Source organism: Pan troglodytes, chromosome 12 (assembly GCF_028858775.2).
Source record: "Pan troglodytes isolate AG18354 chromosome 12, NHGRI_mPanTro3-v2.0_pri, whole genome shotgun sequence".
NCBI classification, from domain to species: Eukaryota; Metazoa; Chordata; class Mammalia; order Primates; family Hominidae; genus Pan; species Pan troglodytes.
In genome coordinates this window covers 51,307,578-51,515,181 of record NC_072410.2, presented here as the reverse complement: position 1 = coordinate 51,515,181, position 207,604 = coordinate 51,307,578, and the positions used below count along the sequence as shown (strand labels likewise).

Here is a 207,604-nt window from a genome sequence, read left to right as displayed (position 1 = left end):
ACGCTACGCTAGCCTGGGATAGGCATTGGGCCAAGGATGCGCCCGGCCCACTCGTGGGGGAGGAGACCAAGGCGCCGCACTCTGGGTTTGTTTACACAGGCTCTTGCTCCCGCTTCGTCTATTGGCTGAGCTGGAAGCCACTGCCACCGAGTTTTGCCTGTCAGCCTAGCAAGGAGGAGGGTGGGGGTGGGCCTCAGTAGGATTTCCCTCAGCTGTCAATTACCAAAGGAGGAGCTTTGATTCAGGCTGCTTTGGACCTGGTGCTATTCTCTGTAGGAAAAATTAAGGAATTGGGCTCCTTGGGAGGCTGGAAGGAAGCAAAGGGACGCTGGAAGGAAGCAGACGGATGCTTCCACGTTTCTAGAAACAAACCTAACTTCTTGAGTGCTTTAAAAAAATAAAACTTGGCCGGGCGCGGTGGCCCACGCCTGTAATCCCACCACTTTGGGAGGCCGAGACGGGCGGATCACAAGGTCAGGAGTTCTAGACCAGCCTCGCCAGTATGGTGAAACCCCGTCTCTACTAAAAATGCAAAAATTAGCTGGGCGTGGTGGCGGGCGCCTGTAGTCCCAGCTACTCGGGAGGCTGAGGCAGGAGAATCACTTGAACCCGGGAGGCAGAGGTTGCAGTGAGCCAAGATCGCACCACTGCACTCCAATCTGGGCAATAGAGTGAGGTTGCGACTCAAAAAAAAATACATAAATAAATACAAATTAAAATAAAACTTTATTTCCTCCCTTGGATTTAGAATGTCCAATCTGCTTGCAAAGGACTTCGAATTGTATTCCACAGGAAGTAGGGATTTCTTTGTGGAGCTCTTACTTTATACATTTTTCTCTCCCCCCCACCTCTCAAGCTGACTGTATACATGACACAAAGTTAGGGAATTGCAGAATGAATGGAAAAAATATAAAAATGAAGAAGATAAACTCAAATAACAATTATAAATATTAGCTGTATACTTTGATATGGTTTGGCTCTGTGTCCCCACCCAAATCTCATGTTGAATTATAATTCCCAATGTTGGGGGAGGGACTTGGTGGGAGGCGATTGGATCATGGGGGCAGATTTCCCCCTTGCTGTTCTCGTGATAGTGAGTGAGTTCTCACAAGGTCTGATGGTAAAAAAAGTGTGTGTCCTTCCCCCTTAGCTCTCTCTCCCTCTTGCTACCATGTGAAAACGTGCTTGCTTCCCCTTTGCCCTGATTGTAAGTTTCCTGAGGCCTCCCCAGCCATGCCTCCTGTACAGCCTGAGGAATGGTGAGTCAATTAAACCTCTTTTCTTTATAAATTACTCAGTCTCAGGTAGTTCTTTATAGCAATGTGAGAATGGACTAATACATACTTCATATTAAATGATATAAGTAAATAAATAAATTCATTCAACAAGTATTATTTAGCATCTACTATGAATGTTCTAGGCTCTGATCATGGAACTGGGTATATGATATGAATAAGACAGTGAAGATGCACCCATGGTGTTAATACTGTAGTGAAGGAGACTGACAACAGAAAAGTAACCAATAAATAATAAAATGGTATGTTGTGAATAAATGCTACAAAGGAAAATAAAGCAGAGTCATGGGATGGTTGGGGAAATGGCTATTTTAAGTAGGATGGTTAGTTTAAGAGCTGTTTGAGGAAACAGCACTGAACAGAGATGTGAATAATGTGAAGAAGTGAAGAGTGGGAAGGGGCTAATAAGCAGAGCCACTACAGTGCACAACTCCAGGATCACTATTCACATTGCTCCATGTATTTTGAAGTTGTGTATTAGGTGTACATCCATTTAGGGCTGCCAACTCTGGTTTAAAGCTTTATTTGATTACATAATTTAAATGAAGCCTGCAAGAAACATGTGTCTTTTAGAAAAAAAAATCTCTCTCTAGGATAGCATCCCCATACCCTCCACTGCTTCTTTCCCTGAATTGGCCTTCAGGTGTATGATGAGAGAAAGTTTACACAATCTCATAGGTTTGAAAAACAGGCTCTTCTGGTCCACGTGGTGTCCTTGAGCAGTCAGAAATACTCCTTGAGGATGAACCTTTATTACCAGGATAGCAATGGGATGTAAGGAAGGGTTGATGAACTTCTCTCATCTCACTTCCTACCACTGGTGCCATCTATTATAAATTCATGGCTGGCTATTACCAGTGATAAAGAGAAAAGTCTTAAAAGCAGGCAGAAAAAAAATATGGCCATTTTAAGTAGAATGGTTAGTTTAAGAGCTGTTTGAGGAAAGACCATTGAACAGAGATGTGAAGAAGTGAAGAGCAGGAAGGGGCTGGGAAACATACAGAGGGGAAAAAATAGATAAGAATTACAGCAAATTTCTTATCAGAAACTATGGAAGCCAAAAGACAATGAAGGAATGAGGTAGCAATGTGGGTATCTGGTGGTGGTGGGCAGGGACAGATATGAGACAAAAACCAGTCGTAAAGTTGTAGGAGATGATGTCAATGAGAGGGAGGGAGCCAAGAGAAGCCCATCACCCTTCCCCACATCCTATTGCTATTAGGGCAATAAATCTTCAACCTTGAAGATTACATCATTTCATTTTTTAAAATTTAATTGTGGTAAAATATATATAAAATTTACCATCAACTATTTTAAGTGTACAGTTCAGTTACAGTAAGTACATTCACATTTTTGTGCAATCATCACCACAATCCACCTGCAGAACATTTTCGTCATTCCTAACAAAAATTCTGTACCCATTAAACACTAACTCCCCATTCTCCCCTTACCCCAGCCCCTGGAAATCACCATTCTGTTTTCTGTATCTGTGAATTTGACTGCTGTAGGTATCATGTGTAAGTGAAATTATGTAATATTTGTCCTTCTGTGTTTGGCTTTATGTCTCCCACGTTTAAGTATCAGAATTTCTTTTCTTTTTAAGGCTGAGTAGTATCATTATAGGTATATGTCCTATTTTGTTTATCAATTCATCCATTGATGGACATTTGGGTTGTTTCTATCTTTTGCCTATTGTGAATAGTGTTGGTATGCAAATATCTGTTCAAGGGCCTGCTTTCAATTATTTTGGGTATATATCCTGAAGTAGAATTGCTAGGCCATATAGTAACTCTATGTTTAATTTTTTGAGGAACCACCGTACTGTTTTCCACAGTGGCTGCACCATTTTGCATTCCCGCCAACAATGTACGAAGTTTCCAATTTCTACACATCCTTGCCAACAGTAGTTTCTTTTCTGTGTTTTTTTTTGTTTTTTTTTTTAAATAATAGCCATCCTAATGGTGTGAAATGGTACCTTATCAAGGTTTTGGTTTGCATTTTATTTTATTTTTCCCATAACTCAGAATGCAATTTTATTTCATTTATTTTTCAAGACAGGGTCTTGTTCTTTCACCCAAGCTGGAGTTCAGTGGCGTGATCATGGCTCACTACAGCCTCAACTCTTGGGCTCAAGCAATCCTTCCACCTTGGCCTGCCAAGTAGCTGGGACTACAGGCACGTGCCACCATGCCCAGCTAATTTTTAAATTTGTTGTAGATATGGGGTCTCACTTTGTTGCCTAGGGTGGTCTTGTGCCTGGACTCAAATGATCCTCCCAACTCAGCCTCCCAAACTGCTGGGATTACAGGCATGAGCTACCACTCCGTTTGATTTGCCTTTACCTAATGATTAGTTATGTTGAGCATCTTTTTTTGTGCTTATTGGCGACTTGTACTTCTGTTTTGGAGAAATGTCTATTCAAGTCCCTTGCCCATTTTTGAATCAGATTGTTTTCTTTTTGAGTTGTAGGGGTTTAAAGAAATATATTCTGGACATTAATCCCTTATCAGATATATGATTTGCAAATATCCTGTGAGTTGCCCTTTCTCTATATTGATAGTGTCCTTTAATACTTGGGGACTATATTTCTGAATGTGCAAGTATACCATCTGGCGCTAGACAGCTTATTTTTCAAAGCTATAAGATCTCATAAGCCCTCTCTTACCATACTCCTGAAAACCACATTAGGGAAAGAAGCACTGCTGGGTATGGAGAGATTATTACAGAGACAGATCACTTTTTCCCAAAAGAGCTAAGCATTTCTTATAAGGTTCATTTTATTTAACCAGACAAAGCTTTAAAGTGGAGTGGATATCTAGTTGGTTTTTGGTCTCCCCTCACAACCTAGAGAGGTTCCTGTAAGAAAGCGAGATAAGCTGGGAGATAAAGAAATCAGTGGATACACCAACAGCCAACCAAAAGATTCTTCTAGATATCTTCAGGTACCCCAAGAAGAAAGTGAAAAAGAGAGGAGTCTTTGACTCCTGTCTCAAGAAAGTTGTATTATCCATTCATGCTAGAATCAGGAGGACTTCTGCAACCGAGGATCACTAACCCTGGGCAATTTCCACTTGAACACTTCAAGACTTCTTTCTGGGCACCATCATCCACTCATCTATGACTTAATCAGTCCAAGCACCCAGGCTTATACTACTAGGTAAATAATCTTTCTATGGGGACATTGACTAACCCATGATAAAATACCTAGAGATACTGGCATTTAGAAGTACCCAAGAAATTTCTGGATCCCACCTTATTCCCTGTGGAGAGACCAACTAGTCAACAAGCCCCATTACACACTGTTATCTTTATAGTACCTCATTCTTTTTTTCTTTCTATTTTGAGACAGGGTCTCGCTCTATTGCCTAGGTGGAAGTAGAGTGACACCATCATAGCTCACTGCAGTCTCAAACTCCTGGTCTCAAGTGATCCTCCTTCCGCAGTCTCCCAAGTAATGGGGAATACAGGTGTACATCACCATGTCCTGATAATTTATTATTTTTTTTTTGTAGAGATAGGGTTTTGTAATATTGCCCAGGCTGGTCCTAAACTCCTGGCCTCAAGCAATCCTGCCACATTGGCCTTCCAAAGCCCTGGGATTACAAGTGTGAGCCACTGCGCCCGGCCTAGTGCCTCATTCTTTAATATAAACAGACAGTTAATGATTACCAGAAAATTGAGGAAAGCCTCTAACATAAATGACAAAGATCAAAATAAATATACAGAAAAAAATTAACTCAGTGGTAACAGAAATAATGCAAGAAGCAAGGAAAATGGAAAAAAAACCCTTAATATTCTTTAAAAATAAGATACTGTATCACCAAAAAAGAATAAAATGCTGCTTTTAAAAAGGAACATTCAGAGAACAAAAAAGCATTCTTGGAAATTAAAAATAAAAACTCTTCAAAATTTAGAGCTTCATTTTGCTCTCACATATCAGCGGCCTGGAAGTAAGAAACTCTGGGGCTTCCATATTCCACACAGCAGGCAGGAGCAAGAAGTAAAGAAGGATATGTCTCTGCCCTCAAGAGACTTCAAGGAAGTCTTTCACTCACCGTTTCCATCCAGCTAAATAGAACGTAGTCATCTGGATAAACTTAGCTTGCCAGAGTATCGGGGGAACCAGCCCCCAGTATTTCAATGTAGGTTCTTTTCTATTTTCCGTAAGTGTCAGCTGGTCTGAGAAATAAAGAGAAAGAGTACAAAGAGAGAAATTTTACAGCTGGGCTTCCTGGGGCATCATCACATATTGGTAGGACCGTGATGGCAACCCCAAGCCTCAAAACCAGCAAGTTTTTATTAGAGATTTCAGAAGGGGAGGGATGTACGAATAGGGAGTGTGTCACAGAGATCACATGCTTCAAAGGGCAATAAAAGATCACAAGGCAAAAGGGCAGAGCAGGATCACCAGGCAAAGGTGAAATTAGAATTACTGATGAGGGTCCATGTCCCACTGGGCATGCATTGTCTTGATAAACATCTTAACAGGAAACAGGGTTCGAGAGCAGACAACCGGTCTGACTAGAATTCACTAGGCTGGAATTTCCAATCCAATCCTAGTAAGCCTGAGGGCACTGCAGTAGACCGGGGTGTATTTCATCCCTTATCTCAACCACATAAGACAGACACTCCCAGAGTGGTCATCTATAGGCCTACCCCTGGGAATGCATTCCTTCCCCAGGGTTATCAATTATTAATATTCCTTGCTGGGAAAGAATTCAGCTATATTTCTCCTACTCACACATCTGTCTACAGGCTCCCTGCAAGAAGAAAAATATGGCTCCATTCTGCCCGACCCCTCAGGCAGTCAGACCTTATGGTTATCTTTCCTTGTTCCCTGAAAATCGCTGTTATTCTGTTCTTTTCAGGGTGCCCTGATTTCATATTGTTCAAACACGCATGTTTTATAAACAATTTGCACAGTTAACGCAATCATCACAGGGTCCTAAGGCGACATACATCCTCAGCTTACAAAGGTGATGGGATTAAGAAATTAAAGTAAAGACAGGCATAGGAAATTATAAGAGTATTGATTGGGCAAGTGATAAAGGCCCATGAAATCTTCACAATTTATGTTCAGAGATTGCAGTAAAGACAGGCATAAGAAATTATAAAAGTATTAATTTTGGGAACTAATAAATGTCCATGAAATCTTCACAATTTATGTTCTTCACGGCTTCAGCAGGTCCCTCCGTTTGGGGTCCCTGACTTCCCGCAACACTGGAGAGACTGGGAAATGAGTTATATGACCAGGTGACTAGTTAAACACGAGTTTTACTATGAAGTAAAAAGAAGAGAATGGATCTAAAGATCACAGAAAAACTGGAAGATAAAGACATGAAATTTTATGTCTCGTAAAGCAAAATAAAAAAGAAAGTTAGATGGAAAATAGGAGAGAAAGTATGATAAATGTTCTAGAAGGAGAGAGTAGTCCCCAAGAGAGGAGGATATAAATTAAATATCAAAACCATGCCTCATAACTGAAATAATCTGAGTCCTTTAATTGAAGGAATTCATCAAGTGTCCAACACTTTGAATAAAAAGGGCCCACATCAGTAATAAGTAACACTTGTTAAATTTTAGCTGTGTGCCAGGTATCACTTTAAGCACTTAACATGTATTAACCCCATTTAATTTTCAAAACAACAGTGTGAGTACTGCTATTGTTCCCATTTTACAAATGGATAAACTGAGGCAGATCATTCAGCTAGTAAGTGGTGGTGTTCTGTGTTCCTGCAGAGGAGGAATGCATTCAGATGTCCAACCTGATGACACCACACAAGTACCAAGAAGGCACCAAAAGATGTATTGTACATATCATGAGATTTTCCATGCTTCAGGCTTCCAAGCAGGTCAGCAAATGAGAGAGGCAGGAGGGGTGACTGGTTTTGGGTTTAATTGTGGCTAGCGGGTAGGGCTGGGGTAAGGGTGTTCATTAACAGGTTAGGGCTTACAAGATTTGAACTTCCCAAAGGAGGGTGCACTTTTTTTTTACTGACTTGCCTACATGTAGGGCAAGAGGGTAAGAGGGAGGATGGTGATTAAAAGCTGTCAGCTGGCCGGATTTGGTGTCTCACACCTGTAATCTCAACACTTTGGGAGGCTGAGGTGTGTGAATCACATGAGGTCAGGAGTTCAAGATCAGCCTGGCCAACATGGTGAAACCCCATCTCTACTAAAAATACAAAAATTAGCTGGGTGTGGTGGTGCAGGCCTGTAATCCCAGTTACTCTGGAGGCCGAGGCAGGAGAATTGCTTGAACTCTGGAGGCAGAGGTTGCAGTGAGCCGAGATCGCGCCACTGCACTCCAGCCTGGGTGACAGAGCCAGACTCCATCTCAAATAAATAAAAATAAGTAAATAAATAAAAGCTTTCAGCAGTCAAATATTAAAAATGGAGTCTGACTCTTTATTAAAAGCTGCAATTCAAGTCAAAGCACTTGCAAAGCTGTAGGGATAAGGACAAGATCCTAAAAGTTTTCAGAAAGAAATAGGTCACACACAAACAAGTCAGGAATCAGAAGAAAATCAGACTTTCCACAACTAAAACAGGAAGATAGAAACCAGTGGTGCGATACCTTCAAAATTCAGGATAATGATTTCTAAGCTAGAAATCTATACCCAGCCATACTATCAATTCAGTGTGAGGGTGGAATAAAGATATTTTCAGAAAAGCAAAGTCTCAAGAAATCTAATTCTCAGATACCCTTTATCAGGGGCTACTGGAGGATATGCACTACTGTATTGTATATTTTGTATATTTTCAACTTTCTGTATATAATGATGTTTGACATCTTTAAAAATCTGGCTGGGGGCTGGGCTCAGTAGCTCATGCCTGTCACCCTAGCACTTTGGGAGGCTGAGGCAAATGGATCACTTGAGCCCGGGAGACTGAGACTAGCAACATAGCAAAACCTCATCTCTACAAAAAATACAAAATAGCCGGTGTGGTGGGCAAGCCTGTAGTCCTGGCTACTGGGGGTGGGGGTGGGGGTGGGGTGGGGCTGAGGTTGGAGGATCTCTTGAGCCTGGGGAGGTGGAGGCTGCAGTGAGCTGTGATGGCGCCGCTGCACTCTAGCCTGGAGGACAGAGTAAGGCCCTGTCTCAAAAAAAAAAAAAAAAAAAAAAAATATGGGGAGAAACTGCCCCTCCTGGGGCCGGTCAATTCTTAGAGATGGCAAAGGGCTCAGCAGGAGCCGTACTTTCTCTGTCTGGCCCACAGACCCCAAGAAGCAATATTCATCTGCTTTAATCATGCCAGAGCCAGGTATCAGGCAACTAGAGACAATCCCTTTAGCTTAGAGCCTACCCAAATCATTCGAGTTTGCCATTCCTAAACCCAGCCTTGCCTTTCCCCAGGAAATCCCAATTAAGGTTCTAGCTTAGGCTTTTTCCCTGTTCCTGTCTTGGGCTACCAAGCCAAAACCTGGTGCCTCCCGCTGCGACCCTGTGTGGCGTGCAGTGATCCCCTCTCTAAGCCTTGTGAGTATAATAAGCTTGTTTTCATGAGCCTCTCCTGTGCCTCCTCTTGTGGCTGCACCTGACTGGCCATGTCACAAAAACACAAAACCATCATCAAAATTAGAAAGCAAGAAAGAGGAAGACACATAACTAAGGAAAGCAGGAGAGCTAAGAAAAGAGAAGAATGGCGGGTATTTCTCAGCATGACAGTGAATGGGGCAAGACCTGTCCCGCAGGCATAGAGTGCGGGCTGCCTGCAGTAAGATGAGTGCTCCCGCAGTGATGTCTTCCAGAAAAACAGGAACTGATACGTCACCATTTAAAAAAAATTCATGGCCATACTGACAGGTGATTTCACAGCTGGGAATGAGTTAATGATAAATGCACGGAAGACTAAGATGGCATTGTCAGTTCAGGAAAAGATAAAAGAAAAGGCACATAATCATACTACTACTCTTTGTAGCTTAGCTACAAACAATAATAAAAAATACACATGCAGCATTTGGTGTGTGCTAGGCACTGTTCTAAGTGTCTTTCATTTATTAACTCATTTAAACCTCCCAGCAGCTCATTTTACAGATCAGAAATATTTGGCAAAGATGTTAAGTAAAGGTACTTGTCAAATATTACACAGTATATCAGTCTCCTGCTGCTAAAACAAATTACCACAAACTTAATAGCTTAAAACAATACAAATTCATTGTCTTATAGTTCTGGAGGCCGAAAAGAGGTTTCTGTGAGCCAAAATCAGGGTGTTGGCAGGCCTGTATTCCTTCTGGAGCTCTAGGGGGAACCCCTTTCCTAGTCATTTCCATCTTCTAGGGACCACACGCATTCCCTGGCCGGTGGCCTCTTCCTCCATCTTCAAAGCTGGCAGCGTAGCATCTTCTCGCCCTCTGACTCTGCTTCTGTCCTTACAACTCTCTCTGATTCTGATTCCTCTGCCTTCCTCTGACAGGGACTCTTGTGATTAGATTCAGCCCACCTAGCAATCCAGGATAATCTCTCAATCTCAGAATCCTTAATTTAGTCACATCTTCAAAGTCCCTTTTACTATGTAAGTTAACATATTCATAGGTTCTGGGGATCACGGTGTGGGCACTTTTGAGGGGACAGTATTCAGCCTGTCAAACACAGCTAGGGGTAGAGGCAAGATTCAAACCTAAGTAACTTATTTCCAGAGTTCTTACTCTTAATCACTATGCTCTGGGGCCTTTATGACAATACTCACATAATCATCATCATCTGAATACCAAATATGGCTATAACGAATTTTGGGATATAACCACATTGGGAGGATAGGGAGTAGGCTAGGGAGCTCTCTAATGCCACTCACTACATAGCATTTAGTATTTGCTAGGCAAAGAACAGTGCTTAGCACATACCAAATGCTATGTAGTGAGTGGCATTAGAGAGTTAATTCTTCATATTTCACAGCAGAAAGGCAAATGGATAGACTAGACTAGTCTAAAACTAAAAAAAAAAATTAAAAAAAATCCAAGAATAAGTATATAAGCGTTTTTCTTAACATATGAGAAATATATATCTCAAAAGAAGCAGATAAAAGCAGAAAAGCATGCCAGGCGCAGTGGCTCATGCCTATAATCCCAGCACTTTGGGAGGCCGAGGCAGGAGGATCACCTGAGGTTGGGAGTTTGAGACCAGCCTGACCAACATGGAGAAACCCCATGTATTTTGTAAAAATACAAAAAATTAGCCAGGCATGGTGCCACATGCTTGTAATCCCAGCTACTTGGGAGGCTGAGGAAGGAGAATCACTTGAACCCAGGAGGCAGAGGTTGCAGTGAGCTGAGATAGCACCATTGTACTCCAGCCTGGGCAACAAGAGCGAAACTCCATCTAAAAAAAAAAAGCAGAAAAGCATTGCCTCAAGGGTGGCAGGGGGAACTGGTGATTTTTGTTATCAGCCGTGAAAAACCAATTGATTTTACAAACTGTGTGTAGGTATTTCTTTGATTAAACACATTTCATTAGAAAACCCCAAGGTGTGAATATGGGACTCTGTTTAAGGAGCTTCTGTTTGCAGTGTCCTCCCTGCCAGTCTTCACTGTCATGTTTCCCAGTTCCCTGACCTTCTTTCAGGATCCTCTTTCTTGTCTTTGGCTCTTTGCATGATAGCTGGGTTTGGCTGACTTACCTCAGCCTTAGCACCCTCCCTTGGACACAGCTTTGGTATTTGTCCTCCAACTGGAAGTCCTGGGACTCTGGGTGTCTAAACCTCTGCTGTCAGAAGCAGGGCTAAACAAGGACTTACCTGGCTTTGGTGAGTTCCAGGCATGGCTTGTGGACAAAGCTCCTCTTTCCCATGTTTATGTGGTCCAAGCCAGAAGGCAAATATCAGAATCAAAGGCAAAATTATAGTTCCTACACTGGGGAGTTAATCTTAGGGGCAACACAGAGAACAGGAGCAAGGTCGTAGAGGCAACGTGAGATGAGTGAACAGCAGTAAAGGAATGGAAGTGCCTTCTGAGAACAAGGAGTGGCAGAGGGGACTGAGGCACTGGGTTGGTCCTTGAGAGGGGGTGACAGCAAATGGGCCATCCGAAGGTTTGGGTCCTGGACCTGTCATTCCAAATCCTCCAATAGTTTTTCTAGACTCATGATAGATGGCACTTTTCTGTCCCTTTTGAAGTTAGGCATGGATATGTGATTTTCTTTGGCCAGTAAAATGTAGGAAAAGCATATGTGCTTTGGACAGATTTTTTTGGTTTTTTTTTTTTTTTTGAGACTGAGTTTCGCTCTGTTGCCCAGGCTGGTGTGCAGTGGTGCAATCTCTGCTCACTGCAACCTGTGCCTCCCAGGTTCAAGCGATTCTCCTGCCTCAGCCTCCAGAGTAGCTAGGATTACAGGCGCCTGCCACCACATCTGGCTAATTTTTTTATTTTTAGTAGAGACGGGGTTTTGCCATGTTGGCCAGGGTGGTCTCCAACTCCTGACCTCAAGTGATCCACCCACCTTGGCCTCCCAAAGTGCTGGAATTACAGGCGTGAGTCACCATGCCCAGCCTGGACAGGTATTTTAAAAGCCAGTAGATCATATTCTACATCTTCTTCATATCACAGTGATCAAGTAGCAGACATTGAGATGGAGCCTCCATCAGCCTGGGTCTCTTGAGTAACTGCAGTGAGAGAGGCCCCTGCTGAATCACAATGAACATAGAGAAAGAGTGACAAACTTTTGCTGTATTAAGTCTCTGAGACTTTAGGATTGTTTGTCATCACAGCCTGACCTAACCCATGATGCCTGATATAGGTCCTGAAGTACCAGTCACTGTTCTGAAGGCAGTGACTTTGCCTTAAGAACTCAATGAGCAAGGCAAGGGTTTTGGCTTAAGAACTCAGTGGGTCAAGTCCAGAAAACCAAGTTCACTCAGAGAATCCAAATGACAGGAGCAGTGCCTCAAATGATGGCAAAGTCAAGAGCCAAGAGCTGAGAAGAGCTGGACTAGCATGAGAACAGGTTAGAAGCAAAACCCAGAGAATGCTTGTTAATTCCTAGGGAAGGAAGTGAATTAAAGTGAGTAATACCTGTCTTTATTATTTTCTCAGCTCTGATCCACAGGGCGGTCTGGTAGGTTTGAAGACTCAAGGTCAAGTGGACATGAGGGTGGTGGAAGCATCAGTACTATGCAGTTTGTGGAGCTTCAGGTTGGTAGTACAGGGAGATGTAGGAATACAGTGCAGGTGCTCTGATTAAAGAGAAGGAGCAAAGTGTTGAAAACAAACCCTGCGATGATGAGGAGCTCTGTAGAGGCACACAGATGCTGATGATAGGTTCCCTTTGAGCCACTGAATAAGGTGCTCCATTTGGTCATCACTGTGTGTAGTGGGCAGTATTCAGCTGGACAAGGTTGTAGACTTCTAAGCTGGGAGATGAACTGAAAGTGAGGTCAGAGGTCAAATGACTGAGTCCTCTGTAAAGGAAGATCTGATTAATAGACTGTCTCCAGTGGTGCAGATTGAGGCTAATATGAAAAATGTCCCTGTTAGAAAGTTGGGTCAGGAACATTCAAGGCAGCACTGAGTGTTGGACAGGACACATTAATTCCTTACATGTCTCAGGTGTTCCTTCAGTGTGTAGATGTCATGTAGCAGTAAGGTGTAGGATACCATTTTTGATTGTGGCCTTTGGAGACCATATTCAGGGCTAGGTATAACTAGTCAGGAAGCATGGTGGCAGAGCATCAACCTGAACACATGCCCCCTGAGCTTTAGGGAAACAGTGTCTACCTGGCAGTTTTGACTGCCTAGAGTATATGATATTGGGAACTCAGAATAGTAAAAAGAGGCAGCCTGCCTTATATCAACAGAACTGCCCTGTATGTGGCAGCTGCTATAGGCTATGATGAGATGTATGAGATGTATGTCCTACCCTCAGATGCTGGGACCTCAGGAAACAGTGGCTAAAAGCTAAAATTTCCATTCCCTGGGATAATATTTTGTCTCCACTGGGCTCAGCTTCCATGCAAAATGGGAACAGGTTTGCAGTTAACAGATCTGATGTCCTTCTGAGATGCACGTATGCCTATAACTTTGCTGTAAGCTAAGAGTCTAGAGACTATAAAATGCCATACTGGCTCAGACAAGGTCAAAGCAGGGACAAACAAACCCTACAGCCTCTGGATTATAGAGCTGCTTCCTGGGACCTAACAAATCAGTTTACCTCCTGAATGAGTCAATTAGTGGTGCTGTGAGGGTAGGAAAGGAGTGAATGAGCCGCTAGTAACATCCAATGCCCCCAAATATGGCTATGAGCTACACTGAGGCCTTGGTAGTCCTGGTAGGAGCTCTTTACAAAGGTCACTGGGGGCTGGCTGAGGAATTGGTGTTATGGTTTGTGAGAAGAGTTTCAGCTTCAGAAAAGGGAGTGCAGCTGCTTGGCTAGATCTCAGGCTGGGCACAAATTCAAGTGGACATTTGTACTAGAGAAGGGAGTGATGACAGGGAAGCCCCTCAGCCTCCCTGTAGGTGGTATGCATCCGAAACCTCTGGCATTGATGTGACAGAGGAACTGATGCTCCAGGTCCCAAGCAATGCTGGTGGGTGGCAGGCATGAGTCCTTCAGGAGATGCTCTGGTTATTGGCTTTTGGCTTGGAGAGGTCAAGACCCTCAGACAGTGTGGGCAGCATGTGACTAATAGGAGCTGGCTCTGGACACGCAGCCTCCACGAACAGCTGGATTCATGTGGTCTTCTGGGTCACTGTCCTCTCTCCCTGCCTGCCCCCTACCCCAACATTTCAACTTCAGCAATATTGCTTCCTTTCTTCTTCCCAAATGTTTTTTTTTTTCTTTTACAGAAAGTGGTCCAGTCAACCACAAGGCTTTGTTTTGCTGAGTTGAGTATGCAAATACACAAGGACCTGTAGTCCTTCCCCACACAGTGCTTAACTTTTTCTCTAAAGAAACACTGAACAAATACTCTTTAAGCACTGATTTAATGGAACATCAAATCATTGGCTTCCTTGGGTACTTGCATGTACTGATCTGCCCTCTCTATCTGCCCTAAGAAGAGGATTCTAAGCATAATTGGAATGCAGAAAAACTCTTCTTGTATTTGAGGTCTAGAGCACAGCACCAAACAGATAGTTCAATGAAGCAGCAATGTGAAGTTGCCAGGCAGAGACATGGGAGCCAGGAATGGGGCCGTGCAAGAGTAGTCAGCCACAGTGAGGCAGGGCAAGACTGGTGTGGCTGAATCATGACAAATCTTCCATGGTACTTGAAATCCCCTCCACTCCACCCATCATGGACTATCCCCCAAGACAGGGCCCCAAGATAGGATGTCCCATCCCCCAAGATAGGGGCCCCAGCAGACCTCAAAGGCATAATCTGGCTGATGTCAGCATTGGTTAAGTCAATTAGGATAGAACAGCTGACAGAAAGACATCCAGAGGGAGAGTCCAACAACTGTTCAAAAGAGAGCCAAGGCTAAGATTGGAGAGGGAAAGTAGTGTCACGTCTGAGAGGTGACAAAAGCAAATAAAGCTAGAAGGTTAGGAGCCAGACGAAAGGAAGGTAAGGAATAAAGGCAAACAACAACAACAACACAAAAGGGAAAAAGGACCTAGCTAGAACTTGTAGAAAGGGTCAAGATAGCCAGGCCGGGCATGGTGGCTCACGCCTGTAATCCCAGCACTTTGGGAGGCTGAAGCGGGCAGATCATGAGTTTGAGACCAGCCTGGCCAATATGGTGAAACCCCATCTCTACTATAAACACAAAAATTAGCCAGGCGTGGTGGCACACGCCTGTAGTCCCAGCTACTCTGGAGGCTGAGGCAGAAGAATCGCTTGAACCTGGGAGGCGGAGGTTGCAGTGAGTCGAAGTTACACTACTGCACTCCAGCCTGAGCAATAGAGCAAGACTCTGTCTCAAAAAAAAAAAAGAGGGGGGCAACCTCAAGATGCTTGAGTAGGCTGGCCAAACTTAAATGCACAGATTAGGAGGGAACATTATATAACTAAGAATACACATGATACTGTGATAGTTATTTAGTGGTAATGACGATATCAATGACCATTTATTTAAATAATAAGCTTTAAAATACTTTTGATACATTTGGAATAGTTGAGAAAATACAAATATGTACTGGAGATGTTAGATAGCATTAGAGAATTATTGGTAGTTTTGTTGGTTGTAATGGTGCTATTGCAGTTAATAGGGAGAATATTCTTAATGTTTTCGAGCTCTAAGAAAATATTTAAAGATTAACTCATGACAACTGAAATTCACTTTGAAATGGTTTAGTAATACATACTCATATATATACATATATGTGAAGTAAATATGACAAAAATTTAACTAGTTTTGGATGCAGGTAATAATTCCATGTACTATTCTTTTGTTTTTCCGTTTAAATATTTTTCTTAAAAGCAGTTATAAATAAAAGCTAAAAATTAGTTTTTATCAATAGATCTACCAGAAGCTAAAATACAGCTAGGTATAAAATGATTATGCTAATGAAAAATCAAGACTATGTGGGTGAAAATATGTTATCAATTATCAATGTCGACCAGAAACATTGGGCAAAGGTCTTTATCATAAGGAAACTTTGCAGAGCAAATTTGAGATTAGAGATGGTGATAAAATAGTTTGCAAAGTTCTCTAGCAGTTTCTTAGGTCTCTCCTGATTTCAGTAATCTAAATATTCATTTGCAAATACATCTATTTTAAGGGGATTGGGCGTAATAATTTCTTTTTGCAAGTACTTGTATCTGTTATATGATCTTTATCACTTTTGTCTAGCATTTTTAGTTATGTCTTTGTGACTGTCTGATTTATTCCCCAGCAAAGTTACCTTTTCTTCAAGGTTCATTTTTCAGAATTCTTGGTTTCTCTATTCCACATGTACATGCCCGACAAATACTTATTTATTAAATAAATACTTACTTATTTAAGATTTCATGTCCTAAATACACTTCCAGAACACACAAACCTCACTACCATTATGCAATTTATCTTCTACAAATCATTATTTTTCTATGGTAGCTTGCATGCTGAAAGCAAAGTGCATCCACATTCCCAATGATCACAAGTGTCCCACTATACTCTGGGAACCAAAATTCCAAGAATACTTCCAGGTTCCAAATTTACCCCTCCTGTAATGGAAAATCTCTCCTGCTGAGGTGGTAGTTTCTGATTGCCCAATATTGTGTTCCCTTTCCAGGGCTGCAGGAGCCCAGACCCTCTTTTGAAAACCTCTCTCCCTACTAGAAACACAGGCTGTTCATTTAGCAATTATAGCTGTCAGCACAGCAAGCTGGCAGGAGAGAGAACAGCATCTGTTTCTGGGCAGGGAGCCCTTGGCAGAGCCAGGAGTTGAGGGCCTGGGGAAACAGGTAGGACAGTGGCTCTAATTTGTCACTTCCCCAGCACTTGTGTATTTGCATCTTGTATCCTGAAAAGTGATATATGTATTAATTTCACCTATATGCTGGGAAGGAAAATCAGAAAATATGGGAAGTAGATAAGAACAGGAATGGTCTGTGGGTCTCCAAGGTCTTGTACATAGTGATACTGCCTCATCCATTCATCTCTTCATTCAACACCCACCTACTGACTATCTTTTCTATATCTGCTGCTGAGCTTGGTGCTGTGGACCCACTGGTGAATGTGACATGGTTCTTGTCCTTGAAGGGCACACAGAGAGTGGAAAAAACTAAAGTATAAATGAGAACTACAAAGGGTTTCAGACTGTATGGGGCATGGGGAACCCATGCAAACAGGAATGGAATAAACTGTGGGTCTCCAGTTTCCACCTGCCCTTTTGTTCTTAGGAGCGATATTTCCTAACCATTTGCCATGTGAATTCCTTCCAAGCTGCTGCTTTAAGGTTTTCCATTATCTAACCAGAAGCCTGAAATTCCTCAAATTTTTATGGCACATGCTATTTGTCCATAGCTATTTAGGTGTTATCACCTGAATACATAGTATAAATCTTGCATCCTGAGATAAGTTCCTAATGATTGTGGTAAGTGTCCTGTACTTTTACATAATAGCTAATTATATAATAGCTAGCAAATATACTTTTTGAATACTTTTGACATTAACTTGCTGTGTGGCCATTTGGCAAGGTCCCTCATCTGTCTTCTAGCTCTCAGATATTCCATCTGAAAAATGAAGAGAATTGTCCTGCCCCCCTTATCCTCTCCTTGAGTTGATGACCAAGGGCTCTGAAGAATGAATATATTTTACCTAGAAAAGGGTGTCTATTTTTCTAGACAAAATGACAGTTTATATTAATAAACAAATCTAATGAGCCAGGAAAATATTAAAAGGCTGGCAAACCAGAAAAATATTAAAAGGGTGGCAAAAGTGTCCAGAAATATCATTATCCAGAGATAACCTGTTTCCTTCCATCTAACTCTCTCTTTAAACACCCCCCACCACACACAGCCACAGATGGGACTGTCATATACATAATGTTCTCTAGTCTCCTTTTTTCATTTGAAAAAAATATTGAGCATTTTTTTCATGCTAATAAATCACAGCTATCATTTTTCTTTTTTTATTATTATACTTTAAGTTCTGGGGTACATGAGCACAATGTGCAGGTTTGTTACATAGGTATACATGTGCCATGTTGTTTTGCTGCACCCACTAACTCATCATTTACATTAGGTATTTCTCCTAATGCTATCCCTCCCCCAGCCCCCCACCTCCTGACAGGCCCTGGTGTGTGATGCTCCCTGCCCTGGGTCCATGTGTTCTTCTTGTTCATCTCCCACCTATGAGTGAGAGCATGCAGTGTTTGGTTTTCTGTCCTTGTGATAGTTTGCTTAGAATGATGGTTTCCAGCTTCACCCATGTCCCTGCAAAGGACATGAACTCATCTTTTTTATGGCTGCATAGTATTCCATGGTGTATATGTGCCACATTTCCTTTTCTTTTTTTTTTTTTTTTTTTTGAGATAGAGTCTCACTCTGTCACCCAGGCTAGAGTGCAGTGGCGCCATCTCGACTCACTGCAAGCTCCACCTCCTGGGTTCATGCCATTTTCCTGCCTCAGCCTCCAGAGTAGCTGGGACTACAGGTGCCCACCACCATGCCCGGCTAATTTTTTGTATTTTTAGTAGAGACGGGGTTTCACTGTGTTAGCCAGGATGGTCTCGATCTCCTGACCTCGTGATCCGCCTGCCTCAGCCTCCCAAAGTGCTGGGATTACAGGCGTGAGCCACTGCGCCCAGCCATGTGCCACATTTTCTTAATCCAATCTATCATTGATGGACATTTGGGTTGGTTCCAAGTCTTTGCTATCATGAATAGTGCCACAATAAACATAAGTGTGCATGTGTCTTTATAGTAGCATAATTTATAATCCTTTGGGTGTATACCGAGTAATGGGATCACTGGGTCAAATGGTATTTCTATTTCTAGATCCTTGAGGAATCGCCACACTGACTTCCACAATGGTTGAACTCATTTACACTCCCACCAACAGTGTACAAGCGTTCCTATTTCTCCACATCCTCTCCAGCATCTGTTGTTTCTTGACTTTTTAATGATCACCATTCTAAATGGCGTGAGATGGTATCACATTGTGGTTTTGATTTGCATTTCTCTGATGACCAATGATGATGAGTGTTTTTTCATGTTTGTTGGCTGCATAAATGTCTTTTGAGAAGTGTCTGTTCATATCCTTTGCCCAATTTTTGATGGGGTTGTTTTTTTAATTGTAAATTTGTTTAAGTTCTTTGTAGATTCCAGATGTTAGTCCTTTGTCAGAAGGGTAGATTGCAAAGACTTTCTCCCATTCTGTAGGTTGCCTGTTCACTCTGATGATAGTTGCTCTTGCTGTGCAGAAGCTCTTTAGTTTAATTAGATCCCATTTGTCTATTTTGGCTTTTGTTGCCATTGCTTTTGATGTTTTAGTCATGAAGTCTTTGCCCATGCTTATGTCCTGAATGGTATTGCCTAGGTTTTCTTCTAGGGTTTTTATGGTGTTAGGTCTTACCTTTAAGTCTTTAATCCATCTTGAGTTAATTTTTGTATATGGTGTAAGGAAGGGATCCAGTTTCAGCTTTCTACATATGGCTAGCCAGTTTTCCCAGCACCGTTTATTAAATAGGGAATCCTTTCCCCATTGCTTGTTTTTGTCAGGTTTGTCAAAGATCAGATGGTTGTAGATGTGTGGTGTTATTTCTGAGGCCTCTGTTCTGTTCCATTGGTCTATATATCTGTTTTGGTACCAGTACCTTGCTGTTTTGGTTACTGTAGCCTTGTAGTATAGTTTAAAATCAGGTAGTGTGATGCCTCCAGCCTTGTTCTTTTTGCTTAGGATTGTCTTGGCTATGTGGGCTCTTTTCTGGTTCCATATGAACTTTAAAGTACTTTTTTCCAATTCTGTGAAGAAAGTCAGTGGTAGCCTGATAGGGATAGCATTGAATGTATAAATTACCTTGGGCAGTATGGCCATTTTCATGATATTGATTCTTCATACCCATGAGCATGGAATGTTCTTCCATTTCTTTGTGTCCTCTTTTATTTCGTTGAGCAGTGGTTTGTAGTTCTCTTTGAAGAGGTCCTTCACATCCCTTGTAAGTTGGATTCCTAGATATTTTATTCTCTTTGTAGCAATTGTGAATGAGAGTTCACTCATGATTTGGCTGTCTGTTTGTCTATTATTGGTGTATAGGAATGCTTGTGATTTTTGCACATTAATTTTGTATGCTGAGACTTTGCCGAAGTTGCTTATCAGCTTAAGGAGATATTGGGCTGAGATAATGGGGTTTTCTAAATATACAATCATGTCATTTGCAAACAGAGACAATTTGACTTCCTCTTTTCCTAATTGAATACTCTTTATTTCTTTCTCTTGCCTGATTTCCCTAGCCAGAACTTCCAACACTATGTTGAACAGGAGTGGTGAGAGAGGGTATCCTTGTCTTGTGCCAGTTTTCAAAGGGAATGCTTCCAGTTTTTGCCCATTCAGTATGATATTGGCTGTAGGTTTGTCATAAACAGCTCTTATTATTTTGAGATACATTCCATCAATACCTAGTTTATTGAGTGTTTTTAGTATGAAGGGGTGTTGAATTTTGTCGAAGGCCTTTTCTGCATCTATTGAGATAATCAAGTGGTTTTGTCATTGGTTCTGTTTATGTGATGGATTACGTTTATTGATTTGTGTACATTGAACCAGCCTCACATCCTAGGGATGAAGCCGACTTGATCATGGTGGATAAACTTTTTGATGTGCTACTGGATTTGGTTTGCTAATATTTTCTTGAGGATTTTCGCATCGATGTTCATCAGGGATATTGGCCTAAAATTCTCTTTTTTTGTTGTGTCTCTGCCAGGCTTTGGTATCAGGATGATGCTAGCCTCATAAAATGAGTTAGGGAGGATTCCTTCTTTTTCTATTGATGAAATAGTTTCAGAAGGAATGGTACCAACTCCTCTTCGTACCTCTGGTAGAATTCAGCTGTGAATCCGTCTGGTCCTGGACTTTTTTTTTTGCTTGGTAGGCTATTAATTACTGCCTTAATTTCAGAACCTGTTGTTGGTCTATTCAGAGATTCAACTTCTTCCTGGTTTATTCTTGGGAGGGTGTATGTGTCAAGGAATTTATCCATCTCATTTAGATTTTCTAGTTTATTTGTGTAGAGGTGTTTATAGTATTCTCTGATGGTAGTTTGCATTTCTGTGGGATTGATGGTGATATCCCCTTTATCATTTTTTATTGCATCTATTTGATTCTTCTTTTATTCTTTATTAGTCTTGCTAGCAGTCTATCAATTTTGTTGATCTTTTCAAAAATCCAGCTCCTGGATTCATTAAATTTTTGAAGGGTTTTTTGTGTCTCTATCTCCTTCAGTTCTGATCTGATCTTAGTTATTTCTTGCCTTCTGCTAGCTTTTGAATTTGTTTTCTCTTGCTTCTCTAGTTATTTTAATTGTGATGTTAGGGTGTTGATTTTAGATCTTTCCTGCTTTCTCTTGTGGGCATTTAGTGCTATAAATCTCCCTCTACACATTGCTTTAAATGTGTCCCAGAGATTCTGGTATGTTGTGTCTTTGTTCTCATTGGTTTCAAAGAACATCTTTATTTCTGCCTTCATTTCGTTATTTACCCAATAGTCATTCAGGAGCAGGTTGTTCAGTTTCCATGTAGTCTTTCTTAATCCTGAGTTCTAATTTGATTGCACTGTGGTCTGAAAGACAGTTTGTTGTGATTTCTGTTCTTTTACATTTGCTGAGGAGTGCTTTACTTCCAATTATGTGGTCAATTTTAGAATAAGTGCTATGTGGTGCTGAGAAGAATCTATATTCTGTTGATTTGGGGTGTAGAGTTCTGTAGATGTCTATTAGGTTCTCTTGGTCCAGAGCTGAGTTCAAGTCCTGGATATCCTTGTTAACCTTCTGTGTCATTGATCTGTCTAATATTGACAGTGGGGTGTTAAAGTCTCCCATTATTATTGTGTGGGAATCTAAGTCTCTTTGTAGGTCTCGAAGGGCTTGCTTATGAATCTGGGTGCTCCTGTATTGGGTGCATATATATTTAGGATGGTTAGCTCTTCTTGGTGAATTTTACCATTATGTAGTGGCCTTCTTTGTCTCTTTTGATCTTTGTTGGTTTAAAGTCTGTTTTATCAGAGACTAGGATCACAACCACTGCTTTTTTTTGCTTTCCATTTGCTTCGTAGATCTTCTTCCATCCCTTTATTTTGAGACTATGTGTGTCTTTGCACATGAGACGGGTCTCCTGAATACAGCACACCAATGAGTCTTGACTCTTTTTCCAGTTTGCCAGTCTGTGTCTTCTAACTGGGGCATTTAGCCCATTTACATTTAAGGTTAATATTGTTATGTGTGAATTTGATCCTGTCATTATGATGTTAGCTGGTTATTTTGCTTGTTAATCGATGTAGTTTCTTCCTAGCATTGATGGTCTTTACAATTTGGCATGTTTTTGCAGTGGCTGGTACTGGCTTTTCCTTTCCATGTTTAGTGCTTTCTTCAGGAGCTCTTGTAAGGCAGGCCTGGTGGTGACAAAATCTCTCAGCATTTGCGTGTCTGTAAAGGATTTTATTTCTCCTTCACTTATGAAGCTTAGTTTGGCTGGATATGAGATTCTGGGTTGAAAATTATTTTCTTTAAGAATGTTGAATATTGGCCCCCACTCTCTTCTGGCTTGTAGGGTTTCTGCCAAGAGATCCTCTGGTAGTCTGATGGGCTTCTCTTTGTGGGTAACCCAACCTTTCTCTCTGGCTGCCCTTAACATTTTTTCCCTTCATTTCAACCTTGGTGAATCTGACAATTATGTGTCTTGGGGTTGCTCTTCTCGAGGAGTATCTTTGTGGTGTTCTCTGTATTTCCTGAATTTGAATGTTGGCCTGCCTTGCTAGGTTGGGGAAGTTCTCCTGGATAATATCCTGAAGAGTGTTTTCTAACTTAGTTCCATTCTCCCCGTCACTTTCTGGTACCCCAATCAAACATATATTTGGTCTTTTCACATAGTTCCATATTTCCTGGAGGCTTTGTTCATTTCTTTTCACTCTTTTTTTCTCTAATCTTGTCTTATTGCTTTATTTCATTAATTTGATCTTCAATCACTGATATCCTTTCTTCCACTTGATCAAATCGGCTGTTGAAGCTTTGTGCATGCATCATGAAGTTCTCGTGCTGTGGTTTTCAGCTCCATCAGGTCATCTGGGGCCTTCTCTACACTATTTATTCTAGTTAGCCATTCGTCTAAACTTTTTTCAAGGTTTTTAGCTCCCTTGCAATGGGTTCGAACATGCTCCTTTAGCTCAGAGATGTTTGTTATTACTGACCTTCTGAAGCCTACTTCCGACAACTCGTCAAACTCATTCTCCATCCAGTTTTGTTCTCTTGTTGGCAAGGAGGTGCCATCCTTTGGAGGAGAAGAGGTGCTCTGTTTTTTGGAATTTTCACCTTTTCTGCTCTGGTTTCTCCCCATCGTTGTGATTTTTATCTACCTTTGGTCTTTGATGTTGGTGACCTACAGATGGGGTTTTTGTCCTTTTTGTTGATGTTGATGCTATTCCTTTCTGTTTGCTAGTTGTCCTTCTAACAGTCAGACCCCTCAGCTGCAGATCTGTTGGAGTTTGCTGGAGGTCCACTCCAGACCCTGTTTGCCTGGGTATCACCAGCGGAGGCTGCAGAACAGCAAATATTGCTGCCTGATCCTTCCTCTGGAAGCGTCATCCCAGAGGGGCACCCGCCTGTTTGAGGTGTTTGTCAGCCCCTACTGGGAAGTGTTTCCCCGTCTGGCTACATGGGGGTCAGGGACCCACTTGAGGAGGCAGTCTGTCCATTTTCGGAGCTCGAACACCATGCTGAGAGAAACACTGTTCTCTTCAGAGCTGTCAGACAGGGACATTTAAGTCTGCAGAAGTTGTCTGCTGCCTTTTGTTACATTATGCCCTGCCCCCAGAGGTGGAATCTATAGAGGCAGTAGGCCTTGCTGAGGTGTGGTGGGCTCCGCCCAGTTTGTGCTTCCTGGCCTCTTTGTTTTACAATGTGAGCTACTCAAGCTTCAGCAATGGGGGACGCCCCTGCTCCCCGCCAGGCTGCAGCCTTGCAGGTTGATCTCAGACTGCTGCGCTAGCAGTGAGCAAGCTCCGTGGGTGTGGAACCCGCTGAACCAGGCATGGGAGGGTATCTCCTGGTTTGACGGTTGTTAAGACTGTCGGAAAAGTGCAGTATTTGGTCAGGAGTGTACCATTTCTCCAGGTACAGTCTGTCACAGCTTCCCTTGGCTTGGAAAGGGAAATCCCCTGACCCCTTGCACTTCCCAGGTGAGGTGATGCCCCCTCAGCTTCAGCTCGCCCTCTGTGGGTTGCACCCACTGTCCAACCAGTCCCAATGAGATGAACCAGGTACCACTGTTGGAAATGCACAAATCACCTGTCCTCTGTGTCATTCTCGCTGGGAGGTGCAGACCAGAGCTCTTCCTTTTCAGCCATCTTGGAAACTATCCCCTATCATTTTTCTTTTCTTTCATTTTAGGTTCAGGGGTACCTGTACATGTTTGTTACATGTAAATTGCATGTCACAGGGGTTTGGTTTACAAATTATTTCAGCACCCAGGTAATAAGCATAACACTGGATAGGTAGTTTTTTGATCCTTACCTTTCTCCCTCTCTCCATCATCAGGTAGGCCTCAGTGTCTGTTATTCCCTTGTGTCCATATGTACTCAGTGTTTAGCTCCCACTTATAAACAAGAACATGTGGTATTTAGTTTTATGTTCCTGTATTCATGTATTTAGGCTAATGGCCTTTAGCTCCATCCATATTGCTACAAAGGACATGATCTTGTTCTTTTGATGGCTGTGTAGTATTCCATGATATATATGTACCACATTTTCTTTATCCAGTCTACCACTGATGGGCATTTAGGTTGATTCTAAAATCTTTGCTATCGTGAAAAGTGCTGCAATGAACGTACACATGCATGTGTCTTTATGGTAGAGTGATTTATACTCCTTCGGGCATATACTCAATAATAGGATTGCTGGGTTGAATAGTTATGCTTTGAGTTCTTTGAGAAATCGCCAAACTGCTTTCCACAATGGCAGAACTAATTTATATTCCCACCAGCAGTGTATAAGCATTTTTTTTCTCTGCAACCTTGCCAGCATCTGTTATTTTTTCACTTTTTAATAATAGCTCTTCTCACTGGTGTAAGACGGTATCTCATTGTGGTTTTGGTTTGTATTTCTCTAATGATTAGTGACGTTGAACATTTTTTCATGCTTGTTGGCTGTGTATATGTCTTCTTTTGAAAAGTTAGACTATAATTTTTAATATATGTATAGGATTCTATTGTTGTATGTTTGTTGTAAGTATTTAACTGGTTCCCTATTAATTTTTGTGTTATTCCTGACATAAAATATGAGGATTAATACCCTTGCAAATATATCTTTAGAAATTTGTATTGTTCATTCCATAGGATAATTTATAGAAGTAAAATTGCTGAGTTACCTCCTCCCCAAAATGTAACTATTATATAGAATATTAAGCTGATTATTCTCTTGTTTTTCTTTATAATTTACCCATCTATATTTATTAATAAATGCCTGCATAGAAGTTTTAAAAATTCTTATGTAGGGCAAACTTACCTGTTCTTCTTTAGGATTTAAGACTTTCATTTTATGCTTCAAAATGCCCTTCACCTCTATCTATATTCACTGTATTTTCTTTTAATGTCAGTTTCAACTTTTTACATTTAAATGCAAAAATAATCTGGAATTTATCTATTTGATTTAGGAATTGAGGTGGGGGTTCAACTAATCTCCCCCAACAATGCCCAGATGGCTAACCAGTTATCCCAATAGTTAAGTTTGAGATGTCTGTTAGAAATCCAAATGGAACTAGGTAGCTATTACGAGTCTGGATTCTAGGAAAGAGTTCCAGCTGGAGATATGATGATGGGAGTTGAAAGTAAATAGATAGTATTTAAACCAAGGAGCCTGGATGACATCATCAAAAGAGAGAGTATAGGTAAGGAGAGGAGAGGGCCCCCACTGGCCTTCTTGCTGTTCCTCAAACATGTGGAAACCATTCTTGCTTCAGGTGCTTTGCCAACAATGCTCTTTCTCTAGACATTTTCAAGTCTCGCTCACTTCATTGAAGCCTCTCAAATGTGACTTCTTCAGAACAAAGGATCACCCTGACCACACTATTCAAATAGCATCCCTTCCCCTATGCTTACCAATGACTCTATTCGTTACTCTTTTATTTTTCTTCATAGCACTTCTCATTTCCTAAAATCACACATTCATTTGTCTGCTTATTTATTATATACCTTCTTCATGAGGTCAGGGCTTTGCATTTTAGAGAAATATATTATTTTAACCATCTATCCTAGTTTGGGATGTTCCAGGAGAGACCCCAGACAAGAATTTGAGTGTGATTGTTTATATGGGATATTATCCCAGGAAATGCCAGTAACAGTATGAAGAAGTGAGACAGGAATGAGAAAGCAGTCAATAAAGGACACATTATCAAGCAAGTTACCACTGTGGGTAACTGGAGCTTAATCCTGCATGGGAACTCTGGGCCTCAAAGAATATACTCTGAGGGGTATGATTGCTGAGCTATTAATATACCAACTCCTGTTAGTCACTGAATGAGGGTTGTTTCTGGGCGTGTTAATTCTTATGTACTTCTGGCCTGATGAGCCCACTTGCCCATGGGCACACCATATTTGCTGAAGAGAGTTAACAGGCAAAGAGATGCAGATACTGGTAATTAAAAGTGGGATGGTGTGCACTATAATGGTAAGGCCTGTGGGTATATGGGTGGGGACAAAACAACACCTGCTATCTCATTCTATTCCCTGCACCTTGAAGTGTGCCTGGCATATAGTGGATACTCAATAAATACATGAACATTAAATAAAACTTGTTCACATGTTAAGGGAACATAATAGGTGATCTGCTTGCCTACCTCAACCTCTCAAAGTGCTGGGATTACAGGCATAAGCCACCGCGCCTGGCCTCAGAAATGTATTTTAACCCTTATAACACCACCTGTTTTTTATTTTCCCTGCTTGAAAGCTTATAGGATTATTTTTTATTTATGCTTGCCTAAGTCTGCCTTCAGTAAGCAGTCCTTGAGCTAACTCTTAAAGGAGGTATAGGAGTGTGTAAGTGGAGGAAGTGGCATGTGCTGAAAGGAGCAGCCAGGAGTTTGTGTGACTGGAGCACAGAGGTCAGGGAGAGATGGCAGGTGGGGAGACTGGGCTTGCAGGCAGTTGCGGTATGATTTGTGTGGCAGATTGTATTTTCTACAGATGCCCACAACAACATGTCCACACTTGCTCATCTATAATGTGACCTGATATTCTTTTTTTTTTTTTTTTTTTTTTAGGCAGAGTCTCGCTCTGTCATCCAGGCTGGAGTACAGTGGCGTGATCTCGGCTCACTGCAACGTCCACCTCCCAGGTTCAAGTGATTCTCCTGCCTCAGCCTCCCGAGTAGCTGGGATTACAGGCATGCATCACCATGCCCAGCTAATTTTTGTAGTTTTAATAGAGACAGGGTTTCGCCATGTTGACCAGACTGGTCTTGAACTCCTGACTCCAAGTGATCCGCCTCCCTCGACCTCCCAAAGTACTGGGATTATAGGCATGTGCCACCGCACCTAGCCCTGATATTCTTTTAATTGAGAGGTAAAGTCCATGTACCCTCCCCTTGCATCTGGACAAATTTGTTTATAAACAACAAAATGTGGCAGAAGTGACACTGAAAATTCAGAGTCTGTTAAATGATGACATAGCTTCCACTTTGTTCTCTGGAGCACTTGCAGCTGGAACTCTGAAATGCTCTACCTCAAAGCCATCAAGCTGCAAAGAAACCAAACCAAAAGGAGAGGCTACAAATAGGTGCTGTCGTCAGCAGTCCTGATCTTCTCCACCTGGCCCAGGGACCAGATTTGTGAGCGAATGATCCTTCAGATGATCCTAATCACCATCTGCTGAGATAATTTCAGGTAAGGCCCTAGACATCAAGAAACAGAGACAAACTCTGTCCTCATATCCTTTCCAAATCTCTGACCCCCACGATCCATGAATCTAATAAGATGGTTGCTGTTTTATATCACTAAGCTTAGAGCAGTTTATTACCCAGGCATAATAACTGAACACTAACCATGAGTTGGGCTTCCTCAGGAAATGGGGAATCATTGGTTTCTGGATATGGAGTAACCTAATTAGACATGGGATTCAACAGTAGTATAGTACAAAGCCTCAGGGTTCTACAACTCCAGGGGCACCAATAATGTAGGAGACAAGGTAATGATGGTCCCTATATTTGTGCAGACTGGTGACCCTGGTTGCTGTGGATGAACTGTCAAGAGCCAGAACTAGAAGTGAACTACTAATGAGACTAGTATAATAGTCTGGATAGGAGAAGAGGAGGGCCTAAGCTAGGGTAGTAGCCATGAAAATGAAGAAAAGGTAGCTATCAGAAATGTTTCAGAGGTAGATCCAGTAGAACCATGAGACAGGTAGAAGTCTGGAATGACTCCCAAGTGTCTGGCTCATGGAGGATGGTGGTATAATTTCCCAGGTCAGAGATCACAGGAGGAGAGACCAGTTTGAAGAGAGAGACGATAGATTAAGATTTGGATGTGGGCCAGGCACGATGGCTCATGCCTGAAATCCCAGCACTTTGGGAGGCTGAGGCGGGCAGATCACCTGAGGTTGGGAGTTCAAGACCAGCCTGACCAACATGGAGAAACCCTGTCTCTACTAAAAATACAAAATTAGCTGGGCATGGTGGCACATGCCTGTGATCCCAGCTACTCGGGAGGCTGAGACAGGTGAATTGCTTGAACCCAGGAGGTGGAGGTTGCGGTGAGCCAAGATCACACCATTGCACTCCAGCCTGGGCAGCAAGAGTGAAACTCCATCTCAAAAAAAAAAAAAAAAAAAAAAAAGGATTTGAATGTCTTGATTCTGAGGTGCCTGAGGATATGTCCAGGCATCATTTGGACATATGACAGATGCCTGGGCTATAAATAATATCTTTGGACCTTAACAGTATATATTTAGTAATTAAGTCTATGGAAGTGAATGCCATGGCAGTTGGAGAAGATACAGAATGAGAAGGGCCTAGAACCAAATAATGGGGAATTAAGATGTTTAAGGGACTGGCCAAAGAAGAAGACCACCATAAAGGATTTTCTGAAATTATCGAATAGGTAGTAAAAGAAACAGAAGCATCTGGTGTCAGAATACCTAAGACAGGAGAGAATATTAATAAAAAAAGAAAGTGGTCAGTAATAACCCATATCTCAAAGAGCAAGGATGGCAAGGACTGATAAGTGGCCATTGAATCTGATAATTATAAGGTCACTGGTGCTTTTGCAAGAGCAGTTTCTGTGGAGTGGTGGGAATAATGAACAACAGGCAATGGACAAGGACTTAGTGCAGAGTGAAGAGAAATATGAGTTCCCTAAACAGGCAGGGAAAAAGAAAGGGGCATTGAAATTGAAAATGGCAAGGAGAGGAGGGAAAAGGGGTGGGCGATCAGGATGACTCAAGCCTTTGTCAATTATACTGCAGGGCTTTGTCTGTGAGAGAGGCAGGGTGGTGCAGTGGGTAAGAGGACAGGCTTTGGAGCCAGGCTGCCTGTATTTGTGTGGAGTTTCACCATTACGTATTAGCTGTGTAAACTTGGGCAAGTTACTTAATGTCTTTGTCCTCAGTTTCCTCATCTGTAAAGGATAATTGTAACCACTTCTCAGGTTTTTGTGAGTGCTTAGAAGCAACCAATAAATGTTAGCTCTCAATGTTATTATTATTATTAATTATCATTATCATTATCATTACTACACAAGTAAACTCTGGCTTCTTCTCTGAATAATATCTACTGCTCTTGTTCTAGGGCAGTGATTTTCAAAGTGTGATCCAGGTCCCTGAAGCTCTCTCAGGGGGTCTGGGAGATCAAAACTATTTTCATAATACAAAGACACAATTTGCCATTTTCACTTACATCCTGTCACAAGTGTATGCTGCAGTTTTCCAGAGGCTACGTGATATTGCAACAGATACTGATATAGAAACAAATATGAAAATCCAGATGTCTTTTATTAAGCCAGACACAAGAGTAATTTTAAAAAATGTCAAAGAAGGTCACTCTTCTCATTTATTTTGGTTGTGGTTTAGAAACTGTATTTTCCATTAAAATGTTTTATTTATGTTAACATGTAATGGGTTTATTTTTGTTAGATGAATGCAAACTAAATATTTTAAAAATGTATCCATTTACATTTCCAATATGGTAAATATTCAAAAGATATCCACAAAACAAAAGCTCTTGGAAGCTATCAATAATTTCTAAGAAAATTATTAGAAAGGGAAACTAAGACCTAAAAGTTTTGAGAATCACTGCTCTAGGGACTGAATCAGAATCAGAACAAGAAGTGTTCACTAGTTTGTACTTCTTTCTCTGGTCACACAAGACCACTTGCTTTTCCCTAAGGAAATAATTTATGTTCACAGCTCTGAATCTTTGGTGTGCTATTCCCTCAGTTCACCTTTCTTTGTCAAAACTCTGCATATCCTATAAGACACTTATCTTCTCAGTTTCATTGGCTTACAGTGATGTAGGTCCTCAGCTTACCTTTCCAGAAGCTGCCCCAAATCCAGCATGCTTATGCTCCTTCCCATGGTCTCCTGTTCACCTATCACAAACATAGCGGTAGCTAGCCTCCAAATTGAGCAGAAGTGGGAGAAGAGCCCTCTTCCAAATTCTTTGTCAAACTTTGTCACCTGGGCTCCCAAGCAACATTTGTTTTTCACTGAGTCTCATAAAACTGCTACTTTGGTTTTTGCTCACAAGCCCCTTTCTATCAGTCAGTTTGGTCCTGAGTGAGAAATGCAATATTACCCTGCTCCCTATACCTTCATCTTTCTTGTAGTATTCAGGGGGTCAAGCACTAAAAATATTTTCTTCACAATAGTAGCACTTCTGAACCTTATTTTAAGCTCAGCTGGGATTTCTGTTGTCATTACCATCATCATCATCATTATTCTAATTCTTATATACATTCTGATCCCCACAATAATTCTGTAAGGAATATGTAATCCCATTATGTTAGTTATCTATTGCTGTGTAACAAATTACCCCCAAAACGTAGTGGCTTTAAACATTTATTACCTCAGAGTTTCTGTGGGTTGGGAATCTGGGCTGACTTAGCTGGTTCTGCTTCAGGGACTCACAGGCTATAATCAAGGTGCCGACCGGGGCTGTGGTCATCTCAAGCCTGAGAAAGATTTGCTTCCCAGCCCATTTACATGGTTGTTGGTAGGATTCAGTTGCCCAGTGGCTGTTGGCTAGACACCTCTCTTAGTCCTTCCCACGAGGCTCTCTAAATGACAGCTTGATTCATCAAAGTATATAAGCTAAAAAGGCAATAGAGAAAAATCTAGTAAGAAGGTAGCCAGTCTTTTGTATCCCTATCATGGAAGTGGCATTCCATCACTTTTGCAGAATTCTGTTTTTTAGAAGCAAGTCATGAGGTTCAGCTCACATTCAAGGTAAGAGGATTACACAAGGGCATGAATACCAGCATCATTTAGCGCCATCTTGAAAGATAACTGCCACATTCATTTTCCTTGATGGTGAAACTGAAACTCAATGAAGTTGAGTAATATGATGGAGATCATTCAGTTAATAAATGGCAGAGTTGGATTTGAACTTAAGTCTTTCTTACCCCAAAGCATACCTTTAGCATTTCATACATTTTTACATTGTGTTTGTCACTGTGGCAAACAATTTCCCCCATTTAACTGCAGCCTTATTAAGGGTAGGAGGAGCTCGTGCTCCCTATGTTGACAAAAATGTTGGTAAATAGACTGATGAATGAATACGTGAATCAATTAAAATATTAATAGTCCATATATTAGAATTGTACACACAGAAATTACTAAACCAGGGTTCTAACTAAAAAGCCAGGACAGTAAAATAGAGCATGGGTCAAACTAAGAGAAGGGAGAAAATGGGCAACCCAGATAACCTATTGATCCCATGCATTTCTTCACATTTCTTTTTCCTTCTGTGTGAAATATGGCCTTTCTATTTTGGTTGGCAGAGATGAATCCTGTATATTGCCGGAATCCAAACAGTAGAATGACCAAGAATACTCAAAAGGCGTTCTGAATAAAGCTATATCCATGCCCCATCCAAAATGTACTAATTGATTTATTTTAGAGACAGGATATCATTTTGTCGCCCAGGCTGGAGTGCGGTGGCACAATCCTAGCTCACTGCAGCCTCAAACTTTTGGGCTTATGCTATACTCCCATAGCTAGGACCACAGGTGCAACACCACCATGTCCATCTAATTTTTTATTTTTATTTTTGTAGAGCTGGTATCTCGAACTCCTGGCCTCAAGTGATCCTTCCTTGAGGATCCTCCCTTGAGGCTCCCAAAGCACTGACATCCAAAGCACTAGGCTTACAGGAGTGAGCCACTACACCGGACCAACAAAATGTATTTAAGCTACATATTTATGTGTGTTTAACACAGAAATTCCTAACCTATGTCACCGCGATGCTAGAAAGGAAAGAAAACGGCAGCAGCCAAAATATTTATGCTAGAAGAGATGGAAGGAGCAGAAAGTTTCATGCAAATTTGGTTGTTTGGATTATTCCTTTACCTCATAATAATTGGGTTATTTGTTTATTAATAAAATATTGCCTGTAAAGGTAACATTTTCAATAACTCAGATTTTATTGGTGGGTATTTTTGACATACATTTTGTCCAAGTAGTTCTGTAGTTCCTGCTTTTTATGGGACCTCTAAGATGCTTTCAGATATGATGTTATGCTATGGAAATGGACTGACTTCTATCATCAGTTTACCAGTCAGTGACAGCTTGCTGAGAAATAGTTGCTGGACCTCTAATTTTCTTTCTTCTGTTGTTCCCTCAGATGTTATTTTCTGGTCAGGACCATGACTCTGAAGAACTGATCAGAAGCAGTAACAGTGTAGCCCCGTATATGAAGGGGAGGAAACTAGCAGTAAAGAATTCCTGGCTGGTGCGGTGGCTCATACCTGTAATCCCAGCACTTTGGGAGGCCAAGGCAGGTGGATCACCTGAGATCAGGAGTTCGAGACCAGCCTGACCAACAAGGAGAAACCTCGTCTCTACTAAAAATACAAAATTAGCCGGGAGTGGTGGTGCATGCTTGTAATCCCAGCTACTCGGGAGGCTGAGGTAGAAGAATCGCTTGAACCTGGAAGGCGGAGTTTGCAGTGAGCCGAGATCGCACCATTGCACTCCAGCCTGAGCAACAAGAGTGAAACTCTGTCTCAAAAACAAACAAACAAACAAACAAACAAAAACAAAACAGAATCCCTGTGATTGTGAGTCTCACTTAGGGCTGGACCGAAAGTATTAGACCATTTACACAGAAATCTATTTTTTTTTTTTTAGACGGAGTCTTGCTCTGTCGCCCAGACTGGAGTGCAGTGGCGCCATCTCGGCCCACAGAAATCATTTTTAAAAATCCTTTGTGAGGCCGGGCCTGGTGGCTCACGCCTGTAATCCCAGCACTTTGAAAGGTTGAGGCTGGTGGATCACCTGAGGTCAGGAGTTCGAGACTAGCCTGGCCAACATGGCCAAACCCCGTCTCTACTAAAAATACAAAAATTAGCCGGGTGTGGTGGTGGGCACCTGTAATCCCAGCTACTCTGGAGGCTGAGGCAGGAGAATGGCTTGAACCCCGGAGGCAGAGGTTGCAGTGAGCTGAGATCGTGCCATTGCACTCCAGCCTGGGAGAAAAGAGCAAGACTGTGTCTCAAAAAAAAAAAAAAAAAAAAAAAAAAAAAATCCTTTCTGAAAAGTGGGAATGGGATGAACACACTTCTGAAAATGTGAAATTTTAACCTATCTATTAAGTAGATCAGTACAATGTAAGAAGCCATCCTAGAGAACAGTCACGTAATAGTGGTCCTACCTTTTGTTGTTTTCCTAAAACATCCCTAGGTATAAGCATCACAGCTAGGTGAGCGATCTCTCCATAGCCTGGCTACCTAGAGACATAAATTTAGTGGCTGAGCCCTAGGCTGTCACTATCAGATTCTTCCACTCTACTTTCTAGTTCTGTTAATTCAGTAAGAAGACTTGCAGAAAATTACCAGTGAAGGCTTTAGTCTCTAGAAAATCCTAAACTTATGAAAACATTTAGACACTTCTGCAAGATCCTATAAGTTTGCTGATATTACAGAGTTGAGGAGTCACCACTTGGAAGTTTAGTCTTTAGAGGGGGAGGGTTGAAGGTGACTATCTCTATAGGCTTAAGCATTACAAAAGTGGTAGCTTCATGACAATGGAGCTGTGCATTTAAAATTTTTTTCAATTGTCGAACAGGAATTTTATTTTCTCTGAAGATTTTGCCAATGTGCCCAGGATGTTACTGTTTATAAGATTAGGTAGGTCATTTGCTGTTGTCAAGTAACATTTGCAATTATTGAGCAAGACTCCTTTAGCCATAAATCTATGCTAACCTGTCCAGGACATTCATTCCACAACTCTTTGCTGACACTACACAAGTTATCATATAGCTGCATGGGAGTGTGAGGTACAGTTCTATTTTCATCTCACCCTTTGGCTTGCTCTATAACCTTGGGAAAATCACTTCTAGGCCCTGTGCCACAGACCTGCCATCTGTAAATTAGGACTGTTTAGTAATCCTCCTCTGGCCAGGTCAATGGAAGTCATGAATTCTGGAGTTGGGCAATTAAGAACTTCTAAACACTCCATGAGGGTGCTATTGACACATTCATTCTTTTGAACTTTATCACATACCAGCCTTCTTGAATATTTGACCATATTTTTGCTCTAGTAACACTTCAACATAAAATGCATTAGAATGATTTTCCTAGCTGGGCATGGTGGCTCATGCCTATAATCCCAGCACTTTGGAAAGCCAAGGCAGGCACATCGCTTGAGCCCAGGAGTTCGAGTCCAGCCTGGGCAACATGGCAAAACCCTATCTCTATAAAAAAATACAAAAATGAGCTGGGCGTGGTGGCATGCACCTATAGTCCCAGCTACTCAGGAGGCCGAGGTGGGAGGATCAAGTGAGACTGGGAGGTCAAAGCTACAGTGAGCTGTGCACACGCCATTGCACTCTAGCCTGGGCAACAGAGTAAGATCCTGTCTCAAAAAAAAAAAATAATAAAAGGATGATTTCTCTAAATTTGGATGGTCTCACCTAAATTCCTTCCAACCTTACTGCTAAGAAAGAGTATAAATTATTACATTTTACATATTCATTTCCATTTCTCCTACCCATCATACAGGTACACTTGAATCATGTCCACTGGATTTCACTGAGACAGGAGCTTAATCAGGATCCATTCATTCTGTTTTAGTTAGTAGTTGGGAATCAATGTTGTTAGAACAAATGGACATTTTTTAACAAAAATTCATACATTTAAGCCTCTCATAAACTTAAAACACCTACATTTACATCATGTTATCTTCTTATCCTTATGTAAGGAAAATGTCAGCCTCCCTCCCCTTTGCAATCAAAATAAGGTCATCCCGGACATCCAATTTGGGTGTCCATAGCCCTTCAAAGATTAGCATCACTAGTAATTTCTTTTTTTTTTTTTTTTTTTGAGACGGGGTTTCTGTCACCCAGGCTGTAGTGCAGTGGTATGATCTCAGCTCACTGCAGCTTCAACCTTGCTGGCTCAATCAATCCTCCCACTTCAGCCTCCCTAGTAGCTAGGACTATAGACACGTGCCTGGCCAACTTTTTTTGCAGAGGGCATTTCAACATGTTGCCCAGGCTGGTTTCAAACTCCTGGACTCAAGTGATCCACCTGCCTCAGCCTCTCAAAGTGCTGGGATTACAGGCATGAGCTGCTGAGCCTGGCCAATTACCAGTAATTTCTGAGGGGCTTATTTTCTTCTGTCCTTTCTACTCCTGAGCCCCTACTTTTATGAGCACTGTCTTTTCACTGTTCCAACCACCTCAACATCAGCCTTTCCCTCAGTTTCTACAAAACCCCATTCACATAAAGTTTTAGTGAGATTTTAAGATTTGGAAAAATAACTTTAAATTTGTATATTAGACACTCTTGTTCTATAAAAGGTCAATTTTTTTACCCTTTCCCCAGAGATTCCCATTATTCCTTAATTCTATGTACCACCCAGACTTCTCCCCTTGACTTGTCTCTCCCCTCTCCTCCTTGCTTGGCTCATCTCTTCTCACCACTTTATTTTTCTCTCTCTCAGGGGGAAAAATTAATTTCTCTTGGGGTTCAGGCAGGGCAGCTTTTCTTGTGTTGCCAGGGCTTCCGCTCGTACCCATATTTTCAGAGTGTCATTTTATACCCGAAACAGCTTATCAGGGTATTTTCCCAAATAAAGACAGTTTTTTTTTTCTCCCTAAGAATAATTCTGGTACCATGTCTTACTAATTTATCTTCATTATATTCAACAATGTAGACTTATTTATGTACAGTCATCACATTTGCAAACTAGTTAGTATTCTACTTTTCTCATTATCTTATACATAATTTCCCATGTATTATTATAATATAGCCCATGTTTGCTACTTTAATACGTATCTTCCCAGTTATTGGGTATTTGAATAGTTTTGACTATAATCCCAAATGTAGATTATGAGCTGAAAATAAACGATTTCATAGATCGTGTGCTTTGCTACAGCACTCTTGAAAACAGTTGTTCTAATAAATAATTTTCTCAATTTAACTCCATCAATATTCTTTTTTAATTTTCAGTTAGCACTGCAGCAAGGCTAATAATTTCCCCAAAATTAACTTTTCTGAGTTTCTTCATGTGTGAACTATTTACACATGTTTTGTTTTGTTTGTTTGTTTTGTTTGTGAGACAGAGTTTTGCTCGTCGCCCAGGCTGGAGTGCAATGGTGTAATCTCGACACACTGCAATCTTTGCCTCCGAGGTTCAAGAGATTCTCCTGCCTCAGTCTCCCAAGTAGCTGGGATTACAGGCATGTGCCACCATGCCCAGCTAATTTTTTGTATCTAGTAGAGACGGGGTTTCACCATGTTGGCCAGGCTGGTCTTGAACTCCTGACCTCAGGTGATCCACCTGCCTCTGCCTCCCAAAGTGCTGGGATTACAGGCATGAGCCACCGTGCCCAGCCTACACATATACTTTGACCCTTGTTCAGTAAAATCTGGGTATTGATTTTAACACCTTTATCAAGATATAATTCAAATACAGTTCCTCCATTGAAAGTGTACAATTCCATGAATTTTAGTATATTCAGAGAGTTGTACAAATATCACCACAATTTTACAACATTTCATTATCCCAAAGATTGCCGGGTCATATGGTAACTCTATGTTTAACTGTTTCAGTAACTACCAGACTGTTTTTCAAAGTGGTGGTACCATTTTACAGTCCCACCAGTGGTATATAAGGGTCCCAATTTCTCCACATTCTTGCTGTATTAGTTTGCTAGGGCTGCCAAAACAAAATACCACAGACTGGGTGGCTTAAACATCAGAAATGTATTTGCTCACAATTCTGGAAACTAGAAATCCAAGATCAAGGTATGAGAAGGTTTGGTTTCTCCCAGGAGTTCTTTCCTTGGCTTGCAGATGGCTGCCTTCTCATTGAGTCCTCGCATAGCCTTTTCTCTGTGCAAATATCCCTAGTGTCTCTTCCTCCTCTCATGAAGATACCAGTCATTTTGGATTAGGGTCTCACTTTTATGACCTGATTTCACCTTAAGTACTTGTCTAAAGGGCCAATATTCAAATGTAGTCACATTGGGGGTTACAGCTTCAAAACAGGAATCTTAGGGGGATACAATTCAGTCTATACGCTTGCCAACACTAGTTACTATCTATCTTTTTTATTATAGCCATTCTAGTGGCTGTGAAGTAGTATCTCATTATGGTCTTGATTTGCATTTACTTGACGGCTAGTAATGTTGTGCACCTTTCATGTGCTTATTGGCATTTATAGAACTGGCTATTCAAATCCTTTGCCCTGATTTCTTTCTTTCTTTCTTTCCTTCCTTCCTTCCTTCCTTCCTTCCTTCCTCTCCCTCCCTTTCTTTTCCTTCCTTCCTTCTTTCCTTCCCTCCTTTCTTCCTTCCCTCCTCCCCTCCTTCCCTTCCTCCCTCCCTCTCTTCCTCTCTCTTTCTCTCTTTCTCTTTAAGAGAGAATTTTGCTCTACCACCCAGGCTGGAGTGTGGTGGTGCGAACTCTGGCTCACTGCAAATTCTGCCTCCAGGTTCAAGCAATTCTCCTGCCTCAGCCTCTTGTGTAGCTGGGATTACAGGCATGTACCACTACACCTGGCTAATTTTTGTGCATTTAGTAGAGACGGGGTTTCATCATGTTTCACTGTCATTTTTTTTAAATTTTATTATTATTATACTTTAAGTTTTAGAGTACATGTGCACAACGTGCAGGCTTGTTACATATGTATACATGTGCCATGTTGGTGTGCTGCACCCATTAACTCGTCATTTACATTAGGTATATCTCCTAATGCTATCCCTCCCCCCTCCCCCCACCCCACAACAGTCCCCGGTGTGTGATGTTCCCCTTCCTGTGTCCATGTGTTTTCATTGTTCTATTCCCACCTATGAGTGAGAACATGCGGTGTTTGGTTTTTTGTCCTTGTGATAGTTTGCTTAGAATGATGGTTTCCAGCTTCATCCATGTCCCTACAAAGGACATGAACTGATCATTGTTTATGGCTGCATAGTATTCTGTGGTGTATATGTGCCACATTTTCTTAATCCAGTCTATCATTGTTGGACATTTGGGTTGGTTCCAAGTCTTTGCTATTGTGAATAGTGCCGCAATAAACATACATGTGCATGTGTCTTTATAGCAGCATAATTTATAATCCTTTGGGTATATACCCAGTAATGGGATGGCTGGGTCAAATGGTATTTCTAGTTCTAGATCCCTGAGGAATCGCCACACTGACTTCCACAATGGTTGAACTAGTTTACAGTCCCACCAACAGTGTAAAAGTGTTCCTATTTCTCCACATCCTCTCCAGCACCTGTTGTTTCCTGACTTTTTAATGATCGCCATTCTAACTAGTGTGAGGTGGTATCTCATTGTGGTTTTGATTTGCATTTCTCTGATGGCCAGTGATGATGAGCATTTTTTCATGCTTTTTGGCTGCATAAATGTCTTCTTTTGAGAAGTGTCTGTTCATATCCTTCGCCCACTTTTTGATGGGGTTGTTTTTTTCTTGTAAATTTGTTTGAGTTCATTGTAGATTCTGGATATTAGCCCTTTGTCAGATGAGTAGGTTGCAAAAATTTTCTCCCATTCTGTAGGTTGCCTGTTCACTCTGATGGTAGTTTCTTTTGCTGTGCAGAAGCTCTTTAATTAGATCCCATTTGTCAATTTTGGCTTTTGTTGCCATTGCTTTTGGTATTTTAGACATGAAGTCCTTGCCCATGCCTATGTCCTGAATGGTATTGCCTAGGTTTTCTTCTAGGGTTTTTATGGTTTTAGGTCTAACATGTAAGTCTTTAATCCATCTTGAATTAATTTTTGTATAAGGTGTAAGGAAGGGATCCAGTTTCAGCTTTCTACATATGGCTAGCCAGTTTTCCCAGCACCATTTATTAAATAGGGAATCCTTTCCCCATCACTTGTTTTTGTCAGGTTTGTCAAAGATCAGATAGTTGTAGATAAGTGGCATTATTTCTGAGGGCTCTGTTCTGTTCCATTGGTCTGTATCTCTGTTTTGGTACCAGTACCATGCTGCTTTGGTTACTGTAGCCTTGTAGTATAGTTTGAAGTCAGGTAGCGTGATGCCTCCAGCTTTGTTCTTTTGGCTTAGGATTGACTTGGCAATGCAGGCTCTTTTTTGGTTCCATATGAACTTTAAAGTACTTTTTTCCAATTCTGTGAAGAAAGTCATTGGTAGCTTGATGAGGATGGCATTGAATCTATCAATTACCTTGGGCAGTCTGGCCATTTTCATGATATTGATTCTTCCTACCCATGAGCATGGAGTGTTCTTCCATTTGTTTGTATCCTTTTTTATTTCATTGAGCAGTGGTTTGTAGTTCTCCTTGAAGAGGTCCTTTGCATCCCTTGTAAGTTGGATTCCTAGGTATTTTATTCTCTTTGAAGCAATTGTGAATGGGATTTCACTCATGAATTGGCTCTCTGTTTGTCTGTTATTGGTGTATAAGAATGCTTGTGATTTTTGCACATTGATTTTGTATCCTGACTTTGCTGAAGTTGCTTATCAGCTTAAGGAGATTTTGGGCTGAGACGATGGGGTTTTCAAGATATACAATCATGTCATCTGCAAACAGGGACAATTTGACTTCCTCTTTTCCTAATTGAATGCCCTTTATTTCCTTCTCCTGCCTGATTGCCCTGGCCAGAACTTCCAACACTACGTCGAATAGGAGTGGTGAGAGAGGGCATCCCTGTCTTGTGCCAGTTTTCAAAGGGAATGCTTCCAGTTTTTGTCAATTCAGTATGATATTGGCTGTGGGTTTGTCATAGATAGCTCTCATTATTTTGAGATACGTCCCATCAATACCTAGTTTATTGAGAGTTTTTAGCATGAAGGTTGTTGAATTTTGTCAAAGGCCTTTTCTGCATTTATTGAGATAATCATGTGGTTTTTGTCTCACTGTCTTGAACTCCTGGCTTCAAGTGATCCACCCACCTTAGCCTCCCAAACTGCTGCCACCGTGCCCGGCCCTAATTTATTTCTTTGTCATAACAGATATTATTTCTATAATAGATTATTTGCATTATATAGTATATTGGTGTGTGCGTATATATATACACATATATACACATATACATACAGTATATTATATACTATAACCATATAGATATCAAGCAGACTAGATGCTACCATAGGAGAATTTTTTTAAATCTTGGGGATATGATAGCCTTTCTAGGAAAGAGTAAAAGCAACAACAAAAAACCCTAGAAAGTTAGAAAAAGTAATGTGACTATATGAAAATCAAAAATAATTCAGCCAGGCATGGTGGCTCATGCCTGTAATTCCAGCACTTTGGTAGGCCAAGGTGGGCCAATTGCTTGAGTCCAGGAGTTTGAGACCAACCTGGGCAACACTGCAAAACCTTGTCTCTACAAAAGATTAGCCTGGCATGGTGGCACATGCCTGTAGTCCCAGCTACCTGGAAGGCTGAGGAGGGATGATCACCTGAGCCCCTGAGGTTGAGGCTGCAGTGAGCTGTGGCTGCCACTACACTCCAGCCTGGGTGACAGAGTGAGACCCTGTTGCAATAATAATAATAATAATAATAATAATAATAATAATTCACTGCAAAAATACAGTAAACAAGCCAAAAGACAAAGGGGGTAAAAGATAAGTAATTTATTCACATTGGACTACTTTCATTATTTTATATATATATATATATATGCATGTATACATATCTATGCACTACAATTTTTAAAAAGACCAACAACTGAATAGAAAATTAAAAATTAAATTTGATAATGTACTGTATAGAGACGTGTTAAAACAGTGGTCCTGACAAATTGTTATGGGAGCCACAACTGACATGAACTATATATGGATATTAATTTGGTAACATATATGGAATGTTTTAAGTCCGTACCTTACAATATAGTCAATACATACATATATACATTTATAATTTTTCTTAACCCATGGAATGTCTTTGAAAGGATATGCAAGAAACTGGTCAACAGTGGTAGTCTAAGACGAAAGAAAGCTGGGGGCAGGAGGCAGTGGAGGATGAAAACTTTCTTTTCACTGCATATATTTTTGACACAATTGAAAATTTTAACCATGTCATGCATATTATCTAGTCTTCAGTACAAAAAAAAAAAGGAAAAGAAAATGACATGTGGATATAAGACTGAAAGATTTGAAAGCTGTTGCAAGATGGCCGATTAGAAGGAGCTGCAGTCCACAGCCCTCACTGAAGGGAATGTAAAGGCGCGAGTGAATTCAGCACCTTCAACTTAAATATCCAGGTTCTTGCATTGGGACTAACTAGGCAAATTGGGACTAACTACCCACGGAGAATGAAGAAAAGCAGGGGGCAGGGGAGGACACCCCATCTGGGAGCTACAGGGAGCCAAGGGAACCCCCATCCCCAGCCAAGGGAAGTAGTGAGTGATTGTGCGACCCTGCCTGGGAAACCACGCTTCTCTCACAGATCTTTGCAACCCCATGGATCAGGAGTTCCCCTCCTGAGCCCATGCCACCTGGGCCTTGGGTCCAAAGCAGAGAGCTGTGTGGAATCTTGGCAGAGCAGCAGCTGAGGCACACACAGAGACTAGGGAGTTCTACATACTCCAGCCCTGGGATCCCTGGCAAGGTGGGAAATCCCTCCCTACATCTCCTTGGGAAGGGGGCTGAATGCAGGAAGCCGATCAGCATCATTCTGTGGGTCCCACTTCCATCGTACCCCACAAGTTAAGACCCACTGGCTTGGAATTCCAGCCAGCCAATGGCAACAGGCTGGAATCTGCCTGAGATGGGTCTGGGTTCCAGAGGGGGAGGGGCGGCCGCCATCTGTGCAGTTCAGTAGCAGACTCAGCTGTTCCAGCCTAATGGCTTTGAAGAATACAAATAGTCCGAACGAGGAAGGGTCCTCCACAACGCAGCACAGCGGCCTTGCTAGATTGTGGTCTGACTGCTTCTTTAATCAGGACTCTGATCCATTCCTCCTCATTGGGCGGGATCTCCCTCCAGGGGCTTCAGACACTCCAGCCAGGGTTCTAAAATAGAACTCTCATCTCTCTTTGGGATGGAGCTCCCATGGGGAGGGGCAGCTGCCATCTCTGTGGTTTGGTTGACTCAGCCGTTCCAGCCTGCTGGCCAAAAGACTACAAATGATCTGGATGAGGAAGGGTCCCCCCAATGCAGTACACTTACTCTACCAAAAAGCAGCCAGACAGCTTCTTTTTTTTTTTTTTTTTAAATGGAGTCTAGCTCTGTCACCAGGCTGGAGTGCAGTGGCGCAATTTCAGCTCACTGCAACCTCCACCTTCTGGGTTCAAGCGATTCTCCTGCCTCAGCCTCCTGAGTAGCTGGGATTACAGGCATGCACCACCATGCTGGGCTAATTTTTGTATTTTTAGTAGAGACAGGGTTTCACCATATTGGCCAGGATGGTCTCGATCTCCTGACCTCGTGATCCGCCCACCTCGGCCTCCCAAAGTGCTGGGATTACAGGCGTGAGCCACCGTGCCCAGCCCAGACTGCTTCTTTAAGCGGGTCCCTGATCCCGTTCCTCTTGACTGGGTGAGACCTCTCAACAGGGGTCTCCAGCCACCTCTTACAGGTATGTTGGGGCAGGCAACAGGTCAGTACTCCCCTGGGATGGAGCTTCCAGAGGAAGGAGCTGGTTGCCATCTTTGCTGTTTTGTACCCTTCACTGGTGATACTTCCAGGTATGGGAAAAACTGAGGCAACTAGGGTCTCGAGCAGACCCCCAGTAAACCACAGCAGCCCTTTGGTAGAGTGGCCTGGTTATTAAAAGTAAAACAAACAAACAAACAAACAGAAAACAACAACAACATCAACAAAAAAGACTCCACAAAAATCCCATTCAAAGGCCAGCAACCTCAAAGATCGAAGGCAGATAAGCCCACAAAGATGAGAAAGAATCAATGCAAAAACACTGAAAACTCAAAAAGCCAGAATGCCTCTCCTCCAAATGACCACAACACCCTCCAGCAAGGGCACAGAACTGGGCTGAGGCTGAGATAACTGAATTGACAAAAGTAGGCTTCAGAAGGAGGGTAATAACGAACTTTGCTGAGCTAAAGGAGCATGTTGTAACCAATGCAAAGAAACTAAGATCGTGATAAAACAATACAGAAGCTGATAGCCAGAATAGCCAGTTTAGAGAGGATCATAACTGATCTTATGAAGCTGAAAAACACAACATAAGAACTTCACAATGCAACCACAAGTATCAATAGCAGAATAGCATGAAAAGGAATGAACAAAACCTCTGAGAAATATAGGATTATGTAAAGAGACCAAACGTATAAATGATTGGGGTACCTGAAAGAGATGGGGAGAATGGAACCAAGTTAGAAAACCAACTTCAGGATATCAACCAGGAGAACTTCTCCAACCTGGCAAGACAGGCCAACATTCAAATTCAGTAAATGCAGAGAGCCCCAGTAAAATACTCCATGAGACCATCAACCCCAAGATACATAATCATCAGATTCTCCAAGGTTGAAATGAAAGAAAAAATGTTAAGAGCAGCCAGGAGAAAGGCCAGATCATGGCTGGGCACGGTGGCTCAAGCCTGTAATCCCAGCACTTTGGGAGGCCAAGGCGGGTGGATCACGAGGTCAGGAGATCGAGACCATCCTGGCTAACATGGTGAAACCCTGTCTCTACTAAAAATACAAAAAATTAGCTGGGTGTGGTGGCGGGCACCTGTAGTCCCAGCTACTTGGGAGGCTGAGGCAGGAGAATGGTGTGAACCCAGGAGATGGAGCTTGCAGTGAGCTGAGATCGCACCACTGTATTCTAGCCTGGGCAACAGAGCCAGACTCCATCTCAAAAAAAAAAAGACAGCCAGATCACTTACAAAGGTGACCAGACTAACAGACTAACAGCTGACCTCTCAGCAGAAACCCTACAAGCCAGAAGAGATTGGGGGCCAATATTCAATATTCTTAAAGAAAAGAATTTCCAACCCAGAATTTCATATCCAACCAAAGTAAGCCTCATAAGTGAAGGAGAAATAAGATCCTTTTTAGACAAGCAAATGCTGAGGGAATTTGTCACCACCAGGCCTACCTTCCAAGAGCTCCTAAAGGAAGCCCTAAATATGGAAAGCAAAAACCATTACGAGCCACTACAAAAACACACTGAAATACACAGACCAGTGACACTATAAAGCAACCAGATAAACAAGGCTGCAAAATAACCAGCTAGCATCATGATGACAGGATCAAATTCACACGTAACAATACTAATCTTAAATGTAAATGGGCTAAATGGCCCCAATTAAAAGACACAGAATGGCAAGCTGTATAAAGAGCAAGATCCATTGGTATGCTTTCTTCAAGAGATCCATCTCATGTGCAAAGACATACATAGGCTCAAAATAAAGGGATGGAGGAAAATTTACCAAGCAAATAGAAAACAGAAAAAGGCAAGGGTCGCAATCCTAGTTTCTGACTAAACAGACTTTAAACCAGTAAATGTCAAAAAAGACAAAGAAGAGCATTACATAATGGTAAAGGGTTCAATGCAACTAGAAGAGCTGACTATCCTAAATATATATGCACCCAATACAGGAGCACTCAGATTCATAAAGCAAGTTCTTAGAGACGTACAAAGAGACTTAAACTCCATGCGATAGTAATGGGAGACTTTAACACCCCACTGACAATATTAGACAGATCATTGAGAGAGAAAATTAACAAAGGTATTCAGGACCTGAACTCAGCTCTGGATCTAAAGGACCTGATAGATATCTACAAAACTCTCCACCCAAAAACAATAGAATATACATTCTTCTCAGTGCCACATGGCAGTTACTCTAAAATTGATCACACAATTGGAAGTAAAACACTTCTCAGCAAATGCAAGAGAACTGAAGTCATAACAGTCTCTCACACCATAACGCAATCAAATTAGCACTCAAAATTGAGAAATTCACTTCAAACCACACAACTACATGGAAATTGAACACCTGCTCCTGAATGACTCTTGGGTAAATAATAAAATTAGGCAGAAATCAGTAAATTTTTTGAAACTAATGAGAACAAAGAGATGATGTACCAGAATCTCTGGGATGCAGCTAAAAGAGTGTTAAGAGGGAAATGTTTAGTGCTAAATGCCCACATCAAAAAGCTAGAAAGATCTCAAGTTAACAACCTAACATCTCAACTAAAAGAACTAGAGAACCAAGAGCAAAGAAACCCCAAAGCTAGCAGAAGACAAGAAATAACCAAGATCAGAGCTGAACTGAAGGAGATAGAGACATAAAAAACCTTCTAAAAAAAATCAATAAATCCAGGAGCTGGTTTTTTGAAAAAATTAATAACACCACTAGCTAGATTAATAAAGAAGAAAAGAGAGAAGAATCAAATAAACACAATCAGAAAAGATAAGGCGGATATCACTGACCCCACAGAAATACAAACAACCATCAGAGAATACTATAAACACCTCTATACACATAAACTAGGAGGTCTAGATGAAATGGATAAATTCCTGGACACATACACCCTCCCATGACTGAACCAGGAAGAAATTGAATCCCTGAATAGACCAATAACAAGTTGTGAAATTAAGGCAGTAATAAATAGCCTACGAACCCAAAAAAGCCCAGGACCAGATGGATTCACAGCTGAATTCTCCCAGAGGAACAAAGAAGAGCTGGTACCATTTCTACTGAAACAATTCCAAAAAATTGAAAAGGAGGGACTCCTCCCTAACTCATTCTATGAGGCCAGCATCATCCTGATACCCAAACCTGGCAGAGACACAACAAAAAAGGAAACATTGATGAACACTGATGCAAAAATCCTCAATAAAATACTGGCAAACTGGGCTGGGCATGGTGGCTCATGCCTGTAATCCCAGCACTTTGGGATGCCAAGGCAGGCAGGTCACTTGAGGTCAGGAGTTCCAGACCAGCCTGGCCAACATGGCAAAACCCCATCTCCACTAAAAATGCAAAAAATTAGTCAGACATGGTGGTGCACGTCTGTCATCCCAGCTACTCAAGAGGATGAGGCAGGAGAATCGCTTGAACCTGGGAGGTGGAGGCTGCAGTGAGCTGAGATTGCATCACTGCACTCCAGCCTCGGTGACAGAGCAAGACTCTTTCTCAAAAAAAAAAAACACAAAAACAAAACAAAACAAAACAAAAAAAACTGGCAAACTGAATTCAGCAGCACTTCAAATAGCTTATCCACAATGATCAAGTAGGCTTCATCCCTGGGATGCAAGGTTGGTCCAACATACAAAAAACAATAAATGTGATTCAACACATAAACAGAACTAAAGACGAAAACTACACACAGAAAGACCTTTGATAAAATTCAACATTCCTTCATGTTAAAAACTCTCAATAAACTAGGTATTGAAGAAACACCTCAAAATAATAAGAGCCATATATGACAAACCCACGGCCAATACCCTACCGAATGGGCAAAAGCTGGAAGCATTCCCTTGAAAAGCAGCACAAGACAAGCTGCCCTCTCTCACCACTCCTATTCAACATAGTTTTGGAAGTTCTGGCCAGGTCAGTTAGGCAAGAGAAAGAAATAAGGAGTATTCAAATAGGAAGAGAGGAAATCAAATTATCTTTGTTTGCAGATGATATGATCCTATATCTAGAAAACCCCATTGTCTCAGCCCCAAAGTTTCTTAAGCTGATAAGCAACTTCAGCAAAGTCTCAGGATACAAAATCAATGTGCAAAAATTGATAGCATTCCTATACACCAATAACAGGCAAGCTGAGAGCCAAATCATAAATGAACTCCCATTCACAATTGCTACAAAAAGAATAAAATACCTAGGAATACAGCTAACAAGGGAAGTGAAGGACCTCTTCAAGGAGAACTGCAAACCAATGCTCAAAGAAATCAGAGAGGACACAAACAAATGGAGAAACATTCCATGCTCATGGATAGGAAGAATCAATATTGTGAAAAAGGCCATACTGCCCAAAGTAATTTATAGATTCAATGCTACTCCCATTAAACTACCATTGACATTCTTCACAGAATTAGAAAAACTATTTAACATGCATACGGAACCAAAAGAGCCCAAATAGCCAAGACAATCCTAAGCACAAAAAAAAAAAAAAAAAAAAAAAAAACAAAGCTGGAGGCATCACATTAGCTGACTTCAAACTGTACTACAAGGCTACAGTAACCAAAAAGGCATGGTACTGGTACAAGAACAGACACATAGACCAATGGGCCAGAATAAAGAACTCAGAAATAAGATCACACAACACTGTTGGTGGGAATGTAAATTAGTTCAGCCATTGTGGAAGACAGTGTGGCAATTCCTCAAGGATCTAGAACCAGAAATACCATTTGACCCACAATCCCATTACTGGGTATATACCCAAAGGAATATAAGTCATTCTACTATAAAGACACATGCACACGTATGTTTACTGCAGCATTATTTACAATAGCAAAGACATGGAACCAATCCAAATGCCTATCGATGATAGACCGGATAAAGAAAATGTGGTAACATATACACCATGGAATACTATGCAACCATAAAAAAGAATGAGATCATATCCTTTGCAGGGACATGGATGAAGCTGGAAGTCATCATCCTCAGCAAACTAACACAGGAACAGAAAACCAAGCACCGTATGTTCTCGCTCATAAGTGGGAGTTGAATATTGAGAACACATGGGCACAGGGAGGGGAACAACACACACTGGGATCTGTTGGGGGGGGTGGGGGGCAAGGGGAGGGAGAGCATTAGGACAAATACCTAATGCATGCAGGGCTTAAAACCTAGACGATGGGTTGGTAGGTGCAGCAAACCACCATGGCACATGTATATCGATATAACAAACCTGCACGTTCTGCACATGTACTCCTGAACTTAAAAGTTGAAGAAAAAAAGAAAATGAATGTGCATTGTTCTCCATTGCGAATAACGGCCACCAGAATTCCAGGGTAACAAATCTCTTAGTTGTCCTCTGGCCGAAATCTCCTCGTGCCCTACACCCTGCCCCATATCACAACAAGCCTTTTTTTTTTTTTTTTAAGACACCGGGCTGGAGTGAAGTGGCGCGATCATGGCTCATTGCAGCCTCCCGCCTCAGCCTCCTGCCTCAGCCTCCCAAGTTTTTCTCACTTTTTCCCTTGTTCCTTTTTCCGTGTTCCTTAAATCAGAAAATAGTCTCCTGTCACCTGTCTGGACTCCTCCCCGTGTGCCTGCTTTGCCAGGTTTAGGTGAGGTGGACACAGAAATAGCGAAGTTGTCCTCTGGGGTGTGTCCTAATCCAAAACAGGTTCATCCTGGGACCACAGGCAGGCGCCACCTCTACACGTTTTTTGACGTTGGAATGTGCCTTATGTGGGCTCCCCTAATTACCTGTTTTCATATCTGCTCATCCACCGGAATGAGTGGGAGATCCTCTAAGTGGAAGCTTTTTCCTATTTCCATGTGTCCCCAAGCACTGTGGCTGGCCCTAAATAGGTGTTCTGTAAACAGCAGGCGAAGAAATTATTAGTCTTAAAAAGGACAGGAAGACTCCCGCAAAAGCAGCAGCGCGTGCCGAACACCTTAGGCCTCACAGACCTTCTATTTGAGGAATGTGCTCCCCCAATCCCAGACCGCTCCTGGTGGGGCGGGCGCGAGCGCAGGACCGCGGAGCCTGCTGCGTTGCTCGGCTGCAGGGGAGGAGCCGGGCCCCGCCCCCGGCTTCCCGCGCTCCGCGTCCATTGGCTGGCCTCGGGGGTGGGCGGGCCCCGCCGCACGGAGTCCTGCGCCTTGAGGCTCAAGCGGCGGCGTGCAAGGCGTGTGAGGTGCGTAGAGAGCCGCGCGCGCCGTCGGCGATGCCCCGGGACGGCGTTCCTGCCGGGAATACCACCCCGGCGGCAGCCCAGGCTGCCGCGCAGAGCCCGGATTCCGCGACTGCCGGGGCACCGCAGGTTTTGGACCCGCTGAAGCGGTGAGCTCTGCCTTTGCCCTATATCCCGCGCTCTCGCCCGTGCTCTGGGGCAGTTGGCAAGTGGGTGGGCAGGAAGGGGCGGGCCGGCAGGGCGCCGCACGTTGGCGTCCCCGCGTCGCGGGAATGGGGTTCCGATTCCCCCCGTGAATGTCATTCCCCAGGCTACCGGTCTTTAGCGCTAAGTTGCATGGGCTGGTGTGCCAGTCGGTCAGCGAATAGCGGCAGAACGCCTGGCCGGGCCGGCGCTTTCCCGGACACTCGTTTCGGCCTCGCAGTGGCAGCGCCTCCTGCGAGCCTAGACCGGCTCAGTGGACGCGCCGCGCTGTGCACGCGGGTCTGGGGAGACGGCGGTTCTTGAATGATCCCTCACACTGCAGGGTATCTGGGAGCGGTGGATTGAGGGGGCGCAACGTGGCTTCTGTGTCGGTGAAATCGCTTGGACCAGCTCCAGTTCTTTTTAAAGATTACTCTTGCAAAAAAAAAAATACATTGTAGAATTGCATAATATGCTCTATCTCATCCAAAAATAGTTTTTGATGTCACAGTAGTCATATGAACGCAACATTGACCCCTTTACCCCCCTAAATAATAAGTCTTGAGCTTCTTATTGTATGGTAATAGATTTCTTTCATGAGAGAAATTTCTCAGGGAGTTAATCCACTCTCTCTCCCCTACTGCAAGATCCCGTTGCAGTGGTCCTGAAAAAGAAAAAGAAATTTCTCATACAACAGAAGAATAAAGTAGCCACGCTCTGTGTTTTGAATCAGTTTTCAAGGATTTTTTTTCCACTTTGCTGAGGCGTTCTTTCACCCACAACTACACCCCCAGGTTCCAGATTTTGGAATGGTGTAAATAACGCCCCCCCGGCCCCCATCCACTTAGCGGAAGGAAAGTCAGCCACTAGGCTGCGGGCTCCGGGCTGTCCCCAGCGTGGGAGAGGCTGTCCTGCTGGCCCGGCTGTTTATTGCAGCGATTTGGATGTTCCAAGAGTCACAAGGGACACTGCTCACGTCCCCATCTGGGGGGTCACTTCATAGCAGCATCAGCTCTTTCTTTTCATCCTTGCTTGAGTCTGCCTCCGGTCCTCTGGATGGAGCAGGCTACAACGGACGCTCGGAGTAATGAAGTGAATTGCTCTTTCTTGATACAAATGAATACTAGTGCTGTACTGCCTTCTCCCAATCTTTGTGGCGTTTGTGTGAGCTGCTGAGAGCGGGGAGTGGAGAGAATGATAGACATTTTGCAGAAGCGGAACGCTCTAGTGTTATGTCATCCTTCTTGGCTCTGGTTTCTAGGTCCAAGTTCTGGTGACATTGTTTCAGCTTGCTTTGCCCTTTCCCAGGCCCCTGGGTTAGTTTGAAGGGAAAGGAGTGCCTGTTTCTTACCCCATAAGGACTAGGAAAAGGGATTGCTGGCTTGAGAAAGAGGTGCTGTAAGTTATCCTCTGCGGCCAGAATTCTGAGGATTGGAAGATTATGGATTTTTTAAAAAATGAAGGCATATGGAGGGATTGTAGACTACTGTAATTATTCTTAATAGGATGTTGGGAAATACAAATGCTGACCTATTTTATTCAGTAATTAGGGGAAGCTTAAGTACTTTAAATGCACCCTTTTAAAATTGCCAGTGTTACTGTGAATTGTCTTGTAAAACCAAAAAGCACCCCCAATTTAGCCTTTCTGTAGATCTTTTACATATGCTTAAAGGATTTGGGTCGGGATTCTTAGTGTCTTTGTATTTAATTTTGTGTCTTCGAGGAAGGGGAGCTACGAAATGTAGTACTTCCATACCTTTTGCCTCTGGGGACGTTTTTTGGTGGCAAGGAAAACTTATTTAGTGCTGATTTACGGGAATAGAATGGTTTAAGGAATTTGTTGGGGATTGCTCGTTTAAAAAAATGCCTTGGGTTCATTATGATTTGGTAAATTGTACGGTATTGCTGTATTTCATCCAAAATAATTTTCCATTTCAGGGTAAACATTTGAATGTACATTGACACTTCTGTTTCCTAAATAATAAGTTTTGACCTTTCTTATTTTGTTTTCGGTCATCAATTTTGAAGGATTATTTTTTCCCAAATTTGCTTAGGTTTGCTTTCATCCACAACCACATGCCCAGGTTCTAAATTTGGAATGGTGCTAATAGTGTCAAATGTGCAATTCTGGGTATATGTGGGTGGATGGGATGGCTTATAGGTTGTATTAAAATTTTATTTTTTTCTCCGTTGAAATGTCAGCCCCACCAGAAACTATTAATATTATGACATTATCTCCTTCAAGAAATGGATGTGATGATAAAATGCTTTAGTAATTTTGAATATTATAATATTATGACCACTAACATTAAATGCTGTGATTTTTAAAAATGGCTTTCAGTTAGAAGGTTTTGATAACTTGAGTCTTTCTGTCATCTCTCAGTAATGTGCCATTACTAAAAGATTCCCCCCGCCCCCCCGCTCTCCAAGGCCTCAACATTTTCCTTACTGCATTCATGTAAGAGCTGCGGTTTTGGTATGAAGGTTAAATCCCCTCACTTCTGACTTACATGTGCAAAAATTTACAGTTTGAGATCTATACCAAGGTTCCCTTGGGTAACAGGATTCACAGCTTGAATCAGTAAAGTATCTTGTTTCCCCTGCTTCTGGGCAGGTGGGATCTTTGGAGTATCATTTTCTTTATTTTCGTTATTTCCCAAGTTTTTGAAAATATTTTAATTTTGAACCAAGATAAAGAAATGACTTAAATTTTTTTAATAAAAATTATTTGGGTAGACGATAATTTCACAGGATTAAAAATTAAAAAGTTTAAAAAGGTATACAATGTAAAATCTCTATCTTTTGCCTGTTTCTCAGCTTCTCAATTCTCATTCTGACAAGTTGCATGCTGGGTAATCATTATTATTAGTTTATTACTTTACCTCCCAGGATATTTTATATGTATAAAAGTGAAAACAAATTTACATTTCCCCTTCTTATATGTATTTGCAGTTTTCTTCCATTGCTTTTTCCACTTGAAAATGTATCTGAGAGATCTTTTCTTACCAATACAGAGAACATCCTCAATGAAAGGTGTTTTTTTTGTTTGTTTGTTTGTTTTTCCCCTGAAAAGTAATTAGCAAAGAAAGAGAATGAAAGAAAAGAGGATGGCCGTGCGGTGGTGGCTAATGCCTGTAATCTCAACACTTTGGGAGGTCTAGGTGGGCGGGTCACCTGAGGTAAGGCGTTCAAGACCAACCTGGCCAACATGGTGAAACCCCATCTCTACTAAAAATACAAAAATTAGCCGGGCGTGGTAGTGCATGCCTGTAGTCCCAGCTACTCAGCTACTCGGGAGGCTGAGGCAGGAGAATCGTTTGAACCTGAGAGGTGGAGGTTGCAGTGAGCTGAGATCGCGCCAGTGCACTCCAGCCTGGGTGACAGAGTGAGTCTCTGTCTCAAAAAAAAGAGAAAACAGAAAAGATGGACCTTGAAGAGACAAAGAATTTTCTTTGTGGTTGGGGTATTGGGTACAACACTCTTGCTGTGTGAAAAAGGAATCACTTAGAGTGCTTAAGCATGAGATAAGGGGTTGTAAAACCTTCTAGGCTAAATAATTAAATTATTTTAAAATTTTTACTTTAAAATCAAAGTAATACATGTACATGATTGAACAAATAAAGCAGTTCTTGAAGATTTACCACAAAAATACCAGACACTTGTTAATTTCTTTTTACTGTTTCTCTCCTTGAAGGCAAACACTTTCAAGTCCTTTAACTTTTTCTTCTAGTATTTACCTTTGTCTTTCTGAAAAAGTATACTTTATAACCACTTCTTGACTTAAATAGTTTAGGTATTACTTTTTTATAAATTAAGAATTGATAAAGTGAGGATTTAACTCTTTATTCTCTCTTTCTTCTATATCCTTCTTCCATCCTCCCAATTTAGATTCTGTCATAATTTTTTGTTAAATTAGTAGTTAGGTTTTATATTATTATGACCAGGTAAACATGACTAGCCTTTGAGCCAAATGATAAACTAATTTACCTAATTTTCTTTCATCCCGTGGTTAATTTTTTCCAAATGCTGCAGTGCCATCAAATGGGCCAACAAATGTAAGGATTTACCAATGCCATTTTTTCCTTAAACTTCCTTCCTATAGCTTCCATTCTTCATACTCTAATCTGGTCTGGTTCTAAGTTTGTAACAAACCTAAAGATTAATATCTTTAAAGAGATAACAAAAGAGATTGCACCTACAAAATAAGAACAGGTCACTATGAAAAGAAACCATAAGAGAACAAGAAAGAGCTCTATGAAATTAAAAATATGATAGTCAAAATGAACTCTGAATAGAAGACCTAGAAGATAGAGTTGTCTAGGTTTGCATAGCTATAGTCCTGGGACTTTCCTTCACCTTTCTCCTGATTTGGACCTTCTGTTATCTAGATCATGAATCTGGTTTTCTTCATTTTGCTGAAACAATTAGTCCAGTTACTTTCTAAGAAAAGATAAATTTTCTGAGTCCTTGCATGTCTTAAAAATGTCTTTATTCTACCCTTGCATTTGAATTACAGTTTGGCTGATTTTAAAGTCTAAGTTTTTCCTCAGCATTTTAAAGGTTTAATTCTAGTGTGTCTGCTGTTAGTGTTGCTGTTAAGAAATCTGATATAATTAAGTTTCCTGTTTCTTTTTATATGGGTTGTTTTCCCTTTCTGAAAGCTTTTTAGTATAGTCTCTCTGGTTTTCTGAAAGTTTATGATTTTGTGTCATAATCACTGGTGTGATTCTTTTTTCATTTCTTGTGCTCTGCACTTGGTGGGCCGTTTTAACCTGAGGACCTCCCCCGCCTTTTTCCCCTAGTTTGATGAAATTTACTTTAATAATTTATTCCTTTCCATTTATTCTGTTCTCTTTTTCTTTAATTGGATTTTAGACCACCTGGATTGATCCTTTAATTTTCTTATCATCTCTTCTATTTTTCATTTCTTTTTGTTTTTTTTTCACTTTCTCTGGATGATTTTTTTCAGCTATCTTCCTAACCCTTCTATTCAGTATTTCATTATGATCATTATATTTTTAATTTTGTAGAGCTGTTTCTTGTTCTCTAATTGCTTCTTTTCAAAGCATCCTGCTTTTATGAGTGTCATATATTTTCATATCTTTTTAAAGATATTAATTCCAAGTTTTGTTTTTGGAGTTTTCTTTTGTTTCCTTCATTGTTTCTGCCTTTTGAAGTCTTTCTTCCTCTTTATTTGGCTTTTCAGTTTATTCAGGGAGAAGCTTCCAGCCCTGTGCAGCATAGGCTGTAATCCTGGGAGTAGGGACAGGGAAGGGGAATGTGTTGAGAGTCCCCAAGGCCACCCTCAGTTTCAGCGATTTACTAGGAGGACATACAAGACTCAGCATATAGTCATACTCACAGCTATGGCTCATTGCAGTGAAAGGTTACAAAACAAAATTGGCAAAGGGAAAAGGTGCATGGAGTGAAGTCTGGGAGAAACTAGGCACAAGCTCCCTGGTCCTCTCTCAGTGGAGTTCCACAGGATGTGCTGAATGGTTGTGACCACACACGTGAAATGTTGTCTACCAGGGAAGCTCCTTAGACTCAGTGCGCAAGGTTATAACTGGGTGCACGTTACATAGGCACCCTCTGCCTAGCGTTTACCATAATTCCACACTCCTAGAAGGAAATCAGGTGCTCAGCATAAACCACTATTCTTACATTTTTACACTGTTTAGGTACAGTGAGCCACTCACTGTTAGGGAATGGTGGGAACCTTCCTGAAATCAAAGTTACCAGACAACAGCCATGGGCTAAGCTTGCAAGTAAGACTTTCAAAGCATAGTAGTCTCAGGCATGTTCTGTGAACTCTTCTGCACAGGAGCATAGGGCCCCACAGTTAATACATAGGCTTTCACTTATCCTTCTTCTGCCTCATGCCTTGTTCATGCCCTCTACTGGTAACCTGGAGGTCAAAGACTCTCTCCTGCTATGGAACTGAGATGGTCACTTGGCTGCCACAGGATGGGAGTGAGGCACTGGGAAAGGGTGTATCCAAACATTTTGTGTGGGTAAACATGACTAGATGAGCTGTTTTCAAACTGTGGACTGGGGCTCCTGAGACCCATTTCATAATAATACTAATGTGATATTTGGCTTTTTCTCAGGGTATACAGTGGAGTTTTCCAGAGGTGTAGGATATTGCAATAGACCAAAGGCAGACATGTAAAACAGTGCCACTCTTATCACTGTTTTTTTAAAAAACTAGTTATTTTTCATAAAAATGAGTTTTTTTATCTTTAAATGGACTAGTAATTTTAAATTTCTGTTTTTCTTAAGATGATAAATATTGATAGTTATACCTATATAAACAAAAGCTCTTTGAAGTCTCAGTACTTTTTAAATATGTAGGTCTTTGGACCAACAAAGAGCTTGAGGAGCCTACATCTCCCATTTTTCTGAGTCTCGTAGTTTTCCCTTTCATAGTTATCTACCTATTCCTTGTTGTATGTATGTCGTAAAAGGTTTTATTTAACTTAGGTATTTTATTTTATTTAACTCATTAATTAAATGAAGGAACCAGTAAGATGTTACAACCAGTTCAAACGGAGAATCTAAGGAACAGATACATTTATAGATGAGGAATATTGAAATGACTCACAAATGAAGGCAGCAGTGGCTTCTTACATAGTGGAGAAGGGATGTCGGTTGAACCTCCGCCAGACAGAATTTACATGCCTAGAGACAAGTGTTATTTTGCTTTGCTATCAGTTTTTTTCAGTAGAAACTAGAAAGGTAAAATCGTTCAACAGCAGTGAAAGGCTAGAATCAGATAAGTTGGAAGAGTGTGATATAAATAAAGCTTAAAAGTTTTCCATTGAAGCACACATTTTCCCCTGCAATACTCATCTAGAAAAGTGTAGATTTTAATTTGCTTTCCCATGTAAATTTATCTATGCAAAAATTCTGGTTGACAGGGAAATTATATGTATCATTGAAATGAACAAATTTGTATTCTGGGTATGTTTCATTTGCTAGGTTGCTTGCTTGTTTTAAGCAAATTGTTTAGGTTCACATGGCAAATCAGTGATGACTGAAATAGATGATTTTTTTATATTTTATTTTTAAAAATGTTTGTGGGTACATGGTAGCTGTGTATATTTATGGGGTACATGAGATGTTTTGATACAGGCATACAAGAAGTGAAATGAGTACATCATGGAGAATAGCAGTGTCCATTCCCTCAAGCATTTATCCTTTGAGTTACAAACCAATTACATTCAAGTTATTTAAAAATATACAATTAAGTTATTATTGACTATAGTCACCCTATTGTGCTATCAAATCGTAGGTCTTATTCATTATTTTTTATTTTTGCTTTGTACCCATTAAACATTCCCACCTCCCCCCAAAATAGATAAGAATTTAGAAAGCTTCTTACTTTGTTCCCAGACTGGGTTCCCTTCCAATAAACATTGACAGCGACTGGCAATATTTTTGCAATTGACACTGCCCCAAGCTTGGATAGCATCAAAGTCAGTAAGCCTCAGCCCTATGTTCTCATTGGAGATGTGGCCATGTACATAGTGAAGGATTATACAGCATGATAGGTACAGTACCAGAGGTGGAAATGGTGTGACATGGAATCAGAAAAGAAGAAGCAATGAATTCTGGCTGGGAAGTTAAACATTTCATCAGGGGCTTGGAGGACAACCAGAATTTAACCAGAATGGTTTTCCATTTATACAGATACGGGAACTTCTCATTATTCTTTCAAATAAAAAGCCAGTCTCTTAGATTATGCCTAGATTTAGCCTCCTGGTATTCACACCGTTGTGTAGTCTTCTCCCATGTTGTATGGGGGTTGGTCTGTACACCGATATATACAATGGTACAAATGGCAGTGTGTGCATTCCAAGGATTGGTCATAAGAGACACTGCTGTTTCCATCATGGTCACTTGGCTTACTTGCTCTGTCGTGTCATGGGAACACTTAAGCAAACCTCCAAAAAGGCTTTTATGGGGGAGAAGCTGAATTTAATCTGGGCAAATGGACACCCAGCTCGAGAATCTATTTCTGGCTTCCCTGCAGCTGGTTTATTTGTGTGACTTAAGTTCTTGGGAGCAGAAGTAATGTGTGCACCTTCTGGTACTTGCCTTTAAAACAGTTTCTTAATCGTTTTTTCATTATCACTCCCATATGGAGCCTTTTTCGACTTTTATTCTGTAATTGCTCCCTTGAAATTTTAATGCCACAGATATACTATATACCTACATATGCCCTGTATGTATGTATCTGTGCTTTATCCATAAAAAGACTAAAATGTTTTTACCTCTGTACCCCCCAGGAACCACCTTTTTTCCCATTGGGGATGATGCTGACCTTGTTGAGAATGCATGCTTTAGATAGACTAGGAATGCTCTCCCTTCACGTGGGCTGGAAGGCACACATGGTGTAGTGTGCCGGCTTCAACTATGTAGACAGGGGGAATCAAACAACAAGACAGAAAGAACTGGGAGGCATAGACAGCATCACAGAACAAAGCTGCTAGCCTGTGTCTAGAAAGTTAATTGAGAAAGAAGGGAACGTTGATCTTATTTAAGCCATCTTATTTTGGAACCTTCACTGTAGCAGCTTGGCCTTTATCCTAACAAATGTGCATCCCATTTTCTTTTTTTTAAACAGGAAATTTAATCAAAATAAATTTAATGAGATAAAAATCTATACACTAAATAAAATACTGATGACAGAAATTGAAGTAGACACAAATAAATGGAAACATATTCCATTAGGATAACTAATATTGGCAAAGTACCATATTATCCAAAGTTATCTATAGATACAATGTGATCTGTATCAATATTTCAGTGGCGTTTTTCACAGTAATAGAAAACAATGGTAGAATTTGAGTGTAACCTTAAGCAACTTCAGTAACCTAAGCAATCTTGAGAAAGAACAAAGCTGTTGGCACTATACTTCCCGACTTCAAACTTCATTTAAAGGTTATAGTAATTAAGAAAGCATGGTAAGTGTATAAAAACAGACACAAAAACCAATGGAACAGAACAGGGAGCCCAGAAATAAACGTATATGCATTGCATTTCTTCAAAACTGCTTCGCTTTAAAAAAGTTTCTCTTCTGTTAGTTTCATGTCACCAAATTCTGTTTACTCAGCAGTATAGAAATGTTATTTACCCTTTTGGCATCTGCAAATGCCTTATCATTACCAGTACTGTGAATTGTATAAATATTAACATCGTTGGATCCAAAATTTGGGTATCTCTAAGTGATATTTTATAATCACTTAACCAAAGTGTTACTATGCTTTATCTCACCGCATATATTGCTAGTTTGCAGTAGAGTAGTAGTCTTATTGGTTTCTTTAGCCATTGAAGCAGTAGAGTGTCTTTTTTTTTTTTTTTTTTTTTTTTTTTTTTAAGAGACAGCGTATCACTCTGTTTCCCAGACTGGAATGCCTTGGTGCAATCATGGCTCACTGCAGCCTCTAACTCCTGGGCTCAAAGCAATCCTCCTACCTCAGCCTCCCAAGTGGCTGGGACTATAGGTTCAGCTAATTTTACTTTATTTTATTATTTATTATTTTTATTTATCTTTGAGATGGAGTCTTGCTCTTTTACCCAGGCTGGAATGCAATGGCGCAATCTCGGCTCACTGCAACCTCTGCCTCCTGTGTTCAAGTGATTCTTCTGCCTCAGCCTCCCAAGTAGCTGGGACTACAGATGCTCACCATCACGCCCAGCTAATTTTTGTATTTTTAGTAGAGACGGGGTTTCACTGTGTTGGCCAGGCTGGTCTCGAACTCCTGACCTCAAGTGATCTGCCTGACTCAGCCTCCCAAAGTGCTGAGATTACAGGCATGAGCCACCGGGCCCAGCCCTTGTTTTATTTTATTTTTTTGGTAGAGACGGGGTCTTGCTTTGTTGCGCAGGCTAGTCTCAAACTCCTGGGCTCAAGTGATCCTCCCACCTCGGCCTCCCAGAGTGCTGGGATTACAGGTGATTTCTTTATTTTAAATGATATAGTTGCTTAAGCATTTTTGTTCTGTAAGTTTTTTACTTTTCATAGGGAAGGATGGCATTGCTAATTTCTTCTCAGATAGACAGAATATGTGCCATGTATTTAAGAGTTATGACACAAACCAGCTACAGAAACAGAATTTCTCATCCCAGAATTTTCTTGTTTTTTTATTATTATTATTATCATCATTTTTTTCCTTTACAAATTGTAGTTTAGAAAAGTTTAACTCCTGGTTATTTCTGTTTTATTAGAACAAGGACAGTTTGGATGACAAAAAGTTAGAGGGTAGAGGCTATTAAGAAAACAAAAACAAAACCAGAAAAACGCGGACTTTTTAGAAGTAACTGGGTGTTCTGGGCAGTTAACCAAGGTTGGTAGAGGCTGTTAAGACCCAGCTAGGCCACGGACCGTGGCTCACACCTGTAATCCCAGCCCTCTGGGAAGCTAAGGCAGCCTACTGCGGATTGCTTGCACTCAGGAGTTCGAGACCAGCCTGGGTAACATGGCGAAACTCCCATCTCTACAAAAACTGCAAAACCTAACTGGGTGTGGTGGCCCACACCTGTAATCTTAGCTACCTGGGAGGCTGAGGTGGAAGGATCTCTTGAACCTGGGAGATCGAGGCAGCAGTAAGCCATGATTGCACCACTGTACTCCAGCCTGGATGACAGAGCAAGATCCAGTCCCCTCACCCCCACAAAAAGACCCAGCCAAAGATGGGAGGTCTTTCTTGTGAAAAGATTTTGCTGTTTGCTTCACTAGTTTTCCTAAGAATATAGATGGATGTTAATAGGACTTAAATCTCATGATGGGTTTTGAGGGGACTGGGAGGGAAGATGTTCCAGACTGATGGGCCATGGATCATTTGTTTGGCCCTCATGGTGTTTCATACGTGTTTGAATCAGCTGCCAACACTTTAAAATAAAGCAGGCACAGACACACACACACACATACATACCACCTCCATTTCCAGTGTTTAAAGGCTTAGAAGCTCTAGGAATGCTGAGACAACATTAGCACATGGCTGCAGTAGGCTGGAGCTAGGGAGCACCTGTCCCTTCTAGACAGGCATGTGCTTCCCACCATTTCCTCATGCCACTTGAGTGTGTAGACCAAGTGCTAGTAGACATTTATCCTTTGTACTTGTGCTACTGTTTTTCCACTGTAGCTTTCAGAAAAAAAGATTTTTGGGTCCTTTTTTTCTCCCAAAAGTAGGAAAATAAAAAGGTCTTTTCATTCTTAAGAGGTAAGGGGGCATTTTATGTGTGTATGTGCAAGTAAAGAATATTCCTGTGTTTTAATATGTAAACGAAGATGCCATTTTAAAACCAACAAATTAAGATGCCGCCTAAAAATCAGCTATAAGCCAGGCACAGTGGCTCACTCCTGTAATCCCAGCACTTTGGGAGTCCAGGGCATGTGGATTGCTTAAGTCCAGGAGTTTGAGATAAGCCTGGGCAACATACAGAGACCCTGCCTCTACAAAAAAATACAAAAAAATTACCTGGGCATGGTGGTGTGTGCCTGTAATCCCAGCTACTGGGGAAGTTGAGGTGGGAGGATGGCTTGAGCCCAGGAGGTCAAGGCTACAGTGGGCTGTGATGGCACCACTGCACTCTAATCTAGGTGACAGAGGGAGACCCTCTCTCAAAAAAAAAAAAAAAAAAAAATCAGCGATACATAATAAATGGCATAACTAGTATATAGAAAAGATAAAATGGTTTGTTTTGTAATGGGAATTGAATAAGGGATATCATTATGATATATAGCTTTTGGTTAAAAAAAAAATGTCCTGGGTGTCAATACCTTATATAGATGATAAGTTCCTAGAACAGTGCCTTTTTTTAAAGAGAAGAAATTATGTTTCTCAAACAGAAAGAAACATATATAAATAATGTAAATATCATTGGAACACTGTTTCATAGCGTATTGAATATATGGCTGAGAATTTAAAAGGCAAGTTACATTACAAATTTAAATTATTTATGGAGGCTGGGTGCAGTGGTTCATGCATGTAATCTGAGCATTTTGTGGGGCCGTTGTAGGAGGATTCTGAGCCAAAGAGTTTGAGATCAGCCTGGGCAACAAAGTGAAACCCCATCTCTATAAAAAATAAAAATAATCATTTATGATATTTTCAATTTAAGCTAAGGAAAACATATAGATAATACCACACAGCAATATTTGTGGTGTCTGAAAATTTTAATCAGTTGAAAAACTTTTATATTTATTGCTCATGGAAGGGTCCATATCAAAGGACTCATTTATATAAAAAAAGTCAATTTAACGAAAATGGGTAAAAATTTATCGGCTTGATTATGTATAGAAAATGCTCCTGAAATAGTAAGTAGTAGGGGTTAACATTGGAGATCTTAGTGACAAAGTACTGAAAGGAAATAGACATGAATGAATGAATTAATGTTTTTGTTTCAAGACGAAGTCTTGCTCTGTCGCCTAGGCTGGAGTGCAGTGATCTCGGCTCACGCAACCTCCGCCTCCCGGGTTCATGTGAGTCTCATGACTCAGCCTCCCAAGTAGCTGGGATTACAGGTGCCCGCCACCATACCCGGCTAACTTTTATATTTTTAGTAGAGACGAGGTTTCACCATGTTGGTCAGGCTGGTCTTGAATTCCTGATCTCAGGTAATCCTCCCACCTTGGCCTCCCAAAGTGCTGGGATTACAGGTGTGAGCCACCATGCCTGGCCGGAAATAGACGTGAATTTATTCTGTTTAATATACATTGTAGTAGGAATAATTTTAAGCTGAAAGATTAAAAATGCAACCAATATAGTTATTAGTAATTATCACAATGAAGTGGATACTGATACTTGAAATTCAGGTGGTTCAGGACTTTGCAGGTTTAATGATATGTACAACATGCTAGTCTTCTATGTGTAGGTTAGACCTGAAAATACTTTTTGAACTGTTAAATCAACCTGTACGTATCATACAAGGGAAAAGCGTTGCCTCAGTTTACCTGTGAAGAATGGCTCCAAGATTTGGCATTTTTGGTTGATGTTACTGCCCATTTAAATTCTGCAAATATTTATTTATAGGGGCATTCATAAAGAATGCCCCATTTGTATGATTCAGTTCTCTCATTTCTAGTAGATACATGTTTTTTGGCAAAATGGCTTTTTATGGTAAGGAATAATCTGCGTCACTTTCATGTGCTGAAGTTGGTTTCCAGAAATGAAAATTAGCATCTTACTTCATTCTCAAAATGAATGGAATTTAAGACTGAATTCCAAGGCAACCTCTTTGACTTTATACTTTATAAAAATGAACTAGCATTTCTCAGTTAATAACAATGTGAATGGATAGCTGCAAGTGTATGGAAAACTAAATATTGTAACACTGGAGCAGCAGAATTCTACAAACACCTTTGGAGTAATTACCCTAAATTCAATAATCACTTTGCAAAAAATTTCATCTTTGTTTGAAAAAGTGCCTGTGTTTAAGAGTTGTTTTTTCTTCTCTTAGTTCAAGGATTCAGGGCTGAATTCTGTATTACATATTACATGCAATTCTAGATATCGGAGCTCACATTGACACCTTGGTATAGGGGAAAAGGTGTCAAGTTTTGGGTTTTAGGTCAGTGGTGTTATGACCTACAAGAAAAATTTGGTAATTAATTGTTTCTGGGGTTTTTGTTTTGTTTTTGAGATAGGATCTCCCTCTGTTGCCCAGGCTGGAATATAGTGGGGTGATGCTGGCTCACTGCAACCTCTGCCTCCCTGCTTAAGCCACCCTCCTACCTCAGCCTCCCGAGTATCTGGGACTACAGGCGTGCACCACCATGCCCAGCTAATTTTTTGTGTTTTTTGTAGAAATGGGGTTTTGCCATGTTGTCCAGGCTGGTCTTGAACTTTTGGGCTCAAGCGATCTGCCCACCTTGACCTTCCAAAGTGCTGGGATTACAGGTGTGAGTCACTGTGCCCAGCCTGTGCCTGTTATTTTTTTGGTGTTGTTTGTTTTGTTTTTGTTCTTTGAGATGGGGTTTTGCCATGTTGCCCAGGCTGGTCTCGAACTCCTGAGCTCAGGTGATTTGCCCCCCTCAGCCTCCCAAAGTAGTGGGACTACAGGTGTGAACCACCATGTCCGGCCTGTGTTCCTGTTGTTTTAATTTGTATTTTTTTCAATTTCAAATTTATAATCTCTGATATAATAACTGCTTGTGTTGTATTACATTACTAAAAATAATGCTTAATTCTATTTCTGGCATTTGAGTTTTTTAAATCTTGATCGCTTCAATTATTTATGTCACTGGCTTGGCTCCTGTAGATATTTGAATTTGTGATTCTTGTCATAGGCAGAAGGTACAACCTGACTATATCCTTAGGCAAGATGCCTATGAAAATATGGTTATCATCTTGTTCTAATTAATTTTACATTGGTACTTCTTTTCCTTACTTAGGCACTAAACATATTTTTGCGGTGGTTTATTTTATGATGGCAGTTTTAGGATATGAGCATGGAAAATTTATGCTTGCTTATTTCAACACTGTAAATACATACTAGACAGCCCAGTATCAGGTAATAAGATTTTTTTTCTCTTCAACCTTCACCCACCCCCTGCAGAATCTTCAATGAGAATTTCCTGTAAAGCTTCAGGGCAAACCATTTTAAAAAAATAATACCTATAAGCTTCGATAGGATCCAAGACTCCACCCAGACTCTGTTTTAGACATGTAATTCTGTTTAGACATGAAAAGTTTAGGTGAAGCATCACAGTTTGTGTTGTATTTTGTAATAACTCCTGCGTTTCTGTTGTTGTGTCACTGAAATTCTTTGGTTTTGAAGCAGATGTCTGCAGCCTATGAGAAGCTGCCTTGTGCTCCTTCTCCCTGGCAGTGCTACCCTCGCCCTGGCTCGGATGCAGCTATGGCTCTGCCTTCTCAATTGCTTGCTGTGTGTTGCTGTTTCATAGAACTGTAGACCTTAAAGACTCTCTAGTAAGGCTTTTGGCCACAGGAAAAGTTTTTTTTCCTAAAGTTTCCATACCAGCCCAAGGAAAGAGAAAAAGAGGACAATGGAAAATATTTTTCTGAATCTTAAATAATTTGTGGATACTGAATTATCACTGTTAATATATTCACGTTTCTCCTTGCTCCCATTTGATCCTCTTTGGGGTCGGATTGGTATAGGGGGAGTTGTTTCTGAGGACTCTTTGCAGTGGTTCGCTGAGTGTGGACCCTGGGCCAGCAGTTCCCAGCATGACCTGGGAACTTACTGGAAGCGCAGAATCTTGGTTCCCATCCCAGACCTACATAAATCCCAGAAAGAGAAACTCTTGAGGAGTAGAGTGGGTGGCACCCTGTGTTTTAACAGCACTTCAGATGATTCTCATACATGTTGAAATTTGAGAACCACTGTTGTATATAACTTGAATTATACCTATATTGGATTTTTACATGGAAACTTAGGAAAGTTCCCAAACTCCTTCAGCATCTTCCTACTTTCCTCCTATTACTTCAGGGTCTGAGATAAAGTATATACTCTGTGGTGAGCTGTGGACCTTTACCCAACCTGGCTGGGACTTTGTGATAGTTGTACTCAGTTGACTGTCCTCAGTGACAACTAATTGTTGAGGTAATGGGTGAGACAGAGATGCCTTTGGCACTTCTAGGAAATTCAGTTGGCTCTGGTCTCCTAGGAACTACTGATCTGAGGGGAACCTATGCTTTGAGACGTGGCCAAAGCAGTTATTTTCATCTTTATTTACTTGATGTAAATAATCCACTGGAGAAAAAAAGTAGAGTATGTGCCATTCTGATTTAATTTTTTTTTTTACTGTAGTAAAATATACATAACATAACATTTTCTATTTTAACCATTTTGAAGTATACAGTTCATTGGCATTAAGTACATTTACATTGTTGCGCAACTATCACCACTATCCATCTCCAGAACTTTTTCATTATTTCAAACTGAAACTCTGTATCCATTAAGTGATAACTATCCATTCTACACACCCTCCAGCCTCTAGTAACTACAATTCTTTCTTTATGAATTTGGCTCTTCTGGGTACCTCATACAAGTGGAATCATACAATATTTGTTCTTTTGTGTCTGGCTTATTTCACTTAGCATAGTGTCTTCATGGTTCATCCATTTTTTAGCATATATCAGAATTTAATTTTTTAAGGCTGAATATTATTTCAGCGTGTATGTATATATGCCATGTGTCCATTCATTCATCAGTGGACCTTTCGGTTGTTTCCACCTTTTGGCTGCTGTAAGCAATGCTGCATTAGTGCACAAATATCTGTTCAAGTCCCTGCTTTCAGTTTTTTGGGATATATACCCAAAAGTGGAATTACTAGATCTTATGGTAATTCTGTTTACTTTTTTAGGAACTGCCATACTGTTTTCTACAGTGGCTGCACCATTTTACATACCACCAGCAATGCATAAGCGTTCTAGTTTGTCTACATCCTTACCAACACTGTTATTTTCTGTTGCTGGAATTTTTTTTTTTTTTTTAATAATAGCCATCCTAGTGAGTGTGAAATGATATCTGATTGTGGTTTGGATTTGTATTGTCCTAATGATTAATGATATTGAGCATCATGTCATGTGCTTATTGGTCATCTGTATTCTTCCTTGGAGAAATTTCTATTCAAGTTCTTTGCCCATTTTAAAAATTGGGGTTTTTTTTCTTTTTTCTTTTTTTTTTTAGACGGAATCTCGCTCTGTCGCCAGGCAGGAGTGCAATGGCGCTATCTTGGCTCACTGCAATCACCACCTCCCGGGTTCAAGCGATTCTCCTGCCGCAGCCTCCGAGTAGCTGGGACTACAGGCATGTGCCACCACACCCAGCTAATTTTTGTATTTTTAGTAGAGATGGGGTTTCACCATGTTGGCCAGGATGGTCTCGATTTCCTGACCTCGTGATCTGCCCGCCTCGGCCTCCCAAAGTGCTGGGATTACAGGCGTGAGCCACCGTTTTTGAGTTTTTTACATATTCTGGATATTAATCTCTTATAATGTATACTGCTTGCAGGTATTTTCTCCCACTCTGTGGGTTGCATTTTCACTCACCGATACTGTCTTTTGAATACTATCTTTTGATGCACAAAAATTTTTCAATTTTGACAAAGTCTCACTTATGTATTTTTTCTTTTGTTGCCTGTGCTTTTGGGGTCATATCCAAGAAATCAGTGCCAAACCCAATATCATGAAGCTTTTGCCCTATATTTTCTTCCAAGAGTTTTATAGCTTTCGCTTTTGTGTTTAGGTCTTTGACCCATTTTGAATTAGTTTTTGTATATGATATAAGGTAAGGGTCCAATTTCATTCTTTTGCATGTGGATATACACTTTTCCCAATACTGTTTGTTGAAAAGACTGTCCTTTCCCTGGTGAATGATTTTTGCACCTTTGTTGAAAATCATTTGATCATATATGTGAAGGTTTATCTCTGAGCTCTCTGTTCTATTCCACTGATCTGCATGTCTATCTTTATGCCAGTATCACACTGTTTTTGATTACTGTAGCTTTGTAGTTGTTTTTTTTTTTTTTTTTTTTTTTTTGAGACAGAGTCTCTCTGTGTCACCCAGGGTGGAGTGCAGTGGCGTGATCTTGGCTCACTGCAAGCTCCGCCTCCTGGGTTCAGGCCATTCTCCTGCCTCAGCCTCTCGAGTAGCTGGGACTACAGGTGCCTGCCACCACGCCCGGCTAATTTTTTGTATTTTTAGTAGAGACGGGGTATCACCGTGTTAGCCAGGATGGTCTCTATCTCCTGACCTCGTGATCTGCCCGCCTCAGCCTCCCAAAGTGCTGGGATTACAGGCGTGAGCCACCGCACCGGACCAGTAAGTTTTGAAATGAGGATGTGTGAATCTTACAACTTTGTTCTTCTTTTTCCAAGATTATTTTAGCTATTCAGGGTCCTTTGGGATTCCATATGAATTTTAGGATGGATTTTTCTATTTATGTAAAAACATTATTGGGATTTTTGAAAGGGATTGCATTGAATCTGTAGATTGCTTTGGGTAGTATTGCCATTGTAATAATATTAACTCTTCCAATTCATGAACATGGGATATGTTTCCTTTTATATGTGTCTTCCTTTATTTCTTTCAGCAATTTGTAATTTTCATTATACAAGTCTTTTACTTCCTTAAGTTTATTCGCACTAAGTATTTTATTCTTTTTGATGCTATTACAAATGGAATTGTTTTGAATTTCCTTCTCAGATTGTTCATTGCTGTTGTATAGAAACCAACTGATTTTTGTGTTTTTTACCCTGCAACTTTACTGGATTTGTTTTTTAGTTCTCATGGGGTTGTTTGTGTGTGTGTGTGTGCGTGTGTGTATAATCTTTAGGGTTTTCTACATATAAGATCATGTCATCTGTGAATAGAGATAATTTTACTTCTTTCTTTCCAATTTGGATGTCTTTTATTTCTTTTTTTTTGCCTGATTACTCTGGCCAGAACTTCTAACACTACGTTAAATAGAAGTGGCAAAAGTGAGGCCGGGCTTGGTGGCTCACATGTGTAATCCCAGCACTTTGGGAGGACGAGGCAGGCAGATTACATAAGCTCAGGAGTTCTAGACCAGCCTGGCCAACATGGCAAAACCCTGTCTCTACTAAAAATACAAAAATTAGCCAGGCATGATGGTGCACACCAGTAATCCCAGCTACTCTGGAGACTGAGGCATAAGAATCACTTGAACCTGGGAGGCAGAGGTTGCAGTGAGCCAAGATCGTGCTACTGGACTCCAGTGTAAGCAATAGAGTGAGACTCCAACTCAAAAAAAAAAAAAAAAAAAGTGTCTGAAGTGAGTATCGTTGTTTTATTCCTGATCTTAGTGGAAAAGCTTTCTGTTTTTTATAATTGAATATGATGTTAGCTGTGGGTTTTTTGTATCTGGCTTTTATTGTTTTGAGGGAGTTTCCTTCTATTCCTAGTTTGTTGAGTATTTTTATCATGAAAGGATGATGAATTTTAAATACTTTTATTGCATCAATTGAGATAATGTGGTTTTTTCCTTCCAATTCATTGTATGAAGCTAGGAATTACTTTTTTTTTTTTCTTTTTTGAGATGGAGTCTCACCCTGTTGCCCAGGCTGGAGTGCAATGACATGATCTCAGTTCCCTGCAACCTCTGCCTTCTGGGTTCAAGTGATTCTCCTGCCTCAGCCTCCCAAGTAGTTGGGACTACAGGCGTGCACCACCATGCCTGGCTAATTTTTATATTTTTAGTAGAGACGGGGGGTTTCACCATGTTGGCCAGGTTGGTCTCCAATTCCTGACCTCAGGTGATCCACCTGCCTCGGCCTCCCAAAGTGCTGGGATTACAGGCATGAGCCACTGCACCTGGCCTTTTATTCTAAAACTAGATAAAGAATACAAAAAAAAGTACAGACCAATATTCCTCATGAATGTAGATGCAAAAAATTACTAAATTATTGCCAGATTTAAGGCCAGTATACAAAAATCAATTATTTTCCTATATTGTAGGAATAAGCAAAATAAATTTTGAAAAGGGATACTATTTTCAAAAGCATCATAAACATTCAATAATGTAACATAATATAGTGATAATATTAATGCAGAAAACCATACAATGTTATTGGGAGAAGGTAAAGAAGTTCTGAGTAATTAGAAGGATATACCATATTTTGTTGATTAGAAGTCTCAATATTGTAAAGATTTCACTTCTTACCAAATTGATTCACCGAGTCAATGCAGTCCCAACTCAAAATCCAGTAAGTTTTTTTTCTTTTTTTTTGAGAACTTGACAAGTTGATTCTAAAATGTATCTGGAAATGCAAAATACCTAGAATAGCCCAGACAATCTTGAACAGTGGGAAGGCTAGCCATATTGGATATCAAGACTTAATATGGCCGGTCATGGTGGCCCACACCTGTAATCCCAGCATTTTAGTAGGCCAAGGTGGGAGGATTGCTTCCAGCCTTTTTTTTTTTTTTTTTTTTTACTAAAAAAAGAGAGAGACAACATGACACTGTAATTATTAAGAAAGTGTAATATTAATGGAAGAATAGAAAAATTGATCAAAAGACTAGAATACAGAGTGCTGAAGCAGAGTCACATATATCTGGACACTTCATGTATGACCAAATTAACCCTAAAGAGAAGAAGGGAAATAATTAAATTTTTTTCAGTATGTGGCGTGGAGACAATCAGATATTATTATTTTTAAAAGGAAGGAAAAAACATACAAAATAAAAATCAAACCAAAGCTTGACCCAACGTCACACTATTAAAAAAATAATAATAAAAAAAAGGCCGGGCACCGTGGCTCATGCCTGTAATCCCAGAACTTTGGGAGGCTGAGGTGGGCGGATCACCTGAAGTTGGGAGTTCGAGACCAGCCTGACCAACATGGAGAAACTCAGTCTCTACAAAAAATACAAAATTAGCCGGGCATGGTGGTGCATACCTATAATCCGAGCTACTCAGGAGGCTGAGGCAGGATAACAGCTTGAACCCGGGAGGCGGAGGTTGCAGTGAGCCGAGATCGCGCCATTGCACTCCAGCCTGGGCAACGGGAGCAAAACTCCGTCTCAAAACAAAAAACAAAACAAAAAAGTTCCAGGTGGGTTGTGGTTTTAAATGTGAGCAGCAAAACAATGAAGTTCCTAGAAGATAATATATGAGAATATCTTCATAACCTTGGTATAAGAAGACTTTTAATAGGATGCAAATAATACTAACTATAAAGAGAAAGAAAAGCTAAATTGGACTACATCAAAATTCTTTCCTCACTGCCTCCCTCCCATCCTTTCTTCCTTCCATTAAGATTTTACCCCTGGCCAGGCATGGTGGCTCAGACCTGTAATCCCAGAACTTTGGGAGGCCAAGGCAGGAGGATTGCTTGAGCCCAGGAGTTCAAGACTAGCCTGGATAACGTAGCGAGACTTAGCCTCTATTTTATATTTTTTTTAAAAAAAATTTCACCCTGCTGGGGAATTATTAGAGATCAACAGTAAAAATAAGTCATTGCTTATCAAGAATACTGTGGTAATGTCCTGTCACTGGGGTCCTCACATAAACTGTTGAAAACCTTTAAGCCATTTCCTACCATATAGCCACATAATCTTTTCAAAATACATATCATCACTTTACGCTTTGACTTAAAATTCTTTCACTTAAAATTCTTTCACTAAGACTGGTTAAGTAAATTCTAGGATATCTCCCTAAAATGAAATATGCTACAGTCATTAAAAAGAATGAGGTAGATTTCTTTACGTGAATGTAGAGCAATCTCAAAGAATTATTAAGTCAAAAAACAAGATACAGAACAATGTGTATTAAAGTGTAGGGAATAGATACAGTAGAATCTCATCATATATTCATTTCAGTTACTCAAAATTAACTAACTCATGTAGGTAAAAGAAAGGAAATTATATATTATTAAACAGGGCAGGGGACTGCATTGGCCTTTTTTCCACTTTGTCTAAGTATGTAGTCTATCCTATTAGTCTGTGAAATAGTGTGTAATTTTAAGGGTTTTACTGACCATTTATAAGGAAGAGTTATACAAAATGCAGGAGGCCAGGCACTGGAACGGTAGTGGTTTTCCTAACTATCGTGCAGCACAGCTTGTCTTAAGACAGTGTCTTACACACTGAATGATTTTTGGTATGTCTGGCCCTTAGCCATTAAATGTCAGTAGCTTCTGAGGTATGGGGTCAACCAAAGAACTGCTCTGCAGATCTTCAAACATCAGTGGATGGGATGGGATTTAGGAGCATACCGCCTTAGTGTTCTTAGGCTAAGAACACTAGAGGGGAAAAAAATAGAAGAAATAATATAGGGTCACAGAGAAAACTGAGTGAAGACTGAGAGGAATTCACAGCATGGGATTTGGGATTGGTTGCACAAAACTGTATATGCTATGCCTGAATAAGTAATGTAAGGGCTTTTCGTGGATTATTTTGACCATAAGCAAGACAGGAAAATGGGCAACATGGTTGCATGTAAGTTCTATCTGGAATTTTAAGTTGGGCTCTCAGTTGCCAACTCCAGGGAGCTGCCAGGAAGTAGATGTGCTTGAAGGACTCCTCAGTTCCCACCTTTACCCTGAAGTGTTCTGGAACCTGTACTTACTATCCCTGTGCCAGCCTGTCCCTCCTCCCTCCCTAAGGAGGGGAAGGGAAACACCCTTAAGAGGGAAAAATCAGCTCTGAGGTGAGGAAATAGGATAGTTACTAATTTGAGAATACTCATTTGGCCAGGCGAGGTAGCTCATGCCTGTAATCCCAGCACTTTGTGGGAGGATCACTTGAGCCCAGGAGTTTGAGACCAGCCTGGGCAATGTAGTGAGACGCCTGTCTCTAAATAAGAAAAAAATTAGCCAGGCATGGTGGTGCCTGCCTGTGATCCCAGCTACTTGGGAGGCTGAGGTGGAAGGATCACTTGAGCCCAGGAGGTCCAGGCCACAGTGAGCCATGATTGTGCCATTGCATCCCAGCCTGGGCAACAGAGCGAGACCCTGTCTGGAAAAAAAAAAACTGATTTGACTTAATGTACTACTGCACTAGACTAAGGAAACTCAAAATAAGTTCAGTACAAGGAAGTGTCTTGACTTAAGTTATAACTGAAAAGTCACACAGACTTCCGCTTAGCAGGGGCTTGGTAGGATAGCTGCTGTCCTTAGAAAGGTTTTGGGCATGGCCAGCCTTGGTCTGGTATTTCGGTAATAGACTGGATTGTGCCTCATTTTGGTCACCACACTTAAAAAATAATGTAGATAAATACAGGAGTCCATCGAAGGTGATTAAAATTATTGAAAGCAGGCAAAATAGCCCTAAGATTGGCATTGGTGTTTTTACTGCACCCCAGCCCAGATTCTTCTGAAGTTTTCAGTAGCACTACTACAAAAGACCACAAGGTGGTGACAAAATTCTAAGGTATCGTTTTTTTTTTAAGCTAGATTTGGAAGCAATCACACATTCCCTGATGAAAATGAGGAAAAGAAAGCTTAAGAATGTCTATATTTCAAGTTTTATGGAATGATCAGAATACTTTCTCTAGCAGGTTTTTTGCAATACTTGCCCATTGCTTAAACGAAAAGATTTCATTCATGTTAAAGAACAATACTGGTAAATGAGTTAGATGTTTGTCTCTTAGGCTTTAGCAGACATCAGCATTGTTTCCGTAGCTTTCTGCTCTCTTTTTCTCTCTTTTCTGTCCTCTGTACCTCTGTCCCCTTTCAAAAGACTCCATCATATGAGGAAGTCAATCTAATATAGTGGTTGAGGGCGTGGATTCCGGAGGCCTGCTGCTGAAGTTCAGATACAGATTACCAGTTATTAACTGTGCGACATACAGCAAATCACTTAGCTCTGTGCCTTGGTTCCTTTTTCTCTAAAATGGAGATGACAATAGTGCCTAGTTCATTGATTATTCTCAGGATTAAATGAATCTATAAGTGTAAGAGCACTTAGAGCAATGCCTGGCACATAAAAATGTTAAAATTATATGGAATTAAAATTTAAATGATTTTCTATTGGTTTATGGAGTTAACTTTTTAAAATTTATTAAGTAGATGAGTGAGCTGCATGAGGATTTTCTCTCTCTCACACACACAACTTCCAAATAAAATTTAGTTGCTTTTGGTTTAGGAGGCACTTAATAGCTTTCCTTTTCCTCTGTCTGTCATGTTTCCCTATTTCTTACCCTTACATTAGTCACTGAAGAGAAAAGGATAGGGATTTTGTTTATTTATATGAAAAATATTTATGTTAAAGTGAGACAAGAAAAAAAAGTGGGTTTTTTTTTTTGAAACAGGGTCTCGCTCTGTTGCCCAGGCTGGAGTGCAGGCATGATCTCGGCTCACTGCAACCCCCCCTCTCCTGGGTTCAAGTGATTCTCGTGCCTCAGCCTCACAAGTAGCTGGGACAAGAGGCGCATGCCACCATGCCCAGCTAATTTTTGTGTGTCTTTTTAGTACAGATGGGGTTTCACCATGTTGCCCAGGCTGGTTTTGAATTCCTGAGTTCAAATGATCTGCCCCCCTCGCCTCCCAGAGTGCTGGGATTACAGGTGTGAGCCACCACACCTGGCCAAAAACATAGATTTTTTTGTCCTATATTTTCTATCGGCACAGAAGAAAGACCTTTTCAATAATCAAGAAGATTTTTAAAAGGATATTATGCCTTACATATTTAACTATTTTAGGATCACATTAAAATGATCTGCTAATGAAATTAAAATCTGTACATTTACTTTATTCACTCTTTTTTGTTTTTTTGAGACATTCTCACTCTGTTGTCCAGGCTGGAGTGCAGTACCGCAATCATGGCTTACTGCAATATCTGCATCCCGGGCTCAAGCAGTCCTCCTGCTTCAGCCTCCCAGGTAGCTGGACTACAGGTGCATGCCACCACACCTCGCTAATTTTCATGTGTTTTGTAGAAATGGGGTTTCACCATGTTGCCCTGGCTGGTCCCGAACTCCTAGGCTCAGGTGATCTACCTGCCTAGGCCTCCCATAGTGCTGGGATTACAGGCATGAGCCACTGCACTAGGCTTGTACATTCTCTCTTTAGAAAATAAAACTTTTTAAATAAAATACTTCAAATAACCAAAAGAAAATCTGAGATATTTGTAAGATAAAATCATAAAAATAAAATTAACGCTATTTCTTCAACCACTCAATTGAAGAAATAGAACATTAATATAATTTTTGAAGCCCTCTATACCCTTACTCATCCTGTGCCTTTCTTTGAACTTCCCCCAATCTGACTTTTTTATTTCTTATTTTCTCTCTCTCTTTTTTTTTGAGACATGGTCTTGTTCTGTCACCCGGACTGGGGTACAATGGTGTGATCATGGCTCACTGCAGCTTCCCTGGCCTCCTGGGCTCAAGTGATCCTCCTGCCTCAGCCTCCTGAGTAGCTGGGACTAGAGGCGTGTGCCACCATCTCTGGCTAGTTTTTGTGTTTTTTTGTAGAGAAGCAGTTTCACCATGTTGTCCACGCTGGTTTCCAACTCCTGGGCTCAAGTGATCCAACTGCCTCGGCCTCCCAAAGTGCTGGAATTATAGGCGTGATGATTTCTTATTCTCTTACATGAAAAAATATCTTACCACTAATGGGCAAAATCATAAACACGGTATTGCTTAGATTTGCATGTTTGAAGACTTTACGTAAAATGATTCCTGTTCTTCTTCTGTAACTTGCTTTTTGTTTTTAGTCAGGAGTATATTCCAGATGTTCATCCATGTAGATACTTACCTAGAGCACATGTATTTTTACTACTCTGTTGTATTCTGTTATGTATATATCATTTATTTTTGTCACTCATCTGTCAATTAAAAATGGTATTAAAATCCAGAATTTAATAATTTGGCTATTAAAAAACCAGTGCTGCTGTGAGCATTTTGTACTGGCTTCCTGGTACACCTGTTCAAGAGTTTTTCTAGGCTACATGCCTGCGAGGGTAATGCTTGAAAATGACAAATGGTTTTCCAGGGTGATCATGATCCATGTACCTTCCTACTAGCCGTATATAAGAATTAATGTTTCTCCATATCCTTACCAATATTTGGTCTTTTGGTTTTTGCTTGGTGTGTGCAAAATGGTCTCTGCTTCAATCACTCTGGCCTGTTTAGTGCTCCTCACAACCTTTGCACTTACTTGTTCCTCTGCCTGGAATGTTCTCTCCCTGATATCTCCGTAGTTTGCTCCTTTACCTCTCTCAGGCCTTCACTTAATTGTGAAGTTCTCTGTGAGGCTTTCCCTGTCCATCCCCTTTAAAATTTGGCATGCTTCTCTCCCACTCCCTTATCTCTTCACTGCTTTATTTCTTTCCGGACCACTTACTGCCACTGCTTTTCCACACTGGAACTTAAGTTCCTTAAGGATAGGGAGTTTTTCATATCTTGTTCACTGTTGTGTTTCTAGAATTTAGAGCAGCACCTTCCCCATAGAAGACTTTAATAAATATTGTTGACTGAATTGAATGAATGTCATTGAGGTTTTACATTTTCTTGATTATTAATGAGGTAGAGCATTAATGAGGTGGCCACTTTTTATTAGCCATTTGTGTTTCCTCTTCTGTGAAATGGCTGCTCAAATATATTGCTTATTTTTCTATTGGGTTGTTTAATACTTTCTTATTGATTGATAGCAGTTCCTTGTAAGTTCAGATTTGTTAATTACTCATGTCATACATATTCTTATACTTTGTGCCTTAACTTTAAGCTTTTTTAAAAAAAAAAAAAACTTGGCCAGGCGCGGTGGCTCACGCCTGTAATCCCAGCACTTTGGGAGGCCGAGGTGGGTGGATCACGAGGTCAGGAAATCAAGACCATCCTGGCCAACACGGTGAAACACTGTCTCCCCTAAAAATACAAAAAATTAGCCGGGCGTGGTGGCGGGCGCCTGTAGTCCCAGCTACTTGGGAGGCTGAGGCAGGAGAATGGTGTGAACCCAGGAGGCGGAGCTTGCAGTGAGCCTAGATTGCACCACTGCACTCCAGCCTGGGGGACAGAGCGAGACTCTATCTCAAAAAAAACAAACAAAAAAAAACAAACTTACCTCTTGATAAACAGTTTTAATTCTTTAAACACTTTTTAAAAATTTTTTTAATTTTAATTTTTTTTTAGAGACAGTGTCTCACTCTGTCACCCAGGCTAGAATGCAGTGGTGCAATCATGGCTCACAGCAGCCTTGAACTCCTGGGCTCAAGTGATCCTTCTACCTCAGCCTCCTAAGTGGCTGGGACCACAGGTGCACACCACCATGGCTGGCTAATTTTTTTTTACTTTTTACAGAGACAGGGTCTCCAGTGTTGCCCAGGCTGGTATCAAACTCCTGGGCCCAAGCAATCCCCCCACCTCTGCCTCCCAAAGTGCTGGGATTACAGGTGTGAGCCACTGCACCCTACCTGATACGTACTTTTGGATATATGATTACACATATGTGTGTTTTTTCTATTTAAAAATGGGAACATACTACACGTACCTTAAACTCTTTCAGTTATCTAAAAAATTAATTGTCAAATAATATTGTATTATATGGATCTAAAACAATTGTGTAGTTTACCCTCATTTGTTTCTGCAAGCTCATCCTCTTTTTCATGGTCATTAGATATTGCCTATTCTCAACACTTGGCCATCTTCTCTCCTCACTTGGTATTACCTCCGTAGGTAATCTCACCGATGGCTCACAGCTTAAGTTATTAGATACATGCCAGTGACTTCCCAGAGTTACGTCTCTAGCTCATAAACCTCAGAGCCCCAGCCTAGGTATCTAACTGTCTGCTTAGCATTCCTGCTTGCTTATGTCAAAGGTACCTCAAACTCTACAGGTCTAAACAAGGCAGAACTAATGAATTTCCCCTCAAACCTAGCAGTCTGCCAGTGTTCCCTTGGCATGATCATCTGTCTCACTGAATAAGGCATAAACAGGAATCACCATTAATACATTATTTGCTCCTAAATCCTGATCATCTCTCCTGTGATGTCTTCTTTGATTTAGCTGGGCAGAAATTTAGGCTTTTGTAACCAAGAAAAGCTACGGATTGTCTGATTCACATCTGTTTAGAGTTTACTGTTTGTGGGCAAGAAATGTACCTCATTGCAAGGCTCTATGGTCTTTCCTGTTTGCTTTCAGCTGGACCAATTGAACTGAACCTTGTTTTTTTTGCAAGAATTAGATGTAGAAGTAGTGAATTTATGAGTTAGGAAATTTTTTGGCTGCAAGTTACAGAAAACCCTAATCCAAACAAATCAATTTATTGCCTTCTATAAAAGGAAGTCCAGAGGTAGAATGGGTTCAAGCTGATAAATATCAACAGTGGCTCAGTTTTATCATTATGGACCCAGGTCCATTCCTCTCTTCATTCTGCTGTTCTTAGCAAAGTCAGTGTTTCAAGTTACAGGAGTTTAACCAGCACCTTTGTAACCACAGAATAAGGATGATCACTTCCCACAGTTTCCAGATAGGGATAGAGGCATCCTCCTGGCATTCCGTATGTATACATTTTTTCAGTTAAATATTCTAATTGGCTCTCTTTAAAAGTTTTATTTTTAATTGATGCATAATAATTGTACATTATGGTTGGGTGCAGTGGCTCACACCTGTAATCCCAGCACTTTGGGAGGCCAAGGTGGGTGGATCACTTGAGGCCAGGAGTTCTAGACCAGCTTGGCCAACATGGCGAAACCCTGTCTCTAGTAAAAATACAAAAATTAGCCGGGCGTGATGTGATGCACGCCTGAAATCCCAGCTGCTCAGGAGGCTGAGACATGAGAATCACTTGACCCTTGGAGGTGGAGGTTGCAGTGAGCCGAGATTGGGCCACTGCATTCCAGCCTGGGCAACACAGTGAGACTTTGTCTCAAAAAAAATTTGTACATATTTATGGGATACAATATGATATTTTCATAGTGATCTGATTAGAGTAATTTGTAGAGTAATTTGCAAATCCACACCTTAAAACATTTATCATTTCTTTGTGATGAGGCCATTCAAAATCTTCTTTTCTAGCTATTTTGAAATATACATTATGTTAACTATGGTTACCCTACAGTGTAATAGAACACCAGAACTTATTCTTCCTACCTAACTTTGTACTCATTGACCAACCTCTCCCCATTCTTCCCTTTCCCCACCTCTCCTGCTCCAGTTTCTGTTAATCACTATCCTACTCTCTACTTCCATGAGATCAACTTTTTTTTAGATTGCACATATGAGTGAGAATATGCAGTATTTGTCTTTCTGTGTCTGGCTTACTTCACTCAATATAATGTCCTCCAGGTTCATCCATGTTGTTGCAAATGACAGCATTTTATTATTTTTGGCCGGGTGTGGTGGCTCACTCCTGTAATCCAGCACTTTGGGAGACTGAGGCGGGCGGATCACCTGAGGTCAAGAGTTCAAGACCAGCCTGGCCAACATGGTGAAACCCCATCTCTACTAAAAATGAAAAAATTAGCTGGGCGTGATGGCGCGTGCCTGTGGTCCCAGCTACTTGGGAAGCTGAGGCAGGAGAATAGCTTGAACCCGGGAAACAGAGGTTGCAGTGAGCCGAGATTGCACCACTGCACTCCAGCCTGGATGACAGAGTGAGACTCTGTCTCAAAAAAACAAAAAAAAAAAAAGAAAGAATTTTATAATTTTTTATGGCTGAGTAGTATTTCATTGTGTATATATATATGTATGCATACAACATTTTCTTTATCCTTTCATCTGTGGATGGATTCTTAGGTTGATTCCATATCTTGGCTATTGTGAATAGTGCTGTAATAAACATGAGAGTGCAGATATCTCTTCAACATGCTGATTTAATTTCCTTGGGTGTATATACCCAGCAGTGGTATTACTGGATTAAATATGTGGTAGTTATAGTTATAATTTTTTGAGGAACCTCCATACTGTTCTCCATAAAGGCTATACTAAATTACATTCCCAACAATGCGCAAGGGTTCCCTTTCCTTCACATCCTCAACAATACTCATTACCTTTTGTCTTTGTGATAATGGCTATTCTAACTGGAGTGAGGTGATATCTCATTGTAGTTTTGATTTGCATTTCCCTGATAATTAATGATGTTGAACATTTTTAAATACATCCGCTGGTCATTTGTATGTCTCTTCTTTTGAGAAATATCTATTAAGATCTTTTGCTCATTTTTAAAATTGGCTTGTGTTTTTTTGTTTTTGCTATTGAGTTGTTTGAATTTCTTATATATTCTGAATATTAACCCCTTGTCAGATGTATAGTTTGCAAATATTTTCTCCCATTCTGTAGGTTGTCTCTTCGCATTCCATATTTAAGGTCTGTCATCGCCACCCCTCCCCGCTTATGTTATCAATTCATTTGTTAGTCAGGACCCTGGCTTGCAAGTGACAAATACCAAACTCAAATTGGCCTAAGCAAAATAGTAATAATGTACATGGAACAGAAAAGGCTTTGGAATGTCTGGCTTTGGGCATGGCTGGATCTAAGGGCTCAAGTGATGTGATCCAGGTCTTCCTTTTCTCTCTAACAGGTTTTTTCCATTTTGTAATCTTGAGGGCCAGCATAACAACCTTGGTAGAAAGAGAGCATCTTCTCTGATAACTCCGGCAGAAAAAAATCCTGGAGAGGATTCTAATTGGCAACACTCCTGTTCCTGATTCAATGACTGTGGCCATGGGAATGGAATATTCTGATTCGTCAGGCCTGGGTCATGTGTCTCCTGTGGTCTAAGAAGGCAATCCAGCCACACCTAAACTGCAAGGAAGTGGTTCCTGGCTGGAAAAGGGTTTGGTTATGAGAAGAGGGGATGAACGCTGGGAAGGCAAAAATAGCAGCTGCTCATTATAATGGTATTTTAGCAACTCAAAGGAAGCCAAGTTGGCTAGAGCAGTAATTCTCGTATTGTCATTTCCAGTTCCAGTTCTGAATCAGAAATGGGTGGTAGGGCCAGCAATCTGTGTTTTAATAAGCCCTTCAAGTGATTCTGATGCAGGATAACTTTGGAAACCACTGATAAGGCCGGGCGCGGTGGCTCACGCCTGTAATCCCAGCGCTTTGGGAGGCCGAGGCGGGCGGATCACGAGGTCAGGAGATCGAGACCATCCTGGCCAACACGGTGAAACCTTGTCTCTACTAAAAATACAAAAAATTAGCCTGTCATGGTGGCGGACACCTGTAGTCCCAGCTACTTGGGAGGCTGAGGCGGGAGAATGGTGTGAACCCAGGAGGCAGAGCTTGCAGTGAGCCGAGATCGTGCCACTGCACACCAGCCTGGGCGACAGTGCAAGACTCTGTCTCAAAAAAAAAAAAAAAGAAAACCACTGATCAAAGAGGTGAATATGGAAGTGAGATATGGCAAGCAATTAATTCTGGGTGTAGGAGAGATTACTTAGGGAAGGTGGAATCCAATTTAGACCCTAAAGGAGGAGGTAGAACTCATCTTGTGAAGAAATGTTTATTTCTTACTCTCGAGCTACTTGCTTTTCACTTTCACTGAAGCCTAGCTGATGCCAATTTACCATATTTATTCTGTCTCTTGAGCCACTGTGCCTCAGCTTTTCTTTGTCCCTAGAATTTTTTTTTTTCCTTCCTCGTCACTGATTTAAACCCTAGCCATCCTTGGATGTTCAGGTCACAGCTTCCTCTATTCCAGGAAACCTTACTTGATATGTTCCATTTTTACTAATGTATATCTGCTCTGCATGCCTTCTTTCAACCATTTATTTCAACCATTTCAAACATTTATTGATAGCTTATATACCAGATACTGTAGTAAGTACTGGACTTGCACAAAGGACTTGTACTATCTAATTTAAAGGATATGTGCATGTTCCTAAAGATGCCATCGGAATGCCCTGTAACAAGGCTTTACCAGTTTACATAGACACCATGGCATATGAGGCTGCTTAGTTCTTCCACATCTTCACCACCACTAGATATTAACAATCTTTCTCATTTTTGCCAACCTGAGGAGTGAACAATATCTTATTACTGTTTGATAACGAATACATTTGAGGATCTTTTCTCTGTTGGCTATTTGCATTTCTTTTCAAACTCGCTTGTTGATATCCTAAGCCTGTTTTTTTTTTTTTTTTTTAGGTACAGTGAAATTGAATTTTTTCCCTTTTGGGGTACAGTGCCTTGTATTTTAACACATGTATAGATTTGTGTAACCACAACCATTGTCAGGATTAAAAAAAAAAATTCCATCACTTCAAAAAACTCCCTCATGCTAACCCTTTATAATCCCACTCTCCCCACAACTATAACTTGGCAACTCCTGAGCCGTTCTCCATCACTATAGTTTTACATTTTTGAGAATGTCATATAAATGAAATCATATAGTATATCACTTCTTGAGACTGGACTCTTGGACTCAGCATAATGTGTTCAGATTCAGCCACATTATTGCATGAATCAGTAGTTCATTCTTTTGATTGCTGAATAGTGTTCCATTGTACCAAAGTTTGTTTATCCATTTGCTCATTGAAGGACATTTGGGTTGTTTCCAGTTTGGGTTTATTATTATTTATTATTTAAATAAATCAGCTATGGACATTTGTGTACAGGCTTTTGTGTGAGCATAAGTTTTTATTTTTCTAGGATACTCAAGAGTTGGCTTATACAGTAAATGCATGTTTAACTTTATAAGAAAGTGCCAAACTATTTTCTAGAGTGACTATACCTTTTTTCTGAGATGGAGTCTCGCTGTCTTGCCCAGGCTAGAGTGCAGTGGCATGATCTCGGCTCACTGCAACCTCCGCCTCCCAGGTTCAAGCAATTCCCCTGCCTCAGCCTCCTGAGTAGTTGGGATTACAGGTGCGTGCCACCACGCCCAGCTAATTTTTGTATTTTTAGTAGAGTTGGGGTTTCACCATGTTGGCCAGGCTGGTCTCAACCTCAGGCAATACACCTACCTCAGCCTCCCAAAGTACTGGGATTACAGGTGTAAGCCATCACGCCCGCCCAACTATACTATTTTATATTTCCACCAGTAACATGTCAGAGTACCCTATGCTCCATTTTCTTGGGAGCACTTGGTATTGTCATTTTAGCCATTCTAGTAAGTATGTAGTAGTGTATTACCTTGGTTTTAATTTGCATTCCCTAATGGCCAGTAATGCTGTACATCTTTCCATGCTATTATTTGTCATCTTTATGTTCTCTTTAGTGAAGAGTCTGTTCAGGTCCACTGCCCATATTTTAATTGGACGGTTTCTCATTGTTGAGTTTTAAGAATTCTTTTTATATTCTCAATACCAGTCCTTTGTCAGATATGCAATTTACAAATGTTTTCTCCTAGTCTGTTTAGTGTCTTTTAAGAAACAAAAGCTTTTATTTTGATGAAGTCCAATTAATCAATTTTCCTGTTATAGAATATGGTTTTGGTGTCATGTCTAAGAACTCTTCATCTTAGAGAAATCTTCAGGTCATAAAGATTTTCACTGTGTTTTCTTTGTAAATATTTATAGTTTTATGCTTTACATTTAAATTTATAATCGATTTGAGTACTGTTCTTTCATCTTGTATTTTCCACAAGAGATTGTATATAATTAGTGTTATTCTTTAATAATGGGTAGAATTAATTTGTGTAGCCATCGGGGCCTGGAGATTTCTTTCTTGGAAGGTTTTAACTATAAATTCAATTTATTTAGTAGTTATGACTATATATTTTATTTTTATAAAATAGAAATCTCATCTGGAAGGACTATGTATATTATCTATTTCATTTTGCGTTATATTTGGTGGTTTGCAGTTTCTAAAAGTTGGTCCATTTTCACAAAAATTGTTGAATTTATTGGCAAAAAAATTTTGATAGTATTCCTTTATTTTTCCTTTCAGTATTTATGGGATGTTTGTAGTAATGTCACATTTCATTTTGAATATTGATAATTTGTCTTTTTTTTTTCTGGTCAGTCTGGCTAGAAATTAATCAATTGTATTGATCTCAAAAAACCAACTTTTGTTTTTCATTGATAAGTTCTATCATTTCTTTCTTTTCTTCTATTTATTTATGTGTTGTATTTATGTATTTAATTATGCATCTATGTATTTATATAAATAATTACATATAAATATACATATATTAATGTGAAAGATTATTAGGTTATTGATTTGATAACTTCTAATATAAGCACTTAACACTAAAAATTTCCCTCTAAATTTTTATATGATACATTTTATTAGGTTCAAAATATTTTCTAGACAATGTTACCTTACTGTCTTTGCCATAGTTAACTAAATTAGGGGTAAGTGTCATAGCTAAAAGCTACATTATATTAGCTGGGCGAGTGACTTATGAGTAGACTAGTGTGAGAAGTCTTCTAAAAATGGACAATGAGACCCAAAAAAATTTGGATTTGGAATTTTCAAAAAGAAAAGAAGCAGAAACCAAGATTAGAGGTGAAGCAGAAACCTAGAAAGACTGAGTTACATGTATGGTAGAGTCACCTCAGTAGGGAACGACAGTTGCCTATTTCAGAGGGAATGACAAGATGACTAAGTAAGACAGCAGGATCACGAATGATGAAGAGTTCATTTTCCATTGTTCTGTGAAAACTGTCCTTCCATCAGCTGAGCTGGGCCCTTGTGCTTTTCTCTTTTCTGTGTAACCCTAACATCCACTTTAATTAGTTATGAAAGGAAGCTTTAATATAAAAGCTTTATTGAGATATAATTTACATATACAGTTCATATATTGAAAGTGCACCATTGAATGGTTTTTAGTACATTTTCAGGTTAAAAAAACCGAAGGGAGTTTGTCGTTAGTAAACCTCCATAAGAAATGCTACAAGAGGCCCGCTGCAGTAGCTCACTTTGGGAGGCAGAGGCGGGCAGATTACTTGAGGTCAGAAGTTCGAAACCAGCCTGGCCAACATGGCGAAACTCTGTATCTACTGAAAATACAAAAATTAGCTGGACACGGAGGTACACACCTGTAGTCTCAGCTACTTGGGAGGCTGAGTCATGAGAATTGCTTGAACCTAGCAGGTGGAGGTTGCAGTGAGCTGAGATCGTGCCATTGCATTCCAGCCTAGGCAACAGAGTGAGATTCTATCTCAAAAAAAAAAAAAAAAGAAAGAAATGCTAAAAGTAGTTTTTCAGGGTGATACAGAAGGATAGTAGACAATAATTCAAAACCATATGAAGAAATAACTAGAATTTACATAGGTAAATATAAAAACCAATGTTGCATGTTTAAATTGTAACTCTTCTTTTTTCCATACAAATAATAAATGCATAAAGCACTAATTATAAATCTATATTAATGGTCACACAATGTATAAAGATGTAGTTTGTCACAAACATAAAGGGGAGTGGTGCTGTAAAGAAGCAAGAGTTTTTGTGTATTATTGACACTAACTTGGCATAAAGTCTTTTTTGTCTGATATTCATATAGCCTCTTCAGCTTTATATTTTTGCTATTTGTGTAATATATAGTTTTCCATCCTCTTACTTTCAGCTTGTTTGTGTCTTTGAGTCTAAAATGTGTGTTCTAAGGCTGGGCGTGGTGGCTCATGTTTGTAATGCTAGCACTTTGGGAAGTGCAGGTGGGTGGATTGCTTGAGCTCAGGAGTTTGAGACCAGCCTGGGCAACGTGGCAAAACCCTGTCTCTACAAAAAACATAAAAATTAGCTGGGTGTGGTGGCACACACCTGTAGTCCCAGCTATTTGGAAGGCTAAGGTGGGAGGATCGCTTGAGCCTGAGAGGTGGAGGCTACAGTGAACTGAAGATCATGCCACTGCACTCCAGCTTGTGAGACCCTGTCTCAAAAAAAGAAAACAGGTGTGCGTTCTGAAGACAACATATATTGGTCATGTGTTTTTACTGGATGGGACAATCACTGTCTTTTGATTGAATTCATTAATTCATATTTAATGTTATTAATATAGTTGAGTTTATGTTTGCCATTTCAATTTTCATTTTTTCGTATTCATGACTTTTTCCCTCTATTCCTCCTTTACTGCTTTTTTTGCATTATATGAATATTTTGGTAGTACATCTTAATTCCTTTTATGATTTTTGTATTATATAGATGTTTTAGAAATTATTTTCTTAGTTGTTGCTCTAGGGCTTACTTACCATAATAGGCAGTTGACCCTTGAACAACATAGGGGTTGGGGTACTGACACTCTACACAGTTGAAAATTTATGTATAACTTTTGATTTCCCCAAAACTTAACTACAAATAGCCTATTGTTGATCAGATGCCTTACTGATAACATAAACAGTTGATTAACACATATTTTATATGTTGTATGTATTATATACTGTATTCCTACAGTAAAGAAAACTAGAGAAAATAAAATGTTATTAAGAAAATTATAAGGAAAACATATTTACTGTGCATTAAGTGAAAATGGGTCATCATAAAGGTCTCCATCCACATCATCTTCACATTGAATAGGCTGAAGAGGAGGAGGAAGAAGAAAGTTTGGCCTTGCTCTCTCAGGGATGGTGGAGGAGGTGGAACAGGAGTCAAGAGAGGCAGACCAGATACATTTGGTGTAACTTTACAGAAATACATCATAATTTCTGTCTGATGTTTTTGGTTTTTCATCTCTCTAGAAATGTTTCTATATGGTACCAATCCTCCTTTCACCATTTGCTTTAGTTTCAGTGCCCACATTATAAAAGGGTCCATGTTGTAAAAGAAGTCAAAAGCAGTCTTGAATAATCAGAACTCTTCTGCCAAATTGTCTAATGTCAATTTGTTTTCTGGCACTGCTGCTTCTTCATATTTGTCCTTATTGTCTGGCACTGATTTGGAAGCACTTATCTCCATCAAATCATCTTCTTTTAATTCCTCCGATGTGGTATCTATCTTGAAAAGATTATGAATTTCTCCAGTATCCATGTCTTGAAACCCTTTACCCCCCATCTTTTTTGCCATGTCCACAGTATCTTTCATGATTTTGTTGATTGGCTCTGTTGTAAATCCTGTGAGTCATGCACAACATCTGGACATAGTTTTCTCCAGTAGGAATGTAGTTTTTTAGGCTTGATGGCTTTCATGGCCCTTTTTCCCTTTCCTTTCCTCCCCTTCCCCTTCCCCTTCCCTTCCTTTTTCCATCCCGTCCTGTCTGTCCCTGGCCCCGGCGTCGCCCACGCTGGAGTGCAATGGCGCGATCTTCGGCTCACTGCAACCTCCACCTCCTGGGTTCAAGCAATTCTCCTGCCTCAGCCTCCCAAATAGCTGGGAGACTTTTCTTTTTTTCTTTTCTTTTCTCTTTTCTCTCTTTTCTCTTCTCTCCTCTCCTCTCCTCTCTTCTCCTTTTCTTTTCTTTTTTCTTTTCTCTTTGTCTTTCTGTCATTCTCTGTTTCTCTTTCTTTCTCTCCTTCTCTTTCTTTTTTCTCTTTCTCTTTCTTTCTTTCTTCTTCCCTCCCTCTCCCCCCTTTCTCTCTCTCCCTTTCTCTTTCTTTTCCTACTCTCCCCTTCCCTTCCCTCCCCTCCCCTCGCCTCAAATGTGATAGCATTTTGTGACTTATTCCATAACAACCATGGGCTAAACACAGTGACTTGCACCTGTAATTCCAGCACTTTGAGAGGCCAGGTGTTCCAAGACCAGCCTGGGAAACATAGCAAGACACCGTCTCTATAAAAAAAAATCCTCACAACGATGGTACCTTCAATAGTATTATCCTCCCAGACTTTTATGGTGTCTTCCCTGTCGAAGTTCTCTTCCATAGCTTGGATCTAGAGACTGAATTAATGTTGTGTTTAGGGACTAGTAGACCATGTCATTGTCTTCAGTGTTGAACTCATAGGGTTCTGGATGGCCAGGGGCATTGTCCAATATCAAATTAACTGTAAAAGGCAATTCCTTATTGGCAGAGTACTTCCTCACTTCAGGGAGAAAGCATCAGTGCAATCAATTCAGAAAAAGAGTTCTCCTTGTCCAAGCTTTCTTGTTGTACAACCAAAAGACACTTCACTGGTGTTTATCTTTTTCCTTCATGGATCTGGGTTAGCAGCTTTATTAATAAGGGCAGCCCTGATCATAAACCTGACTGCATTTGCACAAAACAGTAAAGTTAGCCTATCCTTTCCTGCCTTAAATCCTGGTGCTTGCTTCTCTTCCTTACTAATAAATGTTTTTTTGTGGCAATTCTTTTTTCCAGAATAGGGGACTTTCATCTGTGTTAAATACCTGTTCAGGTGGATATTCTTTCTCTTCAAGGATTTTCTTAATGATGTCTGGAAACTCAGCTGCTGCCTCTTGGTCAACAGAAGCTGTTTCTCCTGTTACCTTGACATTTTTATAGCTAAATCTCTTTCTAAATTTGTCAAACCATCTTTGGCTGACATTAAATTCTCCAACTCTAGATCCCTTACCTTCCTTTGCTTTAAGTTGTCTTATGACTTGACTTTTTCTTGAATGATGTTAGAGGCTATAGGTATACCTTTCTTATAGCAGCCCTGAACACTTATAGAATCTGCATGTCTAATATTACATTGAAAGTTGTTTCCAAAAAAAAGCAGGGTTTTTGTGCCTGCTAGCATAGCTGCATTGATGACTTCATGAATTTTCTTTTATTTTTTACGGTGGTCCTTACACTGGATTCATTTATCTGGAAATGGTGGGCAGCCTGCAGCTACAGACCTCAATCTATGGTACATGTCAAGCAATTTGACTTTTTCATGTAATGTCATGACTTTGCTTCTTAGGAGCACTTCCAGCATCACAGATGGCTCTTTGTATGGGTCCCATGGTGTTATTCAGGGTTTACAGTATTACACTAAACACAATGAAAAATACACAAGAAATATGAAATATCAATTTTTATTGTAATTTGCAATTTACTAGAGAGACAACTGGTGTCACATGGCATTTTAAGCTGATATTCACTGCAATAGTAATAGGAAGTGGCTACAAAATTATTACAGTCATATAGTATGTACTACAGTTAATTTTATGCAGTTATGAATTAATACTTCCTCTTTACATTTGTTTACATTTCTCTCAACTGCAAATGGATTCATGTATGGTCTGCAAGTGTTTATATGTGTAAGTTTTAATGTTATAATAGATTTTTGTATATTTTATGGTAGTAAATGATTAAATAGACTTATCTACATATATTTTATGCATTCATGACCGAACTTTTTCTTTTTTTTTTTGATATTTCCAGGCTATGCATTTCATCTGTTTTTTCAAATTGTCGCAAACCTCCAAAAATTTTTCCATTATAGTAATTGAAAAAGATTTCTGCATAAATGGATTCATGCAGTTCAGACCCATGTTGTTCAAGGGTCAACTGTACATCTTAATTTTTCAGAATCTACTTCAAATTTATCATAACTTAATTCTAGTAGTCGGGCGCGGTGGCTCATGCCTGTAATCCTAGCACTTTGGGAGGCCGAGGTGGGCGGATCACGAGGTCAGGAGATCGAGACCATCCTGGCTAACACGGTGAAACCCGGTCTCTACTAAAAGTACAAAAAATTAGCCGGGCGTGGTGGCGGGCGCCTGTAGTCCCAGCTACTTGGGAGGCTGAGGCAGGAGAATGGCGTGAACCCAGGAGGTGGAGCTTGCAGTGAGCCGAGATCGCACCACTGCACTCCAGCCTGGGGGACGGAGCGAGACTCTGTCTCAAAAAAAAAAAAGAAAATTCTGGTGAGATATATGATATATATGTCATAGATATATATAGCATAGTTGTGTGTGTGTGTGTGTGTGTGTATATATATATATACACACACATATATATATATCTGGAGAAAGAGTCTCACTCTGTCACTCAGGCCGGAGTGCAGTGGTGCCATCTCGGCTCACTGCAACCTCGACATCTGGGCTCAAGGGATCCTTTTCTGCCACAGCCTCCTGAGTAGCTGGGACCACAGGTGTGCACCACCACACCTGGCTTTTTTATTATTTTTTTTTATAGAGACGAGGTCTCCCTATGTTGCCTATCCAGTGATATTTTTAAAATGTGACTCTTTTATAGCTCTATTGATTCTACCCCTTTTTTGTGCTATTATTTGTTATACATTGTGTCGGTAAAAAGTACAATAACTTAGGTGAAAACTCACTAGAGGGGTTCAACAATAGATTTAAACTGACAGAGGAATTAATCAGCAGCCTTGGAGTGGAATCTCTGCACTACAAACATATTGGGAGGAAGCCAGTTTGGGTCCCGGTATTTTTGGCCTGCTCCATCTGGTGTAGAACCTCCACCTTATGAATGTGGTTTGGGCATAAGAAGGGAGCTCCAGACCTCTCTGCTGTGCAAACCTGAAACTTAGCCCCCATAACATGGAGCTGGGGGGGAAGAGATGTACTGGTCACCTGTTTTTCTGGAGAGATACCATATCTCTTTGGAGCTGTAGGAAGGAGGAGTTCCTTCGTCTTCTTTATACCAACTGGAGTAGGGTTTCTGTCACACTAAGTTTGGTGGAGATGGTGAACGAGCAGTTCACTCAACTGTCCCAGACTTTCTTACCAAGAATTAGTAGATTTTCTTCAATAATGTTTTTTCGTTTGATGGCCTTAGAAGAATTACAGAGACTTTACATGGTGGTTTTTAAAAAATAATTTTCATTAGTTGTAGTTGATTCACTGGAAAGCATGTCCATTGAACCCTACATGCTTCCATTCTCAAAGTTGATCTCTTTCTTGAAATGCTTTTTTCTTATTTATTTATTTATTTATTTATATAGGTTATTGGAGAACAGGTGGTATTTGGTTACATGAGTAAGTTCTTTAGTGGTGATTTCTGAGATTTTGGTGCACCCATCACCCGAGCAGTATATACTGCACCCAATTTGTAGTCTTTTATCCCTTCCCCCTTCCCACCCGTTCCCCTTAAATCTCCAAAGTCCACTGTGTCATTCTTATGCCTTCGTGTCTTCATAGCTTAGCTCCCACTTATGAGTGACAACATACGTTTGGTTTTCCATTCCTGAGTTACTTCACTTAGAATAATAGTCTCCAGTCATCCAGGTTGCTGCAAGTACCATAAATTCATTCCTTTTCATGGCTGAGTAGTATTTCATTGTATATATGTACCACAGTTTATTTATCCACTTGTTGATTGATGGGCATTTGGGTTGGTTCCACATTTTTGCAGTTGCAAATTGTGCTGTTAAACACATGTGTATGCAAGCATCTTTTTTGTGTAATGACTTTTCCTCTGGGTAGATCCCCAGTAGTGGGATTTCTGGATCAAATGGTAGTTCTACTTTCAGTTCTTTAAGGAATCTCCACACTGTTTTCCATAGTAGTTGTACTAGTTTATGTTCCCACCAGCAGTGTAGAAGTGTTCCCTGTTCACTGCATCCACACCAACATCTCTATTATGCTTTGATTTTTTGATTATGACCATTCTTGCAGGAGTAAGGTGGTATTGCATTGTGGTTTTGATTTGCATTTCCTTGATCATTAGTGATGTTGAGCATTTTTCATGTTTGTTGGCCATTTGTATATCTTTTGAGAATTGTCTATTCATTTCTGAAGCCCACTTTTTGATGGGATTGTTTGTTTTTTCTCGCTAATTTGTTTGAGTTTGTTGTAGATTCTGGATATTAGTCCTTTGTCAGATGTGCCGAGACCAGCTCGATCCAGGAGACCCTAACCCAGTGGCGCTAGAGGAATTAAAGACACACACACAGAAATATAGAAGTGTGAAGTGGGAAACCTTCAGGGGTCTCACAGCCTTCAGAGCTGAGAGCCCTGAACAGAAATTTACCCACATATTTATTAACAGCAATCCAGTCATTAGCATTGTTTCTATAGATATTAAATTAACTAAAAGTATCCCTTATGGGAAACAAAGGGATGGGCTGAATTAATTGCAGCAGGAACACACCCTTAAGACACAGATCGCTCATGCTTTTGTTTGTGGCTTAAAAATGCCTTTAAGCAGTTTTCTATCCTAGGTGGGCCAGGTGTTCCTTGCCCTCATTCCCATAACCCACAACCTTCCAGCTTGGGTGTTAGGTCCATTATGGACATGTTACAGTGCTGCACAGATTTTATTTATGGCCAGTTTTGGGGCCAGTTTATGGCCAGATTTTGGGGGGCTTGTTCCTAACAGTCAGATGTATAGATTGTGAAGATTTTATCCCATTCTGTGTGTTGCCTGTTACTCTGCTGACTGTTCCTTTTGCCGTACAAAAGCTCTTTACTTAAAAGTCCCAGCTATTTATCTTTGTTTTTATTGCATTTGCTTTTGGGTTCTTGGTCATGGAATTTTTGCCTAAGCCAATGTGTAGAAAGGTTTTTCTGGTGCTATCTTCTAGAATTTTTATATTTTCAGGTCTTAGATGTAAGTCCTTGATCCATCTTGAGGTAATTTTTGTATAAGGTGAGAGATGAGGATCCAGTTTCATTCTCCTACATGTGGCTTGCCAATTATTGCAGAACCATTTGTTGAATAGGGTGTCTTTTCCCGACTTTATGTTTTTGTTTGCTTTGTCGAACATCAGTTGGCTGTATTTGGGTTTATTTCTGGATTCTCTATTCTGTTCCATTGGTCTTCGTCCCTATTTTTATACCAGTACCATGCTGTTTTGATGACTATGGCTTATAGTATAGTTTGAAATCAGATAATGTGATGCCTCCAGATTTGTTCTTTTTGCTTAGTCTTGCTTTGGCTATGTGGGCTCCTTTTTGGTTCCATATAAATTTTAGGATTGTTTTTTCTAATACTGTGAAGAATGATGGTGGTTTTTAAATGGGAATTGCATTTAATTTGTAGATTGCTTTTGACAGTATGGTCATTTTCACAATATTGATTTTACCCATTCATGAGGATGGGCTATGTTTCCATTTGTTTGTGTCATCTATGATTTCTTTCAGCAGTGTTTTGTAGTTTTCCTTGTAGAGGTCTTTCAACTCCTTGGTTAGGTATATTCCTGAGGTTTTTTTTTTTTTTTTTTGCAGCTATTGTAAAAGAGGTTGAGTTCTTGATTTGATTCTCAGCTCGGTTGCTGTTGGTGTATAGAAGGGCTACTGATTTGCGTACATTAATTTTGTGTCTGGAAACTTTGTTGAAAAACTTTCTTTTATCAGTTCTAGGAGCTTTCTGGAGGAGTCTCTAGGGTTTTCTAGGTAAACAATCATATCATCAGCAAACAGTGACAGTTTGACTTCCTCTTTCCTTATTTGGGTGCCCTTTATTTCTTTCTCCTGTCTAATTGCTCTGGCTAGGACTTCCAGTACTATATTGAAGAGGAGTGGTGAGAGTGGGCATCCTTGTTTTGTTCCAGTTCTTGGAGGGAGTGCTTTCAACTTTTCCCCATTCCGTATTATGTTGGCTGTGGGTTTGTCATAGATGGCTTTTATTACATTGAGATATGTCCCTTGTATGCTGATTTTGCTGAGAGTTTTAATCATGAAAGGGTGCTGGATATTGTCGAGTGCTTTTTCTGTATCTATTGAGACGATTATGTGATTTCCGTTTTTGATTCTGTTTATGTGGTATATATCATATTTATTGACTTGCATATGTTAAACCATCCCTGCATTCCTGGTATGAAACCCACTTGATCATGGTGGATTATCTTTTTGATATGTTGCTGGATTCAGTTAGCTAGTATTTTGTGAAGAATTTTAGCATCTATGTTCATCAGGGATATTGGTCTGTGGTTTTCTTTTTTGGTTATGTCCTTTCCTGGTTTTGGTATTAGGGTGATACTGGCTTCATAGAATGATTTAGGGAGGGTTCCCTCTTTCTCTATCTTGTGGAATAGTGTCAATAGCATTGGTACCAATTCTTCTTTGAATGTCTGGTAGAATGCTGCTGTGAATCCTTCTGGTCCTGGACTTTCTGTTGGTAATTTTTTTTATTACCATTTCAGTCTTGCTGCTTGTTATTGGTCTGTTCAGAGTATCTAATTCTTCCTGATTTAGGCTAGAAAGGTTGTATCTTTCCAGAAATGTATTCATCTCCTCTAGGTTTTCAAGTTTATGCACATAAAGGTGTTTATAGTAGCCTTGAATGATCTTTTGTGTTTCTGTGGTGTCAGTTGTGATATCTCCTGTTTTCATTTCTAACTGAGCTTATTTGGATTTTCTCTCTCTCTCTTTTTTTTTTTTTTTGGTTAATCATGCTAATGGTCTATCAATTTTGTTTATCTTTTCAAAGAACCAGCTTTTTGCTTCATTTATCTTTTGTATTTTTTTGTTTCAATTACATTTAGTTCTGCTCTGATCTTGGTTATTTCCTTTCTTCTGCTGGGTTTGGGTTTGATTTGTTCTTGTTTCTTTAGTTCCTTGAGATGTGACCTTATATTGTCTGTTGGTGCTCTTTCAGACTTTTTGATGTAGGCATTTAGGGCTATGAACTTTTTTCTTAGCACCACCTTTGCTGTATCCCAGAGGTTTTAATAGGTTGTGTCAGTATTGTTGTTCAGTTCAAAGAATTTTTAAATTTCCATCTTGATTTCATTTTTGACCCAGTGATCATTCAGGAGCAGGTTATTTAATTTCCATGCATTTGCATGATTTTGAAGGTTCTTTTTGGAGTTGATTTCCAGTTTTATTCCACTGTGGTCTGAGAGAGTGCTTGATATAATTTCAATTTTCTTGAATTTATTGAGGCCCATTTTGTGGCTTGTCATATGGTCTATCTTGGAGAATGTTCCATGTGCTGTTTAATAGAATGTGTATTCTGCAGTTGTTGGGTACAATGTTCTGTATATCTGTTAAGTTCATTTGTTCCAGGGTATAGTTTAAATTGTTTCTTTGTTGACTTTATCTTGATGACGTGTCTAATGCTGTCAGTGGAGTACTGAAGTCTCCCAGTATTATTGTGTTGCTGTCTATCTCATTTCTTAGGTCTATTAGTAATTGTTTTATAAATTTGGGAGCTCCAGTGTTAGGTGCATATGTTTAGGATTATGATATTTTCCTGTTAGACAAGGCCTTTTATCATTATATAATATTCCTCTTTGTCTTTTTAAACTGCTGTTGCTTTAAAGTTTGTTTTATCTGATACAAGAATATCTACTCCTGCTTGCTTTTGGTGTGTCTCTTGAAGGCAGCAGATAGTTGGTTGGTAAATTCTTATCTATTCTGCAGTTCTGTATTTTTTAAGTGGAGCATTTAGGCCATTTACATGCAACGTTAGTATCATGTAAGGTGAGGTACCATTCTGTTCATTAATTGTTTCATTTGTTGTCTGTAGACCTTGGGTTTTTTTGTTTGTTTGTTTTATAGGTCCTGTGAGATTTATGGTATAAAGAGGTTCTGTTTTGATGTGTTTCCAGGATTTGTTTCAAGATTTAGAGCTCCTTTTAGCAGTTCTTGTAGTGCTGGTTTGGTAGTTGTGAATTGTCTCAGCATTTGTTTGTGTGAAAAAGACTTTATCTTTCCTTCACTTATGAAGCTTAGTTTTGCTGGGTACAAAATTCTTGGCTGATAATTTTTTTTTTTTTTTCGAGATGGAGTCTCACTCTGCTGCTCAGGCTGGAATGCAATGCTGTGATGTCAGCTCACTGCAACCTCTGCCTCCCGGGTTCAAGCAATTCTCCTGCATCAGCCTCCTGAGTAGCTGGGATCACAGACATGTGCCACCATGACCAGCTAATTTTTGTATTTTTAGTAGAAACGGGGTTTCACCATGTTGGCCAGGCTGGTCTCAAACTCCTAACCTTGTGATCTGCCCACCTAGGCCTCCCAAAGTGCTGGGATTACAGGCGTGAGCCATCATGCCTGGCCTATTGGCTGATAATTGTTTTGTTTGAGGAGGCTGAAGACAGGGCCCCAGTCACTTCTAGGTTGTAGGGTTTCTGCTGAGAAATGTGCTGTTAATCTGATAGGTTTTCCTTTATAGGTTACCTGGTGTTTTTGCCTCACAGTTCTTAAGATTCTTTCCTTTGTCTTAACTTTATATAACCTGATGACAGTGTGCCTGGGTGATGATCTTTTTGTGATGAATTTCCCAGGTGTTCTTTGAGTTTCTTGTATTTGGATATCTAGTTCTCTAGCAAGACCAGGGAAGTTTTCCTCAATTATTCCCCCAAATATGTTTTCCAAACTTTTAGATTTCTCTTCTTTTTCAAGAATGCTGATTACTCTTAGGTTTGGTCATTTAACATAATCTCAGACTTCTTGGAGGCTTTGTTCATATTTTCTTACTCTTTTTTCTTTTTGTTGATTGGGTCAATTCAAAAACCTTGTCTTCGAGCTCCGAAGTTCTTTCTTCTGCTTGTTCGATTGTGTTGCTGAGACTTACCAGAGCATTTTACATTTCTATAAGTGCGTCCATTGTTTCCTGAAGTTTTAATTGTTTTTTATTTATGCTTCCTATTTCATTGAATATTTCGCCCTTCACTTCTTGTATCATTTTAAAAAATTTCCTTACATTGGCCTTTGCCTTTCTCTGGTGCCTCTCTGATTAGCTTAATAACTAACCTTCTAAATGCTTTTCAGGTAGCTCATGGATTTCTTCTTGGTTTGGTTCCATTGCTGGTGATCTAGTGTAATTTTTGGGAGGTGTTAAAGAACCTTGTTTTATCATATTACCAGAGTTGGTTTTCTGGTTCCTTCTCATTTGGGTAGGGTCTTGTCAGGGAAGGTCTAGGGCTCAAGGCTGTTGTTCAGAGTCTTTTGTCCCATGAGTGTTTCCTTGATGTAGTACTCTCCTTTTCCTTGGGATCCCTTTTCCTAGGGATGTGGCTTCCTGAGAGATGAGCTGTAGTGATTGTTATATCTCTTCTGGATCTAGTCACCCAGCAAGTCTTCCAGGCTCCCTGCTGGTACTGGGGGTTTTCTGCACAGAGTCCTGTGATGTGAACTGTCTGTGGGTCTCTCAGCCATGGATACTGGCACCTGCTCTGGTGGAAGTAGCAGGGTTCAAATGGACTTTGTGAGGGTCCTTAGCTTCGGTTGAATAGTACACTATTTTTGTGCTGGTTGGCCTCCTGCTGGGAGGTGGTGCTTTCAAGAGAGCATCAGCTGTGGTAGTATGGGGAGGAACAGGTGGTGGGAGGGACCCTAAAACTCCCAAGAGTATATGCCCTTTGTCTTTAGTTACCAGGGTAGGTAGGGAATGACAGTTAGGTGGGGAAAGGGCTAGGTGTGTCTGAGCTCAGACTCTACTTGGGCAAGTCTTGCAGCATGCTGCTGCTGTGGGGATGGGGGTGAGGTTCCCAGGTCAATGGAGTTATGTTCCTAGGAGGATTATGGCTGCCTCTCCTGTGTCATGCAGGTTGTCAGGGAAGTCGGGGGAAAGGCAGCAGTCACAGGCCTCATCCAGCTCCCTCACAACCCAAAGGGCCAGTCTCACTCCCACTGTGTTCCCGACAACAGCACTGAGTCTGTTTCCAGGCAGTGGGCGAGCAGGCCTGAGAACTTGCCCCAGGCTACCTGCCTCCCAGCTGCAGAAGTAAGTAGGGCTTTCCTTCTTCCCCCGCCTGTGGAGTCTGCACACTGGATTCATGTCCTAGCCTGTGTTCTGGCCAGAAGACTTCTTGATTGGTTCAATTTGTTACAAAGTTCAGCTGGAGGTTTCCTTTTCCCTGTGGCCTTTTCCCCGTGCCTCTGGCAGCCCTCCTCAAGGACCCCTGTGAGGCGAGGCAGAAATGACTTGCTGGGGGACCCAGTGAGCCTATAGGGCTTTTCCTGCTGCTTCCTCTACCCCTGTATTTCATTTGGCTCTCTAAATAGACTCGGCTCCAGGTAAGGTCAGAATCTTCTCCCATAATCCAGACCTTCAGGTTCCCCAGTGGGGGTGTGTGTTTGGGGGCAGATGATCTCCCTTTCCCACTTCCACAGTTTGAGCACTCACAGGATTTGGGGAGGTGTCTCTTGGGTCCTGCAGGAGCAATCCACTTCCTTCAGAGGGTCTGTGGATTCTCTTGGCTTTCCTAATGTATTCTTGCAGTCATTCTGGAGCAAAAGTTCATGATGTGAGCCTCTATACGCTGTTCTGTCCCTCCAAGTAGGAGCTGCAGTCTCGTCCTACCTCCTGTCCGCCATGATTTTCCATATCTGGAATTGCTTTTGTAGCTAGTGTGTAGACTGTGTACACAGTGCTGTCAGGGTAAGAGGTTCATAAGATGATGATCCTGCAGGTAAAGGATTATTATTTTATGCTTGAGGAAACTAATTATTAATATTGCTTAAGTTGGACTCAAGTCAAAATTGTATTGTTTCTAAATCCCAGCTTGTTTTCCACTGATTGATGTATAATGATTTTGAGTCATGGTTTTAATGAGTTGATTTCATAGTCTTCATATAACAAGTATATTAGTTATGTACTGCTGTATTAAAGATTACCCAAAAACTTAATGGTTTAAAACAACAATATACGTTTTTTATCATCATCTGAGTCAGGAATTCAGAGGTAACTTAGGCAGTTGTTGCTCAGTGTCTCTCAAGAAATTGCTTTGAGTATATCTACCTAAGCTATAGTCAACTGAAAGCTTAATTGAGGCTGGAGGTTCTGTCTCCAAAGTGGCTCACTGAAATGGCTGGCAATTTTCTTTCTTTTTCCTTTTTTTTTTAAGGGGCAGGGCCTTGCTCTTTCACCCAGACTGGAGTGCAGTGGTGTGATCATTGCTCACTGCAGCCTGGAACTCCTGGGTTCAAGTGATCCTCCTTCCTCAGCCTCCCAAGTAGCTGGGACTACAGATAAGCCACCATGACTGGCTAATTTTTTAAATAATGTTTTGTAAAGATGGGGTCTTGCTATGTTGCCTAGGCTGGTCTTGAACTCCTAGGCTCAGGCAATCCCTGCACACAGGCTTACCAAAGTACTGGGATTACAATCATGAGCCACTGCACCTGGCACGCCTCATGGGCTTCTGTTTAACAGGCTATTTGGATGTTCTCACAACATGGCAGCTGGCTTTCCTGAGGGTAAGTAATCCAGGAGCTAAGAACTGTCAGGCAGAAGCTCTCCTTTTTATGGTGTAGCCTTGGAAGTCACGTAGCTTCACTTCCACCACATTATCTTCGTTAAAAAGAATTTACTAAGTCTGACTTACATTCAAGGGAAAGGGAATTAGGCTCCACCTCTTGAAGTGAAGTGTATTAAAGAAATTTATGAACATATTTTAAAACTACCTTAACAAGAAGAGACAAACTGATTTCTGTTTGCCATTGCATTATCTTTGATTAAAACTCAGAAAAATAACTGCTTGTTTTCTTGAGTTTCTGAACGTCTCCATGTATTATGTCTGGTTGCACCTTATAGTCTCCAAAATTTAAGGATCAGTTAGAATCAAGTTTTCTTGATATTTTTGTCCTTTTTCAGGACAGGAAATGACTCTGGGATTTCTCATACTTTTCATCATGGCCCTTTATCTATCCCAATTCTTAGATTTAGTTTCTAAATACAAAAAGGCCATAGTTGCCCCCAGATCCTATTTATTAGGATACTTGCACTTGAGCTGAAATGGTGACGAGATTCTCTATGTCATTGAGACAGAGCCCCATTTATGTTAACAAAGTTTGTGATGACTGTTCTGTTTTCTAATCAGGCATTGAGCTGTGACTGTGCTGAGCAGGCAGAAGCTGAGCTCTGGATAGAGCTGCTCAATGCTTGTTGTCTGGCCAATCAGACAACAGAGTGGGTGAGGGAAGAAGGTGGGGAATTGTGGAAGAAGATGATGTGCAGTAGGATAGATTTTTTTTCCTTGTCAAGAATATTGACATTTTTAGATAGGAATGAGGATTTATTGAGATAATCCACATGACTACAAGGCATAAAAGCTTGGATATAGTAGACTCTAAGATAAAAAATATTTTTCTGGCCAGGTGCGGTGGCTCACACCTGTAATCCGAGCACTTTGGGAGGCCCAGGTGGGCGGATCACCTGAGGTCAGGAGTTTGAGACCAACCTGGCCAACATGGCAAAACCCTGTCTCTACTAAAAATACAAAAATTAGCCAGGCATGGTGGCTCATGCCTGTAATACCAGCCACTTAGTAGGCTGAGGTACAAGAATTGCTTGAACCTGGGAGGTTGGAGGTTGCAGTGAGCAGTGATTGTGCCACTGTAATCCAGCCTGGGTGACAGAGTGAGACTCTGTCTCCAAAAATAAAAAAGAAATTTTCTTAGGAATGCCATAAATTGGTGAGCATTTTTCAGTTTATAGATTTCCAGACTCACATCTTATGGAAAAGCTAATTTAGTACCCTTTCTTCCCGCATTTTACATGTAAGAAATCTGAAATCCAGTGAAGTTAGTATCAGCGAAGGAGCTAGAAGGATAACTCTTGGGATCTCTAATTCAGTTTTTTATTCAGTGTTATGCATTGTCTTAAATGGCCTGTAAGACTTTGTGTGGTCTGGTTCCTTGATAGTTCTTCATCCTCATCTCATCCTTCCTCTTCATTCTTCCTCTGAGCTGGCCTTCTTGTTAGTCCTGAAATACATTTTGCCTCGGGGCTTTGGCACTTGATGTTTCTTCTGGTTTGGAAACTCTTCTTCCAGATATCTACATGTCTTTTCCCTGTCTTCCTTTATATCTCTGCTCAGATGTCACCTTATCTGAGATTTCCCTGACTACTCTATCTAAAGCATTCCCCAGCCCCTGCCTCATCATTTTCCCCCTAACTGCAGTATTTTTTAAAATTTTACATTACCACATTATGTATTTGTTTATTATTTCCTTCACTAAAATGTAAATTCTATGAAGGCAGGTATTTGATAACTGTTATATCTTCTAGTTCTTAGAACAGTGACAGAGAGTAAACATTCAATGTAATGTAAGTCAAATTATGTTACTCCTTTGCTCAAAACCTTCCTGTTTCATTCACAGCAAAAAACCAAAGCCTTCAAAATGGCCTATGTTATGGACAGAATTTTGTCCTCCCCAAATTTATGTGTTGAAGTCCTAACTCCCCACACACCTCAGAATGTGGCTGCATTTGGAGATTGGACTTTTAAAGAGGTGATTATCATTAAATGAGGTCATAAGGGTGGGGCCCTAATCCAATATGATTAGTGTTCTTATAAGAAGAGGAAAATGCATGTGTATAGAGAAAAGACCATGTGAGGACACGGTGGGAAGGCAGCCAACTGCAAGCCAAGGAGAGAGATGTCAAGAGAAACCAAACCTGTTGATACCGTAACTGTGGACTTGAAGCCTCCAGAATGGAGAGAATTAATTTCTGTTGTCTAAGCCACCCAACTTGTGGTGATTTGTTACGGCAGCCCTAGCACACTAATCCAGCAAGTGTTTCCAGCTCCCCTCCACCTCATCTCCCATGTCCCCTCTTAATTATGCTGTTGTGGCCTCTTTGGCCTTTCTGCTTTCTCAAGTACAGCAAGCTGGCATTCACCTCAGAGCTTTTACATTTTACTTTCACTCTTCCTGGAATACTCTTCCTCCTAGATTCTATACTGCTTATTCACACGCTTGTCAGATTTCTGTTCAAATGTTGTCTTCTTAGTGATGCCTTTCTTGACCATCTCATTTCAAATTGCAGCCTGTTATGTGTCCTGATCTTGCTTTGTTTTCCTCCATAGCGTTTGTCACCATCTGACATACTATAAATGTACTTGTTAATTGTCTGTCTCCTTGATCAAGGCTGTACGTGCCATGAGGGCAGGAGTGAGTGTTGCCTTTTGGTTTGCTACTCACTCCTTGATGGCTAGAATAGTTCCAGGCACAGAGTGCACCCTCAAGTAATATTTTGTTCTGCGTTCTTTTATGTAAGGGTCAGTCAGGTGCGGCCACAAGAGGAGTTCCAGGAGAAGCTCAGGGAAACAAAGTTTACTATGCTCCCAGGTCCTAAAAGCAGGAGGCACGCTCTGCCATACAGGGCCACATGAGGAAACACCCAAGTCTGTCAGGAGGCAGAAGGGGCAGGAACGAGTGGCAGGAAGAGGAGCCCAGGCCAAGGCCTTTATTGGAGTTTCTCAGGGAAAGGGAAGACAGAGCAGGGTAAACAGCTCAGGACTGGCTAGTTTGAAACATTTCCACAGGCTCTAAGTTATAGGAGTGGTCTGTGGTTGCCTGGTACCTGACCCTGGGATGACTAAGGCAGAGGAATATTGCCTCCTGGGGTATACCTGCCAGATAGAGGAGGATGGCTCTGAATTGGTAGTTTGCATATCAAAGTCAAGCTCCTGGCTGAACTTCGCCTTCTCTAAGAATTGGCTAGCCCCAGGAGTGGCAATTTCTCCCCAGCCAGAAAGGTTAATAAGATGTCAAACATCATAATATACAGAAAATAAAAACATAAACAATACATATTTACTGGCTCAGTTAATGAAATGGCCCCGACTCAGAGGTAGACAGATAGATCGTTAAACCAGACTAGAAGAGCCATAAATCCATTTTTATACATGGGAACGAAATAGTTTTTGTTATTTGCCTTTTAAGGGGAAGATATATTTCAATTATGTGAAAAAGGATGGTTTACTTAACAGCTGGAACCTTAATGATTGCCTTTATTCATTTGGAAGAAAATGAAGCTAGATCTACCTCATACCATAAAAATTATGTTAGATTGATTAAACATCTAAATGTAAAAAATAAAATTGTGAGGTTGTAAACAAAAGTGAACAATTGTGAACTGTGAAGTTTAGATAACTCAGGAGAGTTTTGTGTAATTTCTGGGTGTGTATGCTTCAAGGGAGTGGGATGAAAAGAAGACTCAGAAGTCATAAATGAAAAGATTGACAGATTTGATTTCATGAACATTTAGTTTATAATAGCAAAAGATAGAAACAAAATTTCAGTGAGGAGAAACTAATTGCCACATATTTGACAAATATATATAGTGAGAGCTACCTCCTGATAAGAGACAATCACTTCACTAGAAATATGCACAAAGAATATGAAAAGGAGTTTTTTAAAATGAAGAAATACACATGGCTCCTGCCAAAGCCTGGGCACGGGAGCCTGACTGGGAGTTCACCCTCGGCCCCTTTGTGTTGCCAATTTATTAACAGCAGATAAAACAGTTAAATGGAGACTTAAAAAAAAAAGAAAGAAATACACCTGGCTAGTAGATATGAAAAGATGCTTGACAGTGACACACACACACACACGCACACACACACATACACACCATCAGAGTCATTCATTCTTTCAAGAAATATTTGCTGATTTTCTACTGCGTACCAACTATCATTCTCTGTATTGGAAATAAAGCAGTGAAGAAAACAGACAAATATCCCTGACCTCAGGGAGCTTACATTTCTAGTGGAGGAAGATGGAGAAGAAACAAATAAATAAATTATTGGTATATTGGAAGGTGATAAGTGCTGTGCAAGTAAATAAAGCCATATAAGGGGCCCACATAAAGGAAATGAAAGAAATTTCATAAGTTACTTTGCCTAACTCTAGGGAAATGTTTGAAAATCTAGATGAAATGGATGCTTTTCAAGCAAAATATAAATTACCAAATTCATTGTGGAAGAGAGAGATTCTTATCCAACTAAATATCATAAAGTATCAAGAGAAAATTAGAGAAGAACAACTCTCAGAAATAGCACCAAACAAGATATTTCAAAGGTTAATTATTTCAAACTTTAAAGAACAGATAAGTCCAATGATATTTAAAGTATTTCAGGTTTGAGAAAGAAGTGAGTTTGTAGGGAAATGGTTCTTTTCTTTTTTTTTTTTTTTTTTGAGACAGAGTCTGACTCTGTCACCCAGGCTGGAGTGCAGTGGCGTGATCTCGGCTCACTGCAACCTCTGCCTCCTGGGTTCAAGTGATACTCTTGCCTCAGCCTCCCGAGTAGCTGGGATTACAGGCGTGCACCACCACAGCCAGCTAATTTTTATATTTTTAGTAGAGATTGGGTTTCACCATGTTGGTCAGGCTGGTCTTGAACTCCTAACCTTGTGATTCACCTGCCTCAGCCTCCCAAAGTGCTGGGATTACAGGCATGAGCCACCTTGCCCTGCCTATTTTCTTACATATTTAGTGGAAGTGACACTTTGTAGAAACTTTTTGGGTAGTTTTCCTACAACACCTATTAAAATTAAATGTATGTACACACATATACATTTAATCTAGCATTCCCACTACGATGATTCTAGCCTTTAGAAATTAAAGCATAATTTGGTAAGTCTTTGTATACAGCAGTGTTTGCAGTAGCAAAAAGACTGGAAACAACTTCAGTGTTCAACAACAGGCTGAATAATTGCTGAGGCAGCTATACTATGAATATTATACAATTATTTAAAAAAGGATTATATGGTTTACTTGGAGAAATGTCAGTAATCAGAAAAGCAAATAGCTAATGTGTGAAAAAAGAAAACATTTCCTGTTACATGTAAATAATGTGTTTGTATGAATATAAAGAAATGTATGGAAGGAAACTTATCAAATGTTAACATGGATTATTTGGTGTTTAGGGGGAGCTTGTTGGCTTTTTCTTTGTTGTTTTTGATTTGTTGTCCCTAGCAGGATTTTTGGTTTGAAATGAAAATCCGATAAGATATCTTTTTAAAACGACTTTTCTTTTTAGTCTTTCAAATGCTTGTTTTAATGTGAATAAAAGAAATGCATTTGCTTGAGTGCTAGGTAAAACCGATGTGTGAGACTCAGGGTGGGTGGTGTGATTTGTGTGGTATGCATACAGCAGGGCTTGTAGCTTTACCAGATTTTGAACAATGACTGGGTTTTCATATTGGTATAGTATAGCCACCTTGAGAAGATAAAACATTGCATAACACAGTTCTTTAACGTCTGTCATCCCAAGGTTTTCCATGGGTAAAATGGGGATTACAAATATCTACCACACAGATAGGGCTTTTTATTGTGAAATGACAAAAGGATTTTCAGAGTGTTAAAGTTTTAGCTGAATAAGCTTTGGTTGAATTCTAATTTACAGTTTTGAGTAGCTATGACACACATCATTGCCATAGGGATCAAAAGGTGCAAGGTGACAGGATAAAAGCAGACAAAATCTTGACCATACAAAGCATTATATTAACGTGCTAGGCGCGAATATAACCTGTTATAATATAATGTTATTATTATTATTTGAGATGGAGTCTCACTCTGTTGCCCAGGCTGGAGTGCAGTGGTGCAATCTTCCCTCACTGCAACCTCCGCCTCCCGGGTTCAAGCAATTCACCTGCCTCAGCACCCCCTAGTAGCTGGGACTACAGGCGCGCGCCACCGGCTATTTTTTGTGTTTTTAGTAACGGGGTTTCACCCTGTTGGCCAGGCTGGTCTCGAACTCCTGACCTCAGATGATCCACCCACCTCGGTCTCCCAAAGTGCTGGGATTACAGGCGTGAACCACCGCGCCTGGCCATATAATGTTATTATTGAAGGCACAAATGATCAGGGAAGACTTCAGGAAGGAGGTGAGACAATATAGGTCTTAAAAGGATGAGCAGTTTGGAGAGAACAGGCACAGAACCAGCAAAAGAGTGAAGACGGCGCTGGAGTTTTTTTTTTTTTTGCCGCAGGCGCCTTGGCCGCCACCACGCGGGAGCGCCCCCTTCCGGGAGCCCGCTCCGCCCGGCTCTTCTCGGGCTTCGGGCGAGCGCGGTGCCAGCGGTACGCAGGCGCCGGGAGCCTACGAGGGCTCGCAGGAGCTGGGAGGCGCGCATGCGTGCAGCTCTTTGGAGGCGGTAGCTTTTTCGGCGTCGAGACTGGAGGCTGAGTGCTAAACTGTGTGGGGCGCGAATGGGATCCAGCTGTTAGTCGGGTAGGCATAGGTAGGACCGCTGCCCTGTGGGGAGTAGGGGGTTGGAAGGCGGAGGCCGGTATCGTGGGGGTCCTGAGCCCTTCCTGTGAGATCCGGGCCGACTATTGTATCTGTGTCGCAGCGGCTCCGCACAAAATGGCGGCGGGCAGACGGCGGGGGCGGGAGGAGGTTGGGGGACCCCCGGGATGGGAAGGGAAGCTGTGCTGTGCTACCCTGCTCCGTCGTTTATTCACTTCGCTACCCGGGAGGGCCCGTCCGGGTACTCGTGTAGGACCCTGCCTCGAGAAGAGCTGCCTGACGCTGTTGCACTGGGCCGAGGATCGTGAAGAGCCCTTTGGCGAGGCCGAGGCGGCCCCTTCCCCAGCAGCGCCGGGCCTGCCGAGGCTGCGCTGGGCCTGACAGCCGAGGAAGCGGTGGTGAGGGAACGCCGAGCAGGGAGGAAGCGTTCCCATCGGGCCCGAAGAGGCGGTGGAGTTTGAGCCGAGCCCTCTGACCAGCGACATTGTGCAAGAAGCGTGGAGAGAAGAGCGTGTTTGTGTTTGGGGTTGGGGAGGGGGTGTCGGGATGAAGGAGGGAATGTTAGGATCCAGCGGCTTTTGCGGGCTGGTGTTCTGTGCTGCGTAGTGCAGGTATGAAACCAAAGAAAATATCACCTCTGTGGGAGACTGAGGACTCATAAATGGTTGTGATACCTAACAGTATTTCCAAATTTCTCAGAGGAATTGTGAAAACAGAACGTTAGTGAGTTGTTTTTGTGTGATTCTTAGCTTGGGCCTCGTTCTCTTAAAGGAAGGGGGAATGTATATATATCACAGACTGGAATCCTTGAGAACGTTTGAAATAGATCTTTTGTTGTTTGAGGTAATTGTTAATGAGGGATACTTCAGTATTACAAAATCATTGAGCTAGACAGTGAAGGCTACCTGAAGCTAATTTTTCTTAATCTTAAAATTTGCCCTTAGGCGAAGTTTGGGGCCAGGACCAGAAATTGTAGTAGTCTAAAGGAGTCCCGATGAAAAACTTGTCACCAGGATCCAGCGATTTATGTTCAAGTACTTTTTGTGCTCTGGAATTGTGCACAAAACATTTTCTGCTTTTTCCCCTCATTTGTTGTAAAGGATTATTTTTTCAGGGATGTTGTGCTTGCTGGTTCAGATTTACAATTAAAAATTGATAACCTGGAGAAAAGGATTGACCAAAAAAAGGTGAATTTAAGGAAGTTTTCGGAAAAAAACAAACATGTAAATGACATTCAAATAGCTTTAAATTTTGTTAATGATTAGACATTCGAGACTTAGTGGACTTATGTTGCTGTCTTTTAAAAAAGTTTGACAGCATTTTATATTTTATTTTGTACTCCATATTCTGTAATATGTACTTCTAAATAATTACAGGGCGTCCCAGCATGTTATACATTAAAATATGCTGGGCCATTCCTTCCTTGGGGATTTATTTGTCTTGGAACCAAGAAAGGGTAAATATAACAGTTGGAAGAAATCACAAAATCTTATTCGTTTTTATTAACTAGTTTTCATAATGTGTTTATGGTCACATATTTATTGTATATTGGTTGTATTTGTTTTGTAATCTTTTTTTGCATTTTGCTTTGGAGGGTGTATACGGCAGGTACTCTAGTTTAAAAAGGTTTAGGTACTGTAGTTTAAAAAAGTCATCACTTTGTACTTGACTATCTTAGGGTTTTTCTTGGGTGCTCTTAAGTAGGTGATCTCCGGAAATTTTGTTTTTATGTAGTGGAAGAAAATGAGACAAGTAGTTTAGTGGAAAGAGAATAGGCTTTGCAATCGGAAGATCTGGATTCACATCTCCCTTTTCCTCAGTATGTGTGAGACTTTGGTAAATTATTTTAGTCTTTCTGAGCTTTTGTTTGCTTATCTCTAAAATGGTGAGATTATTACTTCCTGCCTGGGATTTTTGTGAGTGACTGTTAAGTGAGACAGTGTATGGAAAGCTCGTATTCCTTGGCACATACTAGGTGCTTAATGTTAGCTGTTACTTGTATTTCAAAATTGAAGTGCTTAGGCAGCATCATTTGATAGAAAATTATAATCTGTGGGTATTCTCTTCTAATTAAACGGCTTAAAAGGATTTAGAGTAATAGAATTTTGGAGTTGAAAGGCCCTCTAATCTAACTTTCATTAAAATATTTTGTGCTTCTATAAACTTTTTACATGCTTTTCTTGTAGAACTTATCAATATATATTGTAACCATTTATATGATTTTTACGTTAGTCTTTGTATCTTTCCCAGTGCCTGGTATGTATTAGATGCTCAGATGTTGAGTGAATGAACTCAGCTGGTAGTCACCAGAGCCTGGACTCTAAATCATGCTCTTTCCACTGTACCTTAATGTATACTGATTAAGGTTTGGACTAAATTTGTCCAAATCCTTAATAAAATGCCTTATATACTTAGAAACAGTACTTCCAGTATTGGTACCCAGTAACACAGCTTGGGCTGTTTTGCAAGGAAACAGGCGCTAATAAATGCTGCCATGTAGTGGTTTTAGAGACTCTCCAAATTGAAAGTAATTATGTTTGTGGCTAAAGCTAATAAGCCCTCATGTGTATCCAGCTTATCTACTCTTAATTGCTTTAACTTTGTTTAGTGTTTTGAAATTTGTGATGGAAAATTAAAATGGAAGGAAAATAAGTATATAGAAGATGAGAAGAGAATAATGGAAAGGAAAAAGAGTGAGGAAAAGGTGAGATGTAGAAATAAAACACACAACTGTAATAATGCGGGTGAGGGCCGGGTGCGGTGGCTCATGCCTGTAATCCCAGCACTTTGGGAGGCGAGGTGGGCGGATCAGGTCAGGAGATCTAGACCATCCTGGCTAACACGGTGAATCCCCATCTCTACTAAAAATAGAAAAAAAATTAGCCGGGCCTGGTGGCGGGCGCCTGTAGTCCCAGCGACTCGGGAGGCTGAGGCAGGAGAATGGCGTGAACCCGGGAGGTGGAGGTTGCAGTGAGCCGAGATTGCACCACTGCACTCCAGCCTGGGCGACAGAGCTAGACTCCGTCTCCAAAAAAAAAAACCAAAAGAAAACAAAAAAAACTCCGGTGAGGGTTAAGAATAACAAGGGTTTTGGTTTGAAAAGAAAGTCCAGGAAACAGGAGAAATAGCTTTAACGTACATTATGTTTTTTTGCTTTGTTTTTGAGACAGGATCTCACTCTTTCTCTGAGGCCACCATGGTTCCCTGCGGCCTCTACCTCCTGGGTGCAAGCGATGTTCCTGCCTCAGTCTCCTGAGTAGTTGGGACAACAGGCACACGTCCCCACGCTTGGCTAATCTTTTTTAAAAAAATTTATAGAGACAAGGTCTTGCTGTATTGCCCAGGCTGGTCTCGAACTCCTGGACTCAAGCCATCCTCCCACCTTAACCCTCCTAAATTGCTGGGATTACAGGTGTGAGCTATTGCGCTCAGCCTGTTTTCTTCATGGTTAGCCTGAGGAACATATATTTTGGATTTTTTTTTTTATTCTTTTGAACCAAAATATATTTATTGTTCATTCAAGTTTAAGAAAAAATTTCCTATCTTATTTCCACAGTCGGTTAAACTTTTAGCTAACTTGCCTGTTGTCTCTGCTGAGTAAAAGTTGCCAACTTTTGTTTTAAATATTTTTACCGAAAAAAAAAACCAAACCATTTTACTATGGAAAATTTTAAACATATACAAAAGTAGAGAGAATGATACTAATTCATTCATGTGCCTGTCCAGTTTCAATTATCTAGCTAATGGTCAGTCTTGTTTCATCTCTACTTGCTTATTTTTAAACAAATGCTTCTATCAGTTCAATATATAGTTCAGAATTTTCTCTAGAGTGTTTAGAAGAAAACATGCATATTACACGTAAAACAACAGTAACTATGAGTAATTAATTTTAATATCAGATATTCAGACATATCAAATTTCCCCAGTTGTAACTCACTACCTCCCACCCCCATGCATATGTGGTAAAGGTTGTTGGAGTCAGGATCCAACTAATGTTCATAATTCATTTATAATTGGTTACGATTGATAACTCTCAAGTCTATAAACTCCCCACCTACCTTTTCTTAGAGTTTACGTGAAGAAAAACTTCGCTTTTTATACATTATTTAGATAATCTTTTGCTTCATCAGCATCTGAATTCATGAATTTTGATGTGACTTTAAAAATGTACTTGATAAGGCCGGGGCACGGTGGCTCACGCCTGTAATCCTAGCACTTTGGGAAGCCGAGGCAGGCGGATCACCTGAGGTTGGGAGCTTAAGACCAGCCTGACCAACATGGAGAAACCCCGTCTCTACTAAAAATACAAAATTAGCTGGGGTGGTGGTGCATGTCTGTAATCCCAGCTACTCGGGAGGCTGAGGTAGGAGAATCGCTTGAAGCCGGGAGGCGGAGGTTGCGGTGAGCCGAGATTTGCGCCCTTGCACTCCAACCAGGGCAACAAGAGTGAAATTCCATCTCCAAAAAAAAAAAAAAAAAAAAACCCAAAAAAACACAAGTGCTTGTTAAACAAATTGCTAGATCTCAATATAGGAAATACTGAAAGAAAGGTGGATGTAAGCAATTAACTCCTATGTCTAATATAATTTTCAAAAATTACTCAAGTCTTACTAAAAGGAAGAAACACCTATTAAGCATTTTGTTTACTGTTGAGCATTTTTTGAGCACCTGTTGCATGTCAGGATTTACAATTTTAGTTAATCTTCACAGCAGCATTCCCAGTGGGTACTGTTGTTTCATTTTCACAGGATGAAACAGGCTTGGATTAACCAGCTTGCTCCGGGTAACATTGTTAGCAAGCAGTGGGACCAGAGTTATTTCACAGGATGAAATAGGCTTGGATTAACCAGCTTGCTCAGGGTAACATTGTTAGCAAGCAGCAGGACCAGAGTTAAAACACTGAATGTAGGGTCTAAGTTCTTAAAGACTGTGCTTGTGCTGCACTACCTCTCTAAAGCTGAATTAGTAGTGTAAAATTTTACTTAAGGAGTTAACTAATTTTGCATGCAGTCATTCACTGGCACCCCTCCTAGCAGGGTGGGTATCTTCAGATCAGTGGAAATTTCCCCAAAGATTAGATTATTATGGATTGCATAATAGGCTGACTAACAGTCAATAGTTAGGAAGTGAACATGATGTAGAAAAGAAAGGCCAAATCCAAAAATGTGTTTAAGGCTGATGCTCTTTATTATACTGCAGGTTTTCTGCCTCTTGCCATATTGCCTATAGTTTTTTTTTTTTTGACTTTGTATAAAGTAAGAAGATCACATAGTCCAATGTTGGTCATGAAATGTTGTGCCATTAACTATATTTGAATGAATTTAAGTGACAGGTGGTGGGGGAGTTCCCTGTCTCCTGCATATATGGTTTTTTTCCCGAAAAGTTTGACATTAAGTTGCATATATTGTGGTCCTTTATCTCTAAATACTTCAGTGTGTATTTCCTAAAAATATTTTCTTTCACAGTCATAGTTACCAACTTCAATGAATTTCACATTTATAAAATCCTTTTTTATTTTTTTGAGGAAGTGTCTGGCTCTGTCACCTAGGCTGGAGTCCAGTGAGTGATCTCGGCTTACTGCAATCTCTGCCTCCTGGGCTCAAGCGATCCTCCCAAGTGGCTGGGAGTACTGGCTCAGGCGCGCACCACCATGCCTGGCTACGTTTTATATTTTTTGTAGAGATGGGATTTTGCCATGTTGCCCAGGCTGGTCTCGAACTCCTGAGCTCAAGCATTCCACCTGTCTCGGCCTCCCAAAGTAGTAAGATTACATGCATGAGCCAATGCGCAGCCTATAAAATTATTCAATCTACTATTTGTATTCTGGTTTTTGTCAATTGACCCAATAATGTTTTTTATAGCAGTTTTTTTTCCCCCTCCAGTACAGGACTAAACTAAGATCAGATGTTGCATTTAGTTGTTATGTCTTTTTAATCTTCCTTAGTCTGGAACATTTCCATAGTCTGCCTTTATCTTTTGTGAAGTTGACATTTTTGAAGAATACAATCTGCTTTGCTTTTCTCTTTAATAGAGCACTTCTCATTTTGGATTTATCTGATGTTTCCTCTTGATTAGATGTAGATTATATGTCCCTGGGCAGAAAAATCACATAACTAATGCTATGTCCCCAGGATATCAGATCTGGAGATTTACCATTTCCATTTGCCCTTCATGCATGATACTATGTGTGAGCATATGCTATGGTTAAAGTGCTTGTTTCCCCCCACTCCCCCTGGAATTAATCTCTGGAGAGACGTTTTAAGACCATGCAAATATCCTACTCATTAGAATTTACCTCTGTAACACCCACTCATGATTCTTACCTGAACCATCCTTTACTATGATGGTTGCAAAATGATTTCTACTCCAACTGTTATTCTACATTTAGTAGTAGGTACTCAGCACTCTATAAGAGCTTCCCTTCTTCCGCATTGATTAATTTATTGCTATGTATTTATGGACTCTGTTTTTTCCAGTGTTTGATAATTTATTACTCTTCAGTTCTTTCTTGCTTTCTCCTATTTCCTATTTGTATTTCTTGTCTTTCGTAATGAAAGCCCTAAGTTCCTAGCACCATCAAAACATTTACTTACTTGCTCAAACTTATGATGTATCTAAAGTAGTTTCAGAATTGCTTCATCCATACCACTACAAAAAATAAAATTACTAAAAAGAGTGAAAATTTGTTATTCTTCTCTTTCCCTTAGCTCCATCAAAACTGAGGTACATAAATCGTTTTTTATTTATTTATTTTCCTGGGGGGCTGTAACACTCGGGGTGTGGCCTCCTGTGAGGTACATAAATTGAATAGTGGTTTATAAGTTCTTGGATTAGTTTTCTTTTTCCCCTTCAATGTATTGTGGTATGCATTTGAAATATGATTGGATTAGTTTGCTTTCAGTGTTAGATATTTTTCTCCATCCCATCCTTACTGATTTTTAAAATATATGTAAATTGTTAACATGTTTCCAAAGGTTAAAACTGTATAGTAAGATGCTCCGTGAAATAACATTACCATATCCCTTCAATCCTTTCTATCCATTACCCCTTATAGATTACCAGATTCATCGTTTTCTGTATTATTCTTCCTTTGTTTCTTTGTGCTAACCATAAAGAGGTATATGTATGTTTTCCTATTTTCCTTTTTTGTTTAACACAAAAGATGGCATACTGTATGCTCATCTGCACTTGTAAAGACTTTAAGGCTTATGGCTTTTAATGCATTTAGTCGGTTTAGGTTTTTTTTTTTTTTTTTTTATTGAGACGGAGTCTCACTTGCACCCAGGCTGGAGTGCAGTGGCACGATCTCAGTGCACTGCAGCCTCCACCTCCCAGGTGCAAGTAGATTCTCCTGCCTCAGCCTCCTGAGTGGCTGGGATTACAGGCGCCTGCCAGCACACCCGGCTAATTTTTATATTTTTAGTAGAGAGAGGGTTTCACCATGTTGGTCAGGCTGGTCTTGAATTCCTGACCTGGTGATCCGCCCTCCTCAGCCTCCCAAAGTGCTGAGATTACAGGCATGAGCCACCGCGCCCGGCCAGTTTAGGTATATTTAATTGAAGATTTTAGAACCCACTTTAGGTAAATGGAAACATTTTTTGGCCATGTTACTCCATGAAGAAAAGCAAATAACCAAATGGCAGAGAGGGCAAGGATGAGTTAGGCTTCAGAAACAATTGGGACTGGATATTGAATACCTTCATTATTGTCTTTACTTCTTGGTCTTGCTTATCTCTGTTCCAGTGGCTTTTGTTGTTGTTGTTTTATGGTGCAGTTTCTCAGTAAAGCAGTAAATAGGGCTGTTAACAGCATTTGAATTTTAGAAACATCTACCACTTTTCTCATTTCTAGTTTAACAAAAAATCCTAGGGAAGATTTCTTTGTTCCAACTTGGATAAGGTGTTTCCTCTTGGGCTAACCTGTTATACTTACTAGGAGTGTTTAGAGCAAGGCCACCAGTGCACATCTGCGGGGGAGCATCATTTACAATAAATACAATGTTGTGCTCTAGAGGCCTGTTTACGTATGCAGGTCACATGCTCCTAAGAAATAAAAAGGTATATCTTAAAATAGCCCATTTATCAAAAAACCATTTTCCTGAAATGGATAACAATATTAAATCATTGCTATATGGGATTAATGCCAGGTTCTCATGGAGATCTCTTAACATTGTGCATTAGCAGTTTTCCATTTTTTTTCAAATCTGAAATCATGGTGTTTATCAATCCTTGCAGTTAGTAGTGAAATTTGGTGTTGCCCTTCATGATGCCAAATAACGTTTCTAATTTTCTGCTTATTTTTGCTTTCTGTTTCATTGACTGTTTCTTTGAAGGCACCACATTTTGGCATTTTAACGTGAAACATGGTACTCTCTGTCAACACTTGTGGCACCCTCAGAATTGTTACTTGCATACCTTTTGTGAGACGAGAGGACAAAGACTAATAGTAAAGAAGTTGGCTGAGTGGCTTTATCTGCGTGGTAGGAGAGATCAGCAGATTGAGTACCAGGAAAGCACAGAATGACATGTTAGTTTTTATAGCTGAATAAACAATCAGCCTCTTCTATTAACTACCCATTGTAATAACTGCATTCTTAAGTACCAAAGTGAATTTATATATTCTGAGACAAACAGTGCTCTGACAAAGCAGTATCAAATGAGGTATATGGGTGTATGTCTAGAAAAATAATGTTAGTGGTAGTTTTCCCTTTGTGGGAAGATTATAGAATACTTTTTTTTCTTTCCTGCATGTTATAGGGTGGTTTTTCTTTTTTGGGGGCGGATTTTGAAACTGTATTGCTTTTTTATGATTAGAAATAAAGTTATAAAGTAGATTTACACTTAATGTATCTGGTATATGGAAAGAACACCAATGGGAGATGTTGTAATCTTGTTACTTCCTAGCTGTGTTTTACTTAATGTGTGAACTGGAATTCCTTTGCTCTTAAGGTCATTGTGAAGCTCAGACGAGATAATATTTAAAGTGCTTTGTAAACTTTAAAGTAGTGTAAGCCCAAAAGTATGGTGTTTGATATAAATCTTTTCCTTATAAGTCTGATGGAGCCATTATCTGATGGATTGATTTTTGATGATGGTTTTGGATAAAGTCTACCCATATCTGTAAAGAAAATTAAGGGCTCCCTTCCTTCTGAAAGACTGCATCAAAATAATAGGCAGTTCTTGATTGTCCGTGGTATTGGAGATCTCAGAAATACCTCACAGGATCTAATAGCGCTATCTTTTCAATTCATCAAGCCGTTTCATCATGGCTTCCTCAAGAACCCAGTTTCTACTATGTTTCTGAAAGAATTTTTATGGTTGACATTATATTGAATATTTCTTGTTTTACAGTGGTATGTTTTAGTTCTTAAAAGGACATAAATGAGAGTTATTAGTTACTTGTTAAAACAGTTCAAAGGTTCAGCATGTTTTGTCACTATTAAGTATCCAGTTTTTGAAAAATAGTAAATTTAGAAAAATAAAATGTCAACTGAAAAGAGCAAATAGTATACTTCTAATTTTGTACAGTGTTTGATATATCCCACCCCCCCCATCATGCGTGCATGAATGTACACTAAAGTAGATGAAACTATACCAGAGTATTAATTTACTCTGGGTGATGGTTTTATTGGTAAGGATTTTGTTTGCAGGTTGTTATTGTTTCTGTAACAAGCACACATTACTTACATAACTAGGAATAAAACATTTATTTTAAAGGGTTAATGCTACTTAATTGCAGTTTTTTCCCCAACAAGTTAATAGTTAAGAACCCTGATCTCAACTCTCGTTTTTCCAGGTTATTTATTTCATAAGACGACTATCCATAAATCTTCCGATGAACGAACCTCTTTATGACCAGAGCTCCTGGGGTTAAAGGAGAAAGGTTTTATAATGGCTGTCTTAATTTGTTTGGTGGTTTTCCAGGTATTAATGCCAAATTTGCCTTTGTTTAGTTTCTGTTTCTTATCACACTGTTTTCAGGTTACATCATTATCTTAAAAAGGCAGAGGCTTTGTTTTCTTCGTTGTGATATAACCTAATTCTTAGAGGTTTCTTACCAAGATCACTTTGCTTGTTTTGCTTAATTTTATTTTCTAAATTTTACAAATTAATATTTTCCACCAAAAGGTGGAACGAAACAAAGACAGCAAAATATCAAACTGTTCAGTAATAGTTAAAAAAGTCAAGTGGGAAGGAAGGTTATTTGGTATAATTAAAATGATTTTAGACTTAAATCTGAATTTATTATTTATACATTGCTTGTTAATCAGCTTGTTACTGATTTGGCTTTTGTTAGACCTTGGTGTGATAATGTTAGATTGAGAAGAATGATGTCATCTTCACTAACTCATGTTCGTGGATTTTTACTCTTCCCGTTTTTTGTTTTGTTAAAAATGTCATGCCGGCTGGGCATGGTGGCTCGTGTCTGAAATCCCAACACTTTAGGAGGCCGAGGCGGGTGAATCACATGAGGTCAGGAGTTCAAGACCAGCCTGGCCAACGTGGTGAAACCCTGTCTCTACTAAAAATAAAAAAAGCCAGGCATGGTGTCAGACGCCTGTAATCCCAGCAATTCGGGAGGCTGAGGCAGGAGAATCGCTTGAACCCAGGAGGTGGAGGTTTCAGTGAGCTGAGGTTGTGTCACTGCACTCCAGCCTGGGTGACAGTGAGACTCTGTCTCAAAAAAAAAAAAAAAAAAGTCATACTAATATTTAGGATTTAAACTTTTTATTTTGGAAATCTTCAGAAATGTAAAAAAAGCACAGATAAATTCTTAGGGACTCAGCTTCCACAACCAGTATTTTTATGTGTCTTGCTTCATCAAATTCCCTTCATCTACCACCACCACCGCCCCTTGCCCCACTACACATGTTCACTCTTTCCCTCACCTCCGCCCAGATTATTTTAAAGAAAATCTCAGACACATTATTTTACTCATTAAGCACTTGAGCCTGTAACTTTTGCCTCTTTTTGCCAGTGCATCTGTGAATCTACATAGAAAACTGTAGATTTAAAGTTTATAATAGCCAAAGAAAAGGCATTGGGATGATGATGGTGGTGAGAGGAAAAAGAAAAGTACATACGAGAAGTATTGACAGGAATACACTGAATTTTATAGTTAGAAATGGAGATTTTTGTGCGTGTGTGTGTTTGTCTTGGTAATTTGGTAAGGGAATTGGTGTAGAGAGAGCAGAGGATTGAAAAAGCCACTAAAAACAGTAGCTGACATATGGCATAAGGGATGTTGGTTCCTAACACTTTTTTTCTGTCTTCATAGCTGACGTCTATCAAATAGTCCTGAGGGTGCGAAGACTCTAATGTTTTAGCTGAAGCTATTTTTTTTGTCTTGAATATTATGCCTTTGTCAGAAATATGTAGTTAATAAGTTATAATTTACTTTTTATCATTTCCAGTACAACTGTCTTACAGTATTTTATCCAAAGACTTTAGGATACTCCAAATTTTTGAAAATTTGATAAACATGTTTAGTAAGACATTGTTATTTGAAATCTCATTTGTACTAGTTTCCTCAAAACTGTAGAAGATGCCATCCTACAAAACTCAATTCAAGCATTTCTGTCTTCCAGAAATCCTTTTCTGATATCTCAGCCTTGTTATAATACTGACAAACCTTACTGAAATTTGTTTTTTTTCTGTTAGATTGTTGGCACTTTGGCTATAGGAATGCAACTGTATTTTATTTGGCTTTGAAACTAAGAAGTAGCCTGGTGACTGTCATGTTAGGCTCTCAGAAGATATTTAATACATTGAGTGAATAATTCTGAACTTACTCCTATCCACTAAAAACAAAAAGGGGGGAAAGAAGGGTCTGTTAGGATGTATCTCCTCACCCCACCCCACAGTGGCGTGCAGGATTTAGATGGAAACTTGTAAGAAGGAAATTTGTGACCTACTGTCATTCCCAATTAAATGTTCCTGCCTGCCAATAAGTAAAACAGAAACAACAAAAATCAGTGTTTAGCAAAATTGAGATGTATGGAAGTGATCGAGTAGAAGGCATTAGGCATGTAGCAGTGTAGGAGAGCCAGTAGCTAAAAATTAAATGGAATAGAAGAGAGATTAGATTGTCTCCTAACCATGTGAATTGAGGCCTTAAAAATGTAGATTCTGACACCCCTAAATAGAACTTCTTAACCTTTTTGGGTCATAGACCTTTTTGACAAGTAGATGACAGACTCTTATAGTTTGAGTTTGAATTTTCTGCTTTCTGCTCCCCTCTCCCCACCAAAAAAACTCACGTTTTCCTCTTGTATCACACCATCTCCTGTTAAAATTAACAGCTTGCCGCCAGGCGTGGTGGCTCATGCCTGTAATCCCAGCACTTTGGGAGGCTGAGGCGGGTGGATCACAAGGTCAGGAGATCGAGACCATCCTGGCTAACATGGTGAAACCCCGTCTCTACTAAAAATAAAAATAATCAGCCGGGTGTGGTGGCATGCACCTGTAGTCCCAGCTACTCAGGAGGGCGAGACAGGAGAATTGCTTGAACCTGGGAGGCGGAGGTTGCAGTGAGCCAAGATCATGCCACTGCACTCCAGCTTGGGTGACAGAGCGAGACTCCATCTCAAAAAAAATAAAATAAAATAACAGCTTGCCCTCTACTTTTAGTATCCAAATTCTGAAACTCTCTCCAACCCAGAAGAATTTTCCTATCTTTTTTGTATGGATTCTGATTCTGGTCATTAAAAGCCTTTACGTAGTAGTGTCCCTTTTTCTGAGGGAGATACGTTCTAAGGACCTGCCAGTGGATGCTGAAAATACAGATGTACTATAGTTTATTTGACCAGTTTCCAGTCTCTCTGCAAGCTGTTATAATTGCAGAAGCATGAAAAGGGAAGTTTTCAAGAGATTTCTAACTATATATTGTATCATTTTGGTTACCCTGATTTCATGAGATACTAGCTCCATCTTAAAAAGTAGAGTGTTAGCTATATGAAGGAGAGATCTGTTCTGGCTGTAATATCTTTGGTCCTTCCTTACCTAGAACAATGATGTCAGTAATTATTTTGTATGAATAAAGGCTGAATTTGAACTTATTCTCTAGATTTATTGCTAAGAAAACTTTCTCAAAATTTCTTGGGAGTACTTAACATTTAAAAAACTGTCTTGAATGGCCTGATACTTAATCTTGGAATTTTATTCCCTTGAATTGATTGAGAAGGACATAAAAGTTAAGTGACAAAGTAAAAATGCTGTTGGTGGGGCACCTAAGTTAAATTTGAAAAAATAAGGCTTCAGAATTATGTAATTGCAAAAGGAAACTGTAATACCTTATAAATAGCTTGAAGTATAAATAACAAGCATCCTTTCAGTTAAAACATTTTATTTGGAGTGGATATGAATGATAGAAGACAAACTTTGCTAAATGATTAAAAATGTACTTAACATTTTTAATTAAAACTGAAAATTGTGCAAATGAAATATGAGTATACAGTAGTCTCCCCTTATCCATGGCTTTACTTTCTGCAGTTAGTTACCTGTAGTCAACCACCATCCAAAAATAGGTGAGTATGGTATGAGAATGACATTTTGAGAGCAACCACATTCATATAACTTTTATTATGCTATATTTTAATTATTTTTAATTGTTAATCTCTTACTGTAGCTGATTTATAAATTAAGTGTTATCACAGGTATGGATATATAGGAAAAAACACAGTATATATAGGATTTAGTACCATCCATGGTTTCAGGCATCCATTGGGGATCTTGGAATGCATCCACCTCAGAGAAGAGGTGACCATTATACTCCTTAAATTTCATTCACAAAGAAAAGGCAACATAATGCTTACTTTTTTTAACCATTGAAGATATGTTATTTGGCATATAGGTCATAGGCAGATATTTTATTTATATGAATTTTTTGAGACAGTGTCTGCTTTGCCACCTAGACTGGAGTACAGTGGTGGAAACAGCTCAGTGCAGCCTTGACATCCTGGACTCAAGCAGTCCTACCACCTGAGCCTCCTGAGTAGCTAGTTGGAAAAAACCAACATGCTTGGTTTTTTCATTTTTGTAGAGATGAGGTCTCACCATGTTGCCCAGGCTGACCTCGAACTCCTGGGCTCAAAGCAGTCCTCCTGCCTTGGCCTCCCAAAGTATTGGGATTACAGGTGTGAGCCACCTGTATTTTTTTTTGTAGAGACAGGATTTCGTCATGTTGCCCAGGCTGGTCTTGAACCCCTGGGCTCAGAGCATTCGGCCTGCCTTGGCCTCCCGAAGTGCTAGGATTACAGGCGTGAGTGAGCTACCTCACCTGGCCTCTCATAGACTTTAATATGCTAATAGACATTGTTCCCCTCTAAAAGGCAAGTATGGTGGCCTTCAAACTTTCTTGGCCAGGCAACATCTTTGTAGAAGACCACTGTTAGAGTACTCTAGTATTCTGGAGAATACAGTTTGTCAAGGGCAGTTGTCTTAACCTTCTATAAATGTGTACTTGAATCATTGTAATGCAATGTTGGGCACATTAGGAAATACACAGTACATTTTTGCCTTTAAGGAATTTAAAATGGAGATTGTTCCAAATGATACTTATTCACAATTCCATTTAGTAATTAGATCACTCTGATTGAAATTTGTTCCTTTGCTGTTTTATTTTGGGGGAGAAACATTATTTGGAAGAGCTTGTGCTTATGAAGTTATAAGAGGAGTCTTCACCAAATGGAATAAGTGGTTCAGAAAGCATTGTAATAACTACATGATAAACTGCTTACATAAGCAATGCGTATCTTTTAGGATTGGGTGAAGACAGTTGTTTTTGGAAGATATTTTATTATGTAGAAGGTAGGCACAATTTCATATGATTCATGATTGTTTAAAAAGACTGTGAGTTTGTTACAAATGAACTTTTTAACAGAATGTAGGTATCATTGTTTGGTAAGCTTGTGTCTGCAGCTTGTATCTGGTGAATCAAAAGCCTGTGTATTTGATGTATTTTTGTGTTTCATTCTAATTTGAAAATTAACCTGTGCATGTTACTAATGAGTACTTTGGATGTGACCATTCAGATAGTTTAACAAATATTTGAGGATCTTTTGAGTAGGAGTAGGGTTTATATGCTTGGGGGTTAAGACTTAGCCATGAACATAAACCTTCAATTGACATTAGGTTGTTGAAAAAGACCATGTGTGTATGAGTGCAAAAACATAAGATAGTAAGAATCCAAAAATGGTGCAAGCAATAAATAAAGGTTATTGAATGCCGGGCGACGTGGCTCATATCCCAGCACTTTGGGAGGTCAAGGCAAGTGTATCACTTGAGATCAGGAGTTTGAGACCAGCCTGGCCTACATGACGAAACCCCATCTCTACTAAAAATACAAAAAATTAGCCAGGTAGCATGGTGGCACATGCCTGTAATCCCAGCTACTCGGGAGGCTGAGGCAGGAGAATGGCTTGAACCCGAGAGGTGGAGGTTGCAGTGAGCCGAGATTGCGCCATTGGACTCCAGCCTGAGTGACAAAGCGCATCCCTGTCTTTAAAAAAAGAAAAAAAAAAGGAAAGATTATTGGAAGACTCACTCTTGGCATTGGTAGTCAAGGGAGGTTGAATGGGGGTGACCTTGAAGGATGAATAAAGTCAGGTGAGCGTCCAGGGCAAGGTTTGTTTTTGATTGGAAGAGATGAAGAGATTTGGGAAGAATAGGAACAAAGGCATAGCAAAAATACCTGTCTGATAAAATTAGAGAGATTGGTTAGATTGGTTGGACCTTAAACAATAAAGCTAAGAAATGAAGGGAATGAGATATTTGTGGATTTTTGAACAGAGGAGTTGTGTGGTGAAAATGTCCTTTTGCAAAGGTTAAATGTGGTGGCAGCATGCAAAATGATTGGAGGGAAGGGTGTTAACCAGATAAAGACCATTTTCCCAGCCAAATTAACAATTACTAACATTACATATAAATAGAGAAAAGTGTATAGTAAAGTAACGGATGGAATTGTGGCTTGAACCAGACAGTGATGGTTAGCAAATAGGATCCATGATGTTGATGTTTATAACAATTGTAGATGCCTCAAGACCTCACATTTTCCACCATGCATTTCAATCACACATAAAAGTGAGGTCCTGATAGCACCAGCATAGTCTATATGCTCATAAATTTTTTAATCGTAGAAAAGGCAAGTTGTGTGGCTGCTGACCTTGGTCCTGAATGGTAGCTAAAGTACTGTTTTCTGAGAAGAGTGTTGAAGGGGGTAGTACAGTCTGATGGGCTGGTCAGCAACCAGTTTTAACTAATAAAGTGCCTGGAAACTGTAAGTTACTTTTACTCACATCGGTTAATGGTTAAGAGCACAGATTACTGGACCAGATAACCTTGAATACAAATCTCAGCACAGTCACTTTTCTTTGTAAGTTACTTCACCTGTGTGTGCCTTAGTGTCTTCCTATGTAAAACTGTACATATCTCAGGACTGTTGTGAGCATCAAATGACCCATTCCATTTAAAGTTCATAGAACACTGACTGACACGTGGACAGTGCTCTATATAGTTAATCATTATTGTCATCCATATATATTCGTCCATACTGCGACTATGGAGGGAATCCAAGGGAAGGGTTACTGGTTTTGTTATGTATTATGTTCTATGTTATAACGAATTCGATGCCATTGCATACTGTTTTCTTAGACTCTGTAGTCAGGTTATTGGCAACAAATTTTTATCTTACAAGAAACAACTATTTAATAATAGGAACATAAGTGTAGTTTAATTGCCCTATGGGATTTATTAGATGTCAAGGCTGATTCCAAGGAAGATTTTGTTTTACAAAAATGGGTCTTTTAGGCTTACAGTTCTTACTTTCATTATTTGTATATCTGATAACATGCGTATTAAATGTGTGCATTTATAAGTATTTTAATGCCTTCATCTTTTTTTTCCCCAGTATTACAGCGTGAAATAAATTCCCAGTATTTTTCAAGATTATGTAAAAGGAGTTGTAATTACTGCTCAGCACCTAGGACAGCACCCAGTGCAACACAATGTACATGAACTCTGGCTTGAGGTTTGGGGCTTGTGTTCTGCATTCAGGAAAGAAAAGAAGAGAAAGTTTTTGGGAAATTTAAATCTTCGTAAGCCCTTACTCTAAAAGTATATGAAATGCAGAATGGTTTCATGGCTTTATTTCAAAATGTTTTACACTGGCTGTAGAACCCACTTCATGAAGTAGTTTGAGTTAAAATGATCTAATATTTGTGTTTTAACTTTCAGCTTTGTGTTATTCTTGGAAAATTTCGCACCACTTGTGAATTCCTTGAACCTGGGCATTGCAAACCCACTTCTGTTGGGCCCATCTCCTTTGCACTTTGCTCAGATTAAGACTCAGTTGGCGCTTCAGCAGCTGAATGCCGTTGCCTCACATGGTTCAACACCACCTTATACTTTATTAAATCAGGCTTTCTTGAAAATAGCCATGTCGAGACCCAGGTTTAATCCTCGAGGAGACTTTCCACTTCAAAGGCCACGAGCACCTAACCCTTCTGGGATGAGGCCTCCAGGACCATTTATGAGGCCTGGATCTATGGGTCTCCCAAGATTTTACCCAGCAGGGAGAGCACGTGGAATTCCACACAGATTTGCTGGCCATGAATCTTATCAGAACATGGGGCCACAGAGAATGAATGTTCAGGTAACTCAACACAGAACTGATCCAAGATTGACCAAAGAAAAACTGGATTTTCATGAAGCACAACAGAAGAAGGGGAAGCCTCATGGTAGCCGGTGGGATGATGAGCCTCATATATCTGCATCAGTGGCAGTGAAACAGAGTTCTGTAACACAGGTTACAGAGCAGAGTCCCAAAGTACAGAGCCGCTATACAAAAGAGAGTGCCTCAAGTATCTTAGCAAGTTTTGGATTATCTAATGAAGACCTAGAAGAACTTAGTCGCTATCCTGATGAACAACTAACTCCTGAAAATATGCCATTAATTTTGAGGGATATAAGAATGCGAAAAATGGGGCGCCGATTACCTAATTTACCTTCTCAGAGCAGAAATAAAGAAACACTTGGTAGTGAAGCAGTTTCAAGTAATGTGATCGATTATGGGCATGCAAGCAAATATGGCTACACAGAAGATCCACTTGAAGTACGTATTTATGATCCTGAAATTCCAACTGATGAGGTCGAGAATGAATTTCAGTCACAGCAGAACATTTCTGCATCTGTTCCCAATCCAAATGTGATATGTAATTCTATGTTTCCTGTTGAAGACGTATTTCGCCAAATGGACTTCCCCGGTGAGTCCTCCAATAATCGGTCCTTTTTCTCAGTTGAGAGTGGAACCAAGATGTCAGGCTTACACATTTCAGGAGGACAGTCAGTCCTTGAACCCATAAAATCCGTCAACCAATCCATTAACCAAACAGTTAGCCAGACAATGAGTCAATCTCTGATTCCTCCATCTATGAACCAGCAACCTTTTTCGTCGGAATTAATTTCATCTGTAAGCCAGCAAGAGCGGATCCCACATGAACCTGTGATTAATTCATCTAACGTACATGTTGGATCAAGAGGAAGTAAAAAGAATTACCAGTCACAGGCTGACATTCCCATTCGGTCTCCCTTTGGTATTGTGAAAGCATCCTGGCTACCAAAGTTTTCACATGCTGATGCCCAGAAGATGAAGAGACTTCCAACTCCTTCTATGATGAATGATTATTATGCAGCATCTCCAAGAATATTTCCACATTTGTGTTCTCTGTGTAACGTAGAATGTAGTCATTTGAAGGTGAGTGTTTTTAAAAAAAGATCACTGTATAATGATGCTCAGCGCCATTTTTCTCTAAATTCTGATATGTATGCTGCTTGTTAACTAGGCGTTAAGGAAATGGCAGAAGGTAATTTTAATTGCAACCTCAATACATAGTTGTAATCTTAAGTAGCCCTGGCCTTAGTACTGAATTGAATTTTAGGCTTACTGTATTCCTATGACCGGGCACACCATATTTTAGTAGTATGTCCATTTATTTTGAACTTTTAGTTATCCCACTTACGCAACATGAAATTTATGTAACATAAGCTGCGTACTTACAAGACAATGTCACATGGAATCACCTTTCTCTAAAAGGATCTGTTAGTATAAAAATACAAAGAGATGGTATAACCCATTTGTAATGCACACATTTAAGAGACAGTATATTATAGCCTTGCACATATATACCTGTCTTGGGATAAAGACAATTAATGTTGATTTAAATATTTCCTGACTTTATGTAGACTAGTGATTTTTAGTATTTTTTGAGAAGAAGCTTTCTAAAATAACTTCATAGCAAAAATAAGTCAAGGTGCAGTAATTATTCTGGGACCAGCTGTGGACTCAGAAAATAGTGTAAAATGATAGAAATTTGTAGAGAAAAATCTCTAAAAAATAAAGAAGATTTAGGTACTTTGATAGTATAGTTAGAAGGAAGTATTTTGCAGAGGCAGTAAAGTGTACTATAATGTAGAACATACTGTTCAGTCATAATCATTGGTAGATTTGAGCAGGAATTTCCAAGTAAATTTTATTTACTTACGTATGGTTGGCAATCACTGTTTCTTCTATTTACTAATGTGATTTATAGATTTAGATTGTAAAGGGTCAGAAGGGAATATACTAACATGGGAAAAAGCTTTGATTCAAGGCCATGGCCTGGAATTGGTTGTATACTTAGGCTTAAAAATCTATGTGTTAACGCTCTTGTTCTTTTCTTCCAGTGCTGCCTTTCGATTTTCTTTTCATTATTTACTCACTAGGTTTTCGTCTACATGAATCTGATAATTAGATCTGTTGGTATTTTCTTAAGGTTAACTCCAGCAAAAGAAAGCAGCATTCTACCCCATTTTAGCCAGATGTGCCAAATTCTATTAAAATAATAGTTGCCTTATTCCATCAGAAGGGATAGCAAAGTCCTTACAAGGGAAAGTCTTAGAATAATTCATATCACCTAATTGTAATCTGTAAGTAGCCCTGGCCTAAGTAGTGAATTGAGTGTTTGTCTGTATTCTTGTGACTGGGCATACCACATAATTTTTTTTAATTGATTTTGAACTTTTAATTAATCATAATGAATCCAAGAAAATACATCTTTAAATAAAGAACTTGAAGTTTTGTATTCTGTAGAGTAGAAAAGGTGTACATTTAATTTAGTGTGTACTTATGGATACCAGTTTTGTACTTGACTCCAATTAGGTACTGGGGCAGAAATGAGGAACTGTGTAAAATTTTAGATGTTATTAAGCAGTTTATTCAGTCTTATTGGGGAGAAAAATTATGCTCCCAAGACATTTAAAACAATTAGAAGACAACAAGTAGTTTTGTGATTTATTTAACTTGTTTGGATATGCTGTAGGGGACAGAGATTTCTGTCTTGATTTCAGGCATGTATCACTCAGGCCAGCATCATCAATTTACCAATTTAATCATTACCAATTTGCCAATTTAATTATTTTAACTATTGTATATGTAGCAGTATGTGTTTAAAAATAAGTATAAATATGCATCCTGACATCAAAAGACTTTTATAGCCTAGTTAGACTAATGGAATGTCAGTTACTAAATGCACTAAGTCTGTCTTGACTAGAATGATGTGGGAGAGAAGACTTTCATGGAGTAGGTTGAAGATGGGTCTTGAATTGAGGCTTTAGATATGCCTGTATAAAGAGGAGGAGGGGGCCAGGCACGGTGGCTCACTGCCTGTAATCCCAGCACTTTGGGAGGCCGAGATGGGTGGATCACCTGAGGTCAGGAGTTCAAGACCACCCTTACCGACATGGTGAAATCCTGTCTCTACTAAAAATGCAGGAATTAGCCGGGTGTGGTCATGTGCACCCGTAATTCCAGCTACTCAGGAGGCTGAGGCAGAGAATCGCTTGAACCCAGGAGGCAGAAGGTTGCAGTGAGCCGAGATCGCGCCGCTGCACTCCAGCCTGGGTGACAGAGCGAGACTCCATCTCAAAAAAAAAAAAAAAAAAAAAAAAGAAGAGGAGGGTTGGCAACAACATACAGAGAGGCAGAGGTCCAGAGAGAAGACTACATTTCATTGTGGTAGGAGGCAGTTGGGAAAGAGTGATGAGCATATTAGAAATAAGTATGAAAGGCCTTGAAGAGCTAGCCTAGGAGTTTAGACTTGAGGTGAGAGGCATTAGAAAGCTAAATAAGTTTGTTGATAAGTGAAGTGACATGTTGGAAGTATATTTTAGGGAGATCTGACTGAAGTATGCAGGGTAAATAGAAATGAGATGATGTGGAGTAGGACTTCCACTTGGAAACTTCTTTAATTGTTCAAGTATAAGATGGTAAAAACCTGGGTTAATAGGATAAAAGTAAAAATTTGAGAGGAAAGGAAATCATTTAGTCGTCATTAGAGCTCACCTAGATAGATTGCCATTAAAAAACAGACACACCTTTTAACAGACAGCACAACAGAATGGGGCTCATCTAAGTAATGAATTTTTCACTACTAAGTGGCCAAATGATAGGGATTTGTGAAGATGGATTTCGATGGTACACACTGCCTCTCGTTTCTGTGATATATTTTGCAGCCTCGTAAGTGTTCCTGTGTGTGTATATATGACATAAATATGAAGCCAATAAATGTAAATTACCAATTGTAAACTTTTTCCTACTGAGTAAATCTGACAATATGTATATTCCCCACCTTCGAGTCTTTGAAACTATAGCTGTGAAGATGTACTTTGAGAACGTGAAATGTATTTGCTTGTTAAATTGGGGTTCAGATTTTAAAGGAGAAACTTCCCTTGGTTTAGGAGCTGTGTCATAATGACTGAAATAATTCAGTTTGAGAAAGTACCGACAATAAAAAACTGTTGAGAATAGTGAGTGAGCCCTGATACGAGTAGATATTTTCAGTTTCATTCTGAGCCTGCCTAATTCTGTGCAGTCCTTGCAGCATCTCCTGCTAGTAGGTAATTATCACTTTTTCTCTGGGGAGGCCGTGCTGCTTTTGGACTATAATGTGGAAACTATTACTAGAGAGTCTAGAAGTTGGGGTGGGATGGGTGTGTTTACTGAGCTTAAAGTAAGTAATGTCAATTTGTGAAGCAAGCCTAAGAGAATGTGTGTATGTGTGTTGAACTGAGAAGAGTATATCTTAAATAGGGCAGCCATCATCTTCAGGTGATAGTTGCTGTAAGAATGATATCCTGTATTACTGTATCTTCCTATTTTTTCAAGAAAAGCTGGAAATCTGGACTTGGGGGTAAAAATCTCTGGATTATTAAATGTTGGCAACGTATTCAGATAAAACACTTTATGGTTCAAATAAATCATGCCCAACCCACTGCCTGCACCAGTGTGTCTGTTTGATGTAAACAGTGTCCAATTAATATTAAAAATATGGGTTTTAGTACTACTAGAGACTCTTCTTCTAGCTTTCTATTTGTATTATTAAACAGGATGTACAAACATTTCTTTTTTGTAGTCCACAATCAGTTCCATGGCTTAATGAAATAGTTTAGGATTTGTCATACCTTGTTGCTGAGTTTAAATTGATGCTAAGCATTGCAAATCAGCGTACCTTCTTTCAGATAGTTCTTGCCAAGACAGAATCCAAAATTATTGTCAACCGTGGTTTTAACTGTGGAAACTTCTAATGACCTAAACTAAAATGTATTTCAAATGGAAACAAATAATAACATTTTCCTTAAGCAAAGTGTTGAAATACACAGTTATTTAGTAAGTTTTCTGCCTTTCTAAATGCTGGAGGAACAGTAAAACATTGAGTAACATACATATTGCTTTTAACTAATTGTTTCACCTTGGAAACTGTATCTTTGTAAACTGTATTGGCTTTTTTTTTTTTTTTAACCAGATGTATCTTCCAGAGTTATTTATGGGTACACATTGTAATTTTAGGACAGATTTATTTGTAAATGAAGTAATGTATAAGAAAGCATTTTGGGCTGGGCATGGTGGCTCACGCCTGTAATCCTAACACTTTTGGGAGGCCGAGGCAGGTGGATCACCTGAGGTCAGGAGTTCGAGACCAGCCTGACAAACATGGTGAAACCCTGTCTCAAAAATACAAAAATTCACCAGGCTTGGTGGCACATGCCTGTTAATTCCAGCTACTAGGGAGGCTGAGGCAGGAGAATCGCTTGAACCTAGGAGGTGGAGAGTGCAGTGAGCCGAGATCGCCTCATTGCACTCCAGCCTAGGCAGCAAGAGTGAAACTGTCTCAAAAAAAAAAAAAGCAAAAAAAAAAAGCATTTCGTTAATTGTAAAGCTGAAAGCTGTATATGTAAGGGATATTGTATCTTTGAAATGTTGTTACTTTTAAATTTTGAAAATAGATTTGATCAGTAGCATTTTTCCCCATGTTTTTCCTAATCTTATTTGCCAATATAGTGAGTACCTTGTATGGAATGGTACTGGTCTATCAGGTAGCATTTTTATTTTATTTTTATTTTTAATTTTATTTTTTTGGAGACAGAGTCTCGCTCTGTCGCACAGGCTGGAGTGCAGTGGCGCAATCTCGGCTCACTGCAAGCTGCTCCGCCTCCCGGGTTCACGCCATTCTCCTGCTTCAGCCTCCTGAGTCGCTGGGGCTACAGGTGCCTGCCACCACGCCTGGCTAATTTTTTGTATTTTTAGTAGAGACAGGGTTTCACAGTAGTGTCGATCTCCTGAACTTGTGATCCGCCCACCTTGGCCTCCCAAAGTGCTGGGATTACAGGCGTGAGCCACTGCGCCCGGCAGCATTTTTTGATTGTTGATGTTGTTAGCGTGAATTTTAGAGGTATTTGTCATTGAAACATTGTATTTTGAAGATGCTGTTTCACAGATACCATTTTACTTATAGATTTTTTGGTGTTTTCTGGTGTGTTGTTTTTATATTTGCAGTAAGTTTTTTCTGATCCATGCTTTTATTTTCTCCAAGTTTATATATTGATTTCAAAATGAGCATCCACGGGTATGATTTTGAAAATGTTTTCTGTACTAAAATATTTTCAAATGGGATCAGTGAGGTATGGTATTAAGTGCATTTGTTTCAAGGCCTTTAATTTTTGTTTGTGAAAATTTTACTGAGCAACCAAATGCTATTTATGAGTACGTTTGTTTAATTTTTGAACAAAATGTTATTTGTCTTTTTTAAAAGCCTAATTCATTAGTCAACATGAGGAATATTCTAATTTCAACACTTTTCTCCTTTTACAATAGGATTGGATTCAGCATCAAAATACATCTACTCATATTGAGAGCTGTCGACAGTTACGTCAACAGTAAGAATATTTTTTTCCTTTATTATAGATAGCATATTTACAAAATAGTTAATGTTCAGATGTGACTGTTAAATACCTTTAGTATAATACTTTGGAGAAAAATATTTTTGGAAAGCTATTGTCTTTTAAAAATACTAGTTTTCTGGAAGTATATTTAATATTTTTCCAAAATGGTAGAATTCAGTATATCCTTTGACACTTTTCTAACTTAATTCCCAGTAGGTAAACTTTTTATGTCATTAGTTCATTCTTTGCTGGCTTACCTTCCCCAGGATCTTTTATCTATATCAGAGCAGGTATCCTTTCTTCTCCTATCTCCACCTCTTCCCATAGGACAAGTAACTGAAAATCAGTGCAAACCAAACACCAGTATTTAATTTTGGACCTAAAGCTCTTCTCTGACTTAGAACCAGTTTTCAGAATATACCTTAAGTAAGGGATGGACAAGCTAGATGTCTTGCTTCCTTAACCTTGGCTCTTCAGTTCTTCCCCCTTTTTCTTCTTAAAGACAGGGCACCTGTGAAGTTTTCCCTACTGGCCATAGAGGTGAAAAAGTGTGATTTTAACACTATGTTCCTGTATCTCTTGGAGTAACATCAAATTAAACTCTGTCTTCCCTAGTACCATTAAACAGTTTCTAGCCACCAGACTGAGAGTAACGTGTTATTGGGCAAATGGATTTGAGATTATTATTGAGAATCCTTTTGATTGTAAGTGATTAAAGTTGCAGATTAGTTGCAGTGGCTCATGACTGTAATCTGAGCACTTTGGAAGGCTGAGACAGGTAGGCTTGCTTGAGCTCAGGAGTTCAGCCTGGCCAACACAGCAAGATCTTGTCTCTACCAAAATAAAAATAAAAAAATCAGCCAGGCATGGTAGTACACATCTGTAGTTATAATATTTGGGAGGCTGAGGTGGTAGCATCACTTGAGTGCGGGAGATAGAAGCTTCAGTGAGCCATGATTGTGCCACTGCACTCTAGCCTGGGCGACAGCCTGTTTCAAAAAAAAAAAAAAAATTTTTTTTTTTTTAAAGTAAGAATTTGTAAGCTCACTTAACTGGGAAGCTTAAATGAGGTTGGTGATTCTATTAATAGGTTTCAGGAGCAGCTGTATTGGATGCTCAAATAAAAATTGGTGTCAGAAATACTTCTTTCTTAGCTGTTGTCTTTTGCATTGGCCTTATGAAATCTTGGACACACTTCTTTCATATAGCAAAATGGACCCCACGGTTCTGGATGTAAGTGATCTGTATAGCTGGCATTTCTAGGAGTTTTTTTGTTGTTGTTTTTGTTTTCCTTATCCCACCCCTCCTCACTCTATGACACAGCCTCGGGAGGTTCTGAGAATATATGCCTCTCCCATCTGACCTTTTTCCTTTAAAGCACTTCTTTCTCCATAACTCTGGCAGAAGTCCTTGTTTTGACTCTTTTGGTTCAATTTTGGTTAGTTGTCCATCCCTAAACACATTATAGTGGCTGTGGGAATAGGGTAGTCCATCGCGGTTTGTGTCATATGTCTGCTCCAGGTGTTGAGAGTGAGATAAGTGTCACCTGGATCTTTTGCACTAAGACTGGAAATTGGGGTTACTATCCTATATAGATGCTGTAAAGACAAACATAGGTTATCATGGGGAGATAATTTGTTACCTGAATTAGATACGCCTTACTGCCACTGTAAGGAATACAGTCGAAAATCGAAAATCTCTCCTAAGCAACATTTTCCCACAGGTACCCAGTGGGATGTCTTAATTCTTATGAAGGTGAATTTTTCGTTGGATGGGGGTGAGTTACTTATTTTAGAGAGTCATTCATGCTAGTAAGAGGATTATAGCTATGTTAATTTACTTGAGCAAACAGCATGTATATATCTATTAAAGCCTTTAGTGTAGGTAAGCCTATTATTTTTTTCATACACTTAGGACCCTGATTTAAAGCATTTGCTTTCCATGCCTGCTACTTTAATGTTCTACTCTTATTTTTTAACCATATCAAGTGTATTTTGGTTCTCCACAGAGATGAATAGGGGAGATATGTATAAATATAAGCGTACCTCCTTTTATTGCACTTTGATTTATTGTACTTCCCATAATTTGCCTTTTTTACAAATTGAAAGATTGTGGGAACCCTGTGTCAAGCAAGTCTACTGGTGCCATTTTTCTTTTTGTTTTTTTCTTTTTGACTTAAACTGGGAGAGAATAAATTTCTATTTAGAGTCCAGAAGTCTGAAATCATGGTGTTAGTTGGGCCACCATTCCCTTCTGAGGCTCTGGGGGAAAATCTGTTCCATGCTTCTCTCCTAGTTTCTAGTGACTGGGGACAATCGTTGACATTCCTTGGCTTGTAGCCTATCATTCCTATCTCTGCTACTGTCTTCACACCACCTTCTCTTCCCTTAAACCTCCCTATGCCCTGCCATTAGAAAGACACTGGCTATTGGATCTAGGGCCCATTGGATAATTCAGGATGATTTCATCTCAAGAGTTTTAGTTTGATTACATCTGCAAAGATCCTTTTCCAAATCGGGTAACATTCACAAGTTCCAGGGATTGGAACATATATATGTATGTATCTTTTGGGGAGCACCATTCAAGAATCCATTTTAATCAGTTTCCCCTAATACCAAATCGCTCTCTCGTCTGGGCCTTGAGCAGTGCTTTTGCTGCCAAAAGCAACCAAGAGCTGAAGCTGAAAATGAACAGTGTGTGTATTAGCACCTGTATGCTGGTAAGAACTGCAACTGGATATATCCTTCGATCTGGCATCCTCTGGGTCAGTTTCCACTTTTTCCTATTGTGGGGCTTAAGGGTTCTTTCGTTACACAGATAACTGTGGTTTGAAATTTAAAATAACAGTAAGTCTTTCCTAATTCTCCAGGCTGTCTCCCCTAACCAGGCCTCATGATGCCTTCACAGTTTCTTACCTTCTGCACATTTTTCTTCACCTGGCCTCACTCTGATCACAATGGCAGATCCAGGGCCTCCCTCTTCCCTTGTCTCTACTGGGTCAGTCAGGACTCTTTCCTATCGGTGCCATTTTTCTAACAGCATGTGCTCACTTTGTGTCCCTGAGTCACACTCATAGTATTTCAAATTTTTGCATTATTACTATATCTGTTATGGTAATCTGTGATCAGTGATCTTTGATTTTGACTTGCTGAGGGCTCATGATCAGTATTTTTTAGCAATAAAGTACTTTTTAATTAATGTATGTTCATTTTTAAAAACATGCTATTGTACAGTTAATAGACTGGCATAGTCTAAACATAACTTTTATTTGCACTGGGAAACCAAAAAACTTATGTGACTCGCTTAGTGTGATGTTCTAGAACTGAATCTACAGTATCTCTGAGGTACGCCTGTGTATTGATATATGACAGGGGATTTACTAGGGGAATTGGCTTTTACACAATTATGGAGGCCGAGAAGTCCCACAATATGCTGTCTGTGTGTTGAAGACTCTGGGTTTCTGGTAGCGTGGCTTAGTCCAAATTCAAAAGCTTCCAAACCAAGGAAGCTGATAGCATAATTCTCAGTCTGAGGCAGAGGGCCCTATAGCCCCAGGAGCCTGCTGATGCAGGTTGCATAAGACCTGGAGTTCTGATGTCCAAGAACAAGGAGGAGAAGGGCATCCCGCTCTGAGGGAAGGAGGGGTGGAGAGAGGGAATTCCACCTTCTTCCATCTATTTGTACCATCTGGGCTCCCAGCCTATGGCGTGATGCCCGCCCACATTGAGGGCAGATCTTCCTTACTCAGCCCACTGACTCACAGACTAATCTTCACTGGAAACACTCTCACAGACATGCCAAGAAACAATGCCTCACCAACCATCTAAGCATCCCTCAATCTAGTCAAGTTGACACCCAAAATTAACCATCACATTCAGGTTGTATGCACTTGAATAATTGCTTCATAACTTTCCACTGAAAAATAATTTAATAAATAGATTTGGTTAGGTGCTTGGGATCTGCATTCTTTATTCTTTTAAGCTGTGTTATAGGGATATACCTTCTTTCTACTCATTCCTTCATTGATGTATATTTAGATTTTTCTTTTCTTGTGGCTTATTCTCTCTGGCTTTATTGGATCTTTCTGGATTATGATACAAGAGTAGTTGAGGAAAGATAACAGTGCATCAGAATTTTAATATTAAAAATAGGTAATTATGCTGTGTTTATTGTGTGCTGGGCATTCTTAGTGCTTTACATAATTGATTTAGTCTTCAAAACCATCTACGAGGTGTTAAGTATAAGGATTATTCCAGATTTTATCCATGAGAGAAGTGAGGCACAGAGACAATTTCCCTACCATCATGCAGCACATAGTTAAACGGAACTAGTTTAGCTCATGGGCCTTTATCATCCCTTCTACTTTTTTATGGCTTAAAAAATTTTCAGAATAAAATATTGAAGAGAAAAAGGAAGAAAAACATTTATATGTTCTTCATCTATATTCACCATTTGTTAATATTTGCTTTGTTATATCTTCATACATTTTTTTCTGAACTATTTGAAAATAAATTGCAGACATTATGGGACATCATTTCTAAATTCAGCATGTATCTCCGAAGTATAAGGATGTTCTGCATAACCACAATACAACACATTTAAGGAAATTAACAATAATTCCACAATTCCTTCTAATATATAAGCCAAATTCATATTTTCCCATTTCTTTCCAGAATGCCTTTTATAATTCTTCTTGTTTGCCCCATCCATACCCCCAATCCAGTATTCAGTTAAGATTTATGCATTACAGTCTCTTTTAATCTAGAATAGCCTACTCTTTGTTTCATTTGTGTTTTGTTTTGTTTTGTTTGTCTTTCTTTTTTTTTTTTGTTTGAGAAGGATGTTTTTATGGTGTTGATTTTTTCCTTGAAATGTCTGGGAAACTTGTTGAATGTCCCACTTTCTATAGTTTTGTATTTGTTTCCTTAGCATTAAATTCACTGAGAACATTTTTGTTGCAAATGCTTCATTGGTGATGTGCATTTATTGCATCACATTGGGACAAAGATAATATCAGTTGACTAGGTCCTTGCTCTTAATAGTTAATGTTATACCACCTTTGTTAGGAGCGTTATTGCTTCTGAAGCACATTTTTGACTAGTTGGGCAGTATAGAGGTGTTTCCAAATTCTGCTTGCAGAATGTATACATGCTTTATCTTTCTGCTCTGGGCAGCAGAGATGAGAACATGTGTTACCTAGTGAACAGGTCTGAACTTGGTGAACCTGAACCTAGTGAAGATCAACAATATTATTTATTGCTATCTCAGCTCACTGCAACCTCCACCTCCTGGGTTCAAGTGATCCTCCCACCTCAGCCTCCTGAGTAGCTAGGACCACTGGTGAGTGCCACCACGCTTAGCTAATTTTTTGTATTTTTGGTAGAGACAGGGTTGCCAAAGCTGGTCTCAAACTCCTGAGCTCAAGCGATCTGCCTACCTCAACCTCCCGAAGTGTTGGGATTACAGGCATGAGCCACCGTGCTCCACCATTATTACCAGCTCTTGAATATTAGTCTTTAAGCTCTTGTGAACCATAAACTAGAGAGCTCCTGGAAATTTAATAACTTTGATGTGTTGTTAATCACCTTCATTTCCAGCATATACATGTGAGAAAGCCAAGGCTTACACTTACTAAGTAACTGGCTTTAAGTTTCATAGCCATTAAATGACAGCACCTACAGTGAAACCCAGTTTTGTTTGATGATAAAAGATTTGCTTTGAATCACTGTAAGACTAGGAATTTATCCTCCTGGGTGGTACAGAGCAATGAAAGTTTTTAAAAGTGTGGAAATAGATGAAACAAAATTATCCATATATTGGGAATTGTTGACACTAGGTGATGGGTATGTTGGATTAAAGTTAACTTTTTTGTCTTCACAGTTTGTCCTCTCATAATTAAAAGATGCTCCAGACAATATATCTATTCTCAAAGTAAGAAGAAGAGGCAGAAGCTTTCTCAGATGTCTGTCAGGGGTCTTGTACCTGTATCTCATTGGTTAGAACTTACCACTGGCTGTCTTCTAGAGATAGTGGGAAAGCAAATATTTAGCTTTTTTTTGCCATTGCAGTAAAGGCAAACAAGGGAAAAGGGAATTGAGAATTGCTGTGGGGTTAGCTCATTAACAATGTCTGAGGCAAATAGCAACCAAGACAAACCACTTTAATAAGGTTCGACCTAACGTTATTTTCCTGCTAGGTGATTTGTCAGAAGTTTGCTGCCTCCATTTCCTTACCTGGCTTTCATCTTGCTGCTGAAATTTTATTCTTAAATGTAGTGATTTATTTATTTAATATAATCAGCATGTCCAGATGCCTCTTAGAGTTCAGATTTTCTGGAAGTTGAGAGTGAAGATACAGCCTTTTTCTTAGGCTTCTATGATATTACTGTTTCTCCTACTAGTTTTTCTGTGATTACTTCTTAATCTTTTATTGTTTTTTTTCTTTGCTTTACTCTAAAGTTGTCGATGTGCCTAAGATTCTGTCCTCGGCTCTCTTTTTTCTTATAAACTTCATCTTGTGTTAGTCTCACTCTTAGGGCTATAATTGTGGCTTCTACATGCCCGATTTCTAAATATCTCAGCTCTCATCTTTTCCCCTAATTCCAGATATTCCTTTACACTTGTTCTGAAAACATTCCTGTTATCTTCTCTTACAAATGTTTGTTAAGTTCCCATTGTTTTTTTCCTGTGTGTAACCTCATTACCTGATTTTAAGGCTCTTCGTAATTTGTCTCTACCTGAAACAACAGACAGCCTGTCCAAGTTTCCCCCTTTATAATTCCTTTTCATCATGTCTATGCTGTAGCTAGACCACTTCCTGGAACAAAACACCGATGTTTTGCCTCCAATCTTAGTTTACGTATTGCCACTGCATGAAATCTAACCTGATCCATTCCTATTAATAGATCTTTGTAAGGGCTACTTGAAAAGCAACCCTTTCTATGAGTTCTTTCCTGATTCCTCTCACTGGACATATCTTTATGAGGACTACTTGGGGCAAGTTAAGGGGCACCATTCATGTTGTATTCTGTGAGTTGCCATATGGAATATGATAAGAGTGGTGTTCCCTAGAGTTCTGTAAAGTAGATGAACTGTCTTCTCTCTTTTAACCCTTAACCTAAGCTCGTATCTTGTACCTCTTAACACTTTTGTGCATATGCTGGCCGGTTTACTTAAATGAAAGTTTAGACCTTTAAAGTATGGGGAGTGTGTTTCCCTGATACACCTATTAGCATAATACTTTGATTATTTATTGAATTAAACTCTCAAAATATTTTATTTCCAATAAAGGTTGTGAAAAGTCCTTTTGATATATTACAGGTAAAGATTAATTGAGCCTTACAGTCTTATTTTAGCTGTTAGTTAATATTGTTTATTTTCAAAATAGGTATCCTGATTGGAATCCTGAGATCCTCCCATCGAGAAGGTAATTTTTAAAAATAGTAATATTATTAAAACCTGATTGTCCTTTAAAAGTAAACAGTTAATTTTAAGAAAGTGATTCTTTTGAGTTCTACTTCTGCCATTTAAACAACAGGCAAATGCAAAAACCTCTATGAATCTTTAACTTATTCCAGCTTAAAGGTGACACAGCCCCTCCCCTGATCTACTTTCTTTAGCCTTTTCTGAAAATACCTTATTTTGACATTATTATTTTATGTTTATGACATCTTCTCTTGTAAATGCCTTGAATGCTAGGAGTGATATTATTAAGTTCTGTATCCCCTAGGGGATTCTCCTCAGGTTATGTGTGTACACACACGTACACACACATAGAGAAATCAAAGTCATATTTATAGATGGCATAATCTTTCAGGAAAAAATTATTGAAAACGTCTGTTTATGTAAATCATTTCCTAAATTCTTTACATAATTTAATACTTTAAAAACATAATTGGATATAATGTTGGTACAGGAAAAACCAGAGAAATTCATTATCGTATTCTTCTGTAAACTAGAAAACAGACATCCAAGCAATTGGAGGGCTGATAAACTGTTCCGATTGTTTCTTATTTACATATAAGGCTGAATTACATCATAACAAACAGATTTTTGTTTTAAGTACAAATCTTTTATCAGAGTTTGGTATTGTTAACAGTCTGTTTTTAACAAGGTACTTCTGTCATTATCATTTAAATTTACATTAAATTGCTGATCACTTTCTTTTCCGCCCCCCTGCTTATAGAAATGAGGGCAATAGAAAAGAAAATGAAACTCCACGAAGACGTTCTCATTCCCCCAGTCCTAGGCGTTCTAGAAGATCAAGCTCAAGTCACAGATTCCGTCGGTCTCGAAGCCCAATGCATTACATGTATAGGCCGAGAAGTCGAAGTCCAAGAATTTGCCATCGTTTCATTTCTAGATACAGATCCAGATCCAGATCCCGTTCACCATATCGAATTAGAAATCCATTTAGAGGTAGTCCAAAATGCTTTCGATCAGTTAGCCCTGAGAGGATATCAAGGAGATCAGTGAGATCATCAGGTACACTGATGGCCATGAAATAGTGAATGTACTTATTTTGACTAAATTTTTAAATGTCTTTCTTTTTGGATTTTGAGAAATGTTCTACTTTATTAAATTTTAGAATTGATAAATGAAATCTGACCCACATGCCGCAGAGTTAATTATTCCCTCTGGTAACTTGGCAAAGAAATGTGTGTGAATGTATGTGTCCATCAACATCATATTTAAAAACCAAGGATGGTAAAAATGTCTTAGTTTGCTTTAGTAATTGATTATAGAATTCCATGGATTAATTTAAAATGTTTTTGAAAATTTTTTTTAACCTGTGACTTAATGTTGATTTTATGACCCTTTCAGAAATAGCTCACACATGCATGCCCACATACACAAACACACACCTTCTTCTACAATGAAAGAAACCATAGTTAATATCTGAGAAGTGCTTTGACACTCCCACTGTTTCACTTGACTAGCCTGAAAAATTCAAAAATAGTACTTTGCACAGGTCTTATTGTGTCTAATATAGTCTAAAATGCTGAATTCAAATGGAGATACCTTTAATTATATAAGGCATTCCTTCTTAAAGTATGGCCCAAGGATCGATTGGGGTCCTCAAGATCTTTTAAGAGTTCTATGAGATCTCTTTTCTAATTACATGCCTCCATGAGGCTGGATTTTCTTTATCCAGAAGCAGATATAAGAATTTAGGTTCTTCTTTTAAGCCCAACATTAAAATGTGTGGAAGAAGGTACTATAGTGCTACACATTTCACTAATTTTGTTTTGGGAATTACAGTTGGTTTTTATAAAAATATTTATGTTAATATGGGAATTTTTTTGCCATTACTTTCAGTGGCAAAAACTGCAGTTACTTTTGCACCAACCTAACATATGAATTGATAAATATTTTTACAATTTTAATTTCTAATATGGTAAATATCAGTAAATATAACACAAATCTTTGTAGTCTTCAATAAGTGTAAAGCAATCTCAAAACCAAAAGTTTGAGGATCACTGGTATAAGGGAATAAAGGAACTTCATGTAAAAGCCTTCTGAGTGCATAAAATCTAGATTTTTTTATTGTCTGTGTGCTCCCTGTTTAGCTTGAGAATAGCACTTTGTGATTATGTCATGAGATGGCTCCTACCTTAATTTTTTTCCAATTGAAATTATATTTATATCTTTTTACTAGATAGAAAAAAAGCATTAGAAGATGTAGTACAACGATCTGGGCATGGGACAGAATTTAATAAACAGAAGCATCTTGAAGCTGCTGATAAGGGACATTCACCAGCACAAAAGCCTAAAACTAGCAGTGGAACAAAACCATCAGTTAAACCTACAAGCGCTACAAAGAGTGATTCAAATCTAGGAGGACATTCTATTCGTTGTAAATCAAAGAATCTTGAAGATGACACTTTGTCAGAATGTAAACAGGTGTCTGATAAAGCTGTTTCTCTCCAGCGAAAGGTAATTCTTTAATAATTATTTTTAGAGATAAGGTTTCACTCTGTCATCCTCGCTGGACTGCAGTGGTGCAACAAACATGGCCCACTGCAGCCTCGATCTCCTGGGCTCAAGTGATCCTCCTGCCTCAGCTTCCCAAGTAGCTGGCACCACAGGCGTGTGCCACCATGCCTGGCTAATTTTTTAATTTTTGTAGAGATGGGGTCTTGGCCATGTTGCTCAGGCTGGTCTCGAACTACTAGGCTCAGGCAGTCCTTCCACGTCAGCTTCCCTAAGTGCATGAGCCACTATGCCTGGCTTCGTAATTCTTTGTTAGTGCAAATATGCGTACATTTGCTATGACAAACAGAAAACAAAGTTGTTGCCGGGCATGGTGGCTTATGCCTGAATCCCAGCACTTTGGGAGGCCAAGCAGGGTGGATCGCTCGAGCTTAAGAATTTGAGGCCAGCCAGAGCTACATGGTGAAACTCCCTCTCTACAAAAAATATAAAAATGAACTGGGGGTGGTGGCAGGTGCCAGTAGTCCCAGCTACTTGGGAGGCCTTGGGAGGCTCAGGTGGAAGGATCACTTGAGCCCGGGAGGCAGAGGTGGCAGTGAGCTGAGGTCACACCACTGCACTCCAGCCTGGACTACAGAAGGAAGACCCTGTCTCAAGAAAAAAAAAAAAATGAAGTTGTCTTAATTTTTTTATTCCATATTTCCAATAACTTTGAAATTATGAGTTGTTACATGATTTTAGTATGGAATATTTTACTGGTTTTTCTTATGAGTATAATAAAAGTCCAAGGTTCAAAGTCTTGTAGCTTAGGAATTCCAGTGGTTTGGTATTTGATGTGTCAAAAGAACATTTTGATGGTTTGGCATTTTTGGCTAGCTTCACAAGCAGATCATTGTGATGAGTTTTGCTCTCTAATTGGGAAAATGAATAATCACCAGCAGCATTATTGAGCTTTTGTAATCTTTTTTAGTAAGGTATAAGAGTGAGCCTCTCCTGAGAATTGATCATTATTCATCTGTTCTGTACTTTTTTTGGTACAGTTCAGAAGTCAAATACTCTGTTGTACAGTGTAAAATTTATACTTTGGTACTGATTTATTAGTGTATTTTGACTGTAACCTACTGGTTACGATACTAAGGTATTGTTTTATTGTATATGTTTATTAAATCACTATTAATATATTAAAACATCAAGAGATTATCTTCAGAGAAAATCCTAACAGGCCCAATATCAAATATTTTGTATATTTTAATATTAATAAGTCTTCAAGTATTTAGGTATGGAATGCATTGCTCTCAACAGTATTTAAATACATGAAAGACTTTCAGTAAGTGCTGTTCCCTGCCTCAAAGAACTTACATTTAGAAGGATAAACTTATAATAATCAACCAGTAATTAACAGAATTTTGAAGAGCATTGGGAAGAAATTTTTGAGTATAGGGAAAATTTTGAAGAGGCTGAGTTAGTCTCATAATATGAAGTTCTTTTCATTTTGTTTCAAGACTTCTAGGTGGTGGCAGTGGAACTTTTTTTTTTTTTAAGTTTTCTTATTTAGTAAAAAATAAGAGAAATGGGGGTCTCGCTTTCTCACCCAGGCTGGAGTGCAGTGGCACAGTCATAACTCACTGCAGCCTCAAGTTCCTGAGCTCAAGTATCCTCCTGCCTCAGGCTCCCAGGTAGAAGACTACAGGTATGCGCCAACACACCCAGCTGGGTGTTTCAATTTTTTTTTTTTTTTGAGTCAGTCTCGCTCTGTCACCCAGGCTGGAGTGCAGTGGCGTGATCTTGGCTCACACAACCTCCGCCTCCCAGGTTCAAGTGATTCTCCTGCCTCCTGCCTTAGCCTCCTGAGCAGCTGGGATTATAGGCGTGTGCCACCACGCCTGGCTAATTTTTTTTATTTTTAGCAGAGACGGGGTTTCACCGTGTTGGTCAGGCTGGTCTCGAACACCTGACCTTGTGATCCATCCACCTTGGTCTCCCAAAGTGCTGGGATTACAGGCGTGAGCCACCAGGCCTGGCCTTTTTTTTTTTTTTTTTTTTTTTTAAATATAGAGTCTTAGTATGTTGCCCATCCTGGTCTTAAACTCCTGGCCTCAAGCGATCTTTCTGCCTTGGCCTCCCAAAGCAGTGGGATACAGGCATGAGCCACCATGCCTGGCCCTAATTTTTAACGTAAGCGGTAAAGTTGATACTACAGTGTATTCAAATGGTATGCATTATATATGAATTTTTAAAAATATTATACCTGTCTAGAGATCATTTCCAATTATTAGAACAGAGGGGGTAAACAAAGCTGTAATTTCAGCTTTACTTGTTGGTGGGCCATGTTGTTTCATAGAAAAATTCTCTCTAATGGCCTTGGAACATTCCATAGGTCTTATTTGCTATAAGATGCTATAAACAGAAAAGAGCACCTGTAAACCATTTCTGGGTTAAAAAATATAAATAACATTTCTTACCACTTTTGCATTTAAAATCTTATTAAAGTGTTAAAATCGTGATTTAAAAATGCGTAAAGGAGGTGGTGAAGGAAAAAGAAAAATGGGTAAAATATATGGAAAAGACCCTTTAGTGTACTAATATTAGTGGTAGAAGAAATTATATAGGAAATTACTACTGTACATTGTAGCTTAATTTGGTTTATTTTAAATTTTCTTTCACTCCAAAAATAGCTTCGGAAAGAACAATCATTGCATTATGGTTCGGTTCTTCTTATATCTGAATTACCAGAGGATGGTTGTACTGAAGAAGATGTGAGAAAATTATTTCAACCATTTGGGAAAGTGAATGATGTCCTAATTGTTCCATATAGAAAAGAGGTGAGTCATTTAGTCTGTGGCAAAAATTCATACAAAGTGATTGCTTTAATGATGCTATAAATTGCTGTTGTGTTCCTTAGCTGCTTGTACTGCATATATAATTGTTCTTTGAGAGTTATATAAATGTCTGGATGTGAATAAGCAAGGCCGCAAAATAATGTTTTATATTCTTTAAAATAAGTGTTTGCCCACTTTTTCTGTAAAGGGCCAGCTAAATATTTTTGGTTTTATAAGCCATCTATAGGATCTCAACTACTGTGCTCTGGCATTCTAGTACAAAAACAGCTATAAGTAATATGTAAATGCGCAAGCATGGCTGTGTCCAAAAAACTATTTACAAAAATAGGTAGTATGCCATAGTTTGCCAGTCATTACTTTAGAACACCAGTTAGATAATACTAAAACAAATTATTTCCTTTGTATGGTTAAGTATTTTCTGTGGGTTATATTCCTATAACTCACATGATAAAGTTAAGAACTGTGAACAGTTCTTAACATAAGCACAACATAAAATAGTTAAGGCTGGGCGTGTTGGCTTGTGCCTGTAATCGCAGCACTTTGGGAGGCTGAGGCAGGTGGATCGCCTGAGATCAGGAGTTTGAGACCAGCCTGACCAACATGGTGAAACCCGGTGTCTACTAAGAATACAAAAATTAGCCAGATGTCTGTAATCCCACCTACGTGGGAGGTTGAGGCAGGAGAATCTCTTGAACCCGGGAGGCAGAGGTTGCAGTGAGTAGAGATCGCGCCACTGCACTCTAGCCTGGGCAACAGAGTAAGGCTCCATCTCAAAAAAAAAAAAAAAGGTTTTGTGAGTTAAGGCTGGGTGTGGTGGCTGAAGTCTGTAATCCCAGTACTTTGGGAGGCCAAGGCTGGAGGATCGCTTGAGGCCAGGAGTTCAAGACCAGCCTGGGCAACATAGCGAGACCTCCGTCTTAATTTTTAAAAAAAGTTTGTGAGTCAGGACAGGGAACATAGTGATAGTGTTGTCTTTGTTGCAAGAAGCCTTTAAAATGTCAGACCTACCACAAGCTGGACCATATCTTCCCTTCCCTCCTGTTGTTCAGTGAGCCCTGCCTTCTCATTTCCTCTTCTTCCATGAGCCTGCCTGGATTTTTTTTATCTTGGTAGTGGTATAGAAATTATGTAAGGTTAAATGTCCATTTAATGTGTGAAACATCCTTAATCAAATTATACTTGAGCAAAATAAAAACAGGCAAAAGCAACCATGACTTGAGGTAGTTTCATAGTTTGATGTTACAAAAGAAAGGATTAAGTCCATTTTAAAATGCAGGAACTTTTAAAGATAGATTTGTGACTAAAGATGGAATAAATTTCATTTTAGGCTTACCTAGAAATGGAATTTAAAGAGGCAATTACTGCAATTATGAAGTACATTGAAACAACACCTCTTACGATAAAAGGAAAAAGTGTGAAAATATGTGTTCCAGGAAAGAAAAAAGCACAGGTAATCTGGATTTAGGTCTTAAATGTTTTATCACTGTTGTTTTAGTTTAACTTTTTTGTTTAAGTATGGCACACATATAGAAATAGGCATAGAAACATAAATGTTAGCTCAACACATTATATGTGCATTAATTCAAGTATGTTGAAATTAAAACTTCCTCATACATGTATGGTGCTATATACAGTATTAAATAACGATGACTAGGAGAAAATACTTGCCATATATAACACAAAAATAGCAAACATCTGTGAATCTGGTACCTAGGTCACAAAAGAGAACATTTGACAGTACCTGGAAGTCCCTTGCTTACTTCTTCCCAATTCTTACACCCTCCCTTCTTCTCACAAGTAAACACTAACTTGATTTCTAATGCCATAGTTGAGTTTTGCCTGTTTTCAACTTTACATAAACAAAATCGTATAGTGTGTATTCTTTGGGCCTTTACTTCCTTAGAAGTATCAAGTTTTGTAACTTTAATTTTTCTAGATCATTTCTGTGCTTCAGTTCATATGATCGTAGATAATATCTATAGAATTACTTTAAATTACCCTTTAAGGATGAGCTTTCTGTTAAGTAAAAAGCTATATGTATATCTCACCTGTAAGGTTTTCTTTGTGTATGTGTGTGTTTTTTAAAATAGGGTGTTGAGAAAATATTTTTATATCTTAAAAAAAATTATTGTATTTTTAATTTTTGTGGGTACATAGTAGGTATATATATTTATGAGGTACATGAGATGTTTAGATGCAGGCATGCAGTGTGTAATAATCACATTATGGAAAATGGGATATCTGTCCCCTCCAGCCTTTATTCTTTGTGTATCAAACAATCCAGTTATACTCTTATAATTGTTTAAAAATGTAACATTAAATTATTTTTTACTATAGTCACTCTGTTGCGCTAGCTAATACTGGGTCTTACTCATTCTGTTTTTTTTTTGGTACCCATTAATTATCCCCTCCTCTACCCCCTATTACCCTTCCCAGCCTCATAACCATCCTTCGACTTTCTGTCTCCATGAGTTCAGTTGTTTTAGAGCCCACAAATTGTGGGATTTTTTAGATACCACAAATAAGTGGGAACATGTGATCTTTGTCTTTCTGTGCCTGGCTTATTTCACTTAATATAATGACTTCCAGTTTCATCCATGTTATTTTAAATAACTGAATCTCATTCATTTTTATGGCTGAAGAATACTCCATTGTGTTATGTACCACATTTTCTTTATCTATTCATGTGTTGATGGACACTTAGTTTGCTTCCAGATCTTAGCTAATGTGAACAGTGCTGCAAGAAACATGGGAGTACAGATACCTCTTCGATATACTGATTTCTTTTCTTTTGGGTATATATACCCAGCAGTGGGATTGCTGGATTGTATGGTTGATCCTATTTTTAGTTTCTTAGGACCCTTCAAAATGTTCTCCATAGTGATCGTACTAATTTACGTTCCCACCAACAATATACTGAGGGTTCCCTTTTCTCCACATCCTGGCCAGCATTTATTTTTGCCTGTCTTTTGGATAAAAGCCATTTTAACCGGGGTAGGATGATATCTCATTGTAGTTTTGATTTGCATTTCTGTGATGATCAGTGATGTTGAGTACCTTTTCATGTGCCTTTTTGCCACTTGTGTGTCGTCTTTTGAGAAATGTTTCTTCAGATCTTTTGCCCATTTTTTTTTTATCAGAGTATTAGTTTTTTTTTTTCCTGTAAAGTGGCTTGAGTTCCTTATATATTCTGGTTATTAATCCCTTGTCAGATTTTTTTCCTGTAAAGTGGCTTGAGTTCCTTGTATATTCTGGTTATTAATCCCTTGTCAGATGGATAGTTTGCAAATATTTTCTCTCATTTTGTGGGTTGTCTGTTGTTTCCTTTGCTCTGCAGAAGCTTTTTAACTTGAAGTGGTCCCATTTGTTCATTTTTGTACAGAATTTGCCTATGTTTGTGGGGTATTTACTGAAGAAATATTTGCCCAGACCGATGTCCTGGAGAGAGAGTTCCTCCAGTGTTTTCTTGTAGTAGTTTCATAGTTAGAGATCTTAGATAAAAGTCTTTAATCTATTTTTATTTGATTTTTGTATATGGTGAGAGATAGGGTTCAGGTTCATTAATGCATATGGATATCCAGTTTTCCCAGCTGGTACCTCCCTAGGTTACATGCCATCCCAGCCCACTAGCTCTAATCCCAGCCCCAGCCCTAAGAGTTGCCTAGGAGTAGTTGTCCTTGTGTCCTAGACTACCTTTCAGGTTTACCTAGCACCCTGGAGCACTTTAGCCCATGGTAGTGAGACTTGCCAAGAAATTCAGATTCTTATTGCTGGGATGGATGAGTCCTCTTTGGCTAGGTCTGGTCCAAAGGCTCCTTCAGTGCATGGGTGCTGGCTGAGTACAGCATGGCTTTGCTGTCCACTGTGACAGAGCAGCACTGAGTTCAATGTAAAGTCCCCTAGTTACTGCGCTGTCCCTTCCTAAAGTGCACAGACTCTGTCCATGTTGTGGGGCCAGATTAGGGAGGTGTGCTGTCAGGGATTTAAGGCTGTCTCTGCTGCCCTCTTCAATGCCTCTTTCAGTGATACAAAGTCAAAACCAGGTAGACTTTGTATGAATGCTCACTTGATATTTGGTTCTTGTGGTGATGCTTTTCTGTGTGCAGATAGTCGTTAAAATTTGGTGTTCCTGCTGGGGATGGGATGAACAGTGTAGGGTTCTATTCTACCATTTTGCTCCACCCAGCTATGTGTTCTAGTAATTTAATTTTTCTGCTAGCTGTGGAATGGCTACTTTATAGGGGTTCTATAACACACATTTCTCAATAATTTGATTTGGTAGTCTAACCATGTTAGTGCATTCCTCATTCTTTGTAACTTCTCTATAGTGTTTCTCTGTATGAATATACCACAGATATATTACCAATTCCTTACTGATTGATATTTAGGTTGTTTCTAGAAGCAGAACTTTAGTTAACACCTTGTGTACCTTCACAGGCCATCTTTTGACATTTATGATAGTGGTTTTTTAGGTGATACCTACCCAATGGAATGGTTGGTTTATAGGATGCACAGTAATGGATAATATGAGATTGCTCACTAAATAACTGTTATAATTTACTCCCTGGTAATTTATGAGAGTATTACCAACAACATCTTAATTTCTTCAGCTTTAAAAATTCGTTATATAGAAAATGATATCTAGTTTTAATTTGCATCTTTTTGATTATTCATTAACTTCATCTTTTTATATAATTGTTAGCTATATCTATTAACTGTTTAAGTGAGTTGTCTGTCTTTTCCTATTTTATTATTGTTGTCTTTTTAAAAATATTCATTTGAAGGTGCATGAATATTGTGCATTCTAGACACTAATTTTGCATTGTATGTAAGAAGTCTTTTCTTATAGTCTGTTGCTTGTGTTATGCATACATATATCAAGTTTGAATTTTTTTTTTTTTTTTTTTTTGGCGGAGCCTCTCTCTGTCGCCCAGGCTGGAGTGCAGTGGCACCATCTCGCCTCACTGCAAGCTCCACCTCCCGGGTTCACGTCATTCTCCTGCCTCAGCCTCCTGAGTACCTGGGACTACAGGTGCTCGCCACTAACAGAGATGGGGTTTCACCATGTTAGCCAGGATGGTCTTGATCTCCTGACCTCGTGATCCGCCCGCCTCGGCCTCTGAAAGTGCTGGGATTACAGGCGTGAGCCACCTCGCCCGGCCAAGTTTGATACTTTTATGTACTCAAATTTATTGGTATTCTATGACTTCTGCATTTTTTTCTTTATTATTTTTTTGCCTGTGACACAGCCTCAGGAGGTTCTGAGGACATGTTCCCCTCTTTTTGAGACAAGGTCTCACTCTGTCACCCAGGCTGGAATGCGGTGGCACAATTTCGGCTCATTGCCACCTCCGCCTCCCAGGCTCAAGTAATCCTCCCACCTCAGCCTCCTGAGTACCTGGGACTACAGGTGCAAGCCACCGCGCATAGCTAAGTTTTAATTTATTTTTTGTAGATATGAGATTTCACTTTGTTGCCCAAGGTGATCTCACACTCCTGGGCTCAGGTGATTCTCCTGCCTCGGCCTCCCAAAATGTTGGGATTACAGGCGTGAGCCACTGTTTCTGGCCTGCTTTTTTTCTTTTGTCTTTTTAAGAACTTGCCTGTGCTAGTGCCTAAAAGGTTTTATTCCTCAATCTATTATTTGCAGCATAATATAGGATTGGAATCAGTATTATTTCCAAAATGGGAGCCAGTTAGCCTCAACACTATTTATGCCTAATTTATCCTTGTTGATTTGAAAAGCTTCTTTTATGTGTATAAATTCTGTATACATAGATGTGTTTCATACTCTTCTGTTGTGGCAATACTATGTGGTTTCTGTTACAACAATTATTATAACTTCCTAATATTTCCCTGTCTTTCTTGTAGAGTTATTTTTCTTTGTTTATTCATTTTGGTTAATGTTTTTCCTCTTTATTTAAATTCATTTTGTTTAATCTTGAACATTTACTCCTGCACATTAGTTTTAGAATCAGTTTAAGTTCTCTTAAAAAAACTTACTGGAATTTAATTAATACTGTGTTGAATTCGTAATAGTATTTTTACAACACTAAGTCTTTCTATCAAAAAACATAGTTCGTTGGCTGGTGGCTCTTTGCCTGTCATCCTAGCATTTTGAGAGGCTGAGGTAGGCAAATAACTTGAGCTCAGGAGTTTGAGACCAGCCTGGGGCAATATGATGAAACCCTGTCTCTACTAAAAATACAAAAATTAGCTGGGTGCGGTGGTGCGTGCATGTAGTCCCAGCTACTCAGGAGGAGGCTGAGGCAGGAGGATTGCTTGAGCCCACGCGATGGAGAGGTAGCACTGTGCTGAGATAGCACCATGGCACCCCAGCCTGGGCAACAGAGCCAGGCTTTGTCTTAAACAAAGAACATGGTTTGTCCATTTAGATTTCCTTTTATGCCCTTTAGCAAGTTTTTTTTTTTTTTTTTCCATAAAGTTCTTGAACATTTTGTGGTGGTTAAATTTATTATTTTACTTATTTTTACATATAGCTATTAGAGAGGATCTTTATTTTTTAGTTCTCATATGTTTTCTAGTTAGTTACTACTAGAGTAACCTATCATCCTAGTTTATACCTGCTACATGCCATCCATTTATTCCCATTGTCCTGGTTTGGATAATAAATTAAATCGTGTGGCCTTAGTTATTAACAATTTTATCATTTAGGATTTCATTCAGTTTCAACTAATAAAACCTCACTAGTGGATTGTTAACAAATAAGAGGTATATTTATCTCATAACAGAAATCTGCATGTAGGTGGTCCAGTGCTCGTGCAACAGCTCCATAATATCTTCAGGAACCTCGCCTTGTCTTCCAGCACTACTATCTTTAGAATGTATCTTTCATCCTCATTTGTAAGATGGTTTCTGCACTTTCTGGCATCTTTTCTATCTTCGAGACATACAGGAATAAAAATGCAGAGCAAAATGAGTTTTTGTTTTCTTTTCTGGAAAGAGTGAGTTCCCCAGCAGCATTTGCCTGCATTTGATTTACCAGAACTACCAGACACATGGCCATCTAGTTGCAGAGGCAGTTAAGGAGAAACAAGGATTAAATACATAATTTAAGAACTTAAACTTTATCCTGTAGAGAGGTATATGTTATTCAAGGTTTTTGAACTAGGGCATAACATAATGAAATGGAGATTAGAAAGATTCATTTGGAAATGGTTTGGAGAATGAGTTAGGCAAATGATTTTGAAGGCAAAGAAAGCCTAGCAGATTGATTAAAGTGGAGAAGAGCACTGAAGTCCAATTAGAAGACTTGTTTAATCAATATACTCAGCCTTTTGTGATAATGGTAATGGTTTGTGGGTAGATTAGTAACATTGAAAACAGAAAGGAATAGTGGCTTATACTAGTGACTGTCCAGAAAGACCTAGCTGATCATTAAATTTTGGGAATTGTTGAGAAGGCCAGTTTTCTTTCATTCTAAACAGTTAACATAGTTAAGGAACATAGGTAAGGATACATTTAAGGAAATAGAATGTTTCAAATAGCTTAAAAAATTCTCTTGGCCAACTTTTTGATGAAGTTGGTAAAGTAGCAATGTAAGTCCAAGAGCCCAGGCATATTTACTGTCATGATTTTCATAGCAATGAATAGGTAAAGAAAATACGAGCACTAGAAGCTAGAAAACATGCCATTTTCATGGCAGATATTAATGTTCTTCAGCTAAATGTTGTTTGGATGATGCTGGAACAAGAAGGCTAACTCATGACACCTGTGTTGTGACAGAGCAACATGCCTAGGGATTGAGTGGAGGGAACTCTGAACAGAATTTGAGTTGTGCCTTCTTCATATTGGAAGTATGTGGACAATTGTTTTTGTTGTTGTTTGGTTGGTTGGTTTGTTTTGTAAATAAGTGTCTGAGGCAGGAAGGGGCAATCTTTTTGGCCTGTTACCACTTCAAGTTTTTCTACCAGTGCAAGCCAAAAATAAGCTGAAAGAACAAACTAGGAAGAAGAAGAGCTGTGCTATAGCTTTCTTGGTCCAAATCTTGGTTTTGGCATGGCATGTCAAAACCTAGAAAAAACTTACCTGCCCAACATTTGATATTTCATGTTAGGACTGCCTCTAACTCTAGCTGTGTTTCATGTAACATCTTCTCCATTTTGCTGCTTTTATGAATCTAAATATTACAGAAAAGGTAAAAAATATCCTATATCCCTATGTTAATATGGATTTGTACAACTCTTGTCAGAAACTAGGTAACTTAGTCTTTAATAATAACCTTGTAACCTAGTCTTTAATAATAATAATTTAATAATAACCTCGACATCCATTCTTAGCAGTGATTCTTAAGTCTTTTTGAGCTACTCCTTGCCCCCCCGTTACCAGTAATCCGATGAAAGCAAACATTCTTTTTTTCCCAGGGAAAGGGCCATATTCTCATACTTCGAAAGTTTTCTTTAAAGTATCAGGAGCCCAGTGCAGTGGCTCATGCCTGTAATCCCAGCACTTTGGGAGGCCGAGGCAGGATGATTGCTTGAGCCCAGGAGTTTGAGACTAGCCCAGGCAATATAGTGAGCTCTTATCTCTACAAAAAATTAAAAAATTGACCTAGTGTGGTGGCACGCACCCAGCTGCTGGGTAGGGTGCGGTGGGAGGATCGCTTGAGCCCGGGAGGCGGAGGTTGGCTGGGTGACGGAGTGAGACCCTATCTCAACAAAAGGGAGCTGGGGGATGATCAGGAGCCCTTGATGTGGAAAAAAGTAGGATCAGATTTCGAATAAAACCCTTTCAGCCATGACATACTACTGCATTTCAACCTTGTGCAAAAAAAACCAATTTTTAAAACTTCAGTGTTTTCAGCAAGATTCATGGGGACATTACAATTAAAACTGGAGCAAGTAGTCAACTAAGAAGATTGCATGGATATGAAAAATAATGCTGGGCGTTAGTGAATATTTGAGCATTACAGAAAATCTAATGAATTAACAAGGAGATAAAAGCGAAAATACGCAATCAGAATTTGGATGAGAGGTTTTCATTTTAATTCTGAAACTATTTCTTGTTAGTTAAGCATCTGTTATGCCTCTGTTGTGTCAGGCATTGTAATATCTACAGAAGATGCAGTGGTGAGCAAGAGAGGTGTGATCCTACTCTTGGTGTGAAAGTTAAAAGAGTGAAAAATGATTAAAGGAAAGGCATGGTAGATACATTTAGAAGACACAATCTGTACATAAATGGAATTCCAGAAAGAGGACATCATTTAAATACTGAGGATTTTAAATTTCATGGTTATGGTGGGGCACCTTATAGTGATCTAAGCAGAAAACAGTTTAACTATACAAAGAAATAGTCTAGCCTTAGATTGCAAAGCAACACATTCTTAAGAGTTGGGTGGGAAAAAGATTATGATTCATTGTAATTGAGTACATTCATTTCAAGTGGAATCCTAAGGTGTGTGTTAAGGCAGTATTTATTCTCGGACATGCATGGACTTAGAAGATATTTCACTAATACATCTTTTTCTAAAACATTAAAATGAAGAACTTAAGAAATGGAGAAGTTATTATATAAAATGTTGGCGGTGAACAATGAAACCAGTTAAACATAGACTAAAATCTAAATAATCATATTTTTATAAAATAAATTTCAAAAAATATCACTTAAAATTACCAGAAAGATAATTTTCGTGTGAAATGTATAATCAAAAATTGGAATGTAGCCAAGGAGTAAAGGCTAAATGTTTCAACTTATACATCGGAACATAGTTTCAAATTTCTTTTAAAATTGAAAATTACCATTAGTAGAATAGCACTAGAACTAATTTCTTCTAAATAATTGAATTGAAGGAACGTGTGGGATAAAATCCCGTATAGTGCAAAAGGAAATGACAAGAGTGCCCAAAAAGAACAGAAAGTATGAAATTGCATGAGAACAGTTATGATGAAATTCAGATCAAGTTAACAAAATACTTGCTGAATGTTGAAGCATGACTTTATGCACTGGGAATAGAATATTGAAGAAAACAAAGTCTCTGGTATCACAGAGTTTTAACTTCAAGGGGTAGAGAGAGAAAGACCACAAATAAGTTAAAAATGCATATGTATTATGTTTGTTTTCAACAAGTGCTATGGTAAAAAAAAATTAGGAAAGGGGAATAGAAGTACTCTTGTTGGGGAATGAAGAGCTGTGCAACTTTCAGTAAGGTAGTTGGGGAAGATCTCATTGAAAAGGTGATATATGAGCAAACATTTGAAGAAGATGAGGGAACAAACCACGTCCTGGATTGAGAGCATTCCAGACAGTAGGAATAGCACCTGTCAAACCTATACCTTTGTAGCATCTTAGAGGAGTAGAAAGGATGCTTGGGGTTGGAGTGAAGAAGTATAGGAAGAAGTGTATTGTGGTTTGGGAGTTAGAAGGTAGGTAGAACATATGTTGTAAACTTTTAGAGGCCATTGTAAGTACTGGCTTTTTTTCCTTGAGTCTAATGAGAGGTTTTGAGTTGTGGAACAGCAGGTTCAGTCTGGGTTTATGTTGTGAATAGAGAGTGAATGAATGGCAAGGACTGAAGCAGAGACCATTACGAGGCGATTGTAGTAATCAAAGCAAAAGGTAGTAGTAGATTAGACCAGGGTGATAGCAGTTGAACTTTAGACGTTTGAGATGTCACAGTGCTATGAGAAACCATGTTTTTGAAAGATACAGTAGTTCCCGTTTATCTGAGGCTTGGCTTTGCAGTTTCAGTGGTCAGTTGTGGTTTGAAAATATTGAATAGAAAATTCCAGAAATAAACAACATGTTTTAAACTGTGCCCTGTTCTGAGTTAGCGTGATGAAATTTCATGCAGTCCAACTCCAGCCCACTGGGGCTGTGAGTCATTGCTTTGTCTAGAGTATCCACACTTTATATGCTACCTGCCCACTAGTCACTTAATAGCTGTCTTGGTTATCAGATTGACCATCACTGTATTGCAGTGCTTGTGTTTAACCCTCATTTTACTTAATAATGGCCCTAAAGTGCAAGTATGGTGATGCTGGCAATTTGGATATGCCAAAGAGAAGGGGAAAAATGTTTCCTTTAAGTGAAAAGTTGAAAGTTCTCGACTTAATAAGGAGAGAAAAAAATTGTATGCTGAAGTTGCTAAGATCTACAGTACAGTAAGATATTTTGACAGACCATATTCACGTAAGTTTTATTACACTATATTGTTACAACTTATTTTTTTAATTTAAAATATGGAATGCCTAACGAATATGCGTGTCATCCTTGCGCAGGGGCCATGCTAATTACCGTATCATTCCAATTTTAGTATATATGCTGCTGAAGGAAGCGTTTTTCTATTTTATTATTGTTGTTCTTTCACTATGTCTAATTTATAAATTAAACTTTCATGTATATACAGGAAAAAAAACATAGTATATATAGGGTTCAGCACGAGCACGGTTTCAAGGCATCCACCAGGGGTCTTGGATAAGGAGAAACTGCTGTAGTTAATGATAAGAAAATGCAGATGAGTTGTGAAAGATGAGATGTAAAATTAGGCTGTGTAATCACAAATTGAAAAAATGTCTTTATAAATAGGAAAAGGTAATAAGCATGTGTCCTTTAGAATAGGAAGATTTTAGATTTTTGTTCTATATTTTCTAAATTGCTTTATACTAAATTTCTTTTGTTCAAAATATTTTTCCTACATAGAACAAAGAGGTGAAGAAAAAGACTTTAGAGTCGAAGAAAGTATCTGCATCTACCTTAAAGTAAGTGACTTTATGATTTCATATGTGAGAATGAAATGTGCATATGACTTAAGAAATTTTAATTTTTAAAACTGCATTTTAAATATATTTTATCACTATAACTACAATTTAAAAGGATATCACTCCAGTTGAATTATTTTAAACGTTTTTAGGTTTAAATATTACATTTTTAGGATTTTGTAGAACTTAGAATTCCTAAGTTGCTGCTAAATTTTTTCTCCTTTTAAATAGAAGAGATGCAGATGCTTCAAAAGCTGTTGAAATTGTTACTTCAACTTCTGCTGGTAAGTTGTTACTTTTAATATTCTTTCAAATAAGTGTATCTTGTCAGTTTAGTAGAAACTTAGATGATGATGCTATGAAGACACTATTGTGCTTTAATGAAGGAGACCCAAATTACATTCTTTAATTGGCCCCTGTATTAAGCAGGCGGTTAATATTTAATGCTGTGTAATTACAGAATCACTTCTGGAGTAAATACAACAAATCTGTGAGATAATGTGTGTGAAATAGCTATCGTAGTTCCACAGTTAATAGCTGTTTTTTACATGTTTAGGTTAGTTATGCAATATCTCCCTCCATCCCTTCCCGATAAACCCACAAGACACAAAACATAAGAAAGGTATGTTAAGAATGCTTATCTGGTCCTCTTTGATTTTGGAGGTTAATTGAGAGCCAAAAAGCAAGCAAAAAAGACTATCCAGAAATGGATGTTATCATACTCATGTACTAAAAGCTATTTCTTTATACTCAGGAAAATACTTGAAGCCATCATTATGAATCTAGTTAAATAAATTTTGCATACAGTTTTATAATCCGGGTTCTCCTTTTTCTTAGTCCATTTAGGACTAGAAAGGTGGAAAGAAGTTTTGAGACTAGTACTAGTGAGAATATACAGCTCGATAGTGAAAGACAGGAAAGAAAAGCTAAAATAAGGCAGAGACAAATTTAGGAACTTACATTGTGTTTTGTATGTTCTGTTTGGGGAAGGTAAAAATATATTGTGTTGGTTTTTCTAACTGGAATGAGGTAAGAATTTAGGCACTAAGTTTTACTAGTGAGGTGAAAATTGGATTGTGTGGAATATCTCATTTCCCCGTAATGTTTAGTTGTATAGAGTATTGAAGTATTGAAGGTTAGCAGAGATACTATGAATGGCTTCTGGAAGGCAGTACATTTTGATTAAGATTTTAAATTAGGTAACGTTATGTGACAAGATAAAATTTGGAGGCAGAAGATTACTTCATGTGGGGGGCACACAACAACAAAGGTAACAAAGTTGAATTATTCTATTGAAGGCCTTGAAGGGTCATGCTGAGAAGTTTTCAAATTTGACCCCATTAGTAGCATTTTCAGAATGTGTCGTGTTAAAGAGTAATTTCTGAAAGAAGTTTTGGGTAAAAAGGTTTGGGGTGTGTGTTATAGCTATTTTTTCTCTTTTGAAAAAATAATTCACAGAACACATTTTATGAAGTCCTTCAGGAAAGAAACCTATTTAGCTTTATTTAGTCCACTGTTTCCTAAGCTTGGCAAAAGTACACTCCATTTTTTCTGTATAAGAGCTAGTAACAATTGGTACAGACTCTGGGAAATTGCAGTAGAGAATATGGAGCCACTCACTAATTGTTTAGGATTCTTATATAGATTGGATAAATTGGAGAGATGTAAAAATCCCACTGAGAAAAAACAGTTGGGCTTCACTTTGGGATGATGAGGACCTGATGTGAAAAAGGTTAATTTAAGTGATGTGAGGAGGTAAAATTTGCATTTTATTATATGGAATTTTTCAGTAAATGAGTTTAAAATTTTTTTTAAGTAATTATAAAATTTCCAAGTTTCAGTCCTGATAGGTTTTACTAAGAGTGCGATGATATTATTGATTACAATTGGAAAACTCACAGTGGTGCCTTTGAATTTGGGGTTAGGTCCTTAGATTTCAACATTACCAAATTTCAGCTGTCACGGGTATCTGCTAGAGATATTCTTTAGTCAGCCAATCATATGGCATTGAAAGTGAGATACTTGGGAATTTTTTTAAGTTTAAGGACTAAATTTTGGAAAGCTAAAATACTTCCTTGCAATATAAATGTAGAAAGAAAAAGGAACCTATAAACAGGACTGAGAAAGTGACAGGTGAGAAAGGAAGAGGTACTTGATAATTTTTTGAGATCCGCTCAGATTGAAGAGTGATAGGAAGAGTTAATTAGGGCAGTTTTAAGGATAAATCTGATGATAAGCACAGGGAGGAAGCAAGAGTGTAATTTGATCATGAATGGAAACATTCGAGCTCTTACCCAGTACTAATTAAAAAGAAAAATAGTAATTACTGAGTACCTATTATATGCCCATGATAGGGGGCACTTTGTAGAGGCTTAGGATGTATCAGTGGACCAAATAGGCATGGCTGTCCCCAGACAGTTTACATTTTTAACTTGAGGTGACAAATATTAAATATAAAATAAACATTAAATAATATGAGTTTTAGAAAATGAGAAGTTCTGTGACACAAAGCTAAAGAAGAACCAGGGTAAAGGTGATGCAGGATTCGTTTGTTTTAAAGTTAGAATTTAGTATACAAAATAAGGTAAAAATGACTTATTAAGTAGACAGGCCTACTAACATAATCTGTACCAGAAGAGAGAAAACAAGGAAAAGAAGCCTCACATTTGTGGGTATGATATTTATGCTGGACACGTGGGCACATAGTATATTTATGTTATTTTGTTTAATCTTTCAAACCGTTCTTTGAGTTATAGTTAATGTTTGGCTGGGTGCGATGGCTTATGCCTACAATCCCAGCACTTTGGGAGTTTGAGGCGGGTGTATCACCTGAGGTCAGGAGTTCAAGACCAGCCTGGCCAACATGGTGAAACCCTGTCTCTACTAAAATACAAAGATTAGCTGTGTGTGGTGGTAGTAGTCCCAGCTACTCGGGAGGCCGAGGCACGAGAGTCTCTTGAACCTGGGAGGCAGAGGTTGCAGTGAGCCAAGATCGTGCCACTGCACTCCAGCCTGGGTGACAAGAGCGAGACTCCACCTCAAAAAAATATATTGTTCTCATTTTCTAGAAGAGATAGATTCAGAAAGGTTAAATGAGTCAGGGCCACATGGAGGAGTTAGAATTTGAACGCAAAACTTTATGATTCCAAAGCGTTGTGAATATACTAAATTACCTCCCTCAAGAATGAAAACTTCTTGATTTTCTTGGATCACTACTTTTCTCCAGCCTTTCTAGTTTTCCTAATAATCTTTTCCTCTTCTCGTGTCATGCTTTTCTTCCTGGGTGGTTCCTTTTTTTTTCTTTTATTGAGATGGAGTTTCACTCTGTTGCCTAGTTTGGAGTACAGTGGCATGATCTTGGCTCACTGCAACCCCTGCCTCTCAGGTTCAAGTGATTCTGCCTCAGCCTCCCAAGTAGCTGGGATTACGGGTATGCGACACTATGCCTGGCTAATTTTTCTTTTTCTTTCTTTTTTTTTTTTTTTTTTAGTAGAGATGGGGTTTCACCATGTTGGCCAGGCTGGTCTCAAACTCCTAACCTTAAGTGATGCACCCACCTCGGCCTCCCAAAGTGCTGGGATTACAGGTGTGAGCCACCATGCCTGGCCCTCTTCCTGGGTGATTTCTTTCCTCTCAGTCTTTAAGGACATCTCCCTTACATACATAAACTCTTCTATCCCCTTGAGTATACTCTTCTCATTTTCTTATATTATTTAACAGTTACCACTAATAATCCGGTAGAGTAGTTCTTAACCCTGTCTTCTCTTTTCTTCTGTTCAACATAATTCGGATTTAGATAACATCCTTCCCCTTTTCAGCCAATCAGTGGCGGATCCATATTAGTTTTCCATCGACTCTACTTCAGCTCTCATATTCTTTATATGTAGCTCCATCATGCCTGTAACTGCTTTTAATTCAGACCTGTCGTCTCACATTTGAACTTTGGAAGATAGCCTCCTGACTGGTATTTTTTATTCCATACTCTGCTTTATTATACACATTGTTGCCCAGAGGTCTCTTTAAAGCAGATCTGATCATTCTACTTCTAGCAACCAGTGGAATAAAGTCCAAATTCTTCGGCTTTCCATAAATTATTCTTTGCCCTTTGACCCCAGATTATCTTTTGAACCTATTAACAGTCAACTGTGTATTATTTTCTAGTCACTCAGAATAGTTTATTTTCCATGTTACTTCATTCCTTCGTTCTTTATTTATGCTGTCTATTTGCATGGAATTGATGGCTGACTTCATTTAACTTTAGTAAGCACTTAATAGGTCGTAGGCAAGGTACTGAAGATAAAAAGTCAGTTAAGACTTCTTTTGGGGAGAGTTGGGGGACAGATTCTGATTTATCCTGTAAGGCTCATCTCTGATGAAACTTCCTTGATCGAATGATTTTTTTCTCTTGTTATGACTTTTCTCTTTTTTAGAAATAATATGTCCCCTTTTCTTTTTACCTTTTCAGTTCCCAGCTGAAAATGACACTTTTAAATCTAATTATAAAAGTAATGAATGTTTATTGTCAAAAATTTAAAATATTTCAGAAAATGTTTAAAGAAAGTGATTTACACCATTCAGAGATCACCTCTTGTTTATTTGCTTAAGTCAGTTATTTTCCCAATAAAAGCCCTCTGCTCACCTGTGGGAACTCCCACATGTGAGTTCCACCAAATCTTTCAGAAAGCAATATCGATTTCAGCTATACCATGGCATTCAGGAGAAGGGAAAGCTTCCTGTAAAAGGGGAAATGAGAAAAGGTGGGGGAACAGGCTAATACATCAAATACTGACAAAGACACTACACACCTATCAGAATGGCTAAAATAAAAAATACTGATAGCACCAAATGCTGATGAGTATGTAGAGAAACTCATACATTGTGTGCAAGAGCAATTGTGAATAGTACAGCCATTCTAGAAAAGAGTATGACAGTTTAACTTAACAAAACTAAACATGTGCTTACCATATGACATCACTTACACTCTTGGGCACTCATCCCAGAGAAATGAAAACTTAGCTCATTTGGGTACTTTGTTTATAATTGCCCCAAACTGGAAACAACCCAAATGTTCTTCAGTGGATGAATGGCTATTTTAAAAAGTTTTATATTATAAAATTTCACGTATATCACATTGAAATGAAATTACAGAGAGAGAACAGATTAGTGATAGTCAGGGTTGGTGGGAGGGAGGTGGCTATTGCTATAAATGGGTTTTAGAAGAGATCATTATGAAGGAACCATTCTGTATCTTGGCTGGTGGTAGTCACACTGATCTACACCTATGATAAAATTTCAGAGCTAAGTACACATTACATGTAAAATGAGTGAAATCTGGGTGTTGGTAGATTGTATCAATTGTGTCAGTTTTCTGTCTCTGATACTGTACTACAGTTATACAAAGTGTTAACCATTGGAGGGAAACTGGGTGAAGGGTATATGGGGTCTCTCCTTCTTTTTTCATACAACTCCATGTGAATTTACAATTATCCCAAAAGTGAAAGTTAAATATTTTTTAAATGCTGACAGCTTTCATAAAACTATAGAACAATTATATGTAGGAATATTAATGTTAAATTTTAGTGTAAAATTTTAACATATAGTGTCTGCGAGCACTTTGAATAATGGACTGTGCACAAGAGAGGGTCGTATTGGAAGTATAAAGATGGTTCAAAATGAGGAAATCTGTTAATTCAATTCTACCATATTAAAAAAAGAACATATGATCCTTTCCATAAATACTGAAAGGGATATTAACTTCAACATCCATTTCTAGCATTTAAAAAAGAAATCTTAGCATGGGCATCATAGTGAGACCCAGTCTGTATCAGAAATTAAGAAGTTATCTGGGCATGTTGGCATGTGCCAGCTACTTGCAAGGCTGATGTGGGAGGATTGCTTGAGCCCAGGAGGTCGACGCTTCAGTGAACTGTGATCGTGCTACTGTACCCCAGCCTATGCAACAGAGTGAGACCTTGTCTCAAAAAAAAAAAAAAAGTTTCTTAAATATGATATGTATGTGTGTATATATACTTTTATTTATGCACACACATACATATACAAGTACACATGTGTTAAAAGCCAGCATATGTTTAATAATGCATTAGATGCATTATTAAGGTTGGGAACTAAACTGAGAATATGCATCAACACCTCTTTGAGTTAAAATAAATATTTTTTAAAACTAATAACCATTAACCAGTACAATGTAATTCAAGAGGCATGGAAATTGGAAAGTAGGATACACCGTTATTTGCAAATATGATAGTACGATGGAAAACCTAAGAGAATCAATTATACAGTGCTATTTAATTATAATTACCCATCTTAATTCTCTAATATGTCATGTTTAATTGCTTTTTAAAGAAGAGCTCCTTATGTAATCTAATATTAAATAGTCCATTTATAATAATAAAAATGATAGAAGTTATAAAAAGAAAACTAAAATATTAAAAGGCATAAAATGAGCCTTAAATGAAAAAATGGCATTCTTGGATAGAAAGCTTCACTGTTATAAAATGCCTTTTTTTTCTTTTTTTCTTTTCTTCTTTTTTTTCTGTTGCCCAGGCTGGAGTTCAGTTGTGGAATCTCAGTTCATTGCAGTCTCCACCTCCCAGGTTCAAGTGCTTCTTCCACCTCATCCTCCTGAGTAGCTGGTATTACAGGCCAGAGACACCTCATCCAGCTAAACCTTTTTTTTCTTTATACTAAGTATAAAGAATAATAGCAATAAAACATTTTAAATTACATAAGCTGATTCTAAGTTTATATAAGAAATTAACATATAAGAATAGGCAGTACAGTTCTTTAAAGAAAACAATGAAAACAGACTATCCACAATAAATATTAAAATATATTACAAAGTTCAAAGATTTAGAATAGTTTCATATAGTTACATAGACAAAAAGTAGGACAGAAGAGAGTCCAGAGATATTTCCCAAAACATACAAAACATCAGTAAATTTGTATGGTAATATTTCATTTTATTTGGGAAAAGATCAATTATTCATTAAATTAGCTACTTTTTTTTTACTTTTGATAAAAGTAAAAGCACTTTGCTTGGTGCGGTGGCTGACGCCTGTAATCCCAGCACTTTGGGAGGCCAAGGTGGCTGGATCACTTGAGGCCAGGAGTTTGAGACTGCCTGGCCAACATGGTGAAATCCCATCTCTACTAAAAATACAAAAATTAGCTGGGTGTGGTGGTGCTCTCCTGTAGACCCAGGTACTCAGGAGGCTGAGGCAGGAGAATTGTTTGAACCTGGGAGGTGGAGGTTGTAATGAGCTGAGATCATGCCACTCAGCCTGGGCAACAGAGCAAGACTCTGTCTCAAAAAAAAAAAAAAGTAAAAGTGCTTATATCAAACTGCAGTTGGATCAAAGATTTACCATGATAGATAAGATGACAGTATTCTTTAAGTGTGGAGAATATTTTTTGTAAAATTTAGGTTGAGAAGTCCTTCCCAATCAGGAAGACATTTGACTACATAAAATGTATTAATGCATAAGTATTTTGAGTGACTTTAAAAAATTGTTAACCTATGTGTTAATTTTCTTAAGGAACTCTAATAAAAAATAAGAAGCCTCAACCCAAAAGATAAATTGGAAAATAGTATGATTAGGCAGATTATAGAGAAAGAAGTAGAGATGACTTTTAAACATATGAAGACGGATACAACTACACTTATAATTAAAGAAAAAAAAATCCTACCAGTTTCCATTTCACATTGGGAAGGTTGATCATTTCAGTTAACCATGTTAGGTTTTTGTAGGAGATTGGTCAGGGTGGTGGGAAAAGTTATAAGGAGAGACACAAACCTTCTTGGAAGTCCTGGGAGGTTTTGCAAAGCTTCGGGAGAGAATAAAGGCTGAAGACAGCTAAATTCTCTTACCCTGAGGCTAAGGGCAAGTAGTAGGTAACAAAGGAGTGTAAAGGAATTTATCTAGATAAGTTTATTTACTTTTGCCGACCTTTGATCATCCGACCTTTGATCATCCGACCTTTGATCATCTGACCTTTGATCATCCGACCTTTGATCATCTGACCTTTGATCATCCGCGTGCAGGACTGCTCCCTACAGGCGGGGGCAACAATTACCCACAGATTGTGTTGGCTCCAGGCCTTTGTCATTAAATCTGTACTAAATAAATACAAGCAGCTCCAGCTTATTGGGGCTGCGTTCTCTCTTCGGCGTCTCTAAGGCCGAGCAGTTTCCTAGCTGCGCTCACGCAAAATACCTGTGTCTGCGTACTTTTTTCATCCGTCGCTCGGCCAGAGTCGGTGGATCAGACTCAGCAGCTGGTGCCACTCGTGAGGAACACTGCAAGGGATCACGACGGAACCCCCGAAAATGAAGGCGAAGAGACTGTGCAGTCAGTAAGTCATTGGTGCCCACTCGGGATATCCAAGTTGAGGGGAATTCTCAGACTAGAGTTTCATCATGAGACAACAGCTGTCCGCACAACAGAAACAGTATATAAAAGTATTGAAACAACTGCTTAAAGCTAGCAGAGCCTCGGTTTCGCAGGCTCAGTTAAGGGTCCTAAGGCAAACTGTTGTTTCCCATAATCCATGGTTCCCAGCAGAAGGCATGCTGGACCTAGAGCTCTGGGAATAAGTGGGGAGAAATCGTAAACAATACCATAAACAAGGGCAACGGGTCCCAGTAACATCTTAACCTTATGGGCCTTAGTTAGGGCTGCTTTGGCCCTGCCGTACACAGAAGATCCCAAGAAGGGAAGGGAGGAGGAACCATCACCTACCTTACGCCGCCTCTTCCCTCAGCCCTGCCATTACTGGGTAAAGATACCAGAGAGGAAACAGAGGTTTTCCCTGAGCCCCCTCCCCCAATAAATTGGAAAAAAGACAAGGGATACACTACAGCTGTGGGACCCTGTCTTAGGCAAGTGGCATTAGAAGGGGAGCTCTTAACCTGCCCGGTAATGCAAGATCAGCAAGGTACTCAGGTATATGAACCCATTTCTTTTGACGCTTATAAAGATAAGAAAAAGCATCAGAGCAAACGGAGCCGCTAGTCCATTTATGAAAGGATTAATTGAAGCCATAGCAGACAACTTCTGTTTGGCCCCATGGGACTGGTCAGTGCTAGCTAAAACAACTTTAGAGCCCAGTCAGTACCTCCTCTGGAAGACAGAGTATGATGAGTTGTGTGAACAACAAGCCAACCAGAATCAATTGGCTGGGCAAAACATAACAGCTGCTATGCTTCAGGGGAGGGGTTCCTATGCCAGTGTACAACAACAATTAAGTTTTGTTCCCTAAGCCTATGCACAAGTGTCTTTGTGTGCTATCAGGGCTTGGGACCGAATTCCCGAATTCCGAAAGCGGAAGTTCAACAGGGATCTTTATAAATGTTCGACAAGGGCCTCAGGAGCCATTTGTTGAATATATCATTCGGTTAACCGAGGCAATTAAGAGACAAATTAGTCATCCCCAGGCCGCTGATAATCTTATTGTTGCAGTTGGCTTATGAAAATGCTAACGTCGACTGCCAGCAAGCAACGCAGGCAGTCAGAGGAAAGGCAGTTACGGCCAGGGAACTTACACGAGCATGTCAACTGATGGGGACTGAAACACACAAAGCCAAAATATTGGCCATGGCAATAAAGTCTCCTGAAGTGAAAAGGGAGAAAAACCCAAATTGTTTTCTTTGTGAAGAGCCAGGTCATATGAAGAGGCAGTGCCCCACTAGTAGAGACCAAGGTAACTCAGCAAAAGAACCCCCTTCTATATGCCCCCGACGTAGAAAGGGGAAACGTTGGGCAAATCAATGCAAGTCCAAATTTGATAAAGATGCCAACCACCTAAGTAATCAGGTGGGAAACTTCATGAGGGGCCAGCCCCAGGCCCTGCTCCAAACTTGGGCAATGCCAGCAGCTTTCCTCGGTCAATTGGAAAGCCCACAGTCCACTCTCTCAGAACAGCCACCTCTGGGAGCGCAGGATTGGGCTTACTCTGCCCCAACGAATTAGTGCTGAAAGAAGACCCTAAAAGGATTGCAACAGGGATCTGGGGCCCACTGCCTCCAGAACAGTGGGATTGGTCCTAGGATGATCAAGCCTATCCAGTAAAGGAATTAATGTGCTCACCAGGGTAATTGATAGTGATTATCAAGATTGAGGTATTAGTTATGATGGAATGTAAAGGTCTGCATATTCTTCCCCCTAAATCTAAAATAGCTCAGTTACTACTCTTACCGTACTGGGTCCTCAATGCCCAGGGAAAGAGTAAGGGAAGTTTTGGAAGCACGGGAGCCATAGGAGTATATTGGAACCAATTAATCACTGATCTGAGACCCACGATTACCTTAAAAATCGGAAGTAAGAATTTTACTGGCTTATAGGATACAGGGGCGAATATTTCGATTATTAGTTATCAAAACTGGCCAGAAACTTGGCCTTGGGTCACTCAGAAACAAAAAATTGTCAGCACTGGGGAAGTGCACACAGCCAAGCAGAGCACACACCCCCTAACGTTGTGATTTGGAGGGAAAAAACAGTTAGCAACTCTAAACATGACTGTCCCTGTTAACCTTTGGGGACGGGACCGATTAGCCCAATGGGGGCTGCAAACCCCTTTCTAATAATGGCCACTGTTGTTATTCTTCCCCTACCCCTGACGTGGTTCTCTCAAGATCCAATTTGGGTAGCACAGTGGCCTTTAAAGGGAGAGAAATAACAGTGAGCCCATGAGTGAGTTCAGCAATTAAAAGCCAGCCATATAGAACCATCAAGCAGCCCTTAGAATTTGCCCATTTTCATCATTCCCAAAAGGTCTGGGAAATGGAGACTTGCATGACTTACGGGCTATCAGTGGCAGTTTGCAACCTATGGGGCCCCTTCAATGGGGCTCCCTTCCCCTGTGGCAATTCTTCAAGATAGGCCTATAGTCGATATTGACTTAAAAGACTGCTTTAATACTCTTCCCCTTGCAGAACAGGGCAGAGAACAATTTACATTTACCATACTAGCTATCAGTAATGAAAGGGCAGCTTGCCAATTTCATTGGAAAGTACTTCCTCAAGGAATGCTGAACAGTCCTACCATGTATCAGCATCATGTAAATCAGGCTTTGCTCCCCAGTAGAAAAAAATTTCCTAATTGCAAGATTATTCATTTTGTAGATGATATTTTACTAGCAGACCCAACAGAGCCAATACTTTTGAGTTTATATGCCTCTGTCGTTAAGATGTTAATCATAGCACCTGAAAAAGTACAGATGTCCTCACCTTGGAAATATCTTAGGTACATACTAACTTCCTGGTCAGTAAGACCTCAAAAGGTTAAATTAAATACTAGCAACTTACATACCTTAAATGATTATCAAAAATTACTGGGTGATATTAACTGGCATCCCCCCACCTTGGGCATAACTACTGATAAATTACAGAACCTGTTTTCTATCCTAAAAGGCAGTGCTGCCCTAGACTCACCCAGGTATTTAACCCCCGCAGCAAAAAGGGAAATTGAGGAAATAGACCAAGTTATTTCTCAGAGACAACTAGATAGCATAGATCCACGATATTCAGTTCAGTTGTTTGTTTTTCCTGCTAAACACTCCTCTACAGGATTAATAGGACAGATGGCCACAGGGCTGCGCTTCCTAGAATGTGTTTTTTGCTCACATACTGGGACTAAAACACTATTTCGCTATATCCAGCTAGTTAGTAAAGTCATCTATACGGGCCACAGACGATGCAGTCTGTTGCTGGGTTATGACCCTGATGTCATAAGAATTTTCTTGAGTAGAAATTCGAAGCAGTCTTGCTCCATCTCTAGATCTTCAATTAGCACTCTTTGATTATGCAGGCCATATAAAATATGCCCTTCCTGCTGGCAGACTATTTCAGTTCTTATCTCATACTCCTCTAGTTTTGCCAACAAAAGTAGTTCACTCCCTCATACCTAAAGCTTTAACGCTTTTTACTGATGGCTCTGGTAAAAATGGAAAAGCGGCTATTTGGTGGAAACCACATAATTCCCTCACTCGATCTGGATTTACTACCGCTCAGGGAGCTGAGGTTGGAGCCCTAGTACTGGCCCTAGAAACGGAATCCGTTCAGCCCATTAACATTGTTAGTGACTCTGTTTGTTTGTTGCAAAACCTTGAGACCGCCCTCATTAAGTCCACTCTCGAGCCTACCCTGTGTACACCTTTTCTTGGACTTCAGCAATTGCTGGGTCAACATACACAGTTTTATCACACATATTCGAGCACACAGCTCACTGCCTTGCCCGCTGGCTTATGGCAGTGATCAAGCAGACCTGCAGCTTATGACGTCACTGCTTGACCAAGCCACCCAGTCGCTTCAGTTTTTCCACCAAAATTAGAGAAACTTAACAATAGCAGCTTACCCAAAGACTGGGTAAACAAATTATCCTGCAGTGCCCAGATTGCCAGCTCACAGGCACATCTCTTCCTTCAACAGGTGTTAACCTTAGAGGACTAGAACCTTATCCATTATAGCAACAGATGTTACACACGTCCCTAAATTTGGAATACTAAGATATGTACATGTATCCATTGATACCAGTTCCTACCTAATTAGCGCACATGCTCTTCCTGGAGAGTCCACCCGATACATCATTAAACATCTTTTAACTTTTGCGTTTATGGGGTGGCCCACAAAAATTAAAACTGATAATAATCTGGCCTATGCCAGCTCACATATTCAACAATTTTGTCACACATGGAGCATCCAACATTCCACAGGCATCCCGTATTAACTGACAGGCCATAGTAGAACGTGCCCACTCCACCCTTAAAAATATGCTCAGAAAACAAAAAGGGGAAAATGAGTAAGGACCCTGCAACACTACTAGCACAAGTGTTATTTATCCTTAATTTCTGAAATTTAAATGATAAATTTCAATCAACTATAGAAAAGCACTTTGCTAAAACCTCTCAAGACATAAAACCCGCAGTTTTATGGAAAGATGTAAATAGTAACGTATGGTGTGGTCCAAATGAATTGCTAACGTGGGGAAGATGATATGCTTGTGTTCACACCCCCCTCAGGCCCTCTTTGGATTCCAGTACGATGCATCAGACCATACCATGGCGTGGCTAGGACCCAACACAGTACCAGAAGTGAAGGAAATGATCCTGCAGGACCCGCAGCTCCAGACAACACAGCTTCCTCAGATGACACAAGCCCCGGACATTACCTGGGGGATGCTGAAGAAGACAACTTACAAGGCTGAGCAAATCCTGCTCCAGACACAGAAACCGTTCACTCCAGATAATTTGTTCCTTGCTCTGCTCTCTGGTGTAAGTTACAACTCACGTAGGATCCTTTTTATGCTCTCGCTTTCCCTGCAACCCGTACCGGCTACACTCTATTGGGCTCATCTGTTAGATCCGCCTTTCTTACGCCCTGTTACCTGGGCAGGCACCCCCTTCCCAGCCTCTAATAACGTTAACTGCTTGGCTAGGAGGGATTGACTTACCCCAGTAGGGTCCGTTATTAATGGCACACATTGGACTAAGGTGCCAGGTAACACTACATATCACTCCATTATCTTCCCACTGTGTGTAAGGTTACTGTGTACCTGCCGAAACACAATTATGGCTACATATGGCAAAGGAAATGCCTTAACATTCTTGTGCCAGTAGCCTCAAACCAGGCAAGGCAATCAGTGCCACTTTCCCCAGCATTCTTCCCTGTGCTAAAGAACAAAGCCAGGAAAGTAATGGATTCCACTTTGGTTGGGAGGTCTGTCACGGGGGACAAGCCCTTAGTCTCCAGTTAGGCAATTTAACATCTTAGACTGGAGCCCCCACGGTCATTTACAGGGCAACCATACTGATGTTTGCATCCATTGTGGCGTCAATCTTAGTTTCATAGCCATGTCCGTTCCCCTGTGATTTGGGCCGAAGGGGGGATGGGATATCCCAGACCCCAAGTAGAGTCCTTGCCACCCCAAGACACTTAATGGCATCTGGGACATCTTAGCACCACCCTTAACACCTGGCATGGGACATAACATGATTCCAGCAACAATTATACTATGACCTTTATGCATAATCACACAGATCAGTGCCTGATTTGCACTACCCATCCATATGTTTTTCTTACGGGAATCAGTATTTCCATTACACCTCAAAACTCCATGTTTGTGACCTGAGTGCAAGGACAGGCTTGCTTCACCTCATGTATCACTAGTTACAATATATCTAATTTAAATATTGCTAGTATTATGGTATTAAGGAGACAATCTGAGGCATTCCTACCAGTCAATTTGATACACGATTGGCAAGGTTCCTTTGCTCTTGCCACCTTAGAACATGCCCTGTCCCAGGTCAGACACCAAAGATTCATAGTTAATCTTACAGCCTTTATAGTCTCAGCCATAGTCATCCTAGCAACTGCTAGTTTTGCTGTAGCATCTATTACTGAATCAGTACAAATAGCTGCTTTTGTAGATAACTTGGCCAGAAATGTGTCTAATGAACTTCTCTTACAGCAGGGTACAAATCAAAAGGTTCTTGCACATCTGCAAGCCCTTGAGGCTGCCTTGGAACATGTAGGGGAGTGACAAGATGCGCTGGCATTCTGACAGCAATTAAACTGTGACTGGGAGCATAAGCATATCTGTGCCACCTCTCTACCATGGAACCAATCAATACATAGTTGGGATGAGGTGAAACAACACCTCTGGGTGACCTTACATGATAATTTAACAGCAGACGTAAAGCAACTTAAATTCTAGAATCCCTAAACGCCATAGATCTACATGCCCAACAAACAGTTATATGGAAGGATGTGCAAGAACATCTCTCCTGGATAAACCCTCACTCCTTGATTGGAAAAAAATATTACTAATTATACTCATGTTTGTCTTATGTTATTTACTAATTCTAGGATGCAAAGCCGGAATACAAGCAGTAATCGCTACGCCTGACAAACCTGCTGCTGTGCACATCTGTACTCTTCAATCAACAAAACCTGATGCAAAAAACAAAAGGGGGAGATGTAGGAGATCAGTCAGGGTGGTGGGAAAAGTTATAAGGAGAGACGCAAACCTTCTTGGAAGTCCAGGAGGTTTTGCAAAGCTTCGGGAGAGAATAAAGGCTGAAGGCAGCTAAATTCTCTTACCCTGACGCTAAGGGCAAGAAGTAGGTAACAAAGGAGTGTAAAGGAATTTATCTAGACGAGTTTATTTACTTTTGCAGACCTTTGATCATCCTATTGCGCGCAGGACTGCTCCCAAGGCGGTGGGGGTGACAATTACCTACAGATTGTGTTGGCTCCAGGCCTTTGTCATTAAATCTGTACTGAATAAATACAAGCGGCTCCAGCTTATCAGGGCTGCATTCTCTCTTTGGTGTCTCTAAGGCCGAACAGTCCCCTAGCCGCACTCATGCAAAATACCTGTGTCTGTGTACTTTTTTCATCCGTCGCTCAGCCTGAGTCTGCAGGTCAGACTTGGCAGGATTTTGACTTGATATATTGTGTGTGTTTGGAAATGGGGAATAATTCCTATGCTTATGTACTGTTGATGGGAATATTAATTGGTTCAGCCTTTCTGAAGGTCAGTCTAATGTTACTTGTTAAAATTTAAATCTGTATGCCTTTTGATACATCAAGTCCATATATAAGAATTTGCCCCCATAGTAATTCCATGGACATACAAAGATGAGTATAGGACTGTTTCTTGCAGGGTTCTTTCAAAATTATTGCTAGGTTGACTTTTAACTAAATCCAAGTGATGTTATTTGTAATGTAGTACTTAAATGTTTTTCTTGTTGTTTTAGCCAAAACTGGACAAGCCAAGGCATCTGTAGCCAAAGTAAACAAATCTGCAGGTATGTTTTTTTAATTAGGATTCTAGACTATTAGTTAAAACTTTAATGTATTTTAAAATCGTATGGCAGTAGTTTTGGATTTCACATGACATAGTCTGTATTGAATGCATGCTAATCTTTGAGATTTATAATCATCTAGCAATTTTGAGAAATGATATGTACTAGATAATGCTTCTGTAGTAATTATTGAAATAATTAACTGGAGAAATTTCTCATGATGAGTATCACATATTTTCCTCTTTCTCTTTTATTGAGGTCTCTCTTCTTCCTTACTTTTATATAATAGTTTAATAAATATGATCCCTTGTAGTTTTTGTGAGCTATAGTGGGATTTTAGGTAATTATTAAGTTTTTTCTCTTTTCTCTGGCATAATCCTTTCCAGTTTTTCTCCCAATTCTGCTAAATCCTGATTAATTCAGGGTCATCTCTTTAAGTGGATAGAAATCAATGTATTAAATTATCTTTCAAGCCAGGCATGGTGGCTCACGCCTATAATCCCATCACTTTGGGAGGCCGAAGAGGGTGGATCACCTGAAGTCAGGAGTTAAGTCCAGCTTGGCCAACGAGGTGAAATTCTGTCTCTACTGAAAATACAAAAAAATTAGCCAGGCACCAGTGGTGCATGCCTGTAATCTCAGCTACTGGGAAGGCTGGGGCAGGAGAATCGCTTGAACCTGGGAGGTGGAAGTTGCAGTGAGCTGAGATCTTGCCACTGCACTCCAGCCTGGGGGACAGAGTGAGACTCTGTCTCAATAACAAACAAATAATCTTTCATATAATATTAAAAAGGAAAGGAAACAGCCTGGAACTGGCAAAAATCATTATTAGTGGCAGATCCAGAATTTTCATATAGTAGTTTCATAGAAGCAGTAATTTGAGTGGGTTATGGGTGGCTAGGAAACTTGTCTTGAAGCTGCATTTATTTTGCCAACACTTTGATGTTACTTTGATACCAAGTGTATGGGAGTCATTGGGGATGTGGTAGACTGGGATTAAGCTGATGGCCACCCCTTTACTTGTTGGAAATTAATGCCGGCTATTTTTTATTTTTTCCTTAAGTCCCAGTACCCAGATAGAAGTGATTTGTGATAATAACATAGGGATAGTGAAAGAAATATCTTAAGGCCTCACTGAGGTTCAGTTTACTGCAGTGTGGCAAAAGTCGTGAATGACAAGTTAGGTGACAAGCTATAAGGATTTGTATTGCTCTTTTTGAGCAAAGATTATGGACTGTCTTGACTATAAAGGGTGGATTTGTAAACTGTTTCAGTTGATTTTTTTAAGATGTCAATGAATGCTTTTTGTATGATTTTTAAAAGTATGATTGTATTCTCATAACGTTCCTGTTAGGTAATTTTGGCAATCACCACCCTTATGTATAGGGAAATGTGTACACAAATCTGTTCGTGCCCCAAAGCTTCTCAATAAAAATTGGAATTCAATTTAGATCTATTGATTTTTTATCTTGGGCTTTTTCCTCCTCCATTCTCGCTAGTTGTTATGAATCCTAATTTCGAAGTTAAATCTCCTGTTGCTCTCTGAATGGTGGAAAGGGTTTGGGCTCTCTGATGATCTTCTGCAACACTTTCATGATCACATCTTTATAAACAGTACCATCTTGGAAAATAGGCCATAGTAATAGATAATGTAGGTACAAATAATGGTCAGAGCAATTTAAATAGTACTGTACAGCTAGGAAACTGTAGGAATGAGTCAAAACAATCTTTATATGACCTGACCATGATATAAGTATTCTTGAATGCTTTTTAATCAATTAGGAGCCATGGAAGTGTGGGTTGGGAGGATCTAGGTTTAACTGCTTTTGGAACTGCTCAAAGTATGGGATTGTTTTTATGTCCTTGGAATTAGTAATTTTGCTTCTAGTTGATCCACACATTCAGAAATTTATTTAACTTGCATGAGTGCTATTTTAAGTACAGGTTGAGTATCCCTTATCCAAAATGGTTGGGAGCAGAAGTGTTGTAGATTTTGGATTTTTTTTCAGATTTTGGAATATTTGCATATATATAATGAAATATCTGGGGGATGGGAGCCAAGTCTAAACGTGAAATTCATTTATGTTTCATATACACCTTATATACATAGCCTGAAGGCAATTTTATACAGTGTTTTAAATAATTTTGTGCATGAAACAGTTTTTTTTAAGTACTTACATGGGAATTTCCCTCTTGTGGTGTCATGTCAGCAGCACTCGGGGTTTCAGGTTTTGGAACATTTCAGATTTTGGATTTTCAGTTTAGGGATGTTTGACCTCTACCCCAGTAGGGAGGTAAATATCTTATTTCAGTGATTTCTTTTTTCTGAAGAAATTATCATCATTGCTAGATTTAGAAAATGGCCTATGTCCCCAAAGATGATAGCATTTTATGTTTTGAATAAAACATAGCCTATTATTCTTACATCTTTTTCTCTGTGAGGTTCTTTAGAGATTGTTGATACTAGTTAAGTAAACCAGTTTTGACTGCATCTTTTGTGATTTAGGGAAATCAGCAAGTTCTGTAAAATCTGTGGTAACGGTAGCTGTTAAAGGTAATAAAGCTTCAATCAAAACAGGTAAGACTATTGGGGAGGAGAGATTTTATTGTTTATTCTTTATTTATGTTTTAAATTCGTATAATAATTGTTAGCATCTAATACTTGAAGAGTTTAGTAGATATTTCCTTGATATTTAAAACCTGACCCATTTTGTTGGAATTTTATCTTTGGCAGATAGGCAGATATATTTTTGTGCATGTAAACAATCACATATATATAAAGCTATATAATTGTACATTTTTGACAGCTTTGTAATCACAGGTTGCTCTGTCGTTTCCCTCCATAAATGGTTTAATCTTTGTTTCCTTCGCTTTTTTTAGAGTTGTCAATTCATATTGCCCTCTCCAGTTTGTACAGTTTCTTAGACGCTTGTTACTTTTAAAAAGGATGTTAGGAGAATTCATTTTTTTTCCATAAAGAAATGGAACACTATTTAAAATAAATTTAGCACCTTGCAACTAGAGCAATCTTTTTAGTAGTATCTTTCCTAACAGACTAATTGTAAAGAATCTTTGCAGAAATTACACAGTATTATTTTTGCGTGTGTGTGATTACAATGTTGTTCTGCCACATGAAGGTTAAACATGTGGCTCATTTGACGGCATCACCAAAAAGTTGTATCTGGATTTAAATTTGCTTTTAATCTTATTGGGAAAGAGGTACTGAAAATAAATAGAAATAATGACTGTGGAAAAGAGCTGCCTTTGTAATAAAGTCAAACTAATTTAATACATTAGTGTGAAACATGCTAAATGATTTAACAAGACCTTTAGAATAATGGCTGACTGTACTTTTACAAGCAAAATCTGGTGGAAAGAAGTCTCTAGAAGCCAAAAAGACTGGGAATGTCAAAAACAAAGACTCTAACAAACCTGTGACTATACCAGGTAAGCTTGAAATGTGGTCATTCAGTGCTTTGTTTTCTTTTCTTTTTTTTAACTTTTTAAGTTCAGGGGTACATGTGCAGGTTTCTTACATAGGTAAACATGTGTCATGGGGGTTTGTTGTACAGGTTATTTCATCACCCAGATATTAAGCCTAGGACCCATTAGTTATTTTTCCTGATCCTCTCCCTCGTCCCATCCTCCACCTTCCAGTAGGCCCCAGTGTGTTGTTTCCCTCTATGGGTCCATTTATTTTCTTTAGATCATCTTTAAGGTATATTTTGAAATTTTGCCTAAAAATTATCAAAGTGGGGATTGCTGTCTTTTGTTTTTCAAAGAGAGATGTTTGGCTTATGTCAGGTCAGCCTAAGGAGACTTGAAATGTCAAACTAGCTTAAGTTCCTGTTTAGATTCATTAGTTTAATTATATTAGTGTTTTACTAGACTATTAAAGCAGACTATTTCATGCAGAAAACTCTGAAATAAAGACCAGTATTGAAGTCAAAGCCACTGAAAACTGTGCTAAAGAAGCTATTTCTGGTAGGTCAATAGAAATTTTATTTTGTTCTTTACTTATTTTAATTACCAATGCCATACCTAAGTGAAATTAAGAATATTATGATTCATGTCTTTATCTCTTAATCCGAAATTTTGATCTCAGAATGAAATTTAAATGTATTTTTTAAAAGCCAATGTCACTTTTGTAGTTATTTTGTACTAATTCTCTAGACTTGTTGTATTACATGTTTTCATGTAGCTACTGTTTAACCTATTGTGGAATAAAGTGGGATCTTGATAAGTATGTCTGCATTGTTTTTAATTTTATTTTGTATTAAGATGCTGCTTTGGAGGCCACAGAAAATGAACCACTTAACAAGGTCAGTTTTCATATTTTATTTATTTCTTTAAAGCTCAAGACATTTTAACAAAAGATATTTTTCTTATAAACCCAGGTAAAAAAATTCATGGTATTTGGCATGTGAGAAATTCCAGTCATTTGTGACTTTTAAAACATGATTTTTAGAAAGGAAAAGAGAAAAAAATGTGATTTTAGCTCAAAAACCCTGAGGTGCAGAGTAAGTCACAAAAATTAGGAACAGATCATCAACAAATGTACATGTTTTTTGAAGATTACTTTTCATTGAGAATAACATGTTATGCCAAAATGGGTTTTGGGTAGACAGTAGTTGGTTAAATTAGAATCAGTAGAATTTTGTGAAGTCTATTTTTTTCTTAGAGGTAAATGGGAGATATGTTAATGGTTAGAATACCAGTTGTTTGCATTTATGGGGAAGCAAGTGGAGTTTGCAGTTTAAAGGAGGACATGAAGTTCACTTAATATATTGTTTTCTTATGTTTATATCTATTATTATTAATACATTACAATCATTAATTTACATTTTACTGGTGTCGATTTTTAGATCCTTCAGGTGTTGAGCATAAGTTTTTGTCTAGTAGATCCATTCTTCAAGTAGTAACTAAGTAGTAAGTCTTATTTTAGGAAGAGTATTTTATAGCACCAATTTAGTGTAAAGTCACACTAAACTGGTTTATGAAGATTGTAACTTCCTGCCTTTTTTTCCCCCTAGAGATCAAAAATTGCCAAGTTGACTATAGCACATCATCTTTAGAAATTTTCCCAATAAGCATGAAAGGAGTAATTGGCATTGATGAGAGAGTTACCTTGAAGAATAAAATGGATCTGAGAGAAGGGATGGCAGAAAACAAAGTGCTTAATTGCATTGAGGATTGGGTTGTGGGGTAAAGATTCTCAGGAGCTTTTTTATTATGTATTGCCTAAGTGATTATCTTATTCAGGAAGATAAAAGGATACACACTGATTTGGAGCTTGGGGATATTATCACAAGGCACAGGGATGGTGACAGTATATGAAAGGAAGCAGTTGTAGCCAGAAACAAATGAACTTGTGTTTTAAAACAGTGGGTGACAGCTGCTTGGGTGGCTGAGACACAAGAATCACTTGAATCTGGGAGACAGAGCTTGCAGTGAGCCGAGGTTGTACCACTGCACTCCAGCCTGGGCAACAGAGCAAGACTCTCAAAAAAAAAAAAACAGTGGGTGAAAAAGAGTCCAGCAGACCTCGACTAGATGACAGATGGTATAACTACAATTAGTCTGTACTCTTGAAGAGTGTAAATTTGCAAGCTTTTTTGCTTTTCTTTTTAATTCGAGGTTCAGACCAGCCTCTTGAGTTTATCAGACTTTCCTCAGTATTAAATGCAACAATATACTAAAATAACATGATATACAGTATAAACTTAAGTAAATATGAAACAAAGAAATTTTAATAACAGGTTTTAAAAATTTGTTTTGAAGGAAACAGAAGAAATGTGTGTGATGCTTGTCTCTAATTTGCCTAATAAAGGATATTCTGTAGAAGAAGTTTATGACTTAGCAAAACCATTTGGTGGTTTAAAGGATATCTTGATTTTATCATCTCATAAAAAGGTAAGAGTTGATTAATAGCTGTTCATATCCTCTGCAAGCATGCATGCTTTGAAACATTAAATTTACAAAACTAAAAAGAAAAGGTTTAAAAGCAGTACCTCAAAGTAAACTTTCAAGCTAAGGGATTTTAAAATATAAAACACAGATATCCTGTATTTTAGTATTGTTGTAACGAGACATAGTTTTAATGATGGGGAAAAATGGCTTTCTAATATGTCAAAGTTTTACTCAAAATTTTAGTTTAATAGGAAACGTTTTATATCTTCAATATGTTTAATAAATATATCTTTACTATGTTATGTTAATATGTTTAATAGTAGGAAATGTTTTATATCTTTAATATGTTTAATACATAAGTATATATATGAGAAAGAACTTATACCAGCAACCTTTATCTATTTTGGCTTTTTAGGAAGCTATATTTATAAGATTCGTAGATCATTCTTCTACTTGTATTTCATACTCTTTCTGCTCTTATCAGTGATACTCAAATGGGAAGTAACCATTTTCAGACTCAGACTAATGATGTCATCAATACTTAAAACAATCTAGGTTTATCTTTATGTTCTAAATTTTCTATAAGCATCTGTTGGCTTTGTATTTTTAAAACAACACATTAAAATGTATGTTAATAATCAACTTGTAGAAAGTATGTTTAATTGAGCGAGATTTCAGGAAATAGTTTAAATCATGGAAATGACACCATTAGAATAGTGGGAAGAAGTGTTCTTACGATAGAAAGGAGTTGGTAGTCACTAGAGATCTTTGAAAGTAGAATAGGATATATGTTTTGAGGCACTCCGAGCCAGTGTGCTTTAGAAAATGGTAGAAGAGAATGAGTACAGGTGAGTTATGTGTAATTTCACATTATGTTAAAAGTAGATTATTTGAATGATCGCAGAGCTGAGTAAATACACTAAAACCCATTGCATTGTGTACAGTGGTTGAACTTTAAACCTAAGTTATGTGCCCAGTTTTGAGTGGAGTTGAGTAAAATTATTAAAATATTTGGAGACTTAATGAAAATACTTTAAACATTTATGAAATTAAAATTAACATAAATCAAAATGAAAATTTAAAAACTAAGAGTATTTGTTTAAAAAAGGGAACAGGATTCACATCTACATTATGCTGTAACATTAAAACTACAACAAATAGATAAACAACCTTAAGAGATAATTCATTTCAAATAGGCTTACAACTGTAAGCAAACATACAGCTTTCTACCTCATTAACTATCAAATATATGGAAGAAGTTTCAACCTCTTTACTTACCAAGGTGTGAAAATTAAAAGCAAAATGTATGGAGCTACAGTTTTACACCTATGAAAATAACAAAATGAAAAATGACTTCACAATTATTACACGTTTCTTTGGTTTTTTCATGTCTCATATTTCTCATATTTTATCAATAAATTTATTTACTCAAGAAATACTAATATTGATTAGAAATATATCTGCTACATGCCAGATACTGCTCTAGGTACTAAGGATACAGTTTGAATAAGATTTTTCTTACTGTCAGTGGCTAGAATGTCTCTTCTTTTTTCTCTCTTTAGTTTGCCTTAGTATAGTAAGTTTATTCATTCTTTATTTCTTGCTTATGGTTGTAATATTCTTAGTCTTTGGGCTTCAATTTTCTGAGGACTGCATTTTTTTATCTTTAAAATATTTACTAAGTTGTTCAATTCACTTGACCTTTGAAGTAGTTTGTTTACACTTGCAAGTCTGTTTTTGAGAAAAAGTAACATAAGATTTTTCTTGTTACCTTAATTTCTGTTTTAAAAGGCATATATAGAAATAAATAGAAAAGCTGCTGAGTCTATGGTAAAATTTTATACCTGCTTCCCAGTATTGATGGATGGAAATCAACTCTCAATAAGTATGGCTCCTGAAAACATGAATATAAAAGATGAGGTAAATCAGACCACCATTTTTACTAGCTCTTACTAAGTTTTTAAATCAGATTTGTTACAGTCTGTTATGTTTTCTAGTTTTCCACTTTGGTTCACATTTTTCTCACAGACACTGAGAAAGCTTCTTCCTGTCCCTCCAACAATCACCCAGTCACCCATCCCACTGTTTGAGAGTTACTTTCATAGTGAGGGAATCCTATTCTTCATGTATGTTGGGATGGAAAAAAGGTTGCATTTTGTCTAAAGACAGGTTTCTCTCTTATCTTTCTGCCATTATCTGTCGTCTAAACTAGAATTCTGGAAATTATCTTTAATTTTTTTTCTCTCATTTCTTAAATTTAGTTCCTTGTAAATCTTGTTTAACTCAGTGAGCTTGTTCCCTCTTCCTCATCCCATATACCATTGCTTTATCTCTTAAAAACTCTTACTGGTCCAGGTATGGTGGCTCACGCTGGTGATCCCAGCACTTTGAGAGGCTGAGGTGGGAGGACTGTGTGAGCCCAGGACTTCAGAACCCAAGACCAGCCTGGGCAACAAAGTGAGACCCCATGCCTACAAAACTTAAAATAATTAGCTGGGCCTGAAGGCGCACGCCTGTGGTCCCAGCTCCTCAGGATGCTGAGGTAGGAGGATCCCTTGAGCCTAGGAGTTTGAGGCTGCACTGAGCTGTGATTTTACCACTGAACTTCAGCCTGGGTGACAGAGGGAGACCTAGTCTCTAAAACAAACAGACCACCTCCTGGACCTTTTGTATATACAAAAGTAATTGTCTTTTGTACATACACGCTACCTTCAGTTTTATAAAACTCCTTTGAGTTCTCAGCTTTTATCTCATGTACACACCCTTCAGTGCCTCTATGTGACCTATAAACATTTACTGTCAACTGCTAAGAAGCATGAGGTAGAAATATTGTATGCATTACATGAGGTAGAAATATTACATCCTTTCTAGAGGCAGGTAGAAATGCATGTAATGTAAAAATACCTTTCATTAAGAATCACTCTAATGTGATGTAATTGGCAAGATTGTTTTATACACATCAGTAGTATCAACAAGAAAAAAGAAGTTTAGGATCCTCAGTCTTATAAAGTCCAAGTTCCTTTGCCGCACACAAAGCCTTCCATTAGTTGTCCTCTGCCTGCTTTGATATCCTTGTTTCCTGATGTTCTTGGCCTCTTCATAATTCAGTAGCATCAAATCTGCATTTATGCTCTGTGCTGTTTTATTTGCCTGCATTTCTGTTCTTTCTCATCTCCTACTTTGCTTAGTTAACTTTTCTTTTGTAATTTGAATTCTCTTCCTGTTGTCTAAATTAAATCTCTATTCCTTCTGTGAATTTGAATGTCTTTTCTAAATGGTACTATCTTATTAGTCTTTTATATTCTTAGGGGAATAAGAAGAATTAAATTGTGTGGGTTAGAATGAGGCTTGTTTAGGAGAGAAAGATTTTTGGAAAGAATGTAAATCTTGCTGCTTCTTAATGTTATAAAATACTTTGTAATGCATATTTGTATAGATTGTCATGTTATAAATCTTAACTAAGTAAGTATTTGTATGAGAAAGAGCTTATACCATCAACCTTTATCTATTTTTGCTTTTTAGGAAGCTATATTTATAACCTTGGTAAAAGAAAATGACCCAGAGGTAAGTTTTGCATTTAAATGCTTTTGTATACTTATTTAATTGATGGAAACATTGTTTTACTTGTTTGCCTTTTAGAAATTAAAACCTTAGAACTAATTTTAAGATATTGAGGTGATGGAGATGTCAGATGGGTCTTCTTGGTAACAATAAAAAAATAAAGGTTTCTTGTAGTACTTGATGCGAAAAAATTTTTCAGGTACTGGAGTGCATACTAAGTGGTCTAATAGGTCAATATCTTGTCTGAGGATGTTTTGGGTAAACGTTATGTTGATAGTAGAAATATTATACTTCCCATTTTAGTACGTCATTTTACTGATTACTCATACGTAAAATTAAGACCTCACTGTCTTCCCCCATGTAGTCATTTTCTTACTCTTGGGAGAGAACATCATCTGACCTCTGTAATAGTAAGTTAATGTTAATCTGTTTTACTGTTTGTTGCTTCAGCTGTGGTTTTTTCTGTGCTGTCTCTTAAAAAACTACAGGCAAACATAGATACAATTTATGATCGATTTGTACATCTTGATAATTTACCGGAAGATGGACTTCAGTGTGTACTTTGTGTTGGACTTCAGTTTGGAAAAGTGAATCACCATGTATTCATGAGTAATAGAAACAAGGTAACAAGTTCCCTCATAATTTAGCTATTCATTCTATAAAGAATATATAATAACCCTGTATTCTGACAATCTGCAACTTCTGATCTGAAGCACCTATAAATATTACTCAACCACTTCGCAGAATTATTATAAACCAGAATATTTTATTCTGGACTGGGCCAAGAAAGAAGAGATGACCTCTCTTTTTTCAGAACTCCTAGTTTTTAAGGAAAAGTAAGACTTATGCAAGGGGGAAAGGTAATATAGTGCAGACAGCATTATCTTACTGGGAAGTTTAGACCTGAGTTCCTTTGGCTCTGATCTTAACTATCTTTGTGGTCTTGGCTAAGTTGGTTTACACTTACTTGTAAAATGAAAGGGGTATTACCCAATATTTCTTTAAGTCCCTTCCAGCTATGAAACACCTGAGTTAGGTCTATTTGTTTGTTTATATGGAAAGAGAGAGAGAAAATAATTGCTGGATGCAGTGGCTCACCCCTGTAATCCCAGCACTTTGGGAGGCTGAGGCGAGGGGATTGCTTGAGCCCAGGAGTTTGAGACCAGCCTGGGCCACATAGTGGGATGTCGTCTCTACAAAAAGTTTAAAAATTAACTGGGCATGGTGACGTGTGCCTCTGGTCCCAGCTGCCTGGGAGACTGAGGCAGGAGGATGGTTTGAGCCCAGGAGTTGGAGGCTGTAGTGAGCTGTGTTCACGCCACCACACTCCAGCCTGGGTAACATAGCGAGACCCTGTCTCAAAAATAAAGTAATCATTCCTTACTTTCATGATTTGGTCTCTTAACCAAAAATTATTCATTTATTTACATTTGGTATGCCTTCTGTATTTAATATGTATTTCAGCTATATGTTCATTAAAATTAAATTTTTATCAGCCATATATTACCTAGAAAGGCAGGGTTTTACATAAAAGTGGACAATATTCATAAAAAGCACTTAATTAACCAACAACTAGATAATTTCTTTGATATGCTTCTGATAAATAGAGCATAGAATGGAATATGATAAATAATGTGACATAGAATGGAAGGTGGGGCACAGATGGCACATAGGAATTCTGAACCTTTCTTGTAAATATTTTTAATCCTCTATTTAAAAGAATACCTATCATTCTCTTCAGTTTTGCCTTGGCTTTACAACATTTTAAGGATTGTTTTCTTTTGTTTCCTTTAAATAAGGATTAACCTTACCTTTGTAATCATATATCTGAAACCTGAAAGAAGAATATATTCCAAACTTTTAAAACAATTAAAAACATTTTTATTGTAGTAAAATACACAAATTTTACCGTTTGTAAGACATAAATTTAACATTTTAATCATGTTTAAGTGTTTGTTCAGTGATATTAAGCACCTTCACATTGTGCAACCATCACCACCATGCATTTGCGAACTTTTGTCTCCTCAAACTGAAGTTTTCTATCCTTTTGACAATAACTCGCCATTAATTCAGCCCTTATCAACCATTATTTCTGTTTTTATAAATTTAGTTACCTCATGTATGTGGAATTATATTTGCTTTTTTGTGACTGGCTCATGTCACTTAGCATAATGTCTCTAAGGTTCATCCATGTTGCAGCATGTGTCAGACTTTTCTTCATTTTTAAAGCTGAGTAATAATTCTGTTTTACGCATATAACACATTTTTGTATCCACTCATCCATTGATGGACAGTTGGGTTGCTTCTCCCTTTGGTCTGTTGTGAATAATACTTCTGTGAACATGGGTGTACAAATACATGTTCAGGTATCGGCTTTCATTCCTTTTAGGTGTATACTAAAAAGTGGAATTGTTGGATTATGTGGTTATTCTAATTCTAATTTTTTAAAAGAACTATTCATAACTTTTTAATCTTCTCCAAAGGCAATTCTTCAGTTAGATAGTCCTGAATCTGCTCAGTCAATGTACAGCTTTCTGAAACAAAATCCACAAAATATTGGTGACCATATGTTGACCTGCTCATTATCTCCAAAGATAGACTTACCAGAGGTAAGATTTATCTTTCTTCAGCTTTTGTGATTTTAGAAAATACAGAGAACATAAAGGTCATTCTCAGGTAGTAGTCAAACTGTTTCTGTGTTTAGAGATGATTTTTATAATTTGTGTTGCAATCAGTGTTCCAATTTTCATAGTTTATAAAGCAGTATAAATTTGTCTAAATGAGAATAAAGAAATTTTCAACAATGTAACATATATGCATTTTTGAATACTTATTGTTGACATGTAGGTATCTACATTTTTGTGTATAGTGACTCTTTGTATGTAACATGATTGTCTCCAGAATGCAGCTACTTTGAATCCATTTTGGCTTCCTCTGGGTAGAAAGAAGTTTGTTTATTCTTCTTTTTGTTTCAGTTACATTTATTATAAACTGTTTTTGTGTTAAGAAATAAGATTTCACAGGTTCTTGGCCTACACAGTAGTACATGTAGGAAAGCTATGGATAGTCCACCTTTGAAAGCATTAAATTCAAACTCAGATATTTTCTCCTTCTATTCCATTGTATGCTGATATCAGAGGTAAGTAATAGGACCTTATATTTGGTGTCCTTGTGTTGTCAATCTGTTAAAAATCTTGCACTATCTAAAGAAAAAGGCAATTTCATCATCTAAATCTAAATTAGAGTATCTTTAAGTAAATGTATTATGATAGGTACCAGTTTAAGCACAAATGAGTGGCTCATTTCACTTGATAATTTCAGAAAAAAATATATAAAAGTTTTTAGCTATTCCTCAGCAGAACATGCATTTTTAAAAAGTTGTCATTTATATTTTTCAAGCTATTATTCAGTTGTGTTCAACTAAGTTCAAAATTAAACACTGACTGTACAGAAATCCTTATCCCAGAAATATAGTCCCAAATTCTTAGAGTTAAAAGAAAATTAAAGAAGTGAAAATTTACATAAACTTCTGCCTGAATTGGTACTTCACTTCCTAAGTGCTTACCCAGAACCTTATTCGTATAGTTTAAGTTGGATAACACATATGGCTTATTTGTAACAGTTTTTAATTGACTACTATTTAAAATGAGTTAATAATCAACTCTATATTATCTTCTCTTCAACACTTACTGTTTTTGTTAGACTGAAATGTTACTTCTTTGTGTAGTATGTGTGACCTTTATTTCAATATCTATAGTTAGCTTGTATACAAAGCATGTAGCACTCCATTCTAAATACTGAAAACTAGTAGCTGCATTTTTGGTATCATGATTATGAAGATATTTACTGCAGAATTAAGTAATAATGAGAATGGGTTTATAAAGAAGGCAATATGTGTGTCCATAACCTCTACACTCACAGGTGAGTTTCTTATATTCCCAGTCATTTCTCAAAATGGTGCCACATTTTCATTTTCATAAGTAGGTAGATTATGGTTTTCTTGTATGGTTTAGGGTTTGTATCTTGTTGAAAGGGGGAAAAATGACAGTCTTCATGTTACTGTGATCATCTGTGTAACTTAATTACTATTTGTTCAATGGAATCTCCTTTCAGAGCTATTCTTGTGACTCTTTTCTAAATTTACGGTCATTTGCTTTGTCGACCAATTATATACACCTTTGGTTTTCTTTCATTGTTTTTCTGAGTCATGTCTGTTTTTTCTTGGATTCTGTCACGTCACAGGTGGTTTTTCTGTTTGCTAGAGTACATTCTCAAATATTTTTTTTACCCCAGAAAGTATGTGGAGGCAGTACGTTTTCTGAAATTCTGCATGTTTGAAACTGACTTTATTTTGCTCTTACGTATTTCATTGATTGATTGTCTAGATGTAAAATTCTGTGCTTAGGCTATTTTTCCTTTGATTGTTTTTAGCATCCAGAATCCAATATTATTGAGGAGAAGTCTGATTTAGATCAAAACTATTTTGTTCCTCTGAAAGGTTTTAGGATTTATATTATTAATTCTTTAAACTAGTTTGTTTTTCTGTTTGTTTGTTTTAAAGACGAAGTCTTAACTCTGTCACCTGGGCTGGAGTGCCATGGTTCAATCATGGCCCACATGATTTAAGCCTTAACTCCTGGGCTTAAGCGATCCTCTCACTTCAGCCTCCAGAGTAGACTATAGGGGCATGCCACCATGCCCGGCTAACTTTATTTTATTTGATTTTTGATTTTGTGTGTGTGTGTGTGTGTGTGTAGATGGGGTCTCATTGTGTTGCCCAGGCTGGTCTCAAACTTCTGGCCTGAAGTGCTCCTCCACCCTGGGCCTTCCAAAGTGTTGGAGTTACAGGTGTGAACCACTGTGCCTGGCCCTAAACTAATATTTATCTAATTCCTTTTCTCTATGCTAACACTATTTTAGGTATTAGAATACCATGATGAACTTTGTTTCAATGTCCTAGTCCTCGAGGATTATATTTTAGTGGAGGAGATAGACTATAAACAGATATAAAAGTGGTAAAAAGACTGTGAATGAATAAATCGAGATAAAAAGAGAATGATTAATGTGGGGAATGTGTATCTTAAAGTGGTCAGTGATAGTCCCTCAGCAGAAGAGTTATTTGAGAGACCTGATGGAAGAGAACAAGCTCTAAGAAAATTTCAAGGGGAGATTTTTAGGCAGAAGAACCAGATCAAAGGCTTTAGGGACATATTTGGTGATTCCAGAATTTCTAAAGAGAGGGTTGGTATTGCTAGTCCAGTGAGTAAGGTTTTTTCTTGGTTTGGGACTCATTTCCTGCATCCTGCTTTTAGAGCAGGAAGTTTTTCTTTTTTTTCCCTTTTTTTTTTTTTTTTTGTCGAGATGGAGCCTGGCTCTGTTGTCCAGGCTGGAGTGCAGTGGCGTGACCTCGGCTCACTGCAGCCTCCATCTGCCGAGTTCAAGCAATTCTCCTGCCTCAGCCTTCCGAGTAGCTGGGACTACAGGCACGCCCTACCATGCCCACTAATTTTTTTTGTATTTTTAGTAGAAATGGGGTTTCACCATGCTGGCCAGGCTGGTCTCGAACTCCTGACCTCGTGATCTGCCTGCCTCAGCCTCCCAAAGTGCTGGGATTACAGGGATTAGCCACCATGCCTGGCCCCAGGGAAGTTTTTCTATTATTATTTTTTGATTTATTTCCTTCAATTTTTAATATTCTGTTTTTCTGGAAATAATACCAGCACTGATTTCATAGATGCTGTATTCTCTTGAATTTTTCTGAGGATGTTCTTTTGAGTTTTTTTAAAAGGCACTTCAGTTGTCTGAAATACCTTTTCTTTAGCTTACTTTGTTTACTTTTGTGCATTTGTTTTTCCGTTATTCCTTTATGAATAAGGAAGTAAGTTGGCCAATATAGGTATCTGATGTAGAGTTCCTCTGATACCATGCAGGGGTTTTTTTTTTTTTTTCTCTCTAATAAACTTTTCTCCTTAATGGAAAGCTGCTAGTAAACACTCTCTGTAATTGGGACTTAAAAACCATCATCTTTAGTTTTGGGCAGTATCATTAGGATATAAGCTAGACTTATCACCAGATATCCCAGTAAAGGAAGTCTTTACTGTTGGACTCAAACACCTATGCCAGGAATCCTCTCTAGACACATTGAATTTCCTTAAAGTACTGTTTTCAGTTTTTAGTCTGAAAAAATCTTTCTAGAAGACTTCTACCCAGAGAGTGCATGATTTCTCAGAAAAGGCTTCCTTCTAGTATGTATAAGCTCTGAATGGCAGATACGTTTTGCCATTTTGTTCACTGATGCATCCCAAGTACCCAGGACAGTGCTTGGCATATAGGGACTGATTTTTAATTCCTGCCCTTTTTTGGGGCTCCAGAGTATTGCTTTCTTGGGACCCACATATCAGATAAATATTTAAAATATTTATCAGATATCAGACAAATATTTAAAAGGATTATTGTTCAATTTTATTTAGCATTTCTAGGTATTTTGAATAGGAAACTTTTTTAGTCAGCTGATCTCTCTTAGAAGTCTTTTAAAATAATTCCACAAGGAAGATGTTGATATTTCACATTTATTGTTTAGGGAAAAGATAGAATTTCCAGGCTTCTAAAGTTAATAAAGTTTCTTATTTATATCATTATTAAGGAAACTTATTTTTTCATTAATATAAGTTACTGTGTGTTACCTAATTTGGAGGTCTTTAATTAGAAAAAAATTCTAGAACCTGATAGTAATGTAGACACTGAAAACTAGCTGCTTTGATACATTTTTAAGGTTTTTTTTTTTTGAGCTTAAATTTTTACTAAAAACATTGCTTTTATAGTTAAATATTTCAAATCCAGTGGAATAGCCTCTAATAAAATGCTGATTATATTACAGGTGCAAATTGAGCATGACCCAGAATTAGAAAAAGAAAGGTATGTTGCTTTATGTTTACTAACACTTTTGTATAGTATTTAGTTTCTGAATTTTATTGCTGTATTTTATAGTAATGGCTCACATGTAGTGAAAAGTTCTGTTCTGCATATTTATTTTGTGTACATATGGGCTTGTTACAGTTTTCTTTTTGGATTCAGCCTGACCTAGGAGTTTCGTTTGTTGCTTTTTATTTACTCTCATTTAAGTATTTACTGAATATTTAGAGTAACTGCATATATAAACAGTTTGAATTAAATAAACCACTTCTTTATAAAATGTTTTAAGACTCTCGAATAACTCAACATCACGAACAGTAATTACATTGTTTTTGTTACATTTTCCTATTCCAAAATAAACACGGTAGTAAAATTTTAACCTTTTAATGTTACTTAATTTCATTGTGTGTTTTGATACTTTTTAAAAACAACTGGGTTGGGGCGAGTAAGTATTTGTCCAAAAAAATTATGTATATAGTTTTGCATTATCAGAGGAATGAAAGCTTGTTTTTCAAAGTCTCCACAAACTGGTGACTTACAGCCTTGTTTTGACCACGTAAAGTACACCCTCTCCTTAATAACTTTCTCATTCTGATGGATATCCTCCTTATCACCACCCTTGTTCCACCAGTTGATGACTTGCCTTTCACTGCTCATTGTAAATCACTGATTTAGAATATTTCTTTTTCCTCCTGTATACTGAGTCATCAATATTTATTAGTCCTTGTTGTAAGAGCGTATATTTGTTTGAAACAGCAGTTTGAAAGTGTTTAAATATGTAAAGTGTTTATTTTATCTGATGCACTGATGTTAAGATCCCTGAAAAACAGAACGTCTTAGCGGATTTTTCTTCTCAGTAATTTTTATAAAATCAGATTATTTTAGTTGATAAAGATGATGAGTACATTAAAATATACCAGTAACATTAAGCAATAGGTTTGCTCTGTGTGTCAGCACAGGGTTATTTAAGTTGTATGTCATACCAGGTGCATTCACATACCTAAGAAATAGTACCACCAGCAGTGTGTGATGTGAAAGCTCACAAAGGGCTTAATAAATAACAGTGCCTATGTAGTACTATATATGTAGACCTAAAGATTGGCCACGATAACTCTGTGGCAAAACCCATTTTATTTCATTTTACGAAGATTTTTTGAGGTCTGCATGAAAAGTTGTTCTCCATAGCAATAGCAGTTGGTCATTGTTCTCCTCTCATTGTTTAGACATAGCTTTTAAAATTGAATATATTTCTTAAAGAATTTACAGATGTATTCAACCTCATAAAACTAATTTTTAAAATTAGCACCAAAAACTTCTTAATTCCCACCCCCCCCCCCTCGCCTTTTTTTTTTTTTTTTTTTACATTAGAGAAAAAGATGTGGGATATGTCCAGAATACTAAACATTTGTTTTGGAGTGAACTGATGCTGAGAAAATACTATTTGTTGTTTTTGTTGTGTTTTTTTTTTAGAGACAGGGTCTTGCTATGTTGCTCAGGCTGGCCTTGAACTCCTGGGCACAAGCTGTTTTCCCACCTCAGCTTCCTGTGTAGCTGGTACTACATGCACTTGTTTTGTTTTGTTTTAAAGCACTTGTGGTTGCCAATTCATTATGAATATGATACTTTTGTTTATAACTAAACTACTTAAATACTGTTTAGAGGAAACTCGTGGATACATTCATAATTTAATAATTCACACAGTCTGTACTCATTCTGTTGATATGTAAACAGATTTTATTTATCATCTGATTAAAGCCACAAATAAGAATGCTAAGTGAAAATTTTCTAATTCGTTAACATTAGGAAGTAAACGGTTGGCCTCTGAAATAAACACTAATCTTTAGTATTGTGAAGTCCCAGTTAAAGGTTTCTCAGAATGTTTGTCTTTCAGTGTTAACGTTTGTTCTCATGCCCAGCTTTTATTGTATGCTTTTTCTGAAGGCTGTGAAATTCTGGTATTACTGGGATATTGGGGCTGGAGGGAGGAGTGGCAAATGAGATATCTGTATCTCAAATGCCTTTCTGGAATCCTTTTCTGTTCCATTTCCCAGAATATGGCTGTGTTTTCATTTGATCGTTACAAAGAGTGGTTGTTTAACTTTGGTGTTAATGTCATTTATTTGACATTTCAAACTGTCTTTTCAAACTAACTTGATCAATATTGAGGCTTTTTTCCCATATTAGCCAGAAAGCAGATACTAGTTTTGGTAAATGACTTCTCTAAAGAAAACACTATGATTTGAAAAGACTAGCACACAAGGACAAATATGGAATTAAATAATTCTTCTGAGTAGACCTGTGTTCTCTGTTTCAAGTATGGAACTGCATAATGGTTCAGTTTGTATATAAGATAATAACTTTTTTATTGAAAAACTTGTGAAGGGGAAAGTCTTGCTATATCCTTGAGCCAGGAATCAAGGTCTCCATTGTTATCCTAGCCCCGTAGATGTTTTTACTTAGCCCTAAGTTTCTAAAGTTTTATGTAGGGTTAATATGCAGTACAGTAATGAGGCAGGAATTTGAATATATTCTTCATTATTGGAAATGAGTCTTGTAATTTAAAGACAAAAGCTTGTTTTGAGAAGTAATATTCATATACCTGCTGTAACTGTGAATGTCACTGCTCTTTCTGGTTGTGCTTTGCCACAAATTTTATTTTGAATTGTAAAGATTTGAAACTCTTAAAATTAGCCATTTATATTTTGAAAAAAAGAGGTGTGATTATTTAAAAAAAAAAACCATTTTAGCATGCAAAGAATAACTTGCACAATGGATAGAATATATATTGATTAAGGTTTAGGGTCAAGAGGTATTTCTCTAATCTGGTAGAAAAGTTTTCTCCTCAGGATGTAATCTTTGGGGCATGAGGGAAGACCAGTTTGGTTCAAATGATTTAAGACCCTGATGTGGTAGCACAACTTTCTTAAATATGGTTAACATCTCAGCACACAGATATACATCATCTTGTGTTGTTAACTGAAGGGTACATGGCCACCCTCTAAGAAGCAGGTCAAAAGGGTTGGCTCATCCTCTCCTTCCTTAAAAAATAGGAGAAGAAAGTCAGTGCTTTTTAATAATCAGGTGTTGATATGATAGGATCACTCTCTGGTGTCTTTCTCCAATCTGCTGCTTCTCATTATATGAATATATTTGGTAAATTTTAATTTGCATTGATAGCATGCTGGGCATTGTTTTTGGAAGCTAAGGTTTTCCTTGTTCTTCTTCAAGAAAACCTCTGATTTGTGGACTATTAATATAAAAATAACTTATTCTGTGTCTACCTCAGTGAAAGTACTGGAATTATAGGACTACTCACTTTTCATATACTTTAGATTTGGGAAGACCATGATGAAATAAGATGAATTACATATACTTAACCATGTATTTCCTCCATTTCTTCTGAATATTACTTACACATTTAAGTTAAATATTAGAATTATACATTATTCTCTTGAATTGGGAAGGTTTATTTTTTAATGCATTTCTTCTTACAGCCAAAGGCAAATATTTATAATAAGACTGTATGTTCACATAAGGTGATTGTATCAGGTTTTGTCACTAGCTTTAAATCCTCAATAGAGTATGTAAAGAATACTTTCCAAAAAATGTTCTAAGTATTATCACTAATAAATATGGTTCTTGGGTAATTAAAAAAATATTTTACATCCAAAAAAAAAAATAAAAAGGTGATGTGATTTAGAGTATGGTCTTTTCCCTCCACCAGTTTCTGTTTATGTTCTTTTTAGGTAAGGTTCACTTATAAAATTTTAAATCATAATGCATGGATCATTAGTTTTATTGTAGAACTGTACACATATTTTATTATTTCAGTTACCACTGTTGGGAATAGGACCTGATAATATTTGAAGTGTCTCAGATTCACATTTGACCTTTCAATGTCAGGGGTTAACTTGACAGAGGAGGGAAAATATTGGCTGTAATCACATGAGCGCAAAAGGAACATATCAACAGTCATAATTTATATTATTTACGTATTTCCAGCAATACATCTTACCCACTTTATGCTGATTGGTTGGATTTCCCAGTGCTTATTACGAATGCATCAGGAAGTCTTAACAATTGGCATCAGCAGGATTCTTTATAATGGTTGAATTCTCATCATAGTTTGATTTTTGTTTGTGTTTTTGTTTGTGTTCTTTTTGTTTGTTTTTAAATACTTTTAGCCCTGGCTTGAAAAACAGTCCAGTTGATGAAAGTGAGGTGCAAACAGCAACTGATAGTCCCTCTGTTAAACCTAATGAGCTTGAAGAAGAAAGTACTCCCAGCATTCAAACAGAAACTTTGGTACAGGAGGAAGAGCCTTGTGAGGAAGAACCTGAAAAAGCAACATGTGATTCTGACTTTGCTATTGAAACTTTGGAGCTTGAAACTCAAGGAGAGGAGGTCAAAGAAGAAATTCCTCTTGTAGCATCCGCTCCAGTCAGTATTGAACAATTCACTGAAAATGCCGAGGAGTGTGCTTTAAATCAGCAGATGTTTAACAGTGACTTGGAGAAGAAAGAGGCAGAAATTATTAACCCTAAAACAGCATTGTTACCATCTGACAGTGTGTTTGTAGAAGAAAGGAACCTCAAAGGAATTCTAGAAGAATCTCCATCTGAAGCAGAAGATTTCATTTCTGGAATTACACAGACTATGGTAGAAGCTGTAGCTGAAGTAGAAAAAAATGAAACTGTTTCAGAAATATTGCCATCAACTTGTATTGTGACGTTAGTACCAGGAATTCCCACTGGGGATGAGAAGACAGTGGACAAAAAGAATATTTCTGAAAAAAAAGGTAACATGGATGAAAAGGAGGAGAATGAATTTAATACTAAGGAAACCAGAATGGATCTTCAAATAGGAACAGAGAAGGCTGAAAAGAAGGAAGGTGTGGAAAAGATGGCAGCAATGAAAGAAAAGCCTGCAGAAAACACTTTATTCAAGGCATACCCAAATAAAGGAGTGGGTCAGGCTAATAAGCCTGATGAAACTAGTAAAACTAGTATTCTGGCTGTATCAGATGTATCTAGCAGTAAACCAAGCATCAAGGCTGTTATAGTCTCTTCTCCTAAGGCAAAAGCTACAGTTTCAAAAACTGAAAATCAGAAAAGTTTTCCAAAATCTGTGCCCAGAGATCAAATAAATGCTGAAAAGAAACTTTCAGCCAAGGAATTTGGTCTGCTTAAACCCACAAGTGCCAGGTCAGGCTTGGCAGAAAGCAGCAGTAAATTCAAACCTACTCAGAGCAGTCTTACCAGAGGAGGCAGTGGAAGGATCTCAGCCCTGCAAGGCAAGCTTTCTAAACTGGATTACAGGGATATAACAAAACAATCTCAGGAAACGGAGGCTAGACCTTCCATCATGAAACGGGATGACAGCAACAATAAGGTGAGGAGGGTAGGAAGAATGGCACAGTGTGTCTTTGAAGTGATTAGCTCCGCTGCTGTAGCTATGTAGTAGGAGATGTAATTTTGTTTCATACTTTCATCTCCTCACTCTACCCCGGAAGCTCCCATTTCCTTTTCTTAAATGATTCCATTGTTTAAGCCAGTAGACATTCAGAGTATTAAACTCAAGCTCATAATTTATTGACATGTTTGAAAAGCATTATTTGGATACAATTTGGAAATAACTGTGGTTTAAAAAAAAAAAAAAGTCTGCAGTGAATCTCCTAAGGTGATTTACCACTCTGCTTCTGAATGGGAAACTGTTTCCTCTCTTAAATTGAAGCTTCCTTTATCAGGTCACTGATTGCCTAACTAGACATTGTGGGACGAAAAGATCAGTAAAACTGAATTTAACTACAACTTGTAGAGACTGTGCCTATACTGTTTAGTGACTGTTGACTTAGTTTTGTATACATGTTAAATAATTTGCATAATTGACTGTATTTGGGTAGTGTTTACTGGTTTTTTTTTTTTTTTTTTCCAGAGCATTAATAATATGGTTGTAAATTCCGTTTTTCTGTATTTCTTATTTACTATTTCAGACTTTGGCTGAGCAAAACACTAAGAATCCTAAAAGCACTACTGGTAGAAGTTCCAAATCTAAAGAGGTAAAAAATAGATCACAGACCCTAACCCTTCTTTTTCATCTCCATAGCACAGTTCATCTATCTTATAACTTGTGCCTGCCTTAACAATGTTAGAGACTAAGAGTATAGAGCAAGGGATAGGAATGAGATGTTTTGTTTTTAACTTATCTCTAATCCTACCATTAATTTACTTTTTGACCTTGAGCTAGTCTAAACACCTTGTGTTTTCTTGAGGCGGGGGGAGCGGGCAAAATGTTATATGGGGACAGAAAGAGAGTAGAGTAGGGCAATACCTCCAATCTCATATTGACAGGAATAGGTTGTAGACACAAAAAAAATTTATATATGTAAAAGAGACTGACATTTGACTTGAGTCATCCTCATTTTGTTAAAACAGGTTATCCTTTTGGCTCTAATTTAACCTTAAGTGGATGGTCTCTAAGATTAACTTTACTGGTACGAAGTTCTGTTGTCAAACATATTTTATATTTGGTTGTTATTTAAGGTTTTTACCAGTCATAGAATTTTTTTCAGTCATTTTACTTTTCTTACCTGGTAGGGGATGGATTTGGGCCTATGTTGTTGGGGCAAGGAGAAATGTTACTAGTTTTAAGCAGAAATAAGGATTATGGCTACTAAAGCAGAAGTAAGGATTATGGCTACTAAAGCAGAAGTAAGGATTGTGGCTACTTCAGTTTGCTTTGTTAATTTGATAGTACAATCGCTTGTAGATATTCTCCCTAGAAATTACAGGGTACATATTCTAATGTTGTTATTATATATAATAGCAGTTAATCATTAATAATATACTAAATGTATAGGAGCCCTGGTAGGAATTTATCTTCTTTACTATTGACGGCATTTTAAAAAATTACAGATACTGTTGTTTTCAAATACAGTTATGTTAGTCATTGAGTCTTAGTAATAATTTTTTCATACAACTTTCTCAAAATGTAACCATTATATTTCTTTTATCATTATTATTATTATTATTTTGCAATGAAATCTCACTCCTGTCCCCCAGGCTGGAGTGCAATGGCGTGATCTCACCTCACAGCAACCTCTGCCTCCCAGGTTCAAGTGATTCTCCTGCCTCAGCCTCCCGAGTAGCTGGGTGGCATCTGCCACCACACCCAGCTAATTTTTGTATTTTTAGTAGAGATGGGGTTTCACCATGTTGGCCAGGCTGGTCTCGAACTCCTGACCTCAGGTGATCAGCCTCCCAAAGTGCTGGGATTACAGGCATGAGCCACCATGCCCGGCCTGTATTTCTTAAAATATGTATTCTATATATAATTAATTAATGTGTAATCAATATATACTGATAAAGGGAACAGCCTAATTAGCTGTTTACTTTCTAACTATATTTGAGGTGCTTTTAGAAGTCCAGTAAGTCTTCTAGAGCACTTATTAGATGTTTGACATATGGAACAGTAAATCCTTTGTATTGTCTGACAAATACTTTAAATGTATTTTTATGTGTCATACTTCAAAACTCATCATTTAGGAAATGTAATCTTATTGAATTTAAGTAAAAGTGGAATTAGGTTGATACTGTTAGAATTTTACTTTTGGCTTACACTTTGTGAATTATAGCTGGGTCATTTGTGGGGCTTTAAAAAAAACAACTCTTAATTTTAGCCTTTAGGAAACCTAATTTGCACTGAAATTCTCCCAAATGATCTGCATGCACATTTATTGTGACTATTTGGAATCTAGCCAGTGGTCAAAATTTGTTTACAATACTATGATTTTTAACTTTCCAACAGGAACCATTATTTCCATTTAATTTGGATGAATTTGTTACTGTGGATGAGGTTATAGAAGAAGTGAATCCTTCTCAGGCCAAGCAGAATCCACTAAAGGGAAAAAGGAAAGAAACTCTCAAAAATGTTCCTTTCTCTGAACTTAACTTAAAGAAGAAAAAGGGGAAAACTTCCGCTCCTCGTGGTGTTGAGGGAGAACTATCTTTTGTAACATTGGATGAGATTGGGGAAGAGGAAGATGCAGCTGCACATCTAGCACAAGCTCTAGTCACTGTGGATGAAGTAATTGATGAAGAAGAACTAAATATGGAAGAAATGGTAAAAAATTCAAATTCACTTTTTACATTAGATGAATTAATTGACCAAGATGATTGCATTTCCCACAGTGAACCTAAAGATGTTACTGTTCTGTCAGTGGCTGAAGAACAAGATCTCCTCAAACAGGAACGCTTGGTAACTGTGGATGAAATTGGAGAAGTGGAAGAGCTACCTTTGAATGAGTCAGCAGACATAACTTTTGCCACTTTAAATACTAAAGGAAATGAAGGAGATACTGTAAGGGATTCCATTGGCTTTATTTCTTCTCAGATGCCCGAAGACCCTTCTACTTTAGTTACTGTAGATGAAATACAAGATGACAGCAGTGATTTGCATTTAGTGACTTTGGATGAAGTAACTGAAGAGGATGAAGACTCTCTGGCAGATTTTAACAACCTTAAAGAAGAGCTTAATTTTGTTACTGTTGATGAAGTTGGAGAGGAGGAAGATGGAGATAATGATTTAAAAGTTGAGTTAGCACAAAGCAAAAATGACCATCCCACAGATAAAAAAGGGAATAGAAAGAAGAGAGCTGTGGACACAAAAAAGACAAAACTTGAATCCTTGTCCCAAGTGGGTCCAGTAAATGAGAATGTTATGGAAGAAGATCTAAAAACCATGATTGAAAGACACTTAACAGGTAGATACTTGGAAGGGGTAGTCTTTCTGTTTTATGAGGGGATTACATTTAAAATTAATTTTAAAATACATGTTGTGGCATTACCAATAATGTCACCCAGTATTGATATTAGAGGCCAACAGACAGTTAAAGTCAACAATAAATTTTCCAAAGAAATGTGTACAAGTTTCACAGTTTTTTAAAGTTTTACAGCAGAACTTGCTCCAGGTTATACTTCAAGAAAAGATGACAAAAAACAGAAAACAAACTAAAGTAGCCAAATTAGAATTGGAATGAAAATGATATATTTGTATTGTGGGAAAAAGACAACTTCTGATAAATAGAAGAACATTTACATGAGATTACCTCCCAGTTTTTGCTTAGACTTAGAATTAAGAACTATTTATAAAGGAACTATTTGATTTTAAAGTAATATTGTAATGATACAGAATAGTAGGGCAGCTCACTTTCCGAACTTGAGGGAGATAAACATAATTTCCATTAAGAAAATCTTGAGGCCAAGTATTGTGGCTCACTCCCGTAATCTCAGCACTTTGGGAAGCCGAGGTGGGAGGATCGCTTGAGGCCAGGAGTGCGACACCAGTCTGGGCAGCCTAGCAAGACTCCGTCTCTACAAAAAATTAAAAAATGAGCCAGGCACGGTGGCATGCGTCTGTGGTCCCAGCTGCTTTGGAGACTGAGGCGAGAGGATCGCTTGAGCCCAGAAGGGGGAGGTTGTGGTGAGCAATGGTTGTGCCACTGCACTCCAACCTTGGTAACAGAGTGAGCCACTTTGTCTCCAAAAAGAAGAAAAAAAACCTGAAAGATTTAACTCAACTAAGAATAAAATACTAGGAAGGTCCCACAGGCTTATGGAACAAATTAGAAAAACATTTATGGACATCCTGGGAAAAGAAGTTAGAAAAGCATAGTTACTTGGAAAATGATAACTGGGAACAAAAGGAAATGCTTAGATTAAACTGATTATTTTAAAATAGAATTCTTCTATTTTATATTAGCAGTAGGCTTCCCTCCCAAATTTGGGTATTTTTTGCAAAAATGTATAATGTTGATTCAGACAGTATAATATGTTTAATTTAAAGCAATTTAAATACTGTTACTAGAGCAATAAATTAGGACTTTCTTTTTAAAGCTAAAACTCCAACCAAGAGAGTTAGAATTGGGAAAACTCTGCCATCAGAAAAAGCTGTTGTGACAGAACCAGCAAAAGGTGAAGAGGCCTTCCAGATGAGTGAAGGTAAAGCAGGATTGTTGGAATGGGAAGGAAAGTTACACAACACAGGAGAGTAGTTGAAGTTTTAAAGATCTGTCTAAGAAGAAAAGTAGAAAATCAGTGGAATAGAGCAGGGGTGGGAAAAGTCAACTATAGTTATTAGATGTGGGTAACATTTTGATCTTTGTAATGTAGAGAGAATGGATTATTGACATTAGAATGTGACAGATTAGAGGAAATGATCCTCGAAAGGTTTTCTGACCATGTTGCAGCATCAGATAGAAATTATTTATTAACTAGCTATTATTTGTGGACCTTGCTTTGTTGATGCTTGTCAGCAGCCAGCCAATGAATTAAACAAGAAGCCTTAATAGCGTTTATAAAATTTAACTTGAAACAAATAAGGAAGTGTCTAGTGAGAAAGAATACGTTAGTCACTCAGCAGATACTTGTCATATTGTATTGGGTATCCTTCATAACAATGTTGAAAAGGGTAGACAAAAGAAAGTACATAGCTCTTGCTCTCAAGGGGTTTATTGATTCAGAGAGGTTAAGCAAAAAATCACCTTGCCAGTATGATTTAAATAGAGCACTGTAAGGGTATGGCTTTTACCATTCTCTTTGTAGCACCCTCATTGCCCTCTTTCTTTCCTATCCTATCTTCTCTAAGGAAAACTTACCAAGTATGATTTGGTCCAAGGATTTCAGGTGGGCTCTCAGTGCTGCTCCCAATATATTAGAGGTCTCCTTCCTTTACTATTTCCTAACCAGATGTAAAATTAGCCTTTTCCCCCCTTCTACATCACCTAACCCGTTTCTCACTGGATGTCCTTGCTTTCGTTTTTATTTGCCAGAGTAAATCTAGGATCTCCCTTGTCTGCCAACTTATATTTTGCTTTATACACATAAAATATAAAATTTGGCCAAGTTTTTCCCGTGAAAGAAATATCCCTTTGACCTTGAAATCTCTCTAGCTCCTATCTTTTCTACTTGCTTTTAGAGCAAAACATCTAGAAAGAACCACCTACTTTTACGTCTTAATTTCCCATTGAACTGAATGTATTTTGGTTTCTTTCTCCTACCACTTTCCTGAAAATGATGTTGATGAAACCCCCATTAGGTTGTTGTCAAACGTGATTTTTTAAAGTGTTTTCTTCTTAAGTTAGTCTTACTTGACTTTTCCACATGATTGGTTACTTTTGATTATGCCCTCTCTTGAAACTCTTTGCCAAGTCATGGTCAAGTGGGTATTCCTTCTTCCTTGTCTATTCTTTCCCATAAACAATCTTTGATAACCAAGCTATAGGTGGTGGTTCAGTAATTAGGTTCTTGCATGATTTCATGAGGTCACCCCCCGACTTCAGAATTTCTGTATGGTAGGGCAACCTTGGCAATCAGCTTGCTTAGAACTACCTCATTGCAACTGAGTAATATAAAAGGATGATTTAGTTACTGCTTACGTAACAATATATTTCTACTAATGAACAATATGTTTTGACAAAAGGACCTAGCTTAAGAAAAAGTCATTTTTCCACACAATTGTAAACTTAAATCATTTATTTTAATCTATTTTAAATATATAATTTTAATATATGTTATATATTATTAAGATAAATATGCCTTTGGAGTGGCAGGAACAGATATGTTTGGGAAAGTTTATTACCCTGATGAAGAAATAAACAGTTATAGAAAGAGATTGGAGGCAAGGAAACCAGATTGTTTTAACCATCAAGTTAAGAAAAGGAAGATACGTTTTTCTTATTGATTGTAGGACTTGATGATCAGTAAAGTGTGAGGAATAAGAGTAAGTAATGATTTCAGAGTTCCTTGCCATCCCCTCAGGAATACTAAAGAGTAGCCCAGATGTATGGAGGGAACACTGAACTTGAAGTCACAAAGTCTTGGTTCTAGCCTGTGTCACTCACTAGCTATGCAACCTTGGGCATATCTGTTTATTACCTCTTTTGATTGTGCTTTCTCCATCTCTGAAGAAATAGGGATGGGTTAATAATGATTTGACGTGCCTATCTTACATGAGGTAAAAGCTAAATGAATGATTATATATGTAAAAGGGTTTTGTCAAGTATTAGGCAACAGTAAGGCATTTCAGCTACTGAGGGTAATCAGAATTGCTTGGAATCAGTCCATTTTTGTCTGTCCCCAAGATCATAGTATGCAGAGTCTGCTAACATTGAGTGCTTCTTACGTGTTACTCACTTTGGTGGGCTTTAACATTTATATTAATAATTTTACTTGTGATTCTAACAGGGGTCTTAGGTTATCAGTTTAGGCTCAATTTTCTAGATTGGAAGGGCCTCAGTATTGGGCCATAGAATCAATTTCTGCTGGTATCCTTTTCCCTTAATCTCCACTCTCTGCTCAGCTTAGCACTTTGCATATATAAGTTCTCTTGCCAGTAATGATAGGACTTGTATTACTCGTTAAATTCTGCCTGGAACATATATAAATAAAATTTGCTGTTAGCTTTAGACCTATATTCCTAAATCCATTTGAATGGATTTACCCATTTATTCCTTACATTAAAGAATCTTGGAGAATATTGTGCAAAGAATGGCCAGATGGGATTAACAAAGGGAGGTTTTCCCTGAGAAAGAAAAAGGTAAGAATTATCCAATGTTAACTTTACAAAGTCTGTAAATCTATTCTGAATAGCTTTTTTTCCTCGAAAAATTTTAGTTGATGAGGAATCTGGATTAAAGGATTCAGAACCAGAGCGAAAACGCAAGAAGACTGAAGACTCTTCTTCAGGCAAATCAGTGGCGTCTGATGTCCCTGAGGGTAAAGTTAAAATGACATTTTTTTCTTACCCATATGAAATTTAAAAGTCGGCTGGGCGTGGTGGCTCAAGCCTGTAATCCCAGCACTTCGGGAGGCCGAGGCGGGTGGATCACTAGGTCAGGAGATTGAGACCATCCAGGCTAACACGGTGAAACCCCGTCTGTACTAAAAGGTACAAAAAATTAGCCGGACGTGGTGGCAGGCGCCTGTAATCCAAGCTACTCGGGAGGCTGAGGCAGGAGAATGGCGTGAACCCGGGAGGCGGAGCTTGCAGTGAGCCGAGATAGCGCCACTGCACTCCAGCCTGGGCAACAGAGTGAGACTCCGTCTCAAAAAAAAAAAAAAAACAAAACACCATAATAAGTATTCTATTGTTTAGGTGAGTAATTGGGTAACCTTGGCTGCACTGTCATTTTATAGTGGAAATTTGCATGTTTTACACAGTGGCATTTTTGAAGACAGCTTACTGGGCTGTTTTTACCTGAGAAGGATATTTTTACTGCACTCTTGAAATCTGGGATGTATCTCCTCTTTTATTACTGGTGCTTTCTTTGCCACTCTGGTGAGAATTGAGTTATATTTGCGCAGGCAGAAAGTCACTCCAGTTAAGCAGAACATGCAGAAAATCTTTGCTAGCCGACTTTGTTCATGGTCAGCTAAGGTGAGCTGAGGGAGACCTTATTCAGCCACCATACTCCTCAATCAGACAGTTGCCCATCATTCTACCTCTTCTCTCTCTTTTATTTTAATGGGATTCCTAAGAGGTTTATTTTTATTATATTTTATTTTGAGACAGGGTCTCATTCTGTCAGCCAGGCTGGAGTGCAGTGACGTGATCTCAGCTAACTGCAACCCTTTCCTTCCAGGCTCAAGCAATCCTCTCACCTCAGCCTCATGAGTAGCTGGGACTACAGGCGTCTACCACCACACCTGGCTAATTTTTGTATTTTTGGTAGATACAGGGTTTCACCTTGTTGCTTAGGCTGGTCTCAAACCCCTGAGCTCAAGCAGTCTGCCCGCCTTGGCCTCCCAAAGTGCTGGGATTATAGGCTTGAGCCACTTCTCCCAGCCAGAGGTATATTTTAGACTGTTAGGTTCTTATCTAATGACTTGGTATTCTGAAGGATTATTGAACAGTTCTTTGTTATCCGAAGATTCTCCTTGGGAATCTATTCAACTTGGCATTATATCAAAGCAGTGGCATACTGGCATTCCCTAGAGGTTCTGGAATAGTATAGAATATGTTAACGAAATAAAGACTTAAGTTTTCTGATTAAAATTACTACTATTGATCTCTAAATTTATAGCAGTGTGTACTCTTCTTATATTTAAGTATATACTGTGCTTAATATTTTTGTCGTGTTTAAATAAATTGATGAAGGCCAGTTGTGGCTCACACGTGTAATCCCAGCACTTCGGGAGACCAAGGCAGGCACATCCTATAGGGGAGGTCAGGAGTTCGAGACCAGCCTGGGCAACATGATAAAACCCATCTCTACTAAAAGTACAAAAGTAGCCAGGCGCGGTGGCGCACACCTGTAATCCTAGCTATTCGGGAGCCTGAGGCAGGAGAATCACATGAACCCAGGAGGCAGAGGTTGCAGTGAGCTGACATCGTGCCACTGCACTCCAACCTGGATGACAGAGTGAGACTCCGTCTCAAATAAATGAATAAATCGATGAACACAACTGGAGATTAATTATTGTTAATTTTCTTCTTGTCTCTTCTTATCCTCTAGAATTAGACTTTCTTGTACCTAAGGCTGGATTCTTCTGTCCAATTTGTTCCCTCTTCTACTCAGGTGAAAAAGCAATGACAAATCACTGCAAGAGTACACGTCATAAGCAAAATACTGAGGTAATTTTTAAAATTCTTACAAAATCTTGAGGTGTTGTTATTGTCTTAGAATCAAATTATTTATCTCCCCAAACATACATTTCCCCCCCCTTTAGGAGAATGTTTATGCCAGTTTATTCCTCTTAAGTCCTGTTTTCTCCTTCAGTGTACCTTGCCTGTAATTTCTAGTCCTTATTCCTTTTCCTTGAACAGCAACATTTGCCAGAGTAGATTCTGCAGATCACTAGTCTCATATGACACTCCATTATTAAAGTAAGAAACTGCATATTTTGATGCCCTCTTGTCATGTAGACATTAGCATGTTAAAGTTTCTGAATTGTCTAGCCGGAATGAATCCTGCTTAACTTTATGCAAACCATTTATTAAACTGATTTAATCACAAAACCTTTTTTAAATTGTACACATCTTTAAGAAGTGTTACTCTGGAGAATCATCATTAACCATAATTGAAGTGGTGACTCTAGTTCCTGCTGAATATTTGAGGGTTTTGTACATCCTCTCTGTTGAATTTGTGGCACAGACACTCATCTAACATTTACTGAGCTGTTCTATGCTGGAAGCTTATTTAATCTCCTCATCAACTTCATGAGGTAGATGCTATTATTCCAATCTTAAAGATGAGAAAATAGACTTAAGGAGGTTACGTATCTAAACCCAAGGTCACATAGCTAGCTAGTTAGCAGACCTAGGATTTGAACTCCGCTCTATTTCATTCTAGGCCCAAGCTCTTATACATTGTGCTTTGCTACCTGTGTGCTTAACTTAGTTCATCATGTCACTTTTCCATTTAAAACCTTCTAGTAGCTTCATATTGCACTTGGTCTAATATCCAAACTTCTTATTTTGGGTCTTCAAAGCCCTGCATGATCTGATTTCTTTTCTACTTCTCTGAATGCTTTCTGTGTTTTAGCTTTTCTGGCTCTCCTTGTTCTGTTTTTCATACATGAGAGACCCATTGCTGCCTTTGCACCTTTATATTGCTGTTCTTTTGCCCCTTCCCAGTCCTACTTGCATGGCCAGTTCTTCATGTGTTTCGTCTCAAATATCAGTTCCCCAGAAAGGTCTGCTTAAGAAAGACCTAGCTAAGTAGAACCCCAAAAAAAGTTCAGCCTCAATTACGTTGTTGCACTGTCTTTAAAGTGCTTACCACCGCCCCCAAAGTATTTTATTTTTTTCTTTTATTGTTTCTCTTCTCCCATTAGAATGTAAGCTTTATTGTATAAAAGATTCTATCTGTATTGTTGCCCACCGAATCCTCAGGCACCAAGTGTAATACCTGGTGTGTCATAAACATCAAATGACTGATGAATGAAAGGAAGAAATGGTTATATAAGGCACTGTGTTTATAATATTTTGTTGGATCAGTTTCTTTTAAATTATAAATATACAGTAGATAAGTTTGCACACATAGCAAAATAACGTCTAATAAGTATTTTATATTGCAAATTGCTTTTAACAGAAATTCATGGCCAAGCAAAGAAAGGAAAAGGAGCAGAATGAGGCTGAAGAAAGAAGCTCTAGGTGATTGGGGGAAAGGAAAGAATTCACTAGAAATTTGTTTAGGGTCCAGTTGATTTGTGTATTTTTGTTATCATTTAATTTGTAATTTTCGTTTCAGAAGCAAATATTCGTGTTGTACAAATTTCTGATTGCCCTAAATGTAGAGAGACTGATGGGGAAAGTATGATGGGTTTGATTTTTATATCAAATCATCAGGCATGGAGAAATATCTTTTAGAAGTGTTAAAATAAATGTTCCTACTGTATATTTAAAATACCATCTGTGTTTGTGGCTGATTTTTTAAAGACTTGCTTGCCTCTGATTGCAGACAAGGTTTTTCACTACAACTCCTGTGATTTGGGATGTTTGGGGATTCTTCATGTATCACTGGAAGTCATAGCATGACAGTGTTTTACTTTGCTTCAGCCATTCATGTGTATACAGGTCATAGATTTCTTAAAATTCAAATTTTTTCTGGATAAAATTAGATTACAGCATATTTTCCCCAAATAGGTTTGAATGAAACTTTGCTTGATTTTTATATGTGTTGGAAAGGTATTTTTTCTGCTTCTGGTAACACTTGCTGTTTCTGCCAGAACCCATTTAAGGTAACACCAAGCTAGTCATTTATTATTAGCTTGAATCTACAGAGCAGCCATTACTTCTGTGGACCACCAGAGTAGCTTTTTAAACCATTTGAATTATAGTTGAATATGTTTATAAGAAGTTTTAAGGGCACAAAAAATAATTGAATGGCTAGCAGGTGATGGAAATAGCCCTATACTTTTAAGTTTTTAGATTGAGCCATTCTTCAGACATAGTCTGCATACTCATAATTGTTTTAGTATTTGATGCCTCAAGATAGAGTGCACCAATTAATAATACAAAGAGGATGAATGGAGGGGAACAACAACAACAACAAAAACCCTACTTTTTTTAGATGTCTTATTTCCATCACAGCACAAGAGACATCACAGTCAGTAAGAAGGGCTTGGAGGAAAAAAAAGGCAGCACCTCTTTGTCACCTCCTATGAAACTCACTGCATACTTAGTCGAGACTTACCCACAGCCTGAGTAAAATTACAGAATGCTACAAGTCACAGACAAGGGGGTGGGGTAGAGAGAGGAGCGGCTTGCTGTCAAGAGTTTGTTGGAATTAAAACCTTACAGATGAATCCGGATAATAAGAGGGAGAAGAGCTGTTAAAAGATTGGGGAATAAGGTGCCTGTAAATTACAGAAGCACAGTCATAGTGAATAAGAATCTTAGTTTTAAAGAATCTTCCTTTCTCCTCAGCTTGCTTTTGGGACTTTTGCAACTAGGGAAGTTATAAGCTTCTTTAATCTTGTCTGGATCAGTCTTTTGAAATTGGGATTCTAAATTAGAATGAGAGGAGGAGCTGCTAAAGCATAAAAATGGTAGGGGTGATTTTTGTGTTTTATCCTAGTGACCAATGTTGACCATTAATTATACATTATAAATAATGTTTTTCTCTGGGACTTTTTGCACTTAATGCTGGTAATTTTTATCATAGGGCTTCAAATACAAAAGATTTGTATGAGGTTTTCAGAAAATAAACATGTGCTCTTTGCATATGATTTTAGTATTGTTCTTGGCATTTTCAGAAAATCTTCCTCCTTTAGTCACACCACACAATTGGAACGTCATATACATAGTAGTTTCTGCTTATTAGTTGATTGAGGGATATAATTAGGATTGCAGCTGACTTAATTTTTTGTTGTTGTTGTTGAGACTTTGCTCTTGTTGCCCAGGCTGGAGTGCAGTGGCACGATCTTGGCCCACTGCAACCTCCATCTCCCGGGTTCAAGCGATTCTCCTGCCTCAGCCTCCCGAGTAGCTGGGCCTACGGGCATGTGCCACCACGCCCGGCTAATTTTGTATTTTTTTTTTTTTAATAGAGACAGGTTTTCTCCTTGTTGGTCAGGCTGGTCTCAAACTCAGCATCTAGACTCCAAGGCAAAAAAAGTTTACATTCAACATGATCTCTATAAAAGTTTTTAGATTTTATTACCCTTTCTGGCATTAGGATGCTGTGGAAACTTGCCTCTCCAAAATTACTCCTTTTTAATCCTTCTTTAAAAAACATTTATAGGGGAGTCAGGTTTTTAAAACTTAAATTTTTAATTTTACTAATTTGTTATTTGATTGTGGAAAATGTCAAGCATATTAAGACAATAGGATAATTACTCTCATACATTAATTAGTTTCAATAATTATCAACTTAAGGCCAGTTGTGTTTGTGTGTGTGTATCTCTACTCCCAACTCTCTTGTATTACTTTAAATATCAGTATGTTTTACCCGTTAATTGTTCATTGTGTATTTCTAAGGGTTCTTTTTAACCCTTATATTAAAAATATCCAGTACCATTTAAAAATCTCTTATTTAAATAATAGTTTGGTTCAGATTTTCAACTGTTTCATAAATCGTTTTTTTGTGGTTGTTGGTTTACTAAGTCTGAATCCAGATTCAAATAAGATCCATATATTGTGACTGGCTGGTAGGTCTTTTAAATTATACTATTTTGAATATATAGGTTCTTCCCTCCCTACTTCCCTCCTTGTAATTTATTTGGTAAAGAAACTAGATTCTTGGCTGTGCCAAGCAGTGCTGCTCAAAATGTCTTGGGACCCAGGGCAGTGCCAGTTCAGAAACTTTAGTATTAGTTTATGATTACTGAAGTACAGAAATTGAGAGTTTCTAGAAACATTTTGACAGTGATTTTATGTTCATTTATTGAATCTAACAATAAAAAAATTGGAGTTTGTATGTTTTTGTGGGGTTTTTTAAATTTTTTTTTTTTGTATTTTACAGAATTATTGGTCTATAGTTAATTGAAAATTAGGGAGAAAAAGAAAACTGATCAAGCACATAGTTTGAGAAGCACTGCTGACAGGTTTCCCCAGGTCTGACTTTGTTGCTTGCAACCATGTAGTACCTTTAACGTGTCCCTTGCTCTCTCTGTAGCTCATAAATTGGTAAGTAAATATAGACACTTGATTAGAGTTTGTTTTTTTCTTTCTTTTTTTTGATGAGACTACTTTAGGCAGTGATGTGGTCTTCCTGATAGGAGGCGCAAACTGATTGCCTTCTTTGGGATTTGAGTAGCAGCTGATGCTTAGTTTTGATCCACTTATTCATTAGGGGTTGCAAAATAATGATATCTTAATTCTATATCCCTTTTTCATGTGTAAGCAGGAATATTTCTCTGCAAGGAGAAACTCCCCCTCATCTGCTATTTGGCTATTAGCGGTACGGTTTGTGTAAGAAAGACACAGATATGGGATGCTTCTCCTTTACTTACCTATTTTTTTCAGAATGAGTTGATTCTTTGGCATCCACTGCGATAAATTTTTTCTTAAGCATTAGTATGAACTTGTAAATTTTAACATATTTGATGTTTGAAACCTCTGCAGTATTAGTGTTATTGATCCTTATATGTCCCACATGTGATTTGATTTCCTCATTTCTACTAGTAGTTATCTGTATGTCAAGATGTTTCAGGCTCACTTCTCCAGACCTGGGGTCAGCTACTTCTCTAAAGAACAGTGGCTGATTAGGTGTGTTCATTGCTTCTGGACTGGTTATTGCTTTCCCAGAGATGGAAATTGAAGTGTATGTTTTGTTTTCTAGACCAGGGTTCTCTGTCACCCAGGCTGGAGTGCAGTGGTGCAATCCTGGCTCACTGTAGCCTCAGCCTCCTGGGTTCAAGTGATTCTCGTGCCTCAGTCTCCCAAGTAGCTGGGACTACAGGCATGTGCTACCACACCTGGCTAATTGTATTTATAGTAGAGACAGGGTTTCACCATGTTGCCCAGGCTGGTCTCGAACCCCTGGCCTCAAGTGATCCACCCGCTTTGGCCTGTCAATGCATGTATGTTTTGTTTTTAAGAGAAAATTCATCATCATTATACTGATTCTTCTGGTTCAAATTCATAACCTCTTCTATCTTAAATATAGATCTTCTTTGTCTTGTGTCAGGTATTACAATTCTCCAGGACATCAAGATGATAGACGTAAACTGTCGCATAATTGCTTAGCTTTTATCTCACCTTATACGCATCACAGTCACAGTAACAATGCCAAGACCTTAACCAACAATGTGGTTATTGAAAACAGTTAAAAAAAATTTTTTTCAGTTTTGTTTTGTCCTTAGGGAATACCTCATTAAGAATATACATTCACATAGGGGAAGTCTCAAAGGAATTTTGTGTGTGTTTATGTGTGTGTGTGTTTGTGTGTGTGTGTGTGTGTACATACTAGGTATATATATTTGTGGGTTACATGTGGTACTTTGATACAGGCATGCTCACATCAGGGTAAACTGGGTATCCATCACCTCAAGCATTTGTCCTTTGTGGTTCAAACAGTCCAGTTATGCTCTTCTAATTATTTTTAAATGTACAATTGAAAAAGTTTTTTTTAAGTAAGGTCTCATTCTGTCACCCAGGCTGGAGTGCAGTGACACTATCTCAGCTCACAATAGCCTCAAACCTCCCTGGGCTTAGGTGGTCCTCCTACCTCAGCCTCTGGAGCAGCTGGGAGTACAGACGCATGCCACCATGTTCAGCTAATTTTTGTATTTTTTTTGTAGAGATGGGATTTTGACATGTTGGCCAGGCTTGTCTCGAACTCCTGGCCTCAAGTGATCCGCCCACCTTGGCCTCCCAAAGTGCTGGGATTACAGGTGTGAGCCATCACACTCGGCCTTATTCTTTCTATTGTTTGTACCCATTAACCATCCCCTTCTACCCCAACTACCTTTCCTGGCCTCTGGTAACCATCTTCCTACTTTCTGTCACCATGAGTTCAATTGTTTTCATTTTTTAGCTCCCACAAGTAAGTGAGAACATGTGATGTTTGTCTTTCTGTAAGTGGCTTATTTCACTTAACGTGATGACCTCCAGTTCCACACGTGTTATTGCATATGACAGGATCTCATTCTTTTTTTTGTGGCTGAATGATACTCATTGTGTATATTGAACCATTTCTTAATCCATTCATCTGTTGGTGGGCACTTAGATTGCTTCTAAATCTTGGCTATTTTGTATAGTGCTGCAACAAATGTAGGAGTGCAGATGTATCTTCAATTTACTGATTTCCTTTCTTTCGGGTATATACTTAGGAGTGGGATTGCTGGATCATAGGATAGCTCTGTTTTTAGTTTTTTGAGGAAACTCCAAACTATTCTCCTTAGTGGTTGTACTGATTTACATTCCCATCAACAGCGTACAAAGTGTTCCTTTTTCTCCACATCTTCAGCTGCATTTGTTGTCGCCTGTCTTAGATAAAAGCCATTTTAACTGGGGTGAGATGATACCTCATTGCAGTTGTGATTTGCATTTCTCTGATGATCAGTGATTTTGAACACCTTTTCATATACCTGTTTGCCATTTGTATGTCTTTTGAGAAATGTCTATTCAGATCTTTTGCCCATTATTTTTATCGAATTATTAGATTTTTTTTCCTGTAGTTTGAGCCCCTTATGCCTTCTGGTTATTAATCGTTTGTCAGATGGATGGTTTGCAAATGTTTTCTCCCATTCTGTGGGTTGTCTCTTTGTTGTTTCCTTCACTTTGCAGAAGCTTTTTAACTTAATGTGATCCTGTTTATTCATGTTTGCTTCGGTTGCTTGTGCTTGTGTGGTCTTTGCCACAAGAAGTCTTTGCCCACTCCAGTATCCTGGAGAGTTTCTCCAGTGTTTTCTTGTAGTAGTTGCATAGTTTGAGGTCTTAGATTTAAATCTTTAATCTATTTTGATTTAATTTTTTATATGGGGAAAGTTGGGGGCCTAGTTTTATTCTTCTGCAAATGGATACTCAGTTTCCTCAGCACCATTTGTTGAAGAGACTGTCCTTTCCTGAAGGTATGTTATTGGAACCTTTGCGAAAATGAATTTACTATAGATTTATTGGATTTATTTCTGTGCTCTCTATTCTGTTCACTGGTCTCTGTGTCTGTTTTTATGCCAGTACCATGCCATTTTTGTTACCATAGCTCTGTAGTATAACTTGAAGTCAGGTAATGTGATTCCTCTGGTTTAGT

At 38.9% G+C, this 207,604-nt stretch overlaps 1 protein-coding gene and 1 non-coding gene across 11 annotated transcripts; one reads left to right on the top strand and one right to left on the bottom strand.

The window, feature by feature from the left end:
* Positions 1–49,214: 49,214 nt before the first annotated feature.
* ZNF638 (zinc finger protein 638) lies at positions 49,215–201,817 on the top strand. 10 transcript variants are annotated; one of them, XM_009442644.5, is made up of 28 exons: positions 49,215–49,405; positions 121,696–123,214; positions 128,648–128,709; positions 136,102–136,140; positions 136,900–137,198; positions 138,373–138,650; positions 141,323–141,469; positions 142,815–142,937; positions 153,146–153,204; positions 153,436–153,488; positions 168,979–169,029; positions 171,533–171,604; positions 172,387–172,473; positions 172,942–173,010; positions 173,308–173,348; positions 174,808–174,939; positions 176,728–176,856; positions 178,459–178,500; positions 178,986–179,120; positions 180,981–181,106; positions 185,375–185,412; positions 189,594–190,800; positions 191,402–191,467; positions 193,216–194,170; positions 195,303–195,407; positions 198,081–198,182; positions 199,922–200,040; positions 201,500–201,817. In XM_009442644.5, exons 1-28 carry the CDS (start codon positions 49,290–49,292, stop codon positions 201,563–201,565), a joined length of 6,237 nt encoding a protein of 2,078 aa, XP_009440919.2. In that variant the 5' UTR covers positions 49,215–49,289; the 3' UTR covers positions 201,566–201,817. The 10 variants fall into 10 exon arrangements, with proteins under 10 accessions (XP_009440919.2, XP_009440921.2, XP_009440920.2 ...); XM_063789732.1 differs by lacking the exon at positions 49,215–49,405 and adding an exon at positions 104,230–104,456; XM_001149232.8 differs by lacking the exon at positions 49,215–49,405 and adding an exon at positions 104,262–104,446.
* Positions 152,680–152,783, bottom strand: LOC112208212 (U6 spliceosomal RNA). The gene has a single exon (XR_002942637.1). It is a non-coding gene; the product is annotated as a U6 spliceosomal RNA (small nuclear RNA).
* Positions 201,818–207,604: the final 5,787 nt, after the last annotated feature.

Bases quoted from the DNA above. Each gene is read 5' to 3' on its own strand.
- ZNF638 (XM_009442644.5), top strand. From the start codon at position 49,290: ATGCCCCGGGACGGCGTTCCTGCCGGGAATACCACCCCGGCGGCAGCC. The intron at 138,651-141,322 runs GTAATTCTTTAA...CTCCAAAAATAG, and splicing joins CTGTTTCTCTCCAGCGAAAG to CTTCGGAAAGAACAATCATT. The intron at 178,501-178,985 runs GTAAGTTTTGCA...AAAAAACTACAG, and splicing joins TAAAAGAAAATGACCCAGAG to GCAAACATAGATACAATTTA.